General features: G+C 43.3%; 1 protein-coding gene and 1 long non-coding RNA gene across 2 annotated transcripts; both read left to right on the top strand.

Annotated features, from left to right (window-relative positions):
• Positions 1-71,529: 71,529 nt before the first annotated feature.
• LOC120993801 lies at positions 71,530-85,242 on the top strand. The gene is made up of 3 exons (XR_005777322.1): positions 71,530-71,659; positions 78,624-78,628; positions 85,232-85,242. It is a non-coding gene; the product is annotated as an uncharacterized LOC120993801 (long non-coding RNA).
• A 39,965-nt stretch (positions 85,243-125,207) lies between these two features.
• On the top strand, positions 125,208-244,037 carry ITGA5 (integrin subunit alpha 5). The gene is made up of 30 exons (XM_040425857.1): positions 125,208-125,408; positions 183,295-183,425; positions 191,574-191,692; positions 192,688-192,811; positions 192,928-192,989; positions 193,148-193,193; positions 194,755-194,880; positions 198,261-198,305; positions 198,408-198,451; positions 199,830-199,886; positions 200,121-200,173; positions 200,321-200,526; positions 203,540-203,731; positions 204,765-204,810; positions 205,271-205,378; positions 211,718-211,773; positions 211,885-212,039; positions 213,493-213,630; positions 217,654-217,718; positions 220,101-220,248; positions 221,140-221,232; positions 221,942-222,021; positions 222,896-222,976; positions 236,267-236,372; positions 236,484-236,642; positions 238,216-238,293; positions 240,063-240,182; positions 240,550-240,651; positions 241,041-241,163; positions 242,307-244,037. Exons 1-30 carry the CDS (start codon positions 125,242-125,244, stop codon positions 242,388-242,390), a joined length of 3,114 nt encoding a protein of 1,037 aa, XP_040281791.1. The 5' UTR covers positions 125,208-125,241; the 3' UTR covers positions 242,391-244,037.
• Positions 244,038-288,358: the final 44,321 nt, after the last annotated feature.

Below are 288,358 nucleotides of genomic sequence, written 5' to 3'. Positions count from 1 at the left end.
AGCTATGGGGACTGGATATTGCGGATGTGCTAGCGGCCATCTACAAACCCATGTCCTCAGCTCTATACCCAAAATCCCAGTGACAGGTTCCCTTTAAAGAGGACCTTTCACCTATTCTTACTCTATGAACTAAGTATACAGCCATGTGGAGCGGCGCCCGGGGATCTTACTGCACTTACTATTATCCCCGGGCGCCGCTCCGTTCTCCTGCTATGCCCTCCGGTATCTCCGTTCCCTAAGTTATTGTAGGCGGAGTCTGCCCTAGCGCTGGCCAATCGCATTGCAGAGCTCACAGCCTGGGAGAAAATAACCTCACAGGCTGTGAGCTCTGCGCTGCGATTGGCCAGCGCTAGGGCAGACTCCGCCTACCATAACTTAGGGACTGGTATCTCCGCCTACTATAACTTAGGGAACGGAGATACCGGAGGGCATAGCGGCAGAACGGAGCGGCGCCTGGGGATAATAGTAAGTGCAGTGAGATCCCCGGGCGCCGCTCCACATGGCTGTATACTTAGTTCATAGGGTAAGAATAGGTGAAAGGTCCTCTTTAAGTCTGGTTTCAATTTACGATGTCCTAGGAAAGACCATTGTTTGTTGAAAACATTGTATCCTGAGGTCATTGTAGCTTGAGGGACCACTGTATACAATAAAAAGGCTCTCTACCCATACTATTAGAAAACTATTGAACTAATATAATTTCAATAAGGGTGGGTTCACATCTGCGTTCTGGATTCCGTTATGGCTTTCCGTTATAACATGGTTATAATGGAAAATAACGGAATCCATAAGATGGAAGGACGGATCCGTTATGCTGCCCATAGACTTGTATTATGATGGAATGCAAAACTAAAGCCTTTAAAAGACATCCCATGGGAATGTCCGTTTTGATCCGTCTTAATAGAAGTCTGTGGGAATCATAACGGCTCCGTCCCATTTCCGTTATGCAGAACAGAGAAAAAAGTCCTGTCTACAGGACTTTGTTTTCCGTCTTGCATAACGGGAATCAGACGGATCCGTTATGACTCCCATAGACTTCTATTAAGACGGATCAAAACGGAATGCCTCTTAAAGGCTTCCGTTTTGACTTCCGTCTTATGGATTCCGTTATTTTCCGTTATAACCATGTTATAACGGAAAGCCATAACGGAATCCAGAACGCAGATGTGAACCCACCCTAACTGACATATAATACAGAATATTTCATAAATCTGTACTTTATGTTGGATTAAACAAATGTTCTAATACATAGAATGAGTTGAATATACAAATTGCTTGCAGAGGAACTATATATAAATATGTGAATCCTCAGATACTGTCTTAAGAGACGCTTGATGAAGAGTCCCAAGCAGTCTTGATAGCTTGCAATTTTGTTATCATCTTTTCAGCTAGCAATTAAAAGGTATCAACTACTGAAGAATCTCAAACTTTTTTCATCTTAAATAGGAACTAAAAATATATTCATCTTTGCTTCCTAAAAATATAGGTTTCTGTTGTCCTGAAAACTCCACGCACGGGTGGATTAATGGAATCCTTTTTAAGCACAGAAGCTAAAAACAGCCCCTCACATTATTAGGATGTAAAGTAATGCAGTGACATCATAGCATTCTTGATCTGTGACACCACAGGCAAAAGGGGAGAGGGGTCTCCCGTGAAATCAGGGGAGGGGAGGGCTCTCCTTGGGAACATTGCCAACTCTTAAGGAACGTCTGGACTCTGTCGACTCCTCCATTGCCAAAACCATGCAAAGTTCAAAAATAGCTTGTTAGGGACAAGCTGCACTAAAGAATATAAAACGACGACGTGAGTAATTATTGCACTTTCGTCATATTTAATTCATTCCAGATTTTGATCTACAAGGCTTATAGGCAACCGAAAGTACAATCCACCCCCTCACATATATGATATCATGCAATAAGCCATTCAGGTACAGTAGTTGGAAAGGTGCCCAAAAGGCTTGAAACAGACACAGTTTACTAATGGAATGTACAAATGTTTCTGTGGGAGCTTCAGCATTAGGTAATTGATCACACTAAGGCTACATTCACACGACCGTATGAGTTTTGCGGTCCGCAAATTGCAGATCCGCAAAAAAAAGGATAACGTTCCGTATAGCATCCGTTGTTTTTTTTTGCAGATCCATTGTAAAAATGCCTATCCTTGTCCGCAAAATGGACAAAAATAGGACATGTTCTATATTTTTTTTTGCGGGGCTACGGAACAGACATACGGATGCGGATAGCACACCGTGTGCTGTGCATATTTTTTGCGGACCCATTAAAATAAATGGGTCCGCATCCTATCCGCAAAAATGGACACGGAAACAAAATACATTTGTGTGAAAGTAGCCTAATCCAGATCATTTTATTAGTGCATGCTGAATCTTGCAAGAAAAAAGATTTGCTATATAGGTGATCATTTACTTCCCTTACTCTTGTTAATATTCAGATGTAAAATACCATTTTAAAATTAACATATTGGGGTAATTAACATTAAAAGATGGCTACTTATGCAAACACACTGCTAAACTTGATTGATCCGGAGTTACAATCTATGGTATAATTCAGGACTGTAGTCAAAATTCTGCGGGCTTCAGAGCATTCCTTCCTTTTTCAAACTGTACACAGCTCATGCACTGGTGACCAGTCTCGTGTTTACACTAAGGCACTTGAGGGCATGTGCCAAGGGTGCCAGGAACTTTGGAGGCTGCACTCTACTAAGTCCGGCCGACGACTGGGCACATAAAGATTTGGAGCTCCCAGCATTAGTTAAAGCGGGGAGCACTAGGTGCTTCTGTACCTGGCTGGTGGCCACAAGTTTCACAAAATATTGCAGCAGGGCACGGGAGCCAATGATATTCTGCAGCGCTACTCATCCTCATAAATCTCACTAGGCCTGAAGCGCCTTGCTCAAAGTTGCTCAACTTTGTATAGAGATTTTGGCGATATGTAAACTAAAATGGTGTGGAAGGTGGACATACTGTACCATAACACTATGATAACACACAATACATTTGGTTGCAGTCCTATAGAAAACTACTGATAACAAATTGTGATATCACCATCTTGACTACTGTCATATAAATTTAAAGGGGTTCTCTGGTAGTTGCCTATTGATGACCTATCCTCGGGCTAGGTCATCAATAGGAGATCGACGGAGGTCTGACTCCCGGGACCCTCACCGATCAGCTGTATCGGAGGTCAGTGAATGCTTTAGCCTCTTCCTAGGCCATGTGATGTCATGTTCAGCAGTCAAATGCCTAGGCGCAGCTCAGCCCCATTCAAGTGAATAAGACTGAGCTGCAATATCAATTACAGCTGCTTTGAACATTTGTTCCCAATAATTGGCCCAAAATCATTTGGTCTAATAAATCGCTAGGACAGGAGGATGCTACACAGTTGCATATCAGCATGTATAAAAACACTACATTGCTGCATATGTTATGCTTTTTCATATTAGAAATCTTCCAAAAATTGTTTCTTATTGCGGGCAGATGGTGTTTAAACACAGTGCTACTGGGAAAAAAAGTGGCTTGTTAGGAACAAGCGTCCAAAAATTATGCCTTAAAGGGGTTCTGCAGTTTTTTTTAAACTGATGATATATCCTCTGGATAGATCCTCAGCACCTGATCAGCGGGGGTCCGACACCCGGGACCCCTGCCGAAAAACTCTTTGAGAAGGCTGATCGTCAAGGGTCCCGGGTGTCGGACCCCGCCAATCAGATGCTGATGATCTATCCTGAGGATAGATCATAAGTTTAAAAAACTTCAGAAACCCTTTAACAAGGGCAGATCCCTGCCCCCTGTTTATACACACGCACACACGTTGTTTTAAGAAGAAGTGGCTTGTTCTGCACAAGCATGCAAAAATTATGCCTTATCGGGGGCAGAATGCCTTCCCTTATTTATGCACACACGTGCCAATTGTAAAAAGTTCTCCCTTTTATTTATTTTACTCAGTTATATAGCACTGAAATATTCCGCAGCACTTTACAGACATTATCATCGCTTGCTGTCTCCAAAGGAGCTCACAATCTAAGTTCCCTATCAGTATGTCTTTGGAGTGTGGCAGGAAACCAGAGCACCCAGAGGAAACACACACAAACACAAGGAGAACATACACACTCCATGCAGATGTTTTCCTTGTTCAGATTTGAACTTAGGACCCCAGCACTGCAAGTCACCAGTGCTAACCACTGAGCCACCATGCTGTCCTTTTTATTTGGGAGCAGTATAGTGTGGATGTGGAAAGGGTGAGCTGCGTCAGTGTAACAGTGACACAATAGTAGCGCTTGCAGTATAGCAGCACAGTATAAAACAGACAAGGCAGCAAGTAGATGTGTGTTCGGCTGTGTTGGGGTAGTAGTGGTGGCTATGTAGGGGTAATGGTAGTGGTAGTAGGGGTAATGGAAGTACCAGTAGGGGGATTATCAGTGTAGTGTAGAAGCTGTAGCGATGGCAGCAGCAGCCATACGATACGGAACATGATGGTAGACCAGCAGACAGTGGCATGATGGGGCCAGTGATAAATAGCCACCATCAGCAATAGCAGATCTATTGATTGTCCTCAGCTGGATGTGTGTAAAGATTCTCACGGATCCATGCCTCTTTCATTTTGGCAAATGTAATGTTTTGTATACTGGCGGATGGTGATGAGCAGCAGGGGTCATATTCGAATTCGCAATATTTCGCAAATATTTTGTAGAATATTCGTAAATTCGAATATTCGTTAGGAATAGTGTTGATTGCGAATTTTCGGAATGCGAATTTTTGTAATGAGAATTTTCGTAATGAGAATCAATGAGATCGTGAAAACTCAGATCCGATGGTATATTCTAACCCCCAGGCGTTCCCATGGTGACTGGGACGCTTTTCGGGGAGGAGTAAGCCATAGTGGAACAACTGTACAGATTTTTTTTTTAAAAAGACGAATATTCTAGAAAACAAATATATTTGTTTTTTAGAATATTCGTAATGTTAAAAAACAAGAATATATAGCAATATAGCGAATATTCTAAAAAAAATGAATATACAGTAATTTAGCTAATATAGTGATATAATCTTCTTTGTCTAATAGTTGAAATTTTTTTCTCATCTGAAGTTCAGATTGGAAAAAAATTACAACTATATAAAAAAAAAAGATTATAGCACTATATCAGCTAAGGCTACTTTCACACTTGCGGCAGAGAGATCCGGCAAGCAGTTCCGTCGCCGGAACTGCCTGCCGGATCAGGCAAAATGTATGCTAACTGATGGCATTAGTAAGACTGATCAGGATCCTGATCAGTCTTAAAAATGCCTGATCAGTCGAAAAAATGCATTGAAATGCCGGATCCATCTTTCCGGTGTCATCCGGCAAAAACGGATCCGGCATTTATTTTTTCACCTTTTTTTCAGTCTGCGCATGCGCATACCGGAAGGACAGATCCGGCATTCCGATATTCTGAATGCCGGATCTGGCACTAATACATTCCTATGGGAAAAAATGCCGGATCCGGCATTCAGGCAAGTCTTCAGTTTTTTTAGCCGGAGATAAAACCGTAGCATGCTACAGTTTTCTCTTTTGCCTGATCAGTCAAAATGACTGAACTGAAGACATCCTGATGCAAACTGAACGGATTACTCTCCATTCAGAATGCATGGGGATATGCCTGATCAGTTCTTTTCCGGTATAGAGCCCCTGTGACGGAACTGTATGCCGGAAAAGAATAACGCAAGTGTGAAAGTAGCCTAAATTGTTCTACATTCGTTTTTTTTTGAATATTCACTATATTGCTATAAATTCTTGTTTTAGAATATTATGAATATTCGAAAAAACAAATATATAGCACTATATCGAATATATTCATTTTTTAGAATATTCGTCTTTTTTTCCATCTGAAGTCATGATTCCTCCCTTCTTAGGTTACTCTGTCAGCTGCAGGGGTAGAAGGGAGGGTGACTTTCTCCCTGCAGCTCAGTACTGCTGTCTGAGAGTGAGCTGTTCAAAAAGACATCCCTGTGTCAGTCCAGGACCTGTGGCAGATGGAGGACAGGGAGTCTGAAAGCCGGATTGTCCAGCCTAAAACCGGACCTCTGGCCACCCTAGGGGCAGGCTGCTGTGGAGATCACAGTTAGGCCTCATTCACACGACCGTTGTTGTGTTCCGTTCCGCAAAATGGGGTTCTGTTGTTCCGTTATCCGTTTCCGTTTTTGTTTCCGTGTGTCTTCCTTTATTTTTGGAGGATCACCAGACATAAAGGAAAGTAAAAAAAAATCTAAGACAGGTTTGCCATGCAAATGATAGGAAAAAAACGGACGCGGACACGGATGACAATCTTGTGTGCCTCCGTGTTTTTTAGCGGTCCCATTGACTTGAATAGGTCCGCGAAACGTTTTCCGCGAAAATAATAGGACAGGTTATATTTTTTTGATGGACTGGAACCACGGATCACGGACGCAGATGACAAACGGTGCATTCGCCGAGTTTTCAACGGACCCATTGAAAGTCAATGGGTACGCAGAAAATCATGAAAATTGGAAAAACGGACATGGAATAAAACAACGGTCGTGTGCATGAGGCCTTAAGGGAATGGTCTGCTATGGAGGTCAGTGTTAAGGGGAAGCTTGCTGTAGAGGCTACTGGTAAGGGGACAGGGTGTTGTGGAAATCATTGTTAAGGAGATGGAGTACTGTGGAGGTCACTAATAAAGTGGTGGCTGCTGTGGAGGTCACTGTTAAGGTGGCGGGATGCTGGGGAGGTCACTGTTATAGGGGCGGGCGCTGTGGAGGTATTTGTTAAGGGGTCAGGGAATGGTGAAGGTCACAGTTAAGGGGGTGGTCCGCTATGGAGGTCAGTGTTAAGGGGCAGGGTGCTGTAAAGGTCACTGTTAAGGAGGCAGGGTGTTGTGGAGGTCACATTTTAAGGGAATGGAGCTCTGTGGAAGTCACTGTTAAGGGGGTGGGTTATTGTGGAAATCACTGTTAATGAGACGGGGTACTGTGGAGGTCACTAATAAAGGGGCGGCTGCTGTGGAGATCACTGTTAAAGGGGAGAGCACTGTGGATGCTACTGTTAAGGGGGCAGACCGTTGTGGAGGTCACTGTTAAAGGGGCGAGGTACTGTAGATTTCACTGTTATAGTGGATACTGTCGATATCTTTTAACGACACACACAAACATTAAATTAAATAGATGAACTATACCAGTGCGAAGCCGGGTCCTTCTGCTAGTAATGTAATAAACATGAATAGCAGGGGCTCTACCCACAATTCCAGAATATTTTTAATATAATGCCATAGCACTTTTTCTCTTAAGTTAAGCTCAAAATTAATTACGTCAATATTTTCACTGGACCTTCTCCATTTTCTGCTGTTGCAGAGTCCACAAATGAGGGCAAAATTTGGCTTAATGACAGGTGGAAAAAAATGATGTAATCAATGGTCCTACTCCTGTGAATTTCCCCTTTGCTGTATTTATTGGAGTAAATCCAGTAATCTACCCTTTTAACTATGTACATTCTGTAGACATAAATGTAAAAAATACATTTCATTACAGGATTACAACAGGATGGTAGACCATGTGCATATCAATTAACTAAGTGATGTTTATGTAAAGACTAGTACTAGCAAAAAGTGGCAATTTACAGCAATTCATTATTGAAGCACTTCTGTATTTTTTATGAGTTGTGGTTTTCCTTTGGGCACTCCAGTTTCCTTTTACATTCCAAAATCATACTGGTAAGGCTACTTTCACACCAGTGTTTTTGCTGGATCTGTCATGGATCGGCAAAACCGCTTCCATCACGATAATACAACCGTCTGCATCCCTTATGAACGGATCCAGTTGTATTATCTTTAAAATAGCCATGACGGATCCTTCATGAACACCACTGAAAGTCAATGGGGGATGGATCCATTTTCTATTGTGTCCGAGAAAACGTATCTGTCCCCATTGACTTACATTGTGAGTCATGATGGATCTGTCTTGTTCCGCACCACATCGAGGACAGAAATATGCTGCTTGCAGCGTTATTACGTCCGCAATGGGGACTCAACCAAACTGAACGGAAGGCATTTTGGTGCACTCCGTTTTGTTCAGTTCAGTTTTGTCCCCATTGACAATGAATTGGGACAAAACGGAAGCATTTTCCCCCCGCTATTGAGATCCTATGACGGATCTCAATAGCGGAAAGGGAAAGCGCAGATGTGAACGTAGCCTAAGATAACTAAATTGCTAGTGTGTTCAGTAGACATTAGATTATAAAGGGGTCAGACCAGTAGGATCATTTTGTGGTGGTATATGAGACTCTACTCAAGAATGGCAAAATGAATCAGGCAGACACAGGCAGAATTTGCAACTTATCCACACTAAAAAACTAACTTACGGTGAAAATAAATGACCCCCACAGTGTGTTGTAGAGGCAATAGGCTTACTCTCTCAGAAGGTGTTGCAACCCAACTTTCCTGTGTGACAACACTTTGGCTTGAGGTTTCCTATGACTTAAAGTAGTGTAGTGTCCCACTAGGTAAAGGTGGGCACTGCACAAAAGGGGTTAATGTGTCTTTATTACATTTCGTGTTATGTGTATGCATTTCCCTGTGTTAGCTGGTGTCAGGCCTGTCAGGGTGTAGTTTAGCCTCCCAGACATTAGAGGGAGCTAGAGAGCCCTAGATATATATGGGAAGGCCCAGGCAGGGGAGTGTTAGTTCATTCCAGGGGACTAGAGGAGTTACTTCGTCCACCTGAAGCTCCTGAGGCTAGGCTTAGCTCAGTAGAGACACCCCGGTTGCAGGACGTCACCTCCTGGGAGAAACCACAGCCCTGCAGCAATAAAGCCAACATACTACAGGCAAAGATAAGTAACCCTGATAGGCAGATGCTTTAGGAAGAAAAGCAAGGATTTAATACGAGAGGAAGATATATATATACCAAGGATTTAAGCCACCATTTAGGCATCCGGGCCTTGGGATTGAAACCAGACAGGAGTTCTAGAAAGGAACAGTGTACGCTATTTCTGAGGAAAGGTACAACCTGATTCTAAATACATTGTGGATTTACCCTCTGAGTATCTTGCATAACTTATACCTGCCATCTTGTGGAATAAGCCTGCTTGCAAGCTGTAATACAAAGGACTGTATAACTACCTTACTGTATAAAGTTGGACTGTTCAGTAAAGAAACGTTTGGTTCACTATACCATCTGTGTACCTCAATTATTCCCACTACAAATCGGTGTGCCACCGTCACAGGCACTGGCGTCACGAATCCAACAGGGACCTTGCCCCAGGCACTAAAAATACCTGTAACATCCAGGGCACCTCATCCACCATCAGGCCTGGTCCCTATATGCAGAGTGTGCCCCAGAGGAACTGTGTCTACCTCTCATTCACTGCCGCATGCCTGCCCAGGGTTCTTCAATACAGTGAGCAACCCTCGATTGCCTATAACCGTGACCTCGCTTCGCTATACCCTGCAGGTCTGGCGTGTTGCATAAATTGGCGTCACGAACAGGATTTACGGAACATTCCTGCGCCATTGCTGATATAAAACTGTGTGCTAAAAATTGCCTTAAAGTGACCAAGCCCTATTGTTTTATTCAAAATTGCTGGGTCAAAGAACTGTCATAAGTAGCGGTGTGAAGATAGTGTTTTCTGGACTGTGCGCTGCTTGTTTAAGCCACCGCTTGCTGTCAGTGAATAGACAGCCATTTTGCCACTTAAACCTGAGGTGGATTACAAGTGCGCCCGGTGAACTGTTTGGCGCGAAAAAGAGGACTTTGGCGCGAAAAGAACCAGGCGGAGTCATCACCCAGCCGGCGAAGAGGAAGAACGCCGCCCTGTCTGGAGAAAAAGGTGCCGCCTACCTGAGTCCCGAAGCTACGAGAGGCCGCGCCCACCTGCTGACGCTGTACGCGAGACGTCCGACGCCCGTAGCCACGCATCTCGCGAGACTTGGAGCGAGCACCACCGGAGTGAGTACCAACGTAGAACTGTTGTCGGCTCTTCTATTTACCTTACCGAAACGTTCCCGACCCCTGCCAGGGCACCGGAGGGACTTCCGTTAGTGATAAAAGACTTTCCTGTGAAAAAAAAAAAAGGGTTATTACCATTGCCACTCCGGTCCGCTCCGCTACATTTAAAGGGCCTTACCCACCTAGCAGCATCATGTCCACCCCTGAGGAAATCGGACAGGTGGCCCCAGCCGTGTCTCCTGAAGTATCCTCAGCCGACCCTAGGGCCCCTGCCGCCGCGGTACCGCCAAGCCTGATGCCGCTAACTATGCCGTACTATTTTGGGGCCCCCTGGTTCCCACGTTATTCCGGGGAAGCTCACAAGTTAAAGGACTTTAGGGAGCAGATATTGGCATTGTTCCGGCTTTACCCCATAACTGCTGAACAGCAAATGGAGATCCTCCTAGCTCAGTTGGAAGGGGCCGCCCGCAGGGAAGTCATGTCGTGGCCCCGCTCTGAGAAAAGTAGCCTGGAACAGATCTTTGATCGCTTGGGCACCACATTTGAGGCCAGAACGGTGTCAGAAGTTAAAATGCGTTTCTTCAGCAGAAAGCAGCAACCTGGAGAGTCGCTCCGTGATTTTGCCCTGTCCTTACAAGAGACACTGAGAGCTGTAGTCCAAGTGGATCCTAAAGAAGCTGAGGACCAGGACCGGACTCTTAGAGAGCAATTCATTGCAGGCGTAAGTAATGAGCATTTAAAGGGCCAGCTACGCATGTTGTCAGCTCAACACCCCCACTGTGCATTTCTGGACTTTAAAGAATTGGCCATCAGTATTTTGGGCCAGAACCCTGCTCCAGGGCCAGCAGCCTCCTATGAACCCCAGGCTTGTCAGCCCAAGACTGTGAATGTGGGGTCTGCAGGGGTCAGTCAGGCCACCCAAGCTCCAGTCACAGACGTAGTGGCAGCCCTCATGGAGCAAGTGAACCATCTTACTCTAAGCCTAGAGAAGGTGTGCAAAAAGATAGAGGAATGGGAGAGACCATTGTTACTAGAAGATGAAGGTCCTTTTCCTCCAAGGCTCCCACCTGCATATGGAGACGTATACCCAAAAGAGCCTGATGGGCGACCGAGGTACAGGCCCAGAAGTAGAAAACAGCCTGTCTGCCACCACTGCAAGAAATATGGACATACTGAATCAATGTGCTGGCAGTTAAACGGGCAACCCCTGAGGCAGAGGACCGCCCCTCGGGAGGTAGAACAGTAGGTCCAAAGGATCCAAGCTGGATGCCTAAGTATGTAGGATCCCATCCAAAGATCAATATATGTATCAACGGGATACCCTTTAAAGCCCTGTTGGACACTGGGTCACAGGTCACCACCATCTAACGGCCTGCCTTTGATAAGTTCTGGGATCCAAGTCTCCTCACCCAGCCACCAGAGTCCTGGTTAGACATCATTGCCAGCAACGGTAAGCCAGTGAAAGTGCATGGGTATTGGGAACCTACCCTTCAGGTGGGAGAAGCCACCCTGCCACAGCAAGGCGTGATTATGGTACAAGCAGGAGATAAAGGAGGACACCCTGTGATATTAGGGACTAACGTTCTAAAAAATTGTTACCCTGAAGTACTTGACGCATTGAACCAAACTATCTCTTCAGCCTCACCTGCTTCCAGAAGAGTTATTCAAAAGACTATTAGTGTGCTGTGTGCTCAACAAAAGTTCGCCAACAAGAAAGGAGAAATTTGCACTGTCCGGATCCGGGATAACCGGCCGGTAACTCTGCCTCCAAATTCCCAGATCATCCTGTGGTGCCGTGCGGTGTTAGGGATCCAGGGCCAGGACTATCAAGCCCTAGTGGAACCTATTCCCTTTGAAAATCATCCCTTCGTACGGACAGCCAAGAGCCTGGTGACCGTGTCTCAAGGTAAAGTGCCTGTCCGCTTGATTAACTTTGGTGACCATCCCGTTACTCTCCTTAAACACTGCCCCGTTGCTCAGCTTTTCCAGGTGTCTTTCCAGGATGTGATCCGTCTGCCTGCCACGGAGGTGTTCCAGACCACACAGAGCAGCAGCACCCCTACAACATCCTGGTGGGAAGAACTACATGTGGGGGACGAATCTACCCCAAAGGAGCAGATAGAGGGAGTCCTGAAGCTGGTGAAGGAGAACCACCAGGCTTTCAGCAAACACTCCACGGACTACGGAGAGGTCAGTGTAATCAAGCACACCATACCCACTGGCTCACATCCTCCTATTAAGGAGAGGCACAGACCCATACCACCTACTACCTATCAGTCTGTGAAAGAGATGATTAAAGAGATGAAAGACTCTAATATAATCCGGGACAGCCATAGTCCCTGGGCTGCGCCCCTAGTTCTTGTCCGAAAAAAAGATGGCAGCATAAGGTTCTGCGTGGATTACAGAAAAATTAATCAAATCACCCACAAAGATGCATATCCATTGCCACGCATTGAAGAGTCCTTGACTGCTCTGGGGTCATCAGCCTATTTCTCTACCTTGGACTTAACCAGTGGGTACTGGCAAGTACCCATGGCCCCAGAAGATCGAGAAAAGACTGCTTTCACTACACCTATGGGCCTGTTTGAATTCAATTATATGCCGTTTGGACTGTGTAACGCTCCAGGAACATTCCAGCGGCTGATGGAACGTTGTCTAGGTCATAGGAATTTTGAGACTGTACTCTTATATCTGGATGACGTCATTGTATACTCCAAAACGTATGAGGACCATCTAAAGCACCTGGGTGAGGTGTTTCAAGTTCTTGCTAAATACGGCCTCAAGATCAAGCCATCCAAGTGCCACCTACTGAAACCAGCGGTCAAATACCTTGGGCACGTTGTTAGTGCCGAAGGAATACAGCCTGATCCTGATAAACTTGCTGCTGTCCGCAACTGGCCTACTCCAACGACCGTGAAAGAGGTGAGAAGCTTTCTCAGTTTTGCAGGGTACTACAGGCGTTTCATCCCACATTTCGCACAAATTGCGGATCCCATCCAGGAACTGTTGAGGGGGCATCCGAAGAAGAGCCCGAAAACTCCTATTCCTGTTGAATGGAACCAGGAGCGAGAAATTGCCTTTCAACTCCTAAAGAAGAAGTTGACCGAACCCCCTGTTCTGGGTTACCCAGATTATCGGAAGCCATTCCTCCTCTACACGGATGCCAGTAAAAGATGCCTGGGGGCCGTGTTGGCTCAAGTGCAAGACAACAAAGAAAAGGTAATTGCCTACGCCAGCAGATCCCTGAAGGGAGCTGAAAAGAATGATCAGAATTACAGTTCTTTCAAGCTGGAGTTTCTTGCCTTAGTGTGGGCTGTGACTGAAAAGTTCAAAGACTATCTTGCTGCCACACCATTTGTTGCCTTCACGGACAATAATCCCCTGGCGCATCTGAACACAGCCAAGTTAGGGGCACTGGAGCAAAGATGGGCCTCCCGCCTTGCCAACTATGACTTTTCTGTGAAGTACCCGGCAGGCCGCTCCAATGATAATGCTGATGCCCTGTCGCTGCTCCCCACTACAGAGGCCCCAGATGAGTTAAAAGATGCCTGGGAAGAAGTGGAAATGCCCGCGTTCTACAGAAAATTTGCCCAGCAGGATAATATCCGTACTGAAAATCTCCCTGCTGCTGATCTTCCCTCCTCAGATGATCCTGAGTCCGGAGGCGATCAAGAAAGATGGATTAAGCTCCAGTCCGAAAGTAGAGTCCTCGGTGAACTGCTTGACTTCCTTACCAGTGGGAAAATCCCTGAGAGGATCCGCAGGAAGAGTGCAGACCCAGAACTAGTAAGACTGTGGAGACATCGCCACCAACTATTCCTTCAAAGAGGCCTGTTGCTCAGAAAGAGTCTGGATCCAGTGTCCTGTGATAGAGTCTACCAGATTCTCCTGCCACGTCGGGATGCCAGCCTGGTACTGGACATGTACCACAACCAGTCCGGACACTTCGGTGTGCAAAAGACTGAGGCCACTATACGGAGAAGATTCTATTGGATTGGGATGAGAGAGGATATCGAGAAATGGTGCCGAGAATGCACTGCCTGTGCTGTGGGGCGGACTGAACGCCATGACCAGAGGGCGCCTCTCCATCCTATTGTAAGTACAGCTCCTTTAGAACTTGTCGCGATTGATCATGTGAAGTTGGAGCCGAGTCGCTCTGGGTATATATATGCCATGACTATAATTGGTCACTTCACCAAGTTTGTCGTAGCAGTGCCCGTGAAAGACCTGACAGCCAAGACTACAGCGGAGGCGTTCTGGAAACATTTCCTTCTGCCCTACGGCTGTCCAGAAAGGATCCTCACCGATCAAGGGTCTGCGTTTGAGTCACAGCTGTTCCATGAGATGTGCCTGCTGCACAACTGCCAGAAAGTCCGGACCACTGCCTATCATCCGCAAGGTAACGGACTCTGTGAAAAGATGAATAAGACTCTCATTGAAATGCTGAGAGCAGTACCCCCTGATACGAGGGGTGATTGGCCTACTCTGTTGCCACAACTGATGTACACTTATAACAACACCATCCATTGTTCCACCGGTTACACCCCGTTCTATCTGATGTTTGGGCGACAAGGGAGATTACCTGCGGATCACTCCTTGGGGGTACAAGTGCCGGATGTGATCAACCCACTGCCCAGGACTGATTGGGTAGTGGAGCACCAGAGGCGTCTTCTTAATGCCAAGGAGATTGTGCAAGAACGCATGGAGAATGTCCGGGAACGCCAGCAAAAAGACTACGACCAGACTGCCCATGCGGGACCCCTGGCTCTTGGAGACAAGGTTTGGTTGAAAAACAACCACCGGACCAGCAAGTTGGACAGCAAATGGGAAAGGATTCCCTACCTTGTTACTGCCATACCTAATGCTGCAGCCCACATTTACCAGGTTTCCAGAGAAGGAAAAGGTCCCCAAGTTGTTCACAGGAACCGCCTCAAACCCTGTATCGAAGGAGAACCAGCGGCGGAGGAGATGGAGCCTGAGCCTTCTGAGGAGGAATTGCCGGCTCCACCTATGGACCCTATGCAGGCTGTGGAGAACTTGATCCATGATAAAGAGCCGCTCCACTGGGCCCTCACGCCCTGGCTGAATTTGTTGGTTCCTGCTCCTGTTCCTGTTGGTCTCCCGTCTTCAGATACCTTACCCCAGAGAGCTCCTGAAGTGGTTCCAGAGGCGGTGAGCTCCCTTGACCTTCCTGAGTCCAGGCAGGAAGAATCTCCATCACTAAGGAGGTCTACACGTTCTACCAGGGGACACCCACCTGTGAGGTTTGAGGACTACATCATGGGTCCAGGTAGCCCCTCACGGGAAACCCCTGTTTAACCCTGTTGCAAGCCTGGGTACGGACTCATGTGTTCCTTTGAGCCTCCAAGGACTTACGTTTATTATGTTTCTATGGACTATCCTGGCTTATTGATACGCTGCGCCAGGTCAGCGCCCCTGTTCCCTCACATTATCCTGAGAGAAGAGAACGACGCCCCTTTTCACCATTCCTTGCAGTTACATTGTTTGTTAGATTTTATGCTGTTGCTGTGATAACTGCCATGTATGCCGGTTCTCATTTTGTCTTTCAGGCTGCAGTATCCAGCCGGGCAGGGCCCCTCCATGTTGCGCCGAGGACGGGCAACGTTATAGCGTGGTGGTATGTAGTGTCCCACTAGGTAAAGGTGGGCACTGCACAAAAGGGGTCAATGTGTCTTTATTACATTTCATGTTATGTGTATGCATTTCCCTGTGTTAGCTGGTGTCAGGCCTGTCAGGGTGTAGTTTAGCCTCCCAGACATTAGAGGGAGCTAGAGAGCCCTAGTTATATATGGGAAGGCCCAGGCAGGGGAGTGTTAGTTCATTCCAGGGGACTAGAGGAGTTACTTCGTCCACCTGAAGCTCCTGAGGCTAGGCTTAGCTCAGTAGAGACACCCCGGTTGCAGGACGTCACCTCCTGGGAGAAACCACAGCCCTGCAGCAATAAAGCCAACATACTACAGGCAAAGATAAGTAACCCTGATAGGCAGATGCTTTAGGAAGAAAAGCAAGGATTTAATACGAGAGGAAGATATATATATACCAAGGATTTAAGCCACCATTTAGGCATCCGGGCCTCGGGATTGAAACCAGACAGGAGTTCTAGAAAGGAACAGTGTACGCTATTTCTGAGGAAAGGTACAACCTGATTCTGAGTACATTGTGGATTTACCCTCTGAGTATCTTGCATAACTTATACCTGCCATCTTGTGGAATAAGCCTGCTTGCAAGCTGTAATACAAAGGACTGTATAACTACCTTACTGTATAAAGTTGGACTGTTCAGTAAAGAAACTTTTGGTTCACTATACCATCTGTGTACCTCAATTATTCCCACTACAAATCGGTGTGCCACCGTCACAGGCACTGGCGTCACGAATCCAACATGGACCTTGCCCCAGGCACTAAAAATACCTGTAACATCCAGGGCACCTCATCCACCATCAGGCCTGGTCCCTATATGCAGAGTGTGCCCCAGAGGAACTGTGTCTACCTCTCATTCACTGCCGCATGCCTGCCCAGGGTTCTTCAATACAGTGAGCAACCCTCGATTGCCTATAACCGTGACCTCGTTTCGCTATACCCTGCAGGTCTGGCGTGCTGCAGTAGTGAAAATGTTGCTGCTTGGTAGGCCACGCACTTTCTCCTCCTGGTGCAGCAATGCACAGTTTGTATAACAGGCTATGACAACACTCTCCTCATGGCCTCCTGACATGGACTGCACTGGCATCTACAATGGTACCTATCTCTTCATGACACACTCTCTGCACAAAGTTTCTATGCCACATTACTTGCAGCCCGCTAGCTGGCCTCTCTACTCTATCTCAGACCTGGCTCCTCCACAGGCTCACTCACCCTCAAGGATACAAGATCTAAAAAGTGCAGTGGCTACCCCTTGGTTTCAGGTTACCCTCTCCAATGTGGAGCTCAGCTACTTGACCCTCACTAGGCTTTGAGGTGGTGCGAGCATTACCTACCTCTACTTGCTAGTTAGCTATCATGTAGAAGTTGGCTGCCTCTCAGTCTCCTCAGTTGCACTGTCTCTCAGCACTCTCTGCATGCTGTATTCACACTGGCCAAGAGGTTCTAGCCAGCACTGCTATTCATCAACTAGGAGAACATGATACACAGTGTGAAGACGTCTCCTGTGTAACTTCCAAGCTTACCTATGAATGAGCTCAGCTTTTGCTGCCATATCTGGCAGTTAACCTTAAACTACCCCCAATGTACAATGCAATAAAACAAATCAAATTATGTGTTTCTTGAAATAAATATTGTAGTTCAAACACTAGTGGTTTGCAGCACCAATCAACATGCAGCCCAGAGGTATAAGATTACCAGAGCATCGCTCCTGTGTCATGGGTATCTGTGACATCACTAATATATATACAGCTGTGTTCAAAATAATAGCAGTCAGACATCACTTACCTGATCAATCACTGTTTTTGGTAGAAATGATATTTCTACATGGCAAATAATTTACTAGCAGGTGTAGTAGAGTAATAGAAACCCAACAGACCCAACAGTCATGATATGCATGCTGCTGATTCTATGTAATTTAATCACTTATTGAAAGGGGCATGTTCAAAATGATAGCAGTGTGGAGTTCAATGAGTGAGGTCATTCATTCTTTGAAAAACAGGTGGCAATTATTGCCTTTATTTAAGGAAGGAAGGCAGCAAATGTTGTACATGCTGGTTACAGTGCATTTCTCTCTGACATTCTGAGTAAAATGGGTCGTTCCAGACATTGTTCAGAAGAACAGCGTACCTTGATTAAAAAGTTGATTGGAGAGGGGAAAACATAAAGAAGTGCAGAAAATGATAGGCTGCTCAGCTAAAATGATCGAAAATGCTTTAAAATGGCAACCAAAACCTGAAAGACGTGGAAGAAAGTGAAAAACTACTATTCGAATGGATAGAAGAATAGCCAAAATGGAAACAATCAGCTCCAGGAAGATCAAAGAAGGTCTAAAGTTACCTGTGAGTACTGTTACAATTAGAAGACACCTATGTGAAGCCAAGCTATCTGCAAGAAGCCCCCGCAAAGTCCCACTGTTGAAAAAAAGACATGTGCTGAAGAGGTTACAATTTGCCAAAGAGCACATTGACCGGCCTAAAGAGAAATGGCGCAACATTTTGTGGACTGATGAAAGTAAGATTTTTCTTTTTGGGTCTAGTGGCCGGAGACAGGTGGTCAGATGACCTCCAAACACTGAATTCAAGCCACAGTACACTGTGAAGACAGTGAAGCATGGTGGCACAAGCATCATGATATGGAGATGTTTCTCATACTACGGTGTTGGGCCTATTTATCGCATACCAGGGATCATGGATCAGTTTGAATACATCAGAATACTTGAAGAGGTCATGCTGCCTTATGCTGAAGAGGAAATGGCCTTGAAATGGGTGTACCAACAAGACAACAACCCCAAACACACCAGTAAACGTGCAACATTTTGGTTTCAGACAACAAGATTGACGCTATGGAGGTGGCCAGCCAATGCCAGATCTTAATCCAATAGGAAACTTGTGGGTGACATCAAAAATGCATGTTCTGAGGCCAAAACAAGAAATAGAGAAGAACTGTGAATGTAGTCCAATCATCCTGGGCTGGAATACCTGTTCACAGGTGCCAGAAGTTGGTTGACGCCTACAACACAGATGTACAGCAGTTCTCAGGAACAGTGGATATAGAATTTTATATTAGTTAAGTGATTCAAAGGAAAGCAAAATCTTCAAACATTTTTTCAGTTTATATAGTGAATTGTTTAAGTTTGTAAAGAAGACTACAAACTGCTATTTTTTGAACAGTCTCATATTTACTTTTCTTAAATTTTTTAGAGGAACAACAGAAATTTGATATATTTTTCTTCATGTTTTGATTGAATAGATGTATAGTGTTCCCAATGCATTTTGTGTGTAGGGAAATAAAAGCTATTAGAAGGATTTTGAGCTTTATTCACTTTTTTAGACACACTGCTATTATTTTAAACACAACTGTATATACATATATATATATATATATATATATATATGTCCTCTGTGCTCAAGGTTGTTTATCACACATCAACAGCGCATGACACAATTCATGGCACTCTTTAAGTGTGGGGTGATATAATGATGTAACATGCATAAATATAACATAAGTGCAGAGAGCTGGCGTGTTCCTAGCAACAGTCACATAACAGTTCAACACCATAACAGGGTGACCCACAGCAACAATAGCAATATGGCATCACTGGGAATAATTTGTGAAAGGATACATGTTTTTCTAGTAAAAGGGACAAGGACATTTCCAACCCTTTGAACAAGCTTCACTAGTTAGCCTCAGATGGGTCGTGATTAGGTCCTGGGTCAGCACTATACAGAGGTGCAGTTTGCAGCTCCTCTGCCCCAATTAAAAATCTATACTAGTCCAGCTGCCCTCCGTCATAGCTGTAAAGGGCTGAGTCCTCCATTCTTTAAACTTTTAATAAACCTTAGTAAAAGATGAGTTTACCTAGTTGACCCCAGTAATCTAAATAAAAGAAAGAGGGGCCAGTAGTACCAATCAAAATGGCCCTCCATATTTTGGTTGTGGTTGGTTTTACCATTCAGGACACAAAGGTATGGTGTTTCTTTCCCATCCATAAGATTTTGGGCCAAATTCTCACTCTTGCTAGCTAACAATGCATATCAGAGAAGTCCAGCATATGTTCACCCAAAGATGATGGGGTCAACCAGCACCATTAACTGATTCCCCTAGGGCCCTATAACAGCTACATGGTCTATCTCTATAGGATATACAGGGGTGTTCTTACCACCTACATGGGGGATCAGCTGTAAAGCAGTAGCATAAGTAACCAGGCTGCTGTCACTGACGTTTCAGTGACAGGTGGCATGAGATCGGTGAGACTGGCAACACTGTGGTTGGATCTGACAGGTTTTTACCTATGTATCAATAGGTGTCTGTGTTGTTTCTGGTATGGCCACACCCCTTGCCTCAGGTGTTGCTAATGTGGTCATTTAACCTTCCTTATTTATAGTTGCTTCTCCCACTATGCTGTGCGGTTGTGGATTGCTGGTGTGTGGATCTCTGCGGAGTTCCTGGTGCTTCCATAGCTCCTTTGAAGTTAAGTCTTTCCTTTCCCTTCTTGTATTTTGTTTGGATTCTGTGTGTTGCTTTTCTCTATTGTTTGTATTAAGCCTGTAGGAGACTTCTGTTCGTCCTTCCATTTGGAGGAACAGGTAGTCTCGTCCCTGCCATAGTACCAGGGTCCTATAGGGCTAGATAGGACTCTAAGTATTCCTGTGTATGAACACACCTACCTCTGAGGTCTGTTCATACTTGTAGTCAGTCAGGATCTTGGCTAGGGTTTTACTAGGAGGTGTCCTTCTTCCTTCCCTAGTTCTCAGGCCTGATTCCGTTTCCCTCTTATGCTCAGTGTGGTGTATCCCTCCCACACCGAAGCGTGACAGCCGCACTGCTAAGCTAAGAGTGGGGCTTAGAAGGCGATGAGGTTGGATCTTATTGAGCTGATGGGGCAGTATAGAAGGTGCGATGGGTGGAGATTTGATAATGCCAAATCTGGAGCTACAGGAAGACATAGGAGCATATCCGGTCCAGACATCAGTGGAAGAGCCCCCAGACAGTATGGTGGTCACGTGAGCACAGACCAGAATGCTGAATCAGCGCTGCGATGGAATGGTAAGCAATTGCAAAATGATATTCCTTCTACAAGTTGTATAAAAGCTAGAATTTTGTCAAAGCCCAGAGAATGCCTAAAACTATTAAATTATGGCTTACATTATGTCTTTATTAATGTATGAGGACCAACAAGAAACAGATAAAAAAGGCACCCTAGAGCCAAGTAGATACATAAAGGGGGGTGCCGTCTGAAAAACAATAAATGGGGGCTGTACTAGATAAATAATACAACTACCAAAAAATAGTGCACAAGCCCAAATATATAAATGTATATACTTTATTGATACACCACTAAAACCACATGATTAAAAGATGAGACACATTACAAAGGGAACACAAAATTACACAGTATATCACCACATGTATAATTTACATAAAGATTATGTGTGGGTGGGGCAGCAAAAAACTAGAATACACAGTGCATATCATCACCATCAAATCCAGCAACAAAATATAATAAAACAATAATGCTACAAAAATAAACATATATATATTTTATAACCATTGTGATGGTTTAAATATGAAATATGTCGAAGTGTACAGTGCATGTAAACAACATCAACCATGTATATATCCCTTCTAAGGTTATCATATGAAATAACTCAAGCTGCGCAGTGCATGTAAACAGTATCAACCATATGTCCTGGAATGATAGAGATGTACTCATAATACTAGATGTACAGACACTCCCAGATCACATTGGTGATAGTTTAGTATAATATGATCACAAACAAAAATGTCAGAATCTATGCTATCAAAATGTAAGTGAATAACCCCCCCATCCAAAACCCTGAATTCAAAGGGGAATACACCCACCCCGACTCATGTTTCGGCTGAAGCCTTCGTCCCCAGATACCGTATAATTATGTCTTACTTCTAAAATTATTCTTTTAGGGTATGTGTTCCCTTTGTAATGTGTCTCAACTTTTAATTATGTAGTTTTAGTGATGTATCAATAAAGTATATTTTTTATATATTTGGGATTGGCACAATTTTTTACATAGGTTAGATTTCTAGTAAGAGGTGTTCTTCAATTCAGTTACAAGATATGTAATCGACTATGCTTACCGGTAATTTTTAATTGTGTATCAATGGTCTCAGTTGCATACAGATTAAGATGAAATTCCCATTGCTGTTTATACCAGGGTGGATATTGTAGCAGGAGAATGAGGATGATACACTGGCTATGTTTTGTGCTGACAGACAGGGTAGTTCCCCCTCCCTCATGGGCCAGCTGAAGCACTAACAGATATTTTGAGGAACTCTTTTGCATGGTTAAGTTTCATAAAGAGACAGCTGCAAGGCTTCCAATTCACTAATGTCCTGAGCCGGGATATATCCAGTTCCTAACTTCCTAATCAAGATCTTCTAGATGGCTGGTGGTAAAGTGGCTGTTGATATGTGGATATTGAGGCTGACACTTGTGTATATTATTGGTACAGTAGCAGGGGCACAGACATGCAGTCTTTTTAGAATAAGTATAGACTCTGTGTCAGTTTAGAATATATATGTTTTAGTATATTTTTTTTAATGAAACATTTTCCTATTTTTCTATATGTAAAGCCACATGTTGAAATGTTTCACAAGATAGACACATTGTGGGTCATACAAATAATGACTAAATTTTCAACCGGGTTTTGGCTACTCTATCATTTTCCAGTCTTGAAATATCTGCTAATTCATTAAACTACTTCCCATACTTTACCAATTACTTTCTCAGTGACTTTGATTATAAAAACACGCATTAGAGCTTTAAGGTAAGTGTGATTGAAGAGGAGAAGAGCAGGGATCGCCGGCGGAGCAACCAGGTAAGTCCAAAAAAAGATGTATTAATTGATTTACCTTATTGTAATATTCTTTTTCTAGGTAGCGCGTTTCAGGGTCGGACCGACCCTTCGTCAGACCAAAGAGTGATACAAGATAGGTGTGATAGCGTCTCTATGAAGGCATACTATATGTAACTTTCTTTTCAATCTGAAAACAGAAAATGAATCTATGTATCACATAGAAAAAAGCAGTACCAGACCAGCAGCCTCGTCATTGAGTTTTCATAAACCTTTTGATATATCGTAGAGACATATGAAAGGTTTTAAATACTGGGGGTTCTGAGGGCTGACACCCCCACTGATGGCTAGAATGAGGAGAGAGAGAAGTGCTTGCAAATCACAATCTCTCTTCACTGCAGTGGATGGAATCGCGACGGCCCATCGACTTTCTTTTGGCTCTGTTTCCTCTTGATTCTAGCACTTGGTGGGGGTCTCAGCACTCATGTCGCTATAACATATCAAAGGTTTTATGAAACTCAGTAACTCTTTAAGTCATACCAATTTACCAAGTTTCATTGCCCATTCTCTGCCCTTAGTTCAAAAATCTTGAGGTGGAGGCAAGAGTAATCTAATGCTGAGTGAGGTGTATATTTAGCAATCAAACTACTAGACATGACTCCGGGTCAAAACTGGATTGGCAGTATGAAGCTACTGGAGAAAGAGGTGGAGAAGCTCTTGACCCTGCAACAGCTGCAGTGCAGCAGGACAACCTGTTCAGATGCCAGTGCCTCCATCATCATAGGTAATTAGCCGGCACCTAATGCTGCAAAGCAAAGAACAGGTCTAGTTATTTCTCTAATGGGAAGACCGGATATTGTCACATATGAAAGTAATCAAGACTGACGAGCCTCATTTTCTTCAAAATATGGTAAAACATAGGCTCACCATCTTCTTGGGTTTTAGAATGATTTGCGATTGTTTACACCTCAGATTATTGTTTCTTGCTAAAATTATTATTATGGAATATTATAGTGCTCTCATCTTCCATTTTGCTGTGGAAATTTAACAAGTGAGAACCTATTAAAAATATGCATTACACAAATCTTAGTACACAGGCCACCATCAGAAACATATGGGTTCATCAACCTCTGTCTGGCGTCATATTGCATACTCTGTATTTGGTAAGTACTTGAGGAAAGACAGACATATTGGGGAGATTTATCAAAATGGTGTAAAGTAGAACTGGCTTAGTTGCCCATAGCAACCAATCAGATTCCACGTTTTATTTTTCACAGCTCTTTTGGAAAATAAAGGTAGAATCTGATTGGTTGCTACGGGCAACTCAGCCTGTTCTACTTTACACCAGTTTAATAAATCTCCCCCATTGTAAACTGAACCAAAGACTCAGTAATTGGGGAGATTAAACTTGATTTAGGCCTTATGCACACATTCGTATTTTCAGTCTGCATCTGATCCGCATATTTTGTGGATCAAATGCGGGCCCATTCATTTCGATGAGGTCCCAAAAAATGCGGAGAGCTCACAGATGTCATGGGTGTGCTGTCTGCATCCATACGGTCGTGCAGCAAATTATAGAACATGTCCTATTCTTGTCCATTTTGTGGACAAGAATAAGCATGGAGTATGCACTATGCACTGTATTTTGCGGATCCGCGATTTGAAGAACACAAAGTGGATATGGTCATGTGTAGGAGGCCATAATCACATTTTGGGTGGATCTCACACATACTATTCAAATTTGCTGAAAGGTCGCAGTATGTTAACCTGAAATACTGAAATATTTATTTTCTAATTAAATTTGTCCGATGCCTGGCTAAATACCCTTGAAAACAGTGCGCAGCATATCAAACATCATTTAAGTCTGAAAATGGAAGTGTAATTTGGTGAGATTGCTTTTATATTTCTAAAGCAAACATAAGTCTGCAGACTGTAAAATATTTCTCATTAAGTATAACCTTCATAACCGAGTCTGGCAGGAAATTCTTGTCGCATGGCTACAGCTAAAGCTCCAGTTAGTTATAAAGCCATTTCCTCATCTCCTTTCCTTTCAGATAAGATTTTCTGTTGAAACAGTTATTCTTTTACATAATTGTCATATTAAACCCCTGACATACTATGCAGATACATGTCATGCTGCATATCTCATATATAGGCTGCCAGGTTAAAACACATAGACCACTCAGTTTTGCGATGACTGCACATGAAACCACTGCATTCTGATGGGTGGCTGACAGTTGGCATCTGTCGGGTCGATAGGTATCTATGGATATGTTCAGCTTATCTAACTGTGGTATCTATAGAAGAGAGTGTGAACATAGCTTAAAAGGGTTTTCCAAAACTTTTTTAAAATTTGGCATAATGAAAGGTATCGTATAAAATGAAAAATTGCACCCATCTTTTACACTCATTGACAAAAAAATAATGAAGTCAAACAAAAATGTCAGATAGCTGCAAAACCGGCATGCAGTTGTTGTCTCAGGCAGATATGTAAATCAGTACAGGTGTGGCCCGATTAAACACTTGGTCATACCACTAGAGGGCTTAAAAGTGCTCCCCTATAAAAAGACTCTCAGAGGCTACTTTTGGGTAGTGTACCTCTTGGAGAGAGACATTCCTCTACTAGGCACTTGAAGGCATTTTGCCCAGATGACAGACTTTGAGAGGAGTCACATCATTAGAGAGAAGCAGGATGATTGTTTTGACAATTTTCCCTCCATCTAGGCCATTCTAACCTAGCAGTTAGGAAGTTTTGGGAGCAGTGGTTACGTAAGTATGAGTAGCTCCCAAAGTTTTGTTGTGCATCATCCATACAGATGGCACCTTCATTACACACCACTGTCTCTGCACAGACCATTTCTCTGTAATAATAGTGGTAAAGTTTAATTTTTACTGAGCACTGAATGCCATAAATGCAAAACAATGATGGAACTGCGTCTTTTTAATTTCCAACATCGCATTTTTTTTTCAGCTTCCCAATACATTATATGAAATACAAACCGGATTCCAAAAAAGTTGGGACACTAAACAAATTGTGAATAAAAACTGAATGCAATGATGTGGAGATGGCAAATGTCAATATTTTATTTGTAATAGAACGTAGATGACAGATCAAACGTTTAATCCGAGTAAAATGTATCATTTTAAAGGAAAAATACGTTGATTCCAATTTTCACGGTGTCAACAAATCCCAAAAAAGTTGGGACAAGTAGCCATAAGAGGCTGGAAAAAGTAAATTTGAGCATAACGAAGAGCTGGAAGACCAATTAACACTAATTAGGTCAATTGGCAACATGATTGGGTATAAAAAGAGCTTCTCAGAGTGGCAGTGTCTCTCAGAAGCCAAGATGGGTAGAGGATCACAATTCCCACAATGTTGCGCAGAAAGATAGTGGAGCAATATCAGAAAGGTGTTACCCAGCGAAAAATTGCAAAGACTTTGCATCTATCATCATCAACTGTGCATAACATCATCCGAAGATTCAGAGAATCTGGAACAATCTCTGTGCGTAAGGGTCAAGGCCGTAAAACCATACTGGATGCCCGTGATCTCCGGGCCCTTAAACGACACTGCACTACAAACAGGAATGCTACTGTAAAGGAAATCACAGAATGGGCTCAGGAATACTTCCAGAAACCATTGTCAGTGAACACAATCCACCGTGCCATCCGCCGTTGCCAGCTGAAACTCTACAGTGCAAAGAAGAAGCCATTTCTAAGCAAGATCCACAAGCTCAGGCGTTTTCACTGGGCCAGGGATCATTTAAAATGGAGTGTGGCAAAATGGAAGACTGTTCTGTGGTCAGACGAGTCACGATTCGAAGTTCTTTTTGAAAATCTGGGATGCCATGTCATCCGGACCAAAGAGGACAAGGACAACCCAAGTTGTTATCAACGCTCAGTTCAGAAGCCTGCATCTCTGATGGTATGGGGTTGCATGAGTGCGTGTGGCATGGGCAGCTTGCATGTCTGGAAAGGCACTATCAATGCAGAAAAATATATTCAGGTTCTAGAACAACATATGCTCCCATCCAGACGTCATCTCTTTCAGGGAAGACCCTGCATTTTTCATTAAGATAATGCCAGACCACATTCTGCATCAATCACAACATCATGGCTGCGTAGGAGAAGGATCCGGGTACTGAAATGGCCAGTCTGCAGTCCAGATCTTTCACCTATAGAGAAGATTTGGCGCATCATAAAGAGGAAAGGGCAACAAAGAAGGCCCAAGACGATTGAACAGTTAGAGGCCTGTATTAGACAAGAATGGGAGAGAATTCCTATTTCTAAACTTGAGAAACTGGTCTCCTCGGTCCCCAGACGTCTGTTGAGTGTTGTAAGAAGGAGAGATGCCACACAGTGGTGAAAATGGCCTTGTCCCAACTTTTTGGGGATTTGTTGACACCATGAAATTCTGATTCAAAATATTTTTCCCTTAAAATGGTACATTTTCTCAGTTTAAACTTTTGTTCCGTGATTTATGTTCTATTCTGAATAAAATATTAGAAGTTGGCACCTCCACATCATTGCATTCAGTTTTTATTCACGATTTGTATAGTGTCCCAACTTTTTTGGAATCCGGTTTGTATTAAAAAGCAGAGAAAACGGAAAATTGAAAACTGACCTCCTGTATTCCGCTTGTGAGAAAACAGAGCTGGGATTGGTTGGTCAAGGGCAACAAACACAGTTTTTCTTTTAGACCATAAGTTGCGGCATTACCACAACCAGAACGTCTTCACATCGTCAAAATTCTTGTGTTCTTCACTTCATCAAACTTTTCCATTGGGAAATTGTCACGGACGTTCCCGCGACAGGTGGCAGGTGATCGGTGAGACTGGCAACACGTGGTTTGATTTGACATGTTTTCCGTTTGGATCAAATGAAATCGGTGTTTTCTCTGGTGCTTGCCAGACCTTCTTTCCCCAGGTGTGGCTATTATGGTCATTTAACCTTCTCTATTTATTGTTGATTCTCCCACTATGCTATGCGGTTTATAGCTTCTGTTTGAGTTGTGGATTGCTGGTGTGTGGATCTCGGCTGAGTTCCTTGTGCTGCCATAGCCACTTGAAGTTAAGTGTTTTCTTTCCCTTTTGTATTTTGTTTGGGTTATTTTGTGTGTTGCATTTCCCTGTCATTTGAATTAAGGCCTGAGGGAGACTCCTGTTCGTCCTTCCTTTTGGAGAAACAGGTTGTCTCAGTCCAGACATTAGTACCAGGGTCCTATAGGGTGAGTTAGGACACCCTACAGGTACTCCTGTGTATGAACTCACCTACCTCTGGGGTCTGTTCATACTTGCAGTTAGTCAAGACTTTGATTAGGGTTTTACTAGGAGGTGTACATCTTCTTTCCCTAGTTTCCAGGCCTTATTCCCTCACCCCTTTCCCTCCTATATTCGGTGTGACAGAACGTGACAGAACCAGAACGTGACAGAAATATTGAGATCTTCATTAGTTCTAGAAGCCTAATATCTGATTGCTCGATAGACATGCCCCAGAAATGAAATTCCACATCTAGCAGAGGAGAGGAGGCCTCATTAATCAGTGTGTCTTTAGGCGACAACTAGTCTCTTATGTTCTGTATATCTTTGCCTACAGCAGGCCATTATTCTGAATCAGCTTAACATTCCTAATTTGGAAAGATTTTGATCACGTCAGACTCTGTGTTACTTGGCAAGTTATTCTATACTTCTGTGACCCAGCTATGGTCAGTAGGGAAGTGATTCATTGTTTTGGTCTTGTTTGACTTATGATGCAATTTGTATATCACAGCAATGCAGATATCAATCATTACTATAGATCTACGGATTTCTGCTTTCTCAATTTATCTTTCTTATTAAAACTCCAGCTAAGATCCTTAGGTTGCTAATGAAAATACTAGCTGTTATGGGTACCGACCAGCCATTGCTATTATTTCTTCTACTTTTCATAGAAACAGACAATATTCTGTGGATGACTTCTCAGTATGCCCATGAGCCTGTCCCATGGCTGGAATTTATTTTTCTTGAAAGTACAGTAAAACAGTCAGACATCAAATAACTGTAAGCCAGTTCATTCGGGCCCCCATGTTTCTTTCCAGAACTCCCCTGTAAACACTCAACTTGGCCTGGAATGCATTTTTACTTCTATAGAGACAGGGAATTTTTCACCCAAAGGGCTTAAACTTGGAAATTACTGTTGTTATATGAAAAGTTGTGTAATTTGGGAGTCAATCCCTTACATTCAATAGGGTCAATTTTCCAGATTTGATCCCAGGACCCCAGAAGTGCAAGGCAACAGTGCTACATGTTACAACCAAACTTGTTGAACCTTTCATCGCCCTAATGTCTGCTGTTGGAGAACTATGAAGAGACCCCATACAAGCAATATTGGTGGGTTAACTGAACTGAGGTGTCTGGTCATCTTAAAGGTGTTTTCCAAGATTGTTATACTGATGACCTATCCTCTGGATGGGTCATCAGTATCTGATTGGTGGGGGTACGACACCTGGGACCCCTGCTGATCAGCTGCTTAAGAAGGCACCGGCCTTTTCTCAGCTCACCAAGCACAGCGCTGTCCATTTGATAGTGGTTGTGCTTTGTGCTTGGTATGGGACTGAGCTGCGCCTAGGCCATGTGCACAATGAACATGAGGTCACATGGCCTAGATTAAACTGTCAGAAGGCCATGGAGCTACCTTGAACACCTAAGCCTTCTCAAACAGCTGATCGGCAGTGGTCCCAGGTATTGGACCCCCATGAATCAGATACTAATAACCTATCCAGAGGAATGGTTAGCAGTATAAAAATATCAGAAAACCCATTTAACAATGGTATGTTGGTGGGTGTGATAGGAGAGAAAAAAACAGGTGTGAGGTAAAGAAATATTGGGCAAGAATTCTTAATGCATTATGATAAAGGCCAAAATATCTCAGCATACATATGAACAGGTTTCCAAAAGGTTTCCTCTGTGGTCTCTGTGAAATCTTTAAAGTGAATGTATCAACAATTTTTTCTATGAATTAGAACCAGATACTGACACATTCTTTTTTTCTAATCTGTTTTTATTTATTTTTTATTGTAGATTTCTAAATTCTATTTTCTGTACATCATTCCCAATTCCCTGATGCTATATTCCCTGAGATGCTCTTAACAGCATTCAGAGATATGCTTTACAGCAGCCAGATGGACTATAATAATCTGTAGTCTGGAGATGTTCACTGAATTATATAGGATAGTGTTCTAGACATGAGTTATTGTCCAGGGAGCGGATGAGGGTGAGGCTCAATGGTGAGTATGAAAACTGTACATTTTCAGTATTTTTTTATATAGTGACATGGAAAACTAGAAAAAAAATAGTTTTTTAAAAATGTGTTTAACATAAAACTTCATTTAAGCAATCATTTTCTGATGACAAAGTTACTTTAAAGGCTATGGACACCTCTGTGTGAATTTTGTTAATGACTGCATTTCACTTATTTTTAGCTAAAAATCTTTTTTTTTCAATAGTTTTTTATTTTTTTAAATGTCAATTTTTCTTTTCTTCTACAGCTTTTTAGTTTCTGTGCACTTGTAGATTAGCGGGCTCTGTGCTTCACAATGAATCCATCAGAGGACTGAGTCTGTAGGCTGGATTTGCAGCCTCTATCTCTGAACTCCCGACAGCTCATTTAAAGGAATTCTGTCATCAGATTTAACCCCTCTAACCTAAACATATTGCTCATGTCCAGACTAATAAGAAGAATCCTAAGCTGGCCTTATTAAACCTCACTGTGGCTCTATTTGCCCAAAAAACAGTTTTTTATAGCTTGTCAATCACTTACTTAAGGTGCCCAAGGGGAGGTCCATTAATACAGGGTGCCCGGCCGCACCCCTCGCCGTCTGGTGCCCAGCACCGCCTTCCCTGTCTTCAGCGCCGCCTTCTACAGCTCAGCGCCGCCTCCGCAATCCTCCCCGTGCTAAATCCCGCGCCTGCGCACTAGGCTCAGCCTGATGCGCCCGTGCGGACTCCTGGCAGCGGCTTTGTTGAGCAAAGTGCGCATGCGCCGGCCTGAGGTGCACTTCGCACAACAAAGCCGCTGCCAGAAGTCCGCATGGGCGCATCAGGCTGAGCCTAGTGTGCAGGCGCGGGATCTGGCAGAGGGACGGGGAGGATTGCGGAGGCGGCGCTGAGCTGTAGAAGGCATCGCTGAAGACAGGGAAGGCGGTGCTGAAGACAGGGAAGGTGGCGCTGGGCACCGGACGGCGAGGGGTGCGGCCGGGCACCCTGTATTAACGGACCTCCCCTTGGGCGACCTTAAGTAAGTGATTGACAGGTTATAAAAACCTGTTTTTGGGGCAAATAGAGCCACAGTGAGGTTTAATAAGGCCAGCTTAGGATTCTTCTTATTAGTCTGGACATGAGCATATGTTTAGGTTAGAGGGGTTAAATCTGATGACAGAATCCCTTTAAGCTACATTTTTATCATATTATGTTTATGAGCTTTTAGGAAAGTACAGATAAGGCTACTTTCACACTTGCAATTTTAATTCCGGTATTGAGATCTGGCAGAGAATCTCAATACCAGAATTAAGCAGGTCCAGGATGCATCCGTTCCCTTAGGATGCAGTTGTGTTTAATCAAAGCAGAAAAAAATGGATCCGGCACTAAATACATTGAAAGTCAATGGGTGACAGTTCCGTTTTTTTAGGCTCCTAAAAAATCGCATTCGTCACCATTGACTTACATTGTTTTCAGTGCCAGATCTGTTTTTATGACTGGACACAAAACCGCAGCAGGTATAGCTTGCTGAAGTTGTCCAGAACAGGCATTTTTGCATAATACATCTGACATGAATGGGATTCGATGGAAAACCGGTCTCTACCAGGCAAATATGCAAGGATTTGGCCAGACATAAATCATTGTTCTGCCGGAACAGCCTGCCATACAAAGTAGCTTTAATGCTTGTGTGAAACTAGCTTAAAGGATAACTGTCACATTTAGACCCTAATTTCAATTTTCATATATGTAGTTACTAATAACATGATATTCCAGAATCAGTTACTATTAGACTGACTTACCCCATATTTAATAAGATTCAGCCCTTAGCAACCAGTCTGCATAAAACTGCAATCTCACTATTCAGTTAAGATGGCCCCACTGCCCTCACCCTGAGGCTAATCCCGCCTGCCCTCACTAGCCAGTAACAATAGCCCCCCAAAAGTGTCAGTAACCAGAGCCCTCCCCCCTAAAGGGTTAATCTCCTGCAGCACAAAGGGGTCCTCTTACCACATGTTGCTTTCATTTATACACTGAGCAGATGGCAGATCTCCCTTCCCTGTTGTGCGCTGCTTCCACTCTGCATTCTCCAGCTCTGCTGAGTGAGGGAGCGTCTGCCAAGCGCAGGGACAGGGAGAAGTGCACACAGCCCAGGCACTGTTATCAGCTGCTGGGGAGGACCTGGCTTTAATCATTTACTTACAGTCCCTGGCTGTCAGTAATGTGACCTTGCACGCTGCGTGCTCCGTCCATCAACAGATAGACGGACCATGCCTAGCAACCCTATTTTAAGAACAGGTAAAAGTAGGCAGTATAGGGAACAAAAATGTGGAATTAGGGGTTATTGAATACACTGTGAAAAGTTGAAATAGGGCCACCAAGGTGATATTAATCACCACAATCCAATACTAAAAAAAAAAAAATATATGACATTTATACTTTAACTGGTCATAAGGGAGAGTTTGCTATTGCAATCACTATCATGATCATTAGCGCAGCGGCAAATATGACTGCACTTTTACATCGACAAGTGATCGGAAATTAACAACACATTCTTTTTATAATAAGGTCTCAGATTATAATACGGCAATTTAAAATGCTCATATCGTTTTGTTAAATTGATTGTCTTATATGACCTCATGCACACAGACAGATTTGATTTTCGTACAAACTCTGTACATGCAGGTTCTACTTCTCCGTAATATGGAGCCACAGGGACTTTGTATACCTCCATATAACCTGTGTGCACATGGCTTTGCTGTGTGAGAGATGAATTATGCATTGCTGATCATTTTATTTTGCTGCCCACGCTTTATAAAAAAAAATAGTGCAGCGCATTGGGGCAATATTGTAGTTCCAAGCAGAAAGTGGCGTTTCACAAAATGTACTAAATAATATGTTAACTCATCATTTTCCAGAAGTAACAGGAAACCTGTAAACACTTTTTTCATTACAGATAAGGATCATATGAAACCGTTTCGAGGGCAGGTTCTTTCTGTTGATCCCTCTCCCAACTATCGCTAAATGTTATCCTCTCTAAAGTGTTCTCAGTGCCGTTAGTAAGTCATCTGCTCGGACTATATATGGTTATATGCACCGGCGTCAGCACAGAGATGCTCATTAGGTTTATGACCCTACAACAAGCACTTTTCTTTTAATTAGGTCAGCACGGACATAGAAACGTTAACTGGCTTCAATCCATCATGTTTTGCTTTATTACCTAAATCTGTTTTAACAGCTGTTTTTCTGAGAAAGGTTTATATGTCTGTCTGGGCGAGGACTAGGACACACAGCCTACTATAGCTGCCTTTCATATGTCAACAGCTCGAAGATCACCAGCAGCCACAGGTGAGCTTTAGAGAAGAAATTGTTCAGGTTTACAGTGTCACTCTTGTCTATGGGTTGTGTCTGATTTTGCAGTTCACTCTTAGGCCCATTCACACGATCATATTTTTGCTTCACGTCCGATCCGAATATTTTGCAGAACGGATGCGACCCATTCATTTCAATAGGTCCACAAAAAATGCGGGCAGCACACTGTGTGCTGTCCGCATCCATATGTCCGCTGCGCAGCCTCTCAAAAAAGATAGCACGTGTCCTATTCTTGCCTGTTTTGCTACAATGGGTCCGCAAATAAAATGTAATCTGTATTTTTTTGCAGATCCACACTTTGCGGACCTTAAAATACATATAGTTATGTGAATGCACCCTTATTCAAGGGAACAGGCCTGGGCTGCAATACCAGACACAACCCATCAACAAGAATGGTAAAAAGAAAAAGCAGACCCGATTTCTAGCTTCAGACTTCCCCTTTAAACTGTTCATTAAAGGGTTATTCCAGTTATAACATTATCCCCTATCCAAAGAAGAGACAACAACTATTAGATCATGGGGGGCCCAATGACCGGGACCCCAGTGATAATGAGAACAGGGGGCCCTGTACCCCTGAGGCCCTCCAAAATGGAGTGGCAGGTTGAGCATGTGCACCGTCATTCCATTCATCTCTCTGGGACTGCTGGAAATAGCCAAACTCTGTACTTGGGCAGACCCATAACTTTATATAGCCATAACTTGATATATTCGGAATACTCCTTATAAAGTGTAACCTGATTTTTAATGAACAGGAACAGGGCACATTGCTAGCGAATGTCAACTCATTGGTGTAACATACAGGTGAAATTTACATTTAGGGCTCAAGACCGTATCTATTTTGCGGTCTGCAAAACATGGATTGGCAACAAAAATGGATGACATCCGTGTGGTATCCGTTTTTTTTTTTTGCGGATCCATTGTAACAATGCCTGTTAATGGACAAGAATAGACATGTTCTATTTTTTTGCGAAACGGACTTACAGACATACGGAAATGGAATGCACAAAGAGTCATTAGCGTTTTTTTTTGCGGACCCATTAAAGTGCAAAAAAAAAACGCAACGGACATAAAAAGAAAATACAGTCGTGTGCATGAGCCCTTAGTGTGTAATAACTTTTTAAAATACAAATGCAAGTCACGTAATCATTTGAAAATGAATTGACTGAGTTATAGGAAAAAGAACTAATGGACATGTCTAAAAGGGTCGGAGGCACGCAGATTGATTTTGTTGGCTAATTGAATATTTGGACTATTTATTTTCCAAGAATTAATGGTATTGCTGCCATACACAACTGCCCCATTACGAGGGTCAATCTAGGGGACAAGTGATGAAGTGAGCTACTCATCAGATACAACTCAATCATTCTGATCTTTAGGTTATTGATTTGTTCCCTACATTCTCATTTTGGTGATCTCCTTTCATTTATATTATCCTCTTTTATTTATGATCTTTTAAATTTTAAGATGTTCAGTATGACGTAAGGGGTCATATTAAGTCAATTGAGTCTACGTACAAAAATTGATAAGCCACATTGAATATTAAGTCTGTGAGGAAATCAATTGAAGGTTAAATGTTCGACTGAAGAAGCCAATCCCTTATTAAGAAACTGTGTCAAGAACAGCAATAGGAAAGACCAGATTGGAGAAGGGGTTGGGCACGTGTTTTTTTTTATAGATTCTCTGTCAACATTCACCAGGCATCTCATAGTGTCATAGCCAGTCTTCACTAAAGTTAGAATAGCATCAATGACACTTGACCTCAGGGTCAGCAATATTCAACCAAAGACAGACACTGTATGATTTTACTGACCTTTCACCAGGACTAGTGCATCTTCAAACAAAGGTTTCAAGGGCAAAATTGGGTCAGAGATAACGCACACCCAAATTCAACTGTTTAGCTAAATGGTTAATAAGATGAGATAGTTGTTACTAGTTCTGGGTGGATAATTTCATGACATTAGCATTACGGGGTTGATAATAAATGACAGTTGGCCATACACATTAGAAAGAAGTTGGTTGATGGTTGAACAGCAGTTGAACTAAACAATCATCTGGTGAACAATCATTTTACATACTGCACATGGCCATACACTTTTTAGTCTATATTGGCTGTTACAATTGTTTAAACTGGTCATAAATGTTCAATGTGTTGATGGATGAAAGATCTTTTTGAGAATATTCTTTCAAAGGAAGAGATTTCTTTAAATGAAACATCTTAGTCCAACCATCGGACAAAAATTTCAAACAAAGCCAAGTTTTCTCAGATCATGGTGGTCTTTCATCGGTCGGCTAAGAGGATCGCTCGTTAATTTTAGTTGAGATAGTCTGTTTTGATCAACTTTACACTAATGTGTACGGGCAATTTAACATGTATTTAATTCATTTTATGTTTTATTTATATCTTTGTGATAGCTGTGTAATGTGGCTCTGTAGCACCTGGTATGTTTGATTGTGGCTTCATGACCTTCATGTTCTAAGTGGATGTGAGAACGCTTCACACTGCCAGGCATAACTGACTTAGTAAAGGTCAATGTTTTTGCCCAAAGTTGTCCTAAAAAGGAATGCAACATGTTTTATCATCTGGAAAGAAGTGAATATATAAACACTATGCTTCATAAAGAGAACCAAATCTTGTTGGTAATTTATGTGTTTTGCTGCGTTGAGTCATTTACTAGAACATTATAAAACATGGCATGGCATTTCAGGGAAATTCTGGAACCATGTTACCTGCTGGCCACTTTTGATCATAATGTAGGAATGTACTTGTTTTCTTTAATTGATTAAAATGAAGTGGTGGGTACACTCCGATCTTGCTGGAGAATGTGCTAAAATGCTAAAAATGTATTCACAATAATTCCCTTTTCTACTAAAGAATAAAGAATAGTAATAACCCCCATTTTGAATATATTATTACAACCACCCATTATTATACATGTTCTTTCTCCTTATGAAGCCATCAATGGGATAACTCAAATTTCCAAGCTATATTGAAGGTCTACCTGCCATTTCAGATCCGATCCTATGTTCAGGTGCATCAAGAGTCAGATTGGTCTAATAGAGAATCATAGGTTCCTTTTAGGAGTCTTGGTTCTGGTATAAAAACAGGGCTCACAGCTGCTTCAACAAAAGACATGCACAATAAAATCTGACAAGATTACTTGCCACCAGCCTTTTTTGGTTTTGAGTAACAAGATGTTACCATATAATATCCAGTATCTTCCAATGTTGCCATGAAGCAAGGCAAAAGTAGGAGATCACCATGCATGGCATATTCCAAAGAGGGCTATCTTTCTATATTTAATCATAAATTTGAATAGAAAGCATCAAAACAGCTGATTGCCAGACCTTGCCAGCAGTCTGCAATAAAGGTCCAATTGGATGTTACCAGTTGGTGTCAGGTCCCTGCACATTCTTACACTGGTGGCACTGGTTAGACTGCTGGCAATTCATCTAAATCTCTGCTCATTATGTAGTGTCCCACCTATGTGTGTATGGGCCACTCTAAATTGCTATATGCCCTTTTATGTCATCTTGCACTAATTATTGCATTTTTCCTTGGTCAATGCTGCTAAATTCCTATTACAGGCTGGTGAAATGCATTACACACTACCAACACTAGAGGTCACTATAACACCATTTATATAGGTCATCCACAGGAAGTTAGAGTTGATTAGATTAGGAGTGAGGAGTTAGGAGGAGGAGAGGAGACAGACTTGTCTCTGTTCTCCTGGGCCTTGCCCAGGAGGTAAGCTACTTGGACTTTTGGAATCCAGAAGCAGGATTTAGTAATCCTACATTGTAGAGTCAATGCCGGACACTACTTGGACTATAGTTCAGACAACCTTTTCAAAGAATGGAGTAGAGAGTTTGCCTGCCATGAGGGAGACCGCCCTTGGGTTGTATACTATTAGTACCAGATGATCCATATTACTTGCAAGACTGCATAGCCAGAGCAAGATCAGGAACCAAGTAAAGTATGATCATCACTCCTGCATAAGTTAACCTGGAACCTACATACATCACCTCACAGAGCCTGCTAATTGGGATTTGCAGTATTATCATCTTTACCAACTTCATGTAAGACAAAGTACTTTTATTGAATGCTACTGATTGCAAGATTACTAACTACAAGTAGTGTCCTGTTTGGTTTATCTGCTGCCTCCCTCATCATTCTACTCCATCTCCTAATTGCACCTTACGGTGCTGGCGTCACGAACGCAGGGGCTCAGCCACCAAAGCACCCTAAGCATTACCCATTGTCATCAAGGGCACCTCCACCAACATCTGGCTGGTGTTCCCTGCAATAGACAGTGCCCCGGAGGATTTAGTGCTGTCTTCCCTTCCACTGCACGCCAGCCCAGGGAGCTATAGAAAAGTGAGTACAACTACTGCACCCACTTGGCACATTATCACCACTCTCACCATGCACTCACTACATCCCCTCTGGCTCGGACATCGCAATTACGATCTAAGGAGTTGTGTGGGTGGTCCCAACCAGTAACTTATGGCTCTCTTTGTATGTACTCTCACACTGTGAAGACTGTCAGTCACTGAGTAGGACCACCCACATGACTACTTAGCTCAAAATTAGGAGAGATTTAGAACAATAAAATACAAGTTATACTAAATCATTTCCCACAAAGCTATATATCAATCTGCTCAGCTCCTCCTGCTGTATAACATGCAGCCTACAGATTGCACTGCATTTTTATGGTGAGACAAGTTCCCTTTAAGTAAGCCCGCACATGTTCTATAAAGCTGCAGGTTTTGCCCTATATGATGGGTACAAAGTATCACAGCCCAACAATGGAAATATCTCTATGACACGTAAAGGCCAGGGTATAACAGCCATAAGTTGTTGGTTAGGGATAATTTTAGTATTTTGTGAAGTAACCTAAATTATGTATAATAAATACATATGTAAGACACACAAAATATACAAACAAAATATGTGACCGATAATCACATCCAGCATAGAATAATAACCTGGGGTACGGGAATAATTGTCCCTATGTCTACCCCTATCCTTCAACCTCAGCCCAGGGAAGACTCCTAATAGTGGAGGCCCCCTGTCCGCGTGCCTAGACTACTAATCCTCAAAAGTCCCTAGAGGGGTACTGCAGGGATTGTTCTAATATGCCCCAGGTATGAGGTGGGGATAATGAAATACTGTTAGTATACAAATCAGCTGGATGGAAGAAAAGCAAAAAACAAAACATATAGTACAGACATATACAAAACATATAAGTAATCAGGGTTGACTTTATAGTCATACGCCTGGGTTACCTCGACGCGTTTCCCCCTAGACAGTGCTATGGGATCATCAGGAGGTTCAATAAAACTGTTAGTCTATACAAAGTGAATGCAAAAAAATAAATACTGGCATAAAGCCAGGTCACATGGAAAAGTGCAACAAGATAAATACCGGCATAAAGCCAGGTTGCAAAGACAGAATCAGATAGTCGCTCTACATTTAGTTGATACAGGGGGCTGTAATCGGGCCAATAGACATGCTTAGTAGCATCATTCCAGGCCAGTCATAGGCAAACATAAGTAATGGTGCCTGCATCAGAGTCCTTTGAGAACAGGTGGTGTGTTCCGCATCAGTTCAGATGATAAGGTACATCCTAGCAGGATATTGTTCCTGTTGTCTCACTGTCACAGAGTCTTGGTAAGACCCACAATGGTGAAGTCCTCCCCTCTGTTATCGTTCCCCCTGGTACCAGGTACTTTATGCCAGTACCAGGGGGAACGATAACAGAGGGGAGGACTTCACCATTGTGGGTCTTACCAAGACTCTGTGACAGTGAGACAACAGGAACAATATCCTGCTGGGATGTACCTTATCATCTGAACTGATGCGGAACACACCACCTGTTCTCAAAGGACTCTGATGCAGGCACCATTACTTATGTTTGCCTATGACTGGCCTGGAATGATGCTACTAAGCATGTCTATTGGCCCGATTACAGCCCCCTGTATCAACTAAATGTAGAGCGACTATCTGATTCTGTCTGTGCGTCCTGGCTTTATGCCAGTATTTATCTTGTTGCACTTTTCCATGTGACCTGGCTTTATGCCAGTATTTATTTTTTTGCATTCACTTTGTATAGACTAACAGTTTTATTGAACCTCCTGATGATCCCATAGCACTGTCTAGGGGGAAACGCGTCGAGGTAACCCAGGCGTATGACTATAAAGTCAACCCTGATTACTTATATGTATTGTATATGTCTGTACTATATGTTTTGTTTTTTGCTTTTCTTCCATCCAGCTGATTTGTATACTAACGGTATTTCATTATCCCCACCTCATACCTGGGGCATATTAGAACAATCCCTGCAGTGCCCCTCTAGGGACTTTTGAGGGTTAGTATTCTAGGCACGCGGACAGGGGGCCTCCACTATTAGGAGTCTTCCCTGGGCTGAGGTTGAAGGATAGGGGTAGACATAGGGACAATTATTCCCATACCCCAGGTTATTATTCTATGCTGGATGTGATTATCGGTCACATATTGTGTTTGTATATTTTGTGTGTCTAAGGCCTCTTTCACACTTGCGTTGTCCGGATCCGGCGTGTACTCCACTTGCCGGAATTACACTCCGGATCCGGAAAAACGCAAGTGTACTGAAAGCATTTGAAGACGGAACCGTCTTCCAAATGCTTTCAGTGTTACTATGGCACCCAGGACGCTATTAAAGTCCTGGTTGCCATAGTAGGAGCGAGGAGCGGGGGAGCGGTATACTTACAGTCCGTGCGGCTCCCGGGGCGCTCCAGAATGACGTCAGAGCGCCCCATGCGCATGGATGACGTGATCCATGCGATCACGTGATCCATGCGCTTGGGGCGCCCTGACGTCACTCTGGAGCGCCCGGGGAGCCGCACGGACGGTAAGTACACTGCTCCCCCGCTCCCCGCTACACTTACCATGGCTGTCAGGACTTTAGCGTCCCGGCAGCCATGGTAACCATTCAGAAAAAGCTAAATGTCGGCTCCGGCAATGCGCCGAAACGACGTTTAGCTTAAGGCCGGATCCGGATCAATGCCTTCCAATGGGCATTAATTCCGGATCCGGCCTTGCGGCAAGTGTTCCGGATTTTTGGCCGGAGCAAAAAGCGCAGCATGCTGCGGTATTTTCTCCGGCCAACAAACGTTCCGTACCGGAACTGAAGACATCCTGATGCATCCTGAACGGATTACTCTCCATTCAGAATGCATTAGGATAATCCTGATCAGGATTCTTCCGGCATAGAGCCCCGACGACGGAACTCTATGCCGGAAGACAATAACGCAGGTGTGAAAGAGCCCTTATATAGCAGATACAATTGGGACCCTTTTAAGGTATACCATTAAAATTGTTATTTTAGTTTTTTTTTCTCTATGCTGGAACTGTGATATATATTCTATATACCCCATAATATTTATGTTTATTGATCCTGCTGGAACTTAATAAATACATATGTTTTAAAGGGGTTGGCCTATGAACAACTTTTATACCTTATCCACAGGATAGGTCACAAATGTATGATTGCTAGGTGTCCAATTGTTTTTTTCTTCCCTGTGTTTTTTTTTTTACCGCCATTTCAGGTAAAATCGATTTGTTACCACGAAGCGCAAAGAAATTCGGCTTCACAGCGAATCAAATTTTTTTCTGAATTTTTGAACGAAATCCATTTTGGATACTTCGATTCGCTCAACAATAATTATGGCAATGATACCAGTTATATGTTTACAGGGGCATGCAGAGAAGACACTGACTGTGTCTTCTTTGCATTTTGTTTAGAGTTCCAAACCCTTCTGACATCATCAGTTGCAAAAAGCATATATACATATATACATTTGAAAACAGTGTATTGTGCTCATAAAGTTTTACTGACAGGCACAAACTGCCATCTTTGCTGTTTGTAAAAGAAATGTGCCCTATATGTGATTGTAAACCTCATTAGAATACTGTTTTACCAATCTCTTGCTTATATGCATATGCACTATCCATAATTGTGCCTAAAAACACTTTACATATGTGGAGGCACAAAACTTGTCTCTATGTCCTGCTGTAGTAATTTATTTTCTGAAATTAATAAAAATGTTCAGATGGAAAAATTGCTGATGAAAGCTGTTCACAAATAGTAATATCCACCTAACCACCAACTTGTGATAAAGGCTATAAAAATACTACACCCATCCTGCCTAAAAGTGACACTTCCTTGATTTTAATTTAAAAGCAACACAGTGAAGAGTTTTATTATAAGGGCATAAACCAAATTTAAGAAACAAAAAGAATATTTTCCCTTTAAGAAAGTGTCCTGCATTGAACTAGAAGCAAAGAACATGGAACCGGTGAAGAATGAAGTGTTTATATGGTATATTACTACTGTGCATTCTGTTCAGACTTCAGCTTTGTTCTAAGACTCCTACATTTTTTTTAGAAACATCTAAGCAGTTCCTTGTCCGTCTGTTGCGTCTATAGGAATATTGGAAGAGTTATAGATGTCAGACCCCAGACATTAGCACGTGCTGCAGTCCTGGCTAAACTTGTAACAGAAGAGATACCAGCCCCCCTCCTGTCATTTACTGGCTCCACTGAGCAAATAACTATCTACCACTGTTGTATTGACTATATATATAAATGTGCTGGTTCTCAGCCATATTACCAGCTGGAGCGTGCATGACTGAGGATTGTCCTTGTTTGACCGGCTGCTTGATACATAGCACTGTTATGACTGCCAACATAGCACTGGACTGGTGTGAATTCCCCCCTATCAGAATGATCTTGTTAATGACAGTAAAAACAATAGTAACAGTAATAAGCAGATCTAAAAAAATTATTCTGTACATCAATATTGTGCAAGTCCATTTAAGTGATGTCATTTAGCTGGCATCAGTCATTAGGATAAGTTTCCATGAGATAGTAAAGGTACTTTTTGTCTGCTGTCCTGAATAGACCCCACAGTAGCGACATCTGGACTATATAAATTTGAAGCGCACCTTCAATTTAGGGTTTGACAATGTCAAATATCCCCATTTCATCCCAAGTCTTACAAATTAAAGAGGTTGTGCAGCCAGTACATTCTGATAACCTATCCTCAGGATAGGTCATCAACATGTGATTGGTGGGGGTCTGACTCTGGTCACCCCTGCCAATCAGCTTTTTGAAGAGGAGGCAGCGCTCATGCGAGTGCTGTTTCCTCTTCATGATTACACTGCGCGTCATCTCACTTGCAGCGGCAGCGCAGTGTAATTACAAGTGTTCGTCCCATCCAAGTGAATGAGAGCAAATACTTGTAATTACACTGCACCTGCAAGACTTCTGACACTGGTGTACCCCAGAGTGGGCACTACCATTCTCACACCTATCTACTGTCTCTAATGGCTAGCAAAGAATGTCATCTGTGTATTTATTTCCAGTTACTCTGATACTGTGCCTTAACTCCTTAAGAAAACAGCCTTATTTCACCTTAAGGACCAGGCCATTTTTTGCAAATCTGACCAGTGTCACTTTAAGTGCTGATAACTTTAAAACGCTTTGACTTATGCAGGCCATTCTGAGATAGTTTTTTCATCACATATTGTACTTCATGACTTTGTAAAAAATTGCTAATTTCCAAGTTTCAATTCCTCTACTTCTATAATACATAGTAATACCTACAAAAATAGTTATTACTTTACATTCCCCATATGTCTACTTCATGTTTGGATCATTTTGGGAATGATATTTTATATTTTGGGGATGTTACAAGGCTTAGAAGTTTGGAAGCAAATCTTGAATTTTTCAGAAATTTTCAAAAACCCATTTTTTAGGGACCAGTTCAGGTCTGAAGTCACTTTGTGAGGCTTATATAATAGAAACCACCCAAAAATGACCCATTCTAGAAACTACACCCCTCAAGCTATTCAAAACTGATTTTACAAACGTCGTTAACCCTTTAGGTGTTGCACAAGAGTTATTGGCAAATGGGGATAAAATTAGCGAATTTCATTTTTTGGCCAAATTTTCAATTTTAACCCATTTTTTCCACTAACAAAGCAAGGGTTAACAGCCAAACAAGATTATATCTTTATTGCCCTGACTTTGCCGTTTACAGAAACGCCCCATATGTGGTCGTACACTACTGTACAGCCACGCGGCGGGGCGTAAAGGGAAAGAAGCGCCGTGTGGTTTTTGGAGGGCTGATTTTTATGGACCGGTTCATTTACACTGTGTCTTGTTTCAACCCCCCTGGAGTAGAAACTCCATAAATGTGACCCCATTTTGGAAACTACGGGATAAGGTGGCAGTTTTGTTGGGACTATTTTTAGGGTACATATGATTTTTGGTTGCTCTATATTAAATTTTTGTGAGGTAAGGTTACCAAAAATTGAAATTCAGAAATTTCATCTCCATTAGCCATTAACTGTTGAGGAACACCTAAAAAGTTAATAAAGTTTGCAAAATCAGTTTTGAATACCTTGAGGGGTGTAGTTTCTTAGATGGGGTCACTTTTAGGGAGTTTCTACTCTAGGGGTGCATCAGGGGGGCTTCAAAAGGGACATGGTGTCAATAAAAAAGGCCATCAAAATCGGTCTTCCAGAAACCATGTCGGTCCTTTCCTCTTGCGCCATGCCTTTTAGTGATACAGCAGTTTACGACCACAAATGTGGCGTTTCTGCAAACTGCAGTATCAGGGTAATAAATATTAAGTTTTGTTTGGTTGTTAACCCTTGCTTTGTTACCGGAAAAAACGGATTGAAATGGAAAAGTGCCAAAATAGCTGTTTTGGCACAGTTTTTTTTTTTTCTTTTTTTTAACCATGTTAATCTGGGGGGTTAGGTCATGGGGTATTTTTATAGAGGAGATTCTTACGGACGCGGCGATACCTAATAAGTCTACTTTTTACAATTATTTCGGTTTTAGACTATATTATCCTTTTTGATACAAAAAATTCTTTTTTGTATCTCTAAAGTCTAAGAGTCATTTTTTATTTTAGTTTTTTAGCCTTTTATCTTATGTAGGGGCTCATTTTTTGTGGGATGAGAGGACGTGTCCTTCCGTATCCCCCTCCTGCGACACACTCTGCACTTTTTTTGGGACCACACCTGGAAAGTGTTGGCCAGGGACGATCCGGGCACCTCCAGTTCCCGAGGTGCTCCGGCCTGCTCTTTCCTGGTCCGAAAAGATCAGGGCCTTGAGGACTGCCTCATAGAACTGAAGGAATGTCCCTGTGTTGCCAGCGCTCCGGGACAGCACAAAAGAGTTGTACAAGGCAACCTGCACCAAGTAGGCCGCAACTTTTTTGTACCATGCCTAGGTTTTGCGCATGGCATTATATGGCTTGAGGACTTGATCAGAGAGATCAACTCCTCCCATATACCGATTGTAGTAGAAAATACAATCAGGCTTGAGGACCGTTGCCGCGGTACCTCGCACAGGGACAGGGGTGATGCCGTTACCATGAATTGTGGACAGTACAAGGACATCCTTCTTGTCCTTATATCTGACCAGCAACAGGTTTTCACTGGTAAGGGCACGGGTCTCACCCCTGGGGATAGGTACCTGGAGGGGGTGGGCAGGGAGGCTGCATTGATTTTTCCGCACGGTCCCACAAGCGGACGTGGATCTGCGAGGGACTGGAACAAGGGGATACTAGTATAAAAGTTATCCACGTAAAGGTGGTAACCATTATCTAGCAGTGGGTGCATAAGGTCCCACTCAGGTTTCCCGCTAACACCCAGAGTGGGGGGACATTCTGGGGGTTGAATACGGGAATCTCGCCCCTCGTACACACAAAACTTGTAACCCTGAAGTACTCTCACAAAGTTTGTACAGCTTCACACCATACCTCGCCCGCTTTGAGGGAACATACTGGCGGAAAATGAGTCTCCCCTTGAACGCAATGAGAGACTCATCAACCGCGACCTCTCTTCCAGGTACATAGGCCTGTACAAATTTGGCCCCAAAGTGATCGATGACCGGCCTGATTTTGTACAGGCGGTCATAGGCAGGATCACCTTGGGGGGGACATGCTGCATTATCTGAATAATGCAGGCATTTCCGGATGGACTCAAACCGGGTACGTATCATGGCCGTACTGTAAAGTGGGGTCTGGTAGAGGACGTCCCCACTCCAGTAATGCCTGACACTAGGTTTCTTGACTAGGCCCATGTGCAGCACGAGGCCCCAAAATGTCCTCATCTCTGCTGCACTGACCGGGGTCCAGCCACCGGGCCTAGCCAAAAAGGAGCCCAGGTGTTGAGCAACAAACTGTTGGGCGTACAGGTTTGTTTGCTCCACCATTAGATTTACCAGTTGGTCACTGAAAAAAAGACTAAAAAAGTCATATTCAGTGAAGCCCACTGTGGAAATCTGGATTTCTGATTGGCCTATAAACTCCGGAATCACGGTCTCAAATCGCTCTGGGGTACAACAGACAAGTTCACCGGCAGGGGGCTCCGGTGGTTTTAACTGGTGGGCCGGAAAACTAGTATGAGACCCAGAACTGCTCGTACTAGGGTGGGCCACAGGGTCCCTAGCATGGTGGTCCCCTTGCTCCGCCTGGCGGCGTCTCCGCGCCTTGGAGGCTCATCATCATAGGTAGATGATGAGGAGGACGCGGATGACAACAGGAAAGTGGGGTCATCCTCGTCCTCACTAGGACTCTCGGATTCAGAGGCAAGCTGGGCGTATGCCTCCTCGGCCGAGGACATCCGGCGGGCCATAGGGGAGTGTGTGTCTGCGTGTGTATGTGCGTGCGTGTAAATCTTTATTTGGTGTGCGTGTGTGTGGGGGCACGGGTGTTCACATCACCTCTCAGGATCGCAGGATGGTGATTGGTGGGGTAAAAACACACCACCGATCACCATCCTGTTCCGGGTTATCGGGTCTTCAGAGACCCTTATAACCCGAAAACGCAGCAAACCGCAGGTCTGAACTAACCTGCGGTTTGCTGCGATCACCTACATGGTGCGGTCACAGGACCCCCCGGCGCATTCGCCCCAGGTGCCTGCTCAATGATTTGAGCAGGCACCGGGTTCCGATCACCGCCCGCCGCGCGGCGGTGATCGGAAATACACAGGTACGCCTTGTGTCCTTAAGTACCAGGACATCAGGGCGTACCTGTACGCCCTGTGTCCTAAAGAGGTTAAAGGGGTTATCCGAGTTATGGGAAAAAAAATTAAAACCTCATAAAATTCATCAGGACATACATATACATTGGTTAAGCTTGATTTCTTAAAGGGGTTGTCTCACTTCAGCAAATAGCATTTATTACGTAGAGAAAGTTAAAACAAACCAAAACTAATGTAGTGTGATTGTTCATATTGCTTCCTTTGCTGGCTGGATTCATTTTTCTATCACAATATACACTGATTATTTCCATAGTTACGACCACCCTGTGATCCAGCAGCGGAGGCCGTGCTTGCACACTATAGGAAAAAGCCCCAGCCTGTGTGCACTCCTGCGGTCCCGGCCACCAGAGAGGCTGATGCTTTTTCCTATAGTGTGCAGGCATGACCACCACTGATGGATAGCATAGTGGTCGTCACCATGGAAACGAGCAGTGTATAATGTGATGGAAAATGAATCCAGCCACCAAAGAGGCAATATGGATAATAATAATAATACATTAGTAAGTGCCTTGTATAAACTTTCTCTACATGATAAATGCAATTTGCTGAAGTGAGACAACCCCTTTAAGAGAGAAACCCATATGTACACCATCTCATGGTTCTGTTATTGCTGTGTTTACATGCTGAGGGGGCGTATAACAACAAAGCCTGAGCTCTGCCTCATGAATATTTGTGGGCGTGAACAATCTGACCTTCCCCTCACCCTGCTCTGCACATCCTAAGTTTGCATTTAAAAAAACAGTCACATGATCATCTCCTAGCTCACACAGGCAGATCTTCCTGTCACATTGCAGATACAGCTACTTCTCAGATACAGCTATGGCTCAGATACAGCTACGGCTAGGATGCAGCTACGGCTCCATCTATGGACATATAGCTGTATCTAAGCTATCGCTGTATCTAAGCTACCCCTGTATCTAAGCTATTGCTGTATCTAAGCTACAGCTGTATCTAAGCTACAGCTGTATCTAAGCTATCACTGTATCTAAGCTACCTCTGTATCTAAGCTACCTCTGTATCTAAGCTACCTCTGTATCTAAGCTACAGCTGTATCTAAGCTACAGCTGTATCTAAGCTATTGCTGCATCTAAGCTATAGATTAGATAAAGATATATCTTGGATGCAGATATAGATATAGCTATAGCTATATCTAAGCTATATGATGGACAATTATTTCCTTTTTTTTCCGGGAGGGGGGGTATTAACAGTATAATGGGGACTTGTTGAGGGGGCCAGGGCTGTAATAACTATCCCCAGATGCAGGAGGGGAACATGTAAAATGGCCCATGTGAGGGAAGGAGCCAGACACATAACCTGCTGCTGGTGCTGCTGCTGGAGAAAATCTATCACCTCGGCTCTGATAAGTATCGCGCATGAGCGATCGCTTACCATCACCGAGGCTGTGTGAGGAGAGGGAGAGAGGGGCGGGCACCAAAGGCTCTGACGTCTCGTTTACAGAGCCGGGCCACTCCCTCGGAGACGGCTGTAAACGAAACGTCATCAGCAGAGCAGAGCCGAGGCAGTGTGAGGAGAGCTGGAGCGGGGAGGGTACCAGAGGCTCTGACGTTTCGTTTACAGAGCCGGGCCACTCCCTCAAGCAGGGAGAAGCTTGCAAACGAGACGTCAGTGCCTGAGCAGGGTTGATGACGTCGGGGGTCACATGACCCAAATGTGAACTGGCTAAACAGAGCAAAATAGCTAATGTAAGTGATTTACAAAATAGTTTAATATAATACTATGAGAGTTATTAGCATAAATTTATTTAACTCGGATAACCCCTTTAATAATATTGCTATGTAACTGTTATGTATTGTATTTCATGCACTGTTCCTGGTTGTCCAGCAGGTGGCAGTATATCTGGTAGAGAGTAGCTTTAGATAGAACTTACCATTCCATTCTCCCTTTTTGGGGCAGAAGTGGGTGAGCCTTGCTTCATACCAAGGTAGCGGTTGGAGGAAGCTATAGGGGAGTCAAGAGTGGAGAAGAGGAGTAGAGAGTTGGAGCTAGAGAGTGAAGCAGTGTGGTGAGGGACCGTGTGGTGAGGGACCCTCACTGCTGCAGGAGCTTTGGGAAAGTAGCTCAGAGAGCAGCCCATTCCATTACACATAAAAAGACTTAGTAAGTACCTCTGAGAGGCAAAATGGAGCCAAAGACCCCTACTCAGTAAAACGGGTCACAGGATGCCTGACTCTCACAAGAAACAGTAACTGAAGCTGATAGGAACCAGAATTAAGCCATAAAATAGCAAAGCAGCAGAGGGATAAAGTAAAGTATTCAAATTTACCTGCCAGTTTACCCTTGGAGCCAACAGAAAGATCAAGTATTGTTTGGATGACACAAGTTTATTGCCAGTTTATTCAACTAAAAACCATTAAACTTCACCTGGACTCTACTTATTCCACCAACTACAATTCCTTTGTTGCTGCGGAGCCTAACCCCAGGGTGCGACAGTATCTAGGTAGGAGCACCGTGACACAAACTATTAGGGCCATAACATACCACTCGGCATTCCTAAACACTGGGGCTCGATCGGCCCTGGGGGGGCAACATGCTGCAAGAAGACTTGCAGTGTAATCTTGAAGAGGAAGTAGCACTTGCACAAGCGCTGCCTACTCTTCAACTAACTGTAGTGGGACCCCCGCGATCATATACTGATGACCAGTCAACAATATGTACTAAATAATAAATAAAGTGATTGTACCTGCGCTATCAAAAAGTCACTTTCCTGTCTCTGTGAACAATTAGTGCACAGAGCCGCTGCTAGATACCTGAAGGATGACGGCTGCCTCGATCCGAATAAACATGCAGGACGTCACACTCCACGCTCCGTAATCCTTTACCAACACGCTCCTTCGTGCGCACGCCAGCTACCGGCCGGAGCGGCGCACGCTTTTTCGAAGTGGAGCAAGAAGCACTGCTACCTGCCCTGCATCATCGATGGTTTGAAGAATCTTTCTGCACCACAGCAGCCTCGAGCAGCAATCTACCGGGACAGGTACTAGCTATTCTATATATTTTCTGCATTCCACTTCTTTCCATCCCAGCGCTGGTACCGTAATTATCTTTATAAACATAAACAATATGTACTCACTACACAAACCCTTTAATCTCAGGGAGGCTGCAGTATGGACGGCTTTTATATTGAGGATCCTCTGAATAATAAGGGCTCATTCAGACGGCCGTATGCTGTCCGCAAAAATACTGAATGCTATCCGTTTTTTTGCGGATCCGCAAAAAAACGGATCTGCAAAAAAAACGGATAGTATTCAGTATTTTTGCGGACCCATAGACTTCAATGGGGCCATGTCCTGATTTTCACGGACAAATATAGGACATGTTTCATTTTTTTTGCGGATCCGCAAAAAAACGGATAGCATTCAGTATTTTTGCGGAGAGCATACGGCCGTCTGAATGAGCCCTAACACAAATTTTTATATATTTTATTTATTCAGCTAGTGCAGTGCACCATAGGACATTGCAAAGGGTTAATTATTGCTAAAAAGGTTAATTTAATATTACTGAGTTAAATATTGTGATTTACCGTTCAAGCATTTTTTTTATTTATGTACTCTGTATACCTAATGGTAGACTTGGTTAGTTTGAGATTGTTAGCTGAGAGGAGCTATAGGCAAGACGTTTGTGTGTGAGCTCCTGCAATATAGGCCAAGGTGAAACCTCATCCAGGAGACATTACTCCTCGGACTGAAAATCTAGAGTGACTTAAAAGAGTGACTTAACCGACAGAATACTTGTGCGTGAAAGAGAACCGACAACCGTAGAAGCTTTAGAACCACCAAGGCTGTGCCCTGGATTCAGACAGTAAGGTAATGCTTGTTTATAGCATTAAAGACTTTACTGCTTGGAAAGTGCTAATTGTGTCTGCCACCTGCCACACTTTGAGATAGACTGCCCATCCAGATCTAAGAACTGCACCCCTCCACCCCAGGAATTGCTGACAGAGTTAACAATTATAGAATAGCATGCCTGTGGTTATCTTGGAAAGATTGCAAAGTGTATAGAGAATGATTCAGGGACTACTACCATCATCATTAGGAAAATAACTACATTGGACACTACGCCTATCCTCAATTCAGTTACTATAGACTTTATATATTGCAACAAAATGGGTCTGGTTATTGTCTCCATCTACCCTCTTTCCTTGTGTCTCCATCATCCACCAGCTCCTACAGTCAGGTCCATAAATATTGGGACATAGACACAATTCTAACATTTTTGGCTCAATACACCACCACAATGGATTTGAAATGAAGCGAACAAGATGTGCTTTACCTGCAGACTGTCAGCTTTAATTTGAGGGTATTTACATCCGAATCAAGTGAACGGTGCAGGAATTACAACAATTTGCATATGTGCCTCCCACTTGTTAAGGGACCGAAAGTAATGGGACAGAATAATAATCATAAATCAAACTTTCACTTTTTAATACTTGGTTGCAAATCCTTTGCAGTCAATTACAGCCTGAAGTCTGGAACGCATAGACATCACCAGACGCTGGGTTTCATCCCTGGTGATGCTCTGCCAGGCCTCTACTACAACTGTCTTCAGTTCCTGCTTGTTCTTGGGGCATTTTCCCTTCAGTTTTGCCTTCAGCAAGTGAAATGCATGCTCAATCGGATTCAGGTCAGAGGATTGACTTGGCCATTGCATAACATTCTTCTTTCCCTTAAAAAACTCTATGGTTGCTTTTGCAGTATGCTTTGGGTCATTGTCCATCTGCACTGTGAAGCACCGTCCAATGAGTTCTGAAGGATTCGGCTGAATATGAGCAGATAATATTGCCCGAAACACTTCAGAATTCATCCTGCTGCTTTTGTCAGTAGTCACATCATCAATAAATACAAGAGAAGCAGTTCCATTGGCAGCCATTCATGCCCACGCCATGACACCACCACCACCATGCTTCACTGATGAGGTGGTATGCTTAGGATCATGAGCAGTTCCTTTCCTTCTCCATACTCTTCTCTTCCCATCACTCTGGTACAAGTTGATCTTGGTCTCATCTGTCCATAGGATGTTGTTCCAGAACTGTGAAGGCTTTTTTAGATGTCGTTTGGCAAACTCTAATCTGGCCTTCCTGTTTTTGAGGCTCACCAATGGTTTCCATCTTGTGGTGAACCCTCTGTATTCACTCTGGTGAAGTCTTCTCCTGATTGTTGACTTTGACACACATACACCTACATCCTGGAGAGTGTTCTTGATCTGGCCAACTGTTGTGAAGGGTGTTTTCTTCACCAGGGAAAGAATTCTTCGGTCATCCACCACAGTTGTTTTCCGTGGTCTTCCTGGTCTTTTGGTGTTGCTGAGCTCCCCGATGCGTTCCTTCTTTTTAAGAATGTTCCAAACAGTTGTTTTGGCCAAGCCTAATGTTTTTGCTATCTCTCTGATGGGTTTGTTGTGTTTTTTCAGCCTAATGATGGCCTGCCACTCTTTGGATCTCATCTTGAGAGTTGACAGCAACAGATTCCAAATGCAAATAGCAGACTGGAAATGAACTCTGGACCTTTTATCTGCTCATTGTAATTGGGATAATGAGGGAATAACACAGACCTGGCCATGGGACCGCCGAGAAGCCAATTGTCCCATTACTTTTGGTTCCATAACAAGTGGGAGGCACATATGCAAACTGTTGTAATTCCTGCACCGTTCACCTGATTTGGATACCTACCAATTAAAGGAGTAAATACCCTCAAATTAAAGCTGACAGTCTGCAGGTAAAGCACATCTTGTTCGTTTCATCTCACATCCATTGTGGTGGTGTATAGAGCCAAACATGTTAGAATTGTGTCCATGTCCCAATATTTATGTACCTGACTGTATATCTACCCTCTTGCCTTGTACCCTGCTAACTGTCCACCATCAAGGGAACCCCACTAAACACCAGGCAGGAGCCCCAAGGGAAGAAAGGGTGCACCCTCAATTCAATGCATGGCCTAGGAAGAGCCAGGGTAAAAACTGCCACTGTGAACTATGAGTATTACCACCACCATCATAGCCACTACCACTCCTCCCATTTCCGTCTCCCCTCCATGTTGCTGCACTTGGTGGGTAACTTATATGCTCTTTGTCAGGGAAGAAATTTACTACTGACAAGACCCTCCCTCCATGTCAGTTCTGCAGGCACAAGGACAACTTAAAGTGAATGGACTGCAAAGAAAATAGAAAGATAGCAAGTAGTTTAGACGCTGATGAGGATAGTTCACAGGGACAGGATGGACGCAGTTGATAAATTTAGTGATGCTACGAATTATAGTGTTGAACTAGCACCTTGCCGAAACATGTCCGGTACCACAGGTTGTATGCCACTGTACATGTCAGAAGTTTCTGAATTTCCTGAGTTGTGCTCAGGTAAAGATACTAAGTTATATCTGCGACCTCAGGGCCTGAAACAAGGTCTGTAGCTGATATGCTCCAGCATTAAAAGGGTTCTCCTACTGATTAAAAACATGTATTTAAAAAACTCACACAATAAGTGAGAAAATATATAATTCCCTATACTTTCTCCTATTGTGACACTTCACTGTCTTCTACCTGGTCTCTTTCCATTAGGAAAATGTACAGTCACATTTCTGTGTTGCCCCCTCTTCACTACAGCTGCTGAACAGTCAACAGTCGCACTAAGTGAAAGAAGAAAAATAAATGACTAATGTCTCTGTAAGTGCCCCCCTCCATTCTGACACCCTAGGCACATGCCCTTTTATGCCTTGTTATTAATATGGGCCCCGCTCTTAGTCTTCATGAATAAATGGGCTCGATATGAAAACTGTTATGAGAAGTAGCTCATGAAAGCAAGTCATTAGACAGTAGAAAACTATCTGTCAATCAGCTGATTGCAATTTGTCCAATTTTATTGCTGGGGGAACTTATGTCTATCGATGAATTAATTTCCCCAGGATCAGCCAGCCTTTTAATGCATGGATAGATTTGGACTGCCCAAGTTGGGTTTTGCATATTGGCCCATCCTGTTAAAATATCTAACTTAGCATCTACTACACCCATATAACAGTGAGTGTGCTTGGCCGAAGTCATCAGCAAAGTCTACAAACTTCACCCTATAGACTCATATAGGGCCAAGCTATCCCTCATTTCCTGAAAAATCAGATAGTAAAAAAGTTAAAGGAACAATTTAAAGGGTTATTTCAGGATTTTAATAATGATAGCCCATCCTCAGAATAGGCCATCAATATCTGATGAGCAGCTCCCCATCCATCAGCCGTCTCAGAGTAACTGCAGCAGCAGAAAACTACACAGTCCTATCCACTGTGTAATGGACAGAATGGTTACACATTCACTTCAATGGGAGCAGTGACTGAAGTTACCAGATTGCTTGAGAAAGATCACACAGATCGAAACGTCGCATTGTATTGATGAATAAAGTTTGGAATACCAAGGCTGGAGAGTGCTGCAGTTTCTTTTATGATTGCATCTGAAGTTACCAGCTCCAGCCACCACCACAATGGATGAAGCTCTGTAGTTCTTGGGCACCAACTTCTGGTGTTGGAGCTACTCTGAAACGGATGATCGGCAGTTTGTTGGACCCCCCACCAAACAGATATTGGGTCTATACTGAGGAGAGCAAAACCAGTATTAAAATCCTAAAATACCACTTTAAATTGAATAATTTAAAGAGACTATATAACATGTAGCATAGATTGCACCTCATTAAACAGTGCCAAGTGACATTTAATTGAACAGTACATATAAATAACACTAAACCTGCTGTACTGTACAGCTATACTGCAGAGTGTTTTATAAAAGGATGAAAGCTGTATTTATAGTAATAATTCCAAGTGCTAATCTCTCTACACTCCTATTCATTTTGATGACGGCAAAGTACAACTAATGTTTAGTTCTATTTCCTAAATAAGGATGTTGCTATGTGTAATTAATTCTAGAGATAAAACCAGCAGCTGTATTTTGGCAAGAAAGGCTAGAATAGTCAGAATAGTAAATACATGCATAACATAAACAAGATGAAATGACTAACGGCATTAAAGGGGTTTTCCAAGATTTTTAAACTGATTGTCATCAGTATCAGATCAGTAGGGGTCTGACACCGGTAGGCACCGGCGCTCCTGGTAGTGCCACGGCCTTCTCTCTGCTCTCCAACCACAGTGCCATACATTTGATAACTGCTGTGCTTGATCGGAGTGGTCCTGCGTGTCGAACCCCCACCGTTCAGGTACTGATGACCTATCCAGAGGATCTGTTATCCTCAACAACTGTTGTTGGGGGAAAGTCAGCAGGCCTTATACACATGAGTTCTTGGGCCAATCCTAATAATATCACTTGGATTTACTGACTTTTCTCTCATGTGCATGGTCAGCTTAATAGGTACAGTGGCCCAGAGGATCACTGCTAAACAGTTAATTCACTGCTAAAAGGGTTAATATCTACCATTAATTAGGGTTAAAAGGGTTTTCCAAGACTTTAATAATGATGACCTATCCTTTGGATAGGTCATCAGTATCTGGTTGGTGGGGGCCGGGACTCCTGCTGATCAGCTGTTTAGGAAGGCACCAGCACACCTGTGAGCATAGTGGCCTTCTCCGTGCTTACCAAGCACAGCACTGTACATTGTATAGCGGCTGTGCTTGTTATCGCGCCTAGGCCACGTGACCAATGAACGTGTCGTCACTGGCCTAGGGAAAACTGGGAGAAGGCTGCTGCGCCACTCCCTTCTCAACCAGCTGATCAGCGGGGATCCTGGATGTCTGAACCTCACTGATCAGAAAATGATGACCCCTTTAATGTACCTTTCATTTATGTGATTCCAAGAGCCGAACATAGGAAAGCTACTTTAGTTATCGTGCCCTACTAAGCAAGAGAAAGACTTTCCCCGCCCCCTCTCAGGGAGGAGTACTGTGTAGTCTGATTGCATCAGCCAGGGAGTCTAGCCTAGGTAGCTGCATGAGTCTGTGCAGTGTGAGGCCTACTACAGGGGCTCTCCATCCCTACAAGTGTCAGATTTATGAGAGAAAGAGAACAAATATTCACAGACTGTTGAGGACCATAAGGGGCAGTCTGTGATAGCAAAGGTAACACATGCCTATGGTTTTGGACTTTGCTGCTTGTGGAAAGTGTATATTGCTTTGGTGCCCAGCACACTTTGGAGATGGATTAGCCATCTGATCTAAGATCCGCACCCCTGAGCCTGGGAATTGCAGAAAAAGTTAATGAAAACGGAATTGCATAGCTTTGGTCAGTTTAGGAAGTTGTCTGGATTCAATAGAGTTAGACTCAGAGATAGTTACTATACAGCCTGCTTTCCCATATAAAGCCTTGGGAAGATTGTGTATGTACCCTGGAGAGACTGGCCTTACCCTCACAAGTGTTATTTGCCACTTGTTGGACTACTTACCGTACACTGGCCTCCTTATTGCCTTGCACCCAACACCTGTACTGCTGCCCTAACATCAAGAGCACCTCACCTAAAACCAGGCAGGAGCCACAGAAAATCCAGAGTGTGCCCTGGGGGAAGAAAAGGTGTGCCCTCCAATCAATGCATGATCCCAGGGAGCTTTGGAGTGACGACAGCCAACATGAACCACTACAACTCCTATCAGTGCGGGCCCGCAGCACAGGTGCTGACTCTGAGTTAAGAGTAATTGCTAATTTTGACAAAGAGCAATAAATAAATGAAATCAATTTTGTATTAATGTCTATTGCCTAATCCTATAAATCCTGCACTTTCAATCTGTCAGTATCCACTTATGTTTATGGGTACCCCAAAAGTGATATCTGCAACAATAAAGGCCTCTTTCATGTCCTCCAGCTCAACATCAGACTACACATAGCCAGATGTAGACATTAAGAGGTTAAAATAACAAGATGAATGTGTGTACATATGTTGATAATGTACGAGCTCAAGGTAATGTGGGTTCATGCAGAACAGTGATGACCATTGTGCTGTATCCTGCAGAACTACGTCGGAGAATCATACCATTGTGCTTATTTATTTTCCATACCAGGTTACAGATGCTCATTTGCCCATTCCATATGATGCCCAAAACAAGCAGAATGAGATTCGATGGCTGCGCAGCTTATTGTTTTATATTATATCAGTCATTTCTACGGTCACTGACAGTGCATAAAGAGGACCTTTCACTTTTCAGTCCATGTAGTGAGGTTAATCATTACCCTTTGCTGATAACGATTGTTACTTTTTTAATCCCTAAGGCTAGGTTCACATCTGTGGTGGAGCTTTTGTAAGAGGCCACCATCATAGATTCTGGCCAAAAAAATAGGATAAAATACCGCATTATGCAGCGCTATTTTCCCACCAGGACGACAGACCCCATAACTGTTGCCACTGTTGGTATCTTTCATATAATGGATCCAAAGCATATTTTTATTTCATTTTTCTGTTCCTGTACCAGGCCAAAAAACACAAAATATGTCACAGATGGGAACCTAGCCTAAGGTGTTCATACACATCAAATAACTGTCAGATGAACAGCTATTTCTCCGATCTCCATCATACACATGCACACTCTCTTCATCCCAGAAAGCATATTTATTTCTACAGCGAGAGGAATGAGAACCAAGGTTATCATAAAGAGTCAGGGGACTCCCATATACATTAGATCATTAACCAGTCTTGCTGAAATCAGTGAGTTTGGCCATGTTCTACCTAAAGGCCCCTTTACATGGGCCAACTGAGCAGGCAATCATCGGGAACAAACCGTTCATTTCAATCACCTGCTTTTCAGATGAGGTGAGAGCTTCATTTACATGTAGCCATCGCGCTCACTGTATGTACGGAGAATTTCTACAGCGTTCGCTTGTCCCTATACCGTTTCAGTTTTTGGGGGCAGCTGATCCCTATTTACATAAGGTGAACTTCTGCTCAGAAACAATGGCTTTGGTGGCCACATCTAAGATGCTTTTACCAGATGAAAAAAGTATTAACTCATCCATTGGACGATCGTCGGCACCTTTACGCAGGGTAATTAGTGGAAATGAGTGATCTGAGAAATGCACCTTCCCAATAATTGCCCTGACTGTCTGCCCTTATAAAGAGGCTTTAATGTGTTTAGGTTTGGTCACCTCAGGGGTGGATTGGCCATAGAACTTATAGGGAAATTTCCCGGTGGGCCAATGCCCATCGGGCTGCCTGGGCTCTCCTCACAACCGGCCAGTGGAAGTTTTTGGGGATGTACTTTGTGATGGACTGTGGTATTTCTCTCTTTGGTATAATGTGCCACAAAATGGTATTTTTGGCCGTGTCTTCCATCAATTTGGACTCAACTACAAAACAGGGCCACTTTTACTATTTTTTTTAGGGCCACTTTGAATTCCCAGTCCGCCCCTTGGTCACCTTTTAGGTCTATGCTCTTTAATTAATTACTATATTTTTTAAGAAGTTCTATGTTTTCTATAACTGTGGATGAATTTTAGAATTGAACTCTATAGAATAATATATTCATATATGTGAACAGCTCAATAAACCTTGGTATTGTTAACAATTATTTGCATGCATGTTAGGGCTCATGCACACGGACGGCCATTGTCCGGCCATGGCCGTATTGTGGTTCACATACAGCGGGTCAGCAAAACATGGGCACCGGCCTTGTGCACCCTGCATCACGGATGCGGACCCATTCAAATATTCTATTTTATCTTTTTTTATGGTGCGGACGGATCACAGACCCATTCAAGTTGAATGGGTCTCGATCCGTCCTGGCCGCCGCAAGGATGTTGGCCGTGCATTGGGGGCAGTGGTCCCCAATGCACGGAACGGCCGTGTGCATGAGCCCTTACACTGTGAACCACCTATAAGGTCATTCACGATGAAAAGAACAGGGCTCAACACTTACCGTTGTGGTATCTCAATAGAAGCCCCCCTCCCCTCTTTCTACAGCTCAGTTTATAACCGTGCTTAGATACATACTTTGATTTGAGCATTTTTCTATGACGACTATTCTTGTCTTTAGGCATCTAAATATAACCTTGTGAAGCAGGGAATAACAACTAAGGGCTCTTTCACACTTGCGTTGTCCGGATCCGACGTGTACTCCATTTGCCGGAAGTGCCCGCCGGATCCGTAACACCGCAAGTGAACTGAAAGCATTTGAAGACTGATCCGTCTTCAAAATGCGTTCAGTGTTACTATGGCAGCCAGGACGCTATTAAAGTCCTGGTTGCCATAGTAGTAGTGGGGAGCGGGGGAGCAGTATACTTACCGTCCGTGCGGCTCCCGGGGCGCTCCAGAATGACGTCAGAGCGCCCCATGCGCATGGATGACGTGATCCATGCGATCACGTCATCCATGCGCGGGGGTCGCCCTGACGTCACTCTGAAGCGCCCCGGGAGCTGCACGGACGGTAAGTATACTGCTCCCCCGCTCCCCACTACAGTTTACCATGGCAAACAGGACTTTAGCGTCCTGGCAGCCATGGTAACCATTCAGAAAAAGCTAAACGTCGGATCCGGTAATGCGCCGAAACGACGTTTAGCTTAAGGCCGGATCCGGATTAATGCCTTTCAATGGGCATTAATTCCGGATCCGGCCTTGCGGCAAGTGTTCAGGATTTTTGGCCAGAGCAGAAAGCGCAGCATGCTGCGGTATTTTCTCCGGCCAAAAAACGTTCCGGTCCGGAACTGAAGACATCCTGATGAATCGTGAACGGATTTATCTCCATTCAGAATGCATTGGGATAATCCTGATCAGGATTTTTCCGGCATAGAGCCCCGACGACGGAACTCTATGCCGGAAAAGAACAACGCAAGTGTGAAAGAGCCCTAACAATGGGGTTCCATAGTAAAACTTGTAAGGGGGTCATAAACGTGCAGAGCATGAAACATTTTGTTTATTTGATCTTCCAAATGCACAGGGATCATACACACAGGTGTCAGTGGCATAATACAAAGATAATGAACACAGTGATGTCACTGTACAGGGATAATATACGAAGTAATGTCACTGAACATGGATAGTACACAGTGATGTCACAGTAACATGATAGTGCACACAGTGATGTCACAGTATAGGGTAAATACACACTATGACATCACAGTACAGGTATAATGAACACAGTGATGTCACTGTACAGGGATGGATAATACACAAAGTAATATCACAGAACAGGGATAGTGCATCCATAAATGTCACAGAACAGGGATATATAGTGATGTCATAGAAAACCTATGTAGAATGGGTGACCATATGTAGTACCCCGGGAGGTACTACAACTTTGTATACAGTTCTTATATTATGTATTGTTAGGTGTTTTATTTTGTATGTTATGGCCGTTACTGCCAGTGAGGAATAGATGGAAAGGGTTAACCAGGAACAGGACTAACCCTGTTCCTCCCCTCTTGGTAGTAGTGGGCTGATCTTGCTTCCTGCCAGGAGGGGTTGTTCCTGTCTAGCTACGTGGAGAGAAAGCACAAGCCTGATCTCCTGCTCCTAAAGAGGTTCTCCATTGAAGATTGAAGATTAATTTCAAACCTGAAGACACACATCACCCAGACCATCACTAGGCTAGTACTACATAGTGCTAAACTGCAATCACGATATCTCTGCCATATTCTTACTGGTGCCAGAGAATTGCACTTGGAAATTGCTGCTAATTAATGTATTTGAAGTTCTATGTTGTACTTAGTAAAAGAGACTTTAATGCATCTAATTCAGGCCTCATTCTTCAAAAATACATTTCCACTCCACCGATCCCCAGGGAGCAACGGCCTGATGGAGTATACTGTGACACTATAGTTTATCAGGGCCACTGCCACTCCCATCCTCTGCACCGGCTCCTCTGGGACTTTGCATACAGTGCTCCATAGTAAAACTTAGTATAGGGCTGGGCCACATTCATATTCTTATCCTTCACCTTACTACTGAGTGGAAATGGGCCCCCTTAATTGCCAGGCCCCATAGCAGTTGCTGTGTCATCTATCCTGGTAATTAAAGAGCACCTTTCATGGGTCCAGACATTATGAAATAAGTAGGGGGTTGTGTAGGGCATAATTCATGGATGTAATATCGCTTACTAGTGTGTCTGTCCGTTGCTCTGTTCCCCCGCTGTGGCCCCCGTTTACTTTGCCCGCCTGATATGCTAATGAATAGCAATGGTACAGGGAGGAGGAGACTGCCCAGTTTCTTAATGGGCGTCTCCTTCTTCCTGGCTGTAGCGTGGTCCAATCGCAGCGGAGAGCGTCACAGCCAGGGAGAAGGTGAGTTTTTTTCTCCCTTGCTGTGACGCTCTCCGCTGTGATTGGACCGCGCTAAAGCCAGGGAGAAGGAGACGCCCCATTGAGAAACAAGGAATATGAGACATACGGACGTCTCTACGACAGTGAGTGGCGGGAGATCTTTGAGACTGGCAACACGTGGTTTGATTTGACATGTTTACCTTGTGGATCAATAGGTGTCTGTGTTGTTTCTGGTACTGGCCACACCCTTAACCCCTTAGGGACACATGACGTACCGGTATGGCATGGTTCCTGAGTCCTTAAGGACACATGACGGTACGTCATGTGTTGTTCCGATCATTGAGCAGGCACCTCAGCTAAATGCACGGGGGGTCCCCAATTCAGACCTGCGGTTTGCAGCTTTTACCTGGTGCGGCGGTGGTGCCATTGGGTCCCCATGGGGCTGTGGGGGGGACCCAATGGCATGGAAGGCAGGGCGATGCCTTCCTGAGGCATCTGCACTGCCTTCAGGTGAAGAGCTGTGAGATCCAGCCCCCTGGATCTCACAGGCCCCGGAAGCTGTATGAGTAATACACACAGTATTACTCATACAGCCAATGCATTCCAATACAGAAGTATTGGAATGCATTGTAAAGGAATATACCCCCAAATGTTCAAGTCCCAAAGTGGGACGAAAAAAAAAAGTGAAAAAAAAAAAAAATCGGTAAAAAATAGTGTGGGGGGGGGGGAAGTATACATATTAGGTATCGCCACGTCCATATCGACCGGCTCTATAAACATATCACATGACCTAACCCCTCAGATGAACACCGTAAAAAAAATAAAAAATAAAAACTGTGCTAAATAAACAATTATTTTTGTCACCTTACATCACAAAAAGTACAACAGCAAGCGATCAAAAAGGCGTTTTCCCACCAAAATAGTACCAATCTAACAGTCACCTCATCCCGCAAAAAATGAGCCCCTACCTGAGACAATCGCCCAAAAAATAAAAACTATGGCTCAGAATAGGGAGACACTAAAACATCATTTTTTTTGTTTGAAAAAAGCGGTTATTGTGTAAAACTTAAATAAAAAAATAAAAAAGTATACATATTTGGTATCGCCGCGTTTGTATCGACCGGCTCTAAAAAAATATCACATGACCTAACCTCTCAGATGAACACCGTAAAAAATAAACTGTGCTAAATAAACCATTCTTTGTCACCTTACATCACAAAAAGTGTAATAGCAAGCGATCAAAAAGTTATATGCAGCCCAAAATAGTGCCAATCAAACAGTCATCTCATCCCGCAAAAAAATGAGACCCTACCTAAGATAATTGCCCAAAAACAGAAAAAACTATGGCTCTCAGAAAATGGAGACACTAAAACATGATTTTTTTTTTGTTTCAAAAATTATATTATTGTGTAAAACTTACATAAATAAAATAAAAAAGTATACATATTAGGTATCGCCGCGTCCGTATCGACCGGCTCTATAAAAATATCACATGACCTAACCCCTCAGATGAACACCGTAAAAAATGTAAAATAAAAACTGTGCTAAATAAACCATTTTGTCACCATACATCACAAAAAGTGTAATAGTAAGCGATCAAAAAGTCGCACGCACCCCAAAATAGTGCCAATAAAACCGTCTCATCCCGCAAAAATCATACCCTACCCAAGGTAATCGCCAAAAAACTGAAAAAATTATGGCTCTCAGACTGTGGAAACACTAAAACATGATTTTTTTGGCTTCAAAAATGAAATCATTGTGTAAAACTTACATAAATAAAAAAAAAGTATACATATTAGGTATCGCCGCATCCATGACAACCTGGTCTATAAAAATATCACATAATCTAACCTGTCAGATGAATGTTCTAAATAACAAAAAATAAAAACGGTGCCAAAACAGCTATTTCTTGTTATCTTGCCTCACAAAAAGTGTAATATAGAGCAACCAAAAATCATATGTACTCTAAACTAGTACCAACAATACTCCCACCCTATCCCGTAGTTTCTAAAATGGGGCCACTTTTTTGGAGTTTCTACTCTAGGGTTGCATAAGGGGGGCTTCAAATGGGACATGGTGTCAAAAAAAACAGTCCAGCAAAATCTGCCTTCCAAAAACCGTATGGCATTCCTTTCCTTCTGCGCCCTGCCGTGTGCCCGTACAGCGGTTTACGACCACCGATGGGGTGCTTCTGTAAACTACAGAATCAGGGCCATAAATATTGAGTTTGGTTTGGCTGTTAACCCTTGCTTTGTAACTGGAAAAAAATTATTAAAATGGAAAATCTGCCAAAAAAGGGAAATTTAGAAATTGTATCTCTATTTTCCATTAATTCTTGTGGAACACCTAAAGGGTTAACAAAGTTTGTAAAATCAGTTTTGAATACCTTGAGGGGTGTAGTTTATAGAATGGGGTCATTTTTGGGTGGTTTCTATTATGTAAGCCTCGCAAAGTGACTTCAGACTGGTCCCTAAAAATTGGGTTTTTGAAAATTTCAGAAAAATTTCGAGATTTGCTTCTAAACTTCTAAGCCTTGTAACATCCCACAAAAATAAAATATCATTCCCAAAATGATCCAAACATAAAGTAGACATATGGGGAATGTAAAGTAATAACTTGGAGGTATTACTATGTATTACTATGTATTATAGAAGTAGAGAAATTGAAACTTTGAGATTTGCAATTTTTTTACTTAATTTTTGGTAAATTTGGTATTTTTTTTATAAATAAAAATGATTTTTTTTTTACTTCATTTTACCAGTGTCATGAAGTACAATATGTGACGAAAAAACTATCTCAGAATAGCCTGGATAAGTCAAAGCGTTTTAAAGTTATCAGCACTTAAAGTAACACTGGTCAGATTTGCAACCCTTAAGGGGTTAAAGGGGTTGTCCAAGTTATTTTTTTTGTCCTTTGTATGTTTCTAACTAGGCAAATGACAGGACTTTACAATTCACTTACTATATCTCCAGTTGCTGGTTTCCCCTTAAGGACTTAGGACGTACCGGTACGGCATGTTTGCCGAGTCCTTAAGGACCCATGACGTACCGATACGTCATAAGTTTAAAAGGAGATTGCGGCGCTGCTGGGGTTAATTCCCACAGGATGCCGGCTGAAATCATTCAGCCGGCATCCTGTCACAACGCCGGGGGGGTCATATGAGCCCCCCGTATCGGCAATCGCAGCAATCGCAGGTTTGCTGCGTTTTGGCTGATTCTGACCGCGGGGATCAAACTTAAAAATGCTGCATATACATTTTTTTCCACCCCCCCTGCACCCCTGAATGGTTTTATGGCGGCGGGTGGTGCAGGGGGGGTGTTGCGGGCGGTGCGGGAGGCGGGCGGTGCGGCAGGCGGGATCGCGATCCCCCGCCCGCCTCCCCTTGAATAATCGTTGGTGTACAGTGGTATACCAGGGCGTCAGCACATTGCTGACACCCTGGTATAAACGGCTGACATCGGTGATGCGATGTCAGCCGTTTAACCCTTTCCATACAGCGGTCCGTACGGACCGCTGTATGGAAAAAGTTAACAGTAAGAGGGAGCTCCCTCCCTCTCTCATCGGGGGGCTGCTGTGCCTTTGCAGCCCCCCGATGGAGAGGGAGAGAGCCCCCAGACAGCCCCCAGAGAGCCCCGTCCTTACCCTTCCCCGTCTGCGAAGTTCTGACAACTACTGAGCAGACGGGGAAGGTTCCCATGGCAACAGGATGCAGTCTCAGGCATCCTTCTGTCCATGGTGCTGAACAGATCTGTGCTAAAGGAAGAGATCTGTTCAGACAAAGTGTAAGTAAAATACAGTACAAAACACTATATAGTGTACTGTACTGTATTATACAGACATCAGACCCACTGGAATATCAAGAACCAAGTGGGTCTGGGTCAAAAAAAAAAGTGAAAAAAAAAGGAAAAATCAAAAAACACATTTATCACTGATTAAAAATTAAAAAAAGAAAATTCCCTACACATGTTTCGCCGGTATCGCCGCGTCCGTAACGACCTGATCTATAAAACGGTCATGTTACTTTACCTGAACGGTGAACGCCAAAAAAATAAAAAATAAAAAACTATGTTGAAATTAAAATTTTGCCCACCTTACTTCCCAAAAAAGGTAATAAAAGTGATCAAAAAAGTTGCATGTACGCCAAAATTGTAACAATCAAACAGTCATCTCATCCCGCAAAAATCATACCCTACCCAAGATAATCGCCAAAAAACTGAAAACTATGGCTCTCAGACTATGGAGACACTAAAACATGATTTTTTTTGTTTCAAAAATGAGATCATTGTGTAAAACTTACACAAAAAAAGTATACATATTAGGTATCGCCGCGTCCGTAACTTACATAAATAAAAGAAATTGTATACATATTAGGTATCGTCGCATCTGTGACAACCTGCTCTATAAAATTACCACATGATCTAACCTTTCAGATGAATGTTGTAAATAACAAAAAAAAAAACGTGCCAAAAAAGCTATTTCTTGTTACCTTGCCGCACAAAAAGTGTAATATAGAGCAACCAAAAATCATATTTACCCTAAACTAGTACCAACAAAACTGCCACCCTATCCCATAGTTTCTAAAATGGGGTGACTTTTTTGGAGTTTCTACTCTAGGGTTGCATCAGGGGGGCTTCAAATGGGACATGGTGTCAAAAAAAACAGTCCAGCAAAATCTGCCTTCCAAAAACCATATGGCATTCCTTTCCTTCTGCGCCCTGCCGTGTGCCCGTACAGCAATTTACGACCACATATGGGGTGTTTCTGTAAACTACAGAATCCGGGCAATAAATATTGAGTTTTGTTTGGCTGCTAACTCTTGCTTTGTTACTTGAAAAAAAAATATTAAAATGGAAAATCTGCCAAAAAAGTGAAATTTTGAAATTGTATCTCTATTTTCCATTAAATCTTGTGCAACAACTAAAAAGGGTTAACAAAGTTTGTAAAATCAGTTTTGAATACCTTGAGGGGTGTAGATTCTTACATGGGGTCACTTTCATGGAGTTTCTACTCTAGGGGTGCATCAGGGGGGCTTCAAATGGGACATGGTGTAAATAAACCAGTCCAGCAAAATCTGCCTTCCAAAAACCAAACGGCGCATCTTTCACTCTGCGCCCCGCTGTGTGGCCGTACAGTAGTTTACGGCCACATATGGGGTGTTTCTGTAAACGGCAGAGTCAGGGCAATAAAGATACAGTCTTGTTTGGCTGTTAACCCTTGCTTTGTTAGTGGAAAAAATGGGTTAAAATGGAAAATTAGGCAAAAAAATGAAATTCTCAAATTTCATCCCCATTTGCCAATAACTCTTGTGCAACACCTAAAGGGTTAACAAAGTTTGTAAAATCAGTTTTAAATACCTTGAGGGGTGTAGTTTATAGAATGGGGTGGTTTCTATTATGTAAGCCTTGCAAAGTGACTTCAGAGCTGTAGTGGTCCCTAAAAATTGGGTTTTTGTAAATTTCTGAAAAATTTCAAGATTTGCTTCTAAACTTCTAAGCCTTGTAACATCTCCAAAAAATAAAATATCATTCCCAAAATAATTCAAACATGAAGTAGACATATGGGGAATGTAAAGTCATCCCAATTTTTTGGGGTATTACTATGTATTACAGAAGTAGAGAAACTGAAACTTTGAAATTTGCTAATTTTTCAAAATTTTTGGTAAATTAGGTATTTTTTTATGCAAAAAAAATTTTTTTTTTACTTCATTTTACCAGTATCATGAAGTACAATATGTGACGAAAAAACAATCTCAGAATGGCCTGGATAAGTCAAAGCGTTTTAAAGTTATCACCACTTAAAGTGACACTGGTCAGATTTGCAAAAAATGGCCAAGTCCTTAAGGTGAAATAGGGCTGAGTCCTTAAGGGGTTAAACGGTAAAGGGGCGACCCAGCTTTTTGACTGGTCTTTTACTATTCCTCGATCCATGATATCCAAGAACAGCCTGTCTTCTATGGACATTGCGACCCTGTGGAAGACTGTGCACCCTAAGTGATATTGCTTACCATCGCAGGCGTGGTCATCACAGGAGGGATCTGTGAAAGGACAAGGCACAGGAGCTCTGTGTGGCAATTCTTGTTATTAGGAAACTACTGTGACATGGCTGGAATAGGGAAGGATGTCCATTTTCAAGTGTGTTGCTGAGCATAATATTGACTGAGGTTGGCTTGTGTGCTCCTCCTAGACAATTAATTCAAAATTTGAAAGGCACACCGTCAAAAAAGGGAATATAAATTCCAAGAGGAGGTGCTCAGTGGAGGGGCTATCATGCCACTATACAAAATAATATATATATATCCACGGCACACTCATATGTTTGCTCAATTGAATGTAGTTTATTGTTTATCAACACCAACTTTGTATTTCATATCATGAAGGCGGGGCCCGGCCTAATGCAGCAGAGACGATGTATGCTCGTTGGTGGTATGGTCATACCACCAACGAGCATACATCGTCTCTGTTGCATTAGGCCGGGCCCCGCCTTCATGATATGAAATACAAAGTTGGTGTTGATAAACAATAAACTACATTCAATTGAGCAAACATATGAGTGTGCCGTGGATATATATATATTACTCCTCCTAGACAGACGTCTCCTATGATGACGCATCCTAGGTCAAGTCTCTGGGCATATGGAGCGTTTTGGGGACCATTAATCAGTCCTCTAACCTTATGAACTGGTAGTATGTCTCTTTCAAGGAGTCAGACTATAGGGGCTTCTGGGTCCAGTTCGGTATCAGGTGAGCTATACGCTTCAGGTGGGGATGGTATGCTGCTACCTCTGGTGTAGGTATCTCAGACCAGTTGTCAGGTATGTGATTACACTCCAGTATGGTTGGCAGTGACAAGCAGGTCTGACCATCTATGGACTCCACCCTGTACCCACTTAATTTTCTCCCCGCCGTCTCAACGGTACCTGCACATGTCCTTAAGGAGTACTGGGCCCTATGATGTTGAAGGTGTCAAAGAAGGTGGATTTAGCTAAAGACAGATTGCTTTGATCATCTAAGATTGCATATACCTTGATCACCTTATCCCGGTCACCGGCCGGGTAAACTCTGACAAGGCAGATTTTTGAGCAGAACTTCCCTCCTGGGAGTCCTTTACAGATCTCTGTACAGTGAGAAGTGACTACTGCGGTGTCTATGTCAGTGTCTATCTGCTTTCCGTCATGCTCCTCTGCTTGGTATGAAACCTGAGAGGGTGGACCAGTAGGGTGTTTCATTTTTCCAAAGATGTGATTTTCATATGACTTTGCTTACGCCCCGAGTCTCAGTGATGTAAAAGGTATATATGCCAAATTTCAAGAAGATTGGATAATATTTATGGGTTGCACACATTGATCCATTTTATTACTACTCTCACTCCTGTACCTAGGAGGTTGGTCTAAAAACGACTTCAATTTCAGGATCCCATGGGCTCTGCATCAAGCAAGGTGGATGGTAAAGGCAATATATGCACTTAAAATTGTCTTCACTAAACAGTTGAATATTCCTCAATGAGAATTGAAAGGAATGAAACGGGTTGCACATTTTGTCAGCCTCATATATGTTCGCTTTTTGCACGAGGCAATTGTAAATCGATGGGCTCCAAATAATGATTTGGATATGCTACAGCTTCTGAGCACTTACCCAGATGCAGACGTCAAAAAAAGTGCTCTCACAGTTGCTAAGAGAAACCTTTGGTATCTGTTAGAAACAAACATAGGATTAGCTTTTTCGGAAGAACATGACTAAAAATTTAAAAAACCAAACTTGCAAAGAAAAAGGAAATGATACGATTAGAGGGTAAAAACCTAGTTTTTGAAGGAAAAGACCTGAACCATTTCGTTACTAATAAAACAAAGACGTTCTTTGAATTGCTTGGGATCCACGATGTGACAGAATACTGAAGTGATTTTCTAAGAAGCCATGTGAACGCTCTTAAGGTGGTCAATGATACCGCAGAAAGAGGAATTGCTCTGATAAAAAAGTTTAATGAATCGGTCATGGACGAACAACAAAAACAATTCTTGTTGAGGGTAGTCCAGCATCACAGAAAAGTCGTCACCAAGCTAACAAAAGAAGGGATTGCATTGTTCAAAGTTGATTAATATAACACATGTTTTGCCTATCATATAACCTATTAATCTTAGTGTCTAGTTTTAATATTATTAAAATTTTGTGATTTCTAGTTTTCCCAATAAAAGTAATTAACATTGAAAAATTTTATTTTTTGCCTACTTTTACAAAACTGATGAAAGTGTGCAACCTATAAATATTATCCAATATTCTGGACAGTTGGCATATATATCTTTTACATCACTAAGACTCGGGGCGTAAGCAAAGTCTGCAAAAATTTTACATTGTATTTTTTTCCATTACAAAAGGAAACACCCTATGGTCCAGGGTGTAAAGCCGTGTTGTGTTCTGTGCATGTCACACTGACCTTACAGTTCCTGGCGAAGTGTGATGTAGCGCAACACCTGAAGCAGATGTTTTCTCTGAGGAATTCTTTGCGGTCCTCTAAAGACTTCTTCCTGAAGGCTCTGCATTTTAATAGAGAATGTGGTTTCTTGTGCAGAGGGCATTCTTTGGTAAGATCGTTGAGTTTGTTCTCTTCTTGAGAAGACTTAAACAACCTGTAAGAAGAACCTGCGGAGGCAATGTTAGTTTTGTGGACTGCCACTGGTGTTTTATGAGGTTTGACAACAGGGGTAGTGGGACATGACAATGTAAAGTCAAAACTGGGATCGTTTCTGATCCTTGCCTGTTGATGTCATGACCGGCGTTACGCAAAGGGAGGGAAATAGGAAGGCCCTGTCCAAGGGAGAGGGAAAGGTGGTGACCCCTGACTCACCTTGAGACTGGCACCTGACTGCCCTGACGTCCCTAGACGGGTTCCTCACCCGTACGCCGATCACGTGCCTAAACCCTGGCTTTCCCTAAGATGAGCCCTACGTAGTGAACAGGGCGGTGGGATCACTAGTCCGCACCACTGACACTAAAGGAAAACACCAAGGAGAGGACAGACAATACAGACAAAACATATAATCCCAGGTGGGCGACAACAGCAGATAACAAAAGCCCAACAGGGATCCGGAGGGTAACGCTCTCGAACAACAACCAGGGATCACAGCTACTCAGCTCCAGTGGGTCAGTATAGAAGTCCAGGCAGGAAGCTCTATATCTGGCAACCAGAGAAGTGGGATAGGGGAATATAAAGAGGTTGGGAGTGCTGGACAAGAAACAGCTGAGGAGAAGAAGCTACGGATCCCTGAGTGAGCCAAAAAGGGTTGCAAGGCAAACCCAGAAAGCTACCATTAAGACACAGCACTATCTTTATACATAAAGCGCGCAGCCACCCGCTGCGACTTCCTGACCCCGGGTATAACGGAGTCAGACGTGGCTCTTGACACCCTCGTGACAGTTGAGTAACAAAGTCTACAAACACCACAAAGGGGGAAATGGTACATTATGAACCTGCTTATAATGAAAACCATGCGCGATCCACTTCTCCTGTAGGTTATAAGGGAGTTTTTGGACAATCGGGTTGACATCTCTGGCAGTGTCCAGGAATGCTTGCCCTGGCAGATCTCCTTCTGCTTCGGCAACCTGTACATCTATTAACAAGTCGCTAAGTTCCCTGAGCTTCTGGTGACCCCTAACCACTATTCTGGGAAAATTATAAATTTTCTTAAATAAAGCATTTTCTATAGCTTCTATTGACCCATAACACTCATCAAGTCTTTCCCACACCATCTTAATGCCTTTGCCCGGATAGTTTATGTTAATGTATCTAATTCTTTTGGCATGTTCAGCAGACTAGCTTCCAAGCCAGTTTACTAAAAGATCTAACTCCTCACTATAGGAAAGATCTAAGTCTCTTATGGCGTTCTGGAAGGAGGCTCGCGATGCCCTGTAGTTCTCGGGGCGATCGGTGAACTTACCAGCTCCCGTTTAGAAGTGTGCTATTTGCATTTGGAATCTGTTGCTGTCAACTGTCAAAATGAGATCCAAAGAGCTGTCACCATCAGTGATGCAAGCCATCATTAGGCTGAAAAAACAAAACAAACCCATCACAGAGATAGCAAAAACATTAGGTGTGGCTAGGGCTGCAGTAAACAAATATTTTAGTAATCGAGTATTCTATCGATTATATTTCTCGATTCATCGAGTAATCTAATAAGAAAAACCTTCTTAAAATAATGTATTGCTTTATAAAAATGTCCCCCTTTCCCAGTGCCATCAGTTCAGCAGCCCCTCCATGCCATGTTCCCCAGTGCCCTCATGATGGCACTGCCATCAGCCCCTCCATCCAGATTGCCATGAAGTCCCCCTTCCCCAGTGCCTCCTATGCCATCCACCATGTCCCCCAGTGCCATCAGATCAGCAGCCCCTCCATGCCATGTCCCCTAGTGCCCCCATGATGGCACTGCCATCAGCTCCTGCATCCAGATTGCCATGATGTCCCCCTTCCCCAGTGCCTCCTATGCCATCCACCATGTCCCCCAGTGCCATCAGATCAGCAGCCCCTCCATGCCATGTCCCCTAGTGCCCCCATGATGGCACTGCCATCAGCCCCTGCATCCAGATTGCCATTATGTCCCCCTTCCCCAGTGCCTCCTATGCCATCCACCATGTCCCCCAGTGTCATCATATCAGCAGCCCCTCCATGCCATGTCCCCTAGTGCCCCCATGATGGCACTGCCATTAGCCCCTGCATCCAGATTGCCATGATGTCCCCCTTTCCTAGTGCCTCCATGCCATCCACCATGTCCCCCACTCCCCCAGATCAACACTCCGAGGGCCTAATCACAGGTGCCCCCATTAACCCCTCTACCCCCCCAATACTTTTATACATGGCAAATCATAGGTGCTCCCATTAACCCCTCTAACGCCAATAACGTTATACATGCCAAATCACAGGTGCCCCCGCCAATAACTTTATACATGCCAAACCACAGCTGCCCACATTTCCCCATGCAAAATCACATGTGCCCCCATTTCCCCATGCCAAATCAAAGGTGCCACCAATTTACCGCCCCCCCCCCCGCTAACTTTATACTTAAATTTCAGTGCAGAGTGCGCCGACACACGGAGTCCGCAGGAGACGCGTCTTCATCCCAGCATGCACTGGGGACCTGACGTCACACACAGCGTCATCCAGCGCGCTGACGATGTGTGAACGCAAAGTCCTGCAGCGCGGTGCTGACGGGAGGCCATGGAGCAGTGAGTGAGAAGCTTAATTTCACTCACGCTCCGTGGTCATGTGATTTAAACGAATCCTCGATGCAGAAAAACTGCATAGAGGATTTTTTTGCCTCGATTACATCGATTAAATCGATGAATCGTTTCAGCCCTAGGTGTTGCCAAAACAACTGTTTGGAACATTCTTAAAAAGAAGGAACGCACTGCTCAGCAACACCAAAACACCCAGAAGACCACGGAAACAACTGTAGGGGATGAACGAAGAATTTTTTCCCTGGTGAAGAAAACACCCTTCACAACAGTTGGCCAGATCAAGAACACTCTCCAGGAGGTAGGTGTATGTGTGTCAAAGTCAACAATCAGGAGAAGACTTCACCAGAGTGAATACAGAGGGTTCACCACAAGATGTAAACCATTGGTGAGCCTCAAAAACAGGAAGGCCAGATTAGAGTTTGCCAAATGACATCTAAAAAAGCCTTCACAGTTCTGGAACAACATCCTTTGGACAGATGAGACAAAGACCAACTTGTACCAGAGTGATGGGAAGAAAAGAGTATGGAGAAGGAAAGGAACTGCTGATGATCCTAAGCATACCACCTCATCAGTGAAGCACGGTGGTGGTGGTGTCATGGCGTGGGCATGTATGGCTGCCAATGGAACTGGTTCTCTTGTATTTATTGATGATGTGGCTGCTGACAAAAGCAGCAGGATGAATTCTGAAGTGTTTCGGGCAATATTATATTATCTGCTCATATTCAGCCAAATGCTTCAGAACTCATTGGAGGGCGCTTCACAGTGCAGATGGACAATGACCCAAAGCATACTGCAAAAGCAACCAAAGAGTTTTTTAATGGAAAGAAGTGGAATGTTATGCAATGGCCAAGTCAATCACCTGACCTGAATCCGATTGAGCATGCATTTCACTTGCTGAAGACAAAACTGAAGAAAAAATGCCCCAAGAACAAGCAGGAACTGAAGACAGTTGCAGTAGAGGCCTGGCAGAGCATCACCAGGGATGAAACCCAGCGTCTGGTGATGTCTATGCGTTCCAGACTTCAGGCTGTAACTGACTGCAAAGGATTTGCAACCAAGTATTAAAAAGTGAAATTTTGATTTATGATTATTATTATGTCCCATTACTCTTGGTCCCTTAACAAGTGGGAGGCACATATGCAAACTGTTGTAATTCCTGCACCATTCACCTGATTTGGATGTAAATACCCTCAAATTAAAGCTGACAGTCTGCAGTTAAAGCACATCTGGTTCGTTTCATTTCAAATCTATTGTGGTGGTGTATAGAGCCAAAAAATTTAGAATTGTGTCAATGTCCCAATAATTATGGACCTGACTGTATGTATGAACAGCAGAACCTATCAGCTACACTATATCACTATCTAACCTACACTGACTGACTATCTCCCACTAACTATCTGTATTATATATATAAGCTAACTAACTAACTAACTAACTAACTATCTAATGTAATGACACAGGAAAGCAGAGAGCACAGCAATAACACTGCTGTCTCTCTCAGATCTGCAAAATACTGCATGCTGGGGAGGTTCTTATATAGTAAGGGGTTGGCAACTTTCCTATTGGTTGCTAGGGATGTTGCTAAGCTCAGACAAAGACATTTCAGACTTCTCATTGGCCCACAAGCAAGAAGGGAGGTTACTGTTGAAAAAAAAATCTAGAATATTCGAAATTGCAAATATACAGTACAGACCAAGAGTTTTCTTTATTTGCAGGACTATGAAAATTGTAGATTCACACTGAAGGCATCAAAACTATGAATTAACAGATGTGGAATTATATACATAACAAACAAGTTTGAAACAACTGAAAATATGTCGTATTCTAGGTTCTTCAAAGTAGCCACCTTTTGCTTTGATTACTGCTTTGCACACTCTTAGCATTCTCTTGATGAGCTTCAAGAGGTAGTCCCCTGAAATGGTTTTCACTTCACAGGTGTGCCCTGTCAGGTTTAATAAGTGGGATTTCTTGCCTTATAAAAATGGGGTTGGGACCATCAGTTGCGTTGAGGAGAAGTCAGGTGGATACACAGCTGATAGTCCTACTGAATAGCCTGTTAGAATTTGTATTATGGCAAGAAAAAAGCAGCTAAGTAAAGAAAAACGAGTGGCCATCATTACTTTAAGAAATGAAGGTCAGTCAGTCAGCTGAAAAATTGGGAAAACTTTGAAAGTAAGGGCTATTTGACCATGAAGGAGAGTGATGGGGTGCTGCGCCAGATGACCTGGCCTCCACAGTCACCGGACCTGAACCCAATCGAGATGGTTTGGGGTGAGCTGGACCGCAGAGTGAAGGCAAAAGGGCCAACAAGTGCTAAGCATCTCTGGGAACTCCTTCAAGACTCTTGGAAGACCATTTCAGGGGACTACCTCTTAAAGCTCATCAAGAGAATGTCAAGAGTGTGCAAAGCAGTAATCAAAGCAAAAGGTGGCTACTTTGAAGAACCTAGAATATGACATATTTTCAGTTGTTTCACACTTGTTTGTTATGTATATAATTCCACATGTGTTAATTCATAGTTTTGATGCCTTCATAGTCATGAAAATAAAGAAAACTCTTTGAATGAGAAGGTGCAGTGCTCCAGACTAAAAAAAATACCTAGTAGCCATTGGCTCCTGAACTGAAAAATTTAGGAGCTAAATCAAATTTTTAGTCGCCAAATCGAAACCGAATCAAAATTTTGGTATCGTGACAACGCTACGCCGATCAGATCGGCGTAGGGTTGTTTTGAAACCAAAATTTTGATTCGCTTTCGTCACCATAAAAAAGTATTGCGATACTCAATACCGCGCAAAAAAAAAAAACACTAAAAAAAGCCGCTTGCATTTTGCATTTTATGAAACATTCGGCCCATAATAGAACAGTCCTATGCTATTTTTTGGGGTGACAAGGTGACTAAAAAATGGCGAATGCTCACCGCATAGGAGATATTTTTTAATAATTTAATAGTTTGGACAGCGCTATGTAATATGTTTATTTATTTATTGTTTATATATTTTATATGTAAAATTGGGAAAGGGGGGATTTAAACTTAATATTTTAGAGTGCTTTCACACTAGCGTTTTTATTTTCCAGCATAGAGTTCCGTCACAGGGGCTCTATACCAGAAAAGAACTGATCAGGCATATCCCCATGTATTCTGAATGGAGAGTAATCCGTTCAGGATGCATCAGGATGTCTTCAGTTCAGTCATTTTGACTGATCAGGCAAAAGAGAAAACCGCAGCATGCTACGGTTTTATCTCCGGCGAAAAAAAACTGAAGATTTGCCTGAATGCCGGATCCGGCATTTTTCCCCATAGGAATGTATTAGTGCCAGATCTGGCATTCAAAATACCGGAATGCACCCGCAATGGTTGCAGGGTGTTTGTTCTCTAATGTCTCTTGCCTGACATGCTGTCTATCCATTCTATAAAGCAGAAAATGTGACTCATTGGAGAAGAGGCATTTTGCCAATAAGCGGAGGTCCAATTCTCATGCTGTAAAAATTGAAGCCTTTTCTGCCAATGTAACTTCATTAGCATAGGTGCAGTGACCGTCCATCTGCTTTGGAGCCCCATATGCAGTAGGGTTTACTGAACTGTTATTTAGACACACATCTGGTAGCCCCTGGTTCATTTTGGCAGTAAGCTGCTCCACTGTAGTGTATCGATTCATCCCTGCACACTTTCATAGCCAACATTCACCTCTCACATTAATGGCACCTGGTGCCCCACATTTTTCACGTGGCTTAAATGGTGAAATTTCCACTCACAATACACTTTCACCACAGCAGCTCATGAACAGTTCACAAACTGCCCAATTTCAGAAATACTGCCACCCTTGGCCTCAGAGCCAAAAATCATCCCTTTTACCCACGACATCAATGAGGGATATGTGTGCAGACAGCCTATCACACATCTTATACACCTACCAAGCCAGCTCACCATACAAGACTTCTTTCAATGATCTACGTGCTGCCAACGTCTAAAGTAGGAAGTGGTCAGAATGATGTGACTCCAAAACAGCATCAATTCCTCTAGGTCAGGGATCAGCAACCTTCCACACTCCAGCTGCTGTGTAACTCCCACCTGCTCGGCTGTTCTTCTAACTCCTATAAGAGTGAATGGAGCATTCTGGGTGTTGTAGTTTCAGGACACCTTGAGTGCCGGACGCTGCTGATCATTGCTCTAGGTATACTTGCATACAGTTTTTGAAGGGGCTTGGCATGGAGGTTGTTCCAAACATCTTGGAGAACTAACCACAGCTCTTCTGTGGATATAGGCTTTCTCAAATCGTTCTGTCTCTTTACATAATCTCCATATGGTATATTGTATGTCAATTTGACCTGATGATAGGGTTTTAACTACTAAATACGTTGTCTGTTGGACGTAAATGGTGAAAAGCTGCATAGAATAAAGCCAGATGTTCCTTTATCTTCATTTGAACACGTAGAGTATGGTTTGGGAAGCGCACCACCCTTGGAATTTGTTTTTTCTTCCATTTTTGAATAGTCGTCCCTGAGGATCCTCCTCAGATGGTGGGTTGCTGGTAGCTGCATGCTGCTTCCTGAATACATGACAGTTGTTGTGTTACATACAACCTTCTCAGGTAACCACCTTTCATAGAGGGAGGTGGAGCTAGCTGACCATACAGTCTGGACGTCATTACCTTAGGGAGCGCTGTGTCCTCCTCCTTTTTTATTTCTAGTTTGTGAACCTCTCCTGACATGCCTGTTTTAGTAACTACCTATATTCTCGAATAACACTTCTGGAGCATCTATACTTATGACTCATTGTTAGGCCATTCCTCTATAATTCCTGGTAGACATTTAAGAATGTATTGCCAGTAGCCTGTAATAAAGGTCCATCTAGGTGTTACTAGTTGAGAGTGTGTTCCTGCACAGTATGATATTATTTACCATAATCAATGCTGCCAGACAGTGTCAGAGTGTGCAGGACACACCCAAATAGACCTTTATTGCACACTGCTGGCAATTCATTTATAACTTCTAGCAGGTCAGAGTCATAAGAATAAATGCTCAGGAATTATTACACTGGGAATGCAGAATGTAGCTACTAAAACAGACATGTCATGAGGAGTGACAGGTCCTCGTTAATGCATTACATTCATTAGGATGTTTTTTAATGGATCTCATTCACCTACTGGGTGGGTCAGATTTTATTTCTTTTATTGGACAGGGCCATGCATCATACTATACTATTCTGACTGTCAAAGAGCAATATTAATCTGATGGAAAATAACTATGGAAAGTTTAAACTGACCGTCAGTAGAAATGTCAGAAGCCAGGGACATTGTCATGGATGAAAACTTCCAGCCACAAATCATTGAAACCCACATTTGTCCTTGGACAAATGAAACATGAACATTAGCTGTGAGCTCAGATGTCTCAGAATTGAAGGTGCAGACGTAGGTCTCACACAAAGGACCATATTACAGCTTTGATTTGTATGGAGTCATAATAAGGTTCCCATAGTAGTCCAAAAGGCCTGTGCTGTACTTGAACTTTGGAAAAGAAGAGTAAGAATTTCTCTAAAAGTTGTCACTGTAACCATTGTGACACAGTGAAGGGTAGGGTCTGGGAAAAAAAAGGATTTTCCTCCCAGCGTGAGCTGCTGGGCGGATTTGCAGCCAGGTGGGGTCAAACACCGGACTGGATTTTAAGTGCCGGTCCGGGTTTTGACAACACCTAGCTGTCCTTAAAAGACAGCTGGGCTCAGCAGCAAGGTGTGTGTGCTGGGATCTGAGGCTTGTGTCGTGCTGGAGGGGTGAGACCCGTGTTTAGGGGAAACAGGCCCCCTAAAAGCCTGCTAGATAGAACTGCAAAAAAGGTGATTTTTGCTATGTAGACTTTACATTGTGTGGGAACGAACACCAAGACTGCAAAGTGACGTTTTGTTTTTGCTTTATGTGTGCAAAAAAAAGTTTGATTTAAGAACTGGTAATTTGCCTCTGTACTGCGTCCGCATACCCTGTCTACCAGAGCGAATCCCCACACCATATGAGTTGCCATCCTGCTTATACAGAAACATATAGAACTAGGAAATGGTTGAGTAACAGTAGTCCAAAAGGCCTGTGCTGTACCTCCGTATGCCATGTTATGTACTGGATGTTAGCCCAGCGCTCCGTGCCTGTGTTGCTGCCCCTACATGCGGGCACGGGCGCCGGGCTCCCTCACTCCCTCCTGCTGCCGTGCTGACAAGTGCATGCAGCAGGTAGCTTGCACTTGCATAACACTGAATATCATACAAAAGGTGTTTTTCTGTTGGATTCTGTACATGTCTGGCAGAAAAAAGAGCATGCTCCATAGTATGCTGTATAAAAGGAGACAATGCTCCTAGGGGATTTTTTATTAAACCTCTGGCACACAACAAAGTCTCAGCCAGTGGTGGAAGATAATGTGGCAGCCACAAAAGCAAAGGGTCGGGAATCTATTAATTATAGATGAAATTTGGGCAAAATGAGTAAGAATTTCTGTAAAAGTTGTCACTGTAATCATACGAGTTGCCATCCTGTAACGGTTTTAACTAGATCTTTTTTTTTCTCTTTAATTTCAGGCAGATAATGCTTCTAAGAGGCAACTTTGAGATGACCTTTGTATCTATGGACGACGTAAAGCTCTTTTCCATACACACTGATGAACCTTTTGGTGATGGATATGATACACAATGGAGTATGCCTATTTTAGCTGCATTAGCCTTTGACCTACTTCTCTCTCGGTTAATTGATGAACCATGATAATGCATTTGCTGCCACACTCCTGGAAATTAATGACATCTTCGGCCACCTGCATTCAATATTGTCACGTGTTCACCATGTCGTGCGCACATGATCCATGTAATCCATGTAACTTATATGAATTACGCTATTACCCCAAATAGATTGTTTAAATGCCAAGTATCTCTTAATTTAATGATTAAGGGTATAAAAATGTTAGAGGAGGTTATTTATAGGGATCTATGAACCCCTTAGGGAAGGTTCACTTAAAGCATTTTCAGAGTTGAAAAAAAAATAAAAAAAAATAAAACCTACCCTATTCGTTTACCCTATAGATAGCTGATGGAAGGCTAAAGGGGTACCAATAAAGTCCCAGTGTAATTGAGATGTCATAATATTTTTCAATGTGTTCTGGGAGCATTTTTATGCTCATAGTCAATATCAATTACAATACATTGAAAATCTTTTATCATTACCCTTATTATATGCCCCTCAAACTGTATTAAAATTAAAGATGAGTAAACCTTTTAAGATTCGGTTTGTTTCAAGTTCGCTGGATTTAAAAAAAAGTTTAGTTCAGACATAAATCGATTCTACCAAACCAAAATTGGAGAGAGAGAGAGAGAGAGAGAGAGAAAGAGCAAGATTAGTATGTGTGCAGAGTATTGTAGGCCACGCAATGCCCCTCTAGGTTTCTGGGAAAGATATTCAAATTAGCTTTCCTAAGCCTATCTGATACCAGCAGATGTAAGATGTGTCAATCTTCATATATATTTCCAAGAAACCCAGATGAACATTTACTGGCTTCCTAGTGCATACTCAGCACCCTCCATAAGAAGAAATAGTACCCCAACCAAGGTCTCTCAGGCAGCCAAGCAAAATTTCTTTGCTCAGCTCTGTTAAAGGGTAGTTACCCAGAAACAGCTGGGTTCCTGGTGTGAGACACTCTGTTTTCCTTTTATTTTGAAAAAGAGAGTAGTTTGCATGTCTCTTTTACAGAGAAGCATTTTGTGTCAATACAAGCACAGTAACAGATAAAAAATCTTGTTATAAAAAAAAAAGAACCGATTGAACAGTTTGTGGCTACCATGAAAAACTTTGTGGATAAAAACATAGGGGAAAATTGATTTATAAAGCACAAGGAGATATGTTTAAATATACATACTAGAGATGAGCAAATAAATTCTATCAATATGGAATTCATCCTGAATTTTAAAAAAAATTGGATTCTAACAACAAACCAAATATTTTGCAATTCAAGAGAGACCCATATGTAGAAAATATGTGCAATTCAGATTTCATTCCAAAAAGGATTAACAAAAGCTGAGAGTTTCAAAACTACAGCATAGCCTTCCAGTCACTGCTCAGCCTTTTAAACAGACTTACATAGTATAACTAGAAAAATAGCTAAGCCAGCCTCACATCTGCAACTATCTTTCAGGACAAAAACCCTTTATCAAAGCAGAGCAGATAGAACCAACTAGTTTTAGTTGTGAGGCCTTGGGGGGAATAATATTATATGTGAAGACTATTGAAAGCTAGACAATGCTCCTCTTGGCTTCTGGGAAAAATATATGCAAATTTTTGTCTTAAAAAAAATGTCATAATTAGCATAACTTACCACACCCACTTTACCACTCACTGTGCAAATGCAAGTCCCAAAATAACCCCAAGTGACCGTAAAAAGTTGTAAAAGCCACTTCAAGCCAGAATTCTGGAGTATAGGGAATGCTAAATTCCCCACGTTTCCCTTTATGAGCCAAACCAAATGTATCCGTAGTGCTCCATTAACCCAACTTATGCCAAAAGAGTGTCCTCCTGGCATTTGTCAGGGAAGTAAGTATCAGCATAGCTTTTTCTTTACTGTATGAAACAGCTTAAGTGTATTAGTATATTGACGTACGAACCGACTGAGAAAGGCTGGTTCGGACGACAGTCTAATGTGTGTGGAGAAGTGAATATTTCCAACTGGTAGATAAGTTGCTGCCAGAAGTGTCTGGCAGCGACTTCTTCTGCCGTAGCCATTAAATACATATGCACATTCAGCCTAATCGAACGTGTATGTATATGGGGGAACCAGTAGGGAGTCAGGAGAGATAGCTGTAGGCCGAACGAATAGTCAGCCAACAGCTTTTGAACATGTATGGTGAGCTTTAGACTACACTGTTCAAACCATAGCCAAGCAGTAAAAAACATGTATATCACATAGCAGGACCCTAGGTGACAGAGATCTGTGTGTAGGTCTCTAAAGTGGCATCTGGATATACTCCTGATATGCTGAGTTCACATATCCATTTTGGAGATCCAGCTGCCTAATCTGGTGCAAATGCCGGCTGTCAGCTAGACAAATAACTGCTGCATGCAATTTTTGTCTGGCCGAAATCCGGCATTTATGCCGGAAATTGGCCGGATCACCACTGAACCTCATTGCAGTCAATGGCGGTAACACTGGATCCTGTGAGATCCGGCAGGCTGCTGCAAGCCCATGGGGATCCAGCAGTAACATTGGATCCTGTGAGATCCGGCAGGCTGCTGCAAGCCCATGGGGATCCGGGGGTAACACTGGATCCTGTGAGAGCGGGCAGGCTGCTGCAAGCCCATGGGGATCCAGCAGTAACACTGGATCCTGTGAGATCCGGCAGGCTGCTGCAAGCCCATGGGGATCCAGCAGTAACACTGGATCCTGTGAGATCCGGCAGGCTGCTGCAAGCCCATGGGGATCCGGGGGTAACACTGGATCCTGTGAGATCCGGCAGGCTGCTGCAAGCCCATGGGGATCCAGCAGTAACACTGGATCCTGTGAGATATGGCAGGCTGCTGCAAGCCCATGGGGACGGGGGTAACAATGGATCCTGTGAGATCAGGCAGGCTGCTGCAAGCCCATGGGGATCCAGCAGTAACACTGGATCCTGTGAGATATGGCAGGCTGCTGCAAGCCCATGGGGATCCGGGGGTAACAATGGATCCTGTGAGATCAGGCAGGCTGCTGCAAGCCCATGGTGATCTGGCGGTCACACTGGATCCTGTGAGATCTGGCAGGCTGCTGCAAGCCCATGGGGATCTGGCAGTAACACTGGATCCTGTGAGATCCGGCAGGCTGCTGCAAGCCCATGGGGATCCAGTGGTAACAATGGATCCTGTGAGATCAGGCAGGCTGCTGCAAGCCCATGGTGATCTGGTGGTAACACTGGATCCTGTGAGATCAGGCAGGCTGCTGCAAGCCCATATTTAGGTCAGAGGAAAGGCTCTAAAGTGGAGTTAACAAAGTTTTAGATACAATAAAGGATTGTAAGTAAAAGATTGCTTGGATCCAGTGCTAACTCTTGAAGAAAGTACACACAAAAACAGATGGTGTATAATTGTTGCTTTTCTCTTGGAGAGCAATACTACTCAGATTAATGTTTACCTAGGATTGGAAGGCGCACAGCTACATGATTCTGTGCCAATGTTTTACCCAGAGCTGGGAGGAGGGCGACTGCCAAATACATGTGCATCCACTGACATTCAGCCTATGGCTTGTAAAGACGTAGGGTAATGTGAAGAGGAAGGTATTAACTGGATATTTCAGGCACACTCACTTTGGGATGAGCAGGGAACAGGAGAAGCACGAAGTGGAAGTGCAGTTGGAGAGATGACAGGAATTTTATGGACCTTACTTCAAGGCCATCACATGCCAAGTTTGAGAAGGTTGTGTACAGCTATAAGCACATCGTAATCTGCAAGGAGCACAGACATCACAGAATTGTTAGGAGCAGCAATGTCTCACTTTTAACTGTGACAGTCATGACATATGAAAGGGAAGTCAGCAAGTCAAAATTTACAGATTCAATATTTTAAACCAGGGGTCAGCAACTTACGGCACTCCAGCTGTTGTGAAACTACAACTCCCAGCATGCTCCAGTCACTTCTCTGAATTTTCCAAGAACGTCTGAGCAACTGTACATCTTGGAAGTTGCACAACAGCTGGAGGTTGCTGATTCTTGAATAAACAGGCGGTGTCCTGCCTTCAGAGCCGGGTTCGAATAATCCAGTAATGTGATGTCACTGGTGACTGCAACACTGGTGACATCACTGGTGCATGGAGTTTTACTATAGAATCTTGTAGTTCAGGGGAAGCATTAGGAAAGCAATTTTTACCTGATGAAGGGGAAGCTAATATCGCCGAAACGTGTTGTATATATTGCTAAAAAACTGGAGTAATAAAGGAAAATATTCTATACGTTCTGGCCGTGGTGGTGTCTTGCGCCATGCAGTAATACTTACCTGTGACAGAATGACATGTCCATAGGCTCTAGTGACTGACTGGGGGGGAGAGAAAGCCTCAGTCAGACAGTTTGTAGCTGTAGAGCATGCTCTGACAATGCCGCTATCTCAGCATGGAGCCGCAGAAAAGGAGGACACCCCAGCGTCTGTCCAGGCCTTGCACCGGACAGAAGACAGGGAGCCAGGAAACCAGAGAGTCTGACCTAAAGCGGGACATCTGGCCACCCTAGTCACATAACTTGGTAACACTGCAGTGTTTATTTCTAACACTGGCCATACATGTGACCAGATAATGTGTATAGTGGCCTCCTAACTCTTCCTAGACAGCCATTTCATGTGTGTGGCTTTACGTACAGAAAATCATCCCTAGGTCCACCTACAATGCAATGCTGGATTCCCATCACATATTTAGTACATTTGGACTTCAGATTAAGCCACTGTGCTATAAAGAGATTACAGGACCACTGATGACTGAAAAGTTGCTCACCAGGCCAATTAGGCAAATTAATGAAATGCTAAAGGTGGTTTAACACACAACCTTCTTTGGAAGACGCCACTGCAGTTTTTGATACAGTGTTTTGACCCAAAGCCAGAAATGGATCCAACAGAAAGAAGTATATGATCACTAAAGCATAATCAATAAATGAGAAGTTCTGCAACTTTCTAATATACTCTGGAGCAGATTCACTAATCCTGTAGATAAAGTAAACTTAGGCTATGTTCATACGACAGCAAAAAAAACTGCCTTTTTTTTGGGGGGGGGGGGGGTTTATGGCTGTCACACAACCATTAAAAGAACAATGGTAGTCTATGGGGTTATGCATACAGCCTTTTTTGATGGTCCATGAATAAAGACCATCAAAAAAGAAGACATTCTATTATGTCTGTTTTTATGCATTGACAGCCCCCATACAATTGAAGGGCACAATTTGTAACCATTTTGCCTTTTTTCCCACTGCTGTATGAATGTAGCTTTTGACTGGCTGTCTAGATCTGCACCAGATTTAGTAATCAGAAAGATGGTGTAAGCTTAGACTGGCTGTCTAGACCTGTGCCAGATTTACTAATCATAAAGATGGCGTAAGCTTAGACCGGCTGTCTAGACCCTCACTAGGTTTGTTACAGTAGCTCGGGTAAGATTATAAATGTGGTGCAGAAGTTTAAACAGATTGTCGTACAATTTAGGTGCAAAATGTTACGTTAGGCCATTTTTCTAAAACAATTTTGTACTGCATTTGACCAAAAATGCCAATTTACTCCAGTCTTGGTGGAATTTATGATGTGACTATACTCATAGTAGTAAATGTGGGTCTCTATTATGATTTCTGACTATTTTCAAGATATTGCTGTCAGTGAAAGAAAACATTTACATTCTAAGTTTGCTATATGGTTTGCTATTGGTCACTATAAGTTTTCTAATATGTTACTCTCTCAACTAAAAAGCCTGAACTTCAGACTGATACAATACATTGTAGGTAACTACCATAGAGTTTTGTGCAGCTACTTCTTATGTATCCAGCTCAGAAAGTACTTCCTATACTGGAAACAAGAGTATCTACAGTATCTACAGTCCAACAGGGAACTGGACTGGCTATGTTGGACGTTTTCTATCTGTAATCGATCATGCACATGCCGTGACGCACTGGATCTCTACTAAAGGGTTAATATATTGTAATTTACTTTTAAATGGTTAATACTAAGGTTTAGCAGTTTAACATATTTACTGGGATGATATTTGTCCACTGTGAATCCAAGAAGGTGATATATAGGAAGCAGTTAAAACTGGCAGTCTTGATTAGGTGGCCGGGAGACAGGGTGGTCCTGACCCCCTCGCTTGTAGAGTAAAAAGTGTCTAGCCAGGAGATATATAGAGAAGACCTGCTTTGGGGAGCTCTGCCAACTAAGGGCTGAATGCATAACCCCATAGACTACCATTGTTCTTATAATGGTTGTGTGACAGCCATTAAAAAAAAAAAAAAACATCAGTCATATGGCCGTTTTTTTTTTACTGTCGTCTGAACGTAGCCTAAGTTTCCTTTATCTACAGGATTAGTGAATCTGCTCCAGAGTATATTAGAAAGTTGCAGAACTTCTCATTTATTGATTATGCTTTAGTGATCATATACTTCTTTCTGTTGGATCCATTTCTGGCTTTGGGTCAAAACACTGTATCAAAAACTGCAGTGGCGTCTTCCAAAGAAGGTTGTGTGTTAAACCACCTTTAGCATTTCATTATTAATTTGCTAATTGGCCTGGTGAGCAACTTTTCAGTCATCAGTGGTCCTGTAATCTAATGTACTAAATATGTGATGGGAATCCAGCATTGCATTGTAGGTGGACCTAGGGATGATTTTCTGTACTTAAAGCCACACACATGAAATGGCTGTCTAGGAAGAGTTAGGAGGCCACTATACACATTATCTGGTCACATGTATGGCCAGTGTTAGAAATAAACACTGCAGTGTTACCAAGTTATGTGACTAGGGTGGCCAGACGTCCCGCTTTAGGTCAGACTCTCTGGTTTCCTGGCTCCCTGTCTTCTGTCCGGTGCAAGGCCTAGACAGACGCCGGGGTGTCCTCCTTTTCTGCGGCTCCATGCTGAGATAGCGGCATTGTCAGAGCATGCTCTACAGCTACAAACTGTCTGACTGAGGCTTTCTCTCCCCCCCAGTCAGTCACTAGAGCCTATGGACATGTCATTCTGTCACAGGTAAGTATTACTGCATGGCGCAAGACACCACCACGGCCAGAACGTATATTTTCCTTTATTACTCCAGTTTTTTAGCATTATATACAACACGTTTCAGGGATATTAGCTTCCCCTTCATCAGGTAAAAATTGCTTTCCTAATTCTTCCCCTGAACTACAAGATTCTATAGTAAAACTCCATGCACCAGTGATGTCACCAGTGACGTCACATCACTGGATTATAAGAAGCCTCCTCCAGAGAAACACCATTCCTGAGAGTGAAAACTGCTAGAAAGCAACCTTGCTAATGATTACTCCCAGAAAGAAGGAAGTATTAAATAAATGCAGATAGTTGACAACCATTTAAAGACCATACTTAGACTGAGACAGTGAGATAAACTTGTTTATAGCAATAGACTATACTGCTTATGGAAAAGGTTAGCTGCCTCCTGTGCTCTCCATACTTCTGAGCTGAACTGGCCATCCGGATTTAAGGACTACACCCCACAGACTGGGCATTGCAGAAATTGTAAATGAGAACGAAATTGCACACATGTGGATATTGGGGAAGATTTTAAAGTGTATCTATAGAGAGACTCAGGGAAGATACCATACTACCATCATTGTCACCTCCTATACACCAACTTTGGGAGCATCTTTCTGTGTCATATACCTCAGAACTGTGCCTATTGCTTGCATCTGTACTACAACCTCAATCATCTACTTGGTAAAGAGAGACTTTACTTATTCTAAACAAACGGGCCTGGTCATTGACTCCACCATCATTTGCCAGTCCTCCATCTGACCTTGCTCTCCTGGCCATCTACCTAATATGAATGGCACCTCAGCAACAACCAGGCAAGAGCCCTCAAAAGCCCAGGAGGTGAGCCCAGAGGGAAGGAAGTGTGCACCCTCCCATGGCCCAGGGAGTGCCAGAATGAGGACAGCCACCATGAGTACTTCTACTCCCATCAGTGCCACTACCCCCACTTCTGTCCTCTACAATACTTTCTTCCTGGGCCTGTTGCACACACAATCATATTTTTCATCCATGTGCTACTCATAATTTTTAGTTAGCACACTGACCCATTCATTTCTGTACTTTTTGCAGATCCGTGTGATGGGTTCTCAAATTATAGAACGTGGCCTATTCTGGTCCATGTTGTCGACAACAATAATCATTTCTATTCATTGGCGTGAGAATAATGCTGGTTGTACATGGAAGGTATCCATATTTTGCAGATCCATTTATTGTGGTTTGAAATATGGACTTGGCCAAGTGCATGAAGCCTGAACAGGAGTGTTGTCATTCACTAACAGCAAACATTTCTTGAAATAATTTAAAAGAAAGTTGCAGAATGTTTCATCTGTGCATTAATGAAAGTGGTTGTCCAAGATAATTCAAAGTTTTAGAGAACCTCTAGAATAGCTTAAAAAAAATTAAAAAAATCACGGGATATTCACCGTCTTTCTCTGAAGAGCTAGTCCGGACCTCTTCTTTCTGTCCATGCGCTATTCTAGCAGTTGTCTGAGAGTTTGAATTATCTTTGACAACTTATTTAAGCTTTATTACATAAAATCTGTATTAACGCTCTGTACCACAATTCTGGTATAAAATTCTGCCTCAAACTAAGCCAACCCATAATTAGTACAGAGATTGACAAAAGTGTCTATCCTTGTACTACATTTACCATCCAGCCTGAGCCACTATGATAGATCTGGTGCAGTCTAGGCAGTCTGTCTAAGTGTACACCAACTATAGATTTAGCAAATCTGAACCAGTAACTGTCACGGCTGAGGATGGGGGAAAGCCTCAGCCGTGTGGAGCCCGGTGATGTTACGGCTGCTTGGCCATGAAGACAGGATTAGGGAGCAGGTCACCTCCTAAACGCATCCCTAACCTGACCCTGGCTCCTAGCTACATGAGCCAACCTTGATGGTAGGAGGGCCCATGCTCCGGAACCTAAAAGTCCCTGCTAGCCCTCAAGATGACCCTCACCTAGGAGCTGAGTAAGACAAGCCCACTCCTCCTAGACACGGAGGAGCAGGAGTCTCAACGGCCAAGCTGCAGGAAAAGGGGAGACATAAACAGCTCTATGGATATGGCAGGTGAACAAAGAGTTCCACCTACCTGCCACAGCCTTGCTGACTGGATCCCTGTGTTAGCAGGGTGCAGATCACAAACGCATCCCCACACAGGGACCCAGATCCATAGCTGCACAAAATCACATATAAAACATCACACGGACATCACACATAACTAGAAATAACTTAAAGCGACATTATGGTTATGACCACAGGGGTGGCTCTTACTGGCAGGTAATAAAGACATGAGGCTGCTCTCAGCTAAGCATGGCTGAAGCAACCTGCAGGCCTGCAAAAGCAGTGAGGCTTTATAGGCCAAGAAGCCACACCCCACAGTCGGACACACCCAGTGCACACACACACTAGGAAGGAGATTAACCCTTCCAACACCAGGGAAGGGAAAACACCACTTAAAGGAGACGTGCACACAATAACATAAAAAGGAAGTGCACACATACACACATAACTCAAAACCGCATGCACAACGTAGCGAGCTGCAATGGCACAGCTCAGCCTGCTACGCTGCCACATACACACTGTTGCCAGCGGCAACCACAGGTGAGGCAAATACCACAGCCCTCACCTGTGATTGAAGACCAAAGAAAACCGCTGACAACCGCATGCGGTTCAGGAGTCACGGTCATAGCCATGGCCGTGACAGTAACTTTACCAAGCTTGTTGCTAGTGGCTAAACCTGTGCTCTTTGATGGTATGCTCATACAAATTAAATCCGCTGTGCATTTCATTGCGGAAAACAGTAGTTTTCCACCATGAAATCCGCCGTCAATAGCTTTTCATTGATATAAATGGAAAACACTTTACCATGTGCACATGGTGCAATTTCTTTCCACTGCTAAATTTAGATCTGCATCTCAAGTGGCATGTTACTTCTTAGAAATAGATTGATAGCATTTTTAGAAATGTTTTTAGTGGTGTTTTCACCACTAACAATGCTTCTGAACTATATCCCAACTGAGGGCTGAGAAGAATTTTTTTTGCAAAACCTCTTCTAAATCCTCCTCTAAATCCTCAACAAAATACTCTCCTAAAATGCTTGTAATAGGGTACCATCACGCACTGCAGATTGAAAATCAATTCCATTCACCTGAATGGGGCTTGTAGGAATCCATGTGCTTGCTGCTCCATTCAAATGAATGGATTTTCAGTCTCGGAAAATTCTGCACCAAAATCTGAGTGTGATGACATCTGCCACCAAAACGACCTGTTCTCAGCTAGTAATTGTAGTGTCCCACTTATGTGTGTATGGGCCACTCCAAATTGCTATATGCCCTTTCATGTCATCTTGCACTAATCATTGTCTTTTTCTTTGTCAATGCTGCTAAATTCTTATTACAGGCTGGTGAAATGCATTACACACTACCAACACTAGAGGTCACTATAACACCATTTATAAAAGGTCAAACACAGGAAGTTAGGGAGTTTAGATTAGGAGTGAGGAGTTAGGAGGAGGAGACAGTCTTGTCTCTGTTCTCTTGGGCCTTGCCCAGGAGGTAAGCTACTTGAACTTCTGAAATCCAGAAGTAGGATTTAGTAATCCTACATTGTAGAGTCAGGGACAGACACTACTTGGACTATAGTTCACACAATCTTTTCAAAGAATGGAGCAGAGAGTTTGCCTGCCATTAGGGAGACCGCCCTTGGGTTGTATACTATTAGTACCAGAGAATCCATATTATTGAAAGACTGAATAGCCAGAGCAAGATCAGGAACCAAGTAAAGTATGATCATCACTCCTGCATAAGTTAACCTGGAACCTACATACATCACCTCACAGAGCCTGCTAATTGGGATTTGTAGCTCTATCATCTTTACCAACTTCATGAAAGACAAAGTACTGCTTTTGAATGCTACTTATTGAAAGACTACAACTCACAAGTAAAGTTCCTGTTTGGTTCAACTTCTGCCTCCCTCATCATTCTACTTCATCTCCTAATTGCACCTTACAGTTCTGGCGTCACGAACACAAGGGCCCAGCCACCAAAGCGCTACCCAATTACCATCAAGGGCACCTCAACTTCCACCTGGCTGGTGTTCCCTGCAATAGAGAGTAACCCGGAGGATTTAGTGCTGTCTTCCCCTCCACTGCACGCCGGTCCAGGGAGCTACAGAAAAGGGAGTACAACTACTACCCTCACTCGGCACATCACCACTCTCACTCACTCACTACACCCCTGTGGCCCCATGATCAGCTACTGATTTTCTACCTCGCATTCTGCCATGTGAAGTTGTGAACTTAACCTGAGAGACATTTTAATTATATGCTTGTTTCTTATGTGAGGCTGAAACAATGAACCTAGTTGCCTCTTGTAAGATGTTTGCAATCACCAACCTTGTTTCCTCAAGTGTGAATGGAGTATGCCAGATCTGGGGGGACTACAATTGGGATATAGTGTGCATTGTTATGCATTTTATTGTTTGCTTATGGTTGTAGTTACCAGATGGTAAAGGTTGGCAAGGAACAGGGTTAACCACCCTGTTCCTTCCCTTTTGGTATGAGTGAGCTGGTCCTGGTTCCTCCCAAGATGGGAAGTTCCTGTCCAGAGACAGAGAGAAGATGAAGAAGACTGCAGTGCACCCGCTCCTGTTATGGATTCTCCAGAGAGAACTACTACAAATTTCCTGAAGTAAAGTCTTGAGACGCTGGAGAGCAGAGTGAACTGCTACGCCTAGCATTGAAGACACTGCTAAAAAGTGAGAGATTACAGCCAAGACACTCATCCCCAGACTACTGTTAGGCCAGTACCACCTAAGTGCTAAACTTGTCACCATCCAACCTTCCTCCATATCCTTAGTGGTGCCAGAGAAAATTTACACTTAAAATCAGCTGCTACTGAATTGTTCTACATTGCATCAGTAAAAGAGACTTTTATATGTTTAATTCTGGTATTATTCTTCAGTATTGCATTTTCACTGCACTGATTCCCTAGGGAGCAACAGCCTGAGGGAGTACACCGTGATATAACACTTCATCAGTGCCACTACTACTTCAATACTCTGCACTGGCTCCTCAGGAACTCGCTACATGAACACTAAAATCACGTTCTTGTTATGTTTCCTTCCACCATCCTTCAGTGTAGAGCCACATTATAGCCACAGGTGTGACATTTCTAATTAATTCAATGATTTTCATAGAACACAAAATGAATACTGTTTATTTCAATAAACTGCAATGTCATACAGGTAAAACTCGAAAAATTTGAATATCGTGCAAAAGTCCATTTTCAGTAATGCAAATTAAAAGGAATTGCATTAATACAGCTTAAAATAGAGTTTATTGAAAAGGTTCAATATTCTAGGCTCAAAGTGTCACACTCTGGTCAGCTAATTAATCTATACTCCCTGAGCAAAGGGTACCTCAAAATTGAGACTTTGGGGTTTCATAAGCTGTAAGCCATAATCATCAAAATTATAACAAATAAAGGCTTGAAATATCTCGCTTTGCATGTAATGAGTCTATCTCATATGTTAGTTTCACCTTTTAAGTTGCATTACTGAAAAAAAATTAACTTTGCCTGATATTCTAATTTTTCGAGTTTCACCTGTAGTCTTTATGAGGAGCTTCAATGTAGGTCCTATAGAGTCTCCATTTATACTATAAGGCCATAATGAGAAAATTACATGTAATAATATGTAACCTTAGGTTAATTTGTAATAGTTTGATTTTTTTCTAAAGAATTTCCCTAATATATTAAAATCATGTGCAACCAATAATACGCAACTGTCTGATGTCATCATTTCCTATGAGGATGACTTGTTGCTGCAACCGCCAGCTGTTGGCCAAAGCTGCTGGATATTTCTTTCCCATCCAACAGTTGTGTTGTGTCTGTTCAGCATATTCCTATCCAAAATAATGTTAAATGGATACACATGGCACTGCAGTGTAACATTGTCTGTGTCACCACAACATAGTACCAGGGGTACACCTAGTCTTTCTGCTGCTTGAGGTGAAATTGAGGCCAAACTCTTAATCCAACAGGCCCCCACGCCTACTGTTTAAAGGCATATGTGGATGGACATTAACATGCTACAAAACATACAGGGTAATATAGCAATACATACCTCTTACATCCAGTGATGTCTCCTCCCATGTAGACGTTCACGTTCCTCATTTTCTCCATTCCGAGATCAGACTGCTTGGCAACGTCTTTCAGCCACATCTTTTATTTGCATTGTCTTCCACACACACACACACACATCTTAGGTTCTTCACTTTTCCATCACCCTCCCCCTCCTGGTGCACCAACATTGTCATCCTGCTGCTACCCCCAATACTCTGCCTGCTGTGTTCCCCAATAAACCCCATAGACTATACTGCAAAAATAATAGCCCCCCATAATGCGGCACCTGAGGGTTTAACTGTCGCTGATCTCAGCTCACTGTCATATAGGGGGGGCGCCGTCTATGTGATTCTGTTGCTGGCACCCACCTCCTGTATCAGTATTAAACGTTAGTTATCTTGGTTGGTGGCGCAGTGGCCACAGTCCCTCCCCTCCTACGCCTCTCTCTCCTCTCATTGGTGGCAGAGGCAGCAGTAGCACAGGGGGGAGGGAGAGACTGCTTCCTTGTCCCCTGTGCTGCTGAGGGAAAAGAGCAGCGCATGCCATGTTCTGTGATACTAGGCTGCGCGGTAAAAGGCAAATCCCGGTATCGAACCTGAACAGTAACATCCACAGCACCCTAACCTGAACAGTAACATCCACAGCACCCTAACAGTGACCTCCACAGCGGCCGCCCCTCTATCAGTGACCTCCACCGTACCCAGTCTCGTTATCAGTGATTTCCACGATAACTCGCCCCCTTAACAGTGACCTCCACAGAGCTCCGTTCCCTTAAAGAGGACCTTTCATCAGTTTAGCCATAGTCTAATTATGGTCTTACCTTATAGGGCGGCCCCCACTGATGCCATGGCACTTTTTTTTTTCCAACCCCCCCCGTTCATCCGCTCTTGGCCCCGTTTATTTCGGCGCCTTATATCATAATCAGAGCGCACCGCTCTTAGCCAGGGAGGAGCTCATTCTCCCTGGCTAAGAGCGGTGCTCTCTGATTGGATGTGATTACAGCCAGGGAGAAGACAACCACCCCCAGCGAAACTGAGAATCTCCGCATAGTATAACAGAGTCGGCTCATTATAATACAAGGCGCCGAAATCAATGGGGCCAAGATCGGATGAACGGTGGGGTCCTTGAAAAAAAAAAAGTGCCATGGCATCAGTGGGGTCCTCCCTATAAGGTAAGACCATAATTAGACTATGGCTAAACTGATGAAAGATCCTCTTTAAAATGTGACCTCCACAACACCCGCCCCCTTAACAGTGACCTCTACAGCACCTCGAACCCTTAACACTGACTTACATAGCGGACCATCCCCTTAACTGTGACCTCCACTGTTCCCTGCCCCGTTAACAGAGACCTCCACAGCGCCCGCCCCTTTAACAGTGACCTCCACAGTAACCTATCTCCTTAACAATGATTTCCACAACAACGTGCCCCCTTAACAATGGCCTCTACAACAATCTGCCCCTTAACACTGACCTCCATAGCAGGCCATCCCCTTAACTGTGACCTCTACAGCAGCCTGCCTCTAGGGTGGCCAGAGGTTCGGTTTTAGGCTGGACAGTCCGGCTTTCAGACTCCCTGTCCTCCGTCCAGCGCAGGGCCTGGACGGACACAGGGATGTCCTTTTGAACAGCTCACTCTCAGACAGCAGCACTGTGCTGTCTGAGCGTGAGCTGCAGGGAGAAAGTCACCCTGCAGCTCACAGAAGTTGATTTTTACAATCCCCGTCAGCTGTGGAGTGGGCATGGTCTAACTGAACTGGGGGAGTGGCTTGGCAGGACCTGGGGGTGGGGTTTTTAAGTCCGTCTTTTGAGGGTGGCCTGAATGGTCACCATACCTGCCCCCTTAACTGTGACCTCCACAGCACTCCGCTCCCTTAACAGTGTCATCCACAGCGCCCTGCCCCTTTAAAGCTGACCTACAGCAGTGAAGAAAAATGGCTGGGTTGTTATGAAAACCTGTTGTAAAACTGTGTGCATGTGGCGACTAAGGACCTGCGAGCTTCTATTGGCTGATAAGTGTCATGTGACCGTGTGTATGGCATTTGGGATAAGAAGAGAAAGACTTGCAGGCTTCTATTGGCTAATGTAGGTCATGTGATGGTGCCATATTTGCATTTTTTAGGGGGGAATATCTCAGGAACGGTACGTGCTAGAGAGCTGAGACTAAAACCTTCTCGGACACCTGATGTACCTGTGTGCCAAATTTCGTGATTGTAGATGCGACAGTGCGGATTCCTTTAGCGGACATACACACATACATACACTCAGCTTTATATATTAGATATACACTGACCTAAAGAATTATTAGGAACACCATACTAATACGGCGTTAGACCCCCTTTTGCCTTCAGAACTGCCTTAATTCTACGTGGCATTGATTCCACAAGGTGCTGATAGCATTCTTTAGAAATGTTGGCCCATATTGATAGGATAGCATCTTGCAGTTGATGGAGATTTGAGGGATGCACATCCAGGGCACGAAGCTCCCGTTCCACCACATCTCAAAGATGCTCTATTGAGATCTGGTGACTGTGGGGGCCATTTTAGTACAGTGAACTCATTGTCATGTTTAAGAAACCAATTTGAAATGATTCGAGCTTTGTGACATGGTGCATTATCCTGCTGGAAGTAGCCATCAGAGGTTGGATACATGTTCTCATTCTGTTTACGCCAAATTCGGACTCTACCATTTGAATGTCTCAACAGAAATCGAGACTCATCAGACCAGGCAACATTTTTCCAGTCTTCAACAGTCCAATTTTGGTGAGCTCGTGCAAATTGTAGCCTCTTTTTCCTATTTGTAGTGGAGATGAGTGGTACCCGGTGGGGTCTTCTGCTGTTGTAGCCCATCCGCCTCAAGGTTGTGCGTGTTGTGGCTTCACAAATGCTTTGCTGCATACCTTGGTTGTAACGAGTGGTTATTTCAGTCAACGTTGCTCTTCTATCAGCTTGAATCAGTCGGCCCAGTCTCCTCTGACCTCTAGCATACTGGATGTTTTTCCCTTTTCACACCATTCTTTGTAAACCCTAGAAATGGTTGTGCGTGAAAATCCCAGTAACTGAGCAGATTGTCAAATACTCAGACCGGCCCGTTTGGCACCAACAACCATGCCACGCTCAAAATTGCTCAAATCACCTTTCTTTCCCATTCTGACATTCAGTTTGGAGTTAAGGAGATTGTCTTGACCAGGACCACACCCCTAAATGCATTGAAGAAACTGCCATGTGACGCCAACTGACGCCAGTTGCATTGAAGCAACTGCCAGTAGTCGTGACGCCAGTTGCAGTTAAGCAACGGGGACATGGAGTCCCCCTTGTAGATGGCAGTGTGGGTACCCAGATGTAGGATTTCCAGAGTGGTGTAGAGTGGCCTACAATCTCTCTGAAGCTGTTGTATGCACGTGTCACAGTGCTCCTACCTGGATATCCTTGGATCCCAGATGCGGTAGTCCGAAGCAGTGCAAAAAGAGGGCTGTTGAACTTGGGTAGTGAATAAGTAGAATAAATGGAGTCCAGACTTTGTATTAACATTGAACACAGCTTTGGGCCTCATGCACACGACCGTTGTGTGCATCCGTGTCCGTTGTTCTGTTTTCCATGATTTTCTGCGGACCCATTGACTTTCAATGGGTCCGTTGAAAACTCGGAAAATGTACAGTTTTTCATCCGTGTCAGTGATCCGTGTTTCCTGTCACTCAAAAAAATATGACCTGTCTTATTTTTTTGACAAACAACGGTTCACGGACCCATTCAAGTCAATGGGTCCGTGAAAAAACACGGATGCACACAAAATTGTCATCTGCGTCCGTGATCCGTGTCCGTAGGCTACTTTCACACAGACGGATCCGCAGATCCGTCTGCATAAAAGCTTTTTTAGATCTGAGTTTTCACAGTATATTTTAACACAGAGGCGTTCCCATGGTGATGGGGACGCTTCAAGTTAGAATATACTAAGAACTGTGTCATGACTGCCCCTTGCTGCCCGGCAGACCCCCCTCCCTGCCCAGTTTTAAATTCATTGGTGGCCAGTGCGGCCCCCCCTCCCTCCCTCCCTCGTATTACATTCATTGGTGGCCAGTGCGGCCCCCCTCCCTCCCCTGTATTACATTCATTGGTGGCCAGTGCGGCCCCCCCTCCCTCCCCTGTATTACATTCATTGGTGGCCCAGTGCGGCCCCCCCTCTCCCCCCCTCCTAATTAAAATCCCCCCCCATCATTGGTGGCAGCGGAGAGTTCCGATCGGAGTCCCAGTTTAATCGCTGGGACTCTGATCGGTAACCATGGCAACCAGGACGCTACTGCAGTCCTGGCTGCCCTGGTTACTTAGCAATTTTAGAAGCATTATACTTACCTGCACTGTCTGTGACCGGTCGGGCTCTCCTCCTACTGGTAAGTGAAAGGTCTGTGCTATAACCAATGCACCGCACAGACCTGTCACTTACCAGTAGGAGGAGCGCCCGGCCGGCCACAGACAGCGAAGGTAAGTATAATGCTTCTAAAATTGCTAAGTAACAATGGCAGCCAGGACTGCAGTAGCGTCCTGGTTGCCATGGTTACCGATCGGAGCCCCCTTAAACTGGGACTCCGATCGGAACTCTCCGCTTAAACTGGGACTCCGATCGGAACTCTTAGGAGGGGAGGGGGGAGAGGGGGGCCGCACTGGCCACCAATGAATGTAATACAGGGGAGGGAGGGAGGGAGGGAGGGGGGGGGGGGGGCCGCACTGGCCACCAATGAATTTGAAACTGGGGAGGGAGGGGGGTCTGCCCCCTGCTGCCTGGCAGCACCGGATCTCTTACAGGGGGCTATGATACGCACAATTAACCCCTCAGGTGTGGCACCTGAGGGGTTAATTGTGCGGATCACAGCCCCCTGTAAGAGATCCGGTGCTGCCAGGCAGCAGGGGGCAGTCATGTACACAGTTCTTAGTATATTCTAACTTGAAGCGTCCCCATCACTATGGGAACGCCTCTGTGTTAGAATATACTGTCGGATCTGAGTTTTCACGATATAACTCAAATCCGATGGTATATTTTAACATAGAGGCGTTCCCATGGTGATGGGGAAGCGTCAAGTTAAAATATACCATCGGATTGGAGAAAACTCCGATCCGATGGTATAATAGGGACTCCTGACTTTACATTGAAAGTCAATGGGGGACGGATCCGTTTGCAATTGCACCAAATTGTGTCAACGTCAAACGGATCCGTCCCCATTGACTTGCATTGTAAGTCAGGACGGATCCTTTTGGCTCCGCACAGCCAGGCGGACACCAAAACGACTTTTTCCTTCATGTCCGTGGATCCTCCAAAAATCAAGGAAGACCCACGGAAGAAAAAATGGACACGGATCACGGAACCCGTTTTTGCGGACCGCAAAAAAAAACGGCCGTGTGCATGAGGCCTTACTTGAATAAACGGTAATCCAAACAGTTTCCAGACTTTATCTTGGTCATCAGCATTTATTGGCTTAACTTCTGGCAGGCAAACACTTCTGCAACAATCTCAGCTCTGCTATGCTATAGCTTTCTCAGCTCTGCTAGCTAGGTTAAATAGGAACCTTTCCTCTTCTGCTGGAACTTGGCTTAGCTGTAGTCTGTCTCTTACTTTATCTTAATCTTTAGTCCTAGGAACTTCTTCCTGGCTTCAAGCTTACGTTAGCTTGGATTTTAGGCAATGAAAGCCCAGGAGGGGACATGCAACCATGTAGACTTCACAGGCAAGGCCTGTCCAGCAGAGACAAGGCCTTTTGCTTCCTCCCTATACAGGGGCTACTCTGAACTGAACCACTCTAACTAAACTCCTCCCTCTCTAGAGAGGGCTGGAATGGAACAAAGAGGTTCCTCTCCAGGGAAACTAACTATGCACAGACTGCCACCAACTGCTGGTGAACCAGGCACATTACATGGTAACAGTACTTTATAAGGAAATTCATACACACATATTGCAGTAAATGGAAATAAATATAGGAGATGACACATGATGCACCAATAAAGATAGTGGGGGCCCCAAAAGAGGTGGTAATGCCACTCTGGGGTATTACACACCCCCTGCACAAGTGGCACATAACACAATAGACTTCCTGCACTACATACATATATTCAATGTACAGCACCTCAACCAGCCTATGTTCATATAAAAAACTTGATAGATTATTAAAGAATCTCCCCAGTTTATTATTATAGACACGATCAGAGCTGAGATGACTTCTAGGTAAAGAGAAAAGCTGCCAGTATCCTCTTTTCCCCAGGACCTACCTTCTCAAAGTTTCTGCAGGGACCTCCATATCCAATCATCTGTTTGCATCTTCTGCTGTGTAAGCAGGTAATATTTGAATGTACCTGTACAGTGGGCCCCCAAAATAAATTTTACTGGTGGGCCCTAGGCACCCCTGTCCAACACTGCTGGGGCCCACAGCAAATTTTTGAACGCCCCCCCCTCCCTTAGCATTTTCCTCACAACACCCTCCTCCCCTGCAACTCCCACTCCTGCAGCTAGTCAAGATCGTGTTCTCAGACGAGGCCTGGCAGCCTCCCTGTCCGTTTCCTACACGTATATTCTGAATGCCATGTCACTGTATATACCGTCACTGTATTATAATGTCATTGTACAATACTGTTGAGGGGGCCCTGACGATAAAATCTTTTATTTCTCCTCCTGGGTAGGCCCCAAAGCAGCCACTTTCCCTGCTAGACTCACTAACCAGGGGTTAGGCTAATTTCAATACCATGGTGACCTAAACAGTCTGCCAATGTTAACTGTCTGCTGCCTATACATTGCTGTTAGGAATGCACAGTGCATAAAGAAGCGAGTGAATCAGCAATAAATCACATTTAACTTGGCTACATTTAATTAATCCTTTTGGCAATAATTAACCCTTTGCAGTAGTGCTCTAGGGTACTTACTACACATTGCCTAAGCCTTCCTTTCACTCCCTTTAAGCAGTATCCCCCACACTCTTTGCACCCTCATGCATTTCATATCTGTACATGCACAGATATTGGCTACTGACAGGCTCAAGCAGCTTGATGTGTACTACCCACCTTACTGTAAAAGATGGCTGACCCCTTACACATAATAAACACTTTGGTCCCTGGTGTCAGCCCCATTTGCTCATATCTTGTGGGCAGGGCCATCAATTCTATTGTTTGTATTGTTCATTAGTTACACTGTAAAGTCGGATGCAAAATATATTGGCATGATATAAATTAAGATTATTATTATGGCTCTGTAGTGATTCCATGTGCCTCCATATAGCCTCTGTACACGTGACCGTACTCTGTCAGTTTTTAGATATTCTAGGAAATATGATGTGCAGATCAGCAATAAAAGCAACAGATTTAAATCATATATGACAACCTGCCAGGACTGGCTAAGTGCTTCAAGAATAAATGGGGGACCTAGACACATAGCTTACCACCTGTCAAGAGGGCCCTGCAGCCATGATGTATCATTTATAATACTGGGGTCTTTTTATGTGGCAGAGGGTCTTCCATCCCTCCTTACACACCAGGATCAAGATGCAAATGCTACCTCAGCATCTTTTATAGCTACGCTCCTGGGTAACCTCTTGGACTCTGAAAGGACAAGTAAGTCTCCTGTAAAGTCTGAAGCAGTCAATAACACAATGCCTTGTGCTTTATAGGAGGGTCCATGTTTGCATTAAAGGGATTCTGTCACCTGCTTTTACCATTTTAAGCTGGCACCATCGCTATGTTGACTAAAGTACCTTATTTCCAGCAGTCTTCTTTTTACTTTATTTCGTTTTGTAGTTTTGATATAAATAGCGCTTTTTCTGTTATGCTAATTAGGGTCCAAGGTGCCCAGAGGGGCGTTTTTTTTCACTCTCCGGAGCCCAGTGATGCCCCCCTGCAGTGCCCAAGAACGCCTCCTGATCATCAAATAACCTCCCACAGCCCCGGCAAACGGTTCCGCCCCCTCCCCACGTCATAGTCTACCTTATAGAAATGCCCCGTCCTTCTTCCTGTCTGCGGCCAGAAAACTCGCGCAGGCGCAGTACTGCCAGCGGCCTGCGCCTGCGCGATCATCAACGTCCTGAGGGCAACAGCCTCAAAAGTCTCACTGGGCATGCGCCGAGCCCAGTGATGTGACCTGAGCGCTGTTGCCCTCAGGAGGTTGATGATCGTGCAGGCGCAGGCCGCTGGCAGTACTGCGCCTGCGTGAGTTTTCTGGCCGCAGACAGGAAGAAGGACGGGGCATTTCTATAAGGTAGACTATGACGTGGGGAGGGGGCGGAACCGTTTGCCGGGGCTGTGGGAGGTTATTTGATGATCAGGAGGCGTTCTTGGGCACTACAGGGAGGGGGCGTCACTGGGCTCCGGAGAGTGAAAAAAACGCCCCTCTGGGCACCTTGGACCCTAATTAGCATAACAGAAAAAGCGCTTTTATATCAAAACTACAAAACGAAATAAAGTAAAAAGAAGACTGCTGGAAATAAGGTACTTTAGTCAACATAGCGATGGTGCCAGCTTAAAATGGTAAAAGCAGGTGACAGAATCCCTTTAAGGGGGCACTCTCTGGAACGATTTATGGCGATTCTTTAGCACTGTTTATAGAGGTCCTCTTACGCTAAGGGACTACTCTCTGGCAGAACATGCCAGTATTTGTGGATGGGGCCTAGGGTCCATTAACATGGTCATATATTCTACTCATAATGAGTGCTGGTCACGATATCGACTGTCGCTCATTATTACTTTCAATTGCAATGATTGGAGGGTATGTGTGAGCGAACACCAAAGGTGTGTTCTGATTATAAGAAGTTATCCCCTATGCACAAGTTAAGGGATAACTATTAGATCGGTGAGGGTACTAACACTGGGACTCCCACCAATCACATAAATGTGGGCCGCGTACCCCGATAGTGTGGAGCCCCCTGAAATGGACGGAGTGGCTGGTTGGAAATGCACGCAGCCGCTCTATTCATTTCTACGAGAGCGCTGGGCATAGCTGAGCGCTGTGTCCGGCTGTCTCTGACGCTCCATGAGATGGCTGCATTTTCCTGACCGAACACTGCTCCTCCTAATGGTCTATGATGCTGTGAGTTACTGCCTGTTCCTGCTGCGAGTTGGGGGTTAAAGGAGTAGTTTTCGGTCTGGAAAACGCGGTCATCACATGGAGCCCGTTTCCCAGACCGAACAAGCCTGTGTGAAACTGGCCAAGGTCTCTCCTTCGAAAGCTAACAACGTTAAACAATGCTTTAATTCACAGAAGAATCAGTATAGGTTCCCCCGTTATTGCTCAGATCCCAGATGATCAGATGCGAGCAATATCCGAAGAACACCCCTGAACAATGTGTGTAAGTTAATTTAGCAGACTGAGCCAAGAAAAGGCTGAAATCCCGGTCTACTGGATATACTTATAAAGAAAGTCTTATGGAAGGAATATTATTACTGGAACACATTAGCATTTGAATAATGGAAATTTATGCACCATGTTTCTACATACAATGGAGCGCTTGTAAATTCGACCTCTGTTTTGTATTTGGCTCCTTATATGAAGATAAAGCATGCAACTGAAAATATACATTTCGCACCGTTTAGACTACCCTTTATTTGTACATATGGACCTTTTTCCTAGCGCAGTGACTCATTTTTATGGAAAGCTCCTATGTGGCCTGCAGGGCCAGCAAGGGTTAACCCAATGCTATCAATGCCTTCTGAGCTGTAATGGGGCTGCATGCGGCTGCCTGGATAAACACAGTTCAGCGGGTTAGGTAGGCGTGTGTTAGCGATACTGTGCACTACAGTTCAATGCCACTAAATTGCAGCAGTTTCAGCCATGAGGTTTATGTTTTCGGTTTTAAGTGCATAAACTGTGGAGCATGGATAAACAGTTCTGCCTTTGATAATCAACTTTTTCTTTTACCGGTAATGCATCTATAAACATAGAAAATTGTGCTAAACTTTTTCACAGTACTTTATATCAGAGAATATTTTTCAAAAATAACCAGTAAATTGCAAGCAAAACTCCTGCAGGAGCCATCACTAGACTAGACTCGGACTCCATAGTCCTTATAGCAAATCTACTTAAAGCCCATGCACTATTGTATGATGCCTCCTTAGGGTACTTTCACACTTGCGTTTTTATTTTCCGGCATAGAGTTCCGTCCTAGGGGCTCTATACCGGAAAAAAAACTGATCAGTTTTATCCCCATGCATTCTGAATGGAGAGCATTCCGTTCAGGATGTTTACAGTTCAGTCTTTTTACCTGATCAGGCAAAAGATAAAACCGCAGCATGCTACGGTTTTATCTCCAGCCAAAAAAAACTGAAGACTTGCCTGAATTTTCCATAGGAATGTGGAAGGCATGCGCAGGCCGAAAAAAAGACGGATCCGGCATTTCAATGCATTTTTCAGACTGATCAGGATCCTGATCAGTCTTACAAATGCCATTAGGCTACTTTCACACTTGCGTTGTTCTTTTCCGGCATAGAGTTCCGTCACAGGGGCTCTATACCGGAAAAGAACTGATCAGGTATGTCCCCATGCATTCTGAATGGAGAGTAATCCGTTCAGTTTGCATCAGGATGTCTTCAGTTCAGTCGTTTTGACTGATCAGGCAAAAGAGAAAACCGTAGCATGCTACGGTTTTATCTCCGGCTAAAAAAACTGAAGACTTGCCTGAATGCCGGATCAGGCATTTTTTCCCATAGGAATGTATTAGTGCCGGATCCGGCATTCAGAATACCGGAATGCCGGATCCGTCCTTCCGGTATGCGCATGCGCAGACTGAAAAAAAAGGTGAAAAAATAAATGCCGGATCCGTTTTTGACGGATGACACCGGAAAGACGGATCCGGCATTTCAATGCATTTTTTCGACTGATCAGGCATTTTTAAGACTGATCAGGATCCTGATCAGTCTTACTAATGCCATCAGTTAGCATACATTTTGCCTGATCCGGCAGGCAGTTCCGGCGACGGAACTGCTTGCCGGATCTCTCTGCCGCAAGTGTGAAAGTAGCCTTAGTTGGCATACATTTTGCCGGAACTGCTTGCCGGATCACTCTGCCGCAAGTGTGAAAGTAGCCTTACGGTACTGTATTATGGAGACAGTGCAGCACCAAATACTGCCGCCCACACCACAGTGTGAAACGGTATCATCGTCCTGAGGATGGCAATACAGTTGAATTCAGGAGGTCGCTTGCCTACACTGGCCAGGTGCATATGTGTCTGGTGCTCCCACATTAATTAATACTGAGAGCATCAGATCTTTATGTACCTGGCTGGCAGACATGAGGAAGCCTCCGGACCAGTCTGCCCATGTGCAAAATACTGACCAGATACTGACCGTGTGAAAGTGGGCTTATTTAGGAACCTGGAATAACTGGGAGACAATCCTGTAAGAAAAGCCATTATGATTGTTGCCCAACTTTGCAATAAACAGATTTAACTAAAGGCCCCTTTACATGGGCCGAGAATCCGCCAGATAATCGCTAACAAGCATTCATAGGCGGTGTAAAGGTGTCGCCGATTACCCGATGAAAAAGCGAAACACTTGTTCGTCGGGTAGTATGCTCGTTTGTACAGTCTCGTAATTAGTCGTTTGCCAGCAGCAGAACTTGCCGTCTAAACAGCCTCTGCCGCTGGCAAACAATGATTATATATGGGGACAAGCGATGGCATTAGTGATCGCTCCTCCTCATACTGTGGAGATCACTGCCTGTAAATGCTACTTTCGCCACCACTGACGAGCAGGCGATTGTCAGGATCGAACTTTTTCTTCCCAGCAATGGCCTGCTGAATTGTCCCGAGTAAAGGGACCCTTAGAAACGGAATAGATTTAACAACTTAAAAGACTGAGTGATTTACTGGTAACTTTTCGGGGGAATACTCATTAAACGGTCTCATTTGACATGAAATACAGCTTCCCAGTCTTATCCTGGACAATTGATTCATCTGTGTCTGTGAATACTCGCTGGCTGGTGAATCATCTCCACATAATCAGAGCATGCAGTTATGTCTCATATGTGGTCATTCTCTTCTCCAGACATACAGTACACTACAAGGTACTAACTAGACGTAACAAGACATTCTCACTTGACAGAAAGGCCTCCTTACGTCCTCCGCCTCACTGGGACATTCCAGGTGATTTTAATTAAAGTACAAGCCACTAATGGAACTACACGGGACAGTGTAATTGGATGCCCTGTAGGCGGATTTAGTACTTGGAGGAAGGACACAGCATAGTAGTTCCTTAGTTAAATGAGAGGCTTTACAAGATCTGCACCCAAACACATTCAGTCCTGAGCAACACAAACCAGTAAGATCTCATCACTGTGACAGACACTATTCTCTTATGATCACCAGCTAAACTTATAGATCACTTATGATCACCAGCTAAACGTATAGATCACTTATGATCATCAGCTAAAATTATAGATCACTTATGATCACCAGCTAAACTTATAGAACTTATGATCACTTATGATCATCAGCTAAAATTATAGATCACTTATGATCACCAGCTAAACTTATAGAACTACAGTACATGAGGGGAAAAAAGTCAATGTGAGGCAAAAAAGTCAGCCCTTGAGATGGAAAAAACATTGGGGCAGATTTACTAATCCCATAAGGGTCCATTCACACGTCTGTAGAATGGGTTTGGATCCGTTCCGCAACGTTGCGGAACAAATGCGGACCCGCTCATTCTCTATGGGGCCGGAAGAGATGCGGACAGCACACAGTGTGCTGTCCACATCCGCATTTCCAGAGCGTGGCCCCGATCTTCCGGTCCGCGGCTCCTGAAAAAAATAGAACATGTTCTATTCTTGTCCGCAATCGCGGACAAGAATAGGCAGTTCTATGGGGGCGCCGGCTGGGTGTATTGCGGATCCGCAATACACTGCGGACGTGGGAATGGATCCTGAATGGCATAAAATTTAGACAGTGTTTGTCTAGTTCTGCACCAGATTTATCATAGTAGCTCAAGGTGGATGATATATCTGGTGCAGGGATAAACATGTTTCTCAAACTTTATACCAAGTTGTGAGTGGCTTACTTTGAAAAAGAATTGTAGACCAGAATTGTGATGTAATTTTGGCACAACAAGCTTAGGTCATGTCCCTTTCTTCTATGCCTGTCCCATTTTCCAAACAAGCCAGAAAATGGACAACCCTCGTTTTTTCAAATTGCTCAAATTTGCACCACTTTTTAGCCAGAATCTAGGAGCAGACACATTAGTAATAGGGATGAGCAAACTTGGGTTTTCAAGTTCGGCAAACAAGGTTCAGGTTCGGGTTATCTAAGAATTCCGTTATGGATTCCGCTACCACAGACCATAAGTTATAGTACGTGGTAGCGGAATCCATAACAGAATTCTTAGATATCCGAACCTTGTACGCCGAACTTGAAAACACAAGTTCACTCAACACTAATTAGTAACTCTGGGGCTTTATGTGAGACAGGAGTGTCACCAATTTGCCAAATGGTGGACTATCAATTCTAATGCATTGTATTCTGTGGACAGTGAAACATGAATTGAGCTAAATGTTTGCTCACCTGTAGTCAGTCCTTAGTTGTGGTCACTACAAATTCTCTAAGGCTCTGTTTACACTTTGTTTTTGCTTTCAGTCAATGGTATACATTGAGACTATTTCATGACATATACTTCCAATAGGAGATGGCAACAGATGCCACTCTTGACTACTTTTAGAATATATAAAATTCTATATATATTGGTTAGTTCAGAGGCGGATACAGACAGCAGGGGGCCTCTGTGCAAAGAATATGCCTGGGCCCCCCCACCATGCCAAATTCTCAACCTAACCTATTCCCTCCTAACATTAAATGCAGCAATACGGAACATACAGGGTAAGGCTACTTTCACAACTGTGGCACTACGATCTGGCCACCTGATCCGGCAGAGAATGCAAGGAATCAGCTGGACACAAACCACAGCATGCAGCGGTTTGTGTCCTGCCGATTCTCTGCATTTTTACCAAATTGTGGCCGGATCTCTCCTGGACCCCATTATAGTTAATGGGGCCCAGCAGCCATTCTGTCTGCACCCAGCAGTGCCGTATCCGGTGAATACCGCAGTGCCGTATCCAGCAGTGCCGTATCCGGTGAATACCGCAGGCTGTTCTCTGCTGGAACAGCCTGCAGAAATCACGAACGCAGATGGGAAAGTAGCCTAATACAGCGCCACATACCTCGTACATCTAGTGACGTCTCCTTTGATGTAGTTGTTCTCTTTCCTCATATTCTCCATTCAGACCAGACCGTCATGACGATTTCTTTCAACCATCTGTCGTCTCTGCAGAGTTTGACAAACAGACATCTTAGTTTCCTACTATTCCATCATCCTCCCACCCTCTAGAAATGTGTCCACTGTGATCCCCAATACTATACTGCAGAAACAGATAAACCCCTGAAAATACTAGTTCCACATAGATAGTGCCGCATCAATAATTATTGCCACACAGTGCCCTAAAAAAATAACTGAGCCCAGCAAATAGTGCCCCTGACACTAATAGTGTAAACATTATGTCCCCCAAAAATAATTGTGTTAAGCTGAGACTGTGCCAGTGTGCCCCCCACAGTAAGGCTAGGGATACACAACGACAATAAGTCGCATGACACATAGGGTACAACTACACTGGAACATGTGTCGTGCGACAATTTTTATAATGATAGTCTATGGTGTCGCACTGCGACATGCGATATGCTGCGGCTGCGACACGACAGTCGCAGAAAAATCTATCTTTCCACAGCAGTAAAGTCTTTTTGTCATAAACTTGCGGTACCTTACGGGCTGTGTGTCCAAGCACGGCCTTGCTGGTTCTCAACCATCTCAATCATCTCTGAATGTCTATTCTCTTTGTCTCAGGGGTAGTATTTGAGTTGATTTGATCTCTGGAGGCTCAGGGATAAAGATTCCCTGGACCAGGCTTCTCTCCAGGCCTACTTCTCAGGAGCTCACACATGCACGTGAGGGGGAGAGGCACGTCCAGTCTGTCTCCCAGCACCCTAACTAGTATTGCCAATGTTAACTATTTGTTGCCCACACATAACCATTTGGCATAATCATAGGGCACAGAAAAGAGTATGCTAATTCATCGGGCAATCCCGATTTTTAACGTGCTTAAAAATCATTGTTTGCCGGCGGCAGATCGTGCTATCTAGTCATGATCTGCTGCCAGCAAATCGTGATTCAGTATGGGGACGAGCGATGGCATTAGCGATCGCTCCTCCTCATACTGTGGAAGAGATCGCTGCATGTAATAGTCCCCTCCACTGACGAGCATGCGATTGTTTAATTCTACTGTTTCTGCATTCAAGAGGACCATTTCAAATATTGCTGGCGATCATAAAGACCCGACGTGGTGCGATTATAGCGTCAATGTTTTCTCCAGCACTGACTGGGGGGAAGGGGGTCATGTTCATTGGAGAAATTCCGTTAAGACAGGGGCCATGGCACGGCAATGGCATGGTCACCAGCTCAGCAGTTATTACCAGTATGCCCATTATAAACAGTCAGATGTTACCATTCCCAGGTATCAGTATACAGGGGGTGGTAGCAATGTGCTTGTCTGGTTTATTTACTGAGAGGATTAACCAAGTGTTATCTTACTATGCACTTCCACAAAGCTTCACAATCTCTGACATCTGTGGTCCTCTTTATCTCGTGCTAAAAGCCAAAATCCGAGCAATCTTGGTCATGCATCAATCTGACGTCAGCGTGATAAGCGAGGGGGTCTGGCTGTCCCTCTCTCCACATGCAGAAAGGGTCTGAAAGCTATTACTCCATTCATTCCCTCCTCCTCCGAACAATGGAGCACTATGTGCATGAGGCTGAATGTCACCCGGCCTTTTTTCTGGATACAGTAAATGTCTCTGCAGGCATGCTGGCTTTTTATACTGTCTGCAAGTGAAGGCACGATAGTAAAATCTAACACGTGGGGTCCTTTCTTTCTTCATTTCATCACAGTGCATGTATTATAGGTAGAGATGAGCGAATTTCAGGTTATGAAATTAGTTCAAGCTTCGTTTACTAGTAAAAGGTGAATTGAGTTATGGATTCCGTTACCACGGACCATAACGCAATTCTATGATGGAATGCATAACGGAATGCCTTTAGAGGCATTCCGTTATACATCCTGTCATAATAGAAATCTATGGTCTGCAAAACGGATCCGTCCTGTTTCCGTTATGCAGGAGTCCTCTAAAGGCATTCCGTTATGCCTTCCGTCATAGAATTGCGTTATGGTCCGTGGTAACTGAATCCATAACGCAGTTCACTTTTTACCAGTAAGGCTACTTTCACACTCGCGTTTTGGCTTTCCGTTTGTGAGATCCGTTCAGGGCTCATACAAGCGGTCCAAAACGGATCAGTTTGCATTCTAATGCATTTTGAATGGAAAAGGATCCGCTCAGAATGCATCAGTTTGCCTCCGATCAGTCACCATTCCGCTCTGGAGGCGGACAATAAAACACTGCCTGCAGCGTTTTGTCGTCCGCTTGACGAAACTGAGCCAAATGGATCTGTCATGAACTCTATTGTAAGTCAATAGGGACGGATCCGTCTCCCATTGACTTTCAATGGAGTTCATGACGGATCCGTCTTGGCTATGTTACAGATAATACAAACGGATCTGTTCATGACGGATGCATGCGGTTGTATTATTGTAACCAGGGCTGTGGAGTCGGAGGCAATTTTGGGTACCTGGAGTCGGAGTCGGCAAAAAATGAACCGACTCCGACTCCTGCTATATTTAAATTGGAATAAAAAAAAAAGCAAGTTTAAATGTCCCAATTCACAAAAAGTTATAACTAATTACCGTATTTTTCGCCCCATAAGACGCACCTAGGTTTTTGAGGAGGAAAATAAGAAAAAAAATATTTTGAACCAAAAGGTGTGCTTTTGGTGGGTTTTGAACTAATGGCACTGTTATGGGGGCATCTGTGGGTGGCACTGTTATGGGGGATCATTGTGGGGGCATCTGTGGATGACACATATATAGCATCTCATCTTATGTGTCATCCACAGATCCCCCCATAACAGTGTACCTGTGTAGTGAATGGGGGCCGGCATCTGTTTCTGTAATGGCAGCGGGGCCCGGTGCCTGCTTCATTCATAAAGTGGGGGGAGCAGGCGCGTGACGTAGTGAGCTACGCTACGAGCGCCCACCCGGCCTCCTGACTGCCAATAAGTTAGTAGTAAGTAGTACAGCGCTAGATTTAAGATGATTGGAATACTTTAACAATACCCACAAGTTAGATATGATTACTGTATACTACAGTGAGCGGGGACCGGTGTAGTAGAATACAGTGACTGCACCGGGCCCCGCTGCCATTACAGAAACAGATGCCGGCCCCCATCCCCTCCTCCCTCTCAGCCTATTCACCTAACGGTCGCAGCATTCGCCCCATAAAAGACGCATTGCTATTTTCCCCCCACTTTTGCGAAAAATACGCTACTTCTCTACTGTAAGAATAAAGGCCAATGCATGCAGTGCGTCACGTTACCGCAAAACGAACACGTTAAGTGACCATGAAGAAGCATGCTTTTCATATGCTTCACTATATGGCACGCAACGCACAGTTAAGGAGCGGCAATACTTATACTTTCCATTGTGTTGTGTTCCGCTGTTATAGGGTTAACCTACCCTCTCACTGATAACTGATCAAGTAAATATGTTTTTTGCAGGACTAGACACTTGTATAAGTGAAGGGAATGGATGGTCAATAGCTCAAGACTGAAGCTGTAAACCATTTGAAAAACTACTGTCATTCAGCTAAGGCTATAAAAACTTGTAAACTCAGACTGTTAGCTTAAACTTTAAACATGACTATGGGATTCTACTAGGGAAATCCTGTTTTAAAATAAATGCCCCTTCCCCTGCCCCTTCAGCAGAAGATCAGCACACAAAGGAGAAGGCAGCGGCTTCCTAGCCAGTAGTTCTGTGGTAATGACATGTATGTTGCCTTTCTTTCCTTCAAGGAATGTATAAAATACATTCGCATATTAAATACAGAGGAGTCGGAGTCGGAAGTACCAAAAATTGAGGAGTCTGAGCATTTATCTACCGACTCCACAGCCCTGATTGTAACGGATCCATTTTTGCAGACCATGACGGATCCGCCCAAAACACGAGTGTGAAAGTAGCCTTAACGAAGCGTGAACGAATTTCAAAATATGAAATTCGCTCATCTCTAATTATAGGGGCTGTACTGCTTGGAGAACCACAATTTTGATTGTGGGTTTATCATATATTGCAGACCCTTCCCCCCCTTAAACGTTATTGAATTTCTTAGTTGCATCAACCCCTAATAAGCTGCAAGTAGAGGGGGTCAGTAGACTGACGGGGACGGAGGTGAATGGTGCAACAGGGCGTATCTTACCAGCGCAACAGGGCAGAGCTTCGTGGTGCAATGGAGGCAACTAGACCCAGAAATGCCACATTTGCCCCTGCATGAGCGTAATATGGATGCAAATCTCTGCCCGACCTTGTGTGAGCAGATCTTCAGTTGGACATAGAATGGCATTTGTGGGGCAATACCAACCACAATGTATGGCGCGGTGCTTGGTAAGCTGTGAAAAGATCTCAGCGCTTTTGGATTTTAACAGTAATAGCTGCACCAATGTCCAGCTTTTGCCTGTATTTGTAGCATAGTCATTTTTAAATATTCACTACTTTCTATGCTGTTCTTGTGTTGTATAATATCAATGCTAATATCAGTAACGGTATCGTACGCAGCCGACACACAGTCCGAATCCATCATGCTTGTCATCAGGAAACAACTGCATTGTCCCTTTTTCCATTCGCTCCTTTCCTCTTCCAGTTATTTGGTCAGTTATTTCCATCAGTTAGGCCTCCTGCACACAAACGTTTTTTTTTTTTCCGTTTCCGTTTTGTTTTTTGCGTTCCGTATACGCAAAAAAACCAGAAGGTGCTTCGTATAGCTTCCGTTTCCGTTTTTCCGTTCAAAGATAGAACGTGTCCTATTATTGTCCACATAACGGACAAGAATAGTACTGTTCTATCAGAGGCCAGGTGTTCTGTTCAGCAAAAAACGGAATGCACACGGACGTCATCTGTATTTTCTGCGGACCGCAAAATACTGAAAAAGCCATACGGTCGTGTGCAAGAGGCCTTATTGTGAGCCAAAACCAGTAGTGAAGCCTGCTCAGAGATCAGGTGTAATGATTTGATTTGCACCTAGTCTGTGTTTTTGACCCGCACCTGGTTTTGGCTCCCAATAATTGCGTTTTGCTGGATCCGTCAGGGGATCAGCAAAAACGCATCCGTTCAATAATACAACCGTCTGCATCCGTTCAGTATGGATCCAGTTGTATTATCTCACAAATGCACAAGGCGAATCCAGCACTAAGTCCACTGTAAGTCAATGGGCGCCACCAGATACGTTTTTTTGCGTGTCCGAAAAAAAAAGCATCCGGCACTATTGACTTACATTGTGTTTCATGCCGGATCCATCTTAATCAGTATCGCATGACGCACACAAAAAACTCTGCTGCAGTGGTTTGTGTCTGGCATGGGAACGCAACCAAACGGTACGGAAAGCATTCTGCTGCACTCCGTTCCGTTAACTTTCGACTCCATTGACAATGAATGGGGACAAAACTGAAGCGTTTTCCTCCGGTTTTGAGATCCTCTAATGGATCTCAATACCAGAAAGGAAAACGCAGATGTGACAGTAGCCTAAGGCCTCTTTCACACGACCGTTTTTTTTTTCGTTTACGGGCCATTTTTTGTGTTCCTTATACGGTCCGTATACAGAAACATACATTTCAGTGGTTCCACAAAAAAAACGGAATGCACTCCGCATGCATTCTGTTTCCGTATTTCCGTTCTGTTTGAAAGATAGAACATGTCCTATTATTGCCCGCAAATCATGTTCCGTGGCTCCATTCAAGTCAATGGGTCCGCAAAAAAAAAAATAGAACACATAAGGAAATGCATCCGTATGTCTTCTGTATTTGTTCCATTTTTGCGGAACTATCTATTGAAAATTTTATGTCCAGCCCAATATTTTCTATGTAATTAATGTATACTGTATATACCATACGGAAAAACGGAAACAAAAAACGGATCCGTGAAAAACGGACTGCAAAACACTGAAAAAGCCATACGGTCGTGTGAAAGAGGCCTATGGGCGGGTTCGTATCAGCGTTTAGGAATTCTGTTATTGCTTTCCGTTATAACCATGTTGTGGACAGGACTTTTTTCCGTCCTGCATAATGGAAACCAGATGAAATTCAGATCGATCCGTTTGCCCATAGACAGACATGACAGATCAAAATGGAATACCTCTAAAGGCTTCCATTTTGAATTCCGTCTTATAATTCCGTTATTTTCCGTTATAACCATGCTATAACGGAAAGCATTAATTGAATTCCTAACGCTGACACAAACCTGCCCTAACGGAAGTGTGAACTCTGGTGGATTTTTTCCATGCTGAAACTGACCTGTTGTGTGGATTTCAAATGAAATAGCATGTCAATTATGTTTGCTGTTTAAGCTACGGATTTCACCCTTTTCAATGGAAGGCTGAGATCTGCGGCAAAACCGGATCAAATCCGCACCAAAAACCGCAATTAGACATTGCAAATTTTGGTGCAGAAACGCACAGAAATGCAGATCTCCGTTCACCTGCACATAGGGGCTGGCAGACCGGCAGAAATTCCGAAAGAATTTCCGTGTGGCGTTCCATGCACTTCTGCACAAAAACCCATATGTGTTGCTTGCGGATTTAATGCTTCGCTCGAGACCTCACCGCTGCATAGAAAAGGGTGAAATCGCACAAACAATTGACATGATGTGGATTTCAGAATCCGCACAGCAGAACGGAAAGCAAAGTGTACATGAGCTTTATATTATACTGCAGCTTTTCCACACAAGAGTTCGCGCTAATAAAACATTCGTAATCTGCAACGTGTGCGGGTAGCCTTAGACCGGGGTCACATGTGACTGGCTACGAATTTGCCATCGCGGACTAGCGTGCTGCTGAAAAGGTGCAGCATTTCGGATTTCAAATCTGCAGCATGTCAATTTATACAAATTATCCTTTGCAACGGAGAGGGTGAAATTTTCTCTCTTTTCCGCGGCCAAAGGCCTCATACACACGACCGTTGTGTGTCTTGTGGTCCGCAAATTGTCGATCCGCAAAACAGGGATGGAGTCCGTGAGCGTTCAGCAATTTGTGGAACGGCGCGGACAGCCATTGATATAACTGCCTATTCTTGTCCGCAAAACAGACCAAAAACAGGGCAGGTTATATTTTTTTTACGGACCACGGAACGGAGCAACGGATGCGGACAGCACACGGAGTGCTGTCCGCATCTTTTGCGGCCCCACTGAAGTGATTGGGTCCGCATCCAAGCCGCAAAAACTGCGTCTCAGATGCGGACCAGAACAACGGTCGTGTGCATGAGGCCAAAACTGCACGTTATACATGTTTTTTTGCTCCATAAGGGCTCATGCACACAAACGTATTTTCTTTCTGTGTCTGTTCCGTTTTTTTGTGAACCATATGCAGAACCATTCATTTCAAATAAAAAACGGAGGTTAGGCTCCATTTACACGTCCGCAATTCCGTTCCATTTTGAGGAACGGAATTGAGGACCCATTAATTTCTAAGTGCGGCCCGGATCCGGAAATGCGGACCCGCACTTCCAGGTCCGCAATTCCGATCCTGAAAAAAATAGAACATGTCCTATTCTTGTCCACAATTGCGGACAAGAATAGGCATTTTCTATTAAGTGCCGGCGATGTGCGGTCCGCAAAATGTGGAACGCACATTGCCGGTGTCCGTGTTTTGCGGATCCGCAAAACACACCCGGATGTGTGAATGGACCCTTCCTCTGTGTGCGTTCCGTTTCAGTATGTCCTATTATTGTCTGCGTTATGGACAAGGATAGGACTGTTCTATTAGTGGCCAGCTGTTCCGTTCTGCAAAATACGGAATGCACACGGACGTCATCCGTATTTTATGCGGATCTGTGTTTTGCAGACCGCAAAATACATACGGTTGTGTGCACGAGCCCTAAGATTTTTCCACGTTTGAGCCCAGCCTTGGGGTTCGGCTACACGGCGTGCGCCCAAGGATCACAGCAGAATCGCAGTGCATCAGTGCTAGCCCAGGATTGGATTGGACTGCAGGGCGACGCCCAGGATGGCAGAAAATACAGCAGTATATATATATATATATATATATATATAGTATAATACAGCAGTATATATATATATATATATATATATATATATATATAGTATAATACAGCAGTATATATATATATATATATAGTATAATACAGCAGTATATATATATATATATATATATATAGTATAATACAGCAGTATATATATATATAGTATAATACAGCAGTATATATATATATATATATATATAGTATAATACAGCAGTATATATATACAGTTGCAATAAAAAGTATGTGAACCCTTTAGAATGATATGGATTTTTGCACAAATTGGTCATAAAATGTGATCTGATTTTCATCTAAGTCACAACAATAGACAATCACAGTCTGCTTAAACTAATAACACACAAAGAATTAAATGTTACCATGTTTTTATTGAACACACCATGTAAACATTCACAGTGCAGGTGGAAAAAGCATGTGAATCCTTGGATTTAATAACTGGTTGAACCTCCTTTGGCAGCAATAACTTCAAACAAACATTTCCTGTAGTTGCAGATCAGACGTGCACAACGGTCAGGAGTAATTCTTGACCATTCCTCTTTACAGAACTGTTTCAGTTCAGCAATATTCTTGGGATGTCTGGTGTGAATCGCTTTCTTGAGGTGATGCCACAGCATCTCAATCGCGTTGAGGTCAGGACTCTGACTGGGCTACTCCAGAAGGCGTATTTTCTTCTGTTTAAGCCATTCTGTTGTTGATTTACTTCTATGCTTTGGGTCGTTGCCCTGTTGCAGCACCCATCTTCTGTTGAGCTTCAGCTGGTGGATAGATGGCCTTAAGTTCTCCTGCAAAATGTCTTGATAAACTTAGGAATTAATTTTTCCTTCGATGATAGCAATCCGTCCAGGCCCTGACGCAGCAAAGCAGCCCCAAACCATGATGCCCCCACCACCATACTTTACAGTTGGGATGAGGTTTTGATGTTGGTGTGCTGTGCCTCTTTTTCTTCACACATAGTGTTGTGTGTTTCTTCCAAACAACTCAACTTTGGTTTCATCTGTCCACAGAATATTTTGCCAGGACTGCTGTGGAACATCCAGGTGCTCTTGTGTAAACTGTAAACGTGCAGCAATGTTTTTTTTGGACAGCAGTGGCTTCCTCTGTGGTATCCTCCCATGAAATCCATTCTTGTTTAGTGTTTTACGTATCGTAGATTCGCTAACAGGGATGTTAGCATATGCCAGAGACTTTTGTAAGTCTTTAGCTGACACTCTAGGATTCTTCTTCACCTCATTGAGCAGTCTGCGCTGTGCTCTTGCAGTCATCTTTACAGGACGGCCACTCCTAGGGAGAGTAGCAGCAGTGCTGAACGTTCTCTATTTATAGACAATTTGTCTTACCGTGGACTGATGAACAGCAAGGCTTTTGGAGATACTTTTATAACCCTTTCCAGCTTTATGCAAGTCAACAATTCTTAATCGTAGGTCTTCTGAGAGCTCTTTTGTGTGAGGCATCATTCACATCAGGCAATGCTTCTTGTGAAAAGCAAACCCAGAACTGGTGTGTGTTTTTTATAGGCAGGGCAGCTGTAACCAACACCTCAAATCTCATCTCATTGATTGGACTCCCGTTGGCTGACACCTCACTGCAATTAGCTCTTGGAGATGTCATTAGTCTAGGGGTTCACATACTTTTTCCACCTGCACTGTGAATGTTTACATGGTGTGTTCAATAAAAACATGGTAACATTTAATTCTTTGTGTGTTATTAGTTTAAGCAGACTGTGATTGTCTATTGTTGTGACTTAGATGAAGATCAGATCACTTTTTATGACCAATTTGTGCAGAAATCCATATCATTCCAAAGGGTTCACATACTTTTTCTTGCAACTGTATATATATATATATATATATATATATATATAGTATAATACAGCAGTATATATATAGTATAATACAGCAGTATATATATATATATATATATATATATATATAGATAGATATACACAGGGTGGGCCATTTATATGGATACACCTTAATAAAATGGGAATGGTTGGTGATATTAACTTCCTGTTTGTGGCACATTAGTATATGTGAGGGGGGAAACTTTTCAAGATGGGTGGTGACCATGGCGGACATTTTGAAGTCGGCCATTTTGAATCCAGGAAGAGGGTCATGTGACACATCAAACTTAGGCCTCTTTCACACGAGAGTGAAGGATTAGGTCCGGATGCGTTCAGTGAAACTCACACTATTTTGAAAGCAAGTTCAGTCAGTTTTGTCTGCGATTGCGTTCAGTTGTTCAGTTTTTTCCACGCGGGTGCAATGCGTTTTGATGCGTTTTTCACGCGCGTGATAAAAAACTGAAGGTTTACAAACATCTCTTAGCAACCATCAGTGAAAAACGCATCGCACCCGCACTTGCTTGAAAAACGCAGAATATAGAACATGCTGCGATTTTCACGCAACACAGAACTGATGCGTGAAAAACAACGCTCATGTACACAGACCCATTGAAATGAATGGATCAGGATTCAGTGCGGGTGCTATGCGTTCACGTCACGCATTGTACCCGCGCGTAAAACTCGCTCGTGTGAAAGGAGCCTTATTGGGAATTTCACAAGAAAAACAATGGTGTGCTTGGTTTTAACGTAACTTTATTCTTTCATGAGTTATTTACAAGTTTCTGACCACTTATAAAATGTGTTCAATGTGCTGCCCATTGTGTTGGATTGTCAATGCAACCCTCTTCTCCCACTCTTCACACACTGATAGCAACACCGCAGGAGAAATGCTAGCACAGGCTTCCAGTATCCGTAGTTTCAGGTGCTGCACATCTCGTATCTTCACAGCATAGACAATTGCCTTCAGATGACCCCAAAGATAAAAGTCTAAGGCTGGGTTCACACGGGCATTGCAGGAAAATGTGCGGGTGCGTTGCGGGAACACCCGCGATTTTTCCGCGCGAGTGCAAAACATTGTAATGTGTTTTGCACTCGCGTGAGAAAAATCGCGCATGTTTGGTACCCAAACCCGAACTTCTTCACAGTTCGGTGTAGATTGTATTATTTTCCCTTATAACATGGTTATAAGGGAAAATAATAGCATTCTGAATACAGAATGCATAGTAAAACAGCGCTGGAGGGGTTAAAATAAATAAATAAATAATTTAACTCACCTTAGTCCACTTGATCGCGGCCCGGCATCTCCTTCTTTCTCCTTTGTTGAATAGGACCTGTGGTGAGCATTCATTACAGGAACAGGACCTTTGATGACGTCACTCCGGTCATCACATGATCCATCACCACGGTAAAAGATCATGTGACGTACCATGTGATGACCGGAGTGACGTCATCAAACGTCCTGTTCCTGTAATTAATGCTCACCACAGGTCCTGTTCAACAAAGAAGACAGAAGCAGATGCCGGGCTGCGCGATCAAGTGGATTAAGGTGAGTTAAATTATTTTTCATTTTTTTTAACCCCTCCAGCGCTGTTTTACTATGCATTCTGTATTCAGAATGCTATTATTTTCCCTTATAACCATGTTATAAGGGAAAATAATAATGATCGGGTCTCCATCCCGATCGTCTCCTAGCAACCGTGCGTGAAAATCGCACCGCATCCGCACTTGCTTGCGGATGCTTGCGATTTTCACGCAACCCCATTCACTTCTATGGGGCCTGCGTTGCGTGAAAAACGCAGAATATAGAGCATGCTGCGATTTTCACGCAACGCACAAGTGATGCGCGAAAATCACCGCTCATGTGAACAGCCCCATAGAAATGAATGGGTGGGTATTCAGTGCGGGTGCAATGCGTTCAACTCACAGTGCATAAAGAGGGAAACACATCATCATGTAGCAATTTCGCATATCCAGTGGCCTTGAGGTTTCCATTGATGAAGAATGGCCCCACTATCTTTGTACCCCATATACCACACCATACCATCAATTTTTTTGTTCCAACAGTCTTGGAGGGATCTATCCAATGTGGGTTAGTGTCAGACCAATAGCGGTGGTTTTGTTTGTTAACTTCACCATTCACATAAAAGTTTGCCTCATCACTGAACAAAATCTTCTGCGTAAACTGAGGGTCCTGTTCCAATTTATGTTTTGTCCATTCTGCAAATTCAGTGCGCCGATCTGGGTCATCCTCGTTGATATGCTGCAGTAGCTGGAGTTTGTAAGGGAGCCTTTTGTGAGTAGCTAATATCCGCCGAAGGGATGTTCGACTAATGCCACTCTCCAGTGACATGCGGCGAGTGCTACGCTGTGGGCTCTTGCTGAATGAAGCTAGGACAGCCACTGATGTTTCTTCATTAGAGACAGATTTCATGCGTCCACATTTTGGCAAATCCAACACTGAACCAGTTTCACGAAACTTAGCAAGCAGTTTGCTAACTGTAGCATGGGAGATGGGTGGTCTCGTAGGGTGTCTTGCATTGAAATCTGCTGCAATGACCCGGTTACTGCGTTCACCAGACATCAACACAATTTCTATCCGCTCCTCACGTGTTAACCTCGGCGACATGTCAATGGCTGTAAACAAAGAGAAACTTGTAAATAACTCATGAAAGAATAAAGTTACGTTAAAACCAAGCACACCATTGTTTTTCATGTGAAATTCCTAATAAGTTTGATGTGTCACATGACTCTCTTCCTATTGAAAAAACAAAAGTTGGATTCTAAATGGCCGACTTCAAAATGGCCACCATTCATCTTGAAAAGTTTCCCCCCCACATATACTAATGTGCCACAAACAGGAAGTTAATATCACCAACCATTCCCATTTTATTAAGGTGTATCCATATAAATGGCCCACCCTGTAGTATAATACATCAATATATATATATATATATATATATATATATAGTATAATACAGCAGTATATATATATATATATATATAGTATAATACAGCAGTATATAGTATAATACAGCAGTATATATATATATACACTGCTCAAAAAAATAAAGGGAACACAAAAATAACACATCCTAGATCTGAATTAATGAAATACTTTGTTCTTTACATAGTTGAATGTGCTGACAACAAAATCACACACACAAAAAAAAATGGAAATCAAATTTTTTAACCCATGGAGGTCTGGATTTGGAGTCACCCTCAAAATTAAAGTGGAAAAACACACTACAGGCTGATCCAACTTTGATGTAATGTCCTTAAAACAACTCAAAATGAGGCTCAGTAGTGTGTGTGGCCTCCACGTGCCTGTATGACCTCCCTACAATGCCTGTGCATGCTCCTGATGAGGTGGCAGACGGTCTCCTGAGGGATCTCCTCCCAGACCTGGACTAAAGCATCTGCCAACTCCTGGACAGTCTGTGGTGCAACGTGACATTGGTGGATAGAGCGAGACGTGATGTCCCAGATGTGCTCAATCCGATTCAGGTCTGGGGAACGGGCGGGCCAGTCCATAGCATCAATGCCTTCGTCTTGCAGGAACTGCTGACACTCCAGCCACATGAGGTCTAGCATTGTCTTGCATTATGAGGAACCCAGGGCCAACCGCACCAGCATATGGTCTCACAAGGGGTCTGAGGATCTCATCTCGGTACCTAATGGCAGTCAGGCTACCTCTGGCGAGCACATGGAGGGCTGTGTGGCCCTCCAAAGAAATGCTACCTCACACCATTACTGACCCAATGCCAAACCGGTCATGCTGGAGGATGTTGCAGGCAGCAGAACGTTCTCCACGGCGTCTCCAGACTCTGTCACGTCTGTCACATGTGCTCAGTGTGAACCTGCTTTCATCTGTGAAGAGCACAGGGCGCCAGTGGCGAATTTGCCAATCTTGGTGTTTTCAGGCAAATGCCAAACGTCCTGCACGGTGTTGGGCTGTAAGCACAACCCCCACCTGTGGACGTCGGGCCCTCATGGAGTCTGTTTTTGACCGTTTGAGCAGACACATGCACATTTGTGGCCTGCTGGAGGTCATTTTGCAGGGCTCTGGCAGTGCTCCTCCTGTTCCTCCTTGCACACAGGCGGAGGTAGCGGTCCTGCTGCTGGGTTGTTGCCCTCCTATGGCCTCCTCCACGTCTCCTGATGTACTGGCCTGTCTCCTGGTAGCGCCTCCATGCTCTGGACACTACGCTGACAGACACAGCAAACCTTCTTGCCACAGCTCGCATTGATGTGCCATCCTGGATAAGCTGCACTACCTGAGCCACTTGTGTGGGTTGTAGACTCCGTCTCATGCTACCACTAGAGTGAAAGCACCGGCAGCATTCAAAAGTGACCAAAACATCAGCCAGGAAGCATAGGAACTGAGAAGTGGTCAGGTCACCACCTGCAGAACCACTCCTTTATTGGGGGTGTCTTGCTAATTGCCTATAATTTCCACCTGTTGTCTATCCCATTTGCACAACAGCATGTGAAATTGATTGTCACTCAGTGTTGCTTCCTAAGTGGACAGTTTGATTTCACAGAAGTGTGATTGACTTGGAGTTACATTGTGTTGTTTAAGTGTTCCCTTTATTTTTTTGAGCAGTGTATATATATATATATATATATATATAGTATAATACGGCCGTATATAATACAGCCGTATATAGTATAATACAGCCATATATAGTATAATAAAGCAGTATATAGTATAATACAGCCATATATAGTATAATAAAGCAGTATATAGTATAATACAACCATATATAGTATAATACAGCCATATATAGTATAATACAGCAGTATATATATATATATATATATATATAGTATAATACAGCAGTATATATAGTATAATACAGCAGTATATATAGTATAATACAGCAGTATGTAGTATAATACAGCAGTATATAGTATAATACAGCCGTATATAGTATAATACAGCCGTATATAGTATAATACAGCCGTATATAGTATAATACAGCCGTATATAGTATAGTACAGCCGTATATAGTATAGTACAGCCGTATATAGTATAGTACAGCAGTATATAGTATAATACAGCCGTATATAGTATAATACAGCCGTATATAGTATAGTACAGCAGTATATAGTATAATACAGCAGTATATAGTATAATACAGCAGTATATAGTATAATACAGCCATATATAGTATAGTACAGCCATATATAGTATAATACAGCCATATATAGTATAATACTCTGTCCTCCTTCTCCTTGACCTGTCCTCTGCCTTTGACACTGTTGACCACTCCATTCTGTTGCAAACTCTCTCATCTCTTGGCATCACTGACCTGGCCCTCTTCTGGATCACATCATACCTCACAGACCGGACGTTTAGCGTCTCCCACTCTCGCACCACCTCCTCGTCTCATTCCCTCTCTGTTGGTGTCCCGCAAGGCTCTGTCCTAGGACCCCTGCTCTTCTCTATCTACACTTTTGGCCTGGGACAGCTCATAGAGTCCCATGGCTTTCAGTATCACTCCTACGCTGACGACACACAAATCTACCTCTCTGGTCCAGACATCACCACCTTACTATCAAGAATCCCACAATGTCTATCTTCTATATCATTCTTCTTCGCCTCTCGCTTTCTAAAACTTAACATGGACAAGACAGAATTTATAATCTTTCCCCCATCTTGTTCAACCCCCTCAACAGACCTATCTATCATGATCAATGGCTGCACACTCTCCCCGGTCAACAAAGTACGCTGCCTTGGAGTGACCTTGGATTCTGCCCTTTCCTTCCGACCGCAAATCCAAGCTCTTTCCACCACCTGCCGCCTCCAACTCAAAAACATCTCCTGCATCCGTGCTTTCCTTAACTTTGAATCTGCGAAAATTCTTGTACATGCCCTCATTATCTCCCGCCTAGACTACTGCAACATTCTCCTCTGTGGCCTTCCATCTAGCACTCTCGCACCCCTCCAATCTATCCTCAACTCTGCTGCCCGACTAATCCACCTCTCACCCTATTACTCCTCTGCCTCTCCCCTCTGCCAATCCCTTCACTGGCTCCCTATTGCCCAGCGAATTCACTTCACTTCACATCTATAACCTGTCCCCTCCCTATATCTCTGAGCTACTTTCCCGATACATCCCCACACGCACTCTCCGATCCTCACAAGACCTCCTTCTCTCCTCTCCTCTTATCGCCTCTTCCCACAATCGACTCCAAGATTTCTCCCGTGCATCCCCCACACTCTGGAACTCGCTACCCCAACATATCAGACTCTCACCTACAGTGGAATCCTTCAAAAGAAACCTGAAAACCCACCTCTTCAGACAAGCCTACAACCAGTGACCCTGCTGCCTCTATACCACCATGACCAACTTCACCCGCACCTACTGTGTCCTTCTCCCATACCATGTAGATTGTAAGCCCTCACGGGCAGGGCCCTCTCTCCTTCTGTACCAGTTTGTAACTTGTCTTGTTTATGATTAGTGCAATTGTCTGTATTATGTATGTGCACCGCTTATCATATGTAAAGTGCTATGGAATGAATGGCGCTTTAATAATAAATAATAATAATACAGCAGTATATAGTATAATACAGCCATATATAGTATAATACAGCAGTATATAGTATAATACAGCAGTATATAGTATAATACTGCAGTATATATATATAGTATAATACAGCAGTATATATAGTATAATACTGCAGTATATAGTATAATACAGCAGTATACAGTATAATACAGCAGTATATATAGTATAATACAGCAGTATACAGTATAATACAGCAGTATATAGTATAGTACAGCCATATATAGTATAATACAGCAGTATATAGTATGATACAGCAGTATATAGTATGATACAGCAGTATATATATATATATATATAGTATAATACAGCAGTATATATATATAGTATAATACAGCAGTATACAGTATAATACAGCAGTATATATATATAGTATAATACAGCAGTATACAGTATAATACAGCAGTATACATATAGTATAATACAGCAATATATATATATATATATATAGTATAATACAGCAGTATACAGTATAATACAGCAGTATACATATAGTATAATACAGCAGTGTATATATATATATATATATATATAGTATAATACAGCAGTATATAGTATAATACAGCAGTATATAGTATAATACTGCAGTATATATATAGTATAATACAGCAGTATACAGTATAATACAGCAGTATATATAGTATAATACAACAGTATACAGTATAATACAGCAGTGTATAGTACAGCCATATATAGTATAATACAGCAGTATATAGTATAATACAGCAGTATATATATAGTATAATACAGCAGTATACAGTATAATACAGCAGTATATATATATAGTATAATACAGCAGTATACAGTATAATACAGCAGTATATATATAGTATAATACAGCAGCATACAGTATAATACAGCAGTATATATAGTATAATACAGCAGTATACAGTATAATACAGCAGTATACAGTATAATACAGCAGTATATAGTATAATACAGCAGTATATAGTATAATACAGCAGTATATATATAGTATAATACAGCAGTATACAGTATAATACAGCAGTATATATATATAGTATAATACAGCAGTATACAGTATAATACAGCAGTATACAGTATAATACAGCAGTATATAGTATAGTACAGCCATATATAGTATAATACAGCAGTATATAGTATAATACAGCAGTATATAGTATAATACAGCAGTATATATATAGTATAATACAGCAGTATATATATAGTATAATACAGCAGTATACAGTATAATACAGCAGTATATATATAGTATAATACAGCAGTATACAGTATAATACAGCAGTATATATATAGTATAATACAGCAGTATATATACAGTATAATACAGCAGTATACAGTATAATACAGCAGTATATATATAGTATAATACAGCAGTATACAGTATAATACAGCAGTATATATATAGTATAATACAGCAGTATATATACAGTATAATACAGCAGTATACAGTATAATACAGCAGTATATATATAGTATAATACAGCAGTATACAGTATAATACAGCAGTATACAGTATAATACAGCAGTATATATATAGTATAATACAGCAGTATACAGTATAATACAGCAGTATACAGTATAATACAGCAGTATATATATAGTATAATACAGCAGTATATATATATATATATATATATATATAGTATAATACAGCAGTATATATATAGTATAATACAGCAGTATACAGTATAATACAGCAGTATATATATAGTATAATACAGCAGTATATATACAGTATAATACAGCAGTATACAGTATAATACAGCAGTATATATATAGTATAATACAGCAGTATACAGTATAATACAGCAGTATACAGTATAATACAGCAGTATATATATAGTATAATACAGCAGTATATATATATATATATATATATATAGTATAATACAGCAGTATATATATAGTATAATACAGCAGTATACAGTATAATACAGCAGTATATATATAGTATAATACAGCAGTATATATATATATATATATATATATATATATATAGTATAATACAGCAGTATATATACAGTATAATACAGCAGTATACAGTATAATACAGCAGTATATATATAGTATAATACAGCAGTATACAGTATAATACAGCAGTATACAGTATAATACAGCAGTATATATATAGTATAATACAGCAGTATATATATATATATATATAATCCAGAAAAGTAGGCGGCACTCCGAGAAAGATGACAAGTGAACTTTATTCACCCAGGTGGTGCAACGTTTCGGTTCTTCACTAGAACCTTTCTCGGAGTGCCGCCTACTTTTCTGGATTACATATTGGGGTAAGAAGCCTAATCCCCTGGATACGTGCACCCTCTTTTTCTTTGATTGTGTTCCAGTGCCGCCATTTTTCCTGTGTATATATATATATATATATAGTATAATACAGCAGTATATATATAGTATAATACAGCAGTATACAGTATAATACAGCAGTATATATATAGTATAATACAGCAGTATATATATAGTATAATACAGCAGTATACAGTATAATACAGCAGTATATATATAGTATAATACAGCAGTATATATACAGTATAATACAGCAGTATATATATATATAGTATGATACAGCAGTATATATAGTATAGTACAGCAGTATATAGTATGATACAGCAGTATATATATATATATATATATAGTATAATACAGCAGTATATAGTAGAATACTGCAGTATATATATAGTATAATACAGCAGTATATATATATATAGTATAATACAGCAGTATATATATATATATATATATATATATATATATATATATATATATATATATATATATAGTATGATACAGCCGGACCCTTGGGTCCTTTTTGCTGGCCCCTCCAGGTGACTTTGATGTGGAATCCGTTTACCTTTCTCTCCAGTCACACGTATGATTCAATTAACAGCTTACCAGAACCCAAGTGGTTTAGGGTAATTGCATTAAGCAGCGGCCTGTGGGGCTGCAGGGTTATTAGGATGCACAATGAGAGAAGAGAAAACACACACAGAGGCGGTGTAAACCGTGTAATGAATTCCACATACAGCGGGGAAGAGGCAGAATCTGTTCATTGAACAAAAAGGAGGAGGGGAGTAGTGTTCCCCTCACCGCCCCTCCTCCTCCTCTATCTGTAGGGAACTCCCTGCAGCTGATTTAGGAGGGGCTTTGCTCTTCATTGGAGTTAGTTTTTTTTTTTTTTGGGGGGGTTTTCAAAGTCAGCTTGCACCCTACCAGGTCTTACTTCACACGGTCCCTTCTCCTGTAACAGCAGCCATGAGGAGCCTCCAGGAGACGTGCGCCCTGCTGTCAGGCTGCCTGCTCCTCGCCGTCCTCTCCAGTCACGGATTTAACCTGGATGTGGAGCAGCCGGCGGTGTACACCGGGGCGGACGGCAGCTTGTTCGGCTACTCGGTGGACTTCTACCTCCCGGATAACCACAGGTAGGTTGTGGCGCCCGGCGCTGACTGAGCCTCGTCCGGTTTGCTGCCGGGGGGTGAGATTTTACCTGTTCTATAATGGCACCAACATATTCCACATCGCTGTACAGAGGACCTACCCCTCTCCTCAGCCCTTGTCCCCCGTGGAGCTCACACTCTAATCCAGACCTTGATTAACCCTTGAGGACTTCTGCTGGCTCTTGTCACCGTGTTGTTAGACTGCTCACATCCTTGGTGAGTCTCTTTGGCAATTAAGTGTGAATGAGCCTCAGGGGACATGGAGGGAGACAGGACCGGTGTATTACTGGCCCCGCTGCCCCTCTTGTAGTCTTCTTCTACAGGGTGTTGGTGGTTGTATTTGATGGACCCTGTGGTAGATGTCTTCAGGTCTCGCCAGGACTTCTCCAGAGTTGAGGCTTTTTCTTTTTGTTCTCATCCCGCCCCTGATTCTGTTCCGTTACTTGCACACTCCCTTCCATCGTCTCATTTCCCTTCTCTCCCCACCAATACGGGGGTCTATTCTTCCCCTCAGACTGCTCCCCTCCATTCCGTGTAGCCCCCCAGGTCTCGGCAGCTGTAACCTCCTATGCGCTCATGTCTTTTGTGTCTGGGAAGGGATCCTGCTCCCCCATCTGTTTGATATTACCTGCTGATGACCCAACTCCCAGTTTCCTGTAGTTTTAGGTGCAACTTCAGTCTCTGAATCAGACACAATCCCAGATATTCTGTGGTCGCTTCAGATTCACATGATTTGTCCAGTGGGTTGCTCACTTTTGGCCAAAACTCTTCTTCGATTATCCTGTTGGCAATACGGCGGTTTATTTATGTAGTAGTATTATTTATTTATTTGTTTTTATTTTATTTTTTCAATCTGCATGTTCTACAACTGGCTTTTCCCCATAGGCTTCTCTATAGGAAAAATGTATGCACAAAATGACACTTTAAAAAAAAAATAAAAAAAAAATTGGATGCATTTTTTTTTTTTCTTATATATTTTGAAAACGCCACAAAATAACACTGTACGATGGACTTCTTCTTTGCATTCCAACGGTGCCCAAAGGTGCGGTCAGCTACCACATCCATGGGCTTTTATATGTGATGACCCATACCATATAACAAAAAACTAATCATCAGCGGTGTTGTCATCTATCCCAATGGTCTGGTGTGACCGGTGTACACATGACGGCGCCCAGTCAGCGCTCTGAGGGAGATGAATGCATTTCAGTACAGCTCAGAGCCCACATGAGGAAAGTGAGTAATAATGTTTAACAGGACAGAGCTTCCTGAAACCGGATACGCAGCAACAGTGAGGACTGTGTCCGGCCCCTGTACAGCACCCGCAGGAATCCACTGGGATGGTACGGGCTCACCCCTGTGCTGTGAATATACCGTTATGTACGGTGATGGCGTTTTGGCTTTCCGTTTGTGAGATCCGCTCAGGGCTCTCGCAAGTGGTCCAAAACGGGTCAGTTTTGGCCTAATTCGTTGTGAATGGATAAGGATCCGCTCAGAATGCCTCAGTTTGTCTCCGTTCCGTCTCCATTCCGCTTTTGGAGACGGACATCAAAACGCTGCCTGCAGTAATGGCATCTTTGTAATCAATTCAGATATGGCTCGCTCTGGAGCAAACTACCCTAGATAACAACATGAAAGGGGCTGTTACTTTTAAAGTGGTTAACTATTGTACCCATAGGAATTCAGAGGACCGCAATCAGCGACTTTAAAGTCCATCTGCCAGCAGGTTTGTACCTATGAAAATGGCTGACCTGTTACATGTGCGCTTGGCAGCTGAAGGCATCTGTGTTGGTCCCATGTTCATATGTGCCCGCATTGCTAAGAAATTGTTTTGTCATATGCAAATGAGGCTCTAGGAGCAACGGGGGCATTGCTGTTGCACCTAAAGGCTCTGCTCTCTCAGCACTGCCGCGTCCTTTGCAATTTGATAGGGCCAGGGAGTGACAACATCATAATGCCTGGCCCTGTCAAAGTGCAGAGAGAGCAGAGCCTCTAGGTGTAATGGTAACGCCCCCGTTGCTCCTAGAGCCTCACTTTGCATATATTAAAACATTATTGTTCTCAGTAATGCGGTCACATATGAACATGGGACCAACACAGATGCCTTCAGCTGCCAAGCGCACATGGAACAGGTCAGCCAGTGTCATAGGTACAAACCTGCTGACAGATGGACTTTAAATCAACCGAACCTGTTGATTGGTGGGTTTAGCAGACCGTCTAACTTGTATGGTTCCTCAATCCTCTTATTAGTGGGGCGATAAGCTGGTGGCAGAGAAGTCTGGCAATGTTTTTTTTCTCCTTTCTGCCATTCACTACATGTGCGTGCTTGGCCGGGCATGCATGTGTATTGGAAGATCCATTGGCCAAAGCTATTTAGTGTGTGACCAGCTTAAAAGGGATGTTGTACCATTGAGACAACTTTTTGTGATCTGTGGGGATCTGACCACTGGCCCCCTGCCGATTATGAGAATAGGAGCCTGTGTTCCTGATTTGAATGGCTCAGCAGAGATGCATGCACGTCCTCTGCTCTAGCGAGCTGCTGGAGATAGCGGAGTAGAAGCGCTCGGCTATCTCTGGCGGCCATATAGAGCGAAACTGTGCGGGCATGACTGCCGCTTCATTCAAATGGGCGAGCATGGGGCGCAGTTCTCGTGATTGCCGGGGCCCCAGCGGTCAGGACCCCACCTATCAGACACATCCTTGATCTCCAAATTTATTTCATCACAATTGCATTTGTGTACATTTTTGCCAGCGTGGTACTTCAATAAAAATGCATGAAGACCATGGCAGCAACTTGACTTTTTTTCTATTCTCTTCTATTGAGATTAAAGCTGGTAATTCAGTTTATGTTACTGTTTGCTGAATGCTTGTTTGGTCGACAGCCATTCCTCCCTTCATCACCATACAAATGCTCATTTGGCCAAATTTGCCTATTCGGTGGCTAACCTCCCCTGACCAAAAGGACTTGGCTTGCTGAAACGCAGCTGCACAATTCTTCTTTTCACAAACATGTGACATAGGAAAACGTTGAGAGTTTCCCCCATACAGATGACCTGTTCAGCGGACATTAGTCATTGTATAGCCGCCTTATCTCAAGGTGAGATAAGATGGATGAACTGAAGGTCGCAGCTTGCAATGTTTGACTGACTTGCATCGGAGACAGCTTTGTCCTGTTCTGACTAGGGATGAGCGAATTGACGTCGGATGAAACACGGATACCGGCAATGTGCGTTCCGCATTTTGCGGACCGCACATCGCCGGCACTTAATAGAAAATGCCTAATCTTGTCCGCAATTGCGGATCCGAACAGGACCCGTTCTGGTCCGCAATTCAGTTAGCAAAACGCAGACCTCAATTGCGGACGTGTGAATGGACCCTTAGAATGTATTGGCTCTGTTGAGCCGAAGTTATTGCTTCGCGAAGTCTCGCGAGACTTCGGGCAATAACTTCATAAATGAATTTGTACTGTAAAAATACATTTCTTGAACTCGGGTTCGGTTCCAAGGTGCCACTAGTTCTGACCTTAGAAAAAGTCCATGGGGGAGATATATCAAGAGTGGTGCACCCATCTGCCAGTCTTCATCTCCCTGCGCTGGCGTGAGAAGCCTCTTAACAAATCGGGCACATCTCTGCCCTGCCGTGCGCTAAACTTCAGCTATACCTTCTGCCACAAGTTATAATAAATAAAGCCCCGCCCCCTTTTCTTGCCACTTTAGAAAGGTGCCGAGAAGCCTAAAGTCACAAATTATGGTGTGCGCCACAATGTGTGACTTTTTTTACACCACAATAGTGGCGTAATGAGCTTAAAGGGAATCTGTCACTAGCAATGTTTAAAAAAATTTTTTTCATGGATCCATGTTTAATAAAGTACCTTTTTTCCATCTGTGTTCTTCTTTTCCATGTCAGTCTTGTCCTTTCTTCTAAAAATCGATTCTTAAGATATGCAAATGACGCTGTAAGGAGCCCAGAGGGGCGTTTTTCTTTCTCCACGGTGCCCAGGAACGCCCCTCTGAAGTGTCGTGCCCGCCTAAATATGAAAACTACTAACGCCTCCATGTTTAGCTGAATCGCCTCCCAGAGGCGCGGCTAAGTGCTCAACACCCCCCCCTCCTCCTCCTCCTCAGCGCCGCGCTCTGCGAACACCCGATCCTCCTCTCGTCGGCGTCCCAAATCCCGCGCAGGCGCAGTGCCGGCGATTGCCTGCGCTCTGATAATACGGCTGAGGGCAACAGCTTCAACATCGTCACTGGGCATGCGCCGAGCCCAGTGACGATGTTGAAGCTGTTGCCCTCAGCCGTATTATCAGAGCGCAGGCAATCGCCGGCACTGCGCCTGCGCGGGATTTGGGACGCCGACGAGAGGAGGATCGGGTGTTCGCAGAGCGCGGCGCTGAGGAGGGGGGGGGGGGGGGGAATGTTGAGGACTTAGCCGCGCCTCTGGGAGGCGATTCAGCTAAACATGGAGGCGTTAGTAGTTTTCATATTTAGGCGGGCACGGCACTTCAGAGGGGCGTTCCTGGGCACCGTGGAGAAAGAAAAACGCTCCTTACAGCGTCATTTGCATATCCTAAGAATCGATTTTTAGAAGAAAGGACAAGACTGACGTGGAAAAGAAGAACACAGATGGAAAAAAGGTACTTTATTAAACATGGATCCATGAAAAAAAAAATTTCAAACATTGCTAGTGACAGATTCCCTTTAATAAATGTCCCTCTATGTGTTAAACATGGCAACCAATCGCAGTACAGCTTTCATTACCCATTCTGCTCTTGAAATATGAAAGCTGTGCTGTGATTGGTTGCTATAGGCAACACACTTTTTTTTTCTTTTAGATAGTTTCGTAAATCCACCCCGATATTGTGTATTGCATATAGAGGATACAGAATATATGGCAACAGGAGCAGCACAAATATTTGGTTATTTAGCTCCTGACCCATATTAACTTATCTATTCAATTGCTTCATGTGATGATTTGGAAAAAAATATATAAACTCGTAGTTGCTTGTCACAGAAATCATACTGATATCATCCCCAAAAGAAAATGGACCTGATGGGATAAAGGGCAGTTTTGTTGTGTATATGGTGTTGACTGCTTCCTTTGGCGTACATGCCTGGAAACATTCTACATCTAACATGCCCATAGGCTATCATTAAGGCCTCACTGACACGACCGTTGTTCGGATCCGCACCCAAGTCGCATTTTTTTGCGGCTCGGATGTGGACCCATTCACTTCAATGGGGCTGCAAAAGATGCGGACAGCACACAGTGCTCCGTTCCGTGGTCCCGCCAAAAAAATAGAACATGTCCTATTCTTATCCATTTTGTGGACAAGAATAGGCATTTCTATTATGGGCGGCTCGTTACGTTTGGCAAATTGCGGAACGCACACTGGCGTCAACTTGCTGACCACAAAACACGGCACGGTCGTGTGCATGCAGCCTAAAAGGGTTTTCTGATCAGAAGTTTGTGGCATGTCCAAAGGATACGCCTTTATTGCCGGATAGATGCCCGACCCCCAGGACTGAACTGAGTGCACACGTGCAGCTTTCTTCGTTTGTTCATTCATTGATTGATTTCTATGAGTTCCAAAAACAGCAAGTCGGGTGGTGTTAGATGTGGGGCCCAACCCTGGGTTTGCCATAAATGTTTGACACCTTAAAGGGGTAGTCTCATCATGGACAATGGGTATATCGCTAGGATATGCCCCTATTGTCTTATAGGTGCTGGTCCCACCGCTGGGACCCGCACCTATATCGAGAATAGAGCCCCGCAAGTGAAGGAGGGCACACTGCGCATGCGCAACCGCCCTCCATGAATTTTCTATAAATCCACCCTGCTTCCTTTTGGCATATGCTTGGCCTATACCTATTGGCGCACCATTAGCGCCAACTAGATTGGAAAGGGTAGAAGACTATGCATTTCAGCGCTTTTCATAGCCCCATCAAACTTTATTCTGAAACATTATGTGAACCCAACCTGGAGACAGACCTTTGGCACGTCATCATTATAAACCCATGGAGCGAAACGAACTATATTAGGTATTTTATGTCGTGCTATTTTTAATATCCCACAATTTCTGTTCAAGCTTTTTATCTTCTTTGAAATTCTGTTCCACATAGGACTGGTTTGTTCCTGTGGGTACTGCCTCTGAAGTGGTAGAAATAATTGAACCCCAATCTGTAACTCTATTCCGCAAAATTACCATCTTAAAATGTGAGGTAATGAGGGTGGCGATTCTGAGACTATATATCTGGCAGTGCATGGTTTGCTGGTAGGGTTTCTACATTTTGAAGGAATGTCCATGAATAGACTTGTAATGTGATCAGTTCTCCATGCCGTTCCTTGTTAAATGCTGGGATTCCTTTACTGCTTTTTTAGTTTCATCTGAATATCTCTTCTGTAGAGGAGAAGTAATGACGCACACAAGGCCTTCCTAGACCGCCAGGTCGTTTATCTTCTGGCCTGTACTTCTCTCTTGCAGAGATCAAGACTACAACTCCTCTTCTCAGAGGGTACTGGTGCGTGCTTTGGCTGGCAGCGATTTTGACAGGCAGCTATAAAACACATGACCCTGGTTCCTTTACGAGGTCTTTGAGAATGTACTTTCTTATCAGTACAAAATGATTGATTTTTCTACACAGTATACTTAGGTTATTATTTTTCGTCCATTGGCCACTTCCATTTATTTCTTTAGGATTTATACAAATAATTCTATACATTTTTGTGTGCTTAGACTACAGACTAAAAAAAGAGACCAGTACGGCACAATGCAGTCGTACACTTCGGATATTGGGTGATGTGCCTTATCTCCAGCTTCCCATAGGAATCTGGTAGGATCAGATTAAAATGTTCTGAAGTCCTAATGAGAAAATGCTGGAGGAATTCTCCCTGCTTTAATTGAGTTCTTTAAATATTTTTCGAGTCTACTGTTATTTTATATTTATACCAATAGTCTCTAAGTATTTTTTATTTATTTAAAGGATTTTTGCTTAGATTTTAATATTAAAGGGGTGTTCCAGTTCTGACAAGTTATCCTCTTTTTCAACAGGATAAGGGATAAATAGTAGATCTGTGAAGGTCCTATTGCTGGTACCCAATACCCCTAGGAGCCCCCGAAATGAACGCAGTGGTAGGTCAAAAATTCACACTTCTGTTCGTTCGGCTCCATTCATCTCTTTGGGAGTGCTCCTATAGAGATGAATGGGGGGTGGCAGTCCTATGCCTGACCTGCCACTCCGTCCATTTTGGAGGGCTCCAAGGGTTATAAGGTCCCAGTTCTTGTTATCGGTGGTTGTCCCAATGGCCGGACCCTTACCAATCTAATTAGGATATAGGGATAACCTTATGCTGTGGATAGGTAGTGGAGGTCCAACTTTCAGCACTTCTTGTGATCAGCTATTTTAAGTGTCCTTGGTGCTCTTTAGAGACAACTGTGGTCCTTCATTCTCTACATAGCTCCTTACACTCTGTTCATGCTGAAAATGTCCTTGACATTATCCTAACCAACTCTTGGAAGAAAATATGACCCCAACAGAGAGCTGTTGTACAGCTTTTTGGAAGAGACCTTTACCAAGTTCTCATTTACAAACTCCTGTCAATATTCCACTAAAAAGGGTTGTCTGGCCTGGGAGCTGACTTGCCGAGTCCTCGGACCATTGGCCACAGCGGTCATGGCACCAAACCACTGCTTGTCAGGTGAGAACTGAAGGGGCCGGACAGGTAGGTGAGAGTGTGCAGTACCAACAGTTTCACCCGATGAACGAGTGGCATAATCTTACTGCTAGTGTTCTGTGGCCCTGACCTGATAACAGGGCAGTTGTGTACTCTGAGTGAGTTGCCCATTATGTTAAACTGGCTGTGGTAAATATCTTTAAAATGTTAGGTAGAATGGTTGGCAGTGGCCCGCTTCTACACACCACGACTCTTTCAGTTGTCCTGCTCTTCAACGGTAACTTGACTGGGATGGACTTTAGTCCTCTATGGTTACTGCCTTTTAAGCAGAGATGAAGCTATAGGGGGTGCGAAAGCTGCAGTTAGACCTGGTGCCTAAGGATCTCCACCAGAAATGTGAAGGGCACATGGTAGGTGGGGATCCTTGTTACAGATTTTGCATTGGAGCCTGGGAATTCCACAGCATGCTTTCAAGTGTAGTATGGAATTCCTATGTTGCCGACCTGTAATACCATAGGTTGCCTATCTCTTTGGGGGGTGGGGGTTGATGGGAAGTAGGTGACAATTTAAGTGATCTCAACAGGTTTCATGAAAGACTAATTGTCTGGAAGATAGCATGAAGGTTTTCTTTAGTGGACTAAACTGATACTTTTGCTGCACATTTCCCATAAAATGAAAGTCTACGACTGTTAGGACTGTTTGTTTTTTATAGGGTTATAAAGTAGAAAGCAAATTGGAAACTGATCTGACTAGTAGTCTAAACGCGACTTTGTGCCTGTATGATGAATTACCGTACATCTTTTTTATTAGTATTCAGAACTTTTTTTTGTGCACTTTAGGTTCTTTATGTAGAAGAAAGAAAAAAAAAAAAAGTGTTTTGGTTGATGGCCCATACCAACAGTATTCCTGTGGTGTTTTATTTCACTGTTTTAACAGAACAATTCTAGTCTCTATTTTTGTGTGGCTGGGAGTAGTAGTTAAACAGCTGCAGGAGGACTTTGCTTAAAAAAGTGATCTAACTATGGCTTATGTGCCTTGGTAGATGCTGCCACAAAGGGGAGATGTATATACTGATTTTGTTTTACACTTAAAGGGATAGTTATAAAATAAAACTGCTTCATGGTAACTCAAAGGGCATCTGTCAGCAGATTTGTACCTATGACACTGGCTGACCTGTTACATGTGCGCTTGGCAGCTGAAGACATCTGTGTTGGTCCCATGTTCATATGCGCTCGCACTGCTCAGAAAAATGATGTTTTATTATATGCAAATGATCCTCTAGGAGCAACGGGGGTGTTACCATTACACCTAGAGGTTCTGCTCTCTCCAACTGCTGCGCCCTCTTCATTTTGACAAGGCAGGTGTAGTGATGAACACTGCCTGGCCCTGTCAATCAAAGTAGGAAGGGCGTGGCATTTGTAGAGAAGGCAGAACTTCTAGGTGTAATGGTAACGCCCCCGTTGCTCCTAGGGGCTCATTGGCATATAATAAAACATCATTTTTTATCAGCAATGCGGACACATATGAACATGGGACCAACACAGATGTCTTCAGCTGCCAAGCACACATGTAACAGGTCAGCCAGTGTCATAGGTACAAATCTGCTGACCGATGCCCTTTAACACTGTCACAGGTTTTTCCTTGTCTTCTGTGAAGAAATGAGATGGATTTAAGGGGAAATGATTTCCATGGTACAACACGGGGACATGCAGTGCCTCCTGTATTTCTTTTGCCAGGTTTGGTGAATAATGAAGATAACTACCATTCCTACCAGATATTGTCTGTAGGGTAACAGCATTTCAACACATGAAACACTACAAAGTCAGCTGTTCCTTTCTAAGCAAGTGTCCATGTGTTCCAGGGCTCTTTTGGCTGCCATCCCTTTTTTATTTCAATATGTGGGAGTACAGTTTTGCATTACTTTCCATTTGTCCTATTGGGCTTTCTGCCTGTTGTCTTCAATTAAACCACATCACGTATGTTCATGATCTAATTTATATTTATAAAAGTGTAATAAGGGCACAAATCCCAGCCTGACCATAGGTGTAATGACCTGTCGATGCAGAGTGAATGGGGGAGGAACGATCACTACTAAAGTTGTTCTTCCCCCATTCAGTTCTATTGACTATTATCACCGATGTACTCTAGGGCAGTGGTGGTGAACCTATGGCACCCATGCCCTGGAAAAAGTCTATGGTGTACCAATATGCCTTAGACTTTCCTGCCCTTCTTCAGCGCAGGGCGCACTATGAACGGCACAGACAGGGCACTGAATGTAGGCCGGTTATTATAGCTCAATGATAGTGCATGGAAGATATACTATATTGAACTGTAAGGTTCAGGTTAAATTGGCGTGTTGGCACTTTGCAATAAATAGATGGGTTTTGGGTTATAGTTTGGGCACTCTATCTGTAAATGGTTCTCCATCACTGCTCTAGGAGATATGCTGCCGATGTTCATGGATCTTTCATGCTGATTAAAGATGCAAATCAGCCGACAAATGAACATTTACTTGTTGATGGGTGGTAAGGTTATATGGGACAATTATGGGGAATAAGTGTTCTTATGAATGCGTGTGGCTGAAAATCATCCAGTCTAGTAGACCCCTTAGGCCACATTCACATGACAGGGTTATTTTTTTGGCCATTGCCAAAGATGTATCCATGTGCATAGATTTTCTAGCCATTTTGCATCCATTTAGGCCTCATGCACACAGCCGTTGGGCGGCCGTGGCCGTATTGCGGCCCGGGAACGGCAATCCACAGCCACCAGCCGTGTGCACTCCGCATCACGATTGCGGACCCATTCTCTTGAATGGGTCCGGAGATGCGGAACGGAACACTGGAAGCACTACGGAGTGCTTCTGTGGTGTTTCTTTCTGTGGTTCTTCACCGCAAAAAAAATGGCGACATATTTTTTTGGCAGTGTGGACAGACCACAGACCCATTCAAGTTGAATGGGTCTGGCCCGCTGCACGAACTTTGCCCGTGCTATGGGGACCGCAATTGCGGTCCCCAATGCACGGAACGACCGCACAATGGCTGTGTGCATGAGGCCTTAGTGTGTGTGTGTTTTTAATGCCCATTAATAAGAGATGTCGTTTATTGGCTTTATATATTTTTTTTTAAACCCAACCCCTGCAGTGCCCTCGGTATACATAATGCCTGCACCCCCAGCCATCTGAATAGCCCATAGACTGCAATGGTTCCTGGTCTTGTTCGTTCCGGCTGAAACACACAAACTGATTATTGAGAACAAGCATTTCTATAAGGGTAGTTCAACACGGTGCAGTCGCGTGGCGTTCAGGAAACGATTGTGCTGTGATCAAAAACCGCCTGACCATACTGGGCCCTAATTAAAACTAACGAGACCTGGCTGTTTAAGCTGGTCTGCAATGTTAGTGGCAGTGCGGTATTGCAAGGTCTGCATGGTCATTAACTATGCAGACCAGCTAAATAGTGCAGTTTTCATTAGTTCAAATAGAGCCGGCTGCGGCCTTTTATGGTGGTACTTGAACGGGCCACCATACCCTCCGTGTTCATCCCTGATTATCGGTCCATGTCAGATTTTATTTTTTATTTTTATTTTTTATAATGTAAGTGAATGGGGATTGCTAAAACCTCACACACTTACATTGCTCCATACATTGTTGTGGAATTTTGGTTTGGATTCGGCGAAATTCCCTTGTGTTGGGTTCTGATCTTTTGTTTGTTCAAAACAAATGGTGGGCAATGCAGACCTTCTGAAAGTGGTGTGTAAGGAAACCAAGGGCGGTATTACATTGACAGACTGTCTGTCAGATCTTCGCTTCCCTCCCAACAATCGTCTGTCTGATCCAGTGTCGGACTGGGGTGCCTAGGGCCCACCAGTAAAATTTATTTTGGGGGGGCCCCCGTATGGATACATTCACATATTACCTGCTCACACAGCAGCAAGATGCTACTAGATGATTGAATATGGGGGTCCCTGCAGCAACTTTAAGGAGGTAGGTCCTGAAGAGAAGAGGACACTGGTGGCTTTCCTCTGTACCTAGAAGTCATCTCGGCTCTGATCTTGTCTATAATAATAAACTGGGGAGATTCTTTAATAATCAATATCAATTTTTTTTTAAAATTTTTTTATATGAACATAGGCTGGTTGAGGTGCTGTTACATTAAATATATGTATGTAGTGCAGTAAGTCTACTGTGTTGTGTGCCTCTTGTGCAGGGGGTGGGAGACTAGGGGTCCACAGGGGGATTCACCTGTACCCCTGTGGGCCAGTCCGAGCCTGGCCTGATCTTTTAATGTAATACAGCCTTACCCTACTGACTGTTATTAAAAATGCATATAATAAAGAATGCGCTAAAATTACCCCAGGTGACCACTACTTTAGGCTGGGTTCACACATTTTTTTTTTTTTTTTTTTTATTTTTTTTTTTTTTTTTTTTCTACACGCAAATCTGCAGCTAAATAAGTGACGTGATTCTGGCCTAAAAAAAATGGTTTTCTGAGACTTTTTTTTTTCTCTTTTCTTTCTACTGATGACCTATCCTTGGTAGGGTTGCAACACCCAGGACCCCCTCGATCAGCTTTTTAAAAAAGCACTGGCGCTCATGTTAGTGCCGGCGCCCTTCTCTGTGCTTACCAAGCACATTGCCGTACATAGTATAGCGGCTGTGCTTGGTATCCTAGCTCTGCCCCATTCCCTTCTATGGGGTTGAGCTACACCTAGGCCACGTAACCAGTAAACATGTCACTGGCCTAGGTGAAGCTGAGAGAAAGCAATGGCGTTACTTTGAGCGCCGATGCCTTCTCAAACAGCACCAGCGCTCCCAGCAGCACTTTCACACAGCTTTAGCCTCTGCCATGTAGTGGCACGTTCATTGGTCAAATGGCCTAGGTGCAGCTCAGCCGATCGGTCTTCTCCAACAGCTGATCGGCGGTAGTCTCTGGTGTTGGACCCCCACCGATCAGATACTGATGACCTATCCAGAGGGTAGGTTATGAGTATAAAAGATTCGGAAAACCCCTTTAATGTGCTGCTCTTGGTGGGCCGTAGGCTGCAGAATAGCCTGTGCTGTGGTTGTCTTTGACCATGCTTTCTCAAGTAAGCGCTGTACTAATGTTTGCTGTTTTTCGGATTCCTTTTTCTTATGCACGTGGGAATTCGGTCTTTCCACAGGGCTGGAAACCCTCTGATTAACCAGGCAATTAGTTACACATTTCTCTTTGTGAAATGTGGATCATGTTTAGCTGAGGCCAGGTTACAAACCTCGCCTGGGACGCAGCCGTGGGAACTGTGTCTGATTAGCGATCGGTTGGCGAGGGGGCCCTAAAGCTAAATCTGACATCAGAACATGCGTGTACTGTGCTGGATGGTGGCAATGGTCTGATACTCCAGCCTGCTCCATTGTAACTTCTTCCTGTGACTGTGGGTGGCCAACATTTGGTGCTCTTCACACTTCAGATGTCTTGCTTTTCCATCAGTCTGTTACTTGCATATTAATAGACAGTTGCTGGAGGGTAGCTTTACTTTGGGGTTCCTGTTTTTAAAGCTGCATTTACATGTCACAATGTATCAAAAATCATTGATTTGCAAAATTGCTCCACACTTTGGAAGAATGTTCACTTTATTACAATTTCAGAAGCCAAAATTTCTATTTATTTTAATTAAAAAAATATTCGCCCCATTGTACTCTGGTTTGGGACGGGCAATCCCAGCAACGTGCAGTATTTTACAAGGTAGGAATACCCCTTGTTAAAAAGTACCTGTAACCTCTACTGGCTGATCTGTTTCTACTAACTACTTGCATTCCCCATGTAGTAATTCTGGAGCATCTAGTCTTATGACTGTTGTGCCATCCCTTTTATCTTCCTGCTCGAAGTTATGACTCAATTAACAGTTTGCAATCGAGGTCCAGTTGGGTGTTATCAGATGGGGGGTGGGGGGGTGCCTGCACAGTCTTACACTGGCAATACTGACTGGATAGTGTCAGACTGTGCAGGGACACAACAACTGGTAACACCCAGGTGGACCTTTACTGCACCATTCTAGCAGGAATAATAAAGGAATGGCCCCCCGAAGTCATAAGAAATTATCTAAAATGATTACCTGGGGAAAGCAACGAGTTACCTAAACAAGCCTACCGGGAGAGGTCACAGGTCCACTTTAAGAGATTCTCCATGCAGCAAAGTTCTTACAGGTCACTTTTTAGATTGTTGGACTAGGGGGACACATCCAAGTGGAAGTGGTCACCAAACATCAGACCCCTATCAGGTGCTTATGAGTTCTTCTGTTCTTGCAAATACGAAAGAGAGGAGTTATCATTGGCTGGCATATATAAAGCATGGTGTCATGCAGAATGCAGGCTGTCCATCTTTTTGGTCGATTGTGTGAGTACTTTCTCAAGGGGCTAAAATAATTGCCCCAGACATAAAATGGAGCACGAGAGAACCATTCTTCATGGCTGTCATCTGTTCGGTGGATCCAATGTAATCTAGGAGAGCTTAATGCAATCGCAGAATACAGACATCTGTAGTCTGCCCCAGTGTCGGACTGGGGTGTGTTGGGCCCACCAGTAAAAAAAATTTTAGGGGCCCACCGTACAGATACATTCAAATATTCCTGCTCACACGGCAGCAAGATGCTACTAGATGACTGACTATGGGGGTCCCTGCAGCAACTTTGAAGAGGTAGGTCTCCTGGTGAGAAGAGGACACTGGTGGCTTTCCAGTATACCTAGAAGTCATCTCGGCTTTGATCGTGTCTATAATAATAAACTGGGGAGTTTTTCATAATCTAAGTTATAATATTTTTTTTATATATGAACATAGGCTGGTTGAGGTGCTGTAGATTGAATATGTATGTAGTGCAGGAAGTCTACTGTGTTATGTGCCACTTGTGCAGGGGTTGGGAGACTAGGGGCCCACCGGGGGATTCATCTGTACCCTTGTGGGCCAGTCTAAGCCTGGTCTGCACTGTGGCACCTGCAGCTACACCAGGGGAGGCTGGTGATTGCGTTTTGTGCTCATATGATTCTGAATTTGTACCGGGAAACAGGAGCCTTCCTGCTAATTAGATAAGCAGATTTTTTATTTTATTTTTTTCTTCCATTATACGCTACACTTTATCATTTTACATATTCCTATTTTTGTTTCCTTCCAGGCCAGAACGGGTTAACCCTTCCCCGCCTACAGGGTCCTGCTTCCGTGGCAGAATGTTTGTACAGGCCCTTGGCTTAGTCTCTGGATATTTTATAAGCTGTAGCTGCTGTAACTAATCAAATGCAGCAAATGTTGGCATTAAGAGAGAAATTCTGCACGTAAGAAATGGCATTCTCCTTTACATGACTATTACGCAGCAGTCGTCTCCCCGAGATGGTGCTCAGTACAGACGCACATTGCCGTTAGTGTCCTTCCTCCAGAAATGGAGTCCAGAGATTCCTAGAAATCCCTTCCCTTGTAACATGTTCAAGACTCGCGTGATCCATCGCGATGGGGTGACTGTCACAGGCGAGGTTTGTAGGTGGAAATGTCGGATCAATGCTGGTTGTGTAAAATACTGATATCTAACATATCCAGCACCACATGTCCACCAGTCAAACCTTTTTGGCATGCTAATTCATTTGCTACCCATTACAACCTGTAATTTATTTAGGACCACCATATCATGCAGGGTTGTTCAGAGAACGCACTGACATCTGACAATGTCCTCAGTTGGGTTCATGATATTTCACGGAAAGCCTGACCGTAAAGCTGGCAATACAACTGTTATCTAAATTGTATTATAGGCGGTGTCAGACTGGGGTACTTGGGGCCCACCACTGTAACTGATTCTGGGGGCCCACCTTAGGCCTGTCTGTACCATTCAGTTCACTTCAATGTGGTTGCAAAATAAAATAAAAAAAATGACTCCGCTTGCATTCCGTGTCTGTATGGCCGTTCTGCAAAATGATAGAACATGTCCTATTATTGTCGGCATTACAGACAAGGATAGGACTGTTCTGCATAATGTGGAATGCACACACCCGGTATCCATGTTTTGCGGATCCGCAATTTTCAGACTGCAAAACATCCAACAATCGTGTTCATGAGCACTTGGTGATAACAGAAATGTTAAAGATGAAGTAGGATGGCAGACATTCACAGCAAAATGCACAAACATACATGTGGCAGAATTTACACATATGGATATCCTGCACTTAACACTCAAACAAGACACATGCAGCGCACGCCAATCACTCATTGGACAGATGTGGCACACAAGACACTTATGCATGGGTCACATGCCACTGATGCAGATGTCACATACTGCACATACACCACTGATAGAACATGTATAGCACACACCAATCACACATGGGAAACGCACAATGCACACACAAAGACATTTATGCCTGACCCTATTAAGGGTAGCACTCTTAAAGGGGTTAAATAGGTTGTCTCACTTCAGTAATTGGCATTTATCATGTAGAAAAAGTTAATACAAGGCACTTACTACAATGTATTGTGATTGTCCATATTATCTCTTTTCCATCACATTATACAGAGCATGTATCCATGGTGCATTCACCATCCAATAGTGGTGATCCTGGAGCAGAGGTATTAGGGGAGGCAACTGGAGAAGAGGCTATATTAGGGGGCATCTGGAGCTGTGCCACTAATGGGGCTTCACCTAAAGCAGAGGCATTGGGGGGACCTAGGGCAGAGTCCCCCCCCCCCCCATGCCACTCTGAACTCTGCAGAGAGCAGCACACATACACAGATCTGAGTCTACTATAAACAAATCCCCTATTTCCCCCTTACAGTCTCTAAAAGCTCACTACTGTCACAAACCTGAGAAATCAGCCCAGCACCACAGTTTTGACAGCAGGGAGGGCAGGAGGATGGCCAGACATGTTCTCTCCTCCTTCACTGCCAGCAGCCCGAGAAGCTTAGATACTGCGGGGCCTCCTGTACAGTTCACACCAGTAGGAGGCTGCATCACTGTGCAATACTGCCACCTAGGGACTGCAATAATTATATCTCCTGAGAAGCAAGAGAAATAATTACTCCTCCGTCTTATCTCCGGGCGCAGGAGCCCGGGAGAATCCCCCCGCCTTCCCGGTGGGCCAGTCCGAGCCTGATTTATAAGCATTTGGTTCAACATGTGCAGCACCCTAAGGACTCCTAACAGTTGTGGTTGATGTTTGGACATGTGGGATTTTGGTCTGTCAGGAGAAAAGTCACTGATTCCTCTACACAGAAAAGCCATGTGCAGACCCCGTATGGTTCCATGGGGTGGGGTGTCATCTGCACGCTCAGTGGTTCCCTATGAATCCAAAGGAGCAGGTCACGTGTTTCCATGTGGAATCCATGATGAAATATACGTTGTGTATCTCCATATCAAATCAGAAGCTCACGGAAAGTCAGAAGGACCCATAGTAGACTTTGGCAACATTATGGCTCCAAATAACTTGGATCCATTAGATTGCTGCATCCATAAAACTTAATAAATTATATGTTCTTAATATTAAAACCCACCTAAAGGGGCAATTCCAGCAAAACCTTTTTATTCTATGTTAAACTATTTGTGACTAAACAGATGGATGCTTTCCTAATATAATTTTTTGAAGTCACTCCATGTATTCTACTTCCCGTTTTGGGTCTTTCTTTGGTAAAGATTGGCAAACAAACCTGTTGACTTTTGCAGGCCATCACTGCAACCAGAGACCTTCCCCTGTAGTGACTCAGAGCATCATACCTTAAAGGGAACCTGTCACCAGTTTTATGGTGTCCTAACTAAGGGCAACATAAATAAGTGACTGATTCTCTTAGCAAAATTCTGGTTCACTTTCTTTAATTGACCCAGTCAATCTGCCAACATCTTGTATTGAAAAGCTTGAGCTGATAATGATGAGTCATGACTATTCATGAGCTCCTGACTCTCCCCGCCTACCTGCTGCTGATTGACAGTTATTTTCCATATGAATCAGCAGCAGGTGGGCGGGGGAGTGGCTATAGCTCTGAATTAAATATACGCTGGACTCGCTCACATCACGCCGGACTCTAATCAGCTCATTAGCATGCGGCATCTTTGTCTATATTATGAGGTAACCATCTGTCACACCAGTAAGTGAATACATCTAAGGTACTTTTTAGTAGTTAATAATTGTATATAATTAGTTAGATTATAATCAAATATCCACATAACAGGTTCCCTTTAAGCTGGCCATACAGATTATACTTTTATTGGCTGAACCCACCGAGAATGTGTATGGGGGACTACTGGCTCTTACGCCAGATTGCATGTAATTTAACGCAGTTGGGCATACAGCTACGACCAAACGCTTAACTGGGGCTGTGACACTGTAAAGTGTCAGTCCCAGAGTATCCGCTCTCAATGAGAACAGAGACACTAGAGAAGCCGACAAGGGACCAATCAGATGGTCCCTTGCCGGCAATCACTCTGATTGTTTAGTCTGCACCGAATAACCAAATCGGAGTGATCACCAGTATCCCCCGTGTCTCTGCTCTCTGAGAGCTGAGACTCTGGGACTGTGACATTTGGGCCTAGCGAGAGTATACTGTTATCCCAATTCTACATCTACTATTATAATGAAGATTGGCTTTCATACGGCTTCCGCCTCACAGTATATAGAAGGTATTTAATGTTTAAAGGGATTGTCCCAACAAAAATATTCTACATTTTTTCAAACCAGCACCTAGATCTGAATACTTGTATAGCCAGAGTTATTTACTGAAATCTATGTTAGCGTCACCTGCTCTTTGCTCTTTTCCTAATGTCTCTGTCCTGCTCACTGAGATGGAAGCACATGCTCAGTTCTATCCTTTAGCTGCAGGGACAGACCCCCTAAACTGCCAGTTTGAAAGAAATCTAGCAGAGCGATAAATGGGGAGATCTCTGTATCCATGTTAAGTACAAGGCTGGTTCTACTGGTAATTTATATTATATATATATATATATATATATATATATATATATATATATATATATATATATATATATATATTTTTTTAGCCTGTCATGTACTATATGATTTCTTCTCATATTTTTTACATTAATCGGGGGCATAACCCTAGCACAGTACTGCTCAAGTGGGGGGGGGGGGGTGGGAAGACTACCAAAAAAATCTTTAAATAAAAAAAAAGTTATGTGAATATTGAAATCAAAAATATTTTTTTTTTTTTTTTTTCTGATGGCGGTGCCCATTTACGCACCCAGGTGTGCTTCCAAGACACGCAGCTATATTTAATCGCAGTTCTACCTTCTCCAGTATTTCTATGTGACCATTTAAACACACAGTACATATATGGGGAGGTCATGAATGTCTTTGAAGTTGTGGGTACTCTGAGCTGTGGATTATTACTCATCCTTTCATGTCCTCGTTCAGAGGACTCGTCAAATCCACAACTGTAAGTAATTAGCTATAATGGTGCGTGCACACTGCTGGTGGCATTCTGAAATCGGTCATATAGCTGGTATTTAACCAGGAAATCCATAAGAGGTGGGCATGGCTAAAGATTTAAATGTTCATATGGTGAATGGGTTTTTATGCAGAAAAAACTATTTGCATTAATATAGGAATAATATGGCTGACATGAAATTCTGGTTATGGATGGGGCTGCATTCAGAACTTTGGCTCAGATTCGTATACCTTGTATGAAACTATTTAGATTTTTTTTTTATTGTACTTTAGTTGCATAAAAAGAACATGAAAGTTAGAAGTACCCATTAAATATTCTTGAGGGCCTTGTGAGGTAAAACTGGAACATGTATTTTATCCATATTTATAAGCCATTACAGAAGCCATTGGTGGTGACCCCTGACAGTTGCGACAAGTTTTCTTGTGTACAAATTCACAAAGATAGTTGACCACCTCTGCTTGTACATCCTGTAGCAATTCTACATCTAAATGTTTATTTAAAGGGTCAAGTCCCTCTCCCGTGGAGTTTCGTCCTGTACTTCCGTTCCGCAAAAAGATAGGACATGTCCTATCTTTTTGCGGAAAGGCCGGATCGCGGACCCATTAAAGTGAATGGGTCCGCGATCCGCTGCGGCTGCCCCACGGACGGTGTTCGTGCATTGTGGCCCGTAGCACATTCGTGTGCAGGAGGCCTAAGGGTGAGATCTGTGAGTAAACTGCATCAAATCGGAAATGCGTGGAATTTCTGAAAGACAGCCCGCACCCATGTGCAGTTAGCCTAATAGGCCAGCTTTCGGTCTGGGTGCTGTCCATTCTAACCTCTGATACCAACCAGACGAAGCCTTCGCCCGTCTAAAGGGCCCTTTGAAAGAAATCTGAATGTAATTTGAGTGAACAGATTAATTAGGTCTATGTAAATAATTAACTGTGCAAATCCTTTCCCTTTTTAGTCTAGGTAACCCAGAAATCTGATCCTTTTCTTGATGAATTTCATGGCCTGCTCTGCCAGCATTTTTCATGCTTTCTTCTCACTTTACAGCGTATCATCTGAAAATGTGTTTTTGTTGCGGTTGGTTCTAATCAAGTGGGGTGCCGGGAAGGTCTTTGGCTGGAGTAAAACCAAGACGATAAATGAACTGCATAGCTACCTGCCAAAGGAGGATCACAATTTATTTTTATTCTAGTTTGAAGGATCTGATTTCTTGACAAGCCAACAATCAATGAATTGCATTTCAAATAAAATATTACGGCAATAAAAATATTCTATATACATTTTCCTCTAACGCCCCTTGCTATTTTTTCCTGTGGCTGAAATTCTGGTCCACCTCCAGTTGCGTTTAGTGGTGGACCTGCATGCTCTGATGCTTTCCTTCTTTCATTGCTGGTGTAGTGATATCATAGTGAGAAGTGTGAAGCAGCCCAGACATCTCTCATTCAGTCTGCTAAATGCTTAGAAATACATCTAATCTTCTCAAGATAGTATAGAATATGGGGGGGGGGGGGCCTTGCAAACGGCTCCTCTCCGATGTTGGCATCGGCAGGATGTAGAAGCAAGGCCTGCAAAGCATATGTATAACATTCTTAAAAGTTAATACATACAATGGTACAATGTGTATTACAAGTGTCTGCTTTGTGGTTTTTGTTGCTATAGCGATCTATAGAAAACAAGGGGACATTTAAATACAAAAATCTGCATCTACAATAGTACATTGAAGTACTGCTATAGGTTATGGCCATATGTGATGGAAATGCTGCAACGTTCCTCGAGATATTTCTGTGCACAAAATCTGCAGCATTTTGCAGTAACAGAAAAATGTACACTGCAAATCCACATCATGTGTCATATGTTGTATAGTCTAAATGGATTCATCATCTTTTATTAAATGATTGGCATAACCCCTGCCGATCAGCTGTTTGGCTGACCCCTGCGGATCAGCTAGTGATGGCTTAGGCTACTTTCACATTAGCGTTTTTCTTTTCCGACTTAGAGTTCCGTCACGGGGGCTCTTTACCGGAAAAGAACTGATCAGGCATATCCCCATGTATTCTGAATGGAGAGTAATCTGTTCAGGATTTCATCAGTTCAGTCATTTTGACTGATCAGGCAAAAGAGGAAAACCGTAGCATGCTACGGTTTTATCTCCGGCAAAAAAAAACACTGAAGACTTGCCTGAATGCCGGATCCGGCATTTTTCCCCATAGGAATGTATTTGTGCCGGATCTGTCCTTCCGGTCTGCGCATGCGCAGACCTTTAAAGATGTGAAGAAAATAAATACTGGATCCGTTTTGCCTGACACCGGAAAAACGGATCCGGTATTGCAATGCATTTTTCAGACTGATCAGGATCCTGATCAGTCTTAAAAATGCCTGATCAGTCAGAAAAAATGACATGCGTTTGCATACAGTTTGCCTGATCAGGCAGGCAGTTCAGGCAACGTAACTGCCTGCCGGAATCAAACAACGCAAGTGTGAAAGTACACTTGGGCCCCTTTCACATGGGAGTCACTGATTGTGTCCGGATGCGTTGAGGGAAACCTGCGCCAGTGTGCGCGCACAATTTCTTGACTGAAATTCGGGTTCGGTGTTCTGTAGATTTTTCCATTTATAACATGGTTATAATGGAAAATAGCATCCTTTTTAATACAGAATGCTAAGTAAAATGTCACTTGAGGGTTAAAAAATAAAATAAATTACTCCCCTCATCCACTTGATCGCGCAGCCGTTATTGTCTTTTGTTCTTGCAGGACCTGCAAAAGTGGTAAGCGTGGTGACGTCAGCGCAGGTCCTGCTGAATGAAGATAGAAGGATCTTCTAAAGTGAATGGACCTCCATTTGCTTGTGGATGCTATGCTATTTTCACACAGCCCCATTCACTTCTGTGGGGCCTGCGTTGCGTGAAAAACACAGAATATAGAACATGCTGCGATTTTTCACGCAACGCACAAGTGATGCCTGAAAAACATCGCTCATGTACACAGCCCCACTGAAATAAATGGGTCCGGGTGCAATGCGTTCTCCCTCGTAGAATTCACACTCGTGTGAAAGGGGCCTTTTATCCTACAGGCCATCATTTAATAAAAGGTGGACAACCCCTTTTAAATTCTCAGTATGTCAATTTCCAGTTGTCTTACGGCCATACTGTTGCCTTTTAGTTTGCTGTTCTGTGTGGAGCAAAGCTTTAGGCTTTGATGGAGTGTTATGTTCTTATAGTAAACTTTCATTTCTACATTTTAGAAACCGTTTTTATTGTGACCAAATAGGTTGTGTACCCCTGCCCTAGTTCATTTTACTAGAATTTCTTGATGAACTTCCCTCTACTATCACATTTCTCTGAACTTCTCTATTCCTATGTCTGTGGCACACATAGGCTTTTGCCTTCACTAATATATGGGTAGATTGCATATTACTGTTGAGAGCTCCTCTTTCTGGCAGTGTGATAAGTAAAGTGAGGTTTCACGGTTTGTCCTTCTAAGCCAGGGATGCGTAACCTGCAGCCCTTGGGCCATATACGGCCCTCAATACCATTCTGTGCGTCCCCCAACCATCTGGTAACAGACATGTATGTCTGTCTTGTGGCTTCTCACATGTACCCTTCATGTATTCTCCCATTAGATGGGAGTCCTGGAAGTTTAACTACACATTTATGATATATACTGTATGTTCGGCCCTTGGGATTGTTTGACAATGTGGCCCCCAACTAGAAAAGGTTGTGCACCCCTGCTCTAAGCAGAAGACTATTCAGTATTTACCGGTTATATTCTTACTGGTAACAGAAGTCGTCTTGTACAAATAGTTAAGATGTTCTTGGCAAGAAATAAACATGTTGATGGCACAAGTTGTTCAGAAATGCCAAAGTATGGGTGAGACTAGAAGGAAAGTATGAAAGGAGTACACCCAGCCACACATGGAGGAGGAGAATGTATTGTGCCTGCAAATTCCTTGTGTATGTCAGAAGCTGTGCATATATAGTCCTGTTTATTTGCTGAAGACTATGTTGGTATAATATCTCCCATTGTAACGTTCCAAATGAACATGCCTTTAGGCCAGTGTGGCAAACTACCAGGTACACACTACTTTAACCATATAGACTAGTTTCTCCTTTTAATTGAGCCTGCAAAAAAGGTTAGGCTCAGTAGTAGTTGTAATATGGTCTGATATATTTTAAAGCTTCTGTTGGGTGACCTGCATTTGGCAAAGTATTATATTCCCAAAATAATCAGGAATCCTCTCGGGAGTAGAATCACTGAAGACATCTGGAGGAATTTTCAAAAGATGTGGAGATAATCTGGGAAGGTGATCAAGAAAGATACATTTTATTTCAATTTGCTTCCAATTAAAATGGAGTTCCCACAGATATTTGGGGTAGTTTAAATCTTTCTGCCTGATCCTTAACCACCTCGAAATCTGTCCATGGAGAAGTTCCCATATACTAAGATACTCGGCCAGTCCTACCAAAATCTTCCAGCACTTTATCTAAAGTGCATGGCTGCCTTTACCTGTTGATTTTGGGGAAAATCATGTTCATGGGGCAGCTTAGTCCCCTCTTCCCACTGACCACACTTGCGCACTTGTTTGTGGGTGCATGTACAGTATATGAGGGAGCTGGGAAGAATGGTGTTCAGCTTTTAATGTGTATAAAAAGGCGCTCATACACATTCGACAGCTGTTGACCGAACGATCATTCATCCCAAGACTATTTCTCCTGACTCCATCATAATTCCCTCATATGTATGCATGTTCGTATGTGTAATTAATGGGGCCAGGGGAGGAAGATGGTGACAGACACGTTGGCGGTGGCTTATTTACCAGAAGAACTTGGGGGGTTATTAATTTTATGGTGAGCTCCTTAATCGGTGTGAGAAGGCTTATAGGCCATACATGCTCTTCTGGGAATAAGGTATGAAAATGATCCCTTGGCAAGCTCTGCCTCCGATGCCACCAGATGTACCTTCTCTCCCCGACATCATCTGTTGAGGGAAACTTTGGAGAGGGGGTTCAGCTGATAATACATTGTGTATAGGAGCCTCTATGTGTGTGTGTGTGTATATATCCAGCTCTAGGGTTAGGCCTTTGTAATAGGCCATGGACTTGAAATATCTGCAGATTGCTGGATCCACCATTTTTGTGTATGACCACTAGGGACATAAGATGGCCAGTGAAGCTGGTTATAACATTAGATGTAGGTTGCTAGTTTAATATGGGGGTAAGGGCTTCCTGCCATCTGCCATCAGGGAAGATGAGGATTGGGCATGTTTGATTTTAACTGTCCAATGCTTTTGTTGTCGAGGGGGTGGGGGGGGGTGGGTGGTGTATGTCTGTCAGTCAGCAGCTTCCACTTCCTACTGAGATCACATGTTTTACTTGGCCATGCTACGCAGACGTGTATGAGGGGACTGGGCGTGACAGATGTTGGCTGACCAAATGTTCAACCTACAGCTATCTTTATATGTATGGCCAAACACTCCACTAATTTAACTAGCTTGCAAGCAGTCCTCGGAGGAATATCTTCTTTCTGTGGCCTCTTATAATCTAAACGCCTATGTCATTTCGTCACGTTTGGTCATAATTTTATTTTAGATGTGGCATCTTTTTAAATTTGGATTCAGTAGTAAAGTTGGTGACACAATAATGCTCAATCCATGTGTAATAGAAATGTGTATCTTGTTTGACTACATCCATTTTATATTTAGAGACAGAAAAGCAAGAATAAGTTGTCCTAGAAAGAACACCCCCCTCCTGCCCACCAGCAGTGAGAGGGTTAAACACAAGCTTTTCCTGTGTGTGTTTTTCTCAGCCGTCACGACACTGAACATTTCCTGCGACAATAATGACAGGATGTAAACTGGAGGCACAGACACCGCCAGCCCTGTACCTGCATTTATTATGAGGCCTGAGACTTAGGACTTTCACTTAACAGACTGGTGGAGAACCTCAACTTCTCCTCCTGGTCAGTTGCTCTTCCAGAAAATATTTTGTTGTCACATCCCCTTGTCCGATTTTCTTTACACTGTACACTAAGGAGTCTAGGAAAGGGTGAAATGAGGAGAAAGCGATCCATAAGACTACCCAAGGCTTCACATAACTGACTGCAGATTTTAAATATCTACACATGGTTGACTTTCTATGGGAAAGAGTTTACAGTGTAATAAAATACTAATTTAAGAAAGTTAAAAAGTTAACTATCCTAAATAAATCCAGCCTGTACGTGAGATGTGTAGAACTTTTTGTGGGGGACAAACCTCAATGTTCATTGCCCAAAACCCCCTGGAGGAATCCAGTAGTCACGATTTTACAGAACTATACGGATACAGAATATTCACACGAGGCAGATTTGTTGCGTTAGGTTTAACTGGTTTACTAAATATGGACATTAAAAGGGCCAACTCAATATCTTTCAATGTCCATATCTTATTTTTCCCTAGAAAACCAGTTAAGAGCACCCCTCAGTCTGCTTTTTTTCGTTTTCATTTTAACCTATGTAACTGGCTGGTGGGAGGAGCTATAACTAACTGGGCGGTGCTGGAGGTGTGGCAGAGAAAGGTGGAGTGCATTATGGGATTGACTGGATATAATAAAAGGAAGAGTCACATACAAGATGTGAACCAGAGGTGTGTTTTTTTTTTTTTTTTTTTCTTTTTTTTTCTCCATGGTTAAAACTGGTCAGGAGAGTCAAAACTGAAGAAACAAGCTTGAAAGATGTACATGCGCACATATGTTAAACACAGTAATCCTGCCTTATTTATTTATTATGATCTATCCTCGCGATAGGTAATATTAGATTGTTGGGGATCCAACTCCTGGAACCCCCGCCGATCAGCTGTTTGATCCGACACTGTCTTCTCTTTGTTTACCTGCTCACCGTTGCAACTGCAGTGGCAAGCAGTGCATTTACAACTATGGCGTCCCTATTCACTTCTATGGGATGGCTCCTTCCAATTCACCTGAACAGATGGGAGCCGTCCCATTAAAGTGAATGGGACGGCTTAGATGTAATGAAACCTGCTTACTGCTGCAGTTGCAATGGCGAGCAAGTAAACAGAGAAGAGAAGCACTTGGACAACTGATTGCCGTGGTGCTGGGAGTCTGAGGAGAGGTCATCAAAAGAAAGAAGTGGAAAAGCCCTTTAAGTTTCTATGCTTGAACTTGCTGTATAATTTAAACAATATGATGTTTACTATGGATGGGGAGGACTGTAGAAAAGTTATACTGTTTAGGACCCTGTGTTGTATGTTGTGTAAGGAGTCATGGAGCCTGTAGACTGTATGTCCTGATGCGCCACCATTCCTTAGGAGGAACTTGAATGTATATCAGGCTGTTCAATGGCAGTAGTAACATCAGTTGGCATGGCACATATGAGTGGGACACACACCCTAGAGGTGCCAGGTGCACAGCTGACATAGAGGGCACAAGCTGCCAGGCCTATACTGTTGCTTGCAACTCCCAAAGATCTGTGCCTCATAGGAAACATTAAGTTGTGTTTCTTGCCACCTGTAACCATAAAGCTTGAACCTGAACTGTAACCATTAAGCTTGTTCCTTACTGTTGAGTGAAACTTCCATATTGTGTCCATGTACAGTTGCAAGAAAAAGTATGTGAACCCTTTGGAAGAATTAAATGTTACCATGTTTTTATTCAACACACCATGTAAACATTCACAGTGCAGGTGGAAAAAGTATGTGAACCCTTGGATTTAATAACTGGTTGAACCTCCTTTGGCAGCAATAACTTCAACCAAACGTTTCCTGTAGTTGCAGTTCAGACGTGCACAACGGTCAGGAGTAATTCTTGACCATTCCTCTTTACAGAACTGTTTCAGTTCAGCAATATTTTTGGGATGTCTGGTGTGAATCGCTTTCTTGAGGTCATGCCACAGCATCTTAATCGGGTTGAGGTTAGGACTCTGACTGGGCCACTCCAGAAGGCGTATTTTCTTCTGTTTAGGCTATTCTGTTGATTTACTTCTATGCTTTGGGTCGTTGTCCTGTTGCAACACCCATCTTCTGTTAAGCTTCAGCTGGTGGACAGATGGCCTTAAGTTCTCCTGCAAAATGTCTTGATAAACTTGGGAATTCATTTTTCCTTCGATGATTGCAATCCGTCCAGGCCCTGACGCAGCAAAGCAGCCCCAACCCATGAGGCCCCCACCACCATACTTCACAGTTTGGATGAGGTTTTGATGTTGGTGTGCTGTGCCTCTTTTTCTCCACACATATTGTTGTTTCTTCCAAACAACTCAACTTTGGTTTCATCTGTCCACAGAATATTTTGCCAGTACTGCTGTGAAACATCCAGGTGCTCTTGTGCAAATTGTAAACGTGCAGCAATGTTTTTTTTGGACAGCAGTGGCTTCCTCTGTGGTATCCTCCCATGAAATCCATTCTTGTTTAGTGTTTTACGTATCGTAGATCCACTAACAGGGATGTTGGCATATGCCAGAGACTTTTGTAAGTCTTTAGCTGACACTCTAGGATTCTTCTTCACCTCATTGAGCAGTCTGCGCTGTGCTCTTGCAGTCATCTTTACAGGACGGCCACTCCTAGGGGGAGTAGCAGCAGTGCTGAACTTTCTCCATTTATAGACAATTTGTCTTACCGTGGACTGATGAACACCAAGGCTTTTGGAGATACTTTTATAACCCTTTCCAGCTTTATGCAAGTCAACAATTCTTAATTGTAGGTCTTCTGAGAGCTCTTTTGTGTGAGGCATCATTCACATCAGGCAATGCTTCTTGGGAAAAGCAAACCCAGAACTGGTGTGTGTTTTTTATAGGGCAGGGCAGCTGTAACAAACGCCTCCAATCTCATCTCATTGATTGGACTCCAGTTGGCTGACAACTCACTCCAATTAGCTCTTGGAGATGTCATTAGTCTTTTTCCACCTGCACTGTGAATGTTTACATGGCGTGTTAAAGAATTAAATGTTACCATGTTTTTATTGGTGTTATTAGTTTAAGCAGACTGTGATTGTCTATTGTTCTGACTTAGATGAAGATCGGATCACATTTTATGACCAATTTGTGCAGAAATCCATATCATTCCAAAGGGTTCATACTTTTTCTTGCAACTGTATGCTGTGCCATTCCTCTTCCAGGGTACACACCCAGTACCCTGTCACCTACCCAATTCTTGGTACATTACATGCATCATACAGACACCACTCCATTAACTGGGTTGTCCACCTTTTTATTAATCTATCTCATTTATCTCAATGGTAGCAGGGATGCAGTGCTGAGCTCGGTCCACTGCAAAGTAGACAGAGGGGTCTGCTGCTGGTGCCCTGGAGATATTAATGAACAGCTGATTGGTGGGGGTACAGGGTGTTGAACCACCAGTGGTCAGCTAGTGATGGCCTGGCCTGTGGATAGGCCATCACTTAATAAAGGGTGGACAACCCACTGACGATCTATGAGATGGGTTTTCCAGTTGTAGAGATTTCTGCCAAAAATTTGCCATTTTTGAACACTGCCTAAGGCCTATTTTCATCCCACACAACCATGCATCATTCTCACCACGTTCCCTGTTGTGTAAAGGTAGCAATGCTGGGCCCATACACTGACTTTAGACTTTGCACGCCTCTCATGGCCAAAGATTGCAGCATTGCAAACCCTTTAGTGTACATCACAATGTAGTGAAAGTGAATCTTCTGAGCTTTGCGAGCAATGTGTGCTCTTCAATAAAGAGCGGAAAGGTGCGCACACAGCCCTGAGAAAGTGGTGATGTTTTGGCTGCCTGCTGTAGGTCTGTGGTTTCCCACACCTGTTGCTTTTTGCTAATTTTTTTAGCCTCCAAGGACGGGGACTGTTCTCGCCTGTTGTGATAAGTAACACCTCCTGTTGTACATCACAATAAGAAATGTAATGCTTCTTCTGTTGTCTTTTTTTCTTTCTTATAGGGGAAGTTAAACTGATAAGGATTTTGTTTCCTTCTTTGGGATTTTCTCAGTAATTTAATTTTCATACAGTTCATGCTAATAAATGAGGAGTTAATCCCCATCTTGATGTGCTACATTTAACACATCTGTTACTCCTTGTTTTGACAAGCCCATAGTCTAAGATTAGTCTACTTTCCTATGGTTTCCATTGATGGGTTAGAGGTCAAGAGACAGCTGGTCATTGGTTGTGAATGGGTTATGTTGCCAGTGTGAACAAATGCTCAAACATTCAAAGGGTGTATATCACAGATTACCACCATACAGATGACCTTTTACTTGCCACCAGGTGCTAAAGGGGTATTCCCATCTGGCACCTTTATGGCATATCCACAAAATATGCCATCTATGTCCTGTGTGTGGCTTCTGCCTCCAGAAATGGACTTGGTTGCTCAAGCCTGGGAATGGAGAGATGGCTGTGCAAGCATGGCTCGCTCTATTTGCTTTTTCAGGACTTTTCAAAAATAGCTGAGCAGTGCTACTTAAGTGAATGGAGAGAGTCACATATGCATGGTCACCTCTCCATTCCCAACCATGGGCATCAGGGTCCAGGTTTGGAGATCCCACACCTATAGGCCTAAAATAAAAATAAATTTGAGAATATCCCTTTTAACTTTGGAAACTAATATTGAGAGAGACCCAAGAAATATTTCACTGTTGGGATAGGAACATGAGGAATTTTAAAATCATGCAGCTCTTGGTCACCACGTGTGGCCAGGCTTTCAGCAGTTTACAGATGCTGTAACTTATCTTCCTTCCCTAAGACAATATGATTTGATTGCTCTACAGTTGGTCACGTGCAGCTGTTGCACCTCTGCCATGGACTATAAGTGATATGTTATAGGGAGTCTTTTGAAGATGATTGGTTCCAAATCAAAATCTATAACCTGGAGTGTAGAATTTCACCAACCTCCATTAAGACCTGCTCTTGTTTTGGGTGTTTTCCTGGTACACGTCTCTTCTTGCACCTCTCAATCACTTTGCAAATGCTGCCTTAGGCCTCCTTCACATTACTGCTTTTCACAGACTTGTACTAAACTCTTTTTTTCATGGACCGCGCACACACCCATTGATTTTAATGTTTGATCTCTCACAGGACCATGCACTACTTTGGTCCGTGATGTAGACCAAACGCGCCCATTAAAGTCTAGAGGTCTGTAATAAAAAAAAACAAAAAAAAAAAACTGATAGAACATGGATGGCATCAGTGTTTTTAGAGGGTTTTCATAGACCATTGGTGGTAGATGGTTAGCAAATTAATTTTTAGCTAAGCAATGTCCTTATAATATGAATAACATGTGAAGGGCTAAAAAAACGGAGACTAGGACCAAACATGGATTCTTAACGGACTGATTTCCCACGGACATCAAACAGACATAGAAATGTGAATGTGGCCTAAAGCGATTTTTTTTTTTTTACTCTGGAGATATTGTAAAAAAAAAATGTTTGTCAAGCAAATGTTCCTAATTTTCTGAGCCCATTTACTATTGAATAAATGATCTAAAAATCATTTGTAGACTCGATATCCTTTTGTGTAAATGGACATCTGGCTAGTCACTGGCCTAAGGGATGGAGAACGCTTGGTGATCAAAACTAGGAAAAACGTGATTCCTATTCCTGATGAATTGATACTTTTCAGATCATTGATCAATTCTTCTTTCTATAAATGTATCTTCATGTGAGAACCATTCTGCTTCTCAGTTTCTTCAGGCATGAAAACCTATAACATGTTCTAAAGGAAAATCCCTTTTAAATTGCAGTGATTTTTAAATCCATGTGGCATATTGAATTGTTGATGGCTGAAGACCATTTGTAATGCCCGGTAACCCAGTAGTAGGGGGTAGATTTCATTTGTTTGGACTACGTGGTGACCTTTATATCTTCTATTACATTTTCTCCAGCTCTTAAAGTACCGTAGCTTGCGTGTCTGTCCACACATGATAACCAGACAACAATGCCTATGCCTTCCCATACTCCTAGATCTGCAGAATAATTTCTGTTTTAGCATTACAGTTCTGAATTGTACAGATACGTAATACATCAGTAGATACAAATTTAGGCCGCCATGTGTTCCAGTTAGTATTGTATGTATTCCCTTATCTTTCCTTAAAGGGAAAATGTCATCAAGTCCATGCTGCCCCTATTGAGGGCAGCATAAAGTAGTGACAGATGAGCTGATTTCAGCGGTGTCTCATTCATGAGCTAAAAGTGAGTGGTTGCCGAGAACCATCATCCTAATCATTGCAGCCAGGACCTGGAGAAGAGTCACGGCTTCCTGAGAAGTCCTGGTTACTCATAGATCTGCAGCAGCCTGAACCTCAGACCTTCTTTGTCCCCTTATCTGGCAAATAAACTGAAGTCTCTGATCATAGTCTGACCTAATGGAACAGAGGTAAAGTGGAGATAATGGTTTCTGAGCTGCAGTCAACCATACCCTAATGAAATAAGTTGTAGGGGTAATTCAGAACTTTCAACGTAATGGCCCATCCTTAAAGGACATCTGTCAGCATATTTGTACCCATGACACTGGCTGACCTGTTACATGTGCTCTTAGCAGGTGAAGGCAACTGTGTTGGTCTCATGTTCATACGTGTCTGCAATGCTGAGGAAAATGTTTTAATAAATGCAAATGAGCCTCTAGGAGCAACGTGGGCATTGCGCTTACACCTAGAGGCTCAGCTCTCTCGGCAACTTCTGCACTTTGACATGGCTAGGCATTATATTGTTTTCACCACCTGATCCTGTCAAAGTGGAGAGGGCGTGGCAGTTGAGACAGAGCAGAGCCTCTAGGTGTAATGGTAACGCCCCCGTTGCTCCTAGATGCTCATTTGCATATATTAAAACACAATTTTTCTCAGCAATGCGGGCATGTATGAACATGGGACCAACACGGATGCCTTCTTCTGGCAAGCACACATGGAACAGGTCAGCCAGTGTCATAGGTAGAAGTCTACTGACATGCCCCTTTTAAAGAGTCTCTACCCACAAAAGGTATTTTATGACCTATCCACAGAATAGATGTCTGATTGCTGGGTTGTCTGACCACTGGGGCCATCAGTTATCTAGAGAACAGAGGTTCCCAATTCCCCTTTCTGAATGGAGGGGTAGTGCACGGTCTACATCAGACCCGTAGAAATGAATGGATCCGGTAGCAGCATGTGCACTACTTGTCCATTCAGAGACTAGACTCTCCTCTGTTCTCGATGTCACAGGGCAAGCCCAGCAATAGGACCCAGTGAATAGATGATGAATACTTTTTGTGGGATTAATATTAGTTTCATAGGGGTCTGACCCTCCAGGACCCTGCTTTCTGAAGGCCACAATGCTCAGGGCTGTGCTGTAGTCCCAGACACCACCCATGGACAGGATGTGTGTTTCTGGAAGAAAACGGCCAGGTTTTTTCTAATCCTGTACATCCTCTTTAAATGGGTTGTATAAGATTAACAAACAAATAAAAAATAAATGGCCCCACTTTTAGTTCATGGACTGCACGTAGTATTGCAGCTTAGTCCCAGTCACATAAATGAGACAGAGCTGCCATACCAACCACATCCTGTGGACAAGAGTGGCATTTTGTGAACCAAAGCAGCCACATTTTGTCTAATCCTATCGCCTCTCCTGAAATATGTTTTCATGGCTACTTGCATTCCCCATGTAATAATAACAATTCCTGAACATCCATTCTTATGTTAAGTATCTGTCTATTATTCCTGCTAAAGGTTAGCAGTTTGCAAGGAAGGTCCAGATGAGTGTTACTAGTTGGGAGTGTCTCCCTGCAGACAGTATCCAGTCAGTGATTCCAGTGTCCCCCCTCCCCAGCTGGATCTTTATTGAAGACTGCTAGCAATTAATTTCTAAACTTCTAGGAGCAATAATGGAGGAATGGCACACCATGCAGTCACAGGGATAGATGCTCCAGAATTATTACGCGGAGAATGCATAGAAGAGGTGGCAGCAGGCTCTCCTTAACCTATGGGCCAGTAGCCCAAAGAATATTTTTAAACTTTAAATTTGATTTTTGCTTTAGTATTTTGGAAATCACAATAATAAAAAAAAAAAATCTAAATTGTGACTGATCTATAGACCAAAATAAAAGTAAATTCTGCACATTCCAACTGGTGAAGGGAACGGCATTGACTATGGTAATGGCCGGGCACACCTTGTTGGATCTCCATTTCCATGTTGCCTAGAGCGACTTATGACTGCATCACCCCCACTCACCCCTCACACCCTGTAGAGCAGCTGTGTCCATGTGACCTCCGCTGCCTGTTGTGCTTGGAATCAATTAGTTGTTTTGTTGCCATGACAACAAGGAAACATCTGGATGAATGGGGCATATTGTATAGGCGTGGAACAGTGTGGAATCAGGCGTTTGGGATCTTATGACCCAAACAGTTAAATTAGTGTGGACAAGGACATAGGAGTTATGCTAGAACATCTCTACTGCTTTTGCTTGTACAGTCATTGGTTTTTAACGTATTCCAGGATTCATTCCGTACTGTCTAGGGATATATTACTTCTAGAAAGGAATCCTGATGTAGAAATGTATTTTCGGAACCGTGGCTGAGCACCTTTTGAAGTTCCCATTTTCCTTAGCATTCCAGATCTCCCCTATCTGCATTTCTATGGTCATGTAACAGCTGGAGGAAGCTTTGGCCGTATGTCAATGGTTTGGCTCCTGGCTTGTTTTTTATGGCGAGTCACACGAGGGGATGATACGTGTTCATATTGGCAGAAATGTAGCTACTGGGACAGATGCCGAGCCATTGCAATGGAAAAAGGCGGAAGAGATTCCCCCCTACTTCATCCTAACACCCCCTCCAATGACACAGTATTCAGATTCCGATCCTCTGTGCTCTCATATTTGTGCGTCCCCAGGTGACCCCTGGATAGGAACGTGGCATGTTCACTGCTGGAGAATGTATAGACGCTTAAACGGTTCCTTCTGAATTTACTTTCTGACCTGGGAGTAACTTCTCTGAGTTGGAGTAGATGGATATTTGTATAACTTTTGTGAACTTGCAATCTTGGTCCCAGTCGTAGAGGTTTTTAAGGCTTTGATGGCCGGGTTCCTGGCACATACATGAAAGTCAAATGCTGCTTTTTAAATGCTTTCATTTTCACAGTCAGAAAACACATTCGGAGCTATTCACACGAACGTATTCTGGATGTATTAGGCCTCTTTCACGTGGCCGTAGTGCTCCCACGGCCGTATTGCGGCCCACATCCGGCGAGTCCGCAATTCACGGGACACCGGCCGTGTGCATTCCGCATCACGGAAGCAGACCCATTCACTTGAATAGGTCTGCAAATCCGGGGATGCTGTGCAGAACGGAACCCCAAGGAAGCACTACAGAGTGCTTTAGTGGGGTTCCGTTCGGCTAAAAAAATTAAACTTGTTCTATCCGCATGCGGCTGCCCCACAGTCGGTCGGTAACCGTGCATTGCAGACCGCAATTTGCGGTCCGCAGCACGGGCACGGCCAGCACACGCTCGTGCAAGAGGCTTTCTGTGTGCCATGGCTAAACCGTGGGTTAAGCTATGATGCTGTAAGTTTGCGTCCGTTAAATGGGTTGTCTGATCTGAGACATTGGTAGCCTATTGCTAAGTGCAGGACCCTGGGACCCAAACCCAGGGTTGGCATTGGCACCTGGCATACCCGGTGAAGTGCCAGATACCACTCTTCCTGGAGGGGCCCGAGGTCCACACCACCAATTAGGTGAGGAGATCGCCTCGGGCAGTACGGCACTGGAGATAAGTGGGGGCGGAGGCAGCCGTGATGTATCATCTGTATTCATCTGGATCGTCGTCCTCAGGTCAGCGATACGGTTGGATGCTGCGGTGGGGCAGAGGGGGAAGCACTATGTGGGCACGATTTTTTTTTATTTTTATTTTTTAAACTAGCACATTATGGAGTGCACTGAGGGAGTCTACTGGGGCACTATATAGGGGTATTTTATACTGACACACGTTATAGGGGCACTATTAGGGGCGCTTTTTTATACTGACACATTAGGGGCATTTTCCTACTGTCACATTATACAGAGAATTATTACTACTGGGGGGGGGGGATTGTCTAACTTTATTATTGAATAAAAAGCGATCAAAAAGGTGTGTACATACAAAAATGGTAAAAACTACAGATCGTTCAGTTTTGTGTTCTGCTATGGGGAAAAGGGGTCCGCAGTGAACCATACCTGTTACTCATTACTGTAAAGCTCCAGTATAGTATGCCTATCAGTGGAGGAAGCAAAAGGACCTGTGATGATGTCATCAAAGGTCATGTACAGCTAGAAAAAGAACTGCACAGAGCATCATCACAGGTTCTTCAACCCCCAACAGCATGGAGAAGAACTGCAGGATGAGCTCTCCACTGAGGCTAGAATGGAGTGGTAAGAGGAGGTCCTCCTCTCCATTTGCACCACATTCCCTATTAAAAAAATATATAAAGTAAAATGCTCTGTGGCCTGTGGTTCGGTGGAGCCCAGTGCCAAGGGCCAAGCCTGATAGCAGGGATGCTCTTGCACTGCTTGTGGATGCTGTGTTGCTTTCAGCAGTGGTCTCCATGTGGTACTATACCGAATCAGAGTAAGGATCCACATTGACATGGTGTGCAGGGTTATGCATTTTGATAAATAAATAAAAGTATTGAAAGGCCTTGTATACAGTTTAGAAGTAATACTGAGAAACACCTGAGTAGTGATCAAAAGTAGATGACTTGAGTTAAAAGTTCCATCGGAGAGATTTTATTAGGAAACCATTTTTGTCAGTTTTCTATTCCTGTTATGGCAGTACTATACCATACATTGAAATACAGATATTGTCCTTCTGTAGCACAGAGAGAGAGAACTATATAGAAGGGGACCTCGTGGTCAACATGTTATCAGCAAGATAATCAGTATTAATAGTTGGTGAAAAATTTGGATAAGGCCTCATGCACACGACATGTTCTGTGTCCGTTGTTCCGTTTTCCGTGATTTTCTGCGGATCCATTGACTTTCAATGGGTCCGTTGAAAACTCTGATAATGCACCGTTTGTCGTCCGTGATCCGTGTTTCCAGTCCGTCAAAAAATATGACCTGTCCTATTTTTTTCCACGGACAACGGTTCGCGGACCCATTCAAGTCAATGGGTCCGTGAAAAAACACGGAGGCACAAAAGATTGTCGTCCCCGTCCGTTTTTTTCCTATCATTTGCAAGGCAAACTTGACTTAGATTTTTTTTTTTTTTCACTTTTCATGTCTGGTGATCCTCCAAAAATCATGGACGACACACGGAAACAAAAACGGAACCCCGTTTTGCGGACCATGAAAAAATACTGTCGTGTGCATGATGCCTTATAGTATGACAGGTCTGACGTTCTCATGATTGGCCTAAAGATGGCCACAGAAAAGCATTTCATTGATTTTAATGTGATGCTCTTATTGAATCACAATGAGGAAGGGGGTTCACAGTGATGCGTTGAGTGAGACTGTCTGCTGTGCTAAAAGTCATGGGCAGACTGAGAACTTAAAGTGCCTCTGAAAACAAAAAACTAAAAATGGCCCTATGTTGTAGGTGGGTCCAAAATCACAGAAGGCAGGACAACAGTAGTAGGCGGGGCCAGCAATGCCATAGTTTGTGCCTATCATTAGCACAACCTAACAAGATGAGCCTTGTGTTTTCTTTACTGTTCTGTCTAATGTGGAATTGCCCTATGGTGCGCCCATCTGTTTAATTACAGCACGAATCAAGCCCGTCTACCAAATCTTTTTATATTATGGTACAGAACTTTGGTTCGGTGTTTGTATTAATAGTTTGATGTCCTGGAATATCCAGTGACCAGGGACGGACTGAGAACTTTAAAGTGGTCCTGGAATCAACCCTAAAAGTGGCCCCATGTTGTAGGCAAATCCAAATTTACAGAAGTAGGCTGAGATGACAATACGTTGTACAGCACAAAATACCGCCCCAGCAAAACCAAATACCACAGTGCAGCATAAAATACTGAGAACTGTGATAGTTGAATTCAGGAGAGTACCTGATGCTTCTAGCATTAATTGATGCTGTGAGCCTTAGATCATTATGTACCTGGCCAGTAGCTATAAAGAGGTCTTGGGTGGCCCCCTGGGAATCGACCCAAAAGGGAAATTTCCCTGTAGGGTCTATGGCCAGTCTACCCCTGCCAGTGACTGCTTCTCTATTACGATTGTGCTTCATGGGAAGAGCCAGCTAGTTTTTTTTACTGGAGTTGGTGTGAAGCCTTAGGGCTCTTTCACACTTGCGGTATTGTCTTCCGGCATAGAGTTCCGTCGTCGGGGCTCTATGCCGGAAGAATCCTGATCAGGATTATCCTAATGCATTCTGAATGGAGAGAAATCCGTTCAGGATGTCTTCAGTTCCGGAACGGAACATTTGTTGGCCGGAGAAAATACCGCAGCATGCTGCGCTTTTTGCTCCGGCCAAAAATCCGGAACACTTGCCGCAAGGCCGGATCCGGAATTAATGCCCATTGGAAGGCATTGATCCGGATCCGGCCTTAAGCTAAACGTCGTTTCGGCGCATTGCCGGAGCCGACATTTAGCTTTTTCAGAGTGGTTACCATGGCTGCCGGGACGCTAAAGTCCTGACAGCCATGGTAAAGTGTAGCGGGGGAGCAGCATACTTACCGTCCGTGCGGCTCCCCGGGCGCTCCAGAGTGATGTCAGGGCGCCCCAAGCGCATGGATCACGTGATCGCATGTATCACGTCATCCATGCGCATGGGGCGCTCTGACGTCATTCTGGAGCGCCCCGGGAGCCGCACGGACTGTAAGTATACCGCTCCCCTGCTCCCCGCTCCTACTATGGCAACCAGGACTTTAATAGCGTCCTGGGTGCCATAGTAACACTGAAAGCATTTGAAGACGGAACCGTCTTCAAAATGCTTTCAGTACACTTGCGTTTTTCCGGATCCGGCGGGCACCTCCGGCAACGGAAGTGCATGCCGGATCCCAACAACGCAAGTGTGAAAGAGGCCTTAGTGCTAACAGATTTCAGAAACTCTATATTGGTGGTGTTCGTGAATATTCTAATCGTGAATATCGGCACTTCGATAATTCGCAAAGATGTAGAATATAGTGCGATATCTTCGTAATCGAATATTCTAGATTTTTCTTCATCAGTAACCTCCCTTGTTGCTTGTGGGCTAATGAGAAGGCTGCAATATCTTTTGTCTGTCTGAGCTTCGCAACATCCCTAGCAACCAATAGGAGAATTGTCTACCCGTTACTATATAGGAAACACCCCAGCAGCCATTTTCTGCTGTTTTTTGCAGTTCTGAGAGAGAGCAGTGACATTGCTGTGCTCTGTGCTTTTTGTAGCGATCAGAGGAGAAAGAACGCAGGGTTCAAATACAGTACAGCAGACAAGGAGGCTGAATCAGATACCGGCTTTATTAAAGAACATGTAACGGACGGAAAATCAGATTAACAGTATTGTGCCGATGCACCAGGGGCGCAATAGACAAATGACCGGAACAGTGATAACAAGTTTACAGAAATTTACAGAAGGGATAACTGAACTTTGCTTCAAAAAATCACGCCCCAACCAGCAAGCACATAACAAATAGTCTACTTCCTCTATTTTTCCCTATCTAAACCCTGTTACTCAGGGCACGTTGCTACAATGCACTTAGGTCTTAGAACAGGATACTGTACTATCACAGATTAGCAACGTCCACACTCAAAGTTCTATGGGCAGCTGCTTGTCTTGGTCTGGTATGTGGAGGCAGGTGTAGACTGGATCCGGATCCGGTCGCTTGCTTGTCCCAGTGTGATCTTTTTCTCTGTCTAGATTGGAGGCACAGGCATCCACATAGTTCGGCTCGGACAGGTACTCCTGTCAATCACTGGTCTCTGAATTGAACGATGTCACGTCCCTCGGACACACTTTACAGTGTCTGTTCTGTCCCACAGCAGCCTGGAAGAATCGCTTTACAGTCTCTGTTCACATAAGCCAGCAAAAACACACTCCAGCCAGGAAGACACACACCAGACTGAGCCCGGGAACTTGAAACTCCTCCTACATCCTCTTGAACAAACAACTTTATTTCTCTCTTGCTTAACACAGTGGCCTCTTTGTGGCTGTAGTAAGACATCAGTCTGTGTGATACCTTATCCTTAGCAATACAGCGCAATGTAAATTGGTGTTTCTAGGGGCTGACCCTGGCACTTTACTGAGTAATCTGGATCATTATTCAATTACATTAGATAGTGTGTATAATATATATATAATATATATATAATATATATATTTTATATTACAGATAGTTAGTGGGAGTCAGTCAGTGTAGGTTAGATAGTGATATAGTGTAGCTGATAGGTTCCAGTGTTAGGTAGTGTGATAGGAATTGCTGTGCATTTTTTTTCCAGTCTCGGGGAAACTTCTAGCAGCTTGAAAAATGTAGCAAAAGTGACCCACGCCTGTATTGCGCGCGCAATACGCGCATATATTGACAATTTTCGCAATCAAAAAAAATGAATGGAGATCACAAATTCTAGAATTTGCTAATTTATGCTGAATATTGGGCCAAAAATTTGCGAAATATCGCAAAAACTACTATTGCCTATGCTGCTGCTCATCACTATTCTAGATCTACATTACAGCTCAAATTTAGGGCTGAAAACCTCTATCTACTAACATTAGAGCAGCGGCTAGGACCCTCTGCCATGCTGAGTGACCGTGACGTGGTGCAGTGATGGGCTCTGATATCTTCCTTACTGGAACATATTGGCGGAAGTCTCAGCTTTTAATACCTGCATGTATGACTCCCCTGTTTAGTCAGTAGCATTTCTTGTTGGTGCAAATCCTCTCTTTGTTTCCTATGTTTATTTACTACATTCTGTGTAGTTTGCTCTTGTGGTGCATGTGGACCGCGTCGACGTCCTCCATTGTATGCATATTTTGCTGGGGTTAGTCGATTATTGCGGTCCACATGCGGTGGGGCTGCTCCTCCATTAAATAGACACGCCACAGTGTCAGGGGCTGAGCAGCTCCTCCAGAATTGCCACTTCATTTCTGTGTTTTTGTCTTGTTAGAATTGGGTGTGTTTGGACACTCTGTTTGCACCTGGTAACCTCCATCACATGGTCTGGTATAGGTGTGGCTCACGGCCTGGCCTCATTCACATTGCACTGCCACAGTATTCATGCTGGGCCTTTGTGTGGAGGCTTGGCTGTGTGCTGAATTACAACACCCCCAGACTGTGTTCACACCATAGTTAGAGCAGCGGCTAGGACCCTCTGCCATGCTGAGTGACCGTGACGTGGTGCAGTGATGGGCTCTGATATCTTCCTTACTGGAACATATTGGCGGAAGTCTCAGCTTTTAATACCTGCATGTATGACTCCCCTGTTTAGTCAGTAGCATTTCTTGTTGGTGCAAATCCTCTCTTTGTTTCCTATGTTTATTTACTACATTCTGTGTAGTTTGCTCTTGTGGTGCATGTGGACCGCGTCGACGTCCTCCATTGTATGCATATTTTGCTGGGGTTAGTCGATTATTGCGGTCCACATGCGGTGGGGCTGCTCCTCCATTAAATAGACACGCCACAGTGTCAGGGGCTGAGCAGCTCCTCCAGAATTGCCACTTCATTTCTGTGTTTTTATCTACTAACATACTCTGAAAAGTAATTTCTAAGGTGAGATTTCACTTATGTAGGAACACTCCAAGAATACTTGATGCCCTGGGTTCTGCCTACCCCCGAGCTTGAGGACAGTTTGACACCAAAGATGGCAGAGCCTGCTCTCTGCACAGCACCACATCATATTTTCCTGGAGTGTTCCTTTTAACGGGTTTGTCATTGCTAGAAAAAATGAGGTTTACGAGGTAGGGCTGACATAATCCCTGGGTCTAGCTGCTGACCTGAGACCTCCGTTACTGCATTGTGTATGTTGGCAGAGGGCTGTAGTTTGGAGCCTGTCCTATCTAAATGTTTTTTTGTTGCTGAGTCTTGAACTCCAGCTCCTCTAGAGCTGCCTGCACCCTGTTCTAGAGCTGTGCCTCAGGCTGGGAATGGCTTATGAATGGATTTTATTTTAAAGCAATGCAAGATTTGTATAAAATATATCCATGGAAATTCTTTGCTTTGCTTTATCCTGTGCTGGTCAAGCGATCCACTAGTACTTGCCTAAAGAGATTCCACAATGTAGATCATCCTTTTTAATTCTAACAAATTAATAGCAATCAGAATTATTATTTTTTTTGTACAATAATTGATGGGCAACACAGACAGTTTCCCTCTACACCAGTTTGATAAATCTACACCAGTGTGTTCTACCACCTGGAGTTTTTTGTGATTGTGGTGTGTTTTGTTTAGTTTTTTTTTTTTTTTTTGTTTTAATACAAAAGTATCTACCCTTTTTCGCTTTCACTTGCTCCATTCAGCAGTATAAGAAACATTACATTTAGTAAAAAATTAAAAAGCATACAAAAAAGCACAATAGCAGTTTTTTTGTTTTTTTTTGCCAAGCAGTTTAAAATAAATAAACTGGGAAATCTAAGGAACAAAAATGCCATAAATAAAACCTATCAGAGTTTAATATTTCCCATGCAACATCTAGAGCTTTTTTTTTTTTTTTTTTTTTTTTCCTTCTAAGGCCTCATGCACACGGCTGTTTTGGTCCACATCCGAGCTGCAGTTTTGGCGGCTGGGATGTGGACCCATTCACTTCAATGGGGCCGCAAAGTCTGTATCCGTTGCTCCGTTCTGTGGCCCCGCAAAAAAAAAATAACAAGAATAGGCAGTTATATTAAAGGCTGTCTGTGCGCATTCTGCAATTTGCGGAACGGCACAGACTCCATCTGTGTTTTGCGGAGTGCAAAGAATGGAACGGTCGTGTGCATGTAGCCTAAGTTGCAGCAAAAAAAGTTTAAAAAAACAAACCAACTGCAAAATCCCTCCAGATTCCAAAAATAATCTGTGTGACCCCAGCCTTGGAGGACCACTATGAGCAGATCATCTTCGGTTCTATGGTGGAATAAAATTTTGATTCTGAATCTAGTCCGGTTAGTGACTAAATTCCCACCAATTTCAGCCTGTCCATCTAGGGGAATGTTCACATGTGTGTTGGGGAGTAATGGAAATAACGAACGTTGATGTGAAAAAGGCCTTAAGTGTGGTTGTATCCCAAGCCTCCCCAGAGGCTACATTCACATGGCGGTGAGAAAAAAATAAATCGGCTGTTAAAAATGAATACACCAAGTTTTTTTTTTTTTTCTTGGCCATTGCATCAGTGTATGCATCAGTTTTTTTTTTTTCTGCCCATTTCTCTATATTTTTTTTAATCTTTTTTTTAATGGCTGTTAATAATCCAGCCCCCTCCCCCTTTCCAAAGTGCCCCCAGTATAATTGCCCCCTTTGTGCCCCCCCACACCTTTTCTATTTGAGCACGTGGGGACACTTGCTCCTTCCTGCGCTCCCAGTGTGATCGTCATCATGCTGGGAGTGCAGGTCCTGCGCGTGTGTGTGTTTGTTTTTATTTATTTATTTTTTTATTTATTTTTTATTCACCGGCAGTTAAAAAAAAAAAAAAAATTAAAAAATGTGAAGACCATGGGGCTATTCAATCGGTTCTAAAAACAGCTGACACATTGCCCAGTGCTGTAATTCTCCAGGAAGAAAAGCTGCCACCAGAGGAGTCTGACAGCAATTTACTCCTCTCTCTCCATGGATGACGGATGTCTAAAGGTCCCCATACACATTAGTGTATCGTTGGCCAAACCTGCAGATCTAGTCTAATGTGTATGGGGAGCTTCTGACTCTGCTCCTGACAGATGATGGATCGGCAATGTGAATATTTTCTCCTCCCAGGATAGCAAAAGGGGAGGAAGTGTCTGGCAGTGGCTTTCTTCCCACTAACGACACGTTCCCACTAACTACATGTGTATGGGGGAGTTGGGAGAGAGTTGTCAGCCAAACGATCGTTCAGCCGACAGCTATTGAATGGACGACGGTAGTAATCCTTAGACATCGGTATTGTAACTGATAAAGTTATCCTGTAATACAGAATGCTTTTGAAACTTTCCCTTGATCCGTATCTTAAGCTGACAGATCTACAGCTATCTAAATGAACATTGTTACCGTGTGCCGCTTCCTTTGAGTGTCGGTATTTGTTAGCGGTGATGTATTTCAATGGCATTTCCCATTGTGTGGACTTCCTTGTTAAGACTTGGAAGGTTTTTCTGTACACAGATTTCATCTCGGCTAGAATTCTTGACATAGTTAAGTTGATTGGGGTTCCATGTCTCCCCTTCTTTTCCGGGGGCCCAGGGTTACAATCCAGACGCTCTCCATAGGATAATGCTGCTATTTCCGTCCTTTCAGTTGAGAATGATGTTTAGTAAAGAAAAAGAACAATGAATTTCTGGACATTAACCCTCCCTGGGCAGTTTTTCTTCATCTGCAGATTCTTCAGCCACACAATGCATCTAGAGTAAGGGAAGGATGTTCACGTTGGTGGCTGATTGTTGCTTTGCTGATGCAATGGCTCAAACATGTCTCTCAACTCCAGGGGAAATGGGAAGCTTGGCTGTTTCCCGCAGGGAGGAGATGGTCTAGGCTATCTGGATGAAGTGGGTGATGGATATACTGTATCCTCTGATTTAAAGCTTTTTATACTGATTTTATTTCTTTAGTTTTATTAAAACAAAAGATCTTGGAGTAATGGAAACTCGTTATGATTCACTTTTGCGCCATTTCTGTGTAAAACCAGTTTAAAGCAATAGTGTTCTGATTATGGTCCCTGTTTGTATGATGGTGTTGGGTGTACATTATTATCTTCAGTGTTGGGCCGCTTTTACATGGCCTCCTATCAGATTGTTTTTTCGGATTGTAGATGGTCTATGGTTTAATTCTTGTAGTAGCGATTGTGGTTTCTGATCGTAGGTGTGGTAGGCTGAGACATGAATTGTCCTTTCTAAGGGCTCATGCACGTGACATGACTTATGTATTTTGCGGTCGAAAAAAAACGGATCTGCAACAAAATATGGATGACGTCCCTGTGAATTCCATATTTTACGCAACAGCTGGCCCCTAATAGAACAGTACTATCCTTGTCTGTGATGCAGACAATAATGGGACATGTTCTATATTTTTACAGATGTACGCTAACTGAATGCACACGCAGTAACTTCAGTTTTTTTTTTGCGGACCCATTTAAATGAATTGCGGACCGTATGCGGAACCAACCAAAAAAAGCGTAACTGACACAGAGAAAATGCATTTGTGGGATCTGGGCAAAGGCTCCTGCACACTTGCGTATGAAAATAAGTATTGGTAATGTGATTTTTTATTTTTATTTTTGTTCTGTTTATATGTTATAATTTTTTTTTTTATTAATTGGTGTATCAAAACAAATTACAATACAAAAAGGATTGAATAAATAATCCCCAACTTCAATATTTTTTCCCCTTATCCCCATTCCCTACACCCACCCCCCTCCCCATACCTGTGATGCGTATAAAAAAAAAAAAGAGGAAACTGTCATTACAACTGATCAAATCTTCCATCCACCCCTTATCTTAGTCCACTTCTCATCAGCTTCCCTCTGTTTATACATGATTTGCTCATAGTTTTTTACCTTATTAATTAGGTTTATCCATATATTTATCTCTGGAGTATGTCGAGCTAACCAGGACTCTAGCCACCAGCAGTATCCTACCTAAGAAGATCTTTTGATACTTATGGCTATTTATTTTGGAAAAATCGTTGAGCAGAAACGCTTGTAGTTCAAAGGGGATTCGTATTTTTAGTTTGTAGGTGATGAAGTTATTAATGCTATTCCAGTATTTTTTAAGTTCTGGGCAGGTCCAGATCATATGAAGATAGTCCGCACCTGGGGTGTCACATTTAGGACAGTTAGACGTGTCTCTTAGCCCACATTTATTCATCCATATAGGGGTGATATATAGTCTGTGACAAATGTTAAAATGTACTAGAACATGGTTAAAGTTCTAGGATAGTGAACCTAGATTCCCAAAAATATTCTCCCACCCTTCTGATTGTATATTCGGACAATCAATCTCCCACGCTCTTTGTCCTGGTGACTGTATATCACTAAACTGTGCCTTAAGTAATAGCTTATATATATATTTGAAATCTTCATTCTAGGTCGTGTCCTCCCTGTCCAGTCATTCAGGAAGGATGAACTATCTATATCCAACACCAATTTATCGTCCAGGCTAGATAATGCTGAACGCAATTGAAAATACCTAAACCATGAAAAGTTTTCTATATTATGTGATATCTCTATAAATGGCTTAATCTCTCTGTCCCTAACTACCTGTGAAATATACAAAATTCTATTCTTTTGCCAAAATGTATCCAGTGCAATACCATCTAACCTTTGTAAGTGTACATTATGCCAAAGAGGCGTGAATATAAGTGAACCCTTTACCTTTAACCATGTCCTAGTAGTAGCCCACACTTTCAGGAACAGCTTTATAGTCTCTCTGTAGCCCCGCTCATGGGTCTTCAGTAGCCCGGATTCCAACAGGGTAAATATATTATTATGAGCGTAGCTCTCTACTAACTTCCCTAAAGTGCACGGTTTTCTGATTCATAGCACATCAATAACTGGGCAGCAATAAAGTACCCTTTAAGGTAAGGGAGATTTAAACCCCCACACTCCAGTGATTTATACAGATATTCCAACTTTATTCGAACTCGTTTTCTTCCCCATATTAAATCATTAATTATTCTTTCCATAAGTTTAAAATATTTATCTTCTATCCAAATAGGTGTGTTCCTAAGCACATAAAGAAATTGTGGAAGTATCACCATTTTTACCAGTGAAACTGTCAGCTCTAGATAGGGGAAGTCTCAGCCAAATTATAAAAAAAAAAAAAAAAATAATAAAAAAAAAAAAATATATATATATATATATATATATATATATATATATATATATAAAAAAAAAATTCACAAAAAAGTAGCAGCACACTACTAAATGCACTAAGAATGTGTGCACAGGGTCAAATACATGACACCAATACTATTAAGCAGGGGAGAAGCTCTTAGCGCATATAATTAATCACAAATGTCGGGCCCATCTACCAGACGTCAAGGTAGCTTCTCATCAGATGGGACCTACTCTAACACGGAGTGTCCAGCTCCATTGTTACTCTGATTAAAAGCACCAGGGGGCGGGTGGGCAGTGCTAAGTTCCAAAGAGGATGCCTATTCCTCTATTATACATGCATACAAAAAAGCGGAACAGCACCTCCAGAGATCATCGCAGGTGCAAGCTACCAAGCAACAATGTAGAAAAACAAAAAAAGTAGCAGCACACTACTAAATGCACTAAAACTGTGTGAACAGGGTCAAATACATGACGCCAAGTGTGCTGCTACTTTTTGTTTTTCTACATTGTTGCTTGGTAGCTTGCACCTGCGATTGTCTCTGGAGGTGCTGTTCCGCTTTTTTGTATATTTTATAATCTATATAATTTTTGGGTTTTGTTATCAAGGCCTGTACACCACAGTTGTGGCGTAAAAAAGTCGGACATTATGGCACACAGCATGTGTGGCCTCTCCTCTCGTTTTGAAAGCCGGCATTCCAAGTTTTCGGACAAAACCAGTTTTGCCATTCTTCCCAAGTGCCCCTCTTTGCTACTTAAATGCCCCTCTTTTTGACCTGGGAAATAAATGTGCATTAATATACTTGGTAAACTGCTGCAGAAATAATGTTTTAATTCTTATCTGTATATTAGACCTCCCAACTTTTCATTATTTGTACACATTTTAACGTCCAAATTGCACCAATCATATTTTTTATTTATTTTTTTGATCCTTAAACAGTTATTCCTGGGCAGTAAAAAAAATCTGTCCCAGAGGTTGCACATGGTGTAAAGAATAATAGAACTTATACCCACCTTATCAATCCCCCATTGCTACAGTTCTGACCGTGCCGGGTACCTGCTGCACCCCACTTCCTGCTATTGTCTCAAAATGTCAGGAAATGATGGTGAATTCTGGTCAGCCAATCATTGGCTGTAACCATGACCCACCTTAGCTAGTGAGCTAAAAGTTTGACTCTTGGACTGTCCAAAAAGTAGGGTGGTATGCAATCACAGCATTACATCTGAAGATGAGGGCATATTCTCACAAACGTGGTTTGGTTCTGCATCCGAGCCGCATATTTTGCAGCTCTGATGTGGACCCGTTCACTTCAATGGGGCCGCAAAAGATGCGGACAGCACTCCGTGTTGCTCCGTTCCCTGGCCCCACAAAAACTATAGTTCATGCCCTATTGTCCGTTTTATGGACAAGAATCGGCATTCCTATAATCGGCCGCCTGTTCCATTCCACAAATTGAGGATTGCATCAATGTTTAATATTCGCGTGCATGAGCCCTAAAGCTGTTAGAAATCAAGTCAGCAGTGAAATCGGTGAAACCAGTTTTTACTTTCAACTGAAGTCTATAAAATTCAGATTTCTAACAGCTATACTTTCTGATGTAATGCCGGGATCCCGCAATGTATGGGTACCAGCTAGGGATAAGCGAATCGACTTCGGATGAAGCAGCCAAAGCAGATTCGCATAAAACTTCATTCTAACATTATTCGAATGCATTAGCTCCGATGAGCCGAAGTTATTGCTTCGAAGTCTCGGAAGACTTTGCGCAATAACTTCATAAATTTTATTTGTACTGTAAAAGACCATTTTCCGAACTCAGGTTCGGTTCCAAGTGCTAACTTGGAACCGAACCACAGTTCGGGAAATGTATATTTATTTTTATTAACAGTACAAATTAATTTCTGAAGTTATTGCGAAGTCCTGCGGGACTTTGCAAAGCAATTACTTCGGCTCATCAGAGCCAATACATTCTAATACTGTACGGAGCTCCTGCTCTGTACAGTATTAGAACGAAGTTTTATGCGAATTGACTTCGGATGTTTTTCATCCGAAGTCTATTCGCTCATCCCTAGTACCAGCCTTGTAGCTGCACGGAAAGAAAGCTCTGTATTATTTATTTATTTTTTGCCATGTGGAGGCACGGACCGAAAGCTCTGTATCTTGTGGATTGCGGACCCATTCAAATGTTTGCTGGCCACCCATATTCATGTGAATGAGCCCTAATACAGATCTAAAAAACGGAAGTTTGAATGACCTTAAGGCAGTGATAGCGAACCTTTTAGAGACCGAGTGGCAGGAAAAATCTACGGCATATTGGCACACCTTAGACTTTTTCCAGGGCGTGGGGGCCCACAGAGAGGGCTGAGTGCCACCACTGGCACCCATGCCGTAGTTTCGCCACCACTTCAGCCCTTAAGAATGAGAACTTTCATGGGCATGTCATTCATAAATTAATAAACCAGTGAGCTGTAAGACCCGGCCATGCTAGGTCTTCTAGTTAACGCATGAGTGGTCATGATACAATGGCTCCCTTGATTGTACTCCGGCCACCAATGCTCCGATTTGTGCTCATGTGAGTTGAGACTTTGCTAGTCGGCCTGCAGAATGGCATTGTATATGTGGCCCCTAAAGGTTAACTGCTGTATAAGTTGTGATTGAACAAAAGTCCATGTATTTCATGTAGAATAGATCATTATTCGTCGAAGCTGCTGTTACTTGGAATTCTCTTCGGTTATGCGCAAATGATCACTGACTTGCACATCAGAGAGCGCTCTACCATTGTGCTTTCATGAGGCTGACACAAGGCTCTGTTCATTTGGACAGCGACATTGCCTTGAGCAATCAGAACTATCTACATACGGACTGAAGGTTCTTTTTCTTTGAGATTTTCTGTCTATTGCTGTAACCGTTTTTCATTTATTGTGTAGTTATTAGTCATTTTAAAAACTGAACTAACTTCCTCTTTATTGGAGGTCGCAGACATTTGCCATGTTATGATGAGCTGAATAGTGGTCCCCTCTGAATTGGCAACTGACTTTGGTTTTCTTGACATTTATGTATATATCTATATACACAGATCAGCCATGACATTAAATCCACCTGCGTTACATTGTGTAGTTGCCCTTCATGGCACAAAAACGTGATTTGCTAAGACCCCACAAGACCTCAGAATGTTTCCAGTGGTATCTGGCACCAAGATGTTAACAGTGGATCCTTTAAATGATATATTTGTCAGTATGATCAACCAGGTTGTTCATGCTGAATGCGGCAATCCAATCTGTTCATTTCATGGAAAATGCCACTTTTAGTGTTATGCTAATGAGGTGCTCAGAGCACCAAGGGGCGGGACTCCCCCTTGGAGCGCTACTTCACCTTTTTGCCTCAGTCACTCCCCCTCTTCCACTGATTGACAGGGTCAGACATGATCACTATTCTGATGCCTGAGAGGAATGACTTGGGCTGAAAGGTGGAGGTGAAGAAGTGATCTTGGCTCTGAGTAGCTCCATTAGCAAAAAAATGAAGTAGTCTTCTCTTCAAAATAACAGATTGGAATGTTACAAGACAGGGACTGGCCTGGTTTACTAGGGTTGATCATGCTGACAGATGCCCTTCTCGGCCTTTACATGGGCCGAGAATCTTAGAGGTGATTGCGATTATCTGGCAGTGTAAATGTACCACTTATTTACCCGATGAAGGAGCGAAACGCTCATTTATCAGGTAATCTGATCATTTATGTGGACACAAAAATCGCTGTTTGCCGGCAGCACATTGTGCTGTGGTTAACACGACTTCTGTCTGCAAACAGCGGGTCAGTATGGGGAAGAACTATTGCATTTGCGATTTAATCCTCCCCATACTCTGGAGGAGATCGCTGCATGTAAATGCAGTGGTCTCATCCGCTAACAAGCCTCAGATAGTCGGGAAGGAACGCTTCCTTCCCAATATCTGCTGCTCTGTTCCATGTAAAGGGGAGGTGGGATCTCTATGGATTGGACGGAGTTACCTATTTGAAATCCAACAACCTTTTTATTCTTCAAACCATTCCTAAACATTTTGGCCGTGTTGGGGCACATTATCTTGCTAAAAGGGACCACTGCCATTGAGACATTTCCTAAAGAATCACGCTGCCTCCTTCGATTTGCCTTCTTTCCATAGTGCGTCCTGGTGCTTTCTATTACCTAGGTAATCCAAACATTCAGGCCATCCACATGATGCAAAATAAACATTCATCAAAGCAGGCCACCTTTTTCATTGTTCTATACTCTTTTAGGGCTCTTTCACACTTGCGTTCTTGTCTTCCGGCATAGAGTTCCGTCGTCGGGGCTCTATGCCGGAAGAATCCTGATCAGGATTATCCTAATGCATTCTGAATGGAGAGAAATCCGTTCAGGATGCATCAGGATGTCTTCAGTTCCGGAACGGAACGTTTTTTGGCCGGAGAAAATACCGCAGCATGCTGCGCTTTTTGCTCCGGCCAAAAATCCGGAACACTTGCCGCAAGGCCGGATACGGAATTAATGCCCATTGAAAGGCATTGATCCGGATCCGGCCTTAAGCTAAACGTCGTTTCGGCGCATTGCCGGAGCCGACATTTAGCTTTTTCAGAGTGGTTACCATGGCTGCCAAGACGCTAAAGTCCTGGCAGCCATGGTAAAGTGTAGTGGGGAGCGGGGGAGCAGTATACTTACCGTCCGTGCGGCTCCCCGGGCGCTCCAGAGTGACGTCAGGGCGCCCCAAGCGCATGGATCATGTGATCACATGGATCACGTCATCCATGTGCATGGGACGCTCTGACGTCATTCTGGAGCGCCCCGGGAGCCGCACGGACTGTAAGTATACCGCTCCCCCGCTCCTACTATGGCAACCAGGACTTTAATAGCGTCCTGGGTGCCATAGTAACACTGAACGCATTTGGAAGACTGTTCCGTCTTCAAATGCTTTCAGTACACTTGCGTTTTTCCGGATCCGGCGTGTAATTCCGGCAAGTGGAGTACACGCCGGATCCGGACAACGCAAGTGTGAAAGAGGCCTTAACGGTCTTTTGCCCATTTGTAGGTGCTTTTTCCAGTGGCTAGGTGTCAACATAGGCATTTTACTGCATGCAGTGCTGCACTGTTTCCTATAACACCTTTCTATCATAACAATTATTCACCGGCAAGGATTTGTAGGATCCATGGGCATATTGGCCAATTTCTTTGATCAACGTTTACATCAAACTATTATCCAAAATAATGGCCAACAGATTGACCTCACTACTGCCGGGACTTGTGGGCCCATGCAAGTAGGATTCATAAAGGGACGAGCAGTGATAACAAATATTCACAAGGTTTTAGTGGCTCTGGATGGGGTCTGGCCAGGAGAACATCCCATATTATTGGCTTTAGATACAGAGAAAGCCTTTTAATAATGTCAAGTGGAACGCGCTGAACAAGACTGGGATTGCAGGGAAATTTTGAACTGTACTGGCAGCAGTACAGATTAGGGTTTCTGTTGGAACCTTTTATACTGACCAAGGACATCAGACAGGGCTCCCCATTATTGCCCCTATTATTCAATATAGCTTTGGAACCATTAGCCCGCCATATTGGGGATTCCTTGCGCTATACAAGAGAATTCAAATTGGACCCAAAGAATTAAAGATAACATTGTTTGCTGACAGTGTGATGATATTTATGGGTGAACCCCAAACATGTTTCTTTTGAATGAGCTTGGTCTGAATCTCCCCCCCCCCCCCCCCCCCAAGCCATCCTTCACCTACATGAATATCAAAATGGGTCACTCTTCAGACAGTTTTATATTCCTTAATGGGGTTGTCTCACTTCAGCTAATGGCAATTATTACATAGAGGAACTTAATACATTAGTAAATGGCTTGTATTGTTATGCATATTGCTTCCTTTGCCGGCTGGATTCATTTTTCCATCACATTATACACTGCTCACTTCCATGGTTACAACCACCCTGCAATCCATCAGTGGTAGTCGTGCTTACACACAATAGAAAAAAGTTCTAGCCTATCTGCTCTCCAACAGTCCCAGCCACCAATAATGTGCAAGCACGATCACCACTGCTGTATTGCAGGGTGGTTGTAGTAATGGAAACAAGCAGTGTATAATGTGATGGAAAAAATGAATCTAGCCAGCAAAGGAGGCAATATGGACGATCACAATACTTTAGTAAATGCCTTGTATTAACCTGGTCTACATGATAAATGTCATTTGCTGAAGTGAGACAACTCCTTTAAATTACTCCCCTATCTTCATGCAAATACAGGGAGACTTGGCCAGATGGCAACATCTCCCCTTGTGTTTTTTTGGGTAGATGCTATTTGGTCAAAATGGTTGCATTTCTGAAGCTCTTATACCCCCTGCAAACCTTACTTCTGTTAATCAAACAAAATGATGTAAAAAACCTTAAACGCCTCAATGGTGAAACTCCTTTGGGCATCTAGAAATCCTAGAATTGCTCTTGAAAAATGTATGCTTTGTGGACCTGAAGAAGGGTAAATAAGCCAAATATCGGCATGTAATTGATTGGCTAAACTCATCCACTTATTATTCAGCTCTTTCCTTAGAACAGGCATTGGCAGAGCTATGGGAACCCTGCTAGACACTAGATATTCTGTCTTACAGCTAAGTGTTAAACGCTCCATGATATTAAGAAATACTCTAATCTCTTGGAAGGAGAGATTTAAACTCCTCTTTCTGTTGTCGAAACGCATGACATTATGGAGACATCCAAATTTCCCAGAGGGGAGTTATAAGTCCTTAAGGGAGTGGGAGGATAGAGGGATACTCTCCCTTCTTCAGCTTTTATGCCCGGACATGAGTGTACTTTTCAGGAGGATATTGCACAGTTTGGGGTTTCAAGTAAACCATCTCTACAACTTTGAACCTGGAAAATTCTGACCAAGAGGCACAAACTTGGCGAATCACAGGAATTCTAGACACCTTCTCTTCCTTATATAGGACTTTGCAAAACCTTTTCTTGACCATCAACCCTAAACGGATCTTCAGGGTATGAGAACAGATCCTACAAGATCAGGATGTCTACGGGAGGATATTAGAAGACTAGGAAAGATAGTGTGGTGGGTGACCGATGGAGGGAAACTCAATTTAAGCTAATCCATAGGGCAATATGGCTTTAATTTCCCTCCATTGCTGGCAAATCCGGACAAACGTATTTAATGTCCAAAATGGAATGCTCAATTTACCAACTTTTGGCGTGGGATTTGGCAATGGCCACAAGTGGATATATATTGGGATACATTGTTGCAGTATATCTCCTCCATGTGGTCCATTACTTTATCAAAGGATCCTCTTCTATTACTATTCCACTCCATCACGGTGGATAATTTGCAGAATTCAGCGATTAGAAGAGTTCCCCCTCTGTTGCACGCATTTCTCCTATGGCTTCTTTTTCTCCATTAGTTGGACTCTTGAGTTTCTTCTGTTGGAGAACTGGTCGATCATCTCCATAAATGACTGAACTTGGAGAGGATTGAGATTAGGAGGCACAAGGAACTACACTGCTCAAAAAAAATAAAGGGAACACAAAAATAACACATCCTAGATCTGAGTTAATTAAATATTCTTCTGAAATACTTTGTTCTTTACATATTTGAATGTGCTGACAACAAAATCACACAAAAATTTAAAAATGGAAATCAAATTTTTCAACCCATGGAGGTCTGGATTTGGAGTCGCACTCAAAATTAAAGTGGAAAAAAACACTACAGGCTTATCCAACTTTGATGTAATGTCCTTAAAACAAGTCAAAATGAGGCTCAGTAGTGTGTGTGGCCTCCACGTGCCTGTATGACCTCCCTACAACACCTGTGCATGCTCCTGATGAGGTGGAGGACGGTCTCCTGAGGGATCTCCTCCCAGACCTGGACTAAACCATCTGCCAACTCCTGGACAGTCTGTGGTGCAATGTGACGTTGCTGGATAGAGCGAGACATGATGTCCTAGGGGTGCTCAATTGGATTCAGGTCTGGGGAATGTGCGGGCCAGTCCATAGCATCAATGCCTTCGTCTTGCAGGAACTGCTGACACACTCCAGCCACATGAGGTCTAGCATCCTCTTGCATTAGGAGGAACCCAGGGCCAACCGCACCAGCATATGGTCTCACAAGGGGTCTGAGGATCTCATCTCGGTACCTAATGGCAGTCAGGCTACCTCTGGCGAGCACATGGAGGGCTGTGCGGTCCTCCAAAGAAATGCCACCCCACACCATTACTGACCCAATGCCAAACCGGTCATGCTGGAGGATGTTGCAGGCAGCAGAACGTTCTCCACGGCGTCTCCAGACTGTCACGTCTGTCACATGTGCTCAGTGTGAACCTGCTTTCATCTGTGAAGAGCACAGGGCGCCAGTGGTGAATTTGCCAATCTTGGTGTTCTCTGGCAAATGCCAAACGTCCTGCACGGTGTTGGGCTGTCAGCACAACCCCCACCTGTGGACGTCGGGCCCTCATATCACCCTCATGGAGTCTGTTTCTGACCGTTTGAGCAGACACATGCACATTTGTGGCCTGCTGGAGGTCATTTTGCAGGGCTCTGGCAGTGCTCCTCCTGTTCCTCCTTGCACAAAGGGGGAGGTAGCGGTCCTGCTGCTGGGTTGTTGCCCTCCTTCGGCCTCCACGTTTCCTGATGTACTGGCCTGTCTCCTGGTAGTGCCTCCATGCTCTGGACACTACGCTGACGGACACAGCAAACCTTCTTGCCACAGCTCGCATTGATGTGCCATCCTGGATAAGCTGCACTACCTGAGCCACTTGTGTGGGTTGTAGACTCCGTCTCATGCTACCACTAGAGTGAAAGCACCGCCAGCATTCAAAAGTGACTAAAACATCAGCCAGGAAGCATAGGAACTGAGAAGTGTTCTGTGGTCACCACCTGCAGAACCACTCCTTTTATTGGGGGTGTCTTTCTAATTGCCTATAATTTCCACCTGTTGTCTATCCCATTTGCACAACAGCATGTGAAATTGATTGTCACTCAGTGTTGCTTCCTAAGTGGACAGTTTGATTTCACAGAAGTGTGATTGACTTGGAGTTACATTGTGTTGTTTAAGTGTTCCCTTTATTTTTTTGAGCAGTGCATATTCCAAAAATTTTTTGATGGGTGGAAGCCGTTCATAGCTACACGTTGGACACAAACTGAAAACAATCGCCTAATGAGATTGTTCTAGTTCACACAGTGGTATGCAACAGGGAAACTGAAAGGGACCCTAGGCCCACCAAAAATTCAGGGGTGTGTGTGGGGAGTGGGATGAATGGAACACTACATAGATACTTAGATTGTGTAAAATCTTGAATCCTTGCAAATCCTAAAGTAGGGATGGTGGTGATATAATGTGAATGTTTTTTGTGACAACCTAACCTGACTATAGAGATGAGGGCTAAGGTCTGAAAGATACCCTAAATAAGAAGAGATGTTTTGATAGTCTGGATTTTGACCTCTGGATGTTCTGTGATATGATATATTACCTTGATATATTGCAACTGACGACTGATGCTTATCTTATTTTTGTTTTTGATAAAAAGGTTTTAATAAATTGCTTACAAAAAAAATAAAAATGCAAGTGTTTGTACAGTATTTCTTCTCTTTCATCGGACAGGTGGGCTAGCCTTTGTTGCCCGCACATCAGGTCTGGTCTCCCATGATCCTGTTGATGGTTCACTGGTACTTACAACTGCATATTGGGGGAGAAACCCACTAGATCTGCCATTTTGGAGATGCTCTGACCAAGTCAGTCTAGCCATCCCAATTTGGCCTTAGTCAAAGTGGTTTAGAAGATCTTTAACGTTTCTGGTTTTTCAGGTTCCTAAGGCATCAACTTCTGAAAAGAACTGTTCACTTGCTGCCAAATACAGTATATCCCACTCCTTGACAGCTGCCATTGTCGCAAGATTATCAATGTATTCACCTCTCTGGTTTTAATTTTGTGGCTGACTGGAGCCTATCTATTTCTACCTATTTGTATTACATTATTCTCACTAGACTTAAGCTAATAATGCTTCTCAAAATACATTTTACTGCAGTTACCCAAACAAGGTCAAATTACTTTGGGGCCTTAATTTTCATTACCTGTAAGAGGTTAGCATTTTGCAGCTGTCATGAGATAATGTTCATAATAGCGTGCACCTGTGACTCCTCCTGCGTCCTTCTTCCCCAGACGTTAATGGGATCTTCTGTTTGGTTGCAGCACTATATTGGTTGAGTTAGGGGCTTGAACACCTGTTTACGCATCAAAGGAGGCTTCTTAAGTAATAAGCCATGCATGCCAAAGAGGTAATTGGGTGAGGATAAGGGCTTTTTATTAACATCCAGTTGAGATATTTCCCCATACCTGAAGCTACTTTGGTGTCTTATAAGTTTACAGGAGTCCTTAATTACTCAGTCCTAACTACAAGTTCTCCTTGTGAACTGAATGAGTTCCTATATATGGCATCATGGATGGATGTTTGAAGAGTATAAAGATTTAATTACCGGTAGATGTCTATGTCCAACTGTTCTTAATATTTGCTTTAGTTAACAAAATGGAATTTTTTTGGCTATCCAGTCTTGCATATCCTTAGTTTAGTCATTACATGAGACTACAAAACCCCATCTATTCTGTAGAAATTATTATATGGATGCCAATTCCATGATTTTCTTTTCCACCACAATATATTAAAACAGAATGGAGAGTCTATGAATTGTAAATCCCAATTTCATGTTCCTTTTGGCAGGGATTACTGATTGTTTTATTTCTGTTTTAACTGACTTACAACTAGTGGAATGCCTTGCTAACATTATAATGTTCCCAGTCCCTGCATTATAACATGCGTTTACTTATTTGTCATATCAGAGCACAAAACCCCATGTACAAAGGATTCTAAAAGAGCTGCTAATGTAATTACCATATGTTTGTGTGGTTCACTGAACTGGTGAGGTGGAAGAGTGATCATAGCATAGGGTGGAGTTTAAATTTCCTGTTGAAGATCAAGTCAGTCTCTCCCTCTCCTCATACTTTTTAACAGTTTGAAGCTTCCATTTAAACATCTATCAGAAAAGGATTTAAGATTTTTTTTTTTTTTTTTTTTTGTATAAAGCATGTTTGTTTTTATTTTTGTTTTGTTCTGTAGCAGCCCAAAAAAAGACTTGCGATTAGATAAATAGGTAGATGGGCAATCCACTGTCCAAGGGCTCATTAACATGACCATGTGTGCCCCATGCCTGTAATGCTGACCATATTGCTTGAATGGGTCTGCAATCCACAAAATATGGAGCGGTGCGGAGGCACTGATCAGAAGCACTATGAATCACTTCTGTCCATGCCTCCACACCGCAAAAATAAAAGTTCTATTTTTTTTGGTTGTGGTGCCGGACGTTTCTTGCGGATCGCAGACCCATTCAAGTGACTGGGTCCACATTTGCAAAAGGCGTGCACTCGGGCTGGTACCCTTGCATTGCAGACTGCTTTTTGCCGTCCACAGCACGGGGCACACATGCTTGAGTGCATGAGCCCTAATGCTACTGTAAGCAGAAGATGCTGTCTGAAATGTGATCCTCATTATTAATTGTGTTGTAGATTTAGTATGACAGTTCTATTTTGTTCGTAGATAAAGATGTCCTCATGAAAGAATTTCACTTAGTGTAATGTATGATGCTTTGAGTCGCTTATCCCCCTTCCTTCTCTGGTCCAAGTGAATGGTCTGACTGATGGTCAAGCCAAGCTGTTTGGCATGCTAGAAGTCCAAACAAAAGAGGAAGTCAATGAGTAAAGACAGGAAGTAGAATACATGGAGTGATGTCAAAAACTATATCTAGAAAACCATCCACCCATTTCTTGCTAAAAAAAAAAAACACAGCTTGTAGCATCTCTGAGGGATGAGACCCTAATTTAAAGATGGATTTTCTTTTTTTTGTATGTACTAAAATTATATGTATATTTATAAACTTGTAGTTAAAAATGCCCTTTATTGTTTGTCTCCACTTTTTACAGTGTTAGTATCCTGATTGGAGCTCCCAAGGCAAATACAATGCAACCACAGGTGGCTGACGGAGGTGCTGTGTATTATTGCCCCTGGAAAAGGAATGTCAATGACTGTACACCTATCGAATTTGACAAAGAAGGTAACTTGTTTCCAACATGCAAACTGGAATGTGGGAGAGTATACATTTTTAGTGTGTGTGTGTGTGTGTGTGTGTGTGTGTGTGTAAAGTTTGTAACACATTTTAATTTACTGAAAATTAAATGAGCGTAAAGTATGATTCCTCTTCTATAACTATTAATGCTTAAACTTGAATGCATTTCCCATGATTGAAACAGGTATTGGATACTGAAGATATGTGGCCATACTTTGAAAAAAGGTGGTGTTCTGAGAATAGCTAACCACTGTTCTTCCATATCTCCATCTCGAATACACATTCACGCTAAGCTTGGCCAAGCATGCGTTTGTTCCCAACAGGGAGAATAAATAAGCCACTGCCAGACTCCTCTGGTGGTAGCTTCTCTCTTGAGGACAAAAAGATCTGAATTGTTGAAATCCAGTAGCTCTAATGCCTAGACCTACTTTTCATTTACATAGTCCAATGTGAAAATTGACTTGTTCGGCCAATCCACCTTTTGTCAAAAACGGTGCATCATAATATTGGTGCAGAGTCCTTTGAAGAAAATTCAAAAACGCTATCCCAAATCTGGTTCATAGTCCATTTCTTGAGCACCCTGCAGTAGTACTTTTCAAGGTTCGTAGATATTTTAAAGGGTAAAAATCACCCTCATAATTCATTTTCAATAATTCTATCTTGAGTTAACATGGTTACAAGAATTGCCTTTAGGCGGTCTTGCTCCTTGTCACCACATCAAGGTAGTTGATCTCACCTCTTAGCTTGTTCTTTTTTGAAGGTGCAGATGTAGGACAAGCTGTCAGAGCTCTTGGCATAAGCACCTTGAACTACAGATGAGATCATTGGGATCAGCATGAAGCACCTTGCTCTTAAGTCTTCTCTGTTCTGTATGTTACTGCTTAAATTAGAAATTTAAAATGTAATAAAGCTTTGAAATATGAGTCCTTTTTAAAGGTGTTTATTAGTGCTTCTCACGTGATGATTCATTCAGAAAGCCATACAGAGACAGTATTTCTACAGCTACATCTCTATTTCCAGATAATTGCATGACAGCTGGAGAATTGAGCGATAACTTTAGATCTATTTTTGCTCAACAAATACGATCGGTAACGCTTTGGACCCTGTGGTGTATTTCAGGAGTCTAGTCCCTATTTATAAGATTTTAGTCATGCTTTTGTCAGCAATAATAAGATACCCATGAATTACTTGTGCTCCTTTCTCATTCATCCATTCCCCCCCCCCCCCTCCACCAATCATCTATCCCAACACTTTAAAAGTAAATTTTGCCGAACTTTGTGATGTAGTATCTGTGACAATATGCTCACTATTTACACCCTTCATCTATGTAGGCAAGGGAATGACCCAACCACAGCCCTGAAACATCAATTGAGGGGCAAGAGGCAGGATCCGTGAATCCGCCAGCTAATTGGAGCGCCACCTAGTGATTATCTGCGGTGTAAACGCTCATTCAACGGGAATTGGAATGTTTGTGTAGGCACCTAAATCATCATTTGCAGGCAGCAGCTTGGCAAACAATGAGTCTGTTTGGGGATGAGCAATGGCATTAGTGATCTCTCCTCCCCAAATTCCTTCGCTGATGAGCAGGCAATTGCCGGGAAGGATAAGCTTCCTTCCTGACAATCGCCTGAAAAATTGACCAGTGGAAAGGGACTTTTTACATGGGACGACAGAGCAGCAGATTGTTAGGAGGGAAGCGTTCCTTGCTGATGGAGGAGACTGCTGCATGTGCTAATGCCATCGCTCTTCCCCATACTGACTCGTTTGCCAGCAGCAGATTGTGTTTGGTAAACGTTAATATTTGTGTGCCCACAAAACGATCGAAATAAACGGCGGGTAATCAGTGGTACACGTACACCGCCAGATAATCGCTAAAGAGCATTACTATGAATGTTCGTTAACTATTATTGTTGGTATTCTTGGTCTGTATAAAGAGGCCCTTTAGGCTGCTTTCACACAGGCCATGTTTGATCAGTGCTTTCCATCAGAGATAAAGCTTGTCTGGGTCAAAAACACAGTTCCTTGGTTTAGCTCACAATTACTGACTGAGATCACTAATCAAATATTGACTCTGTGAAAGCAGTGTAAGCTGTTCTTAGCCAGAATGGAGAGTCCCTGCAAGTAGTGGGCATATGCACATAATAGAAATGTTCATCTATGATGTACATATATACCATAATGGGAACACATGGATGGAGGTTGCTCAATCTGGACCCCTTTTTTTAATGGCTACCAGTGCAAGATTTCTTATCACGCCAGTTGCCACATCTTCATTTGTTTGATCTTTAACTTGTCATTTTTTAACTAAGTTCTAAGACGTCAACACCACTTCATGAATGTTCACCAAATGCTATTGATATCATGTCTGTGATGAAATAACTACATCTGGGTGGCGTCAGACATGGGTTTTTGTCGCAGTGTTTTTGAGCTAAAGCCTGAAGTGGCTCCAGCAGCAAGAAGTAGAAGTTCTTGCTTTATATTTCTCATTCCCTTCCAATCCACTTCTGGATTTGATAAAAAAAATGCATTAAAAACTGCCACAAAAAGCTGTGTGTGACACCACCCTGTGGAGCTTATTTGTACAGCTGTAGAAAAGTTTAGGCTGAATATAATCCCAGACTTGTGTCATCCTAAGAAATATATTTCTGATTATTACATGACCTTTTGAATTGCCTCAAATGTTTATTCCTAATGTCTAGAAGTTACCGTACACATTTTTTGAAGGCACTCCATTGCCTTGTTGCTTCACATTTTATGTGCCATTGTTTCGCATATGAAGGTCTGAAAACTTTCTGAGCCAGGCAAAAAACTAACAAACTCTGCTTTGTTATATTATCCATGTGATATAGTGCTTAGTTGAGGGGTTATCAGGGAATTTGATATATATTACCTATTGTCAGGATAGGTCATCAAAATCAGATTGGCGGGGCTCTGACTCCTGTTTGAAAAGGCTGCAGCGCTCCGAAAGTTTTTAGGCTTCTTCCTAGGCCAGAGACGTTGCCATACATCAGTCACATGGCTTCGATACAGCTCGGTCCCATTCAACTGAGTGGGCCTGGGCTGCAATACCAAGCACAGCCACAATACAATGTACGGTGCTGTGCTTGGTATGCTGTGAAGAGACTACAGCACTCGCTGAAACTCTGGGAAGTGCACCTTGAAACAGGTGATTGGCGGAGGGTCCGGGAGTCAGACTCCCGCCGATCTGAGCAGCCCTTGAGGAACCTGAGTGGATAATAGTGGCTCCTTTTTATAACAGTCTATCACAGTGGCTGTCCTCTCACTATCCTATGGCCAGTGCAGTGCATATCCTGGTTCTGGGGGTCCTGCCTGATGGCAGCTTGTGATGTTAGGTCTTTTGGATGGGTGTTAGGCGTTTGGCCTCTACTAGGCTTGTAGAGTGCAAAGCGCAATGGTCAACATAGACTTGGGCAAAGATAGGAGTTATGGCCTTCTTTCCTCTCTATTGTGCTAAAGTCTCTCTCAGTAGAATCTATGGTGGACAATAGTACTCTGGCTGTAGTGTCCACTGTGGGATACAGGTCTTTTGAAGGCACGTCTGGCCAGGACATGTTCAAGTGTGAAGGGTGTCTTAACAGTATCCCTCTACTGCAGTAAGGTCTGAATGGTTGTAGTTGCAGATTACCTGCCATGTAGATTCAAAGTTCTCCTTTTTCTCTTTCTGTCTTTTCACTTTCTGTAGATCTTGAAGGAAACTTGAGGCCCAAGAGGAATGCGCACATAAACTTTGTTTCCTTCCCCTCTGAAACTCTAGTCTAGACTCTCCCAAATCCTATCCTTTCCACATCTAGCCAACAAGGGCTAAGCCAGGGTTTTTAACTCTGGATTTGGGATCCATACACCCTATACTGGTTGACATGTGTAACATGGTATGATAATGCCTAACATAACATTTACAACAAACCAATTTGTAGGTACACTCTGTACTGGAATTCTGCAGATGTATGCAGCAGGGAGAAACAAATGCATTGTAAAGCTTACCTATCAATTAAAAGGTTGAAGATGATAGATGGATATTGGGGGGATGGGGGATGTTTCATTTAATCATAAGGTTTTACAGGTGCTTTTGAAATACGACAGGACTGCGTTTTATTACTTGTTGCAAAGTGTCTACTGTTAGTACTTTGTCCCGGACCCCCTCCCTCCTTTATTTTTTATTAGTGCTTGTGCTTTAATAGTGTGTAGACCTCCTCTGTTTGAAAGGAAGTTATAATGCACTGGTTATATGTCCATTTGAAATGTTAAGGGTTAATAGCATACGAATTAACAACTGGGGAAGAGTAGAAATACCTAGTCTTGTTCTTTCTACTGCTCTAGTTGTTACCAGGAAATGAATCCGAAAAGGACCACTGTCCATAAACCTTCTAGAGGTCAACTTCCTGGTGAAAATTAGCAATCAGTTGTAAACATGGCTGTTGTAGGTACTGGCATAAAGTAATACTCTCTTCCTATATTCACACACATCAGGATTATTGCAGAGATTTCTGTACCTGACAAGCTGTTGGTTCATCTGAATACGGCTGTTCTTGTGGCATTCAAAAATGTGTGCAACAAATATGCCACATGTAAGTGTACCCTTAACGTGAATGTGTCATCAGAAAATGACCTGTTTAAATCACATTATGTTTAACATATTTTTAAAGAATTTTTTTATGTTTTTAATTTTCCATGTATTCCATATAAAAAATATTAAAATCCTGCAGTTTTCACACTAGCCACTATGTCTAATAATTGGCTCCACTTCTTGGTTTATACAAATCACTTTACTGCAGTACTCATTCCAATCCTGCCTGTCATACCATTTTTCTTAATGCTTTCTATATGCTGTGTGTGTATATAGCTGAGGACATGGGTTGCTAGATGGCCACTAGCACATCCGCAATACCCAGTTCCCATAGCTTTGTGTGCTTTTATTGTTTAGAAAGAAGATTTGATACATATGCAAATAACAAGTCATATCTTACTTGTGTGACCATAGTCATATTTTTAAGCTCTGACTCATCTCAGGTTAATTTGCATATGTATCAAATCCGTTTTTTTTTACACAAAAGCACACAGAGCTATGGGGACTGGGTATTGCGGATGTGCTTGCGGACATCTAGCAACCCATGTCCTCAGCTCTATACCCAAAATCCCGGTGACAAGTTCCCTTTAACCTCCTCAGGACACAGGGCGTACCGGTACGCCCTGATGTCCTGGTACTTAAGGACACAAGGCGTACGGGTACGTCCTGTGTATTTCCGATCACCGGCAGGCGGTGATCGGAACCCGGTGCCTGCTCAAATCATTGAGCAGGCACCTTGGCTAAATGCAAGGGGGGGTGGGGGTTCCCGCGATCGCCGCAAACCGCAGGTAAATTCAGACCTGCGGTTTGCGGCGGCGATCGGCTGTGCCATCGGGTCCCCATGCGGCTGTAGGGGGGACCCGATGACATGGAAGGCAGCGCGATGCCTAAGGAAGGAATCGCGCTGCCTTCCGGTGACGAGCCTGTGAGATCCAGCCCCCTGGATCTCACAGGCCGGAAGCTGTATGAGTAATACACACAGTATTACTCATACAGCCAATGCATTCCAATACAGAAGTATTGTAATACATTGTAAAGGATTAGACCCCCAAAAGTTCAAGTCCCAAAGTGGGACAAAAAATAAAGTTGAAAAAATAGTTTTCCCCCCAAAAAATAAAGTTTCAAGTAAAAATTAACAAAAACGTAATTTTCCCCAAATAAAGTAAAAAATAGGGGGGGAAGAAAGTATACATATTAGGTATCGCCGTGTCCGTATCGACTGGCTCTATAAAAATATCACCTAACCTAACCCCTCAGATGAACACCGTAAAAAATGTGCTAAATCATTTTTTGTCACCGTACATCACAAAAAGTGTAATAGCAAGCGATCAAAAAGTAATATGCACCCCAAAATAGTGGCAATCAAACCGTCATCTCATCCCGCAAAAAATGAGTCCCTACCTAAGATAATCGCCCAAAAACTGAAAAAACTATGGCTCTCAGAATATGGAAACACTAAAACATTGATTTTTTTTTGCTTCAAAAATGAAATTGTGTAAAACTTGCCTAAATAAAAAAAAGTATACATATTAGGTATCGCCGCATCCGTGACAACCTGGTCTATAAAAATATCACATTATTTAACCTGTCAGATGAATGTTGGAAATAACAAAAAATAAAAACTGTTCCAAAACAGTGAAATAAGGCTGTGTCCTGAAGGGGTTAAGAACCGCTCAGGCAAGATGGCTGCCGCCATAATCCTGTTCAGGAAATAGAAGAAATATATCTGCAATTTGAAAAAAGGATAGGTTTCTATTTAAACTGGCAGATTACATTTTTGGTGACACATTTTCTTTAACTTGTGGAACAGAAAGCTATGATACATGATTGATATGCACACCTTGAGAATAACCTGGTGCGGACTTACCTTTTGGTGTTAGTGTCTCTCTGTAGTTGGTTAGCTGAGAGAATGTGGCCTCTTTGCCTTCTCAGACAGCTGATTGACGAGGGTCCCAGGTGTCAGACCCCCCATTGATCAGATACTAGTGCCCTATCCAGAGAATGTCGGTCTAAAACTCCAGGGAAACACTATTAAAGAGGACCTGTTACTTCTCCTGACATGTCTAAGTAATTACTTCCATTCCCCATGTCCTAATTCTGGAGAATCTTTTTATACTACTGTTGTGCCATTCCTCAATTATTCACGTTAGATGTATTTACTAAAACAGACCTAGGAAGTGGTGGTGTCCTCCTAGGCGTTTGAGATTGTCCAGCACTTGTTAGATTGATGCCCTCCCCTCAGGAGAGGCCATCAATATCTGATTGGCGGAGGTCCAACACCGTAAACTCCCGCTGTTCTGCAGTAGTTCCGTCGCCAGAACTACACAGCTCCATCCATTGTGTAGCCGATGGAGCTGGTTAAAGTAGCAGATGAAGTAAACTGGAGCAGCGGTGCACTGTCCACTACACAATGGATGGAGCTCTGTAGTTCAGGAGCTACTGCAGGACAGCTGATTGGCGGAGGAGCGGTTGTCGGTTACTTGATCAGATACAGGCTATCGAGGTACTGGAAAACCTCCTTTTAAAGAGGACCTCTCCTGACATGCCTGTTTTAATAGCTTCATGCATTCTCCGTGTACTAACAGTTCTGGAACGAAATCTATTCTTATGGCTCTATGTTGTCATTCCTTATTTCTACTAGAAGTTATGAATGAATTGCTAGCAGTCTGCAGTAAGGGTACAGAGGGGAGGTAACCAGATTGGGGGGGGGGGGGGGGTGTACCCTTACTGCAGACTGCTATCAATTCATTCATAACTTCTAGTAGAAATAATAAAGGAATGACACAACATAGAGCCATAAGAGTAAATGCTGCTGAACTGTTAGTACATGAAGAATGCGTGAAGCTATTAAAACAGGTGTCAGGAGTCATGAAAGATCCTCTTTAAGGAATTATCTTGAGCTTTTGTTAAACGCGCACAAAGAAAACTGCGTCTTTTTTTTTTTTTTTTTTTTTTTTTTTTTTATAGGCAATTTCTGGTATTGCAGTTAATCTGTATTCAAGTGAATGGGGCTAATCTGTAATTACACAGCCCATATACAAAAGTACATCTTTCTCAACCGGTGATCTGTTTCCTCAGGTTCCTTTTTTAAGGGTGCGACCACAAGTGGGGGTCGTGTGGCACGGTCTTGCTGCCTTTTGAGTACCGTATAGGCCGCAACGGGCTGTAATTAAGCTGACTGTACAGTTCAATTGGTTTGTATCTTTAATGGCTGTGTGGTAATGAAGGGGCTTTTAATAATACAGACCCAATGAACAGTGCAGTGCCTATAGTTTAATTGGGGACGTCTCTCTAACATAGCACAGCAGAATCTCGAGCGACACACACGACCGCGCCATGTGGTCTTTCCCTTACAATCCTTGTAATTAAGATGGTGGATATTTATATGCTTCTTCTGTTTTGTGTATATTTGTTCTGAAAAGCTAATTAGTCACTCTGACTTATTAGAGTTTCACAATTCTAAGATAATGTCTTTAAATAGTCCTGAACGCTGTCTAATGCCATTTTGCCTCTCCTATACATTAAACTATTTCTGTATGTGTGTTTTATAGGCAACCGCAGGCATACCTTCTACTCTGCCGATGGGAATTCAACTCGTCAAGAACAGGTGGAATATAAATCTGGACAATGGTTCGGAGCAACTGTCCGCTCGCATGACAAATTTATTCTGGTACATATCACTTACTGCTCTTTATCACTTATCTGTGTCTTCAAGAGGGCTGGTAATCCAAGATTTTGATGGCCACATATGTCATGAATAAATGTCAAAACTGTAGATCCCGCACAGGACACTACAAATCAGCAGTTAAGAGTGAGTTCACAGGTGTTTGGTACACTATATGGATTTGCCATTGCTTATTTTCATAGGCAAATCTTGCCCACACCCGGTGTAGAAAAAATCAGCCGCGTAGATTGAACTGCAGTGGGGATTTGAAATCTGCAGCATGTCCATTTTATGCTGTGGATCTTCACCGCAGATTTATCGCGTTCCAAAGCAAAGGGTGAAATCCACAGCAAAAAAAAATGTAATTCATGAGTTTGTTTCTATGGTTTTTGCCACGGATCTGCAGCAAAATCCGCAGTAGACTTTTTTTTTTTTTTTTTTTTTTTTTTTTTCCCCCTCTATTTTGTGTCCCATTTGACTTTCAGATGTAGAGGAACAGTCTGTCATCTGACATGTTGGTTTTAGAGGGAAAACATTTTGTACATGTATTATCACAGAATCTGAAGTTCAGAAAGACATTACACGTCTTGGGTGCATAAACAGTGTGTGTGTGTATGTGTATATATATATATATATATATATATATATATATATATCACCAAAAGTTGTCAAACAAATGAGTAAGCTCCCAATCGACCAGCGCCCAACATGGCACTCGTCCGACGCCTATATGATACAAAGAGAGGTGATAGTAGCCAGACATCTTATCCTGTTGATGCCTTCAATGGAGCTAAAGCTAAGTATTTCCTAGTTTCCTGGTCCCTCCTAGCCCCACCTAAAGGTCTGTACGCATGTACAGTTATTTCATTCTTCAGGAATGTGGCCGGATATTGGACGTCTCTAACCATTTACATTAAAGGGGAAAGACCAATTAAAACCTTGCTTCAGTACTGTAAAATTATAGTATTTTTGCCTTCAACTGTTTTTATTCTTCTTTGCAGGCTTGTGCTCCTAGATACAGCTGGAGAACACTAAAAGACGAAGTATATAGTGACATGGTGGGAACATGCTATTTGTCTTTTGACAATTTTACCAATTTTGTGGAGTATTCGCCTTGTCGTACAGGTAGGTTTTAAGATCTATCAGATCGTTTTGTCCAAAAACTGTGGATATTTGGAACTGGATTTCTGTTGATATTTATGATCTTCTAAAAATGATCTCCTTTTTTTATTTATTCTCAGATCATGTGTCTGAAGAAGGCCAGGGATACTGCCAAGGTGGCTTTGCTGCTGAGTTTACAAAGGTAAGCTCTTTAAAATGGAGTGAGTTTAAAGTTTTTCATCTTTTTCTTGCACATGTCCTCCATGCTGTGATTTATCATGTAAAATTGTAGAGACACGTCAGAATGTTTTTAGGGCTATACATTAAATTATTTTTCTTTTCCTTTCAATTAAAAACTAGAATGGAAAAATACTACTGGGTGGACCTGGAAGCTATTACTGGCAAGGTAACGTTCTATTGGGTTTCATGATGTGTCAGAACTGTTTCAGACAATTAGATTCTTTAAATGGGTTTCGTTTAAGTGTTTAATACTGATGTCCTATTTCAAGGATAGGTTTTCACTATGTGATCGGTGGGGGTCTGACTCCCAGCACCAATGCTGATCAGCTGTTTGAAGGGGCTGCAGCGCTTTGAGTGCCCTGGCCTCCTTGCTGTTTACCAAGCACAGTGCTGCCCATTGTATAGCTGCAGTGCTTGATATTGCAGCTCGGTGCCATTCACTTGAATGGGACTGAACTGTGCCTAGGTCATGTGACCAATGAAAAGGAACAGGCGTAAGTGCTCAGAGTGCCGCTGTCTCTTCAAACAGCTGATCAGCAGGATGCCAGGAGTTAAGTCATATTAAACAGATTGATAACCCCTTTAATGCCCACATCAATCAATCACAGCTTAACACTAGAAATGGGAGACAACAAATGCATAAAATGGTCCCCATTAGGTGATGAGAACTACTTGGACACGGATTATCTTTTGGCAGTTCCCCAACATTGGTATATTTTGTCTGTAGAAACAACACTGTTAAAGGGAACCTGTCACCTGGATTTTGGGTATAGAACTGAGGACATGGGTTGCTAGATCACTGCTAGCACATCCGCAATACCCAGTCCTCGTAGCTCTGTGCTTTTATTGTGTCCCAAAAAACGATGTGTAAATGAACCTTAGATGAATCCTGTCTCCTTCATGCTTCAGAGATGAGTCCAGCGTTCTGACTCTGAGCCCAGCACCGCCCCACATCCTCTGAATCTCCTCCTTGCTCCCCGACGTCACAAAGCTAGAGCGCCGTAATCTCGCGATGTGCGAGCTAGCGCATGCACAGTTTTTTCCCTGAGGCTGATGCCAGCTCAGGGAAGGAACACTATGCTGACACTGCGCATGCGCTATCTCGCAGATCGCGAGATTACGGCGCTCTAGCTTTGTGACGTCGGGGAGCAAGGAGGAGATTCGGAGGATGCGGTGCTGGACTCCACAGTGGGCATGGATGGGCTCCGGAAACGTTAGTAACAGCTCCTTGGGCTTCTTACGTCATTTTTTTTACACCATAAAAGCACAGAGAGCTATGGGGACTGGATAATGCGGATGTGCTAGCGGTGATCTAGCAGCGCATGTCTGCAGCTCTATAGGCAAAATCCAGATGACAGGTTCCCTTTAAACTACCCTACAAATCTGCACCAAAGATGTTGGCATGGATTTAGCTGAGAATTTCACTCTTCATATTACAAGGAATGAAGTCTGTGGTGAAAATCCATGTCACTTCCACAACAGATGGGGCAACACTGCAGCCAGATGTTTGCTGTTAGTTTTATAACATTTTGAATATTATTACGCACAGTGCATTTTTTTGTGCCTTGTTTTATTAATGTTTATTTTTAGTAGAAAATGAATCTTCATTAAAATCATATCAAATATTAGAACTGGAAGTAAAACTTAACACCCTTTGATGCTGCAGCAACTACCGGTACATCATTTCTGTATTTGTACTTATATGTATAATGTTGGCTTGATTTTAGGTCAGGTCTTCACTGCTACTCCAGGTGACATTCAGAAAGACTTCTACGCTGAATACTTTGTGCTAGAAATCAAAGGACAAATGCAGACCCGTCAGGTTTATCAAACCTACGACGACAGTTACATGGGTAGGAGGCGTTACCGTTTTATATGGATTGCAATTTAATTTTTTTATTTTTTTTTATGCATTTTATTATTAACATTTATATTACAGATTGATCTTCTAATTCTAGACCTAAGGGTACTTTCACACTTGCGGCAGAGGATTCTGGCAGGCAGTTCCGTCGCTGGAACTGCCTGCCGGTTCCGTCAAAACGTATGCAAACTGGTGGCATTTGTCAGACGGATCAGGATCCTGATCCGTCTGACAAATGCATTGAGATGCCGGATCCGTCTCTCCGGTTTTGTAGAGTGCTGTTGCACTATGTGTTTGATGTATTTTCAGCCATAGCAACGTGCACCTGCGCATTGGGATGTGCCGACCCCCCCCCCCCCCCCCTCTTTTGTTTTGTAGTTTGTATGGGAGTAGTGGCTGACTCCTATTTGGTCGTGCACTCCTGTGGCCTGTGTTGCGTCATGGGCTGATTTTAATTAGTATGAGTACATAGTCTGCTCAGCATGCATGCTGGTATTTGCAGTCCCTGGATTCATTGGACGCCATTTTGGCACCTCAGAGATATAAACCAAAAGGGGCCCAGCATGCATGTGGGACCTACTTTTCCTGAATTTCATGGTCGCTGTTATGGCACCCAACAGGTGAGCTTTAGTTTTAGGACCCGTCTTAGAGATCGCCTTGGCGTGCGGCAGACGGGCTCAAATGATTTTGTACAAAATGTATTTGCTAAGCATCTCTAGGTTATTAGCATAGCATTTACAATGTAATATACTTTTGTACTCTTTTGGTATGTGTTTGACGTCTCTCCGGTGTTATCCTAAAAAACGAATCTGGCATTTATATTTTTTTCAATTTTTTTGCGGTCTGAGCATGCGCAGACCGCAATGTCGGATCCGTTTTGCCGGGGCCAGATCCGGCATTAATGCATTTCAATGGGGAAAAAATGCCAGACTAGGCGTTCCGGCAAGCGTTTCAGAATTTTGGATGGAGATAAAACCGCAGCATGCTGCAGTATTATCTCCGTCCTGAAAAGGCAAAAAGACTGAACTGAAGACATCCTGATGCATCCTGAACGGATTGCTCTCCATTCAGAATGCATGGGGATAAAACTGATCATGTCCTATTCTTGTCAATTTTGCGGACAAGAATAGGCATTTCTACAATGGGCCACCTGTTCCGTTCTGCAAATTGCAGAAGGCACACGGGCAGCTTCCGTTTTTTGCGGACCGCAAAAACCGGAACGGTCGTGTGCATGAGGCCTAACAGTGCTATTTCAGTGATGCCAGTCTCCACCATATGTACCATTCTCAAAGTATTCTTTCTACAATGAACCCTGTTTTATTTTTTACTGGATAGTGGAATACCCCTTTAATACAATAAATATGCTACTGTTTGTCTCTATAAAGCTCTATTCACACCATGTTTGGTATGTATGTCTAACGTGCTCACAGTCATTGAGTCAATGGTAGATCTGTACATTTCTGTAAGTGGCATCCATGTGCATGATAACCATAATTCCCTAATGCTGTATGAATAGGACCTCAAATGTTAAAGGTGTTTTTTGGACCAATATTGATGACCTATCCTTACGATGGGTCAGCAATGTCAGATTGGTGGGGTGTTCAGGGGCTTCTGTGCCCAGAAGTATCCACCAATCTTCATCCATTGCATAGTGGCCATGCCTGGTTATAGATGACCTATACTAAGTCCTAAAAACCCTTTTAGAAAACATAGCTGATACCAGTATTGTGAATTTAGTTCTGTCAATAGATCCATTTTATAGTTAAAAAAAAAAAAAAAAAAACAGTCAATCTATAGGCGGCTACATACATTCAATAGCTGTCTGCCGAACTATTGTTCAGCTGACAGCTATCTTTGCAGACTCCCTCCCGATACATCCATACACATTCGACTTGGCCAAACGTGTATGTGTATTCAATGGGGAGAGTGGAGAACAAAAGGATTGTGTCCGAATATTCACTTTGCTTGCTCCTTCTGTCCCTAGATGATGTCTCGGGGGGGGAGTTGGGAGCTCCCAACAGGAATCGGACTGACTGCCGAACCCACTGTTCTCTGCAGGTTCGGTCAGCAATGCACTAAAGTGTATTGAGGCCATAAAGCTGCTCAGAAACCTAGTCGGATCACAACGAAGTCTTATTTAATATAGCTCATTCATCTAATGTCTCATATCAAGATTATACAGATTGGGTGGTTTGGGATTTCCAGTTAGTCCAATTTCCTTTCCAACTCTGAAATGGCAATCGCCAGCATTTCTTGAATATACAGCAACATCCTATTTGTCCTTTTTTTGAAGTCTTCTGTCTTTTCAACCTATTGTAAAGTACTTGATCAATTACACTTGTAGAATGACTCGGGCCCTTGTGATCTTGTGGCTCTCTCCCAGGGTGCTGTCACAGTTCACAATTGGCACTTGATGTGCTCACTGCCTGAAAGACTAGGGAACAAGCCGACTATTAAGACTTAAAGGCTGAAAGCAAATCTTCCGTTCTGCTGGTACTTGCACAATAGTGGCACTCGGCAGGATTTCATGTTCCATGGCGAGTGTTGCATAGAAATCTGTAGATAATGGAGACGCGTGCCTGCAGGCTTTGTTGAGGGCAGAAAATTCCACTTCGCTGCTATAGATCGAGAACGCCCAATTGTCTTCTGGTTCTAGAGAAAGCTAGGCATGAGCTACTGAAACTAACTTTTAATGTTTCTTCAATGCTGGTGAAAACTACTTTTATTAGAATCCTTTGCTAAGAAAAGGAACTAAACACTTGCATTGGATGGATAATCGCGAGCAGCAAAATGTACGTGGTATAGTGATAATATGGCAATACATTTTCCAACCAGTTAGAGATTTCAGATGGCCTGATTTTTGCCACATGCACATAAGTGAGAGTAGGATAAGGGTCTATTCACACATCTGTCTGTTTTTTGTGGATCCGCAAAACACTGACACCGGCAATGTGCATTCCACATTTTGCGCACCGCACATCGCCGGCACTCATAGAAAATGCCTTTTCTTGTCCGCAATTGTGGGCAAGAATAGGAGATGTTCTATTTTTTTTGCAGATCCGCAAATGCGGATGCGGACAGCACATTCCGGCCCCATTGAAAATGAATGGGTCCGCACCTGTTCTGCAAAATTACGGAACAGATGCGGACCCATTTTGCGGACGTGTGAATGGACCCTAATACTAGGAGATGGCATCCAATACAACTTGGCATTTTTATTTATTCATTTTTTTTGTTGTGTCCAAAGGAAAAGTTTTGAAACACTGTCATGATATACAACTGTGTGCATGATGCCTTACTCGTACTACAGGGATTGCCATTCCTATAGAAATGTATAATTGATCGACCATGTTATACACTTTATTTTCTTAGGTTATTCTGTAGCAGTCGGAGAGTTCAGTGGAGATAATACTGAAGGTAAGTGTTGTATACTGTCTTTGCCACCCTGTTTAACCATTGGCTAGTCTGATCATTGTCTGACATACAATTTTTATTTTATTTTTCTCTTTCCCCCAACAGATTATGTGGCTGCAGTTCCCAAAGGAAATGATACTTATGGATATGTAAGAAATATAAATTAAATTTCATAGTTCAGAAACCTCCTAGCGGTTTTATTTCCGCCATATAAGTTATGGTTCTAAGAGTCATATGGAGCCATAAAAATTGTGGCATGCAACACTATATGCCCTATAATGGAGGAATTAACCTTTAAATTATCCACGAAATATATTCTACAGTTTTTAAACCAGCGCCTGGATCTGAATATTTTTGTAATAGTATGTAATTAAAAATTTAGCATAGCCACTGAGCTATTCAACAATAAAAGTGTGTGTATGTAATTATGTATGTATGTATGTATGTGTGTATATATAGATAGATAGATATATATATATATATATATATATATATATATATCTATCTATCTATCTCTATATTAATTATTGGCCACTTGCACGGAGGTGCCGCACATGCTCAGTTTTATCCTTCAACTGCCCCCTGAGCTGTGATAGGGAGAACATGGACACGCCCCCTGAGCTGCAGCAGAAAGGACACACCCCTTGAGCTGTCAGCTTGATATAAATCTAGCAGAGCAATGATTGTGGAGATCTCTAGATCCATGTGAGGTACAGGGCTGGTTCTAGCTTTGTTAGAAAGAGATAGTCATGTGCGTAGCATGTCTGATTTTTTTTCATTTTGTACATTAGGTATGGGATATCCAAGGGGGTTGTTCTTAAGACAACGTATCGCCCCTCCACAGGATAGGGAATAATTGTCTGTACGGTGGATGTCTGACAGCTTGGGACCCCTGCTGATCATGGGAAGGGGGTCCTGGGCTTCCTGTTTGCATATCCAATGCTCCATTCAGCTATCTCCAGCAGTCAAATGGAACGGAAAACATTAATGGGCATGCAATGGAACTCCCCCGAGCAGTCGAACCTCCACTGATAAGACACTTGTCCCATTAAGACATAATAGGGGATAACTCCTTTAGGCAGGCCTTGCATCTTAGATGTCTACTGGCCAAAGCTGCCGAGTTTTGGTAAGAGTGCACAACCATCTGATGTTTCTAGGGCCCTCCCGACTCGCCCGTGATGGCAGGGAACGATAGTGGGCAGAGAGATTTCAACTGCCTGATTCTTTTGTTCTCGTACAGATGAGGTATCTGGCAGCTCCTTTCTCCCCCTCTTTGATTCACATCACACGCATATGTGTAGGAGTGTGTTCGGGAGAGATGGCGGTCAGCGATGATACAATGCTGTATGAAGAACCTACACAGTGCATATGGCTCCATAGTACAGCGCATCGGAGATTGCAAAATATTGGATGTTACTATTTTTTCAGTTAATAGGAAATATTGCTCAATATGGAATGACATTGCATCTGTTCACTGTACAAATGACAGTTTTTTGTCCTGCATCTTATTTTTTATTTTTTTTGTAGGTTACCATCCTGAATGGAACTGATTTAAAATCACTTTATAACTTCTCAGGAGAACAGGTAAGTGATGGTTTTACATGTAGGTCAAAAATATTTTACATCTAGATATGTGTCAGTGATTTAGAGAGACTTATGCATTAAATCTATGGAATGTCTCAGACTCCATAGAATTCTCCCATGCTAGGGCAGGGCCCTCTATAATCACAGGTATCCCATATATTGTATCGTCTTATTATGGTGCTTTGTTCTATATCAATGTATATTTTCATGTTTTTTGTTTCTTTTCGTCTGTAGATGGCCACATACTTTGGTTATTCACTGGCTGCTGCCGATTTCAACGGTGATGGGTAAGATGAGCAGAAGTCCTATTTGTAATATCTCATTTTGCAATGTTTTCAGTAATTCATTATCTGGGCAGTTATGACTGTAGGGAGGTATGGTTTTCACTATTGAAATGTTCAGTGCATTATATAATGCATTTATTTGTTTTACAGCCTGGATGACCTTCTTATTGGCGCACCATTATTCATGGAGAAGACACATGATGGAAGAACTCAGGAAGTGGGCCGTGTCTATGTCTATCTGCAGGGTTATAATATGTCTCGCATCCCGTCCCTGGTCCTCACTGGGCAGCAGGAGTATGGTCGGTTTGGTAGTTCCATTGCCGTTTTAGGAGATTTAGACCAAGACGGCTTCAATGGTAAAGTGTGCAGTAGAGATCACACTAAGACATTACCCAAATATCCCAATGAACAGTTTAAAGGCTGTAGACACTTTTTTGACATAGAAAAAATGATTTTTACATAAGTTTCAGTTTGGAATCTTTATTCCTTCATTTGTTTATGACCTCCTGATATTCAGTTTACAAACCTCTTCTTGAATTTCTTGGGTGTATTTGCTAGTTTCAGACTTTCATGTGGATATGGGATCTGTGTGTCCAGGATGCTGCTGCCTTTCCAGTGCAAAGAAGTCCATAGCCTTTAAGTAATCAGTCATTACAGTCTAGGGGCTAGTCTCCACAAACATAACGGGTTTATGGTGCTTAGTAATCTGCCTGAACTATTTTAGAAATTTTAAGGTGTGTGTGTGTGTGTGTCACAATGCCATAAAAATCAGGGCTTCTGAATAAATTCTCAGTTTAAGTAGCCTGGGATAAGGAAGGTGGAAGGCGAGAGGACAAGTGCTGGCATAGTGAGGACTATGGTGGTAGTACTCATGCTGGCTATGGCTTCCCTGGTGCTCATTGGGCTGAGCAGTGACGAGGAGTGCACCCTTTCTTCCCCTTGGGGAACACCCTGTTAACTGTCTCCTGCCTGGTGGATTGTGGGGTACGAGGCAGGTAGACAGGTGGGGCAAACACAGCAATGATTACGCTGGCTTGGAGAGCAGTTATTTACTGAAAACTTTGCAGTTTGCACAAACACGTACCCGGGGACGGTGCAAGGATTTTTGCCGCCCTAGGCAAAGATCCATTTTGCCGCCCCCTCATGACTGACTCACTCACTCACTCACTCACTCACTGACATATACACACACACACTCAGACACTCACTGAATGACGTACACAGAAACTCACTGACAGACAGACACAATCACTCAGTCAAACACTTAAAGGGAACCTGTCACCGGGATTTTGGGTATAGAGCTGAGGACATGGGTTGCTAGATGGCTGCTAGCACATCCGCAATACCCAGTCCCCATAGCTCTATGTGCTTTTATTGTGTATAAAAACCGATTTGATACATATGCAAATTAACCTGAGATGAGTCAGAGCTTGAAAATATGACTCTTCTCTGGTCACACATGTAAGATATGACTCTCTTTTTATGTTAATTTCATATGTATCAAATCGTGTTTTTTTTTTTTTTTACACAATAAAAGCACAGAGAGCTATGGGGACTGGATATTGAGGATGTGCTAGTGGCCATATAGCAACCCATGTCCATAGCTCTATACCCCAAATCCTGGTGACAGGTTCCCTTTAAACACTCACCTCCCTGGGGTCCAGTGTGGTGCAGCTCCTCAGTCCTCCAGCGCGCCGTTTAGTATGCCCGGGCCGGAATGATGTCCTATTCTGGCATCACAGAGGGTGCACGAGGGAGGAGTGGGGATCTGCTAGAACAGCCTCCCTTGCTGCCCGCCTGCTCTGCCATATTTAAGAAGGACCTCCACCTCCTGGCCCCCCTGTAACAGCGCTGGGGGCGGCTCAAGAGCCGCTCGCCCAGGGCTGCAGCCCCAGTCAGGGGGAGCCCACCAGGGCGCCCCCAGCAGGCCGGCGCCCTAGGCAAACGCCTAGTTCGCCTATATGGTTGCACCGGCCATGCACGTACTTGCAGAAGTAGGCACAGTCCCTGTGGTACACGTACTTGCAGAAGTAGGCACAGTCCCTGTGGTACACGTACTTGCAGAAGTGGGCACAGTCCCTGTGGTACACGTACTTGCAGAAGTAGGCACAGTCCCTGTGGTACACGTACTTGCAGAAGTGGGCACAGTCCCTGTGGTACACGTACTTGCAGAAGTGGGCACAGTCCCTGTGGTACACGTACTTGCAGAAGTGGGCACAGTCCCTGTGGTACACGTACTTGCAGAAGTGGGCACAGTCCCTGTGGTACACGTACTTGCAGAAGTGGGCACAGTCCCTGTGGTACACGTACTTGCAGAAGTGGGCACAGTCCCTGTGGTACACGTACTTGCAGAAGTGGGCACAGTCCCTGTGGTACACGTACTTGCAGAAGTGGGCACAGTCCCTGTGGTACACGTACTTGCAGAAGTGGGCACAGTCCCTGTGGTACACGTACTTGCTGAAGTGGGCACAGTCCCTGTGGTACACGTACTTGCTGAAGTGGGCACAGTCCCTGTGGTACACGTACTTGCTGAAGTGGGCACAGTCCCTGTGGTACACGTACTTGCTGAAGTGGGCACAGTCCCTGTGGTACACGTACTTGCTGAAGTGGGCACAGTCCCTGTGGTACACGTACTTGCAGAAGTGGGCACAGTCCCTGTGGTACACGTACTTGCAGAAGTAGGCACAGTCCCTGTGGTACACGTACTTGCAGAAGTAGGCACATTAACAGTTAAAGAATAATTCCTGAGGTTGTGTATATGGAGAAAACAGTTCAGGTGCTCCCTAAATCACTCTCTGAATTAACAGGTCTGTCTCTTCAATTCAGCTGAATGGTCTCTCTATACATCCACAATGCCCAGCTGAGGGGTGCAGACCTTTTAACAGACTTGGCACCTGTCTCTTGGTTATGGCTGGGAGCCAGAAGCCTCTAGCACAAGCAATGCTGTGAAGTTCATAGCCAGAATATGTTTGCCTGCTTCACCATCCAGAATTAAGCTCATTTTCACTCACTTGGGGGTTGCATCTGGCATGGTCTCCTCTTGGATCCCTGTGGGCTTACTGTCTCATGCTATTTCAACTGCACTGTTTCCTGCTTCCTTCTCTCTTTAAACTCAAACTTCTGACCAAACAGAGCAGCAGCCCCTGCCTAGCAAATGCATCTAAGGAATATGTTAATTTCATATACCTAGCCATCAGGGTGGATAACATAAAAATACATAATCCTATAGTTTTAACCCCCTTCTGCAGTGTACCGCTGGGTTATTGCAATATTGTGTTTCTCTTTATTTTGTTGAAGAGAAAAAAATCTCTAACATGCAAAACTACAACTCTCTGTATGAGTCTAACACATTTTCTTTCTCTTTTACAGATATTGCAATTGGTGCTCCCTTTGATGGTGAAGATAAAAAAGGAATGGTGTTCATCTTTAATGGTAATTCAAAGGGACTGAATCCTAAACCATCTCAAGTACTGGAAGGATTGTGGGGCTCTTCTCTGACCCCTTCTTTCTTTGGGTTCTCCATCAGAGGAGGAAAAGATCTTGATGGCAATGGCTACCCAGGTACAGTGTGTAATGCAGTTTTTCTTCTTTACCATTGTTTAGCCTTCCTGTCATGGATTATCTTTAGTATAAGGAGCTATGTTGTGTTTTGAAAGTTCCTTTTAGATAGTAGTAGAATGAATGGTGTCTGGTTCTGTCCACTTTATTTCTAACTTTATATCTATGGGAATAGAGAAAATGTGGGCAGCACCACTGTCAAAATAGTACAAACGGAGTGCCAGCGGCTGAGTAGGCGATCCACCTCCAAATAATATAGAAAAAAAGAAATCCGCAGCACATCCAATTGATCAAAAAGTAAAAAGAAGCTTTATTCATGCTTGGTGAATAAAGCTTCTTTTTACTTTTTGATCAATTGGATGTGCTGCGGATTTCTTTCTTTCTAACTTTATATCTATATATACGCCCGGGGTATGTGTCAGGAGTATTGCCCAATGTATAACTCCTCATTCACACATCAGTGTTTTCCATTAGTGATTGTGAGCCAAAACCAGGATTGGAGCCTCCACAGAGATAAGATATAAGGAGAAGATCTGCACCTGTTCTGTGTTTAGAGCCGCACTTGGTTTTGGCTCAAAATCACTGATGGAAATGACTGACCAAAACACTGACGTGTGAATGAGGCCTGATGTCTACTAACATACAGTGGCATGTGTCAGCCATTGGCTACAAAAATATATACTGCACGCTATCCAATTATTCTAAAAAAAATAATAATTCTGTGGCCCACTGTCTTTACTGCACTAATGTAGAAAAAGCTATGCCAGTGTATACCACCTCCAAAGAGGGTCTAGAGAACACTCTTTTGGCCTCCATTATATGGGCCTCCATTATATGGGCCTCTATTATATGGGCCTCTATTGGCTTTGTCTGGCATATCCCCCAGGAAATCTCATTGCGCACAGTAAACAGACATTTTATTGTAACTATTATTAATATATAATTGTGCCCATTTTTATTTTATTGGGTCTTTTTTAGCATTAGTGTTCATAAATTCATAGCTCTATCATGTAATATTCCCATTTCTTCTCCCTAGACCTTATAGTGGGTGCCTTTGGCGCTGATAAAGTCTTGGTTTATCGGTAAGTATGACGTCTGACTCTCTGTAACCATAAAATGTAAGCTGGAAGGGAGCCATGGCCTTAGTTCAAATCATTAGGGACCCATTTTAATCCATGTGGCCCGGCAGCTTACTTTTTTAAGCTTCACATAGTTTCCTTTCCTGGTCTCACCGCATGAGATCTGATGATGCCTTTGGCACTGAATATATGACTCTCTCATGGAGCTGTAATATGCTTGTGTGAAATACTGTAAGCAGAAATCAAGGCATATTAATGCTGTATAGCAGATCTTTCTCCATAAAACTATTGTGCACCTATGTGGGACTCCTTGCACTTTGACCCCCAGAATGTCTACTACAGCTATGGATATGTCCATGCTCCATTCTGATAGCATCTAAAAAAGATAGTTTTGAGCCACAGAACAATAATGGCAAACAATAATGCAAATAATCCTATAGTAATCATGCTTGCTGTTTTTTAGGGGACGTCCTATTGTTCATGCTAGTGCATCTTTGTCCATCTCATCAGCAATGATTAACCCAGAAGAGAAGACCTGTGTAATGGAGGGCACGGATATCCCTGTATCTTGGTGAGCCTAATACCTTGGAGCTGATTAGAATTTATTTTTTGTCATGGTTTATGTAAATTAGAAAACAAATTCAGGAGACTATTGTAAGAGACCAGATGTGTATGACAATCCATTGGCTGATTTTCCGTTCTGAGAACATGGAGTAAGCTGTTGCTGCTGTTTTAGTCATCTCTGCCCAGTTTCAGGGATTTCCTTGTGACTTTGTTGATATTACATTTTGAATTTCCAAGAATCCTGGTTATGTAACTGAGAAGATTTGTTTATGTGCAAAATCTTTTATGGTCTGTTCGCATATGTAGTATTCATCCAGCTAGTGCCAGGGCCAGGATGACAAGGAAGGAATTGTGTACCAAAGTTTTCAGTCAAGTTATCATGACTGGATGTCATTGGCTCTATTTTTAAAGAGCATGTCCAGCCTTTGAAAAAAGGGGCTGAAATGCATCCTGGAAACTGCGTTAAGGTGAAGCAGTAGTTTGTGCAGTCCTATGTAAAATAAAAATTGCTAAAACATTGTAATAGGAGTTCTTAAAAGGGCAACATTGTAACAACTGAATTATAAAGGTAATGGGTCCATGTTTACAGTCCTTATGATCTCCTCAATTATTGTGAACAATTAAACCTTAATCGCCATTTTTAGCTGAGAGGTCATCTTGCATGAAAAGCTGTTTCTGGTAAATGTGAGTTTATAGAAAGCTTTGAGTGAAAGCAATGGCACCCAGTTGGTGATTGTGGCAGGCGCAGCACTATGAACTGCCTTTTGCACTGTGGCATTAGAATTTTGGTGTCTCTGACTTTTAGTCTAACCAGACTGTCTATTACTCTGAAATACACCAAATGCTTGAAATAACTTCATTAACTTCAACTTTTCTTCATATAACACTGCCGCCTCCACAGCAGATAGTCCATGCACATAACATGAGTTGAATAAAGTATCATAAAATGGCGGTATGCATAAGATGGTGGTTCAACTGTTCAATCTTGTCATTCAACATAAAATGGTGGATATATTTCTCTTGAGTATCTGTACTCTCACTTTAAGTTATTTAATCACTTTATGATCTCTCCGAGAGGTATATCTGAGGTCTAACTAATAGTTCTACTTGCTCAACTTGGTTTGCAGTATGCAATTGCTTATGATCTGGTATGAGCAGTTCGCAATTTGTATGCTTGCAATTTGTATTTGATTTGTATGATTGCAATTGAACTTGCAATTGGTTTTGGTGGAACTGTAAGTAAACACCTATATATCTAGTTCAGTATACAGTTCTAAACACAATACTAACAATATGAACATTATGTAACAGTTTTAAATACCTATTTTGGCCTCTTGTTCCCATAAAACTCAACTCCTCAGTGAACTCTCAGTGAAGTGAATGTCTTTTCAGTTCCTGTCTCTGGTGAATAATGATTCTAGCAGCAGGTGCTGGGGGAATTCCCAGACAGGCTGTGTGTGAGGCTGGCTGTGATTGGTCTAGACTTCTACCCAGCACAATAGATTAACACTATGCTTTCAGTTGTTTTTGCTGTCACTGAGCATACCTTACACTATAAATTCTTGAAGGCATATAATCTTTTTCTGCTTCTGTGAACACAAAATATAAAAGTTATGACACCCAAAACATGTCACAGTAAATAACTTCTTTTGTCTTAAACACATAAACATAGGAACTGTATTAAGGTTATTAGCAGGTCTAGCTGTATACACATATAAGCTATACTAGCAACCTAGGACGGGCCTTAGCTGGCCAGCTACAGTGACGGTGGCCATGACTGGCATGTTTTAAAAAGTATCACAGAATATATACCTACAAATTAAACGGGTTATGCCATGATTAATGTAAAAAAATTAAAAAACAGACCTCATATAGTACATGACAATCTCTTTCTGACAAAGCTAAAAACAGGCCTGTACCTCACATGGATCTAAAGATCTCCCTATTCATTATTCCAATTCTTATAGATTAAGTTTAGGCTGGCAGCTCAGGGGTGTGTCCTTCTTTTTTATGCTATAGCTCTTTTCCTGTAACTGCCAGTTTCTAAAAAGATATATGGTTGGTGGCAGTTGAAGATGTAAATTGAACACGTGCGACCACCACAGTTAGATGGACAGAGAAGTAATGAAAAGAACAAACAGCAGGTGTCACTATACAGACACATTTTATTGAATAGCTTAGTGGCTATACTAAATTAAAGAATACAGATCCAGGTGCTGGTTTGAGAAATATTTTTTGTGGCATAACAATTTTAACTTTTTGATACTATAATCTAAGTAATAGAAAAGGGGGTAATAACACACTAAGGTTTTCATATGAGCGATTAGGTTTGTGTCAGGATTTGTTCAGGAAAAAAAATGGTTTTCACACACCAGTTCAAACATATTTTTTTTTTTCTGCGATAGAGAACATGCTGAGGTCTTTCCTGAACACAAAGATGATGCGTAAAAACAACGCTCATGTACACAGACCCATTGAAAAAAATGGGTTAGGATTCAATCCAGATGCTATGCATTTGCTGCATGCATTGCATCTGTGTGAAAGGACTCTAAGGGCTCTTCATTAGGGATGAGCGAATAGACTTCGGATGAAACATCCAAAGTCGATACGCATAAAACTTAGTTCCTATACTCTACGGAGCAGGAGCTCTGTACAGTATATTGGCTCCGATGAGCTAAAGTTATTGCTTCGCCAATTCGCACAAGACTTCAGGTAATAACTTCATAAATTAATTTGTACTGTTTTTTTTGTTTTTTTTATTAACGGTACAAATTAATTTATGAAGTTTATTACCCGAAGTCTCGTGCGTATTGGCGAAGCAATAACTTCGGCTCATCGGACCAATACATTTGAATACTGTATGGAGCTCCTGCTCCATACAGTATTGGAACAAAGTTTTATGCAAATAGAGTTCGGATGTTTCATCCAGGTCGATTTGCTCATCCCTAGTCTTCATGAAGTGTCTTCACCACACCATATTCTCATCCCAAAATACCAAGGTGTTACCAGATTTACTGACAATCGCCCAAGCAAAGCTCATTCATCGGGTGAAAGCACTGTTGTGAGCACTAAGGATGAGCGAACTTGACTTGTTCGGGTTCTGGTGGAATTCTGTTATCCCAGAATATAACGGCATTCTATGATGGAATGCAAAAGAAAGTCTATGGCCAGCATAACGGATCCGTCATAAAGTTCCACCAGAACCCAAACCTGAAAACATTGGGTTTGCTCACCCCTAGTGAACACCAAAATCATCATCATCCTCATTACACAGATCATGCTGTGTAAACCGGAAACGGCTGTTCAGAAATGAGGATTCTCTATGCGATCAGTAATCGCAGGAATGATCGCTCGAGGTGCAGTTCTAATCTTCTCTAATGAGCAAAAATCTATCGGGAAGAATAGTTTGTGTTCAACAATTGCCTGCTGAGTCAGCCAGTTTAAAAAGGTCTTTAGAAGGTTGCACTTTATCTTCATTTTGTAAAAGGTATGTGCAGATCTAATGTGTAGGCCTCCATACGTGTGGTGTGTTTATTTTTAATTTTTTTCACTGTGTAATCTGTGTTTTTGATCAGGCTGTAACCTTTCTTTGACCACTGACCATGTGTAGGCGTTGATAGTTAGCTCTGAATCTGTTTGTCTTCACAGCATTACTGTAGTTCTGCCTAGCATCAGATAGGTTGCAGGGCCACTTATCTATTTAAGATGTAAGTAGCTCTTGCTGAGGTCATTTGATTATACTTTTAGAATTTATATTTTTAGAACCCAGCGGTTTTGGTTGTTGCTAGGCTATGATATAAAGCTTGGCAGCGTGCCGTAGTGCTCAATGAATGCACAATTGTGGAGGGGTCTAGAAAACAGCTGCTTAACCTTCCCGCAGCTGATGACGTTTGGGATATCTATTAAAATCTTTGATTTTATTTTGTGGACTTAACTCCTAGACCCTGGAGTTAAGTAGAACTTCCTCTACACAAGCTTTACATTGTGTGGGATGTATTGTAGTTGCCAGTTTAGCACAACAATACTTAGAGGGTCTTTAAATTATTATTCTCTGGACACATACATATGTACTACCTACTAAATCTGCCACATTCTCTCAGTAGTTCTAGTCCTATACCCTAAACTTGGACAGCAAAATCAGACTCCGCTTTAGGCATCATTTACATGTAGCTTTTTTGTGTTTTTTTTAATTTATTTTTTATTTTTTATTTTATTTGAGGTAATAAACACCATGGCCCTTATTTATCAAGAGGGAATTTTGAAGTTGGGTGTGGGGTCCAACCCTTGGTACCCTACAGATTTTCTGTTTGAAGGGTTACATGATGCACCCCTTCATGGTTTCCATTTGCTTGGACACTGTTCGTGATGCAGCTGATTCTGGGGAAGTGCTGAGGGTTGGCCTCCACCCAATCTAATGCGGAAAACTTATCCTAAGGATAGCCCATCATTTATAAAAGACTGGATAATCCCGTTATGTTACCCAGTATTTAGTAATATGTGGCGGTATATATACTTTGCTTTTTATCCAGGGTCCTAGGTGATATTACACCATAACAAAGCTTAAAAAGCTGCTTTTAAGTTCTACGTCATACAACCATGCTTTCTTGCATAACGCACAAAAAAATTCCATAGCGCTTTAGACATAATTTCTCACTGTCCCCAGTGGAGCTCACAATCTAGGTTCCCTATCCATATGGATTTGGAGTGTGAGAGGAAACCTGAGTACCTGCAGGAAATGCATGCGAACACGGGGAGAACATACAAACTCCATGCAAATGTTGTCCTTGGTAGGATTCAAACCCGGGACTGCAGTGCTGCAAGGTGTAAGTGCTTACCACTGAGTCACCATGTTACCTTGAGGCTAACCTTTGGTGCCCCCGATTTTTGTTCTTGTTTTTCAAAAATTTGCAGCCCTTGCTTGGATTTAGCTCTAAATTTCCTGGCTGGACATATCATTTGTGTGCCACTGGAAAAATTGCACAGTAAGGCCTCATGCACACGACCGTTGTTTTGGTCCGCATCAGAGCCATAGTATTTGCAACTTGGATGCGGACCCATTCACTTCAATGGGGGTCACAAAAGATGCAGACAGCACTTTGTGTGCGGTCCGCATCCGTTGCTCCGTTCGTGGTCCGCAAAACAAATATAACCTGTCCTATTCTTGTCCGTTGTGCGGACAAGAATAGTCAGTTATATTAATGGCTGTCTGCGCTGTTTCGCAGAATGCACACGGACGCCATCCGTGTTTTGCGGATCCTCAATTTGCGGACTGCAAAACACAACGGTCGTGTGCATGAGGCCTAACTCAGTGGTTAAGAATGACTACTGTTGTCCTAAAATCACCTAAATCCTTTTTCCTTCTGCTGGATTTGGATGTAAGGGAGAACAAATATCAGAGCCCACAAGAATTGGTGAATTCAATCTGATCTACTGGAGAACAAGGGGCCAATATACTGTTCTTGGAAGGGGCCCTCTACTAGATCCACTTACTGTATCTATTTCAGGACACTCTTGGTGCCGTGGTGGTGCCCCATCTTCCAATGACCTCAATTTACAGTATTTTCAGCCATGGTCTTTCCATGGGCCATTGTAACTTGAAACCACATTCAACCTACACTCCAGCAAATTGTCTGAATCTGTACAGGTGTGATTATTTGGCTCTTCCAGCCAATCAGAATGGGCATTTCACTGGTAAAACAACGGTTACTGGAGTGCATGCACGGACTGACTCTCTAGTAGTGCCGCTATGCAGTACATTACTACTCGTACAGTAATGTTTTTTTACCTAAGCTAAGATGAGCCGCACCAGACCCTAAATAAAAGTCTATCCTCCACATAGAAAGTGATTTCCAGCTTCCAGCAGCACTTTGACTTGTTACATGTATAATTAGTTATCTGCTAATATATTTTCCTAATCCTCATATTTTCCCTTTTGGGATATTGTGTACTCAAAACCAGTTAGTAGTTTTCCATACTTATGATCTCCACTTACAATGTTTTCAACTTCATGGTTGTCCTGGAACCAATTAATATTGTAACTTGAGGCATCACTCCATATGGGACAATGCTGAACATACCAACATCAGGTGTTCTCATCTTCAGCCATATACAAATGTACTACTGCAAAACCTATGCTAATGCAGTGTGCGTACTCAAATATATTGGGAATTGATTTCCGGATCCACTTTACTTATTTGGGTTTAGGCTATAACCTTTAGAGAGAGTAATGGAAAGGCTTTCAGTTTTGTTGTTCACGGCCTGCACAGAAATGCATCCAGTGCCTTTTTACTTGATGCCTTCATGTTCACTTCTAACATCTGGATTGCTTTGTTTCTCTTCTTTGCAGTGTAAACCTTAGTTTCTGTCTGAACGCTTCAGGAAAGCATGTACCGAATACGATCGGTGAGTATGCACATTTGGTTAGGCTCAGGCCAGCATTATTGTGCTCTGGGCTCTCTGGTTCCATGTGTTTAGGATCCATGCTTGAGTTCATGGGCTGTTGATGTCTTCCAGGGATTAATGTCGAGCTGCAGCTGGACTCTATGAAGCAGAAAGGGGCCGTGAAAAGAATGCTGTTCCTGAAATCCGGCCTTCCCCACCTAACTCAAAGCGTACTTTTGCATAACGGAGGCCAGGAACAATGCAGTGAAATGAAAATTTACCTTAAGGTAAGTCATATGGCTTTTCTTGCTTGGCTTAGTAACTTGGACATGAGAATGAGCTAAGATTTTAAATCGGGTGGTATATAGCAGTATTTTCAGGGCCCTGTATGGCATTATTTGAATTGTTACTTATGCATTTTGGTGATGTTATTTGGACAACTAATGCTACTGTTTGATCTTAGGCCTGTTTCACATTCTGCATTCTGGCACTGCTGGAAGCAAACGCATTGCTGCCCAGCCCCATTCACCATAATGGGGACTGGAGGCAATGCGGCGGCAACCTGCCTTGCTCAACACTATTTGCTGGGTTGTGGCCAGATCTCCGCTGGTCCCCGTTTATAGTGAATAGGGCCTGCGGGTGTCCGGTAGCTTCTGGCAGTACCGGATCCAGAAATCTCTGGCAGGCTGCTCCCCTGCAAATGAGAAACAAGCTTTCATATATTTTTATCTGCATCAAATTCCTCTTTCATCCCTTTCTTTAATTCTTCCTTCTTAAAGAAGTGACCGTTCTCCTTGCTCCCATAGCAAGGTGCTCTGCTATGTGTGCTTTGGGAATCATGTACCTTTCTAGAAAGTGGCTTATAAGCAAGTACAGATGTAGCAGAGTTAACACTCACTCACTCTTAACTCAAATTTCTTAACTCATCATGATATCCAGAAACAAAAGCCATTGAAAAGTAATTGAAGGTGTCTGCTTAACACAACTAGTTTAGTTAACACATCTTGTTAGGTAGTTATCTTAGTTATATATAGAGCAGCAACATTTTCTGCAGAGCTTTATAGACAGCGGAGCTCACAATCTACATAAATTCCCTATCTGTAAATTTTTTGGAGTGTGGGAAGGAAACCAGAGTACCCATAGCAAATCCATGGGTACTGATTCAGACCTACGACCCCAGTGCTGCAAGGCGCCAGTGCTAACCACTGAGCCGCTATGCTGCCCATCTTAATGTTCTTGAGAAAAGAATCTTGTAAGAATGGACAAGGGTGGTGTAGGAGTATAGTTCCACCTTTCTATGAATCTCCCTTTTGGGCCTTGATCTCCAAAAGCCCCAACATGAATTATGCTGTCTGAACTGTGTTCTTAATTTTCTTAAGAGCCGTGTGGATTATTTTCCTTAGGGAGACCAACATGCTTTACTTGCATAGAAATTTCCTGATCCTTTAACATATAATATTTTTTCATGGGTCTTAAATCATATATTTGAGGAATGCAAAAGAAAAGCAAATCCAGGGACCATAAATATGGCTGGAGACTAAGCGGTAACTGCTTTGAAGCTGCTAAGATTCTGGTCTGTCAGCATGCGTACAGCTGCTCAGCACTACTTGTTTGTTATGGTAAAAACACAAGGTAGATGGAAGGAGCCAAAATCGGGACAAAGTTGGAATCTAGACTATGCTGCTTCATATTTGAGATTGTGGTCTTATTAAAATGTATTCATAATTTGTTTCTTTTTAGAACGAGTCTGAGTTTCGGGACAAGCTTTCTCCAATTTTCATCTCTCTGAACTTCTCCTTGGATGCACAGGCTCCGACTGATGCCCATGGGCTGTTGCCAATTTTTAATTACCGGACTAAGAACCACATAGAGCAGAAGGTCAGTTGGCAGAGCAGATTCTCATCTTTTTACTGCTGGATACTAACCTGTTGTATAACTATTAGATTAGACACTGTTCACATAATGTCTGTTCTCTGACAAAACCTCCATCAGGAGCATTCCCCAACTTATATCCATGGTGCAACACTGTTGCGTATGCCACTGTATAGTCATGCAGTGGCAGCCATCCTCCATAGCCACCAGTGTAAACTGGGCTGTTAGGTTTCAGATCAAGTTACCATAAAAAGCGGGAAAGTACACTGCTCAAAAAAATAAAGGGAACACTTAAACAACACAATGTAACTCCAAGTCAATCACACTTCTGTGAAATCAAACTGTCCACTTAGGAAGCAACACTGAGTGACAATCAATTTCACATGCTGTTGTGCAAATGGGATAGACAACAGGTGGAAATTATAGGCAATTAGCAAGACACCCGCAATAAAGGAGTGGTTCTGCAGGTGGTGAACACAGATCACTTCTCAGTTCCTATGCTTCCTGGCTGATGTTTTGGTCACTTTTGAATGCTGGCGGTGCTTTGACTCTAGTGGTAGCATGAGACGGAGTCTACAACACACACAAGTGGCTCAGGTAGTGCAGCTTATCCAGGATGGCACATCAATGCGAGTTGTGGCAAGAAGGTTTGCTGTGTCTGTCAGCGTAGTGTCCAGAGCATGGAGGCGCTACCAGGAGACAGGCCAGTACATCAGGAGACGTGGAGGAGGCCGTAGGAAGGCAACAAGCAGCAGGACCGCTACCTCCGCCTTTGTGCAAGGAAGAACAGGAGGAGCACTGCCAGAGCCCTGCAAAATGACCTCCAGCAGGCCACAAATGTGCATGTGTCTGCTCAAACGGTCAGAAACAGACTCCATGAGGGTGATATGAGGGCCCGACGTCCACAGGTGGGGGTTGTGCTTACAGCCCAACACCGTGCAGGACCTTTGGCATTTGCCAGAGAACACCAAGATTGGCAAATTCGCCACTGGCGCCCTGTGCTCTTCACAGATGAAAGCAGGTTCACACTGAGCACATGTGACAGACGTGACAGAGTCTGGAGACGCCGTGGAGAACGTTCTGCTGCCTGCAACATCCTCCAGCATGACCGGTTTGGCATTGGGTCAGTAATGGTGTGGGGTGGCATTTCTTTGGAGGGCCGCACAGCCCTCCATGTGCTCGCCAGAGGTAGCCTGACTGCCATTAGGTACCGAGATGAGATCCTCAGACCCCTTGTGAGACCATATGCTGGTGCGGTTGTCCCTGGGTTCCTCCTAATGCAAGACAATGCTAGACCTCATGAGGCTGGAGTGTGTCAGCAGTTCCTGCAAGATGAAGGCATTGATGCTATGGACTGGCCCGCCCGTTCCCCAGACCTGAATCCAATTGAGCACATCTGGGACATCATGTCTCGCTCTATCCACCAACGTCACGTTGCACCACAGACTGTCCAGGAGTTGGCAGATGCTTTAGTCCAGGTCTGGGAGGAGATCCCTCAGGAGACCGTCCGCCACCTCATCAGGAGCATGCACAGGCATTGTAGGAAGGTCATACAGGCATGTGGAGGCCACACACACTACTGAGCCTCATTTTGACTTGTTTTAAGGACATTACATCAAAATTGGATCAGCCTGTAGTGTGTTTTTCCACTTTAATTTTGAGTGTGACTCCAAATCCAGACCTCCATGGGTTGCAAAATTTGATTTCCATTTTTTTTATTTTTGTATGATTTTGTAGTCAGCACATTCAACTATGTAAAGAACAAAGTATTTCAGAAGAATATTTAATTAACTCAGATCTAGGATGTGTTATTTTTGTGTTCCCTTTATTTTTTTGAGCAGTGTATTTTCCTGCCAGATCCCACCCTGCCCCTCTGGTTCTTCAGGACGGGCTCTATTTTCCCAGCTGCTGTGGTGACATCACGTGACAACACATGACCGCAACAGCCAATCGGTAGCTTCTTTTGGGTGAACCATTGAGACCAGTTATCGGGTGTAGCAGTCAAGTGTTGTCAACGTGACATCACCGCTGCACCCAGTAAATAGCGCCAGGAGTACCGGAGTGGCAGCTCGGGATCTGACAGGTAAGCACTTACCCGCTCTTCATTGCAGCTTATATATAGCATATACATTTTTGCAGTTGTCCACTCTATAGAAAAGTGCTTTTCCATATTGTTAAAAAACTAGAGGTATGCCAACATATCAGCCCAACAAAGGCAAAAAAGGAGTGAATGGGGACCTATGGATACGTTTGGTGTATGCACCAGTTTTCTTGTACATAAACCAAACCTAAAAAGGCTAGAAGACTGCACTATACAAGTAAAAAAAAAAAATCTACTATGCACCTCAGTTTTCTGGTAGAAAAAAGTCAGAAACCGAGCGTTTACACAAATGGCGTTAAAGTTGCAAATTTTTTGCACAAGTGTATTTCTGCTCTACTATTGCCACTTTCCCAAAAAGGGTCTATGATAAATCTCCCCCTAGGCGTATTAACAACTATTCCATTCAGTGGGCAGCAATGAGTATTGTAGAAGGTAATGTCATAATTGGCAGCTTGTGTCCTGACATATGATATTATCAAACTGGCCGCATGGTCACGAGTAGCACCACTGGATCATGTGTCCTTAAACGGCAGCTCGCTTTATCTGATGCCTATAGCGGGAAGGTCTGTTTGCGTCGCAGTGATTACTTGTCAGATGCATCAATGGCTGAGCTAGAAAAATCTGATCAACTAAACCTATGTTCACATCTGCGTCAGAGGCTTCGTTGAGAGAGAGAGTGTGTGTGTGTGTGTGTGTGTGTGTGTGTGTGTGTGTGTGGGGGGGGGGGGGCACCGCACCAGGCAATATAGCCCATCATGCAGTGAGTTTTTGACAGAACCCTGACACTCTATTACAGTTGATAGGGATCCATCAGGCTCCATTCGTTTCCATCATTTGACTGAAACACTTGTGTTATTTTCATTGTTGTCCTACAACAGAAGAGATGCAAAAATCAACAATGTGAACATGGCCTTAAAGGTGTTTTACCCTTTTAAAATGGCTTTCTTTTGGCAGACGTCAGAGAGGAAAGGTCACCTTCCCTATGAGTCAGAACACAGCTGTTGCAAAAAGTGACACCCGCTCTGGTGGACTCAGTGGGTGGGATGTGATACTAAATATGGCCTGCATGACGCCTCCTCGATGTGTCATTCTGAAGTGGAATTGTTAGGACAATCCCTTTACATTAGGGTTGACTTGGTGTGGCTTCTTTAATGTTAGCGTATTGTTGGTTTGTCCTTTAAATTAGATTGGTTGCTATGGGTTTTGTCAGGCAGATCACCCTTAGTAACCAGTCTCTCTCTAATTGCTCAGGTCTTGGCTGGTAGTGAAATGTTGTATGACCCCCCCCCAACCTGTATTATACGGCTATAGTAATCACATTCTTCAAAACTAAGTTTGGGTGGTTAATATTTTTAAAGGGCATCTGTCAGCAGTTTTGTACCTATGACACTGGCTGACCTGTTACATGAGCACTTGGCAGCTGAAGGCATCCGTGTTGGTCCCATGTTCATATGTGTCCGCATTACTGAGAAAAATGAGGTTTTAATACATGCAAATGAGCCTCTAGGAGCAATGGGGGGTTATGACGCCTAGAGGCTCTGCTCTCTGTAATTGCTGCGCCCATGGCACTGACAGGGCCAGGCCTAATCACATTTTCACTACCTGGCCCTGTCAAAGTGCAAAGCGTGCAGCAGTTGCAGACAGAGCAGAGCTTCTAAGTGTAATGGCAAGGTTTTCTCCTAGAGGCTTATTTGCATATATAAAAAAATATATATAATTTCCCAGCAATGCGGGCACACATGACTATGCCAAGCCCACATGCAACAGGTCAGCCAGTTTCGTATGTACAAATCTGCTGACAGATGTCCTTTAGTTCTAGGTACAATTCTGTTTTTATATTTTTATTATTCTTTTGACATTTTGAAAATACATTTAGTAATATTTATATATTAACATTCTTTTTCTTTTACCTTCTATGTCTTCCGTAGGCGCAAATTCAGCTGGACTGTGATAATAATATCTGCGTCCCTGACTTGAAACTGAATGTGACCAGGTAGACCTGATCTTCTATCTCTATAAACATTAGCAGGAATTTTCTGACTAATATTTGCTACAATTGAGTAAATAAAAAAAAATAAAAAAATTGATACTCCATCGAAACAATACATCTTAGGCTCCTTTCACACTGCCGTTTCAGGGTCAGCCTGTGAGATCCGTTTCAGGGCTCTCACAAGCGGCCCCAAGACGGATCAGTTTAGCCCCAATGAATGGATGCGGATCCCTTCAGAATGCATCAGTTTGGCTCCGTTCCGCCTCCATTCCGCTCTGGAGGCGGACACCAAAACGCTGCGTGCAGCGGATCCGTACTGAACGGATACCATCGTTTGCATTTATAGGTGCGGATCCGTCTGTGCAGATACCAGACTGATCAGCACCTAGCGCAGGTGTGAAAGTATCCTTACCTTGGGGGGCTGCATGCTACTGATGCTGTCCACAACATCACTGGCACCAGTACTGAAAATGTAGTGAACCTCCTAGTCCTCTGGATAAAAAAAAAATCATCCAGTGATGTGTTAGATCTGATTCTAGTCTATATGGCTTTGTTGGACCTTTTTAGATAGAAGTTCACGTAAAACATGGTAAACGTTCCAAAGTTTTAACAGGTTATGCTCACATCACATCTGTGTTTTGGCATGTACTTACCGATGTATATGCCAAAGTGCCCGTAGGCTATCATTGGCCAAACATATAGAAAAAATGGGCTTTTGCAGACATTACGCTGTCTATTGCATAATTCTTATGCTTTTAAATATGATTTTTCCAGCAAAAAAAAGAATGCTGTGTTCTATACATATGGAATTAATGGCGGACATATGTTACCCTTTGCATACGTTTTCAGACATGCATGAAAAAATGTGTTATTCGCTGTTCAGGGTCAGCAGAACTAAAATGTGGAGGTCAGACCTTTTGATGTGGGTGTAGACTGTATAGTTATTAACTGTACATAGACCTATTAGTGTAATTTTAGATATTGTACCTTTTTCATGCCATTAATGGCACTCTCATAGGAAATTGCTGTGTATATCCTAATACGTTCTGGTCTGTTTATCAAAGCTGGTTCTGTTTTTAAGAATTTTATTTTTAGGCAACTCATTATTGGTCCACAATCATGTATGTAAGTTTGAGCTTATAATGACTATTGGCAGAATTACAGTATTTTGTACATAAAAATTAGTGTTGAGCGAAGCATTGGAAGCAGAATTCAGTCCGAGATTTTGGAAAACTTCAGTTTGCAACAAAGTCGAATTTCCTTGCACTTCGTGGAAATTGTGAGATCACCCATGATGCCATGCATCCAGTCAATCCGCAGGTAGCCATCCCCAGCCCTATAAAATCTCGCACTCTCGCCGCCATTGTCCTGTGAGGTGAGTATAGGGAGAGACGTGGCTCTAGGGACAGTGTTGCTGCAATAATCCAGCGGCCATGTTTTGATCCATTCACCATATTCGGTATCTGGTCTAACTCTAATAATTCTAAAAGCATAGTAGGGAGGAATCCTGTACCTTTATGGAGGGATTTATGGTCATCCATGTTGTGAACCCTTCAATTTTATTGCTTTAAGGAAGGTTTTCCTGCCTAAATAATGTGTACCATCTCTGGTACCATCATACAGGAGGACAGGGGCTGCTGCATACACGCTCCGGCTAGCCCGATCCCCCTCACACCTGGATAAACATAGCATCTGAAGGGTTAAAAGTCCACGACCAGCAGTAAAAACGACACACCAAATGGCCACGACGCTCGCTGCATTGGCCACCAGGCGCCATTTCTAAATGCCCAGCCGCCTATGTAAATCTAGTGGCGGTCATGAAAGGGTTCCAAGCCTTCACACTGAGATTGGGCCACCAAATGGGAAGAATATGATTAGGCAGAGTGGCCTAATTTGGCACTAATCGAATTTCTTGGTGAACTTTGGCGAATCTGCCAAATAGAATTTTTCAAAACTTCGCTCATCTCTAATAAAAATCCACAAAGACTAATTCACAGTGGGCACAGACGTTGGTAAAGCTACTGAAAATCATGAAAATGGAAGACCCTTAACATGGGGGGGAATAGTAGCAAAGTGAACCCCCTGCCATACAGCGGATAGATGCAGTAACTAATCACTGTGGAAGAAGCTGTAGAAATTTAAGGTAGACCGTAAACTTTTTGAAGTTTTGCTTTGCCTGTTGAAACCCTGATTCGTGGTAGACCGGCTTAGTGAGTCAAGCTCCATGAGAAGTATAAGAGGAAGTGAAATTCATACTGGGTGTTTTTTCCTGCAGCCTTTCAGCCTGGTTTTAATTTTGTGTTCCTATAAGTCACTTTTTCTTATTGCATTACTAGAAATGAATGGACTTTACAATTATATTACATTTTTGCTTCATTGTTGTAGTGATCGAAAATCTGTGTATCTCGGTGACGACAACTCATTAGTGCTGCTATTTAATGCTGTAAATGATGGAGAAGGTGGTGCTTACGAGGCTGAACTCTATGTCCTCTTGCCCCCAGAGGCAGAATACAGTGGCATTCTGAGAAACGAAGTAAGGATTTTTGAACATGACCTTTTGATATCTGTGTACTATGCAATTGTTCTGTGAAAAAGTATTTGCTCCTTTCAGATGTCATTAATTAAAGGAAATCTGTCTGTACTTTTGACCAAGCTGTCAAACTGTTGAGAACACTAGGTAGGGGGGTGGAGAGCGCAAGACAAACATACCTTTTGTGGAGCTTTTATTAGGAGTAGTGTGAATATGAATGTTTGTTCTGCCATGTTCTGTCCTGCATGTGTCCAGGGTGGGGCTACACTGTGGAGCGCTCTCTGTTTAGCTGCCAACTGTAGAATCCAGCCAGTACAGCTCAAAGCAGAGGGGAGAGACTACAAAACAGCTCAAAGCAGAGAGCATTTGTGACTCTTTGCCCTGGTCACATGTAGGAGCAGAATAAAAGTTCATATTCACAATACTCCTATAAATAAAAGTTCCACAAAAGTTATGTTTGTACTGCTCTCTCCAGCACTTACCTAGTGTTATCAACATTTTATCGTGGTCATACAGTAGCTGCTGACAGACTTGCCGCAGATTCTGAATTATTGCTGATATCTAGATATCCACTAACCGTCTTACCCATGCAAAAATATAATCCCCCAAATATATATTTTATGAATCTTTTAATACACTACAAAGTTTTTCTAATTTCACATCTCAACACACTCAAATTAGTTTGAGATCTCAAAAAATGCTGAGGTGTGATACTGTGTGTATTACATAGCCATAGCTTTATTTTTGCCAGTTTTTTCTAATTCATCAGATTTTTCAACCACTCCGTGTATTCCAGAAAATCGCTTGTACTTTGCAAAATGAGCGACAATACTACAGAATAAAGGGTAAAATGATGTTTTCTAACTGATATTTTTTCCATATTTCTCTCCACAGAACCCCTCTGTTGTGAATTGTCGCTATGAGCTGCAGGATGAAACCCGTTTTGCCATATGTGACCTTGGGAACCCTATGAAACCTATGACTAGTGTAAATTGATCACTTATTATTTTATAAATGCTTGGCTGTATTTTACATGAGCACCAGATTTTATAAACCTGGATCTGCTGATCACACCATCTACTTCGCTAGAGGCCTGTGGGCATCATAAAGGGGTTGCCCACTTTGGACAAGTGGTGTTTTTTTTTTTTTCCAAACCTTTCCTAGCAATAAGCCATTAATTTATTTTAGTGATCTGGCTCTGTTGAGCATTCTTTTGTACAGTCGGGTGTTCCCTGTAGTATAAGACTCCCTGTAACTATAGCCATAGCAATTACTATGTGTGCCCCCGAGGTTGGGAGGGCAAGACTATTGTACCTTTTTTGTGGGGACTGACAATATGGTGGCTGATTGGTTCTGCCAGAGTGAGCGCTGCAGTTTGTGAGCAGTTCTCGCCCACAGAAAAGAAATGACCAGCTGGAGATTCTGCTGCTGATGCTTTCATGTGCCCTTATAGACCAAAATCTAGGGAGTTGTAATTGAGGCAACTCCCTTTCAAGTTTGCTCATACCATCCCGGTGGTCTGCTCATACCATGCGTAGAGATGTAAGGTATTCAGGCTGCAGCTATACCTCCTACTTTCATTTGGGAATCTTTATTTCTCCAAAGATGTTGTTTTATTTTATTTTTTATTTACTAGAATTCGCGCAAGGTTTTTAGAATGTTTGTAGTTACGTTTCTTTTTTTAATGTTCTTCCAGCTGTGGGGAGGCTTGAGGTTCACTGTGCCACATCTTCGAGACACCAGTCAGAAAGTACAGTTTGACTGTCAGATCCGCAGGTACGTTTTGTGCTCCATCTCTTCATGGACCTGCTATACCATATGTGCCATTGTAACAAGCTTGAAATGTCTAAATATACACTAGTAACCAAAACTGGCTTAAAGAGGACCAGTCGCCTCTTCCATCAACAGCAGCTGACTTTATCTGGCTGTAGCTGCCAACCCACAGATCCTTAGGCTCTCTGTTCCTTACCAACTGGCGTTCTTTCATCTGCTGATATGCCAATATGCAGATGTGTCTGAGCTTTCTGGTTCGTTCTGAGTTGAAAATCTGTGCCAGTTTATGGCCTCAATAGCATATTGGGAGACAAAACTAACTCTGTTGAAAGGTAGGGAATGCTTGAGAAAAAGCCCAACTTCAGCAGTGACCACCAAAAATTTTAACTGAAAATTTTCCATAGTAATTGTCCAGTGTGAAGTCTGACTCCAATCAGTGGAGTGAGTACAAACCAAGTGCTAGGGGTATGGCATCCCACAGGCTCTGAAGCCATGCTTGTTAGCCATAGTGGGGCAGATTTACTAATCCTACATTTAGACCTCATAAACTTGTGGACAATTTATCACATTGGCTTACGCTAGATGATAAACTTACTTGCACCAAAATTTTGAAACCTTTCCCTTTCCTGCTATGCCACATCCCATTATCAAGCGAAGTGAAAAAAGTGTCGTAAGCACTTCATGGATGGGATGGAGTAGAAGCTCCACAATTTTTGACGTATAAAAGGGGCTATGTGGCAATCCCAAGAAGCAGTAGTAGGGTGAACAATTATGTGCCACTACATAGAGCTGGTGTCCTATAGGTTTTGCAGCACTCATTGAACATTGTCTGGTCATTCTACTCTATAAAACTTTTGGATCGCTTTCTCTTTTACAGTAAAAATGCAAATAACTCTCAAAGTGAACTTGTGAAACTAACCATCAATGTAGAGGCGAAAACATCTGTATCGTTCTTCGGGTAAGTGACACCAAGCTGAGAGTGGTTATTATAATTATATATATATATATATAAATATATAATTTTTTATTTTTATTACTAATTGACATCTACATACAAATACTAATTGAGATGAAACTGATTCAGTAAAATGTAAATTTAGGTGCCATCTACTAGCAGTGGAAGTTCCCTGAATAAGTCAGCTCTCATACTATGTAAACGGACCCTATACATAGAAAATACATAAGAATAAAAAATTACTCATGTACTTTACTTCACATGTTCTTCTTTGATCATATTATACCTCATATTAAATCAAAACAAAATAATATAGAAATCTTCTGTGTCCTTGGAGCCTCAGCTAAACCCCCATTTGTCCTCCTTGCTGTAATGTGTCTGGCTGTAAGACACCTGGCTGCAGCAGGAGCTTCCCCTCTGCCCGGCTTCCAGTAGGACAAAAAAAACGATTTTCCAGTGTCTGTATATGGATGACTTATCCTCAGTCATCAATATCAAACTGATGAGGATTAGTGATGAACAGTTATGAAAAATTCAATTTGACTTCATTGCCGAATTTCACAAAGAAATTTGATTACTTCATCGCAAAGTGCATCCCCTTGTATGGAGCGGGCACAATGATGTGATGCAGTACAACCGCTGTTCCCCAAGCCCACCCCCCCTCGGTAATTGAAGCCCTTTGATTTAACCAACTGTAGCACCAGATGCCACAATCTGCAAACATCGCATCTGATGCTACAATTGAGGCCTTTCAGGGGTTAATCAGGTTTAAAAAAAAAAAACTGACGTCCCGCTGGGCGGGTGCTGTGGCGATACCCTGCACGAGATTTTGCGTGGTATCTTCAATCAGGATGGCTGCGTCTGCCTCTCCACGAGGTAATGGATGAGGTATGTATTTAACGCCATTTCAGGAAAAATAGGTTCGTTACCAGTTCGTTTGACGGCGAATCAAATTTTTCCTGAAATTTTGGATTGAAGTCAATTTGTTTGGCCACGATTCGCTCAACACCAGCGAGGATCTGACACCCACCAACCAGCAGCTGCTGCCGCAGGTAAAACTGCAGTGGGCGGGATTGAAAGCATAAAGCTCTGCCCGCTGTGTAGTACTGGGCTGTACTGGGTTACCCAGCACTTCAGTGTTCCTTTTAAGAGGTGGAATATGAATCAACAGGATGGCAAGATATACATTTTAATATTAATAAATAAATGGTATACTCCTCTTTTTAAAAAATCTTGAGGAAAGAAAGTGGGGATTTGACGTAATTCTGTTACAACAGGAACATCTGGAGCATTGACCTTTGTCACGCTCTGCAGAAGGATCCATGGCTTAATTTTACCTGATTTGTGTACTCAATGTGAAGTGTTCCCTTCTGAAAGCTTATAATGGCTCCAGATAGCATCCTGTGCCTCCAGCAAAAGATATGTCCACATTTCTGTCAACATTTACACTAGATAATGATCATGGTCACTTCAGGGACCTGACAGGTGGAGGTGACCTTAGTGTAACATGAGGCCCTGATGGCGGGCTTACACTGCCCAATTGTTGGGCACATTATCACAGACAAATGTTTCTCCTTCCCAACAATCTGCCCATCTAAAGGGCCTCCAGATCACCCAATGGACGAGTGAAATGCTTGTTTGTTAGGGAAGCAATCATTCATCCGGATACCTAAATGATCATTTCTGGGCAGCAGATCGTGCTGTCTAAAGAGCGATCTGCTGCCCAGCACCAATGCAGCTGTATGAGGACGAGCTATATTTCATCCTCATACTGTGGAGGTGATCGCTGCATGTAAATGGCAACTGTTTTATGCCCTGGATTCTGAGTAGGATCACGCTTGGTGTATTTCTCGGACAATATCCACTGCTGGGTGTGTTACTGGCCAATTGTTTAATTATATTTTAATTATATTTTTTTCTCTGTGGCTTTCTAACCAGTCACCTCCTGACATTTTAGTCTTCGTAACTGCATGCATTCCCCATGTAATGTCCATTCTGGAGCATCTGTTCTTATGACTGTTGTACCATTCCTCTGTTATTCCTACAAGAAGTTTATGAATGAATTGCCAGCAGTGTGTCCCTGCACAGTCCCATACTGTCTAATCGGTGCTGCCAGTGTCAGACTGTGGCCCAGCAGGTAACACCCAGAAGGACGTTCATTGTGACCGGCTAGGAATTAATTCATAAACATCTAGTAGGAAAAGTAGAGGCATGGCTCAACATACTGATAAGTCCAAATGCTCCAGGATTTTGTGATGATTACTAAAAGGTGTAAGAAAAGGTGACCGCTCCTCTTCATGTCAAATTGGCAACTATTTTAAGTCTGCGTGTTGGAGGAATTTAGAATCTCCTACAAAAAAAAAAGCTATAAATTGATAGAAACTTGCGTACAAGTGTATTTGGGAGAAATTTGTGTTCTACGTGTGTTTGGGGGTTGCTACTTTACCTTCCCGCATATCATGGGAGATTTGCTTTGATCCCCTGATGGCTAAAGATCTAATTATGTTTGTTTAGTTGACGGCACACATTAGGTTTTAGCTCTTCCCCAGGGCAGGTCAGTCACCTTCTATTCAACTGATGAAGGCAAACTTCCTGCCACTGATGAGAAGTTACTAACCACCCAACTGTAAAGACACCATTAACTGTGAAAGGTTAATCTAAAGGTTGAACATGACATCTTACAGCATCCCTGAAAAAAAAAGTTTGCTATGTAAAGTACAGGGGAAGCCAAAGGAGCTTGATTTTAGCTAATTATGTTAAAGGAGTTCTTCCTGATTTTCATATTAATGACCTATCCTCTGGATAGACCATTAAGCACTTACACAGGTCCACGGCCTCTTCATAAGGCCTCCTGCACACGAACGTATTTTTTTGCGGTCCGCAAAAACGGGTCCCGTTTTTCCGTGATCCGTGACTGTTTTTTCGTCCGTGGGTCTTCCTTGATTTTTGGAGGATCCACGGACATGAAAAAAAAGTCGTTTTGGTGTCCGCCTGGCCGTGCGGAGCCAAACGGATCCGTCCTGAATTACAATGCAAGTCAATGGGGACGGATCCGTTTGACGTTGACACAATATGGTGCCATTTCAAACGGATCCGTCCCCCATTGACTTTCAATGTAAAGTCAGGAGTCCCTTTTTTCTCCAATCCGATGGTATATTTTAACTTGAAGCGTCCCCATCACCATGGGAACGCCCCTATGTTAGAATATACTGTCGGATATGAGTTAGATCGTGAAACCTCATTTCCGACAGTATATTCTAACACAGAGGCGTTCCCATGGTGATGGGGACGCTTCTAGTTAGAATATACTACAAACTGTGTACATGACTGCCCCCTGCTGCCTAGCAGCATCCGATCTCTTACAGGGGGCCGTGATCAGCACAATTAACCCCTCAAGTGCCGCACCTGAAGGGGTTAATTGTACTATCATATCCCCCTGTAAGAGATCAGGGCTGCCAGGCAGCAGGGGGCAGACCCCCCCCCCCTCCCCAGTTTGAATATCTATTGTAATAAATCGTTGGTGGCACAGTGTGCGCCCCCCCCGCCCCCCCCCCCCCTTCCTCCCTCTATTGTAATAAATCGTTGGTGGCACAGTGTGCGCCCCCCATCGGCCCCCCCCCCTCCCTCTATAGCATTAACAACATTGGTGGCCAGTGTGCGCCCCCCCCCCCCCCCTTCCTCCCTCTATTGTAATAAATCGTTGGTGGCACAGTGTGCGCCCCCCAACGGCCCCCCCCCCCCTCCCTCTATAGCATTAACAACATTGGTGGCCAGTGTGCGGCCTCCCATCTCCCCCCGTGCCCCCCCCCCCCCCCCCCCCCCGATCATTGGTGGCAGCGGGTCACTAGCAAAGATTCATACTTACCTGGGATCTGCGATGTTCGTGTCCGGCCGGGAGCTCCTCCTACTGGTAAGTGACAGTTCATTTAGCAATGCGCCGCACAGACCTGAGGCTGTCACTTACCAGTAGGTGGAGCTCCCGGCCGGACACGAACATCGCAGCAGCAGCCAGCAGCAGGTAAGTATGAATCTTCTACTATTGTACTATTGCTAAGTAACCATGGCAATCAGGACTGTAGTAGCGTCCCGGTTGCCATGGTTACCGATCGGAGCCCCAGCGATTAAACTGGGACTCCGATCGGAACTCCGCTGCCACCAATGATGATGGGGGGGGGGGGGAGATGGGAGGCCGCACACTGGCCACCAATGTTGTTAATGCTATAGAGGGAGGGGGGGCCGATGGGGGGCGCACACTGTGCCACCAACGAATAATTACAATAGAGGGGGGGGGGGGCCGCACTGGCCATCAATGATATTCAAACTGGGGAGGGGGTCTGCCCCCTGCTGCCTGGCAGCCCTGATCTCTTACAGGGGGATATGATAGTACAATTAACCCTTTCAGGTGCCGCACCTGAAGGGGTTAATTGTGCTGATCACGGCCCCCTGTAAGAGATCGGGTGCTGCCAGGCAGCAGGGGGCAGTCTTGTACAAAGTTTGTAGTGTATTCTAACTAGAAGCGTCCCCATCACCATGGGAACGCTTCTGTGTTAGAATATACTGTCGGTTCTGAGTTTTCACGAAGTGAAAACTCAGCTTTGAAAAAGCTTTATGCAGACGGATCTTCGGATCCGTCTGTATAAAAAGTAACCTACGGACACGGATGCCAATCTTGTGTGCATCCGTGTTCTTTCACGGACCCATTGACTTGAATGGGTCCGTGAACCGTTGGCCGTGAAAAAAATAGGACAGGTCTTATTTTTTTCACGGCCATGAAACACGGATCACGGATGCGGCTGCAAAACGGTGCATTTTCCGTTTTTTCCACGGACCCATTGAAAGTCAATGGGTCCGCGAAAAAAAACGGAAAACGGCACAACGGCCACGGGTGCACACAACGGTCGTGTGCAGGAGGCCTAAGGCCTCATGCACACGAACGTTTTTTTTTTCACGGTCCGCAAAAACAGGGTCCGTAGGTCCGTGATCCGTGACCGTTTTTTCGTCCGTGGGTCTTCCTTGATTTTTGGCGGATCCACAGACATGAAAAAAAGTCATTTTGGTGTCCGCCTGGCCGTGCGGAGCCAAACGGATCCGTCCTGAATTACAATGCAAGTCAATGGGGACGGATCCGTTTGACGTTGACACAATATGGTGCCATTTCAAACGGATCCGTCCCCATTGACTTTCAATGTAAAGTCCGGAGTCCCTTTTATACCATCAGATCGGAGTTTTCTCCAATCCGATGGTATATTTTAACTTGAAGCGTCCCCATCACCATGGGAACGCCTCTATGTTAGAATATACTGTCGGATATGAGTTAGATCGTGAAACCTCATTTCCGACAGTATATTCTAACACAGAGGCGTTCCCATGGTGATGGGGACGCTTCTAGTTAGAATATACTACAAACTGTGTACATGACTGCCCCCTGCTGCCTAGCAGCATCCGATCTCTTACAGGGGGCCGTGATCAGCACAATTAACCCCTCAGGTGCCGCACCTGAAGGGGTTAATTGTACTATCATATCCCCCTGTAAGAGATCAGGGCTGCCAGGCAGCAGGGGGCAGACCCTCCCCCCCCTCCCCAGTTTGAATATCATTGGTGGCCAGTGCGCCCCCCCCCCCCCTTCCTCCCTCCATTGTAATAAATCGTTGGTGGCACAGTGTGCGCCCCCCCCCCTTCCTCCCTCTATTGTAATAATTTGTTGGTGGCACAGTGTGCCCCCCCCCCCCCCCCCTCCCCCCCCCTATTGTAATAATTCGTTGGTGGCACAGTGTGCGCCCCCCCCCCCCCCTTCCTCCCTCTATTGTAATAAATCGTTGGTGGCAATTATTGGCCCCCCTCCCTCTATAGCATTAACAACATTGGTGGCCAGTGTGCGGCCTCCCATCTTCCGCCCCCCCCCCCCCCCCCCTCCCCGATCATTGGTGGCAGCGGGTTACTAGCAATAGTACAAGATTCATACTTACCTGGGAGCTGTGATGTTCGTGTCCGGCCGGGAGCTCCTCCTACTGGTAAGTGACGGTTCATTTAGCAATGCGCCGCACAGACCTGTCACTGTCACTTACCAGTAGGTGGAGCTCCCGGCCGGACACGAACATCGCAGCAGCAGGTAAGTATGACTCTTCAACTATTGTACTATTGCTAAGTAACCATGGCAACGAGGACTGTAGTAGCGTCCTGGTTGCCATGGTTACCGATCGGAGCCCCAGCGATTAAACTGGGACTCCGATCGGAACTCCGCTACCACCAATGATGGGGGGGGGGGGGTGATGGGAGGCCGCACACTGGCCACCAACGTTGTTAATGCTATAGAGGGAGGGGGGGGGGGCAATGGGGGGCGCACACTGTGCCACCAACGATTTATTACAATAGAGGGAGGAAGGGGGGGGGGGGCGCACACTGTGCCACCAACGAATTATTACAATGGAGGGAGGGAGGGGGGGGGCGCACACTGTGCCACCAACGAATTATTACAATGGAGGGAGGTGGGGGGGGGGGCTGCACTGGCCACCAATGATATTCAAACTGGGGAGGGGGGGGAGGGTCTGCCCCCTGCTGCCTGGCAGCCCTGATCTCTTACAGGGGGATATGATAGTACAATTAACCCTTTCAGGTGCCGCACCTGAAGGGGTTAATTGTGCTGATCACGGCCCCCTGTAAGAGATCGGGTGCTGCCAGGCAGCAGGGGGCAGTCTTGTACAAAGTTTGTAGTGTATTCTAACTAGAAGCGTCCCCATCACCATGGGAACGCTTCTGTGTTAGAATATACTGTCGGTTCTGAGTTTTCACGAAGTGAAAACTCAGCTTTGAAAAAGCTTTATGCAGACGGATCTTCGGATCCGTCTGTATAAAAACTAAACTACGGCCACGGATCACGGACACGGATGCCAATCTTGTGTGCATCCGTGTTCTTTCACGGACCCATTGACTTGAATGGGTCCGTGAACCGTTGGCCGTGAAAAAAATAGGACAGGGCATATTTTTTTCACGGCCAGGAAACACGGATCACGGATGCGGTTGCAAAACGGTGCATTTTCCGATTTTTCCACGGACCCATTGAAAGTCAATGGGTCCGCGAAAAAAAACGGAAAACGGCACAACGGCCACGGGTGCGCACAACGGTCGTGTGCATGAGGCCTAAAGCTGATCAGCGGGGATCCAACTGCCGGCTCATCTGTGTGTTTCAAGGAAGGTCCAGACGCCAGGATACTTCTGTCCAAGCATTGCCTCTTCTCACTTTGAAGCTAGCTTTAAGTGTAAAATCTGACCATACACCGGACACAGTTCTTGCAGAGATCTGCTGATAATCTAATGTATATGGGGCATACAGGGGAAAAAAAATAAAGATCGAAGGCTAAGTGCACAGATCTAAAGGATGAAATGTATTGACACCAGAACCCGACTGACTCTATTATAGTGGATGGGTTCTGTTGGGCGATTTGGGTGTCTGGCATATGCTGGATCGGGCGATTCTGATGATCTGTTTCTATGCTGGAAAAGAATACCAGAATTATAGCAAAGATGTTCACCTAGCCTTAAGGCTCTTTCACACAAGCAATACAGATGGTCAGGATCTGTTGATCTGTTCAGGAAAAAAGATGGTTTTGCATGCAAGTTCAATCGTTTTTTTCTTTCTCTGATTGTGTTAGGAGTTTTTTTTTTTTCATCCAGATTGCTATTCAGTTTTTCTTCACATGCATGAAAAAACGCATGCAATCCACATCCTCTAGTAACCATAACTGAAAAACGCATTGCATCTGGATGTCTTCTGTTTTTCACACAAGCCCGATTCACTTCTATGGGGCCAGGGCTGCATGAAAAACGCACAATATAGAACATGCTGAGAGTTTTTCTGAACGCAGAGATAATGAGTGAGAAACGATGCTCATGTACTCTCATTGAAATGAATGGGTCAGGATTCAAATTGCATCTGGACAGAAAACTCACTTGTGTGAAAGAGAACAATTAGCTATAAGGTAGATGGTGTTCAAAAAAGAAAAAGAAAAAAACTATTTAAGGATAGTATAAAAGGCTATCTGCCCAAAAATACTTTGTATAAGGATACATTCACACGTCAGTATTTTTACCTTTCCAGATAAACGTTCCTGTTTTTTGCGGATCCGAAAATCTGGATGACATGAGGATGCTTTTAGCATGTCATCCGATTTTTTTTTGACGGATCCATTGACTAGAATGGGATGACGGAACGCAAAATCGGACAAATAGTAGGACAGGGTATATTTTTTTTTCCAGGATCCGAATAACGGAACCCACGGAACGGAATCACGGAATCGGAGAGCACCATGAGTGCTCTCCGATTATTTGCGAATTCCATTGAAAATGAATGGATCCGCATAACGTTCCGTTTTTAATCGGAACTGATGCGGAACACCAAAACGGACGTGTGAATGGACCCTAAAACGGAGGGTAGGGAATAATGGTGCCTCCTTGAGTGATCCGCTGGACTATCACTCTCAAGCCCCTTAGAACACTGGGTCTGGTAGAACCACTCACACCTCCACCATGCCCACTTGAAACAGCGGCAATGTGGTGTCACAACAAGCCGACATACACTATCTAGGGAGTGCACCTGCAGATAAGGGTCAAGCACCTCAAACGCACCAGACCCTAACCCCTATCCTTGTTTGGGTCCTAGGTATACTGGGAAAAGAGGTACTATTTTGCCCTGTAATATCTGAATCCCTAAATGAACCCTCCTTTTGTTAGGCTACTAACACCATACTCCTAAGTGCCCGACACGTTTCATTGCTGTAGAGACAGCGAATCATCAGGGGCGGCATAGAGAACAGCACATGTAAGGTATATTGCCTCTGGCACTTTGACGGCCGTAACGCAGCCGCCAGAGCGCTACTGCTAAATGGCAGAAGCCACACCCTGCAGGAGGGAAGGCTAAGAAGATGCGCTTTCCCCTCGCCTATCAAAATACAGCAATAACCGAGGATGTAAACGATACATAGGAAAAGGTGAGTATTAAGTAGCTTCGTAAAACCTATACTTCCGGAGAACATAGTTTAACTGGTATCGCTGGGCAGAAGACTGGGGAGGATGTTAACTTATTGAAAAGCACATACGGGCAAACAGGCCATTAATAGTGTGGATACATTAAAGGAGGGACAACCTGTGAGACCGTATGCCATAACTGAAAAAGGAAATGATATCCACAGCCACCTATCCTTTTTTACACAACCTAATGATCTAGTGCTATGGGGGCCTCAAAATAAACTGTAACTACCTATTACTTCAGAATGATAGAACCTTACAAATTATGTAGAGATGGCCACCCACATGTCCGACACCTGGCACCAGAGCCAACTACTCAAAAAACAGGGTGGCAGTCGTGTGTGGAGGTGTCTGAAAAGGCAAAATAAAACCTAAAATAGTGATATAATAAATACAGGTGTACAAATATTTCCCTACATATTGATATCTATCCCTACTGTGTAGGTGACACTACTATATGTATACAGAAATAAACCTGATGAACTGAAAAATATACATAGGTGCCATTCAAAAGCTGTGCTATCCAACCGCTGCAATCTGAGTATGTACACATGCCAGAGACTAATGGCAACGTGGTAAGATTGTCAGGGAAGAGGGGGCCAAAAAGACAGATGTGACACAACCTTGCCGAGATTCGTGTATGAAGCAAGTGTATGAAATGAAATCATTCAGACCCCTTGGTCTCACGGTTTGTAGCCTGAAGGTCCATTCTGCTTCTTTGCATAGCAGCAAAGTGTCCATCACCTCCTCTGGGAGATGGCCTCACATGTTCAATCCCCAGAAAGGTCACACTGTCAAAACTACCCGGATGGAACGTCCCAATATGCTGTGTCACTCTACTTAATAATGTCCGGAAGATGCTCCCTCTACGCCTCCTAAATTCCCTCTTAGTTTTTCCCACATATTGCTTGCAGCAAATGCAGGTAGCCAGGTATACCACTCCTACTGTCCTGCAGTTAATAAAGGATCTTATATTATAACTGCGTCTAGTAACTGTGCTGGTTACAGTGTTGCTTATTGATGGCCTTGCAAGCAACACAATTGTCACACTTGAATGTCCCAGGCGGTCTTTTGGGAAGCCACGTCTCACTCGCTGGGGTGTTAAACGTGCTGTGTACCAACCTCTTTTAGATTACCCCCTCTCCGATACGTGACAAGTGGGTGTTCCCCCACCAAGTCACCTACAATCGGATCTGACTGGAAGATGTTCCACGAGTCCTGTAGAATCCTCTGCACCTCTTTGTGAGCCACGTCAAAGGTACCCATTATCCGCATTTTGCCATCATCCGGTGCCTGTTTCTTCGGATATAAAAGGTTCTCCCTGTCGCAACTAGCAGCATGTTGAAAAGGCATCCTCAAAGACGATTCAGGATAGTCCCTCTGCGTGAATCTCTTACGCAGGTCATCTGCTGCCGTTCTGAAATCTGTCCACTCAGCGCAGTTTCGTCGGGCTCTGAGGTATTGGCCCTTTGGTATTCCTCGTTTAAGCAGCACCGGATGTCCACTGTCCCATCGTAACAGGGAGTTGGTGGCTGTGGATTTGCAGAACATATTTGTGACTATTCGCCTGTTATGATTAACACGAATAGTGATGTCCAGGAAGGTGAGATTTGATTCACTAATCTCATACGTGAAAAACAGTCCCCACGCATTCAATGAGGACACAATCACTAACTCCTTCCTTGGTACCCCTCCACAGGATGAATGTCATCAATGTACCTCATCCATAATAAAATGGATGAGGCCCATTGTCCCATCGGTTCCCCGGACACCATCTCCTTCTTCCACCAGCCCAGGTAGAGGTTGGCGAACATCGGGGCATAGGGACTACCCATCGCCACCCCCCCTGAGCTGGTGGTAGATACGTCTATCAAAGAAGATGTTATGGCTCAGAATGAATTTGAGCAATATCAGCACAAATTCACTATGCAGCGTGAAGTGTGCACCCCTTTCTAGCATGAATGTGCTGATGGCCTCACATCCCTTGTCATGCAGGATGGAGCTGTATAAAGCTTCAACATCCAAACTCTCTAGCAGGATGTCTTCCTCACACTGCACGTCATTGAGGTGCTGCAGGACATCCTTAGTATCTTGGACATAAGACGGTAAGCTTGTAACGAAGGGTCTGAGGATTCGGTCAAAATACATACTAATCTTCTCGGTTACACTGCCTATCCCAGATACGATGGGTCTTTCCTTCAGGGGAGACGTCCCCTTGTGTACCTTGGGAAGGCCGTAAAAAGATGGTAAAACAGGGTACTGAGGTAGCATGAATTCAAATTCCTCCTTGCTAATGAGCCTGTGTTTTCCCCTTCTCTAGAATCGGCTTCAATTCACTCTTTTTTTTTTTTTTTAATTATCTTTATTACTTGAGATATAAAAACAGATTACAGTACAAGAAAAGAGTTTGTTTTTTTTCCCCTTATCCCCCCACCCCCCTCCCCATACCTGTGGTGCGTCAAAACACAAAAAAAAAACAAAAAACACTCTTAAACCTCTCGGTAGGATTGCTGTCTAGTTTCTTGTAACACATCTCCACATATCCTTTATATAATCCTTTTACACATCTCCACATATCTTTCACTGTCTAAGATCACTATGTTGCCCCCTTTATCGGAGGGTTTTATAGTGATAGTATGATCATTCTGTAAACCCCTAAGGCCCCTTTTCACACAAGCACGAGTTTTCCGTGCGAGTGAAGTGAACGCATGGCACCCTTACTGAATCCTGACCCATTCATCTCAATGGGTCGTAGATTTTTTTATTTATTTTTTTCCCCCCAAGCATCAGTTCTGCGTTGCGCGAAAAAACACACTATGTTCTATATTCTGTGTTTTTCACGCAGCCCTGGCCCCATAGAAGTGAAAGGGGCTTCTGTGAAAAACACATTGCACCCGCAAGCAAGTGCGGATGCAATGCGTTTTTCACTGATGGTTGCTTAGAGATGTTTGTAAACCTTCAGTTTTTTTTTTATCACACGTGCGAAAAACTTGCCTGCAAAATAGTGCGCGTTTCACTGAACGCATCCGGAGCCAATCCGCCACGCTCGTGTGAAAGGAGGCCTAAGGGTCCTTTTTACACAGGCAGGTAAATTGCCAGCAACAAGCACCACTCAACATAGTAAGTTGATCAGCATTTAAGGTCCCCTACATACACACATTTAGGCCTCATGCACGCGGCTGTTTGGGTCCGCATCGGAGTCGCCGTTTTCGCGGCTCTGATGCGGACCCATTCACTTCAATGGGGCTGCAAAAGATGCGGACAGCACTCCGTGTGCTGTCCACATCCGTTGCTCCATTCCGTTGCCCTGCTAAAAACGCTTTGCGGACAAGAATAGGCATTTATATTGAAGGCTGTTCGTGCCGTTCAGCAAATTGTGGAACGCACATGGACGCAATCCGTGTTTTGAGGTCTGCAAAACACACCACGGTCGTGTGCATGAGGCCTTAGTCTGGCGTTTTTTGTTTGCTGCTTGAAAAAAAACTTTGGCTTTGCAAAAAAAAAAAAAAAAAAAAGTAAAGAATACTTCTCTCCTGCATTTCATATTTTCCATACTTTCATCCGGAGCTGGTATTTTTACAGCACAGTGTTGAAAAACACCACGCAATACCGTAAGCACAAGGGTCTTTTACAGTGGGCATTTGTCAGGTTCGAGTAGCTGTACCAATGGGCATTCAAAACTTGAGATCGCTCCTGTGGCTTTTTCAATTCTATTACAAGTGACAATCCATGTCCTGTTACACAAGGAGATGTCCTGCTGACAAATGATGATTCATTTATTTTTTCTTGTGTTCAAAGAAATGAAGTATCATTCTTGGTCCGCTGGGCAATGATCATTGTAATGAATGAACATTCATCCAATAATCCCTCTGTGTAAAAGTTCCTCACCGTGCTCGATCTCTGGTTTTTAACTGGTTAAAAAGTGAGCTATAGGTGAAGCAATGGTTAAACCAGCATTTCAAATAAAAGCTGGGATTTTGGCAGAATGGATCATTTGATCTTATGTTTTGGGGGTCCTCCCCAGCCCCCCCCCCCCCCCCCATTCCAAATTGTATTTCAACATGCATGATCCTTGGTTCCTGCAGAGGATAATCTGCTGCCAGAAGAGCACAGTGTAGCCCCCTCTTCGTACTGAAATAGACATGCAAGCTTGGTCAGATGCTCGTTCAGCCACCAGCAGTGTTCCTTGTCTGTAACCTCACAGATATTACAGTTGTTTCGTTGCCCCATCCCAGCGATGGCTGATTCTTTTTTTTCCTATGTTCTCTGCAGGGTTTCAAAACCGGACATTGTAATCTTTCCACTTGCAAACTGGAAGCCAAACAAACTGGTCACTCAAGTGGAAGACGCAGGTCCAGAGGTTAATCACGTGTATGAGGTAGGAGAGCGCTGTTTGTATGTCTGCAAGACAAGAATGAGAAATGATTTGTGACTTAACACACAGCTAACATTCACCTGCCGTCCTAAACCTACTTTAATTATTTTCCAGCTGGCAAATCTAGGGCCAAGCTCCATCAGTCATGGCGTCTTAACACTCAGCTGCCCGATAGTCCATAACCGAGAACAAGCGATGTATGTCATGAACTATTCTGTGCATGGCTTGGTGAACTGTACCACAAGTCAGCCCATCAACCCACTTAAATTGCAGGTAAGGAAAACTAGATCACATCTGGTGTGGCTGCATTATGCTCCTCATGTTATTTTCAGCTCTGGAGACGCAATAGAAGTCCATCTAAATATCCCAGGAAAATAGAGGAACCACTAACTAGACCATTTTAATCTCTTCAGTTCTTCATATAATATGGGGTGGTTACAGGCCCCCATACACATCAGAATATCGTTGGCAGAACTTTCCAATTTCATGTATGGGTGCCTACCTATTTTCACATGATAAATGTCAAGTGAAAAAAGTATCAGGCAAGTTGAATTTCCACACCATTTTCTTTTGTTCTGGATGGGTTAGCCACCGCGAGAGGTGTCTGGCGGTGGCTTTCTCCTGTCTTGCCAGGATCAGCCGAGCCCATCATGCATGGTGAAGTCAGGATGGTGGCCACTGGCTTCACCCAAAAAAGCCGGACCTCACCGGTCACGCCTACCTCGATGAAGTCACGCCCCCCCCCATAGCCGCCCACGAAAAAAACGGGGGTAGAGGGAAGAAGGGAGGTGAGCCGGGGGCAGCCAGGGTGCTTCTCTTCCCCTCAGTCAGCCATAGGAAGCAATGTCTGCGGTGACTGACTGGGGGTGAGCGAAGCCTCAGTCAGTTGCTGCAGCTCACGCTCAGACAGCGCAATGCTGCTGTCTGAGCGTGAACTACTGAAAGGGTGGACATCCTGTGTCCATGAAGGCTCTGCGCCGGACGGAGGACAGGGAGCCTGAAAACCGGATGTCTGACCACCCTAGCTGTTGATAAACAAACTTTTTGTCAACTGCTGTAGAAAGTGTATATGCACCAGTAGTCTTTTTTTTTTTTTAAATGCAATCTCTACATTACACCAATTATCTAATATATGGGACAGACTCAACCCCTCCCTTGACAGCAGATATTGAGCTGGAAAGAACGATCCGGCACTTTGGATTTCAACATGCCCAATCTTTTGTTCCCATGGTAGATAAGCTACTGCCAGGGGTGTCTGGCAGCAGCATAATGTCCTCTGCACACTGAAGATGGGGAGGAATGGTGGTTGGCCAAACGAACATTGAGAGACTGTCTAAGCTATATGGCCACTGTTATAACTAGAGATGAGCGAATTTCATATTTTGAAATTCGTTCACACTTCGTTTGGTGGTAAAAGGTGAATTGCATTATAGATTCCGTTACCACGGACCATAACGCAGTTCTATGACAGAATGCATAACGGAATGACTTTAGAGGCATTCCGTTATTTATTCCGTCATAATAGAAGTCTATGGGCTGCAAAACGGATCCATCCCGTTTCCGTTATGCAGGGAAAACGGGATGGATCTGTTATGCAGGCCATAGACTTCTATGATGGAATGAATAACTGCCTCTAAAGGCATTTCATTATGCATTCCGTCATAGAATTGCGTTATGGTCCGTGGTAACCGAATCCATAATGCAAATCACCTTTTACCACCAAACGAATTGTGAATGAATTTCATAAGCGGAAATTCTCTCATCTCTAGTTATTGCCTCATAGTGACATCAAACTCCATGATGTACATAATTTTTTCTTAACTCTGACTTTCTTGCTTCTTTTTAGTATTCCTCAAATCCAACTGGTCATCATGTAGAACGGCGGGACACATCCCGGGTTTCTGCTGGAGGATCACATCTTTTAGTAAGGACTTATTTTGTTTTTGAATGTCATACTTTACCTAAAAGGTTATCTGTAAGTGCAGCACACTACTGGGTTCGACATCAACCAGGGGGTCCCTTTAAGAGGTGTTATGAGGGTTAAAATTTTGTTGTGACGCCAGTTGCATTTCAGCGACGAGGGACTAGGTCCCCCTATGTAGAAGTTGATGGTGGAACCCAGTTGAGGGATTCCTATAATGTCCCTCTAGGTGTGGCTTTAGCACTTGTTACGGTGCTCCTACATGGATATCCTGGAACCCCAGGTGTAGTCGTCCGCAGCGGTGCAATTGAAATGGATAGGTGGTGAAAATGAGGGTGAAAGAACTCTAGTCCAGACTGGTATTGAAGTAGTTAACAGCTTTACTTCCATCAGGGAACAATCTTCCAACTTTATCTTGGTTACCAGCAAGCTTTGGCATGAAGTTCTGGCAGGCAAACACTCTCAGCCCTGCTACATAAGAATTCTTTCAGCTCTATGTTCACAGGATTAAATAGGAACTTTTCCTTTGGATTTCTGCTGCAACTTCTTTGACTCTACCTTTATCTTGTGCTGTATCTTGTCCAGGAAACTTTTCCTCATGGGTTCTGAGGCTTATAGCTTTGGGCCTCCGGGCCCAGCAGAGCAGATAGTGCTCTGCTGGCTGACACACAGCCTTCCACTTGCAGGGGCTGCTCTCAACTAACTCCTGCAGGCTCATCCAGGAGGGATGAGGGCCTCCTCCGTCCCCTTACAGGGGATACTCTGAACTAACTTCTAACTGACTAACTCCTCCCTCTCTAGAGAGGGGAATAGAATGGAAGAAAGGTTTAATTCTATCTAACACAGCTCTGCCAGAAGTGCCGCCATCTGCTGGTGAACAAAGCACATTACATGTCAAACCCTTACCAGATCATAAATACATTTATACATTTACACATTGTGCAGAACCTGGTGTTACATGGTACACCATTAAGGACAGTGGAGGGGTAAAGAGAGTGGTAATCCCCCCTAGAAGGGCGTTACATAAGCAGATTTGTACTTATAAAACTGGCTGATGTGCTCTTATTTGCATACAATAAAACATAATATTTCTCAGCAATGTGGGCACATATGAACATGGGACCAACAGAGATGCCTTCAGCGGCCAAGTGCACATGCAACAGGTCAACCAGTGTCATAGGTTCTTCTTCAAGATCTTTTTTTACCAACAAGATCTTTTTATGCCTGGTAAAGGAGGCAATCTACTATAGGAAGTGATAGTGATAGTGCTTCACTAGGATATGCCTAATTGGTGGGGAAATGACTGCCAGGACCACACAATCCTCAGTCCATTTTTAGAATTCGTGGGGAATCCTAGGGATCGGACTATAATGATAGGACATATCCCAGCACTATGCCATAACATTAGAAGATGGGAATACCTCTTTAAACGACACAATGTCACAGTTCTGTGAGTATGGTGGGTGTGGAGGAGGACTCGTATATGCAGAGAATTACAGAACCCTGTGGGGTTATGGGGTGGTTGTCAGTATTTGTGAACAGCAGCAGGTTATGCAGTAGATTATGGGTTACTCTAACTCATGGACTGTATATCATGCAGATACTGTATACATGTTGCTGGTGTCTTTTAAAAGCCTTAAAACTACAATTTACACATAATCCATATTGGTCAATGAAAGTGATCGATAAACCCATAAGTGTGTATGTCAAACCAGTATAACATAGTATATATAGATAATCTGCTTGTATATGATCTAGATCTTTCTTTACAGAAATGTACCCCTCACCATTCAGACTGTTTACACCTTCGCTGTGATGTCGGTCCACTGGAGAAGCAGCGACGAGCCATACTTAAGGTTCACTTCCGAGTCTGGGCCAAGACCTTCATACAGGTACTCCATTCCAGTCTCTCTTCTAGTAGTCTCTCTAGTGTCTCAGGTTTCTCTATTGTGCCCTTTCACTTAAAGCTGACTTTGTATTTCTTTTTTTTCCAATGGGAACTATTGGCTATTCAGAAGCCTGTGGAGCCATCATGAAATTTCATTTAGTTCATACTGCCACCTAGTGGAAAATATGTGCATAGCCTTATTTTTGTTTTTTTAAGTGAAGGCAAAACACGAGGTATCATATAGCTTTGGTTTATTGCATATAATTGCTATAATTGCTAGCAAGTGCGGTTAGCGCTGTACTTATAATGATGAATGTGTATTTCTCAACTTGCAAGCATCTAATTTATGATTTTGTTGCTCATATTTCCAGAATGAGAACCAAGGCTTTGCGCTGCAGTGCGATGCAGCATATCAAATTCATCGGCTGCCTTACAAAATTCTACCTGAATCATATCCTCAGGGAACACACCAGGTAAGTTGAGAATAGTTGGTGAAATTTTGGGGAAAAATTCTAATAAGTTTAAACCTGTTAATTCCCTGAAGGCCAACCCATTTCTCAATGCAAGCCGGTCATCCTTCAGCTTCTCTAACCAGAGATCTTTTCACTGGAGTGGCCTCTACTGGTGACATGTAGCATTACATGGTGGTCATTAAAATTAATAGCCTCCCATGAAATAAATGGCCTTACTTGCATAGCATCACTTGTGCCATTGTCATTGTTTGTATGGTGTTTTTTTTGCCACTGACTTAGTGTTTGCTTTTAAGGCCATGTTTACATAAAGCAGAAATCTCAAGTTCTATAACAACTTGGGTTTTAACATAATAACCTGCATATAATACATTTTTTTATATTTTTTTTAGGTTAATACAACCATTCACTGGCTGAAACCAGAGAGTAGTTATGGAGTTCCTCTGTGGATCATAATATTGGCCATCTTAATTGGTCTGCTGCTGCTTGCCTTACTTATATATGTTTTGTATAAGGTGAGTTCTTAAAACTGTCTAACACTGTGCTAGAGAAATCTAATATTAAAGGGACTGTCTGGCCATGGACACAAAAACTCATGTCCTCCTCTGTCCCCCTGAACATAAAAAACACCCCACTAACATGTTTCCTGCCCCACCGCTGCTGCATTCCCAGCGTCTTCTGCTCCCCTTAGGACCAGGAATTAGCTCTGTCTAATGACCGCTGCAGCGAATCGCAGACCCCAGTGGTCACAGTGGCTTGAACATTGTCACAGTAGTGATGTATCATTTAAGCCGTTGAGACCACTGAGGCCTGTGATTGGCCGCAGCAGTCACAGGACCAAGCTACTTCCTGGTCCTTTGGGGAGTGGGAGTAGTGGGGGGTGTTCAAAGTCTGAGTGGGTTTTTAGAGGGACCAGAGGGGTTCTCGGCTCCACTCCAAGGTTGGACAACCCCTTTAAACATTGAGCATTTAGGCAAAGTAGAAAGTATATGTAAAATCTTAATATAGGAGAGTAAAAAATATCTCTCACAACTTTTCCTGGTTTTGGGTGATCCTGGCAGTACACATAGTAAGAACATATACCCTCATGAATGACATTTTAAAGGGATTGTCCTGGAGTAGAAAAAAGATGGCCGTTTTCTTCCAAAAACACAAGATCTGCCCACAGATTGTGTGGTATAGCAGCTCAAGCTCCATTCATTTCATTATGCTGAGTTGAAGTACCATACACAGGTCTGGCGTTTTTCTGATTCTGATGTCATTAAAGTGGATCTGTCATTGCATCAAACGTTTGACATGCAACAAGTTTAGATTGTTGGCAGTCCAGATGACCAGACCTTCACGATCACTGAAATTAATGGGAAGAAGTACTAGGTACTTGTTCCCCTTCAGCTTTGATTGACCTTTCTCAACGCTCTTCATAAAGCGGAGCACATAATGTATGTATCCAACGAGGGGAGAAGAGCCAAGCAAGACTGATTAAACAGCACAAAGCTGAACATTTCAGCCACTTCATTTCAGTGATAGGTGCTGGTCTCTGCACCTGGAATGGTACCCATTAAAGCCTTTGACATAAAGTTTTTGAAAGTTTGTTGAATAGAGCAGTTTATGGTCAGAACACTTTTCTGTAACCACTCATTTTTGTGTTCTCTCCACAGCTTGGGTTCTTCAAACGCTCCTTGCCCTATGGAACCGCTATGGAAAAAGCTGAACTTAAACCTCAGGCTGCCTCAGAGGCCTAGACTAAGCCTATAGCCTCATCCCTTGCACTGCCAAAAAATCTTCGAAAGGGAAGGTGGAAGAACAATCATGGCTTTACTTTGAAGTTGACACTACATTGGGAGGGAGGGAGACAAACACGGCCTATTGATTTCACAACTTCTGGTTGTTCTGAAAGGACCTGTTACTACAGGGACAATATGACCGAACCACTCAGGCTTCTACTGAAGGCGAACTATTTAAGGTCAATGGTGAGGACGTTTTTTTTCTATTTAAGATGAAACCAAAACGATGGCTTCCCCCTTCAGCCCGTCCAAAACAAGAATGTAGGTGGAAAACATGCTGGTCCATATTGACCTTAACCACTGTTTTGGTGCTGGTTGTCACCTGACCAATTTTTGGTTCACTTATGAAGTTGCCTTTGGACATTGTCACAAGCTGCCTCCCTCAGCATTAAGTATTACTTCTCTTCTCTGCTCATAAGACTCTGATTTCCAGAGAAAACTGATTGTATAAGCAATGATGGAAACCAAGGAACCATTTCTTAATTGGATGGAAAATAGTTTTAATTGATTGTTGAGCTGAAAATTGTTTCTTAAAGGAAAGTTAACTTATTGAGCGTTTAGCACATGTGTGCTTTTATGTGGAATATATAGGAAAACAACGGGGAGATTCTTCCTGTCACATAGGCACATTGAGGATTACATGATGTGTACCCCAAAATCTGACAGTCTATGGGAGTGGTGAATGCAAGTGTGACTATATTTTGCAATTGTGTGCTATATAGCTAGTTTTCTACTAAATGATGATGGATTAAGGCCACAATCTCAAGGTTCATAAGCAACATCTCTACACAATTACTGGTGCATATACAGTTAGTGTTCCATCAGAAATATCTTGTTAAATGAATGACATGCCCATAAGACTGGGACATTGCATTCTGTCTGTCTGTATTTACAAGGTGACCCTTCTCTGATGGTGTTGAAGAATCTCGTTTATTGGTTGGGAATGCTCAGTAAATACATGTAAGCTGTATAGCTACGAGACTGAAGGAGTTTGAAGAACCAGTAACTACAACTTTGGGCTGATGTAAGTGAGGTAAAGATTTGGTTAGAGGACCATGCAGTCAGTATTTAATACTAAAAATATATTTTGTGTTAAGACTCCCAAAGAATTGAGATGAATATCCGAAGATTTCTTACCAAAAATACAAGTGCCTTCTAAGTATATTGCAGCAGGTTCTCCATATACCTGACTGAGCACTGATCCTGCTATCTTTTGTAAAAGACTCATGACCACTGCATTGCTCAAGAACAGTCAGTTGTGCATCCTGGTGCTTTTTCTGTGTTGCTTGGTTTCTATACCATGTAGTGTTAAACACATGGACACAAGGGCTTTGCCGCTATTTAAAAGATGTTGCAAGTGCAATAAATGTGTGTTTAGCTATTTTATTAAATATTTTTTTACTATGTAATGCATATGAAGTGGAATATGGGGTTGGCTATTCTGAGTATGTAATGATTGATTTAGGTTTTTTTTAACCTCCGAACCACTTTTGTGGCAGAATTTGCACATTACCTGTGATGACAAATCTGGGTGTTTTTTTTGTTTTGTTTTTATTAGCGATTTTTGAGGCACTGGAGGAGCTGGGTTTGCCACTGGCAGCTGGCAAAATCATATGTAGTGTGAGGCATGGTCAACTTTTTTTTTTATGCTTGCCACTGACTTGGGTTACCAGTTAATTCATTTTAAATGGGGTATGTGAAGATAAACTTGTTCTAGAGCTCATTGAAATCTGTAACCCTGATAGGCAACCATGAATGTCCCTTTACTATGGAGAGTATTTTGGACTTGCCCATTTATTTTCTTGCTCTTGCCTACAGACAGGATTTAAAGAACACTTTATTAGCCAAATTGACGGTCAGGAACAATCTACAGATCTGGAAGATCCTTAAAGCACCTTCCAGGACTGGAAAAAAAACTGTTGATCTAATCTAAGAACAGTGCTACCCCTGTCCATGGACTGTGCCTGGTATTGCAGCTCAGTCACCTTCAAGTCAACTAGTCTTAACTGCAATATGAGACCAGAGCGGCCCTATTTCCAGGAAAGAACAGAAGATCCTTTTATCTAATTCTGGGCAACACCAGATTGATAGTTTAATCCTTATGTTTGTAATTGGACTAATACATGATGCCCCCAGACTGAAATTGGACATCTTAAGTACATTTAAAATATTCGAAATGGACGTGTCTTTGACATTGGTTCCTGTCTTTCAGCTTTCATCTCTGTAGGCATCTTCAGTAGTTCAGCATAGCCCAAGTCTATTTTAGAATTTGTCCTACAATGCAGGTTCATATTTACCACTAAAACCTAATATTGGGAATGCAGGGGCAACTCAATTGAAAAGGGCTTGTCCAAAAACTCATGCCAAGTCTCCAACACGTAGAGTGGTGTGCAAAGAACACTTGTGCTGCCATTGTTTATAAAGGACCTTATAAAGGACCATGATGAGCTAAAAGCCTCCACTGATGGCACCCATGCCACTTACAAATAGCACAGTTCTGGATGTAGTGGTCAGACTGACCCTGCTGTTACCTGCACTGTAGCTGCCTTGAATCAAAGTTATTAATCTGACACTATGCAATTCTGCTTTTCTCCATATATATAGCCAACCCTGTGTGGGGCTCATATTTGAAGAGTATCCTATCTGGTTGTACAATTGTCAGCTCTACAAAACATTTCTGTTTGTGCCATTGCAACTAATATTCCTGTGTCTGTTTTCTTCTCTTTTCTCCCATATTGGGTGATTTTTATATTTCTATTCCCTTTCATCATTTTATCCTAGGGATGATTCTTGTTGGCTCCTTTTCTGCTGGATCATACTGGTATGAGCTGAGCTATTTGAAACGGAGGTGACTAGACGCCCAAAAGGATTAAATATGAATTGTCTGTGTGTTTATGAGGGGGGTTGGCTGCCTTTCTCAGGGGTATCCTACTGTAATAAAAGTTATAAAATAGAACCGTCTCTGTGGTCATGATTTCCTTTGTTTTACAGTCTATGCAAAAGTAACACATTTTTAGTGTGTGTCATCCAATCTATCTGTATTCTGACAGCGGCGTGCTATTTCAGCTGTCTCTGACTCCCAGTGGTTTTGGTGGCAAGCCTTTCTATTTTAAAACCTGTTATTCCTCGTGTTTTCTATTCTTCACTTTTTTATTAGCAATAGAACATTGTCATGAGTGGAATTTTTAAAGGCTGTTTTGCCAGGTTTGATAAATTTGGTGCATCTTTAAGTTTAACAGTTCGGTCTTCAGATGTTACTCCACTTTCTATATCACCTCTTTGAGATTGTGATTATTTTACAACTTTGGATTGCTGTTGTCAAATCTTCCTGATCTTCATTGATAAACCTACATGGTTATTTTAGGGAATTGTACGATCAGTGTTTTTGCATATTCTTTTCAAAGCCTCCTTTACTAGCAGGGACTTGCCAATCAAGGCGGATGTAAATTGTCCATTGTTGGCAGTCTGCATTCTGTCTGCATGCTAACTTAGCACAAACAATGATATCTGGTGCTTTAAGAGGTGTGCATGGGAACCTTTTGTAAAGCAAATGAAGAAAACCTACAATACTGTGCGGCAGGTAGGTGTGGAAAAAAGGCTGCAAAGCAAGAATGCTTTAAGAGTAGAAGTGCTAATTGTTCATTTTTATCAATAAAAAAAAATGCAAAGTGAATGAATAAAAGAGAAATCAAATCAATATTTAGTGGGACATCCTTTGCCTTCAAAACAGCGTCTGTTCTTCTAGGTACATTTGTACACAGTTTTTGAAGGAGCTTGGTAGGGAGGTTGTTCCAAACTGCTTTAAGAGCTGACTAGGTCTTCTGTGGATGTAGGCATTCTCAAATTCTGTTCACGTAATCCCAGACGGACTCAATGATGCTGACATCAGGGCTTAGGGGCCATATCATTACTTCCAGGACTTTGTTCATCTTTACGCTGAAGATAGTTCTTAATGGACTTGTATGTTTGGCGTCATTGTTCTGCTGCAGAATAAATTTGGAACTAAACACATCCCCTGATGGTATTATGTGATTGAAAACACCCATAAATCCTTACCATGTTGAGGACCGTAGATGGGGATGAACGAAGTGAGCTTTAAACCGAAGTTTTGGGCGAAGAGACTTCGGATTTAGGATCTGAAGCTCGTTTTGCTCATCTCTAACCATAGATGCAGAGGTTGGCCAAGAAAACTTGACAGACCAAACATGCTTACTTCCCTTTAAAATCATAAGACATCCAGCAGTGCCACCAACACCAGAACTGGCACAAACCAGTGGGGCCCAGGTGTAACCATCTACTGTTTGGAAATGTCTGGCCAGAAGTGGTCTTCCTGGAAGAACTGCAGCCAAAAAGCCATACCTTTTTGTCATGGAAAAAGACAGTGAGACAACTATGCAGGAAAACAGGAACTATGGTGCAGAACAATGATGGGAGGTTCTCTGGACTGAGTCAAAATTTTTAATATTTAGCTGTAATAGAAGTCAATTTGATCACTAAAGGGTTGGAGAGCAGTACAATGAGTTTCTGCAGGCAACAGTGAAGCATAGTGGAGGTTCCTTGCATGCTCGGCTGAACAGCAGTTCGGCTCGAGCATCGCTATGCTCGGCCCATCGCGGTGTTCGGCCGAATATCGCGTGTGCTCAAGCGCGATGCTAAAGTCAGTGTATTTAAATCTAATTTAGGGTACTTTCACACTTGCAGCAGAGGATTCTGGCAGGCCGTTCCGTCGGACGCAAACTGATGGCATTTGTCAGACGGATCCGTCTGACAAATGCATTGAAATACTGGATCAGTCTCCGGTTTCATCCGGAAAAATGGATCCGGCATTTTTTTGCATGCACAGACTGGAAAGCCAGATCTGTTTTGCAGGAGCACTTAATGCCGGATCTGGCACTAATACACTTTAATGTAAATTAATGCCTGATCCGGCATTCCGGCAAGTGTTCAGAATTTTTGGCCAGAGAGAGAACTTCAGCATGCTGCGGTATTTTCTCCGTCCAAAAAATGTAAGAGGGACTGAACTGATGTATCCTGAACAGATTGCTCTACGTTCAGAATGCATTAGAATAAAACGGAACTCAATACTGAAAAACAAAAACGCTAGTGTGAAAGTACCCTTAGCCTCTATTTCTGAAAAGTTTTCTGGCGGGATTTGAACTCGCAACCTTCTACATTACAGCCCAGAATGTTAACCACTACACTATAGAGCTGCATGGCCAGTTACTAAATAAAAAATTTAATGAGACCTCTGCTGTATAAAGTCTCCATATATATTTTTTTTATTTTAGTAACTGCCCATGCAGCTCTATAGTGTAGTGGTTAACATTCTGGGCTGTAATGTAGAAGTTTGTGAGTTCGAACCCCACCAGAAACTTTTCAGAAATAGAGGCTAAATTAGATTTAAATACACTGGGTGTCCCCAAGCACTGACTCCTCCATATATGGACATAGCTATATATGGAGTCAGAGCAGGGACTCCTAAGCCAAACTAGAATCCCGACAACCTCCCCTCTTCAGAGCAGGTGGTGCCTGGTTTAATTCTCGGGTACTCTCATTGACTTCCATTGTGCTTGGGTGCTCTGTAGAGCACCCGAGCATCGGGAAGTGTACTACTTGAGCCCACAAGCACTTTGGTGCTCGACCAACACTAGCAGATACCTATCCATCATGTATTACAATCAGGAAGGCTAGTGATTGGCTCCAAATTTTATTCTGTGGCAGGACAACAGCCCCAAAGATGCAACCAATGACATTAAGAACTATCTCCATTGTAAAGGAGTCCTGGAAGTGATGACATGGCCCCTACAGAGCCCTGATCTCAACCAGTGAATCTGTCTGTGATTACATGAAACAGAAGGTCTTGAGCAAGCCTACATCCACAGAATATATGTGGTTGGGTTTGGAACAACCTCCCTGCTGAGTGCCTTCAAAAACTGTGCAAGTATACCATTCACTCTTATTAAAGACAGCAGAATGGTGCAGATAGGCTCATTGATGTACAGTATGGGCCTAAACAGTCTGCCTGCTGTATTACAGAGCCATGCTACACAACCCTATAACAGTATATTCATATTGGACAGATTGTCTCACTTCGGCAAATGTCATTTATCATGTAGAGAGAGTTAATAAAATGTATTGTGATTGGCCATATTACCGCCTTTGCTGACTTGATTCATTTTTCCATCACATTATACACTAGTCGTTTCCTTTGCTATGGCCACCCTGCAATCCAACAGTAGTAACCATGCTTGCCCACTATAGGAAAAAGTGCTGGACTATGCGCACTCCTGTGGCCCCATCTACCAGAGAGGCCAGTTCTTTTTCCAATATTGTGCAAGCACGACCCCCCATTGCTGGATTGCAGAGTGTTTGTAACCATGGAAATGAGCAGTGTATAATGTGATGGAAAAGAATCCGGCCAGCGAAGGAGGCAATATGGACAATCGCAATACCTTAGTAAGTTGCCAGCACCTGGGGCAAGCCATGTATTGCACCCCCCCAAACCTGTGGACACGCCCCTTTTACAGATAATGTAGTAGTCCTATATAACACCACAGATAACATGGTGATAACTCTCTACGTACAGATAATGTAGTAGATGGGTATAAGGCCCCAGAATTCAGAACACACACAGTGTGACCTGAAGTCTGGGGCCAGGATGCTTCAGGGTGGGCCAAATTCTCAATCCAACCCTAGTGTGAAACAAATGTGTTTGGACATTACATAAATCACTAAAAAATATACAGTATAATACAGCACCACATACCTCATCCATCCAGTGACCTCTCCTGTGATGTAGACTTTCCTCAGTGTCTTCATTCGGAGATAAGACCGCCATGACACCTTCTTTCAGTTGCGTCTCATCTCTGCAGAGTTTTATTATTAGTTATTATACACTGCTCAAAAAAATAAAGGGAACACAAAAATAACACATCCTAGATCTGAATTAATTAAATATTCTTCTGAAATACTTTGTTCTTTACATAGTTGAATGTGCTGACAACAAAATCACCCAAAAATAAAAAAAATGGAAATCTAATTTTTCAACCCATGGAGGTCTGGATTTGGAGTCACACTCAAAATTAAAGTGGAAAAAACACACTACAGGCTGATACAACTTTGATGTAATGTCCTTAAAACAAGTCAAAATGAGGCTGTCGTGTGTGTGGCCTCCAAGTGCCTGTATGACCTCCCTACAACGCCTATGCATGATCCTGATGAGGTGGCGGACGGTCTCCTGAGGGATCTCCTCCCAGACCTGGACTAAAGCATCTGCCAACTCCTGGTCTGTGGTGCAACGTGACGTTGGTGGATAGAGCGAGATATGATGTCCCAGATGTGCTCAATTGGATTCAGGTATGGGGAACGGGCGGGCCAGTCCATAGCATCAATGCCTTCGTCTTGCAGGAACTGCTGACACACTCCAGCCACATGAGGTCTAGCATGGTCTTGCATTAGGAGGAGCCCAGGGCCAACCGCACCAGCATATGGTCTCACAAGGGGTCTGAGGATCTCATCTCGGTACCTAATGGCAGTCAGGCTACCTCTGGCGAGCACATGGAGGGCTGTGCGGCCCTCCAAAGAAATGCCACCCCACACCATTACTGACCCAATGCCAAACCAGTCATGCTGGAGGATGTTGCAGGCAGCAGAACGTTCTCCACGGCGTCTCCAGACTTTGTCACGTCTGTCACATGTGCTCAGTATGAACCTGCTTTCATCTGTGAAGAGCACAGGGCGCCAGTGGCGAATTTGCCAATCTTGGTGTTCTCTGGCAAATGCCAAACGTCCTGCACGGTGTTAGGCTGTAAGCACAACCCCCACCTGTGGACGTCGGGCCCTCATGGAGTCTGTTTCTGACCGTTTGAGCAGACACATGCACATTTGTGGCCTGCTGGAGGTCATTTTGCAGGGCTCTGGCAGTGCTCCTCCTGTTCCTCCTTGCACAAAGGCGGAGGTAGCGGTCCTGCTGCTGGGTTGTTGCCCTCCTACGGCCTCCTCCACGTCTCCTGATGTACTGTCCTGTCTCCTGGTAGCGCCTCCATGCCCTGGACACTACGCTGACAGACACAGCAAACCTTCTTGCCACAGCTCGCATTGATGTGCCATCCTGGATAAGCTGCACTACCTGAGCCACTTGTGTGGGTTGTAGACTCCGTCTCATGCTACCACTAGAGTGAAAGCACCGCCAGCATTCAAAAGTGACCAAAACATCAGCCAGGAAGCATAGGAACTGAGAAGTGATCTGTGGTCACCACCTGCAGAACCACTCCTTTATTGGGGGTGTCTTGCTAATTGCCTATAATTTCCACCTGTTGTCTATCCCATTTGCACAACAGCATGTGAAATTGATTGTCACTCAGTGTTGCTTCCTAAGTGGACAGTTTGATTTCACAGAAGTGTGATTGACTTGGAGTTACATTGTGTTGTTTAAGTGTCCCCTTTATTTTTTGGAGCAGTGTATATAATAGCCCCCTCTGTATGATATATAATGGCCCCTCTGTAATATTAGGATATATAATGGGCCATAATAATACAGGGGGGGTCGTTCTATATAGTAATTATACAGAGTGTCCATTATATATAATAATTATACAGAGGGGTCTATATATATATATATATATATATATATATATACACACACACACACACACGGGGCCATTATATATCCTAATATTAGAGGGGTCACTATATAAAATATACAGTGGGCATTATATATTATAGTCATACAGCGGGGCCATAATATATAATCATTATACAAGGGGGCCATTATATATAATTATACAGAGAGGCTATTAATAATGGGCCCTCTGTATAATTATTATATATAATGGCCCCTCTGTATAATATACAATAGCCCCCTTGTATAATTATATTTTATGTCCCCACTGTATAACTATAAATTAGTTATACAGTAGGGCCATAATATATAATTATACAGGGGGGCCATTATTAATAGCCTCTCTGTATAATATATAATGGCCCCCTGTATAATATAAAACTGTGCCCATTCTTTCTAAATATACCGGCCTCCTTTGTATCTCTTCTGCCCACCTCCGTAGTGCCCCCAGAACTTACATAAAAAATAAATATATATATATATATATACACTGCTCAAAAAAATAAAGGGAACACTTAAACAACACAATGTAGCTCCAAGTCAATCACACTTCTGTGAAATCAAACTGTCCACTTAGGAAGCAACACTGAGTGACAATCAATTTCACATGCTGTTGTGAAAATGGGATAGACAACAGGTGGAAATTATAGGCAATTAGCAAGACACCCCCAATAAAGGAGTGGTTCTGCAGGTGGTGAACACAGACCACTTCTCAGTTCCTATGCTTCCTGGCTGATATTTTGGTCACTTTTGAATGCTGGCGGTGCTTTCACTCTAGTGGTAGCATGAGACGGAGTCTACAACCCACACAAGTGGCTCAGGTAGTGCAGCTTATCCAGGATGGCACATCAATGCGAGCTGTGGCAAGAAGGTTTGCTGTGTCTGTCAGCGTAGTGTCAAGAGCATGGAGGCGCTACCAGGAGACAGGCCAGTACATCAGGAGACGTGGAGGAGGCCGTAGGAGGGCAACAACCCAGCAGCAGGACCGCTACCTCCGCCTTTGTGCAAGGAGGAACAGGAGGAGCACTGCCAGAGCCCTGCAAAATGACCTCCAGCAGGCCACAAATGTGCATGTGTCTGCTCAAACGGTCAGAAATAGACTCCATGAGGGTGATATGAGGGCCCGACGTCCACAGGTGGGGGTTGTGCTTTCAGCCCAACACCGTGCAGGACGTTTGGCATTTGCCAGAGAACACCAAGATTGGCAAATTCGCCACTGGCACCCTGTGCTCTTCACAGATGAAAGCAGGTTCACACTGAGCACATGTGACAGATGTGACAGAGTCTGGAGACGCCGTGGAGAACGTTCTGCTGCCTGCAACATCCTCCAGCATGACCGGTTTGGCATTGGGTCTGTAATGGTGTGGGGTGGCATTTCTTTGGAGGGCCGCACAGCCCTCCATGTGCTCGCCAGAGGTAGCCTGACTGCCATTAGGTACCGAGATGAGATCCGCAGACCCCTTGTGAGACCATATGCTGGTGCGGTTGGCCCTGGGTTCCTCCGAATGCAAGACAATGCTAGACCTCATGTGGCTGGAGTGTGTCAGCAGTTCCTGCAAGACTAAGGCATTGATGCTATGGACTGGCCCGCCCGTTCCCCAGACCTGAATCCAATTGAGCACATCTGGGACATCATGTCTCGCTCTATCCACCAACGTCACATTGCACCACAGACTGTCCAGGAGTTGGCAGAGGCTTTAGTCCAGGTCTGGGAGGAGATCCCTCAGGAGACCATCCGCCACCTCATCAGGAGCATGCACAGGCATTGTAGGGAGGTCATACAGGCACGTGGAGGCCACACACACTACTGAGCCTCATTTTGACTTGTTTTAAGGACATTACATCAAAGTTGGATCAGCCTGTAGTGTGTTTTTCCACTTTAATTTTGAGTGTGACTCCAAATCCAGACCTCCATGGGTTGAAAAATTTGATTTCCATTTTTTAATTTTTGTGTGATTTTGTTGTCAGCACATTCAACTATGTAAAGAACAAAGTATTTCAGAAGAATATTTAATTAATTCAGATCTAGGATGTGTTATTTTTGTGTTCCCTTTATTTTTTTGAGCAGTGTATATACACACACACACACACACAAAGAAAAAGACACAAATGTGATAGCACTCTGCAACCAGCATTCTGCCCTGCCTCTATGCTGGATGAGGCATTGGTGTACATTTTGGCCAAAGCGTAATAAGCCACTCACCACGTCAAGGTCGCCTCTATGGAGTGGTCCCTAACACTAGTTCCTACCTGTTTGTGGGCCATGACAGCCACACAAAGTCCAGGGAATGCAGGTGCAGCATGCACGCCAAGCACACTCTGCTTTTAACCCCGTCCGGTGCCATTACAGCTTTCATCGGATCCAGGGATGCAAGTACCAACATGCATGCTGAGCCCACTATATACTTCTCCTGGAGCCAAATGGCTACTGGTAGGTGCTATATAAGCAGACTCAGTTTTATACTGACTTTAAAACCAGCCTCCAGGACAGATTGACTGGTCAGGTGTGCATGACTGCATGTAGATCGCCACGCCTCCAATATATACTACAAAGAAAAAATGTGGGGGATTCAATCAGCACAACCCTATATGTAGGTGCACATCGCTATGGCGAAATACATATACAAAGAAAAAGACACAAATGCAATAGCACTCTGCAACCAGCATTCTGCCCTGCCTCTATGCTGGATGAGGCATTGGTGTACATTTTGGCCAAAGCGTAATAAGCTACTCACCACGTCAAGGTTGCCTCTATGGAGACCCGGCGCAGGAGGTCACGGTGATATAATCGCGATCTCCTGCGCCGCTCTACTGCTTCTTAAAGCTTCAGGCCAGGTGGAACGGAGGGGATGGGAGCCATAGGCATCCATCACCCTCATTATACTGCCTAACGGCCCCCTGCCCCCCCCCCCCCTCAACGCTACGCCCCTGGTAAGTGCCTTGTATTAACTTTGTCTACATGATAAATGCTGAAGTGAGACAACCCCTTTAAAGGGAAAGTGTCATCAGAAAATGACCAATTGTTTAAATCACATTTTTATGTTTTAATGTATTTTTAAAGAATTTTGTGTGTTTTTTTATTAATTTTTATTTCCCATTTAAATATCTACAGTATATTTAAACAAATACTATGAATTCCAGCAATTTTTGCACTGGCCACTAAGACTAATAGACACCACTTATTTGTCTGTACAGATCACTTAACTGCAGTTATTATTTTTATTATTATTAAAGCACCATTCATTCCATGGCGCTGTACATATGAAAGGGGTATACATACATAATATAAAATAACTGCATTAAGCATGAACTAGACAAGTTACAAGCTGGTATGGAAGGAGAGAGGACACTGCACTTGAGGGCTTACATGTTATTCTAATCCTGCCTGTACTGGTATCACCTCTGTGTATGGATAAGACAGGATCCTCCATTCACAATACAGTCGTGGCCAAAAGTTTTGAGAATGACACAAATATTAGTTTTCACAAAGTTTGCTGCCAAACTGCTTTTAGATCTTTGTTTCAGTTGTTTCTGTGATGTAGTGAAATATAATTACACGCACTTCATACGTTTCAAAGGCTTTTATCGACAATTACATGACATTTATGCAAAGAGTATTTGCAGTGTTGGCCCTTCTTTTTCAGGACCTCTGCAATTCGACTGGGCATGCTCTCAATCAACTTCTGGGCCAATTCCTGACTGATAGCAACCCATTCTTTCATAATCACTTCTTGGAGTTTGTCAGAATAAGTGGGTTTTTGTTTGTCCACCTGCCTCCTGAGGATTGACCACAAGTTCTCAATGGGATTAAGATCTGGGGAGTTTCCAGGCCATGGTCCCAAAATGTCAACGTTTTGGTCCCCGAGCCACTTAGTTATCACTTTTGCCTTATGGCACGGTGCTCCATTGTGCTGGAAAATGCATTGTTCTTCACCAAATTGTTGTTGGATTGTTGAAAGAAGTTGCTGTTGGAGGGTGTTTTGGTACCATTCTTTATTCATGGCTGTGTTTTTGGGCAAAATTGTGAGTGAGCCCACTCCCTTGGATGAGAAGCAACCCTACACCTGAATGGTCTCAGGATGCTTTACTGTTGGCATGACACAGGACTGATGGTAGCGCTCACCTTTTCTTCTCCGGACAAGCCTTTTTCCAGATGCCCCAAACAATCGGAAAGAGGCTTCATCTGAGAATATGACTTTGCCCCAGTCCTCAGCAGTCCAATTACCATACTTTCTGCAGAAGATCAATCTGTCCCTGATGGGGTTTTTTTTGAGAGAAGTTGCTTTTTTGCTGCCCTTCTTGACACCAGGCCATCTTCCAAAAGTCTTCGCCTCACTGTGCGTGCAGATGCGCTCATACCTGCCTGCTGCCATTCCTGAGCAAGCTCTGCACCGGTGGCACTCCGATCCCGCAGCTGAATCCTCTTTAGGAGACGATCCTGGCGCTTGCTGGACTTTCTTGGACGCCCTGAAGCCTTCTTAACAAGAATTGAACCTCTTTCCTTGAAGTTCTTGATGATCCTATAAATTGTTGATTGAGGTGCAATCTTAGTAGCCACAATATCCTTGCCTGTGAAGCCATTTTTATGCAACGCAATGATGGCTGCACGCGTTTCTTTGCAGGTCACCATGGTTAACAATGGAAGAACAATGATTTCAAGCATCACCCTCCTTTTAACATGTCAAGTCTGCCATTTTAACCCAATCAGCCTGACATAATGATCTCCAGCCTTGTGCTCATCAACATTCTCACCTGAGTTAACAAGACTAATACTGAAATGATCTCAGCAGGTCCTTTAATGACAGCAATGAAATGCAGTGGAAAGTTTTTTTTGGGATTAAGTTAATTTTCATGGCAAAGAAGGACTATGCAATTCATCTGATCACTCTTCATAACATTCTGGAGTATATGCAAATTGCTATTATAAAAACTTAAAGAGGACTTTCACCATGATAAAACCTCTAAACTAACTATACAGACGTGTAGAGCGGCGCCCAGGGATCCCCCTGCACTTACTGTTATCCCGGGGCGCCGCTCCGTTCTCCGGTTATAGCCTCCGGTATCTTCATAGTTAGGCTCCACCCAGGGGATACTGCTGGAGTCTTATTCTTCCATGCTGTAGCGCTGGCCAATCGCAGTGCTCAGCTCATAGCCTGAGAGAGAAAAAAAACTCTCAGGCTATGAGCTGAGCGCTGCGATTGGCCAGCGCTACAGCATAGGAGAAAGAGACGGCATCAGGTTCCCCTGGGTGGAGCCTAACTATGAAGATACCGGAGGCTATAACCGGAGAACGGAGCGGCGCCCGGGGATAACAGTACGTGCAGGGGGATCCCTGGGCGCCGCTCTACACGTCTGTATAGTTAGTTTAGAGGTTTTATTATGGTGAAAGGTCCTCTTTAAGCAGCAACTTTTCCATTTTTCAATATTTATGTAATTCTCAAAACTTTTGGCCACGACTGTAGGTGGTCGTCAGGGCTTATCTAGTCTTTCCTTGTACAATGACCTCTGCACAGGTCACAGCATGCTCAGAAAGCTCTCGCACACAAGTCCATAAGGTCCCCTCCTGACCATTGTGTATATAGCCTATGGGGCTGCCGTAAAGCAATTCTTTTTAATGCTTTGTAAATGCCTCTATAATCCTCTTCAGGAAATGGAATAAAAAAAAAAAAATCTGTAATCTGAAAACAAAATTGGATTAGAAAAAAAGGATATGTTATATGGTTTTAACTGGCAGATAAACATTTTGGTGACACATTTCCATTTTAAGGATAACATTTTTGGTATTTTTCTTCTTCTTATTATTATTATTATTTTTTTTTATAGGGGAGCTATCATAGGAACATTTTGAGCTTGCAGGCTACTTGTAGAAATAAGTAAATCCGCTGGAATATTATAGAATTCTGATTAGTGGATATGACAGAGGTTCAGGAAATAGATCTTATTAATCTTCCATAAAACAAGGTTATTCTTTTTAATCTTTCACACAATTTTCTGCTAATGAACAATTTACTCCTGGTGCCATGCTCTCTTCAGGGTTATTTTCCTCCACAATGGACATTGATGTGGCAAGTAAGCGTGGCTTGGCTAAGGCATCAGCCCTTCGATAGCTTGGGTTACTTACACGTCAGGCAGTGAGATTAATACTCTTGACGTCAGGCCAGACTCTCTACTGGGTTGTGAAGTCTGCCAAGAGGAGTGTGGTGCTGGGATTAAAATACTTTATCCATACGAGTAGGTACAGAGTACATGCGTAACTGCTGAGAGCATTTAATAGTAAAAATGAAAACATAATAAATCTGACTGCAGATCAATTTTTTATATATTTGACGAATGTATCTGAAAACAAAGTACATCTGAGAAGTTCTTACATCTTGCTGACAAACATCATTAATGGGGATTAAGGCAGAAATTATTTGGAACCCGCACAAATACTTTGTGGTTTGAGTGTTGTACTGAATGCTGAAGCCTATTCAGTTTTACATTATGTCCACACTGGATGTATTTTTGGGAGGAAAATGGAGTTCTATGCAGATTTTGGAAATGGACTGCATAAATTGACATGCTGTGTGCTAAAATGGTTAATTTAATGTTGCTGAGTTAAAGGGGGTTGTCTCGCTTCAGCAAATGGCTTTTATTATATAGACACAGTAAATAGAAGCCACTTACTAATGTATTGTGATTGTTCATATTGCCTCCTTTGCTGGCTTTATTCATTTTTCCATCACATTATACACTGGTCATGTCCAGGGGTTACGACCACCCTGCAAACCAGTAGGGGTGGCCGTGCTTGTACACAATAGGAAAAAGTGCCTCTCCTTTTTCTCTTTTCCCTATAGTGTGCAAGCACGACCACCTCTGATGGATTGCAGGGTGGTCGTAACCCCTGGACACGACCAGTGTCTAATGTGATGGAAAAAATGAATCCAGCCAGCAAAGGAAGCAATATTTACAATCGCAGTACATTAGTAAGTGCCTTGTATTTACTTTGTCTATGTGATAAATGCTACTTGCTGAAGTGAGAAAACCCCTTTTATACACTGCTCAAAAAAGTTAAGGGAACACAAAAATAACACATCCTAGATCTGAATTAATTAAATATTCTTCTGAAATACTTTGTTCTTTACATAGTTGAATATGCTGACAACAAAATCACACAAAAATAAAAAAATGGAAATCAAATTTTTTAACCCATGGAGGTCTGGATTTGGAGTCACACTCAAAATTAAAGTGGAAAAACACACTACAGGCTGATCCAACTTTGATGTAATGTCCTTAAAACAAGTCAAAATGAGGCTCAGTAGTGTGTGTGGCCTCCACGTGCCTGTATGACCTCCCTACAACGCCTGTGCATGCTCCTGATGAGGTGGCGGACGGTCTCCTGAGGGATCTCCTCCCAGACCTGAACTAAAGCATCTGCCAACTCCTGGACAGTCTGTGGTGCAACGTGACGTTCGTGGATAGAGCGAGACATGATGTCCCAGATGTGCTCAATTGGATTCAGGTCTAGGGAACGGGCGGGCCAGTCCATAGCATCAATGCCTTCGTCGTGCAGGAACTGCTGACACACTCCAGCCACATGAGGTCTAGCATTGTCTAGCATTAGGAGGAACCCAGGGCCAACCGCACCAGCATATGGTCTCACAAGGGGTCTGAGGATCTCATCTCGGTACCTAATGGCAGTCAGGCTACCTTTGGCGAGCACATGGAGAGCTGTGCGGCCCTCCAAAGAAATGCCACCCCACACCATTACTGACCCAATGCCAAACCGGTCATGCTGGAGGATGTTGCAGGCAGCAGAACATTCTCCAAGGCGTCTCCAGACTCTGTCACATCTGTCACATGCTCAGTGTGAACCTGCTTTCATCTGTGAAGAGCACAGGGCGCCAGTGGCGAATTTACCAATCTTGGTGTTGTCTGGAAAATGCCAAACGTCCTGCACGGTGTTGGGCTGTAAGCACAACCCCCACCTGTGGACGTCGGGCCCTCATATCACCCTCATGGAGTCTGTTTCTGACCGTTTGAGCAGACACATGCACATTTGTGGCCTGCTGGAGGTCATTTTGCAGGGCTCTGGCAGTGCTCCTCCTGTTCCTCCTTGCACAAAGGCGGAGGTAGCGGTCCTGCTGCTGCGTTGTTGCCCTCCTACGGCCTCCTCCACATCTCCTGATGTACTGGCCTGTCTCCTGGTAGTGCCTCCATGCTCTGGACACTACGCTGACAGACACAGCAAACCTTCTTGCCACAGCTCGCATTGATGTGCCATCCTGGATAAGCTGCACTACCTGAGCCACTTGTGTGGGTTGTAGACTTCGTCTCATGCTACCACTAGAGTGAAAGCACCGCCAGCATTCAAAAGTGACCAAAACATCAGCCAGGAAGCATAGGAACTGAGAAGTGGTCTGTGGTTACCACCTGCAGAACCACTCCTTTATTGGGGGTGTCTTGCTAATTGCCTATAATTTCCACCTGTTGTCTATCCCATTTGCACAACAGCATGTGAAATTGATTGTCACTCAGTGTTGCTTCCTAAGTGGACAGTTTGATTGACTTGGAGTTACATTGTGTTGTTTAAGTGTTCCCTTTATTTTTTTGAGCAGTGTATATTAGCTACAGGAAAACAGTTTCCAATACTTTGCCTGTTGTCTGGGGTAGTGAAGGGTTAATGTAAATATTCTTGGCGTGCTATGGCAGTGAAAGGATAATATTGGGATACCTGGTAGTCTAGGACAATTAGGAGTTCAATTCCAGTATCCCTGGTGATCTAGGACCATGAAGGGTTTAATGTAAAGATCCCTGGTGGTCTAGGACAGTCAGTTGGTTATTTTTAATATACCTGGTGCAGGGCAGTGGAGGGGTTAAAAAGGGTTGTATAGCCAATAATTTTTACAATGCTTTAAAACCAATCCAATCCTCTGAACCACCACACCAACACCAGTCCTAGCACAATGATTAGGCAGGGCACTCCTTGAGCTAGGAGAGGCAAATACCCAATGGTCCCAGTTATGCAGCATTAACCCTTCCTCTGTTCGCAACCAGAGATAATAATGTTAACCTTTTTACTATCCTAAACCACTAAGCATACTGCTATTAACTCCTTCACTGGTTTAGAGCACCAGAGCGTCTGCTATTAACCCCTCGATTAACCTAGACAATCAGGAAAATGAACATTAATCTTCCCACTCCTCTAGATCACCAGGGATGCTGACACAGATCTTTTCTGCTGTAAATCACCAGGAACACTGATCTATTGCCTTCAATGCCCTAGAGAAGCGATGCAGCTTCCAGTTACATATCAGCTGTGGCTGTGAAGAAGTGATGTGGGGGAGGAGGACCAAGCCGTACTTTAGCACCAAACCGTCATAACCTTTTTGCTATGCTCCTGATACTGGATATACACAAAAAAAAAAACACTGAATGAGCCCCAATTGGGATAGGCATAAGGCCATCCTTCATATATGGGATAGGCATAAGGCCATCCTTCATATAAGATAGGGCCAGGGGCTATCCATAGTATTCAGTATATTGGGCAGACTAGATGGGCCAAATGGTTCTTATCTGCCGACACATTCTATGTTTCTATGTTTCACGGCTGCTGAATATGTTATTGCTATATAATATGTTGAAATTTTTCTCAAGTTATTAAAAACCAAGTATCAAGTCAACACTCCAGAATGCTATGAAAAACTGAGGATCCCTTAGTCAACCAAGTCACATGGATGAATAAAGGGCTTTCCCCCTTTTTTCTGTAAAGCACCTGTCCGTATGATCACCACTATAAACCCAGGCATACTTCTTGGTAGGGTTGATCATGCTGATTAAAACAATGGGACAGATTTAACATTTAAATACGCTACTTTTGTACAGTGAAAAAGTCACAAGCTGCACTCTGAGGCTCTGGGGTTGTATTAACCACCTAAGTGCATGGATCCAACTCCAATCATCAACATCCTCATCATCCCCCAGTCACTGTCCTAAATACCCCAATGCTGCCCCCAGGTTTGAGCTTGTATCCCCCTGTGGGGATGGTGCCACTAGGTCTACCTGTCACCATCCACATAATGGGATTGGTGCAATGGCTTAATGGATGCCTCTGATGCACTAACTAGGCTAATGGAATGATTGCTTTACATTAATTTCCAATCTCACGTCTGCCCTTACGTGGACATAACGTTTGGGCATCACGTCTCACTTCAAGGCTTCAGGGTCTGGATAAGCATGGTATATGTGGACTGTTTCCCACAGCACCCCTCTCGAATTTCCCAGTGAAGCTACAGGGTCCAGAGGTGGGGGCAGTCCAGGCAGGAAACCCTCTTGTCCTCCACTCCCGGTGTACTACCTTGATCCATTAACTAAGTTTGGGCCTTAAAATACCAGAAAAGGAATACACCTTTATAAACCACAACAATAAAACTCAACGTAACCGGCGCTTTGTGCTGGAAAAAGTTCACATCGCTTAGAGCTGTGGATTCCACTGTAACTCCATTGGTCCAGTAATCTTTAGTCCACAGCCTGCTCTTCACATGCATGTTTGCACTTTGTAAACACCACTTATGCAAAACTTTTCACACGTGGCATTACTCTGCCGGCCTTGCCACTTTCCAAAAAAGATGGCGGGGGGGGGGGGGGGGGGGGGGGGGGGGTTTTGAGGCTAGTGGCCCCACCACCATATTCATCAATTTACTAATTTTCAGAACACTGAAATCTATGCCAGCCAGGGGCTGGTAAAGATAACGGTATAGGTGCACAGACTGACAGATGCTGCGCCTAATTTATGACCTAGGTGTATTCCTCATCATAAATTAGGCGCACCGGGTTTTCATTGGCCAGTGTACGCCACCTGTCTATGATAAATCTGGTCCAACATCTTTCTTTTGCTTGTGGTACTAAAACGAGATATCTTTCCCTGTCAATCAAACAGGACGAGGGAGTGTATTGAGCACCAAGGTGGAGCTGTAGCAGTGCTCCTAGTGCTACAGCCAGCTTCTCAGTGCTCCAACTAATTTATTTGCATTAATATAAAAGTAATGATATCTTCGCAGTGGTACAAGCTAAAATCAAAGGAAAGATAGCATTTTAATCAGCATGATCAGCCCTACCAGGTAGTTTGTCTGGTTCAATAGGGTTGATCATGCTGACAGGTGGTTTTTAACAACACTAAGCGCTCTGGGAGTATTTGCACCCATTGGATTTGCATTCCATTTGTTGTGCTGCTTTCCCACTTCTTTAGATTCTGTTTTGCAGAGTGTCTAGTCCACTGATCTTCTTATGGGTCATGTAGAAGTATATTTTATATTCAGGTGAGTGTGAAATGTTAGCCAATAGTTTATAATAGTAACCCAGCAACATTAAAGCCTCGATGTGCATTCATTTAATTGAAAATGCCGCCTACTATGTGCAGGCTCCCATATGTCTCACACTGAGAAGGCCTCTTCTGGAACCTGTGCTCTTGGACACGGATACTTTTACACGTGTCAGCGAAAGTTGTTGTGGAATATGCTTAAACAGCCAAAGGGAGTCTCTATCTTCATACATAACCCAGGGTAGCTTCTCTCACACGACTTTGCTCTCACAACTGCCATGTCAGCTGGGACCTAAAATTCTCCCAGTAGCCTCTGACCCCCTGGATATCAAATGCTAAGGAGGAATGACAGCAGGCAGGAGATCCTGGGAACATTCTCGGAGCTTGTAACACAGAACCTGGAAGGACACCACACAGAAGGAACCAAGACTTCAATCTCATCCTACAGCAGGGTGTTCAACCCCCAGTGATTCATGATAAGAAGATACGTCTTAAAAAGCTGACAAATCAGGCCTAGAATTGGCTTCCCTGAAATCATCACAATTGAGCCACCTACAGGTAACATGTCTGCCTTTGCTAGTTGTGATAACAAACAGTGGTCATGAGTCATCAATTTTGTGTCTTACGTTTTTTTCAATGTATTTATTGCTTTTTATTTAGTGCAAACATCTAGCAGAGCAATATAAATCTAGCAGAGCAATGAATGTGGAGATCTCTGGATCCATGTGAGGTACAGGGCTGGTTCTAGCTTTGTTAGAAAAGTATTGTCATGCACTATATGATGTCTGGTTTTCATTTGTTACATTATTCATGGGATAACCCTTTTAAAGGGGATGTCTCACTTCAACAAATTACATTGATCATGAACCGAAGGCGGATTGGCCATAGACCTTACAGGGAAATTCTCGGTGGGCCGATGCCCAGGGGGTCGCCTGAGTCCTCCTCGCAGCCGGCCACTGGAGGTTTTTGGGGATGTATTGCTAGTCCCTCCTACTTGTGCTGGCCCTGTCTTCCATCAATTTGGACCCGACTACAAAACGGGGCCACTTTTAGCATTTTTTCGAGGGCCACTTTAAGTTCCCAGTCCGCCCCTCATCATGAATTAATGTTAATACAAGCCACTTATTAATGCGTTGTGATTATCCATATTGCCTCTGTTGCTGACTTGATTAATTTTTCCATTGCATTATACATTGCTCATTTCCAGGGGTTATGACCAACCTGCAATCCAGCAGCAGTGGCCATGCTTGCACACTATAGGAAAACGTGACTGCCTATGCACATTCCCATGGGGTTTCCCTATAGTGTGCAAACATGACCACCACTACTGGACTGCAGCGGTGGCCATAACCTCTTGATACAAGCAGTGTATCGCATAACGGAATAATAAATCAAGCCAGCAAAGAAGGCAACATGGACAATCACAATAAATTAGAAAGTGCCTTGTATTAACTTTTTCTACATGATAAATGTCATTGGCAAAAATGAGACAACCCCTTTACATCAAAATCTGCCCTCAGTCAGACTCGCAATCTAATTTTACATTTTACTAGTTCTTTTTGTAAGAGAAGGAAAATTACATAGTTGCCTGGATTTAGTTCTGGGAAGATTTATGTTCTATACGTTCCATCTTGCGGAGTTTTTCAGTTGCAGTTTCTAGCCACTATAAGCTATGTACTTTTGCACACTGTCTTGGGAGAGTTTGTTAATGGAATTAATGTAGGCCACAGATGGTACGTCTCCAGCACATTCAATACTGGGACTAGGGCTGTATGTACCCATAGACCAGAAGATACCCTTCAAAAGTAGCTTTGTAATAATTAACTTGTGTTCTCATGAACGGGGAACTGGGTCACTTCTTTTGTCTCAAGCTCCAGGATTTTCAGCCTTACGAAAAACCTACCAAATTATATATTGGTTGGCAGGAGTAATATTACATATCCATGTTTGGTATGCCTGGGTTGGTAGGTGCAGTGGCCGGCATATGGTGCCGGAGTCAGTAGTGATTCTTTGGGATGAAGGTAAAGCTGTCTGAGGAGTGAGCACATGTAGTTTCGTCTCTCACTTTCTCCACTAGCATAAGTTAGGTGCAGATCTAAGTCCCTACTTTAACTTACTACAGGATTATTAACCCTGACTGATCTATACAGTGATATGCTGGTACATTACAAGGCATCAACATATTAAATAACATTACATAAACAGGAACAGTTTGCAAGTACCCTAATCTGGGGTACTGCATATGTCCTTTTTTGCCATGTTTTTGTAACTTTTTAGCACCGTACCTTTTTGTTTATTAAATCTTAATTTTAATAAGTCATTCCTACTCTAAGTGTACCACACCCTCTAGGTACTGCTATGCGGTCTTACCTTTAAAGGCCTTTGTGCTAGAGGTTTGTCATCATATGCTGGAACACAGTGTGTTCCTGTCTAAAGAGGTGCTTGGACAAGTCTGCCTCTTATTCTGCCTGTGACGTCATGTCCAACAGTCAAATGTCATTTCTGCAGCTCAGTCCCATTTAAGTAACAGGACTGGGCTGCAATCCCAAGCACGGCCACTTATACAATGTAGAGCACTGTGCTTGGGTATACTATGAAGAGGTCACAACACTCATTTAGGGTACTTTCACACTGTTCCGTCCTAGGGGCTCAATACCGGAAAAGAACTGATCAGTTTTATCCCCATGCATTCTGAATGGAGAGTAATCCGTTCAGGATGCATCAGGATGTCTTCAGTCTTTTTGACTCTTCAGGACGGAGATAATACCGCAGCATGCTACGGTTTTATCTCCGGCCAAACAAACTGAACACTTGCCTGAATGCCAGATCCGTCATTTTTTTCCCATAGGAATGTATTAATGCCGAATCCGGCATTCAAAATATCGCAATGCCGGATCCGTCCACAGACCGAAAAAAATGTGAAAAAAAGAAACGCCGGATCCGTTTTTACGGATGACACCGCAAAGACGGATCCGGCATTTCAATGCATTTGTAAGACGGATCAGGATCCTGATCAGTTTTACAAATGCCATCAGTTGGAATACGTTTTGACGGATCTGGCAGGCAGTTCCGGCGACGGAACTACCTGTCTGATTCCTCTGCCGCAAGTGTTAAAGTACCCTTAAGCGCCATCGCCTCTTCATCTGGCTAATCGAAGATGTTTCAGGAGTCAAACCTCCAACAATTTGAGGATCGGTGATCAATATTTAAGTTCCAGGAAACTCCTTTAAATCATACTTCTCATTGGTCTCCGATTGTATGAATGCTGGGAGTCTGTCAGGTGAATAGCGAGCACAGTCTGGTGCTTATCAATGACTGAAGAGGAAGTGACAGGTGGGTGGCTGCTTGTTGGTTACTCTCATATCTCTTCCTGCCAGAGATGGCGTGTGATTTATTTTCTTATAATAATGCAGGGTTACAATTATGTTGGCTGGCACCCTGCGTGGTACTGTCTGTGGGTGCCCTCACTCATGTGCTACATTGTAATACATGTCTCATGGTTGGTAATTGTGATCCATTTTCATGTAAGTATTTTTTGTCCTTCCTCTGGATCAACGTGCTAACAGGCTACACTGGATAGACGGATGTCTTTTTTCAGCCTTACAAACTATGTTACTATGAAAGATAATTCAACCTAACATACATGATCTACAGTCTGTTCAGTCTTGGATTGATTAGAACACAAAATGATCTGAATATCTGTGTATTATGTTTTCTTTATGCAGCAATACCCAGAAACCCTTAACAGTTTTATGGATGAGGCTGCTTTCACACTTGCGTTGTTTTCCAGAATTATTGAGATCCGACAGAGGATCTCAATACCCGGGTAAAAAAAACGGTTCTGTTTGGTCCTCATGCGTTCTGAATGGAAAGAGATCTGTTCAGGATGCATCAGGAATGTCTTCCGTTTCTGCAGCATTCCGTTTTGTGACCGGACACAAAACCGCAGCTTGCAGTCATAAAAACTGAAAAAACGGATGCATCACTAAATACATTGAAAGTCAATGGGTGACTGATCCATTATTTTTTTTTTTAGGAGCCTTAACCCATTTTCATGTCACACAACCTCATCCTAACAAAACGGATGCATCCTGATGTGCAAAATCAAAATGGATCCGTTTAATTCCGGTATTGAGATCCGACACAGGCAAGTGTGAAGGTAGACTAAGGAGAGCCTTTAAAAATCTTCTGTGCTCTATCTAAGGCCTCTTTCACACTACAGTATGTCGATTTCAGTGTTTTGCGTTCCGTTTTTCACGTATCCGTTTTTCCGTTTTTTTGTTTCCGTTGTGTTTCCGTTTCGGTTCCGTTTTTCCATATGGCATATACAGTATACAGTAATTACATAGAGAAAATTGGGCTGGGCATAACATTTTCAATAGATGGTTCCGCAAAAAACGGAACGGATACGGAAGACATACGGATGCATTTCCGTATGCATTCCGTTTTTTTTTGCGGACCCATTGACTTTAATGGAGCCACGGAACGTGATTTGCGGCCAAATATAGAACATGTTCTATCTTTCAACGGAACGGAAAAACGGAAATACGGAAACGGAATGCATACGGAGTACATTCAGTTTTTTTTGCGGAACCATTGAAATGAATGGTTCCGTATACGGACCGTATACGGAACGCAAAAAACGGCCCGCAAAACGGAAAAAAAAACGGTAGTGTGAAAGAGGCCTAAACTTGCTAACAAACCTAGATGCAGTTCTTAAATTCTACCACACGAGGTCGCTATGTTCCATAGGTTACAGAACACCAGAATTTGACAGCATGACAAAGTGTACCACATGGAGATCAGAGCACAGTGCTTCTTTCTTCCTTAAATAGAGTTTTATTTACCATGAGTGGAGCAATGTGACTAATTTGCCAAACTACAAGTGTGTTATTTAGTATATTACAGAAATAAAGCCCAGCTCAGCAAAGTTAAAACTAGTGATGGGAGAAAGTGCTCTAAATTCCCTGAAAAGGATGTCTTCTTGGGTCTCCGAGCACTATATACTATTCATTTCAACCTCCTTTAAGGCTAGGTCTACACGACGACATTTGTCGCGCGACAATAAGTTGCGCAACAGGGCGCAACTACACTGCAACATTTGTTGCGCAACATTTTGTTGCACCAATGTCGCGCAACAATTTTTATAATGGTAGCCTATGGTGTCGCACTGCGACATGCGAAATGCTGTGACTGCGACACGACAGTCGCAGAACAATCCATCTCGCAGTGCGACACCATAGACTACCATTATAAAAATTGGCGCGCGACATTGGTGCAACAAAATGTCGCGTGACAAATGTTTTCGTGTATACCTAGCCTAAGTCAAGTCTACCTAATCTGACAGCAACATACATGGCTATGAGTAAACACTTCTACAGTACCCCAGAGGACGACTGCAAAGTGTTAGTTATTGCCGAGAGAGTTATGTATTGTGAGTTAAGCCTTGTATTGTCCTTTGTGATAAATCCCGAGAGCTGTGTATAGATATCATTATTTATTATATTGTGCACTAACTCAGCAGCGGGAGACTAGCCCTGCCTTCTCTGAGAGGAGCTGAGCTGGATTGCATGAGTCAGTTCAGTTAGGCTCTGCCTGTCAGAGAGGCAGATGCCTGTGCAGAAAAATAGCAGTTTTCTCCAGGAAAAGACACCATTCCTTTGGAATAAGAAGTTGCCAGAGAACAGCAACCTTACCAGTAGACTAGCCCTCAGGGAAATAGAATAGATATCCACAGGGAATGTGGCCGGCGGCGCATGGAGCTCGCAGTGCGGTGAGTGAGCTCCGGCCCCAATAAGCCTAATAAGTGGCTCACAGCGCTACTTAACTGGCTATAAAGCCATTAGAAATTGCCCACAAAGTCCCTGCTCCTAGCCACCATGGGCAGAATCAAAAAGAAGCCAGCGTCAGCAAAGCTGACAGAGTTTTATTCTGCAGTAGGAGGAATCCAAGATGGCGCTGCTGGCGGCGCACACCTCAGCAGCGCTCAGGGAACGGCGGGAGCCTCTCCCGCAGGTGCGGCCCTGCAAATAAGCTCTCCGGTCGGACTGGAGTACCGAACACCTCAGCAGCAGAACCCTTCATTTCCTCAGGGTCCAAGTGGATCCCCAACGCTGCAGCAAGGTACAGAGGGGGCAATATTTGTGCAAGCACAGGGCCTAGGAAACAGCATAGTGGCCCAGGGGAGGTCTCCATTAACCCTGCAACAACTGAGCCAGATACCTGTGCAGGGTCAAACAGCAGGAAAGGAAGTCCATTACTGAGGCTCTTCTCATAGCCCTTATGGGAGATTTGAGAAAATCCTTACAAGAAGATATCGGGTATATGCTGGTGCCTTTACAGAAGGAGCTTACCGCTGTGGGACATAGAACATCGCATTTAGAGAACAAAATGGTGGAATACACCCAAGCACACAACGGGTTGGTGGACGCCAATAATGAGAAAGATGAGGAGATAGCGGCTCTGAGGGCCAAAGTGATAGATCTTGAAGATCGTTCCCACAGGAACAATATTCGTTTCCGGGGTATACCCGAATCGGTCAAACAGGAGGACTTGGGTATACCCCGGAAACAGGAGACCTGTTTACAGTGCTGCTTCCTGATATCTCGCAAACTGAGTTGTACATTGACCGGGCACATAGGGTCCCCAAGCCCAAACGTCTACCTAATGATGTTCCACTAGACGTGCTGGCTCGTATTACTTTTTACCACGTTAAAGAAAAATTGATGGCAGCAGCCCGGGAAAACCCAACTTTACCGGACAGGTTCCAGGTTATATCTCTATACATGGACTTATCGGCCGCGACGCTAGCTAAACGCAGGGAATTCCAAGAGGCTGCCAAATTGCTTCACTCTCATGGCATTCCATACAGATGGGAATTCCTAGCAAAGCTTCTCATTTCATACAAAGGCAGGAAATTTGTAGCTCCTAGCGCTGAAGATGCCATGGCTCTGCTTGACAGCTGCCATCTACTACAGACCTCAAAGGCGGGATCCAAGACTTCTTCACCGACCAGGATGGAAGAAGAGTGGGCCGTCGTCCCTGGGAGACATCCTTCTGCACCATGAACTGGTGGCCATTGATCTATCCTTTATTTTTTCTCTTTTACTCTAAGATACACTGAATATAACCTTTTTTAGGCTTTAACGGCCGTTTATATGTTCTTACACCCCCCACTGGCGCGCAATCTTAATGCGTCCATTTTTGATGTTCATACGGCACTGGTACAGTTCGCCTTTTTTACGGTTCATCTTTTTATGGTTCATCTTTTGTTTAGCCTTGGCTGACTCTAATTATGCTCAGTACATTGTTCTTTGTCTATCCATTGGGACGAAAGTCTGCAGGTTTGAGTTGGATTGGTGGGATGTGGTAATCATAGCAAACCTATCTTACTGTTCAAAATGGTACTTAATGGAGGTGAATTTAACGCAAAGGGGCTTAACAGCCCTTTTAAGAGATCTCAGCTTTGGAAGAATGCCATCTCTGATAACTCTGATATTATGGGTATCCAAGAGACACATTTTCTCACAGGTGACGCTCACAGGCTCAAACATAGGAAGTACATGTATTTTCATCTACATTAGCTGATAAAAAGAAAAGAGGGGTTTCTATTGTCATAAAAGATTCAGTGGCGTTCAAACTTCTTGAATCCATACTGGATCCAGGCGGGCGATATGTTGTGTTGGTATGCAAACTTAATAATGTTCTGTTCACGATAGTAGCGCTATACGCGCCAAACAAAGGTCCTTTAAAGTTTGTGCGTAAAATTGCTTACTTTTGTTTCGAGGATCAAAAGAGGTTCCCAAGTGATTATGGGAGACTTTAATTCTTTAATGTGGCCGTCACTGGATTCCTCAGCAACATTGAAACCAAATGAACCGTCTAAACTGTTTGACCTCACTCAAAAAGAAGGTCTTATCGACATATGGAGATCCAAACATGCTGACGAGAGCGATTATAGCTACTTTTCGCAAGCGCATAAAACTTTTTCTAGGATTGATTTTTTCCTAACAGACAGCAATACATTGACCAAAATATTGGCCTGTGATATAGGGTATATCAGTTGGTCAGATCATGACCCTGTTCATGCTACTATAACCGAACAATACCAGTCAGGTACGCGTACAACCTGGCGACTTAATGAGCGTATTCTTCACTCGGCTAAGTATCTACCAGGTTCCACTGCCGTTTTGCAAGAATTCTTTCTTTATAATGACACTGGAGAGGTAGATATCCGATCCGTTTGGTGCGCTCATAAGGCGTATGCCAGAGGACACTACCTGGGCCTTGCTGCCAAGGACAAAAAAGACAGGGAGCCACTTAAGATGCAGCTAGTGGATTCCATAGTCAAGCTGAGCAATTTGAACAAACAGAAGTACTGACCTTTGAGGGAACAAGAGTTGAAAAACTTGCGCTCCAAACTACACGACCTGGAGCTTTACAAATATGACATGGCCTTGAGACGTTTAAAAGCCCAATATTACGGGCATGATAATAGAGCGAGCTCTCTATTGGCATCCAGACTGAAAGCCAAACAAAGTAAGTTTTTAATCCTCAACTAATTGCAGAGGAAATGGCTGCCTATTATTCCTCACTATATAACTTGAAAAATGATGTTTCTACCCCAAAACCCTCGTTTGCGGCTATAGATAAATTTTTAGAGGCGGTAGACCTTCTGAAGGTTACGCAATCCCAGCTTGAGGTCCTACCAAGCGGCGGTAACAGAGGAAGAAATTTCTCTTGCCATTAAAAGCTTGAAACCTAATAAGTCTCCGGGTCCAGATGGGCTTACGAATAGTTACTACAAACAGTTTAAGGATCTTTTAATTCCCCCTCTTAAAAAACTCTTCAATCAAATACGGTCTACTGGGGTGATTCCGGATGAGATGTTGGAGGCGACCATTGTTACGCTCCCTAAGCCGGGAAAACCTCCAGAAAGACCAGGGAACTTTCGTCCAATATTGCTGTTAAATACAGATTTGAAAGTATACGCTAAAATCATAGCCCTGAGGCTTGCGGATGTAATTCCACATCTGGTCCATAAAGACCAGGTTGGATTTGTGAAGGGACGGCAATCTGTGGATGGAACTAGAAGGTTTATGGCTGGATGCCTTCTCTGCTCCTCTCTTTGGATGCGGAGAAGGTGTTCAACAGGGTCCATTGGGGCTACTTAGATAAAATTCTAGACAAATTTGGGATAGTGGGAGTGGCGAAAGTAGCTATTCTAGCAGATGGTTTAGTGTACATTGCTAAAGTACTATCCACCGGATTTATGTCTAAGCTGTTTCCGATTTCAAATGGCACACGCCAAGGGTGTCCCCTTTCCCCCCTGATCTTTACCCTTGTCATGGAACCTTTAGCTGCAACTATCCGATCTGCAACTGATATTGAGGGCATTATCGTAGGTGGGGCAGAGCATAAAATCGGCTTGTTCGCGGATGATGTGCTTATTGCACTATCTAACCCTACACAATCCCTCCCAGTGGTCATGCTAAAACTTAAAGAATTTAGCGATATTTCATATTACAAGCTTAATGTTAGCAAGTTGGTCATTCTTAATATGGGCCTATCGCCGGGCGAGGGGTCGTCAATATCATCCCAATTCTCATTCAAGTGGGCGACTGAAGGGATTTTGTATCTTGGTATCACTTTAACGTTCCCCTCCAAAAATTTATACAAGATGAACTATTTACCATTGCTTAATACACTATCAGAAGATATAAAATTATTCTCATCACAAGAAATCTCATGGGAGGGGAGAATAGCTACGTCTAAAATGATGATGCTACCAAAAGTGCTCTATCTGTTCAGGAATGTTCCAATCACTTTGTCCAAAAGATATATTATTAGACTTCAGGCATTACTTACGAATTTTGTGTGGAAGAACGCCAGATACAGGGTTGCAGCTTCTAACTTATACACTCCTACGATGCGGGGAGGCCTTAGCTTTCCCTACTTGTTGTTATATTACTATGCATCCTTATTGGACCAAATGAGGTGCTGGTTTGCAAAACCAGACCCTCCCATATGGGTCGCTATAGAAACAAACACAATAGGTGCAGGAGACATCAAAGACATTCTCCAATGTCCCTTTATTAACCCACTGAGACACTCTCCAAAATATGCACCAATGAGGGCCAGTCTCAAGGTGTGGAAATCCGGGATATTAGCTAAGAAATTAGTTACAATGCAACGTTCACTAATCCCAATGAAAGTTTTGGAACACATGCTCCCAGATATATCATTTAATACATAAATACAGAAAGGTATAACCAGCGTGAGCGTTATTTGGGAAGAAAATGGATTGTTATCCTTTTCTGAAATTACTCAGAAATTCGGTCTCTCCAACAGGGAATTTTTATTAATATTTGCGGCTGAGATCTTTGATATCCTCGTTAACACAGGAGGCAGATGGTACTGCCTCTCCCTTTGCTAAATATTTCTTTGGGGCGACTGCCCAGCCTAAAGGCATATCCACACTGTACAAACTGATGCTAGATGTCTGTAATGTGGCTGTGACTTCAGGAGTGGAAAAGAGGTCAACAGACCTGAAAATTCCAGTAGACCAAATTTCCTGGCAAACAATTTTTTCTTCCCCCCAAAAACACGCCAAATGCTCCTATTATTTAGAAGCCTCTAGGAAAATAATATATAGATGGTACATGACGCCGGAAAGATTATCCTTGATATATCCGGATGTGTCTAACACCTGTTGGAGGTGCAAGAAATCTGTTGGAGATATGCTACACATATTTTGGGGGTGCCCAAGTGTCAGGAAGTTCTGGAGGGAGGTGTATAACCTTTTATCATCCATTCTCCAAGTCGGGATACCTTATACTCCCGATATGTTCCTCTTGCTTAATGGCCTAGATATGATCTCTAAACAACATCATACAGTAGCCTTTCATGTCCTAACAGCTGCTAAAATACTTATTGCAAAACATTGGAGGTCTACGGTGGTTCCATCTATTTCTGAGATCACTAATAGGGTCTCCTACCATTGTGAAATGGAAAGCACTATGGCATTTTGTTCAGGCTCATTTAACAGCTATCTTAAGAAATGGGAAATTTGGCGGTCAGCCTTTGTAAATAGAGGGAAAATAGAATGAGGGGTACTAGGATTGCATGTTCCTGTCTCTTCTTCTTTGAGGTTTAGTGACACAGTATAAACAACTGAGAATGATAAAATTGGACTTTGGGGTGTCAATATGTTTTTTCGCTTTTCCTACCAACCGTACGGTTGGCGTTAGTCATGATTATAACTGAAACTTGACTGCTTCACTATGTACTGATTCTAGAATTAGATCTGAACCACGGCAATGTAGCTGTTGTTGTTGTTGATGTTCTGCTGCTGTTATTATCCTATGTCCCTCCATTCCCAACAGCCCCTTCCTACTTCCCTTTCCCATTCACCCAACACTTGGATACAGCATAATGATTATCAATGTGATTACTATATAAATGATCTTACACTTGACTATTTGCGTGTACTACTAAATGTATTGCTCAAGCTCGGAATGCTGTATTGCTTGTGATATATGTTTTATTCCATTCAATAAAAATATTGTGAAATTGAATATATATCCACAGAAGGTCTAAGACCCATGTGAGCGCATATGCAGAGACAGCAAAACTAACCTTGGAGTTTGCTGTGTGTGGATGGTTTGTAGCCCTTGGCACCCACAACATTAACAAGACACATGCACACCCTTGGTCAATTTGGAAAGATCACAAAGTGTCTAGAAGGAAACTCAAGGACTACTACTACTGCCAACATTGCTGCCTATAAACAGCTATTGCGAAAAGACTGCACTGTGAGATACTTTGTAACTGTGCCTTTTTACTGGTGTATGTACTACTACTCCACTGCCACCAGCATAACCAACAATACCACTTCTATCCTCTCCTCCACTCCTCTTCCCGGGCTCTCTGCACATGGCTACTGGTGGTAACACACAACCTCCTTAAAAACAGACTTTGTTATAAAATTATTTATTATGATAATTTTTTAAGGATACAAAAAGAAAATTTCTTTTTGGCAGCAAATGCGCGCGCACACACACACACACACACACCTCCTAAGGTCATGTGATCTTCTTTATTCATCTTCTCTTTTGATCAGAAAAATAGATGAGGCTATTTTGAGAAATTCACCTGCATCAAATCTCCAAACATTAAGATTTAGATTTGACACCACATTTTTTTTTTCTCTAGTTAAAACAAAAAAATAACAATCAACAATAAAAAAAAATACCATGAGGAAGATTTATCAAAACTGGGAAACTGCCTTAGTCTCCCATCTCAACCAATAAGATTCTACCTTCTATTTTCCAAAGCAGATCTGAGAAATAAAAAGGTGGAATCTGATGGGTAACCAAGCCAGTTTTCCTTTACACGAGTTTTGATAAATCTCCTCTTGTGTGTAATTCAACAATAAAAAATAGCTTCATAAGGACATGAAAAGAGACACAAAAAGCACTTTTACTTGTCTAAAATAATAACACAAGTGGGCAATTGCCAAAGAGTCTAGTGATGATATTAAAGGGTTACGGTAATATCGGCAGGAATAATTCTATTCTATTCAAAGTAACATAACTCTACTCACTGGAAATTTTCGTACAACAGTTCAGTGCCGTGACATAATCTCGATTATGGATTGTCTTAGATATTTCCAGTATTTGGATTAGACAACCCTTTCCAAAAACACTGTTTCCAGGCGGAGGTACACTTTGACTTTTGGATATAGTGTAATTTCATTTACCCTCTCATGCAGAATATGGCTTAGTATAGCAGCAGCGTCTGCTATATTTAAGAAAAATATGCTTTCCCCTTTCGAGAGCCCCTATGAAAGTGTTATTGCTCTCTATAACAGAAACCCTTGGCATTGGAACATGTAGTATAAGCCCTATGTGCTATGTTTGCATAACCAACACAGGCTTTAGTTTCATGTTGTTTTTCACATAATGGAACCTGATATATGACTTTTATATTGTCCATGGTGCAGGGGCGTACATAGAAATCACTGGGCCCCATAGCAAGAATCTAAGTTGGGCCCCCATTCCCCTTTTATAGCCCCTCCCACTACCCATTCCAGGCCTCTCTCTTTGTTCCATGAACTATGTTTGCTGTTGCGTTTTATAATTTATGCATCAGGGCCGGATTCGGATTACAAAACAGGCCTGGCAGACAAAAGAGGTATAATAGATACAGTGTGTACAGATGTATAGTGTATACAGCAGTGTACCGATATGTGAGGAACATGGTATAATATATGCAGTGTGTACAGGTATATAGTATATACAGCAGTGTATTGATATGTGCAGTACAGGGTATATTATATGCAGTCTGTACAGATATATAGTATATACAGTAGTGTAATGTGAGGTACGAGGTATAATAGATGCAGTGTGTACAGATATATTGTATATATAGCAGTGTACTGATATGTGAGGTACTAGGTATAATAGATGCAGTGTGTACAGGTAAATAGTAAATATAGCAGTGTACTGATATGTGAGGTATAAATTACAGCTCGTACCTCACATATCAATCCAATACTGTATATACAATATACCTGTACACACTTCATCTATTATACCTCGTACCTAACATATCAGTACACTGCTGTATATACAATATATCTATACACACTGCATATATTATACCTCGTACCTCACATATCAGTACACTGCAATATATATTATATATCTGTATATATTGCATCTATAATACTGTTTAATATATGCAGTGTGTGTGTGTATATATATATATATATATATATATAGATGTGAGGCATACAAGGTATAATACTGTAGATGCATTGTTTATAGAAATATGTGGTCAGTTATGCATTATGGTCACTGTGTGGGAGGTACATGAGGTAGTGGTCACTGTACCTGTCTGAAGTATTATACATGAGTGTGCAATCAGTAAAAACAGGGCATGGGGGGAGGGGGGTAAATGACAAGAAGTGGAGGACCTCCTCTTACCACTCCATTCCAGTCTGTATGGATCAATGCAGAGCTGATTGTGAACTTCTAATACTTACTGTTAGGGGTTGAAGGACCTGTGATGATGTCATCACAGGTCCTGGCAGATGTACCTTTCAAACCTAGGAACTACACCATTTTTGGTTCAGTTCCTATGCTAGATTCTGCAGGACCTGTGATGCTGAAGATGATGTCATCACAGGTCCTGGCAGATGTACTGTTTTAACCTGGGAACTACACTTTACACTGTGCAGTTCCCTTACAGGACCTGTGATGAAATCATCAAAGGTCCTTTAGCTTTAGAAAGATAGACCGGAGCAATTAGGGGGCGGGGCCTCTCCTCCACTGCGGGCCCCTCTTCCTCACGGGCCCCATAGCAGCTGCGTGGTCTGCCTATATGGTAGGTACGCCACTGCCATGGTGTGATATTGACTGCTTTGCCATGACAAATAATTGTGTCACATTATTATGACCACTTCCTACTTTTGACATTGGCAGTCATAGAAAATGAAGGAAGTCAAGTGTCATGAACTGGCTTGGTGGGTAAATAAGATATGCAATAGGCTGTCTGCACACATATCCCTCATTGCTATTATGTGTAAAAGTGGTGATTTAGGATTGCATCCTCGGCGCTGGCCATGTTGGTGGAGTACTTGAAACAGAGCAACACGGCACACACGTCTAGCATGGAGGCCCACTCACTGGTGTTGAAGTGGTGCTGTTCTGCAAAGCAACTCACCCGTGCATGCTGCAGTTGAAGCTTCAGTATTGCCTGCTGCTGCTTGCACAGTCTCTCCAGCATGTGTAAGGTGGAGTTCCACCTTGTTGGTATGTCAAATATGAGGCGGTGAGCGGGAAGGCATAAGTTAAGCAGGGTGAGAATGTTCAGGAACCCCAGAGCGACTAGCTTGGGGGACACATGGGGGCAATGACACCTTAATATGTATGAATTGTATTTGGTTCTTTCCCCCCCCCCCCCCCCCATTCCTCTCCTGGGTTTGTTTTTCCTGCCTTTTATGTTTTTCAGGTATTACCTCAGGTGAATTTGGAGATCCAGTTTGGTCTGGTTTGTGCTGGGTCTGGTGGCCGGTTAAAGATGAAACACAGAGGGTTTCAAGCTGATCCTCTGATTGGTTGCAAATTGTTGCTGGGGGAGATTTCCAGGTTCTGATTTGTTCGTGATCACACGGCGGGAAATTTCTCCCCTTTATATTGACAGGTTCGCCGCTACTTCAGGGCCAGTTGAATAAGATTTTGTCGGCGCGGGACACAAGATGGAAGATCTGCTGAGACGGCTCATCAAGCGAGCGGAGGCTGCCGGAGAATTAGATTGGCTGAGAAGCTGCGTGCAGATGCCGCCAACCCTGCACCTACAGCCGCTGCCTGGACCTGCTTCGCCACTGAGGACGCCGCCTCCATCGCCGCTAAGGACGCCGTCGCTGCCGGCGGCGGAAGAGGAGAGAGAGCCGGAAGAAAGAAGAAGGGGCCAAGCGCATCAAGGTGTCGGCGGTCCAGTGTTTAGCCTGCCCCGGGAAGAGGAGTCGCCTGCGCTCCCCCGCAAAAGAGCTAGGAGGGTTCGGAGCGCTTATACTCCTCCCCCGGAGGTGGGGCATCAGCGCAGCAGCAGAGAGGGCAGCAGAGATTCTTCTCAGAGTGGTAGGTCCTCTATGATCAACGAGAGCCTAGTACAGAGCGGTGGTTCTCTCTGTACATCGGCTCCCAGCACCAGCAGGGGGCGTGACCAGCAGCAAGGAGCCGGAGTTGATGCAGAGCCCAAGGACAGCTGCAGTATTCTTCAAGAAGTTTTGGGGTTGCCTGTTGAGAGGCTCCCACATTCTGTGGTTGAGCTGTCTCCAGGCCCCCAAGGGAGAGCGCCACTGAAGGAAGCCTCAACTTATGGTACAGTCCAGGAGGATCAACCTGTGGGTGAGAACATCAATGTTACGTCTGTCTCTAACGCAGTCTTGTAATCCCAGTTGGCTAAGCTGCTAGTGGAAGCTTCTTGCAAGCAAGGGGTCAATTCAGTTTCTGATGTATGGCGCTCTGCTCTTGTTCCCGTGGTTGTGTTTTACCTGGTATGGAAAAAGGTATTGGTGTCAGTGAGACGGGTTTTAAAGAGGCATTGGCCTACGAAGTATCGCCTTTGGGTTATCATTTAAGTGTTAACATTAAGGAACATATTTGACGTTTGGAGTATGTGGAATTAATGTCGTTATTGCCATCTGTTAAAGATCACGTATTTAAAAAAGATGATAAACCTGAGGAAGATCAAAAGCGCTTCCCGCCTAGTTCCTTTAACCCCTTAAGGACTCGGCCCTATTTCACCTTCTGGACTTGGCCATTTTTGTAAATCTGACCAGTGTCACTTTAAAGGGCTTCTATCACTCCACTAAACATTTTTTTTTTTTTTTGTGTACTTATAATCCCTATACTGTGATTTATCTATAAATAATGTGATTAATCCTTTTGGTTCAGTAGATTCTGCCAAAAACATACTTTTATAATATGTAAATTACCTGTCTACCAGCAAGTAGGGCGGCTACTTGCTGGTAGCAGTCGCATCCTCCTATCATAATGACACCCACTCCACATGTTGATTGACAGGGCCAGCGAACGGGATCTTTCTCTGCTGGCCCTGTTTGCATTCAAAATCTGGCGCCTGCGCCGTAACGGTATTCAATCGGCGCAGGCGCATTGAGGATGGAGCGGCCGAGCGAGCGGCCGCCTCTCAGTGCGCCTGCGCCGATTGAATACCGCCGATGACGTCACATCTACACCTGGTGCAGGCGCATTGAGGAAGGAGCGGCCGAGCGAGCGTCCTCCTCTCAGTGCGCCTGCGCCGACTGAAGACAGGTACGGTGCAGGCGCCAGATTTTGAATGCAAACAGGGCCAGCAGAGAAAGATCCCGTTCACTGGCCCTGTCAATCAACATGCGGAGGGGGCGTCATTATGATAGGAGGATGCGACTGCTACCAGCAAGTAGCCGCCCTACTTGCTGGTAGACAGGTAATTTACATATTATAAAAGTATGTTTTTGGCAGAATCTACTGAACCAAAAGGATTAATCACATTATTTATGGATAAATCGCAGTATAGGGATTATAAGCACACAAAAAAAAAAAAACTGTTTAGTGGGGTGACAGAAGCCCTTTAAGTGCTGATAACTTTAAAACGCTTTGACTTATCCAGGCCATTCTGAGATTGTTTTTTCGTCACATATTGTACTTCTTCATGACACTGGTAAAATGAAGTAAAAAAAAAATCATTTTCATTTATAAAAAAATACCAAATTTACCATAAATTTTTAAAAATGGCAAATTTCCAAGTTTCAATTTCTCTACTTCTATAATACATAGTAATACCTCCAAAAATAGTTATTACTTTACATTCCCCATATATCTACTTCATGTTTGGATCATTTTGGGAATGATACTTTATTTTACTTAGAAGTTTAGAAGCAAATCTTGAAATCTTTCTGAAATTTTCAAAAACCCAGTTTTTAGGGACCAGTTCAGGTCTGAAGTCACTTTGCGAGGCTTACATAATAGAAACCACCCAAAAATGACCCCATTCTATAAACTACACCCCTCAAGGTATTTAAAACAGATTTTACAAATTTTGTTAACCCTTTAGGACCAGGGGTGGGGAACCTCCGGCCCGAGGGCCGTATGCGGCCCACGGTATCATTTCATGTGGCCCCCGGCCCCCTGCCAGAACATAATGTGAAAATGCTTATGACCCCTTCCATTATGGAAGCGGTCATTAGCATACGGGAGGCACAGGAAGGTGAGAACAGCACTGCACTGGCTGTCCTCACCTTCCCTGGTCTTCTTTCAGCCCCACACTGTGTCCTGACACATCCAGCGTCAGGACGCAGTGCACGTAGACGTGCACTATGACCTGACGCTGTGCGGTGTGAGGTGACAATATAGTGCGGCAGGAAGAAGAACAGGGAGGGTAAGTGAATCTGCCAAGAGGCAGCGCCGTACGGAGCTGGAGAGGTAAGTTTATTTGTTTATCTTAAATACAGTATCTGATCTGATGTCTGATTGGGGCTGATCTGAGGCTAAAGGAGGGTGGGGAAGGTCTGATGGGGGTCTGATCTGAGGCTTGGGAGGGTCTGATCTGAGGCTGGGGGTGTCTGATCTGAGGCTTGGGTTTGATAGGGGTCTGATCTGAGACTAGGGGGGCTGATGGGGGCTGATCTGAGGCTGGGGAGGGTCTGATGGGGGCTGATCTGAGGCTAGGGAGGGTATTATGAAGGTCTGATCTGAGGCTGGGGGGTCTTATAGGGGCTGATCTGACCCTGGGGGGTCTGATGGGGGCTGATCTGAGGCTGGGCGTCTGATCCGGGTCTGGTCTGAGGCTGGGGGTCTGATGGGAGTCTGATCTGAAGCTAGGAAGGGTCTGATTGGGGTCTAATCTGAGGCTTAGAGGTGTGATGGGAGTCTGATCTGAGGCTGATGTAGGCCTGGGGGGTCTGATAGGAGGCTGATTTCAGGCTGATGGAGGTGGGGGCAGATATTTTGCTGAGAAAGGGACAAAGGCAGGGACAGTTGCGAAGAAAGAGGCAGGGAGAGTGAAAGCTGGGTGAACCCCTCTCTGGACCCCCTGGGTTTAGCTTCCTGCCATTAATGTCAAATAAGTAACATTCTGAACTTAAAAATTAGACTGCTATGTGTGGTCAATATGGCGCCTGTATTGTATGTAATATACTGTATATATATAGTGCAGGCGCTATTTTGTGCTGCAAAAATACAGCCCTCTAGATTATTTTAATTGAAGTGCAATTTCTGTAACTTATCCCTAAGTCAATTATATGTTTGACCAAATACAGCAGTAAAAAATTTTTATTGAGAATTTTGTATGGCCCCCGAATGATGTTACAAATATCCAAATGGCCCTTGGCAGCAAAATGGTTCCCCACCTAAACCTAAAGTTTAGGTGTTCCACAAGAGTTATTGGCAAATGGAGATGAAATTTCAGAATTTAAATTTCTTTGCAAATTTTCCATTTTAATCCATTTTTCCCAGTAACAAAGCAAGGGTTAACAGCCAAACAAAACTCAATATTTATGGCCCTGATTCTGTAGTTTACATAAACACCCCATATGTGGTCGTAAACAGCTGTACGGGCACACGGCAGGGCGCAGAAGGAAAGGAATGCCATACGGTTTTTGGAAGGCAGATTTTGCTGGACTGGTTTTTTTGACACCATGTCCCATTTGAAGCCCCCCTGATGCACCCCTAAAGTAGAAACTCCAAAAAAGTGGCCCCATTTTAGAAACTATGGGATAGGGTGGCAGTATTGTTGGTACTAGTTTAGGGTACATATGATTTTTGGCTGCTCTATATTACACTTTTTGTGAGGCAAGGTAACCAGAAATAGCTGTTTTGGCACCGTTTATATTTTTGGTTATTTACAACATTCATCTGACAGGTTAGATCATGTGATATTTTTATAGACCAGGTTATCACGGATGCGGCGATACCTAATATGTATACTTTTTTTTTATTTATGTAAGTTTTACACAATGATTTCTTTTTTGAAGCAAAATAAATCATGTTTTAATGTTTCCATAGTCTGAGAGCCATAATTTTTTCAGTTTTTGGGCGATTACCTTGGGTAGGGTATGATTTTTGCGGGATGAGATGACGGTTTTATTGGCACTATATTGGGGTGAGTGTGACTTTTTGATCGCTTGCTATTACACTTTTTGTGATGTAAGGTGACAAAATATGGTTTATTTAGCACAGTTTTTAATATTTTTTTTTTACGGTGTTCATCTGAGGGGTTAAGTCATGTGATATTTTTACAGAGCCAGTCGATACAGACGCGGCGATACCTAATATGTATACTTTTTTTTATTTATGTAAGTTTTACACAATAACAGCTTTTTTAAAACAAAAAAAATTATCTTTTAGTGTCTCCATATTCTAAGCCATATTTTTTTTTTTTTTTGGGCGATTGTCTCAGGTAGGGGCAAATTTTTTGCGGTATGAGGTGACTGTTAGATTGGTACTATTTTGGTGGGCAAACGCTTTTTTGATCACTTGCTGTTGTACTTTTTGTGATGTAAGGTGACAAAAAAATGGTTTATTTAGCACAGTTTGTATTTTTTACGGTGTTCATCTGAGGGGTTAGGTCATGTAATATATTTATAGAGCCAGTCGATACGGACGCGGCGATACCTAATATGTATACTTCCCCCCCCCCTATTTTCTACCAATTTTTTTCACTTTATTTGGGGAAAATTACGTTTTTGCTTATTTTTACTTGAAACTTTTCATTTTTTGGGGGGAAAACTTTTTTTTTCTACTTTTTTTCACTTTTTTTTTTGTCCCACTTTGGGATTTGAACTTTTGAGGGTCTAATCCCTTTACAATGCATTTCAATACTTCTGTATTGGAATGCATTGGCTGTATGAGTAATACAGTGAGTATTACTCATACAGCTTCCGGCCTGTGAGATCCAGGGGGCTGGATCTCACAGGCTTCTCACCGGAAGGCAGTGCGATGCCTTCCTTAGGCATTGCGCTGCATTGCATGCCATCAGGTCCCCCCTACAGCCGCATGGGGACCCGATGGCACCGCCGCCAGTCGCCGCAAACCACAGGTCTGAATTTACCTGCGGTTTGCGGCGATCGCCGACATGGGGTGATCACGGGACCCCCGCGCATTTAGCCAAGGTGCCTGTGGCGGTGATCGGAAATACACATGACGTACCGGTAGGTCATCTGTCCTGAAGAGGTTAATATCTGGATTAAGGCAAAATATGTAGTTGGTGAATCTAACGTGGTTGCTGACTCACTGTCTCGGTCACAGTTTTTGAGGTTTCTGGAACTAGTCCCTGAAGCGGATATGGATGGGACTCCGTGCCCTTGTCACCTGTGGGATCTTTTATGGGACTAATATCCAACTCTATTAAGCAATCTTTGGAATCAAGAGCAGGGTCTGCTTTTGCTGCCGCATGGCATGACGGGTTGAATTTCATTAATGCGTTTTCAGGTGTTAAGGTTAATGAGTTAAATTTTGGGTTACTGTTTATCGCTAGTCTGTTTGATAGGAAATTGGCTGTTTAGTCGGTATCTAAGATAGGGGCAGGCATGTTATTATATAAAGTTAAACAAATGTTTAAAGGTTACATGAGAGGATTGTCAAGTGTTGATTCTATAAAGATGACTGCTATTCCATTTCTCTAATTTATGTAACATTTGTTTTGATCATTTTGAAGTGTGAATTTTTCGGACAGCCTTTGTATTAGCGTTTTTTTCTGCATTAAGGATCTGTAAATTAGTTACGTCCAGCCATTTAGTCTGTTTTGGGCTTAACCTTGCTGATGTTGTTCTGAGAGAGAAAGTGGTGAAAATGTTTCTGAGAAGATCTAGTCAGAGCAGTTTTTATGTCCAGTTGTTTCAGTAAAATATTGTTTAGAACCTTGTTCAGTTCGTAGTGACCCTCTTTTAGAGAGGATATATTTTCGGCCATGTTGTTCTAAGAAAGACTTTGAACAGTATATGAATGTTTCAATAAGAAAATGGCCATGGCCACGCATTAACATTATATGAGAACCACAATTGAGTTAATACTATGTTTTTATGGTAAATACAATTGCTTTATGGTGAATACTATGTTTTTAGTAGGCAAATTAATGGAAACCCTATTAAAGGATAGGATTGTGGAACATCTAAAATCCCATGGATTGCAAGATGAAAAACAACATGGGTTTACTTCAGGGAGATCATGTCAAACAAATCTTATAGATTTTTTTGACTGGGTGAATAAAATAATAGACGGTGGAGGTGCAGTAGACATCGCATATCTAGTTTTTAGTAAGGCTTTTGACACTGTCCCACATAGAAGACTTATCAATAAACTGCAGTCATTGAGCATGGACTCCCATATTGTTGAGTGGATTAGGCAGTGGCTGAGTGACAGACAACAGAGGGTGGTAGTCAATGGAGAACATTCAAAACAAGGTCATGTTACCAGTGGGGTTCCACAGGGATCTGTACTGGGACCGATTTTGTTTAATATCTTCATAAGTGATATTGCAAAAGGCCTCGCTGGTAAGGTTTGTCTTTTTGCTGATGACACAAAGATAGGTAACAGGGTTGATGTTCCTGGAGGGAAACGCCAAATGGAAAAGGATTTAGGAAAACTAGAAGAATGGTCAGAACTCTGGCAACTGAAATTTAATGTGGATAAGTGCAAGATAATGCACCTGGGGCGTAAAAACCCAAGGGCAGAATATAGAATATTTGACACAGTCCTGACCTCAGTATCTGAGGAAAGGGATTTAGGAGTAATTATTTCAGAAGACTTAAAGGTGGGAAGACAATGTAATAGAGCAGCACGAAATGCCAGCAGAATGCTTGGATGTATAGGGAGAGGTATAAGCAGTAGAAAGAGTGAAGTGCTTATGCCGCTGTACAGAACACTGGTGAGACCTCACTTGGAGTATTGTGCGCAGTACTGGAGGCCATATCTCCAGAAGGATATAGATACTCTAGAGAGAGTTCAGAGAAGAGCTACTAAACTAGTACATGGATTGCAGGATAAAACTTACCAGGAAAGGTTAAAGGACCTTAATATGTATAGCTTGGAAGAAAGAAGAGACAGAGGGGATATGATAGAAACTTTTAAATACATAAAGGGAATCAACTCGGTAAAGGAAGAGAGCATATTTAAAAGAAGAAAAACTACCACAAGAGGACACAGTTTTAAATTAGAGGGGCAAAGGTTTAAAAGTAATATAAGGAAGTATTACTTTACTGAGAGAGTAGTGGATGCATGGAATAGCCTTCCTGCAGAAGTGGTAGCTGCAAATACAGTGAAGGGGTTTAAGCATGCATGGGATAGGCATAAGGCCATCCTTCATATAAGATAGGGCCGGGGGCTATCCATAGTATTCAGTATATTGGGCAGACTAGATGGGCCAAATGGTTCTTATCTGCTGACACATTCTATGTTTCTATGTTATGGTGAATATAAGTGTTTCCACTAATATACAGTGTTGTATATAGGTCGGGAGTCCTCTGGTGAAACACAGGGGCAACGGCTGATTTTGTATCGGTCCATTCACAACACCACACAAATTGAGTGCCCTGAATGTTCCATCAGATACATTCTGATCTATTTTAATTTTTTCACAGTGATATGGGCAATTTGAAAGCAGTCACAACCATAGGACTGTGAATTTTGTCAATTAACCGACTGGTGAACCTGGGTCTGTTATGTCCTCTTTTTATTACTATTATTATTTTGAACCAGAAATCTTATACTTCTATACAACATCGGATAAGTGAGTGCCCTCCACTTTATTCTTTTGTTATATTCTGAGAACCTATCTTTTTATTGCTGATGACCTGCATATTTTTGGTGGTCAGTTAGAGAGTTAAATTGGAAAGGTTTATTAGTTTAAATTCACAAATTATTGGGTAAATGGCCACTGCCTAATGTTTTGGTTATTTATCTTGGTATTAATGATCTTTGAAAAATGAAAACTTGCAAATTATTGTGGATCATAATGAAGGACTTAGCACTCCTTCAATGTAGGCTCCCGCATACTACTTTAGTTTTTTCCAAGATAGTACATTGTCTGTAGTGGGTTGGGAAGGATTATATGTTTCTTGAAAAAATTCAGACGTATTAAAGGGGTTTTCTCATCTCAGACAATGGGGGCATATCGCTAGCATATGCCCCCATTGTCTTATAGGTGCTGAAGTTGGTGGTGCAGGTGTTGCGCTGACGTGATGAGTAGGCGGTAGAGGAGGAACAGGAGGAGGAAGCAGAGTAGGAGGAAGAGGCAACAGGAGGCACAGAGAAACGTCCAGCAATTCTCGCTGGTGGTAGGACATGCTCCAAACCGCTTTTCGCCTGGGGCCCAGCTGACACTACATTTACCCAGTGGGCAGTTAGGGAGATATAACATCCCTACACTTGATTTTTTCTGCCACTTGTTAGTGCAGGGCAGGGTCGGCACATCTGGTAAGTAATGGCAGCTGGGAACCATGAACCCATGTAACCATGTAACTGCCTGTCTCCACCAGACGGAATGGCAGTTTGAGAGATACCACACCTCGTGCCGTTTGATGGCAACTACGTCGAGCTCATAAGACGCGGTATGGTCACTCGTTACCAAGACGTGACGTTACGCCCTCCCGGAGGAGAATGTAAGGTCAGCTTGGTACGGTTTACACCGACTCCTCCTGTCCACACGGGCACAGAGAGGCAACAAGCTGAGGGAGCCTGGTCACTGCCCCAGTGAAACAGCGCTTCCTGAGCCTGGGAAATCTGCCACCAGCTTCTCGTTTGATATAAGCCCGGTCCACTAACGGAATTATATAGGGTGAGAAACCAACCCGTGGTAGCTTATAACTAGGCCGAAACACGGACGTGGGGATTCGTGATCGAGATACAAGATAGCACAAGATTGAATTATATATTTAATTGCCTTAAGGGCACACTAGATAACACACTATACACAAAGAATATATACAGTGGTCTGAGGTTACAAATACATGTAGTATGGTACAAACCGGGTTACACAGAGTACAAGTCAGTTCCCGGGTAGATGAATGTTCCTTTGGGTTATGATGGTGGAATAGTCCTTGGCTGCGGTCACGTGGGGGCAGTGATGTCAGCAGTTTCCAGGTCTCTCCAAACACATGACACGATGTGACCCCCTTTCAGAGAAAGACGCCGCCCGCTGGCTTGCATGACCTGTAGTCGGCAGCTCCCCTCCCCGCCTCTGGGAAGGGTCCCCTCCTCCTCTTCTGGGCTGGCAGCCAAGTTGTAGGACCCACAAATCACATTAGGGCCCATAGTTCCAGACCAGGAGGTCACAGGGAGATGGTTCTGGGACCAACAGACCCGCCTGGGTTCTGGCTACAAGTAGAGTCCAAGCAAGGTACCGTTATTTAGTTTCTGTGGGGAGATATGTATATCTCCTCTCCCTGGCACCCGACCTCCAACCTATGACCATGGGCATGTTCCTCTTTGCCCCAGAATTACATAAATATATTTGACTTATGTCTGGAATGGACGGGCGATTCATAATTCCTTATCCATGTCGTCTGGGGGGAAATTATAGATCTGGCCAAGGGCTGACACCCCCTACAGAGAAAATTTCCTGTAGGATTAGCTGGCCTCCGTACTGGCTGGTTGAGGTGTGAATTCGTACGCATGTGGCCTCCTTGAAGCCAGAACCCCTGTGGAGTTCACTACCTCTGCTAGAGTGGTGCCGGGTGGCCCTGTTACTCTAGAGGGGGAGGCCGAGGTCACAGCAGAAGAGGGAGCAGGGGGAACTTCAGATCTTTTGTGGTTTTTCAGGTGTCTACTCCACTGCAGCTCGTGCTTTGCAGTTAGATGCCTGGTCATGCAGGTGGTGCTCAGGTTTAGAACATATGCCTCACTTCAGGATATGATTGCACAGTGAGCAAGCCACCTGTGTCTTGTCATCAGCACATTGTCTGAAGAACTGCCACAACAGAGAACTCCTTTGAGCTGGCTTTGGTGTGCTCTGTCCTTGGACACATTGGGCAGTAGCAGGCATAATGGCTGGGGGCCGGCTACTTTACTTTTGCACCCTGCTCTCTCTTTTGCTCTGCGGATGGCTCTGCGTGACCCCCACCTCTTCCTCTAAACTGCACACATGACTCTGATGACCTGGATGCCATGTGAGGTCTAGGACCTCACCATCCTCCACATAATCTTCCACCCACTCCTCACCCCTGCCACCCTGGCTGGTCTGCACAGTGCAGAAAGCCGCAGCAGTTGACACCTGTGTTTCGTCATCATCAGTAGAGACGCGCTGCGGCGGTTCTCCCACATCCTCATCATCAAACATAAGTGGTGGGGCATCAGTGCGGTCAATCTCTTCCACTTCTGGGGCAGGGCTAGGTGAATGGTCCACGGAAACCTCGCCAGCAGAGTCATCAAAAAGTGTAAGTGACTGCTACATGACTTGTCGGTCAGCAGAAGTTGAGGTGGAAGGCAGATGCCCGTGGGCTGCCGG

The sequence above is a fragment of the Bufo bufo genome, chromosome 3, assembly GCF_905171765.1.
Source record: "Bufo bufo chromosome 3, aBufBuf1.1, whole genome shotgun sequence".
In the NCBI taxonomy this organism is placed as follows: Eukaryota; Metazoa; Chordata; class Amphibia; order Anura; family Bufonidae; genus Bufo; species Bufo bufo.
This window is presented reverse-complemented; position numbering and strand designations above follow the sequence as displayed.

Coding starts and splice junctions, on each gene's coding strand:
- ITGA5 (XM_040425857.1), top strand. CDS start 125,242: ATGAGGAGCCTCCAGGAGACGTGCGCCCTGCTGTCAGGCTGCCTGCTC. Junction 125,409..183,294: donor TACCTCCCGGATAACCACAG/GTAGGTTGTGGC, acceptor CACTTTTTACAG/TGTTAGTATCCTGATTGGAG. Junction 221,233..221,941: donor CTATGAAACCTATGACTAGT/GTAAATTGATCA, acceptor ATGTTCTTCCAG/CTGTGGGGAGGCTTGAGGTT.